The sequence below is a fragment of the Oncorhynchus mykiss genome, chromosome 7 (genome assembly GCF_013265735.2).
Source record: "Oncorhynchus mykiss isolate Arlee chromosome 7, USDA_OmykA_1.1, whole genome shotgun sequence".
Taxonomy (NCBI): Eukaryota; Metazoa; Chordata; class Actinopteri; order Salmoniformes; family Salmonidae; genus Oncorhynchus; species Oncorhynchus mykiss.
Genome location: NC_048571.1, coordinates 50,076,804 through 50,365,161, shown reverse-complemented (window position 1 = coordinate 50,365,161; position 288,358 = coordinate 50,076,804). Strand labels below are relative to the sequence as shown.

The following is a 288,358-nucleotide window of genomic DNA, read 5'->3' as shown; positions in this document are numbered from 1 at the left end:
CCCCATGCTTCACAGTTGGGATGATGTTCTTTGGCTTGCAAGCCTCCCCCTTTTCCTCCAAACATAACGATGGTCATAGGGCCAAACAGTTCTATTTTTGTTTCATCAGACCAGAGGACATTTCTCCAAAAAGTACGATCTTTGTCCCCATGTGCAGTTACACACCGGAGTCTGGCTTTTTAATGGCGGTTTTGGAGCAGTGGCTTCTTCCTTGCTGAGCAGCCTTTCAGGTTAGTTGATATAGGACTCGTTTTACTGTGGATTTAGATATCTTTGTACCTGTTTCCTCCAGCATCTTCACAAGGACCTTTGCTGTTGTTCTTGGATTGATCTGCACTTTTCGCACCAAATTATGTTCATCTCTAGGAGACAAAAGTCTCCTTCCTGAGCGGTATGATGGCTGCGTGGTCCCATGGTGTTTATACTTGTGTACTATTGTTTGTACAGATGAACGTGGTACTTTCAGGTTTTTGGAAATTGCTCCCAAGGATGAACCAGACTTGTGGAGGTCTACAATTTTTTTCCTGAGGTCTTGGCTGATTTCTTTTGATTTTCCCATGATGTCAAGTAAAGAGGCACTGAGTTTGAAGGTAAGCCTTCTAAAGCCATAACATCATTTTCTAGCATTTTCCAAGCTGTTTAAAGGCACAGTCAACTTAGTGTATTTAAACTTCTGACCCACTGGAATTGTGATACAGCGAATTATAAGTGAAATAATCTCTGTTAACCATTGTTGGAAAAATGACTTGTGTCATGCACAAAGTAGATGTCCTAACCGACTTGCCAAAACTATAGTTTGTTAACAAGATATCTGTGGAGTGGTTGAAAAAGAGTTTTAATGACTCCAACCTAAGTGTATGTAAACTTCCCACTTCAACTGTACATATCACAGTCATGATAAGTACATGTTTCCTCAATAAAGTAGCTATCAGCAAAGTCAGAGCTAGCCAGAGAGGTGGGGGAAAAAATCAAGTGCAAGTATTTTGGGGTGGGGAGGGGGGGTGCAAGGGATGCTGTGGGATTATTTAAGATACTCCAAGCTCTGATGCTACTGATGGTCATTAGTAGCCTACCAAACTTGCTAACTGCCTGGTACTCAGAACACTATTGACCCTCTAATCACTCTGACATCAATGCAAATGTAAACGGAAATCTGAACAAACACTTCTGTTGTGCAACATTTCTATAGGCTATGCAATTGCGTAAGAAAACAGAGTGATGGCCTCTATTAAAAAGAAAAGGATCCCATCAACTTTCTATAGTCAAGGCCTGCTAAATTAATCACATTGCTTCTCTTTATAACAGGACTATAGCCTACGTGGCTGGCATGAAAAATTAACCATGGGAAAAGCATCATCCATTCATTATTTAAGTGCACAGATTACATGTATTTTTGCCCCTGCTTCAAGACAGGCGCATGAAAATGGTCCATTCTAAATCAAATAAATGTCACACATATATTATTTAGTATATGTAAAGATTAAATCAAGAATAGTCTGATGGGTGACAATATTAACCTGTCACTTGTGAATTATATATTATCACTTGTGAATGATGCCCCTCGTGTGCAGTAAGGCAAGAAACAGCGCATGCCTTTTTTTGCGACTTTTTCAAATCATAGTCGCACACCTCATGTAGCCGAGCCCATAGCTTAAAATTGCTTATTACTTAAAAATGCTTAAAAACATATATTTTTTAATGCTAATGGTCTCAGACTATGTTTGGAATATTTTTTTCCCAAACAGAATAGAAATGGTCAACTTTTATACTATGGGGGATAGTAGATTATTTTTTCCATTTTTTAAATTGTATTTTTATTATTATAAATTTTCTCACCAGTTGAAGTTGATGGGATCCTTTTTCACGTCCTCCGAAACATGACCCTGCCAAGCCGCACTGCTTCTTGGCACACTGCTCACTTAATCCGGAAGCCAGAAGCACCAATGTGTCGGAGGAAACGTTGTATAACTGGCATCGATGTCAGTGTGCATGCGCCCGGCCCGCCACACGGAGTTGCTCGAGCGCGATGGGACAAGGACATCCCGGCCGGCCAAACCCTCCCCTAACCAGGACGACGATGAGCCAATAGTGCGTCGCCTCATGGGGCTCCCGGTCACTGCTGGCTGCAATACAACCTGGGACTGAACCCGGGTCTGTAGTGACGGCTCTAACGCTGAGATGCAGTGCCTTAGACCGCTGCGCCACTCGGGAGAACCAGGCCTATATGTTTTAATAAGGTTTGTATCACAACTAAAGTGGCCAAATAACTTCTTAAAATGAAGCACATTAATCCACTTTACAAGGGGTGTAGAGTGTAATTGACATACATAAGCAGCACGTGAGTTTCAAGTTTGGGGAAGATCATTTTCACCATAAAAATGCACCTTCGTAATAAAAGCATTACATGCATAATCACATTTGTGGTCACTTTTGAGAATGGTGTTTTCCCACTAATTGATTGTATTTGGAAACATTTGCACTTATTGCCATGTGCGCATTGCTGCGCTTATAATGTGAAGAAGTAGCCTAGTAGTTTATCAACATTTTAAACTTAACATTCTGATCTGTCGCGTCAGCCTCATTGCTTAAAAATGTTTTTTTAATGCTAATGGTCCCAGACTATGTTTGGAATATTTATTTCCCGCACAAAATAGAATAGGTCAACTTTAATACTATGGGGGATAGTACAGTAGATTGACATAGGCTGGTGCTTTTGCTGTTCGTTAGGCCTATTCATCTTCATCTGCAGTAGTTTATGTGTCGGGGGGCTAGGGTCAGTCTGTTATATCTCAAGTATTTCTCCAATCTAATCCGGTGTCCTGTGTGAGTTTAAGTATGTTCTTTTTCTTTCTTTCTTTTCTTTCTTTCTTTCTTTCTTTCTTTCTTTCTTTCTTTCTTTCTTTCTTTCTTTCTTTCTTTCTTTCTTTCTTTCTTTCTTTCTTTCTTTCTTTCTTTTTCTTTTCTTTTCTTTTCTTTTCTTTTCTTTTCTTTTCTTTTCTTTTCTTTTCTTTTCTTTTCTTTTCTTTTCTTTTCTTTTCTTTTCTTTTCTTTTTCTTTTTCTTTTTCTTTTTCTTTTTCTTTTTCTTTTTCTTTTTCTTTTTCTCTTTCTCTTTCTCTTTCTCTTTCTCTTTCTCTTTCTCTTTCTCTTTCTCTTTCTCTTTTCTCTTTTCCTTTTCCTTTTCTCTTTTCTTTGAGGACCTGAGCCCTAGGACCATGCCTCAGGACTACCTGGCCTGATGACTCCTTGCTGTCCCCAGTCCCCCTGGCCTTGCTGCTTCTCCAGTTTCAACTGTTCTGCCTGCGGCTATGGAACCCTAACCTGTTCACCGGACATGCTACCTGTCCCAGACCTGCTGTTTTCAACTCTCTAGAGACAGCAGGAGCAGTAGAGGTACTCTGAATGATCGGCTATGAAAAGCCAACTGACATTTACTCCTGCTGGTCATCTATGAACATTTGAACATCTTGGCTATGTTCTGTTATAATCTCCACCTGGCACAGCCAGAAGAGGACTGGCCACCCCTCATAGCCTGGTTCCGCTCTAGTTTTTTTCCTAGGTTCTGGCCTTTCTATTGAGTTTTTCCTAGCCACCGTGCTTCTACACCTGCATTGCTTGCTGTTTGGGGGTTTAGGCTGGGTTTCTGTACAGCATTTTGTGACATCAGCTGATGTAAGAAGGGCTTTATAAATACATTTGATTGATTGTTTGTTGGCTGACGAAAAGAAAATGTGTTCTAAGCAAATCTTGTCTGCTAGTTGAACTAGTGTAGCCCATAGCCAGATCAGACTAACGCAGGTCCAGGGTCTGGCCTTGTTTGGTCCAGAACATGGCCTTGGTTGGTCCAGGACCTGGCCTTGTTTGGTCCAGGGCCTGGCCTTGTTTGGTCCAGGGCCTGGCCTTGTTTGGTCCAGGGCCTGGCCTTGTTTGGTCCAGGGCCTGGCCTTGTTTGGTCCAGGGCCTGGCCTTGGTTGGTCCAGGACCTGGCCTTGGTTGGTCCAAGCCCTGGCCTTGGTTGGTCCAGGACCTGGCCTTGGTTGGTCCAGGACATGGCCTTGGTTGGTCCAGGACCTTCTCTCCTATCAGGTTGGCATTTCAATCACTGAACAGCAGTTCTACTGCATGTTTTAGCATGGTTTCGACCTGCAAAGCATTAACTCCTCATTGGGACTTGACCACGTACAGTTGGTCTTGTTTACAGACTTCTGAAAATACTACAAAGAGTCTTGTAGTGCAGAAGTTTCTATGTTATGTTTCTATGTTTTCTTGAGTAGACTTTACAAGATAAAGTAAATGTTCCAATAAAAAAGAAACACCTAATGTTCACTACTACCAAATGAATAATGACCATGAAACAGTTGGATAATCCCTTAATTCTTGATATTACATTATGTTTAAATAAAACTGCCTCTGAACCATTGGTGAGTGGTTAGAACACCGTGGCCCATTCACTAGCTGCAGCGCGCTATGCAGACAGATGGAAAATAAGCCATCATTACTTACTATTGCTAATTTATCGTTAAACTGCTGCATTTAAACATAATTATCTCTCTTTCCGAGCAAATCGAAACAATGCTGCAGGACATCTGCGTGGACCATGGAGTGTGGGGGAGGGGACGAACAGAGATCGGCCTCTTCATCTAAAACCACAGCATTTCACACACCACACACGCTCATACATAGACAAATGCTATTCTACTTCCCAACTTTGATTTAGTCACAGAGCTGTGTGTTGTGGTGTTTGGTTTAGACCACAATCTCATGTTGACTAGATTAACTGGTTATCTAAAACATTTGAACCATCACTGATGGTTGGAATGGGGTTACTGTAGAGAAGACTTTATGTTTCCAATTAGCAGAATAGCATGAATACAAAAACGTATCTGACAAAATACATTTCCCACCTGTTCTACACTCTGCGCCTACTGACTGTGTAACACTAATGAACCATAGCTGCCTTGCATAATATCTAATTAACCACAAAGGAGATGGATGTTTTAAGCAATCAATATTGATTGTCAAGGGAAGGTGTGCATAAAAATCCCACACAAATGAGCTGTGTGTTCTATATTAAAGGGCTGCATTGACCTAAACGTCCACACAGTGGACGCACAGAGGAAGGAATGTGTGCAGGAGAATGCTCTTTCTACTGACAACTGACTATAGCCCTGCCCAGAGGGTTATTCCTACAGACAGAAGCTCAGCTCAGCTCAGCTAGCCCCAGGCTCCCACAGCACAGGTGCAGGTCTGACATCTCCTCCCCCCACAGCAACCCCATGACACTCAAACAAAAACAAACACTGGCCCATATATTGGTGGCCAACGTTGTTCTTTAGTTGTTGTTTTTTGACCGGTTTCAGTTTTTGGGGTAGTTTCCCCACACAAAGCAACAAAGAAAATAGGATTCCATGTATGTTGAGGTAAAAGGTAAATATGGGTTGTTGTGACATGTGTGGTGAGTGAGTGCTGGTGTGTGGCAGAAATTCCTGACATTGAGCCCTGCTCTTCTTTTGGGTGATATGTTTTGAGAAGTCTCTCCCCACCTCGGGCTCACCTGTTGAGCTCTGACAACAACGAAAAACTTCTTCCATCGTGGCTGTGGGAGACCTCTGACCCTGTCTTTAGTTGCCATGCGGAGCCAGGGTGTTTGTCAAGTCTCTCTGGTTCAATAACATATTTTCCCAAGCAGCCAAAGCGCTTATCTGTTTAACACCTGTGAGGCCATCTCTGCAACTAATATTTAACTGGAAATTGTCTCCTTGCGTACAGCTGATACAAAGCACTGACTGATAGTTTTTATGACATGCGAAGATGTCTTTCATAGCAACTTTAGCAACTATGTTAGTAAAAACACATTTGTTTGTCAAATATTTTATGATTTATAGCTCTTTCTTGGTTCCCTTTCTTAAATGTTAAGCATGCACATCCGTACACGTGTGTGGACACTAACTGTAGCCTATAGTCAGCCAATGTCATGCGGTGGGTGTAGCTGGTGCATGGAAGTCAGGCGCAGGAGAGCAGAGATGAGTGAACAAAGAAGCACTTTACTGAGGCAAATAGTAAGAACAGAACGCAACCGCATCACAAAAATAAATGCCCAAAGAACAAGTGAGACAGCACAAAGTACAACAAACAAGTACAAAGTACCGGCTGCCACAAATCACGGGTACAAATCAAACCCGGCACAACCCAGACGAAAGCGTGCCAACCTAGACAATAAACAATACCCCACACAGACATGGAGGGAACAGAGGTCTAAATACACATAGTAATCATGAGGAGATGTAATCAAGGTGTGTTGAAAACAAGTCAAAACAAATGGAAAAATGAAAGGTGGAGCGGCGATGGCTAGAAGACCGGTGACGTCGACCGCCGAACGCTGCCCGAACAAGGAGAGGGACCAACTTCGGCGGAAGTCGTGACAGCCAAAGTAAATGGAACCACAAGCCAAGTTCATTTCCAACTGATTAGCCTGAAAAAAATGTATCAAAGGGGAACTAAATGCAAATAACTGACATAACATGAGATTGTGGTTTAATGAATGAATTGAAAGAACATTATTGAAGCCAATTTTACTAAAGGGAGTTAACTATTGGCTATTTACTGTATATTTACTGTATTATCGATATGATATTCTAAACTATGCCTTACCTTTAACTAACTGAACCACAGTTTGGTGCAAGATAGTGCCAATGCTCAATCTGCAAATATTGTGATGGGGAAAAAAGAAGATGAAAGAAAAAATATATACAAAAGAGACATAAAGGGAAGCCATCTGAGGTGCAGCACGGCCAGTGTTGGGGAATGGGAGCCATCTGGAGAAAGCCTGACTCTCCTTTGCGACCCACAGCCCACTTCCGTGCCCTGGCTCCCAACTAACTATGTAATTATAAACACATCCGCCGTCAAGGTGCATGGTACAATCTAAACATGTGCTGCTCATCAGTCCTCCAGCTCAGAAAGGAAGGGGGGAAACAACCTCTGACACACAAGCGTGCACAAGCACACATACTAATGCAGGTATCCACATGCATGCACTATACACATAAACACGAACACATTGACACAAACTGAATTCAAGTTCAGGCACTGAAAAATGTGCATATAAGATGCCACATGCTCTCTGATTCAACATTCTCCCCACTCTTAGCTCAAACATGGTTGTTAAAATGCAATATGCAGAGTTATAAGCTCCCAGATCCCGGTGCTAAGTAAATATACACGAGACACATCAAACCGGCCTGTGTTTTATTCATTCTCTGGATAAGTGCAGGAGCACACACACTCACACACGCACACATGCACGCACACACGTGCACTGTAAACATATCCCCAAATCAAAACCTGGCTATTTTCCCTTCCACTGTAAAATGACCCCAGCTAGACCCCCAAACAGTACGGTAAGCAGTTTCCTATGACAGACCGCTTCATTGGATAATAACTATGTCATTGTTACACAATGTGACAGTGAAATTATACAGACCACAGTCACTAAATGCTAAAACTGATGCAGTAGGTAGGCCTTTGAAGGTTGATCTGTAGCATAGCTCTACGAGGACATAACATAATCTCATCGAGCAGATACAAACACACATACACAACCAGGCAAGCAGCCTCGTACAGAGCCAGACCCGTTGATCAGTCTTCTGCCAAACACCAAAACAAACAACAACAACACCTGGAACTGTGTGTGTGTGTGTGTGTGTGTGTGTGTGTGTGTGTGTGTGTGTGTGTGTGTACACCACCACTACAGGAGCCAGGAGGAACATGATGAAGCAGGATGGGATTAGGTCATGAGGGTGGATGCATCTTCAGCTGTTCTCTGCTGTGTATACATGCTAACAGGGAGTTTGGATATCCCTGGCCAACACAACAGCACATTGTCTCATAGCACTACAGTGATGGACGTGGTGTACTCTTTGTTCGTGTCTTTGTCTCACACTATTAACTGATAACAGAGGATGATATAGGTTTTGGCTCACACCCTCTGCAGGCGTGTTTTATGTGGTATATCACACTATGACAGGTCTCAGTCATGGATGGCATCCAGCGCTGTGGTTTACCATCTGGTAATACCGTTGTGAGTAGTTTATAGCACCTTTGACAATCATGAAAAACATCTGAACTTGAAAACAGAGACGACCACACAAACAAACATACTGACACGCACGCGTTTAAGCACGCACGCACACACACACAAACACACACACACACACACACATACACACAGCAACATAAATCAGCCCCAAGCCAAACTCTTGGCCTTTTCTACTCCATTGAGTGGTTGAGTGAGGAGCTGTGTGATGTATAGCGGGGGTATTTTGAGAGTGTTTTTCGGAATACAGAGAGTAAATTAATATTTGATGACAGTGCCACCTCTCCTGCAACGTGGGCGGCCCAAGCAGATCATCTTGTGACCTTCAGACACCCAGGAACAGATTAATAATTCAACACAGTGTTGTCAATCATCCTGTTGGTCCATGCGGAATAGAGATGAGATGCACCACGGTGCCAGGGAGGGATATCTGTGATCGCATCTCACCCAGGCGTCAATCAACAACACACGTGCTGATTTGACACTCCTACTGGAAGATTTTTGCAAGCACTGCAAACGTAATATTTTCAATGATTTTAACTGCTGCCATACATGCATATAGTATGTCAGTGGGATATGCACTCAATTGACAGTTTATTAGGTACACCCAGCTAGTACTGGGTCAGACCGCCCCTTTGCCTCCAGAACAGCCTGAATTATTTGGGGCAAGGATCCTACAAGGTGTAGCGTTAAAGCGTTACTCAATTGGTATCAAGGGATCTAACATGTGCCAGGAAAACATTCCCTATACCATTACACCACCGCAACCAGCCTGTACTGTTGACACCAGGCAGGATGGGGCCATGGACTCATGCTGCTTACGCCAAATCCTGACTCTGCCATCAGCATGACGCAACAGGAACCGGGTTAGTCAGGCCAGGCAATGTTTTTCCACACCTCAATTGTCCAGTGATGGTAATCGCGTGCCTACTAGAGCCTCTTCTTCTTGTTTTTAGCCGATAGGAGTGCTGCAATAGCCCATCCATGAGAAGGAACAATGAGTTGTGCGTTCTGAGATGCCATTCTGCACACCACTTTGTACTGCGCCATTATTTGCCTGTTTGTGGCCTGCCTGTTAACTTGCACGATTCTTGTCATTCTCCTTCTACCTGGGGCGGCAGGGTAGCCTAGTGGTTAGAGCGTTGGACTAGTAACCGGAAGGTTGCAAGTTCAAATCCCTGAGCTGACAAGGTACAAATCTGTCGTTCTGCCCCTGAACAGGCAGTTAACCCACTGTTCCTAGGCCGTCATTGTAAATAAGAATTTGTTCTTAACTGACTTGCCTAGTTAAATAAAGGTAAAATAAAAATCAACAAGCTGTTTTCGCCCACAGGACTGCCGCTGACTGGATGTTTTCTGTTTGTCGGACCATTCTCGGTAAACCCTAGACACTGAAAAGCCAGGGAAAAAGCCAGCCAGCCAGCCATTTCTGAGAGGCTTAGGTCACTCGTTTTGCCCATTTTAACAATCAATTGAACAGTAACTGAATGGTTCGATGCCTGTCTGCCTGCTTCATATTGCAAGCCACGGCCACATGACTCACTGTCTGTAGGAGAAAACTGTGAATGGGTTGGTGTATCTAATAAACTGGCAACTGAGTCTATAAAACAAGAAGATGAGATGTCTCAGGGTTTGTGTGGAAAGTCTGAATTTAGTTGTTGCTCTGATTTTAGTTGCATTGTAAATTAATGTGGGATGGAATGGAAAGTACATTGCATCTGTTGGTTTTCCTTTCAATGTCACAAGGTTGGGTAGGTTACTTTCTAAATGTAATCCATTACAGTTGATCTGTTGATGACAATTCTGAGTACCTTTTGAGAACGTTGTGTGTGTGTGTTCTATTTCATTTGCACGTTGCATACGCCTGCCTATAACTTGCAAAAAATATAGTGGTGAAATAAGTATTTTGGGATTTAAGTTGTTTTGGGGTATTTGTGGGTTGTATTGATTTAATTACCATGATGGCTGCATTTACTACAACACATTTACTGTGTTGAAACCTGTCTAAAATTCTAATCTGTAAATTAACTTTTGGATTACTCAAACTCAGTAACGTAATCTGACTACTTTCTGTTTTAGAAGAAGACAAAAAATGTATATTACTTACAGGATAAATCAATGTTAGAGTTTACATAACTGGCCATAAATGGATGTTACATTTTGTCTTATGCAGGTAGGCTTCTTCAAACACATTGCTTTCTAATTCAATACAGATGATAATACAATTAGGCTACATGTTTACATTAAAAAGTCAGAAGTCTAGTCATTCCAATTATTACAATACCCCTTGATCTTCAAGAATATAACTCAGAAATATGGAAATGTAGTTTTACCTGAGCATTTCCCAAAAACAAGGATTTATTCGCCTACTCTGCTGTTTATGATTTTGTTGTCATGGAGGAAGGACTATTTGAGCTCATTGCTTAGAGTTGATAAATAAATGCTGCTCTCATGGAATGGCATGCTGTGAGTGCTACCAAAAAGTGCTATTTTAATTTTTTTTAAAGAATGGCATGTGCTGCATTTGCAAATCAAATCAAATGTATTTATATAGCCCTTCGTACATCAGCTGATATCTCAAAGTGCTGTACAGAAACCCAGCCTACAACCCCAAACAGCAAGCAATGCAGGTGTAGAAGCACGGTGGCTAGGAAAAACTCCCTAGAAAGGCCAAAAACCTAGGAAGAAACCTAGAGAGGAACCAGGCTATGTGGGGTGGCCAGTCCTCTTCTGGCTGGAGATTATAACAGAACATGGCCAAGATGTTCAAATGTTCATAAATAATGTTAATACATTTAAAATAGGTCTATTGTTTACGGGTTTTTTTATGACACTTTAATATGTCAATAATTTGCAGATGTTTAAGTCTATCAAAAGTGAGCAGTTGTCCATTAGGCTATTGACATTTCATTTTATCATCAAGAATTCAATTGAGCAATAAAAGCACCACTTGTGGTATTCTTAAATTTAACTCGTTTTTGACAGTACGCGGAGCACAGGGCCAGGCCAGCTATAGCCTTTTGGAGGCCCCAAACTAGATCTGGTTGGTTCCCCCTCTTGACGACAGAGAACGAATAACCTTTTAAAGTGAATTCCCTGCAATTCTACACATTTTTCCGTGGGGTGGAGAAACATTTTTGAAATGTTAAAGCTAATTACCTGCAATCCTACACATTTTGCCATGACTACTGTGTACCATGATATCTGAGTGAGAGTGACTAACAAAATCAATGGGGGCCCCCTGGAGGTCAGGGCTCCTGGGCATGTGCCCTGTGTGCCTGGTTGGCCATGATTACTGACTAGGAGGGAGTCCCTCAAATTTTTATTCCAAAGGCTGGGATCCGCACCATGCAGCTGTTGCAAGACCACATTTTTCACTGGCTGTCCGCTGGTCACAAAAACAATGATTGATAGGCAGCTTAAACTTCCTCAATTCAACCATTATTGGGTTAAAATACAAATATACTGTACCGTTCAAAGGTTTGGGATCACTTAAAAATGTCCTTGTTTTTGAAAGAAAAGCTATTTTTTTTGTCCATTAAAATAACATCAAATTGATCAGAAATACAGTGTTGACATTGTTAATGTTGTAAATGACTATTGCAGCTGGAAACATCAGATTCTTTATGGAATATCTACATAGGCGTACAGAGGCCCATTATCAGCAACCATCACACCTGTGTTCCAATGGCACGTTGTGTTAGCTAATCCAAGTTTATCATTTTAAAAGGCTAATTGATCATTAGAAAACCTGTTTGCAATTATGATAGCACAGCTGAAAACTGTTGTTCTGATTAAAGAAGCAATAAAACTATCTTTCTTTAGACTAGTTGAGTATCTGGAGCATCAGCATTTGTGGGTTCGATTACAGGCTCAAAATTGTCAGAAACTTTCTTCTGAAACTCGTCAGTCTATTCTTGTTTTAAGAAATGAATGCTATTCCATGTGAGAAATTACCAAGAAAATGAAGATCTCGTACAACGCTGTGTACTACTCCCTTCACAGAACAGCGCAAACTGGCCCTAACCAGAATAGAAAGAGGAGTGGGAGGCCCCGGTGCACAACTGAGCAAGAGGACAAGTACATTGGAGTGTCTAGTTTGAGAAACTTGCAGCTTCATTAAATAGTACCCGCAAAACACCAGTCTCAACATCAACAATTAAAAGGCGACTCCGGTATGCTGGCCTTCTAGGCAGAGTTCCTCTGCCCAGTGTCTGTGTTAGCTTTTTCTTTGCAACCCGGAGTCACTTTTTCTTTCAAAAACAAAGACATTTCTAAGTGAACCCAAACTTTTGAGTGGTAGTGTACATTTGTGAACAGTCATCCACAAAACCCACAATCCGTAAGGCGCAAATAGCTAAATAAGGGAGAAGTAGTGTGATTCACATCATTGCGTTATGTAGATATCAATAATAAGTGAAATCCATATTGCCAGTAGGCTACAACACTGCTGTCATCCTTACTGTACTTCCAAGCGTTTATTCAAGTTGGATGTATAATCTTTGCTGACAGCAGTCACACCATTGGAAGAGATAGCTTGGACTGTGGCCTACAAAAGTCTTCTCCTGCTCTTTTCCCGGAATCCATCAAAACGCATATGGTGTGTCATCATAGTGTTCTCTGACTTTTAGTCAGACTTGCTCAGGCGGAACAAATTTAAACTTGTGCCTTTTTTCAATGCTGATTTGATTGTCATTGCGAAAACAATTGAAAACAACTGTTTCGCAAGAATCCTTTCTGAATTTAGAAGTAATCCTAGAGGTAATCAACTTTATATTTTAATTTGATCTGTGATCTGATTCTTTTTTTTGCTTGTAGCGTAACGGATTACAGTTACAGTTTTGTTGTAACCAATTGCATGGAACGGATTACAGTTACAGTTTTGTTGTAACCAATTGCATGGAACGGATTACAGTTACAGTTTTGTTGTAACCAATTGCATGGAACGGATTACAGTTACAGTTTTGTTGTAACCAATTGCATGGAACGGATTACATATAACCCATTACTCACCAACCCTGAATGTCAATGTATCCATCCCCCCATATTAATAAACCATTACAGTAAATGTAATTGCCGTTGTGAATGAATGCAGGTCTGGGACTTGGGCATGAGGTTTGAGTGGTACAGAGTTACTTTATTCTCATGCTTCTGAGAGATTAACTGATGGTGGACTGCTGAGCTTTGTTTTGGTGGACCCCTCCAATTTAGCACTCAGCTGTTCAAATATGCTGTTTATATTAGCCTATAAGGATTAATACATCTGTGTGTGTGTGTGTGCTTACGTACGTGCGCGTGTGTGTGCCCATCAGCGTTTCCAGGAACCTGGATCCAGTGACTGATGCAGGAGTAACCTTCTCGTATGAAGGTGTCGCATACAATACTTCCTCAAGCCAAACGCCGTTCAATCCCTGATATAACTTCACACCTAATCCATCCGTCCTCCTCTTCCTGCTCTGGACGTTTGACCCCGATCTCTCTCCATCCCTCCGAGCAAAGACTCATTCAACTTCCAGCTGATGAGAACTTTTGTTTAGTTTGGCTTTGGGTGAAAGTTGAATTAAGGTCCCACAGAGGTCAATGGCTCAATGCAAGTCCTCGCTACTTATCATTTTACAGTGTTTTTAACCAGGTTATAAACAGCTAAATACCACATCATTGTCTGCACTTACAATAAGTACATGTAAATGCTTCTACGTTATAGTTTGGTACAAGATTAAAACAAATATTAATATTTAATTATTTATTGTTTTTGCAATGTGGAGAAAAGTTACTCTATTTGTAGCAATATTTGAGAGTGCATTGGTGAATTGGGGCAGTGAATGCTATATATTTTTTCTGGGTCTGGCCAAATTCAGAGGGCTGTTGACAGGATTTAACAAACAGAGGGCATGAGCAACAACAGGACATTTCATTTAGTGATTTAGCTAAATGCTCTCAGACTGACCTAATCAGATTTCCCAGAGGGCAGCTTTGGTTAAGGCTCTTTTTGAGTGACAGGTGACATTGCTGTTTGTCAAAGTCAAAAGTGAGAAGAGAGATGTCAGTGTTGTTGACACACACCAGATTGCTCTTTCACTGAGTGGTTCAGGTCTTAAAGATATGGATGTCAGTATTTCCTTAATACTCCTGATAAACTGAATTAGAATGAAGTGTACTAATCTCGGTAGATTGAACCTAAAATCAAGCAAATACTGACAGAGTTGTACTGTGTTAAGAGTCCAATCAAATCAAATACTGACAGAGTTGTACTGTGTTAAGAGTCCAATCAAATCAAATACTGACAGAGTTGTACTGTGTTAAGAGTCCAATCAAATCAAATACTGACAGAGTTGTACTGTGTTAAGAGTCCAATCAAATCAAATACTGACAGAGTTGTACTGTGTTAAGAGTCCAATCAAATCAAATACTGACAGAGTTGTACTGTGTTAAGAGTCCAATCAAAGCAAATACTGACAGAGTTGTACTGTGTTAAGAGTCCAATCAAATCAAATACTGACAGAGTTGTACTGTGTTAAGAGTCCAATCAAATCAAATACTGACAGAGTTGTACTGTGTTAAGAGTCCAATCAAATCAAATACTGACAGAGTTGTACTGTGTTAAGAGTCCAATCAAATCAAATACTGACAGAGTTGTACTGTGTTAAGAGTCCAATCAAATCAAATACTGACAGAGTTGTACTGTGTTAAGAGTCCAATCAAATCAAATACTGACAGAGTTGTACTGTGTTAAGAGTCCAATCAAATCAAATACTGACAGAGTTGTACTGTGTTAAGAGTCCAATCAAATCAAATACTGACAGAGTTGTACTGTGTTAAGAGTCCAATCAAATCAAATACTGACAGAGTTGTACTGTGTTAAGAGTCCAATCAAATCAAATACTGACAGAGTTGTACTGTGTTAAGAGTCCAATCAAATCAAATACTGACAGAGTTGTACTGTGTTAAGAGTCCAATCAAATCAAATACTGACAGAGTTGTACTGTGTTAAGAGTCCAATCAAATCAAATACTGACAGAGTTGTACTGTGTTAAGAGTCCAATCAAATCAAATACTGACAGAGTTGTACTGTGTTAAGAGTCCAATCAAATCAAATACTGACAGAGTTGTACTGTGTTAAGAGTCCAATCAAATCAAATTGTATATGTCACATGGGCTGAATACAACCTTACCGTGAATTACTTACTTACAAGCCTTAACCAACAATGCATAATCATTTTTAAAAATAAGTAAGAAAATATATATTTTTAAAGAAAATAATAAATAAATTAAGTAAGAAAAAAAGTGACACAATAAAATAACAATAATGAGGCTGTATACAGGGGGTACTAGTACTGAGTCAATGTATGTGTGTGTGTGTGTGTGGGGGGGGGGGGGGGGGGGGGGTACAGGTTAGTTTAGGTAATTGAAGTAATATGTACATGTAGGTAGTGGTAAAGTGCATAGATAATAAACAGAGTAGCAGTAGCAGATAAAAGGCGATCAATGCCTTTTTAGGAACTGTTCCGCAGTCTAATGGGGGAAAAAGCTGTTAAGGAGCCTTTTTAGGAACTGTTCAGCAGTCTTGGGTTCAGAAGCAGAGCCTTTAAAAAAAAATATATATATTATTTTTACCCCTTTTTTTCCCCAATTTCGTGGTATCCAATTGTTGTAGTAGCTACTATCTTGTCTCATCACTGCAACTCCCGTACGGGCTCGGGAGAGACGAAGGTTGAAAGTCCTCCGATACACAACCCAACCAGCCGCACTGCTTCTTAACACAGCACCAATGTGTCGGAGGCTACACCGTGCACCTGGCAACCTTGGTTAGCGCGCACTGCGCCCGGCCCGCCACAGGAGTCGCTGGTGCGTGATGAGACAAGGACATCCCTACCGACCAAGCCCTCCCTAACCCGGACGACGCTAGGCCAATTGTGCGTCGCCCCATGACCTCCCGGTCACGGCCGGTTACGACAGAGCCTGGGCGCGAACCCAGGGACTCTGTTGGCACAGCTGGCGCTGCAGTAACCACTGCGCCACCCGGGAGGCCTCCGTTAAGGAGTCTTTTTAGGAACTGTTCAGCAGTCTAATGTCTTGGGGAAAGAAGCTGTTAAGGAGCCTTTTTAGGAACTGTTCAGCAGTCTAATGTCTTGGGTTCAGAAGCTGTTAAGGAGCCTTTTTAGGAACTGTTCAGCAGTCTAATGACTTGGGGGTAGAAGCTGTTAAGGAGCCTTTTTAGGAACTGTTCAGCAGTCTAATGACTTGGGGGTAGAAGCTGTTAAGAAGCCTTTTGGACCTAGACTTGACTCTCCGGTACCACTTGCCGTGTGGTAGCAAAGAGAACAGCATTTGACTTGGGTGGCTGCAGTAACCGCCTGGTATAGAGGTCCTGGATTGGAAGAAGCTTGGCCCCAGCTATGTACTTGGACGTACACACTACTCTTTGTAGTGCATTGCGGTTGGATGCCAAGCAGTTGTCATATCAAGCAGTGATGCAACCAGTAAGGATACTCTCAATGGTGCAGCTTTAGAACTTTTTGATGATCTGAGGACCCATGCCAAATCTTTTCAGTCTCCTGAGGGGTAATAGGAGATGTTGTGCCCTCTTCACGACTGTCTTGGTGTGCTTGAACCATGATAGTTTGTTAGTTATGTGGACGCCAAGGCACTTGAAGCTCTCGACCCGCTCCACTACAGCTCTGTCTATTTGAATGGGGGTGTGCCTGGCACCCCTTTTTATGTAGTCCACAATCAGCTCTTTTGTCTTGCTCACGTTGAGGGAGAGGTTGTTGTCCTGGCACCACACTGCCAGATCTCTGACCTCCTCCCTGTAGGCCGTCTCATCATTGTCGGTGATCAGGCCTACCACTGTTGTGTCATTGGCAAGCTTAATGATGGTGTTGGAGTTGTGCGTGGCCATGCAGTCGTGGGTGAACAGGGAGTACAGGAGGGGACTGAGTATGTACACCTGAGGGGCCCCCGTGTTGACGATCAGCCCGCGCTGATGTGTTGTTGACTACCCTTACCACCTGGTAATCGAATAAGACAAGGTGTGATCTAGTCACTATGTAATGAAAATATTGACTTTACATGGAATGGACTAAAACAAGCATGCCTTAGCCCTTTAACAAGACTCTCCCCTTTCTCTTAAATGCACGACTGACACACACACACGCACGCACGCACGCACACACACACACACAAACACACACACACACACACACACACACACACACACACACACACACACACACACACACACACACACACACACACACACTTTCATGATGCTTGGAGAGTGATTGGCTTGAGATCAATGTCACTGTCAAACATGGCTCTTCTGCTGTCTCTGCTATCTCATCTATGGGTGCCAAGGGACACATTCTGTTTGGGCCTTCGGTTCTTATGTGTTTCCTAAGTGAAAAGACAGCCTCATCCTCTGCTTGGGATACTCCCCCAGTTAGAAGAGAGAGCTTTTCTTGGACACCCCACTCATATACAGTCCATTCATTTCATACTGTGCTGTTCCTCTACTGTCAGCAAAGAAATGGACAGTACCTGAGAACAGGCCAAACTCTGAAGGTTTCTCTCTACTTTAGCCTTTACATTTGCCAGAAAAGAGGGACATTGTTTTGTCTCGAACCAGGTTCGATTCAGCTTCCCAAGAACCATTTTCAGATTCAAGAGCTCATAGGTAATTTCATTTGACCATGACCATAAAAAAGCTATGTGTACGTGCTAAGAAATGCAAAACAATGTGTCAGCTCCCCTCGTAAATATAAGCTGAAAATATATGTGTGAAGTAAACTACAGCAGATGATACATGAATAATTCTGTGTCATTTCTGCTTCCCTGCGAGAATCCCATCCTGGTGAATGTATGGCCTGTATGAACGGGTCAACTTCCATTCCTACCTGTCACTTTGCTCTCTCTGCGTTTTGCTGATGTTTCTGTCTGAGTGCCTGGAGAGATGAGCTGTCTACATTTGTATCTCCCTCTTGCTGCCAGGATCCACCTCTGAGAGCTGCTCATCAGCCTGTCTGCCTGCCGGCTGCCCCACCGATGGGGTTTCAGATTCCTGTGAGCTCCGAGAGAAGCACTTATTTCACAATTAAACTGAGCGACTCTTATTAGCTTAGGGCCCCTTGGGGACAGCTCAAGGGAGGTGGTGACAAATTGCCATTTGTATGGAAGGCTAGCCTTGTTATGAACACCTTGAAGGGATTGTTTACCAATCACTATATTCTAGCACTGAAATATACAGCCGTCTTCTCATTGGCTATTCAATCTCGTTTTACAGAAAGTAAGTGGTGGTGGCACACATTTCTCCCTTTTGATTGAGTTTTATCTCAAGTGTGTTGCTTGCCATATCCATTTAATCACACATTGAACATCTTTCTGAGTACTGATGAGTCATTGTGTTCCTGTGACTTCTGCAATCTTGAAGCACTTTCCATTTCCTGTTAGAATTATGAAGAGAACGCCAGAACATGACAGGAATCCAAGGAACATGTTCAATCATTTATTTTAGTGGGACGCTTTGTGAGTGAGGGAGAGTGAGTTTGGCTGCGGTACCTAGTGAACTTTTCCCCAGTTTCACCTGGCTGCATCTGAGGGCTTTTTAGCCATGACGGGTCCATGGGATCTGGCGGTCAGCAGAGCCACCGGTGCTTATGAGCTCTGATGGGGACGGGGATGGTGGTGGAGTGGCGGGGGTCTGGAGACAGCTGTCCAGCTCATCCTCCCCTCACAGCCATTTATAATTAACACAGATGACCAGGTGGCTATGTCCCTCTGTCCCTGCCAAGGCATACTTCCGACGACCTCCGACCTATCAGATATTCAGAAGCAGAGAATCAGTGAAGGAGCAATGGATCATGTTTACTGTTATAGTACTGCTGCCTCACTCACTGGGCTAACTTAGAAACAGTACTGTTTAGATTAATACAGGACAGAGGGAGGGACAGACAGAAAAATAGAATGTAAAGAAAAGAGAGGAGCACGGGGAGATGAAAAGAGACAAAGTAAAGAGTGAGGGGTGTAGGCAAAGAGAGAAAAATAAAAGCAAGGAGAAAGATAAAGCAAGGGAGAGATAGAGCCAGACACAGACAGAACGAGAAAAATATAGCTTTGTAGCTTTGGCTGGGCTGAAGGCTGAGGGCTGCAGGGAGCTCCCAGGAGGCCAGGTCTAGGGAACAGGAAGTTATGAAGGCACCTGCGATTCTCATTCCTACAGACGACAACAGCCCTGCAGCAATGCTAGAGCAGCAGTACAGCAGTGCTAGCTACAGTACAACGTTCCCCCATGGAGCTCATGTTAAAGCTCTCATATGATTCATTTCTGACCCTGGTCACTGACTGAGCCCAGCTGAATAACAGCCAGCCAGCCAGCCAACCAACCAACCAACCAACCAACCGACCAACCAACCACTAGCAGTTTGGGCACCAGGACCTGTTTAATCAAAACCACAGACTAACAACTGACCTTTAACCCCAATCCCTCCCTGCCAATCGTTCCCCCCCAGCCACCCCTAACCCCACTCCCATTCCCCCTACGTGCTGTTGCTAGGACAGCCTTAAAGGTTTTTCCAGATGTGTCTGGGACTTGTGACTATAGTTCTGCACTCTCCCTGCTACCCTGCCTGCATCCACAAACAATGTTTGGGTTATTATCGCCTGTGGACCCATCCACCAACAGACTGAGCTCTAGAATAGGTTGAGGCTCACACATTGTATGTGATCTTCTATCGCCATCAAAATGGTCCGGGGCTGAGGTCCTGACTGGGACCCAAGGTTAGCGAACAAGCCATATCCAGTTTCTGTGTGTAACCAGAATACCTCAGACTTCCTGTGCACATGTTCTGGGTAGTGTTCATGTCTGACTCGGCTTGGCCATTAGAGGACCTGTTAGATCGCGATTCCATTTTTCATCTATTTGTTTCTATACTTTTAGGAATCTTTTTGTGATTAATAACGGAAACAAATTATAGCTACTGTTTGGCACAGTTTCCTGCATGATCACTATTTTCTGCAAATCAAGTTTATTCTGCTGCAGATTTCATTCAGTAATTCACCTTGTCCACAGAAAAAGGCATGATTCAGTAGCCAGTGAAGTGACCCTGTGCTGTAAAGTGCAGGGATGTGGCCCACTAATATCCCAGTGCCCGCTCTACCCTTCTCTGGCCGCCCCACCCAGCCCCACCTCACCTCTCTTTGTTTGCTTTGGCAGTGGGGAGCACATCCGTCATGCCACCTGCCACAGCTGCCAGCACCCCGTGCCTCCCTCCTGGTCCATGCCTCTGCCAGTGTGCTAAAGGGCGAGCCACGTGTCCCCACCACCCCCTAAATGGGTGACAATATTGCTGTCCTTGCCCATCAGGGGAGAAACAGGTGTGTGATTTTTTTTAAATACATGGCCCCCACAAGTGGGGAGCACATTTTGCTCTGTCCACAGAACCAGGGGGAGGTTTGGTGTTAAGAGTCAGTGTGAGGGCGGTGAGGGGGAAGAAGGGTGAACAGGGGATAGGGGGTCTTCAGACAGTTAGAAATGTTCCACTGTATTCTGGTCCAGTTAAAGTCCCTGGTGAAGACTAGAGGGCCTTCAACACATTACATCCAAACTAAGATTTTGGACCTTCGATTCAGTAGCTGCAATAAACACATTAATACACTATTTATTGAGGGTTTACTATCCATAATGACACATTATCACTGCAGAATATTACCAAATGAATGAACAATTGTTTAAAAACAAATCATAATCTGGTGAACGCACAAAGCAGTGTGATAAAGTCAGGTTGTCACACCATGGCCATAGAGAGGTTTTTATTCTCTATTTTGGTTAGGCCAGGGTGTGACTGGGGTGGGCATTCTATGTTCATTTTCTATGTTTTGGTTTTTCTTTGTTGTTTGGCCGGGTGTGGTTCTCAATCGTTGTCTCTGATTGAGAACCATACTTAGGGAGCCTGTTTTCCCACTGTTAGTTGTGGGTGGTTATTTTCTGTTTAGTGTTGGTTGCACCTTGCAGAACTGTTTCGGCTATTGTTTTTGTTATTTTGTATTCAGTGTTTAGTCAGTTACGCTAATAAAGATGAACACGTACCCCGCTGCATTTTGGTCCAATGACTCCTCTACTTCTTCCGACGAAAGCCGTGACGCAGGTGGTCTGTTGAAGAGGCTCCTTCATTTGACCAGAGGAGGTAAAGACGTTTTATGCGGGGCCTCCAGTGTAAAGACGTTTTATGCGGGGCCTCCAGTGTATTGTTGGTGGCCTGAATGGGATGCTGTGGCCTGGTCGCCGAGGTGAATTTAGCTCTGAGGCCTCTGAGTGTGAGTGGCATCTCCACACACCTGCATCAAGGCCTCTTTGTCCAAGTGACCATATGTGCAGCGTAGAGAACCAGCACTGTATAGTGCCTGTGAGCACGCTAGCCGTGGCCACAACTAGGCCACAGTGAAAGAGAGAGCACCTGCTTTTGTCCACACGAGTCTGATGGACTGATAGGATCACTCTGACTTCCTCCTCTTCTTCCTCTTATTGGTAGTCTATCGTGGCTGTTAACGGACCCGTTTTGTGTGTGCGATAATCTCAACCAATGGCTCAGACAGGCAGAGCCAGCTGAGAGAAGTGCTTTGGGAAAGTATTCAGACCCCTTGACTTTTTCCACATTTTGTTACGTTACAGCCCTATTGTAACAATGACGACGTGAGTCGAGAAGCAGGTGCAGTTAAAACGTTTCATGAAAACAACAAACATGAAACAAGACAGTGTAACAGACGCGAGGTAACAGGAACACAGGTGCAATACCAACTGAGGAGTGAACAAAAGGAAGGGACCTATAAAGGGGAGGTAATGAGGTGGTTCGTATTCCGGAGGGGTGGAGCAGGAGACATGACACTTATTCTAAACTGTATTAAATCTTTTTTTTTTCTTATCAATCTACACACAATACCCCATAATGACAAAGCAACAAAAAAAATGTAAATGTTACCTAAGGTATTCAAATAAAATACGGAAATATCACATTTACATAAGTATTCAGACCCTTTACTCAGTACTTTGTTAAAGCGCCTTTGGCAGAGATTACAGCCTCGAGTCTGGTATGACGCTACAAGCTTGGCCACTCCTGCATGGTCTTGGCTGTGTGCTTAGGGACATTGTCCTGTTGGAAGGTAAATCTTCGCCCCAGTCTGAGGTCCTGAGCGCTCTGGAGAAGGTTTTCATCAACTAGTTTCCCAGTCCGTGCCGCTGAAAAACATCCCCATAGCATGATGCTGCCACCACCATGCTTCACCTTGGTCGCCTCCCTGACCCTTCTCCCCCGATTGCTGAAATTTGGTGTGGCTGCCAGCTCTAGGAAGAGCCTCGGTGGTTCTAAACTTCTTCCATTTTAAGAATGAAGGAGGCCATTATGTTCTTGGTGACCTTCAACGCTGCAGACATTTTTTTGGTACCCTTCCCCAGATCTGTGCCTCGACACAATCCTATCTCGGAGCTCTACGGACAATTCCTTCGACCGCATTGGTTGGGTTTTGCTCTGACATGCACTGTGAACTATGTGACCTTATATAGACAGATGTGAGCCTTTCCAAATCCAATCAATTGAATTTACCATAGCTAGAAAACATCTCAAGAATGATCAATGTAAACAAGTTGAACCTGAGCTCAATTTTGAGTGTCATAGCAAAGGGTCTGAATACTTATGTAAATAAAGTATTTTTTTTATTATTTTTTTATACATTTGCAAACATTTCTAAAAACCTGTTTTTGCTTTGTCATTATGGGGTATTGTGTGTAGATTGATGAGGGGGAAAAACAATTTAATAAATTTTAGAATAAGGCTGTAATGTAACTGTAACGCTTGCCGTCTGGGGAAGGAGAGGAGGACCAAGGTGCAGCGTGGTAAGTGTTCATATTTTAAATATTTGAATGAACACTGAAAACAAAACAATAAACAACCAACGAACAGTCCTGTAAGGTGCAACACAACACTAAACAGAAAATAACCACCCACAAAACACAATGGAAAACAGGCTACCTAAATATGGTTCTCAATCAGGTACAACGATTGACAGCTGCCTCTGATTGAAAACCATACCAGGCCAAACACAGGAATAGAAAATCATAGACAAACTAACATAGACAACCCACCCAACTCACGCCCTGACCATACTAAAACAAAAGACAAAACAAAGGAACTAAGGTCAGAACGTGACAGTAGCAAAATGTGTAAAAAGTCATGGGGTCTGAATACTTTCCGAAGGCACTGTATTGGTAGGTATGTAAACGGTATATCAATTCTAAAACTAACCATTGGGATTCACATCAGTGAGGATGAGTTAGTGTAGTTCAACAAGCCCATAGTCTAGCCCAGGGGTACTCAACTCTGACCCTACGAGGTCCGGAGCCTCCTGGTTTTCTGTTCGTCCTGATAATTCATTGCACCCACCTAAATCAGTCCTTAATTAGAGGAGAACAATGAAAAAATGCAGTGGAACTGGCTTGAAGGTCCAGAGCTGAATTTTAGGGGTCTAGTCCATGCAGCCATCAGACAGAGCAGAGCTGAAAGCTGACTCCCATAGCTCCCATGCAGGTGAAGGGGTAGGAGAGGTAGGATAACCCCGGTGTCATACCTCCCAGGGGGTACATCAGGTCCCCTCGCCGCCCTCCCTCACAGCCAACACCATCTACTGATTCTTTCACCATGTGACAAGACCTCTGTCACAGCACCCCGAATGAAAGCGAGCCTTTCTTCTCCTCCCCGTCTGGGCCATCTGACAATCCAATATGCTGGGCCAACGGTAACCATACACTACTCCTCCTCCTTATCCTCCTTATCCTGCCCCTAACTATTCCTCAGCCATGGCTCTCTGCTTCTCTCCTCAATCACTCCCTTCCTCTCTCTCTATCCCCCTCTCGTTCGTCCTATACTCCTCTCTTACTGTTGTTGTGGCAGAGATCCACAGAGAGGTGATCGTTGGAAGTGCAGGTGTCTGATTTTCATTAGAATTGCAAATTGAAGCGGATGCCTGATCTGATAAGGAGACGCGTCTGGGACTCACTGTGCTCTCTTTCAGCTCAGGGAGGACGAGCAGGGATCATTAAACCATACACCACACCCCAGGGGACAGGACGATCCCCCTTACCTTGACCCCTCTCTCACCAGCCTCCCACCGTGTCACAATGGACAATGCCATGGGAGCCAAAGACCTCCAAAGGAGTCTGGGATGAGACAAGACTAAGTCAATTGTGTGCTATATTTTCAAACAATGTAAACCCATTTCAATAAAACAATGTGTTATCACAATATTGTAACTACAGTAATTACTGTTTAGTTACACAGGTACAAGAGAAACGTAATGTAACGTGTTACCATCATGTCCTGAACGTGTATTCATGTCATCTACACTGTTAGATCCTGCATGTCATTACAAATACACTGTAAATAGTGAACATGATAATAGTAAATGGATCTAAAGTGGTACAACTCTGTGGATAAAAAGCACAGAGCAACACCAGCTGGACCTTTAAAGAAGAGAGCAACAGCTTTACACCTCTCCCCTCTCAGTGAAATTTCACATCAGATTTCTGGCACCAAAAATCACAATTAACAAAGAGGATTTGTCAACCTTCCAAGTTTAGGGAAACAACCGATTTGCAGTGTACTGTGAAAAGCACTGCAGCTCGGCCACATCATGCTTGCTTGTTAAATCACATTGACAAGTCCAGTTTGTAAAAGGATAACCTTTCCTTTGTAAATGTCTTTGTAAATGTCTTTGTAAATGTCCTCCTTCTTGTCTATGTGAGAAACGTTTCCCCCCTAAAGAGACACACCTTCCTCCCCATAGTCATTGCTCCCTCCACACTCCCCCAGGGTGAAGTGTTGAAAATCATAATTTCCCGTGGGCATGTTGCCGTGGTGAAGGCTTGCAGAAACACAGTCGGTCGGCTTTTGTGCTCCCAACATGCACCTGAATGTGTTTGTGAAAGGACATGACAGGCTGGAACGAAGGAACAGCTATGTCAATACAGCCAAAATGGGAAAAACAAACATTTTTGAGTCAAGTGTCACTTCAGTTATTTTCACCTCTACTGGAGCTCACCCCCGTACAAAAACACACACACAGACCCCACCCTCACACTCACAGACCCCACCCTCACACACCCCACCCACCCACCCTCACACACACACACACACAGACCCCACCCTCACACACACAGACCCCACCCTCACACACCCCACCCACCCACCCTCACACACACACACAGACCCCACCCTCACACACACAGACCCCACCCTCACACACCCCACCCACCCACCCTCACACACACACACAGACCCCACCCTCACACACACAGACCCCACCCTCACACACACAGACCCCACCCTCACACAAATCAAATCAATTCACATTTTATTTGTCACATGCGCCGAATACCTTACCGTGAAATGCTTACTTACAAGCCCTTAACTAACAAGGCAGTTTATAGAAAAATAAGAGTAAAAACAAAAGTACTAAATAAACTAAAGTAAAAAATAAAAGAGCAACAATAAGATAACAATAACGAGGCTATATACAAGGAGTACCGGTGGGGGTACAGGTTAGTCGAGGTAATTGAGGTAATATATAGGTAGAGGTAAAGTGCATAGATAATCAACAGAGAGTAGAAGCAGAGTAAAAATGCTCCGGTAATGCATGTCGTGCGGTAGCAGAGAGAACAGTCTATGACTAGGGTGGCTGGAGTCTTTGGCAATTTTTAGGGCCTTCCTCTGACATCGCCTGGTATAAAGGTTCTGGTTGGCAGGAAGCTTGGCACCAGTGATGTACAAGGCTGTACGCACTACCCTCTGTAGCGCGTTGCGGTCAGAGGACGAGCAGTTGCCATACCAGGCGGTGATGCAACCGGTCAGGATTCTCTCGATGGTGCAGCTGTAGAACTTTTTGAGGATCTGAGGACCCATGCCAAATCTTCTGTGTACAGGAGCGGACTAAGCACGCACCCCTGAGGGGTCCCTGTGTTGAGGATCAGCGTGGCAGATGCGTTACCTACCCTTTACCACCTGGGGGCGGCCAGTCAGGAAGTCCAGGATCCAGTTGCAGAGGAAAGTGTTTAGTCCCAGGGTCCTTAGCTTAGTGATGAGCTTCGAGGGAACTTTGGTGTTGAACGCTGAGCTGTAGTTTGTGAACAGAATTCCCAGGTAGGTGTTCCTTTTGTCCAAGTTGGAAAGGACAGTGTTGAGTGCAATAGAGATTGCATTATCTGTGGATCTGTTTGGGTGGTATGCAAATTGGACTGGGTCTTGGATTTCTGGGATGATGGTGTTGATCTGAACCATGACCAGCCTTTCAAAGCACTTCATAGCTATAGATGTGAGTGCTACATGTCGGTAGTTATTTAGACAGGTTACCTTGGTGTTCTTTGGCACAGGGACTATGATGGTCTGCTTGAATCATGTAGTTATTACAGCCTCAGCCAGGAACAGGTTGAAAATATCAGTGAAGACGCTTGACAGCTGTTCAGCTCATGCACGTCCGTCTGGCCCTGCGGCCTTGTGAATATTGACCTGTTTAAAGGTCTTACTCAGTCGTCCGGAACAGCTGGTGCAATCATGCATGCTTCAGTGTTGCTTGCCCCGAAATGCATATATAAGTAATTTAGCATATCTGGTAGGCTTGTGTCACTGGGCAGCTCGCGGCTGGGCTTACCTTTGTAGTCCGTAATAGTTTGCAAGCCCTGCCACATCCGATGAGAGTCGGAGCCGGTGTTTAATGGTTCGTCTGATGGCGTAGTGGGATTTCTTAGAAGCATCCGGGTTAGAGTTCCGCTCCTTGAAAGAGGTATCTCTACCCTTTAGCTTAGTGCGGACATTGCCTGTAATCCATGGCTTCTGATTGGTGTATGTACAACGTCATGTATGTACATTGCTATAGGGACAACGTCATCGATGCACTGATTGATGAAGCCGGTGACTCCTCAATGCCGTCGAATGAGTCCCGGGAATATTTTCCAGTCTGTGCTAGCAAAACAGTCCTGCAGCTTAGCATCTGCGTATTTGACTACCGTATTGAGCGAGTCACTGGTACTTCCTGCATAAGTTTTGGCTTTTAAGCAGGAATCAGGAGGTTAGAATTATGGTCAGATTTGCCAAAGGGAGGGCGAGGGAGAGCTTTGTACGCATCTCTGTGTGTGGAGTAAAGGTGGTCTAGAGTTTCCTCTGGTTGCACATGTGGCATGCTGGTAGAAATGAGGTAAAACGGTTTTAAGTTTCCCTGCATTAAGGTCCCCGGCCACTAGGAGTGCCGCCTCTGGATGAGCATTTTCTTGTTTGATTATGGCTTTATATAGCTCGTTGAGTGCGGTCTTAGTGCCAGCATCGGTTTGTGGTGGTAAATAGACAGCTACGTAAAATATAGATGAAAACTGTCTTGGTAAATAATGTGGTCTACAGCTTATCATGAGATACTCTACCTCAGGTGAGCAAAACTAATATTAAGACTTCCTTAATATTAGATTTTGCACACCAGCTGTTATTAACAAATAGACATAGACCGCCACCCGTTTTCTTAACAGAGGCAGATGTTCTGTCCTGCCAATGCACGGAAAAACAGCCAACTGTATATTATCCATGTCGTCGTTCAGCCACGACTCGTTTAACATAAGATATTATAGTTTTTAATGTTCAGTTGGTAGGATAGTCTTGAAAGGAGCTCATCTAGTTTATTCTCCAATGATTGCACGTTGGCCAGAGGACGGATGGTAGAGGCAGGTTACCACTCACCGACGAATTTACACAAGGCACCCGGGCCTACGTCCCCTGTATCGACATCTTCTCTTCATGCAAATGACAGGGATTTGGGCCTGGTCGGGTATCTGGAGTAAATCCTTTGCCTTCGATTCGTTAAAGAAAAACTCTTTATCCAGTTCAAGGTGAGTAATCACTGTTCTGATATCCAGAAGCTCTTTTCTGTCATAAGAAACGGTGGCAGAGACATTATATACAAAATAAGTTACAAACAGCGAAAAAAATACTCAAAATATGTAAGGGTTTTCCTGTGGAGAAGGAGAGGCGGACCAAAATGCAGCGTGGTGGTTATTCATGTTCTTTAATAAAGGAACTATACATGAAATAACTAACAAAACAATAAATGTGCGAAAACCTAAACAGTCCTATCTGGTGCAAACACAGAGACAGGAACAATCACCCACAAAACCCAACACAAAACAGGCTACCTAAATATGGTTCCCAATCAGAGACAATGACTAACACCTGCCTCTGATTGAGAACCATATCAGGCCAAACATAGAAATAGACAAACCAGACACACAACATAGAATGCCCACCCAGCTCACGTCCTGACCAACACTAAAACAAGGAAAACACATACGAACGATGGTCAGAACGTGACAGTACCCCCCCCCCCCCCCCCCCCCCCCCCCCCCCCAAGGTGCGGACTCTGAACGCACAACCTAAACCTACAGGGGAGGGTCTGGGTCGGCATCTGTCCGCGGTGGCGGCTCTGGCGCTGGACGTGGACCCCACTCCATAATTGTCTTAGTCCACCTCCTTAGCGTCCCTTGAGTGGCAACCCTCGTCGCTAACCTTGGCCTAGGAAACCTAACAACGGGCCCCACTGGACTGAGGGGCAGCTCCGGACTGAGGTAGCTTGGGACTGAGGGGAAGCTCGGGACTGAGGGGAAGCTCGGGACTGAGGGGAAGCTCGGGATTGAGGGGAAGCTCGGGACTGAGGGGAAGCTCGGGACTGAGGGGAAGCTCAGGCAGGTTGATGGATCTAGCAGATCCTGGCTGGCTGGTGGTTCCGGCAGATCCTGGCTGACTGGCAGATCCTGTCTGAATGGCGGATCCTGGCAGACTGGCGGATCCTGGCAGACTGGCGGATCCTGGCAGACTGGCGAATCCTAGCTGACTGACGGATCCTAGCTGACTGACGGATCCTAGCTGACTGACAGTTCTGGCGGATCCTGGCTAACTGGCGGATCCTGGCTGACTGGTGGATCCTGGCAGGCTGGCGAATCCTGGCTGACTGGCGGATCTAACTGATCCTGGCAGACTGGCGGCTCTGGCGGATCCTGGCTGACTGGCGGCTCTGGCGGATCCTGGCTGACTGGCGGCACTGGCTGCTGTTTGCAGACTGGCGGCACTGGCGGCTCCTGGCCGACTGGCGGCTCCTGGCTGACTGGCGGCACTGGCGGCTCCTGGCTGACTGGCGGCACTGGCGGCTCCTGGCAGACTGGCGGCACTGGCGGCTCCTGGCTGACTGGCGGATCTAACTGATCCTGGCAGATCTAACTGATCCTGGCAGACTGGTGGCTCTGGCAGATCCTGGCTGACTGGCGGCACTGGCGGCTCCTTGCAGACTGGCGGCACTGGCGGCTGACTGGCGGAACTGGCGGCTCCTGGCTGACTGGCGGCACTGGCGGCTCCTGGCTGACTGGCGGCACTGGCGGCTCCTGGCTGACTGGCGGCACTGGCGGCTCCTGGCAGACTGGCGGCACTGGCGGCTCCTGGCAGACTGGCAGCACTGGCGGCTCCTGGCAGACTGGCAGCACTGGCGGCTCCTGGCAGACTGCAGGCACTGGCGGCTCCTGGCAGACTGGCGGCTCCGGGCAGACTGGCGGCACTGGCGGCGCTTGGCGGCACTGGCGGCGCTGGGCAGACTGGCGGCACTGGCGGCGCTGGGCAGAATGGCGGCACTGGCGGCGCTGGGCAGAATGGCGGCACTGGCGGCGCTGGGCAGAATGGCGGCACTGGCGGCGCTGGGCAGAATGGCGGCACTGGCGGCGCTGGGCAGAATGGCGGCACTGGCGGCGCTGGGCAGACTGGCGGCGCTGGGCAGACTGGCGGCGCTGGCGGCGCTGGGCAGACTGGTGGCACTGGCGGCGCTGGGCAGACTGGCGACTCTGATGGCGCTGGGCAGACGGGTAGCTCAGGCGGCGCTGGGCAGACGGGTAGCTCAGGCGGCGCTGGGCAGACGGATAGCTCAGGCGGCGCTGGGCAGACGGATAGCTCAGGCGGCGCTGGGCAGACGGATAGCTCAGGCGGCGCTGGGCAGACGGATAGCTCAGGCGGCGCTGGGCAGACTGGCGACTCTGATGGCGCTGGGCAGACGGGAAGCTCCGGCAACGCTGGAGAGGAAGGCTCTGGCAGCGCTGGACTGAGGAGCTCTGGCGCCTCTGGAATGAGGGGCTCTGGCGCCTCTGGCATGAGGGGCGGGAGCTCGGACAGCGCCGGACAGGCGGGAGACTCCGGCAGCGCTGGAGAGGAGGAAAGCTCCGGCAGCGCTGGATAGGCGGGAGACTCCGGCAGCGCTGGAGAGGAGAAAGGCTCTGACAGCGCTAGAGAGGCGAGGCGCACTGAAGGCCTGGTGCGTGGTGCTGGCACTGGTGGTACTGGGCCGAGAACACGCACAGGAAACCTGGTGCGGGGAGCTGCCACCGGAGGACTGGTGTGTGGAGGTGGCACAGGATGGACCGGACCGTGAAGGCGTACTGGAGAGCTTGAGAGCAGGGCTGGCACAGGACGTGCAAGGCTAGGGAGATGCGCAGGAGGTCTGGTGCGTGAGGCTGGCACAATCTTCACCAGCCAACTAACACGCACCTCAGGACGAGTATGGAGCGCTGACCCAGGTGCCATCAAATCCCTGACACGCTCCGTCGGGCAAACTCCATGCCTAAAGCACCAACACAGCAACTCCCTCATAATTCTCTCCTCCAATTTCCCCATTAACTCCTTCACAGTCTCTGCTTCGCTTACCTCCAACACCGGCTCTGGTTCTGGTCTCCTCCTTGGCTCCTCACGATAAACAGGGGGAGTTGGCTCAGGTCTGACTCCTGACTCTGCAACACTCTCCCTGAGTCCCCCCCCCAATAAATTTTTGGGGCTGACTCTTGGGCTTCCGTCCGCGCCGCCGTGCTTGCTTCGCCAACCTCATTCTCCTGTAACCTTCCGCGCACTGCTCCATCGAATCCCAGGCGGGCTCCGGCACTCTCCCTGGGTCGACCGCCCACCTGTCTATTTCCTCCCAAGTAGTATAGTCCAGATTCTGCTCCCCTGTCCCGAAATACTGACATCGCTGTTGCTGTTCCTGCTGCTGTTGCCTCTGTTCCTTCTCCTGCTGCTGCTTTTGCTGCAGCTGCTGTTTACCACGCCGCTTGGTCCTGTTGTGGTGGGTGATTCTGTAAGGGTTTTCCTGTGGTGAAGGAGAGCCGGACCAAAATGCAGCGTGGTGGTTATTCATGTTCTTTAATAAAGGAACTATACATGAAATAACTAACAAAACAATAAATGTGCGAAAACCTAAACAGTCCTATCTGGTGCAAACACAGAGACAGGAACAATCACCCACAAAACCCAACACAAAACAGGCTACCTAAATATGGTTCCCAATCAGAGACAATGACTAACACCTGCCTCTGATTGAGAACCATATCAGGCCAAACATAGAAATAGACAAACCAGACACACAACATAGAATGCCCACCCAGCTCACGTCCTGACCAACACTATAACAAGGAAAACACATACGAACGATGGTCAGAACGTGACAAAATAGCACAATTGGTTAGGAGCCCGTAAAACGACAGCCATTTCCTCCGGCGCCACACACTGCTGACATCAGTGTAATCTAAAAAGAGACAATTACATTTTTCTCCTATACTACTGTTTAAGAGTCCTATACTCTTCAGCTTCGTGGGTGAGAAGAAAACAAAAAACAGATTTTATATATTTTCCCTTTGTCACACCCTGACCATAGTTTGCTTTGTATGTTCTATGCTTTGTTTGGTCAGGGTGTGATCTGAGTGGGCATTCTATGTTGGATGTCTTGTTTGTCTGTTTCTGTGTTTGGGCCTGATATGGTTCTCAATCAGAGGCAGGTGTTAGTCATTGTCTCTGATTGGGAGCCATATTTAGGTAGCCTGTTTGGTGTTGGGTTTTGTGGGTGATTGTTCCTGTCTTTGTGTTTGTTACACCAGATACGGCTGTTTTTGGTTTTTCACGGTTCTTGTTTTTGTATATTGTTCTATTTCCATCTTTATTAAAGATGTATCAAAATAACCACGCTGCGTTTTGGTCCGCTTCTCTTTCAACAGAAGAAAGCCGTGACACTCTTTCTGTCGTATACTGAAATTAAACTTATTTTCAATTGATATTTTGCAATAAATACTGTACGATATCATTCATACGTCAGTGGTATATTTTGCATCTCAAACTCTCTCTCAAAAGGGTTTAAAATCCAATGGTTACATCTAACTCTATCTCTCTGCTCATGAAGAGCCCTCTGAGGCAGATCCACTCTAGCCCGTGCCCCTGTCTGTGCACTCATTGCCCTGGGTCGGGTTTACAGTTCAGACCGGTTTAACACACATATTCTCTATTCAGCTGGACACGGCTGTAGAGTGCACCTGGTTGTGTCCATGTTCCCACGACATTGTGTCATTCCACAGCACCTGTTGGTAGAACCGTCAGAAACAGATGTTCCAGCCACATACCAGCAGTAAGGCATGACTATTGATTTGAAGGAAATCCCTGTCAGGATCCATCATAGAGTTTGCTTTGAGCTGTGGTGTGGGAGCATTGCAGTGCCATACTGTGCTGCTCAGAAATTAACTCGGGGAAAACACTCTCACCCAAAGCCAGGAAAGCTGTTTCCTGTCATGTTATGACACATGTACACACACAAACACACTCTTGTAATTCAATGTGTCAATTTGTATTTATTTACAGTAAGTCCAGTGAAAGGATATAAACATGTTCATACAAAGAAAGGAATTCATGACATTTCTTTTCCTCTGTGACTTGATACAAATGTACAGTATTACATCTGAACAGTGTGCTTTCTCTGTTTCGTTGATGGTGTAGCGTGATATGCAGCAGTCTGAAGATATAGATCACAGGGCATATTTGCTGACGAACGTGATTGTTAAGAAGAAGTACGGTTTGACAGCGTAACAATGACAGCCGTCCTTGTAAATAAGAATTTGTTCTTAACTGACTTGCCTAGTTAAATAAAAATAAAAAGCAAGTGGATGACTTATGGAGCAAATCTGCCTTACAGCGCTCTGTTATCTCCTCACACTGAGATACCTGAAAAAGATTGAGAGTGACTACGAACAATTAAACCAGTTTGGGTGAGTGAGTGAGCGAGTGAGAGAGTGGGGAGTGACCCTCTAGGAGGCTGGTGGGAGGAGCTATGGGAGGACGGGCTCATTGTAACGGCTGGAATGGAATCATGGGAATGGTACCAAACACATGGAAATTGTTTGACTTCATTCCTTTGATTCCAATCCTTCCATTACAATGAACTTGTCCTCCCATAGCTCCTCCCACCAGCCTCCTCTGGGAGTGACTTACTGAAATAATGAATTAGTGAATAAGGGATGAGTGAATGAATAAGTGAGTGACAGTGAATGAGAGACAGGAATGGAGGAGGGAGGGAGTGGGCTTGAGGATTGCAGAGAGTGGGAGAGCTTTCACCTCTTTCGCCATTAAAATCCAACGGCCACAAGAAAGCTCTCTAAGAGAACAGTCTGTACAGCTGTAACTCCCAACTATAGAAAAGGCTCTCATCTTTATTACTACTTTTTAGTTAACTGTCCCTTTTATTGCACTTTTTGGTTAACTGTACCTTTTAACTGCAGTCCTCAATGGCGCTGCCCATGTGAACATAGGCTTTATGGCACTAGAGACGTCTATACAGCTCTATGCTCTGAGCATTTCCCTTATTAAATACCTGAGTTCCCTGTGTCTTTCAGTTCAGTGCCAAACAATCAATGCCTCTTGAAAATACTCTCCAGCATGTATCCCTTTTATTTATGTTATCTGTGCCTCCAATACCCAACCACACACAAGTCAATAACGGAAATGAAACTGGATTATGATTGAGTGGAGAAATTAAACCGGAGCTGCAACTCTAAACCGAAAGTCTCTCTGCTCCTATCCTTGTCCTCTATTTGGGACTCCCATACCTGTATCAGCTCCTACCGCACCCAGTGCATTCAGAATAGGCAACCAGCCTTAACACCCACAAACTTACGGACAATTACTGATTTTGGTTGCTGTGGCAATGTCATTTCTGACAGAGCAATGTAATTTACAAAATAGCTTAAACAAAGCAAACTGCAGCCTGACAATGGGCCATTGGGCATGACTTTTTCTCCCTCTTGTCCCAAAAAATGATGCATTCTTCCTCAGTGACTTCAAACGGCCCAGCTACAAAAACATTATTGTATGTTCCCTGCATTACAGGCATCCCAATACAGAGACAGGCCCTCCTCTCAGAGGCTGAGGGGTCCTCAAACCCTGGCACTTTTCTTGTCATTGTGCAGTTTTTGTGAATGGGGCCGCAAGTGGGGTTTGGTGTGGGTGTGTGTGACATGTGTGTCCCTCACACACAGACCCCATCTGTTGATGGCTGGACACAGTCTGGGAACGTGTGTGCAGGCAAAGAATTCACACACAGCACAAAGGTCCAATTATGAGCCCAAACTCTGAGGAGGGAGGAGGGCTGCTTTGGAGAAGGATAATAGAGGCTTGTCCATCTCAGACGGGGGGGGGTATGATGGTTTCCTTGCCTCTCCCCTTCCCCCTCTCCTACCAACTCGGATGAAGTTGTAGGGTAACTTTACTTTGAAGAGAAATATATAACAATCTAACAACAAAATGACACAACATTTTCAAATGACATAACTTGACACCTAGTATAGTAAATAAGTATTTATTTGTATTTTTTATTTCACCTTTATTTAACCAGGTAGGCTAGTTGAGAACATTTGAGATACTACTTTAGGTTTAAGAAAAAAACCTGGACAGAGCAATCTCCTGTGTCGAAATCCCCCTTGAAAACTTCACCTTCAGTCTGTGTGAACTCTGTGAAAGCTGATTAGATAGCCTCTATTGGGAGGTGGCGATAATGCCCTGTAAGCGTCACCTTTCATCCGGCGCAGTCACAGCATTGACAGAAGTTGTGCCAGCTCACAACTTTGATTCCTTATCTCACATTTCAACAATCTACTTTTGCAAAAAATGTTCTCTCCTTCATTACACATCTATTTTATCTTGACAAAATGTCAAGCTACTCTACTTTTATTTCACACTATGTAGTTTGCGAGACGTTGTGACTGCTTTCATCTCTCCCGTCTTGTTTAAACTGGACAAAGTGTTACTTCCCTTGTTGTGATACCAGAGGCTGGGAGTGTGTACTGGTCCAAACTTTGACACTTCTGGCCTGAGTCAAAATAAACAACCGCAGTAACATGACCGAGTTAGGCAGCACAAAAGCAATGTGGATAATTCACTTTGAAAGGCATGATAAAAGTTTGCCTATCTGCTCCTGCAGGGCTGTTCTCCACGTACTCATCGTTTGCCAAAGCAACTCAATATGTTTTTGTAATCTGCAGGTTATATGCACTCCCGTATGGTATACTAAACACATTTCACATTTGCAGCATTTCAAATGCATAGACATTCAGTTGCAGACCAGTCCAGGGACTCAGCATTGCATCTCGTACTTTGTTGCAGTTGTGCGTACAGGATTGTGTCTTTGTGCATACCATTAGGGATATACAGTAGGCTCTGGAGAGCACCTGTGAGCATGAGTGCAAATATGTAGGTGTAAGATGTATGTATGAACAAACATGCAGGCGTGTGTGTGTGTGTGTGTGTGTGTGTGTGTGTGTGTGTGTGTGTGTGTGTGTGTGTGTGTGTGTGTGTGTGTGTGTGTGTGTGTGTGTGTGTGTGTGTGCGTGCGTGCGTGCGTGCGTGCGTGCGTGCGTGCGTGCGTGCGTGCGTGCGTGCGCGCGTGTGTTTGTGTTCTGTTACTGACATCAGAGTGTCAGCAGCTGGTCAACTCTTCTCACACACCAGGTGTGACCTGTAGCTTTCAGCGCTGTGTCAGCACATAGCCTAGCAACATGACACTGTTTAACACAACGGACACACACACACACATACACACACACACACACAAACACACGTGAGTACGCAAGCACACACATCTGTGTAGTGCATCCGTATAGTATAAGTACCAATATAATGTTTTCCTTTTAGAACTTTACATCTCACATGGAAGCGACTTCACCATCATTGGCAATTTCACCACAGCATGATCATTGACTTATGTATGAATATTTTTGTAGGGCAGGATATAGTTGTAAACTAATTGTGGTCATCTTATGGTTGTGTGGCTGTGGTGTGATCATGACTATTCAAACTGAGGCCACAGAGACAGATGGGCTTGTATTGCCTCTGTCACTTGTGTGTCCCTATCACTTCAATTATGGCTCATATCAGCACTGGGAATATGACAAGCCAGCATGCCTCTCTCTCTCACACACGGACGCATCAACTGACCTAACACACTCTTACAACTTTGGTAAGGATCAAGCCATGTCTATGTTCAGATAGTGAGTCGTGCCCTCTATCTCTGTTTGACCCATGTCAGGACAAGACACTGCATCAACTTTTACTAATTACTGGTTAACAGTAAATACTTTATTCTACCACGATAATCTGTAGAATTCTTATTTTTCTTATGAGGAAAACAATGGCGGACAAGAGCAACTGATACGAGCAGGCGCTGACAGACACAGTAAGACACAGACACCAGTCCGGGTCACAACATTAGACCGCACTGCAGACTTCCCAATCATCTCCAAATTCACATAATCCCACCGTCCGGATTTAAAGGTTACTGCCTGTGTTCTATTCTTTGTCTCAGGGGTCACTTTTGAGGCTGAGGTGACTCTGAGGTGAACACTGAAGGATTGTAGCACAACGGGATAATGTAGCGTTGATGTAAAATATAGCATCCCAACCCGTGCGTAACGCTCATTCATTTTGATGGAAATAATCTGCGATGACAAACCTTTGAGGGCGGTTACCTGTTGAATAATATTATTCAAGGCCGTTGCAGTAGTGAAGGGTGCATGGGGAGGTACAGGCAGGGCAGGCCAATCTATTGTGAGGCCAGTTGAATGTTTGAACAGAACACCGAAGGTCATGGGTGACACCTGTTTTCTGTCTCATCTCCAACGTCAAGTTGAGTCTCTGCAGGGATTCTAACCCCCACCCACTCAGGCTCAAATACCCCAGTCTTCCTTTCCTAAATAGCCTACAATAAAAGGAAGGGACAAAATGTCAACGGTTGTAATTTAGAATGATAAATTAATTCCCAAGTTGAAATGAAAGGAAGGCATATCTCTATTGGAAATGTACTCTTTGGGATTTATGCATGAAAACTTATTCTGGTTTGAGCGCCATATACAATTGGATAAACGTATGTGTGAGCATCTGTTAGGGCCTAAAGAAACACTATAGCCCAATTACTAGAAATGTGAATGGAGACAGATTGCCCCCTTGTGGGAGCTGTGAACAATGTTGAGTTGCCCTTGTGCCGAGACTAAGTAGTAGGCCGCTAAGCAAATCCACACAGCTTGCCTCACATTAGACAGGATCATGGTCTGTTAGGCAGGCCATAAATCATGATCCCTTATTGATGTCACTTATTAAATCCACTTCAATCAGTGTAGATGAAGGGGAGGAAGGAGACAGGTTAAAAATATGTATTTTTAAGCCTTGAGACAATTGAGACATGGACTGTGTATGCATGCCATTCAAAGGGTGAATGGGCAAAACAACAGATTTAACCCTTGTGTTGTGTTAAGGGTCAAAAATGACCTGCCACAATGTTTAACAGCAGAGAAAACCCACTAAGTTATCTTTTTTCAACTTGAAATTTCATTACTTTTCCTCGAGTGACCCCAACATTAGAAAAAGTGAAACATCGCCTTTGTTCATATTTCCATGAAAGCAGTACACCACCAGGGTACAAAGATTGTCTAAGGGTAATTTTTGACAAGGAAGTTATAAAATCATTTACACACCACAAAAAAAACACAAAGACACACACACACACAATGAGAAATTGAGATTAGGTGTGCTACTGATTGAACTCAGACAAAACTCTAATTTTCTTGTGCATGTGCAGCATCTCCCCTCCACGACCCCACACATGACTCAAGTTCACAGACAAAATAAAAACAATTTCAGACAAAATAAACAGCATTTCAGACAAAATAAACATTTCTTGAAAGCATTGTTTAGTAATGGGGAATGCAGTCAGAAGCTATAAAAATGCTGCAGATGACAGTCCCCCTAGTTCTCTCTTTGCTGAACCATGAGTGCACGTTTCAGTGCCCAACAGGTCGTAGATCTGATTTTTTTCGATGTTCAGGAGGAACAGCAGTCTCTGCAGCGCTTATGAAAGCTGTTCAGGAGGCTGAATCTTGTCCTGATCCACCTGAGGCTACAGCTGGGGCAGGCAAGAGGAGGAGATGCCATTTCTGCCTCCAAAGAAGGACTGTAAAACAAATGCCATGTGCTACACATGTGAAAAATACATCTGCAAAGTCCATGCACACACACTTACATACTGTCCTGCATGTGCTAATTAGAGTTGATTGATTAATGTTCTTCACATTTTTGCTATTATCTTATTTTATTCCGATTTATTGTTGATGTTTATACACCTTGTGGGTTCAACAAATAGGAATAGACTAGTATTTTGTAGTTGAATTCCTCATTGTACAGTAAATAATAACATATCACTATGTTGCCAAAAAGGTTCATGACTTTTATTGTTTCCCTTCAATAAAATGCATTCAATACTACTTTCTGCACATTTCTGCTACTTTTAGGCTATGCAAGTGCCATCTCTTGCACCGATACACCTATGCAGTACCTTCAGCAATAATAATAATAATAAACCTCTACTTTAGTAAAGAAAACAATTATGACAGGTGTATTGTAACAGAAATGAGTGGTGTCAACTGAATGCTGTCTTTCTGCATTGTGAAGAGGGAAAACCAAGATATTCACAAAGTTTGTGATGAATCACAGGTTGTTTCTTCATGCAAAATAGATTTGGGGTTTAAAATTCAATCAAGCTGCTTTATTTTAAGGTTTAATGAAGGCGGGTCATTTTTTTATCCTTAGGGCAAGGGGAGTATACTGAATGATAAGACTACATAAGGGTTAAGTACCTTTGAACAGGGTATGGTAGTAGGTGCCAGGCGCAATGGTTTGTGTCAAGAACTACAGAGCTGCTGGGTTTTTTCAAGCTCATCAGTTTCCTGTGTGTTTCAAGAATGGTCCACCACCCAAAGGACATCCAGCCAACTTGACAAAACTGTTGAAAACATTGGAGTCAACATGGGCCAGCATCCCTGTGGAATGCTTTCGACACCTTGTAGAGTCCATGCCCCGACGAATTGAGGCTTTTTCTGAACTCAATATTAGGAAGGTGTTCTTAAAGTTTTGTACACTCAGTGTATATAAGCACCCACCTTATTATTATAAAAAACATGTTTTCAGCTTTGCACGGCGTTAGGCCCCCCAATAAATGTCTAGTGGATTTTTATACCTTCATTATGCTTACTACTGGTAGGCTCATTGAGATAGACTATGTAATTGACATTTGGGGCTATATGTACAACGGACAAGTAATACATTATAGGCTATAGGTTCCTTTTGTGAGGGTCTTGTTTTGAGTTATTCTACCTGTTTGCCTGTGCAAACTAGTATAAACCCATGTGTTTTGTGTTGTCATGGTCAGGCTGTTTGGCTCTTACCTTTACCATATGGTCTTGTATAATGCTGTGTGCACACCCTTAAGGCCGGTTTGTATTGGGAAGGGTCTCAGTAAAAGAGGAGAAAAGCGTTTTCTCCCAGCCTCTTTATTAGCCCCCTGTTTCCCAGTTGAGTTCTCTGCAGCTGAGGCGTGAAACTGCTCTGTGTTTAAGGCCATGACGCAGCTGCACACTGACTCAAGGTGCAACTCTTACTCCTTATCCCTCCTCCCCTTCTCCTGGCTGTCCCTTCTTTTCCCCCTCCTTGGTTTGGAACATGCTAAAGCACTTACCCCTTCTCGTTCTCTCTCTCTCTCTCTCTCTCTCTCTCTCTCTCTCTCTCTCTCTCTTTCTCTCTCTCTCTCTCTCTCTCTTTCTCTCTCTCTCGCTCTCTCTCTCTCTCTCTCTCTCAACCCCTCTGTAAAACCATTACACAGACAAGAGTGCATCCATATGTATTCCTATGCTAAGGAATTTAAGGTAGCCTAGCGGTTAAGAGTGTTGTGCCAGTAACCGAAAGCTTGCTGAATTGAATCCCTGAGCCGACTAGGTTGAAAATCGGTCGATGTGCCCTTGAGCAAGGCACTTAACCCTAATTGCTCCTGTAAGTATCTCTGAATTAGAGTGTCTGCTAAATGATTAAAATGTAAATGAATTGTCTTCCATTTCATATGTTAGACATGACTTGCACAGAGTTAGTTATTGTTGAGAAGATACTATAATAGCAACTTGGGTAGTTATGGTTTACAATATTGGTAAAACCACACAAATCACACAACCCCATTCAAACCATACAAGACCATACAAAACCATACAAAACAATAAAAATCATACAAAACCAAAACCAGTAGATGGCATCAGTGTGCCGTAACTTGCTTGTAATGTATTTTTCTTTAAAGCATTGTACCAGTCAATGTGTGGTTGGTGTGGTATTGTGAAGACGACAATAAAAGTGTTGGGTGTTGAGAAGATACTAGAATCTGACAAATGAGCCAGCCATCCCTGTAAAATATGTTTCAGACAACTGTCATATTTCTATTCATTGGACACTGTAATTCATTATACAAGGCTCTTCATCCAAAACCAAATCTACTAATTACACGTTTCTTCCCCTAGTGGATTTACCTCAAAACCTTCTGCATCTAACTCGATGACAGACAGTTGCATTGTACATTGTGGTGAGGTTACTCTTGTGCCCCGGCCAGGTGTTGTCGCCGTGGGAAGGGGATGCTGTGAGCTGTGAGGGCAGGAACGGAGACAGCTGTTTGAGCAGATCATTGAACAGTTTAACATCAGAACATCTAGAGTGTGCTGGACTGGGCACGCTTTGTGCATCAGCTCTGTATATTTCCAAGCGACTGAACCTCATAGCCTGCCGTAGGTATGGCATATACTACGTGTGTATTTTTCAACCCCCTCACTGTTTTTTATGTCACTATCACTATGTTTAATTATTGGCTCTCCATATTTGGGCGTTCATCCAAGTGAGCTTCTCACTCAATTTCCCAAATCCATATATTATTCCTGTAGACTACACAACACTATTTAGTGTTACATTCTGACTTCCCACGGCCATGCCCGTGCATGGAAGAACCCTGCAACATGCGAACCTCAGCGGCCACCTTGAGTGCACAACCATTAATCATTTCACCCACACCGTTTGCGCACGTGAACGAGCGTCTGAGTTGCCAAGCGCTAAAAAAATACTTAAGTTCTATTTTAATTGAGGACGCTTCACACACTGCACGTCCCCTCCTTATTAGCTCTCAGGAAGATACAAACCCAAGCGGATGCTTGAAAGACAAACTAGGAGAGATTCATTGAAGATAACTAACTAAAATATTACTGTGTTTCCCTTTTTATCTGTGGATTAATCTTCAGAGTAGAGAAACACATGATTTACACACGATTTTGAATGACTCCTTGTATAAAAAAAAAGTTCATCTGCATGTCATGATTGCATCTGGTGCGGGAGACAAAATCAACATGAGCTCATACCATATTTCCTGAAACGAGGTAACTGCAGAGTGCGTCGCTCGTGCGCATGCGCCATCGCTTGTCTGGTGTCTATCCCCACCAGACGTGATCATGACACACAGGTTCAAATACCAAAATCAACTGTGAATCATTTATATTCATTTCTGGCAGGTTGAAGCGCACATGAAACATTCATGGACATTTAGCTAGCAGTTTGTCCTGGGAGATGAACACCTGGGTTGTTATTTGACCTGACATACACATAGTCCTCTTTTTAGCTGGTTCTTCCTAGAATTTTGACGAGGAGTCATACAGAATCGTGTGTTTCTGTACTCTGACGATTAATCCACAGTTAAAAAGGGAAACCTAGTTCGTTTTTTGTTATCTTTAATGAATATCTCCTAGTTTGTCTTTCAAACATCCACATGGGTTTGTATCTTCCTGATATCCAATAAGGAGGGGACTTGCAGTGTGTGGAGCATCTCAATTAAAGTGGAACCAAGTTCTTTTTTTGCACTTGGCTAAGCAGACGCTCGTTCGCGCGCACAAGTGGTGGGGGTGAAATGATTGAATAATATGTATGTGTACATTTATTTTGCAACTCTCGCACACACAATGTGGCTGGTGAGGTTGGCATGTTAGAAGCGAATGGCACTCTCTACATTTGGATAGTCAGAGGAACTTATCAATCCAGCCAGAGCTGAGGCCTAATTTGTCTCCCTCTCACATGCCTCTTAGATGACTGGACGCTGCCTTTCCCCCCAGCTAGTGGCAGCCTTCCTCAGACAGACAGACAGACAACTTATTAATCAGGCTTTCCTCCTCCTCCTCCATCCCTCCTCAGCAGCCCCCCAGAGTCCCTCTCAGATTGGACAGCTGCAAACAATACTGGAAAAATCCTTCAAAGTGTAATTAATGAGTGTAATGGTGAGATAATTCTGGCGAACAAAAATATTGATCAGGGCCAAGAACTCCCGAGTCTTACAAAAAGGAGTGCGCGCTCAGCAGTTACCTCATCCATGTTTCAGGAAATATGGCATGAGGTCGTGCTATACCTCTGACTATTTTATTGCAGTAAAGCATTATTCAGATGGATAAAGAACACTCAATCAGAGAAGAGACAGGTTCTTAGTTGAACTCTCACTTCTTTCCATTTAGGAGAAAGTATCTGAACTGGGGAGAATGATTACTGTATTGCTGTGCTGAGAAAGTGACTTTATTATACTGTTAAACTGCCATAAGCCACCCGGCAATCATAGTAGATGTCATTCTTGTTCAAAAATGGCTGAGTCATTATTAAAAGAGCATTGAAGTTTACAGTAAAGCCGTTGGTAAAGTTTCATGTGTGAGGTGACTGTGAACTTGTGAAGGACTCCTTGGTGACCTCTATTGGTTCTGCATAACAAATGGCCAGTGTTTCCTATTTGACTGATGAAATGGAGTCACACACTGGACACGATCAATGATCCAAAATGGGCTAGCAGAATAGAATAAACAGTAGTCCAACGTACTCACTGAGACCTTAAAATGACCTCAAGGAGTAACTTCTCAACACTTCTACCCTGTACATACTCTTAACATATCACACTCAACATAAGTAAGCATTTCACTGTAAGGTCTACTACACCTGTTGTATTCGGCGCATGTGGCTAATACAATTTTATTTGATTTGATATCAATTCAAAATGATGAAATAAGGACATCAATACAACAGCTTGTTTCAAATGATTGGCTGACACCCAACATGCTCTCCTCTCCTCACATGGTTGGGGTTAATGAATGAGGCTGTGTGCTGATGGCGAGATGAAGGATAGTCAGTGAGAGTGACAGGTTTATTTTGGGGCTCATACAGGAGCAGGCTTGAAAAATGACGTGCCAAGCTGAATAATTCAGCAGCTCTCAGTTCTACTGATCCGTCCACAGATCAATAGACACCATTCAGATGGATCGTGCCATATGTCCTCTAAAACTCGACATCACAACCACACGGATTCGATTTATCTTAGTTAACCTTTCTAATATCCAAACAACCAATAACTGAAAGGTACAGTACCCAGACTGGGCATCATACACTACCCTTCAATTTAATGACTTGTAGCTCTTTACATCAGCCAGGGCTTGTAATGGTATGTCTCTTATAGCCAATAAATTCCATTACTGCAATTTCCCTCTTGTAAACATTAGTCAGTTGTGTACATGAATCCACATGATCATTATTGCAGCAAGTGGCTTAATACTTTTTTTATTATCTCGTAACCCATGTTTGATTGAATGCAGCCTAATGTGTTTTTCTCTGTCTGTTTAACACCAGTAGCGGCAGTGCTGCACCCTGTTCTGGGTTTAGAGTGCTTGTTATTTCCTAAAAGGCCCCTGACCTCTGCGGCTCCCTGACAGGGTGAAGCATTAGCCACTCGCAGTGGCGTCCGCACACCAGCTACTCTGATGCAAATTTCATGTCACAACCTCAAACGCTCATCTGATCAAAGGTCAGCTCTCCTTTGTGTAGGTGTTTGATATAGAAATTTCTATTTCATCTCCAGCTGTCAGGGTATGTTAGGAGGGAGAGAGGGAGGGGAGAAAGATAGAGGGAAAGAGAACGAGTGAGAGAGGAGAGCTCTGTGTATTCAGTTTATTCGGTGAATAGAAGCTAAAAAGCTTGTCACTTGCTGAGTGTTTCTTTTTGTTATCGGAATGTGTTTGCATTTTGCAAATGGTTAGTTTGAGGAAGACAGTTTGGTACTGTGAATGTGAATGCAGACTACCTGATTATTCCTGTAATGGTAAACCAATTGGATTTTGAGAATATCTACTTGCTCCTGAAAATCCTAACCCAGCTCAATTAGATTGTTAGATTGTTCTTTGGACATGCACCTACACTCACAGGCACACACAAACTGATACACATACACTCAAACATGACCCTACACACCTCACACAGTAAAACATTGAAAGCAAAAAGGATGCTCAACAGCAATTTTATGTGTAATAAAATGCCTCATCTGGGTTTACTGGCCCCTCACCTCAAATGGCATTGTTGTTATTTCCCCATGTAATCCTCGTGAGCCACAGCAGATTGGAGAGGAAGGGAGGAAGGTAGTTTGAATCGATGCACCATTCCGATTAATTAGGGGCATGATTTGCTGCTGCGCCTCTGAAATAAACCAATCTGAATGTGAAATTAGGATTCATCAGAGAACAGCGAGGCCAGGAAACATCCAGATATGTGACATTATGCATTAAATTATGTTTAAAATAAAAACCTCCCTCCCTCCTGTGTGTGTGTGTGTGTGTGTGTGTGTGTGTGTGTGTGTGTGTGTGTGTGTGTGTGTGTGTGTGTGTGTGTGTGTGTGTGTGTGTGTGTGTGTGTGTGTGTTTTAGAGAGAGAATATGCCAGCTTTGAGTCAGGTGGGCTATGGAGGCATGCGGTAGCTGAACTAACACACAGCCATGTCAGACACATGTGCAATTACTTGCACCACAAGGGGTGTTTTACATTATGGCCGTAATATATTACTGAGTCTGGCCCCTCTGTCTTTGTGATGCACTGCCACCATATTAGCCTGCAGAATGTAAATACGATTCATGGCAGGCACCAGTGGGACACATAGCAAAGGATTATTATTCCACTTCATGGAAGCGCCACCGCATCCCATGTAAATTTACCACCTCAGATATGTCTGCTCAATGCAGCCCATAAGAATAGATCTCAGCACTGCTACACATAGCCAAGGCCATGGCTGTATTATTATGTGCATGGTAAGTGTCACAGTATGACAGTCAGAGCAAAACGGCAGTCACGGAGAGACAACTAGGGAGCATTCTAGATGAGCTATCTCCTGTTTAGGGTCCTAATATTTAGTCCCCTGTCTGTCTGATTAGCCCTGATGTGTTTTGATTGACTGTCTAAACTCTGACATGAGATAGAGCAGTGAGACTAAGGTGTCAGAACCTGCATAGTTCTCCTTATGCCCATTGTTGCCTGATTATTGGAGTAATACAGCCTATCAGTGATTATGCCTGCTGTTTTTCCTCCCATTAACCCTGTGTAGCCCAGGGGTAGGCAACCCTGTTCCTGGAGTGCTGCAAGGTACTGCAGGATTTTGTTCCAACTAGGCACCACACCTGACCAACTGAACTAATTGATCAGTTCAGCCTAAATTCAACACACCTGGTCTTCCAGGTCGGTTAAATCCAAAACAAGTGGCTGCGGCATTCCAGGACCAGGGTTAAATACCCCGGGTGTAGCCTATCCTCAAATACTATCCTGTTGATAAAGCATGTTATTCCCTTTCTAGATGATAGATGGCAATGTTGTTCTTCCTAAGAATCTCATCCAGTCAAGTTTGGTGCCAATAATGTGACTAGGTGTTCCCTCTCTGTCCCTTTGCTAATGTAAATGACTGCTCTTGTGAGAGAACATTTAGTTTAGGTACAATACAACACCATAATGCAACACATCTGACTTTACGACACTCAATGTTACAACTAAATCAACAGGTAACTTTTTTCAACTATGTGTTTATAGAAAGCATACAAATAAATGCATACATTTTGTGAGCGGCGTTGAGTTTGATGGCTCAACAGTAGGCATACATAATCATAAAAGTTGAAAACATATTTTCTTTCACCATAGCTGTCATCATGGACAACATCATTTGAATCCCTGCCCAGACATTTCCTTCCATCCTAACCATGAAATTCTTCTCTTTGACAAGTTCAATGCGAATTTTTGCACATGATAAAAAAGACGGACTACTGCTGATTTTGGGGAAGGGGGAGAATTTGATGTATTTGGACTATAATCCATGAAGAAACATCTGTATGTGAAAAGAAAAGAAAAGAGAATGGGCGTCTCTTAACAGATTGCCTTATCATCTCAAATATAAAATGAATCAATGGGGAAGAGAGTTTCATTCCACTGGGTAATTTATTCTCTCCCTGCTGCAAATGAATGTCTGGCCTCATATCTGTGGCAGTGAATAGGCTTTGTTTTACTAAGCCGTGGAGTCCATAGACTGCTACATTAATCGGCTGACAGCCCAACGCTGATCAGGCCCATAGAGAGGGAAGAGAGAGGGAAGAGAGAGACCAGAGAGAGAGAGGAGAGGAGCCAATAGTTCACAGTCCTTTATTTATTGGCACCCCACCTTACCCATTGTGAGAATGGAAGAGAAGAGAGTGCAAGAGAGACAAATGAAGAGAAGGAGAAAGAAAAAAGTGAGAGAAAGAAAATGAGAGGGAAAGAGTTAAATAAAATGAGAAAAGTTGGAGCGAGGGCAAGAGGGGATGAAGAAAGAGCTAAGAGAGAGGAGGGGCGATGGAGGGAGTAAGGGAGGGAGAAACACAGTCTGACAGAGAGAAAATATGATCTCAGTACAGAGCTCCAGATGCTGTTCAAATCTCCTCTTTCCACTGAGTGCCACTGAGGAGGCTCCAGCACTGCTCCCCTGTGTGGTGGCTGCTTCTGAGACTGAACACTTAATTACCACACACACACACACACACACACACACACCAACCAACAGTGTGGCTAGGATATGTCAAGCAGACAGGTGTTCCGTCTCAATTCTGATGTAAAGATTTATTCAAGATGTATCAAAGTGTGTTTTCATATTGATTTTGTAAGTGTCACTTCACGTGTACTATATCAGAGTGTGTATTGGAGAGCATTGGAGTGTATATTTCACCATCATGTCTGCCTCCACACACTCCCACTCAGTGTTGGGATGTGATGTGGGTGTGCATTGTGATTAGGCTGAGTTGATGAGGGAGAGGAGTGAGGGAGGAGATACTGCGTGACATTTCCTCTGTCTACAATGCAGGCAGGCAGGCAGGCAGGCAGACGATGGTCCCGTCCCCAGCCCCTGCTGCTCCTGTGTCTCGCCACCTCAGGTCAGTGACTTTGACTCACTACGCACCTTCATTAGTATTCCAAGAAGCTCCACAGCAGACACCCTGTTTCTGGGTAAAAAAAACAAAGGCTTGTGTCATTGTAGGATTCACTTCCCATGTGCCATAATATTCCAGAGATCAACACTAAGGGTTGAGGAGAAAGTGAGATACTCTCAGACATCTTAGTGAAAAAAAACGAGTAAAACTACCAGAAACAGGTGTTTTAGCCACTTTTATGTTGTTCAGAGGCACTGATGACACATGTACACACACACACACACACTGAGCTGTCATGATGTCAACGGAATGACATTTAGCTAAATTAACGTTACTAGTCTGCATGAAAGAAAATCTCCATATTGAAGGATTAATGTTTGCAGGAACACTAAGTAATGACTGTACGTTATGCTTCTGAAAATTCTCATAAACCCCGTTTTTAGGTATGCAAATATCTCAGTGGGGTTTGGCTTTTTAGATAAATATTTTGCTGAAATGGAACAGTGACAGGGAACGTGTATACAGTGAATAGATGCTAAATGAAAACAAATTACTGCTCAATAGCATGAGCTACATACATTTAGGCACTTTAGGGCGTTATTGAGATGTATTTTCAGGAACATTTTGTGGATTAGCCATTAGACACACTCACCATGAGAAATTATTTAAATGTTCCAACATTTAATTCAGAGACAATAAGAGAAAAAAAACCATGTACACATCCATGTCCTTTAGTACTTTTTCCTCTCACATCTCAAATTATATGTGCACACTTTACTTATCTTGTTAAAGAAAGAAGCCAAATATGTATATGTTTGTATTGGTTGGGGTTATGCACAAGCAAATGTACAAGAAGCCACATGGGTCCAATCCCCAAAACACCTAATGTTGTTTTCATATGCATAATAGGATGGACTTTCAGCAGAATTGTAAGTTCACTAGGTTGTCTGCTTATACTGCCTATATTAAGTCAAATTGGATATTAACTTAACATGTGTAAATATTTGTATGAACATAACAAGATTCAACAGCTGAGACATAAACTGAACAAGTTCCACAGACATGTGACTAGCAGAAATTGAATAATGTGTCACTGAACAAAGGGTGGTCAAAATCAAAAGTAACAATCAGTATCTGGTGTGGCCACCAGCTGCATTAGGTACTGCAGTGCATCTCCTCCTCATGGACTCCACCAGGTTTTCCAGTTCTTGCCGTGAGATGTTACCCCACTCTTCCACCAAGGCACCTGCAAGTTCCTGGAGATTTCTGGGGGAATGGCCCTAGCCCTCACCCTCCGATCCAACAGGTCCCAGACGTGCTCAATGGGATTGAGATCCGGGCTCTTCGCTGGCCATGGCAGAACACTGACATTCCTGTCTTGCAGGAAATCACACACAGAACGAGCAGTATGGCTGGTGGCATTGTCATGCTGGAGGGTCATGTCAGGATGAGCCTGCAGGAAGGGTACTACATGAGGGAGGAGGATGTCTTCCCTGTAACACACAGCATTGAGATTGCCTGCAATGACAACAAGCTCAGTCCGATGATGCTGTGACACACCTCCCCAGACCATGATGGATCCTCCACCTCCAAATCGATCCCGCTCCAGAGTACAGGCCTCAGTGTAACGCTCATTCCTTCGACGATAAACGCGAATACAACCATCACTCCTCGTGAGACAAAACTGCGACTTGTCAGTGAAGAGCACTTTTTTGCCAGTCCTGTCTGGTCCAGCGATGGTGGGTTATGCCCATAGGCAACGTTGTTGCCAGTGATGTCTGGTGAGGACCTGCCTTACAATAGGCCTACAAGCCCTCAGTCCAGCCATTCTCAGTCTATTGCAGACAGTCTTACACGTGGTCTGCCACTGCAAGGACGATCAGCTGTCTGTACTGTCTCCCTGTAGCGCTGTCTTAGGCGTCTCACAGTACGGTATTGCAATTTATTGCCCTGGCCACATCTGCAGTCCTCATGCCTTCTTGCAACATGCGTAAGGCACGATTAGGCAGATGAGCAGTGACCCTGGGCATCTTTCTTTTGGTGTCAGTAGAAAGGCCTCTTTAGTGTCCTAAGTTTTCATAACTGTGACCTTAATTGCCTACCGTCTGTAAGCTGTTAGTGTCTTAATGACCTTTCCACAGGTGCATGTTCATTAATTGTTATTTGTTCATTGAACAAGCATGGGAAACAGTGTTTCAACCCTTTACAATGAAGATTTGTGAAGTTATTTGGATTTTTACGAATTATCTTTGAAAGACAGGGTCCTGAAAAAGGGCTGTTTCTTTTTTTGCTGAGTTTATTGATTTATAAGAACTAGTTTGACAATAATTGCCTTGCAACATATAGAAGTACCTTAGTGTGAATGCCTTGTTAACTAATTAATGTTACTGACTTGTCCTTAGACTCTGGTCATGAGATTAGAAAGACTAAGAAAGTGGGCACGCATACTGGTAGTCTTGAATATTAGGGTCCAGCATTTGTCACCTTCTAAGGCAAGTGAATAAAACATGCGGTTGTCCAGCCCAACCACAGTAAACCCAAGCCACTCTCAGTAAAAGGTATTGCCCTTGTCTAACCGGTTAGGCCCCCTAAGGCTGATTCAGACAGGTCTATTTGGAACAGTCTTGTTTGACCTCTCACTGCGTCTTCCCCTGGAGCCATGCATGCAGTGAATCAATCACATGATAATACACACCTCACTATTCATGACCTCACCAGGCACACAACACTGCCCCTAGGACTTGTCTGGTCCCTCTCCTTGCTATCATAATGTAGCAGGCTGGAGGGCGTGGTACACTTAGTTGGGAACAGGGCCACTCTCAGACCACACCACATGGGGATGCAACAATACAGTATATCCATCTTCCTATCTTTTCAGACCAGCAGGTCATTGTCATTAACTGTTCCTCTAGGGATTACCATAGCCAAAGGTTTTTGGCAAACATATGGGATTTTGTACACTGCTAGGTGTTTCATTTTCTTTGGTATCCATAATGCAATGGTTTTCGACTGAAAACGCTCAGCACTCAATTAGATTTGTGTGTGTAAATGTAAATTTTGCAGAAGGTACTGTATAACATCACACCCTACTGAGCTATTTTCTTAATGGCATAACTTAATTTACAGTATATGGCAAGGTTTCATCTGGTGCATAATTTGTTTGAAATCAGCCGGTGCATTGGTTGCTGGTACTTTAAATAAGAGAGGGCAAATGGAGGGTCAGAAGCCCTAAGATGAGCTGGAGATTACAACAGTGCACCCGATGGGGAATGTGGTAACATATTGTTGGGAGAACGATCATATAGACTGGCATGGTCTGTATGGGTGAGATGATTAAGTGCTAAAGTTGCACTTTCTCCTCAGAGTAACCTGCCTGGGGCTGGAAGGCTGCATGATTGCCTCTGCGTGCTAGATTACATTAATGGATACTCTCCCGGAATAATGTCAAAGGGGAAGAAAAGCCCATCCCAGCTTTCTGCCAGTACCTCAGAATTCTGGGTGTGCAATCGGATTTGCTGATGGATCACCCCCGCGCAAGCACCTCAATATTGATGATGGTCAGAGCCTTCACACACGAGTGAGCCGGACACGCCGGGGGAGTCCTCTAATCCGATTCTGCTATTAGAGCTTCAGACTTCCCAGCTGGGTGTCTCCCGGCCCGCTTCCACTCACACTGAGAGACCTCAATAGTGCCTCAGTGCGGACGCACCGCCTGTGAAGACCAAAAAAATTGCTGAAATATGTTTTTTTTTTTTTTCAGTAATTAGAGAGCGGCTAAAAAAAAAAAAAGATTTTATCAAACAGAATCCATCAGCCGGACAAGTGGAACAAATGACTCGAGCTCACAGTGGGGAGCTGCAGCCTTATTTGTTTTCTTTTGAAGGGCAGACAATGCACGGTCACCCAGCCCAATGAACTGTCCCCAAAGTTAGAAAGGAAAACTGTACTCCTGCTTACTCCAATTCAGTCACTTTGGGATACTTCCCAGAAAATATGTATTCATAGACCTACAGTACAGAAGTGCTTTCATCCATTGTTCTATAATCTCAAATTCTGAGAAAGAGAGAAAAAGAGAAATAGACAGATCTATGTACAGTGTGTGCAAATGTAGAAGAGTAGGGAGGTACAGTGCCTTGCGAAAGTATTCGGCCCCCTTGAACTTTGCGACCTTTTGCCACATTTCAGGCTTCAAACATAAAGATATAAAACTGTATTTTTTTGTGAAGAATCAACAACAAGTGGGACACAATCATGAAGTGGAACGACATTTATTGGATATTTCAAACTTTTTTAACAAATCAAAAACTGAAAAATTGGGCGTGCAAAATTATTCAACCCCTTTACTTTCAGTGCAGCAAACTCTCTCCAGAAGTTCAATGAGGATCTCTGAATGATCCAATGTTGACCTAAATGACTAATGATGATAAATACAATCCACCTGTGTGTAATCAAGTCTCCGTATAAATGCACCTGCACTGTGATGGTCTCAGAGGTCCGTTAAAAGTGCAGAGCGCATCATGAAGAACAAGGAACACACCAGATACTGTTGTGAAGAAGTTTAAAGCCGGATTTGGATACAAAAAGATTTCCCAAGCTTTAAACATCCCAAGGAGCACTGTGCAAGTGATAATATTGAAATGGAAGGAGTATCAGACCACTGCAAATCTACCAAGACCTGGCCGTCCCTATAAACTTTCAGCTCATACAAGGAGAAGACTGATCAGAGATGCAGCCAAGAGGCCCATGATCACTCTGGATGAACTGCAGAGATCTACAGCTGAGGTGGGAGACTCTGTCCATAGGAAAACAATCAGTCGTATATTGCACAAATCTGGCCTTTATGGAAGAGTGGTAAGAAGAAAGCCACTTCTTAAAGATATCTATAAAAAGTGTTGTTTAAAGTTTGCCACAAGCCACCTGGGAGACACACCAAACATGTGGAAGAAGGTGCTCTGGTCAGAGGAAACCAAAAATTGACCTTTTTGGCAACAATGCAAAATGTTATGTTTGGTGTAAAAGCAACACAGCTCATCACCCTGAACACACCATCCCCACTGTCAAATATGGTGGTGGCAGCATCATGGTTTGGGCCTGCTTTTCTTCAGCAGGGACAGGGAAGATGGTTAAAATTGATGGGAAGATGGATGCAGCCAAATACAGGACCAAACCTGATGGAGTCTGCAAAAGACCTGAGACTGGGACGGAGATTTGTCTTCCAACAAGACAATGATCCAAAACATAAAGCAAAATCTACAATGGAATGGTTCAAAAATAAACATATCCAGGTGTTAGAATGGCCAAGTCAAAGTCCAGACCTGAATCCAATCGAGAATCTGTGGAAAGAACTGAAAACTGCTATTCACAAATGCTCTCCATCCAACCTCACTGAGCTCGAGCTGTTTTGCAAAGAGGAATGGGAAAAAATGTCAGTCTCTCGATGTGCAAAACTGATAGAGACATACCCCAAGCGACTTACAGCTGTAATCGCAGCAAAAGGTGGCGCTACAAAGTATTAACTTAAGGGGGCTGAATAATTTTGCACGCCCAATTTTTAGTTTTTGATTTGTTAAAAAAGTTTGAAATATCCAATAAATGTCGTTCCACTTCATGATTGTGTCCCACTTGTTGTTGATTCTTCACAAAAAAATACAGTTTTATATCTTTATGTTTGAAGCCTGAAATGTGGCAAAAGGTTGCAAAGTTCAAGGGGGCCGAATACTTTCGCAAGGCACTGTAAGGCAATAAGTAGGCCATAGAGGCAAAAATAATTACAATTTAGCATTAGTACTGGAGTGATATGTGCAGATGATGAATGTGCAAGTAGAGATACTGGGGCGAAAAAGAGCAAGAGGGTAATTAATAATATGGGGATGAGGAAGTCAGGTGTGCTATTTACAGATTGGCTGTGTACAGGTACAGTGATCGGCAAGCTGCTCTGACAGCTGATGCTTAAAGTTAGAGAGGGAGATATAAGACTCCAGCTTCAAAGATTTTTGCAATTCGTTCCAGTCATTGGCAGCAGAGAACTGGAAGGAAAGGTGGCCAAAGGAACATGACCCACCAAATTGTGCTTCTTAACACCTGCCCGCTTAACCCGAAAGCCAGCCACACCAATGTGTCAGAGGAAACATCGTTCAACAGACGTTCAGCCTGCAGGCGCCCGGCCCACCACAAGGAGTCAATAGATCGCGATGAGCCAAGTAAAGCCCACCTGGCCAAACCCTCCCTAACCCAGATCGATGTTGGGCCAATTGTGCGCCGCCTTATGGGACTACCGATCACGGCCGGTTGTGATACAACCTGGGATTGAACCTGGGTCTGTAGTACTCGTAGACCGATGCACCACTCAGGAGGCCCAAGAGGATTGTTTTTGACTCATTGACCAAAGAGGCGATCAATGAACTAAAGTGTTTTCCAGTGCTGTAAAGTACTTAAAATACATTAAAGTTCTACTTAAGTCGTTTATTGGGGTATCTATACTTTACGATTGATATTTTTGACAACTTTTACTTTTACTTCACTACATTCCTAAAGAAAATAATGTACTTTTCCCTCCATACATTTTCCTTGACACCCAAAAGCAGGACAGGAAAATGGGCCAATTCACTCACTTATCAAGATAACATCCCTGGTCATCTCTACTGCCTCTGATCTGGCTGACTCACTAAAGACACATGCTTTGTTTGTAAATTATGTTTGACTGTTGGAGTGTGCCCCAGGCTATCTCTAAATTAAAAATAATATATATATTTTTAAACGGTGCTGTCTGTTTGATACTTAAGTATATTTTAGCAATTACATATACTTTTGATACTTAAGTATATTTAAAACCAAATACTTGTAGACTTTTACTCAAGTTGTATTTTACTGGGTGACTTTTACTTGAGTCATTTTCTGTTAAGATATCTTAACTTTTACTCAATTATGGCAATTAGTTACTTTTTCCACCACTGGTGTTTTCCAATTCTGCTGTAATTCTACTCATAAACATTAGCCATTGTAGTCATTAAGAAACATCATCAGCAGTTTTCCAAGTGGCATCATGGGGTTGTGCTGAGACTAGCTAGGTAGGCTCAGAGCATATGATGGGGTATTCACCCAGCCCCACAGATGGGGTTAGAAAGGCACTTTTTAAACATGAAGCGGGGACTCCAGGTCTGTATTTACAGCAGCCTCCCATCGTGCTCCTATTTGTCTCCTCCTGGGTGGCAGAGGAGACACAGACAGACCGAGAGGCTCTTCACAACATCTGCAGGCGTTCTCCCACAGGTCCCTAGAGGCATTTTATAACCCATTACCTCCATCTCTGACAAAAACACACATTTAAACTACAATTACACCCCCTGCCTCCTCTCCCTCATGCATTCCATCTCATCCTCTCTTCTGTTCTGCAATTCAATCGCTCCCGACCCAAGGCTCCTCCGCTTATCCCTCTCTCTCCGATGCCCGGCAGACGGTGTAAAATTGTCTTACAACTGAAGAGGGGCCTTTTAGGCAGGATGGGGAAATTCATCATAAAGTGCAATCCCTCTATGGCACGCGCACACACCTACACACATTACAACACATTGAATATGAATTCTCACATTCGTGTACACCTTGGTCATTTTTTGGAATTGAACATCTGGTGTGTAATTCAATCAACATACAGTACGTACCAAATATTACATTTGCATTCCACAGGATAATAGTGCTCATTTACTCAGCAGGTTTCTGGTGCTAAGGGTTAAAGAATCTGAGAAACAGGCTGGGCTAAATGATGACATTGCAATTTCTTCCAGATAAATATTTTATAGCATTTCTGTTGCTCCCCACTCAAAAGAAGCTCTGGGACACTTTTATTCGTAAAATAATTGTAGCTTAACAATGTGTATCCAAGGACTGCAGTCTTTCAACCATATAGTATCATTCTGTAAGACTATAACTACATGATATAGTTCATCCAAGCATTTTCCCTTAGGAGAAAAACACAGGCCTACAATTTTAGACTGCAATCTGAGGATAAACCACAAAAGATGACCCCATCTATTCCCATTTTCTCTCAGTCAACATTTCCCCACATGTCATGGATTGTAGCAAATCACACTGTTTTTAAAGTTGAGACAGAGTAGCCTATACATTTTGAAAGTGCACCAAAAATAAGGAATCCTTTTTTCATTGTTACTGTGACCTGAAAATGCAGTTCTACGTGCAAAAAGTAAAAAAGTATTAGGCTATAAAGAGCCAATATATCAGGAGATGGTTTCAATGTATCAAAAAGGGGGCATTCTGCAGAGGGGTAAACATAAGCTAAAGGTATCATTAAATAACAGAAACCCCAGGAAGCCTCTTTCCTTCATTCCAGAGCAGCTAGGCCCAATTTAACAGCCTGCACTGTAGCTGAATGGGAACAAATTGGAGAGAAAAAAATCGATTGTGCGGATTGCAGTTATTTTATTTGACTCTCCTCCTATCATTTTACAATGTTATGCAGTGTTAGAGTCATTTTCCAGGCTGCACTATGCTGATAATGGCAAAAAGAATGATCAGACTGTTGCCTCTACTGTAGTATTGCAAGACACAAACATTCTGACCAGAAAATATACAGTTACTAGTGAAAGTCCACAAACCTTTTGCACAGACTTCACATTTCGCAGCCTTAAAATTAAATCTAAAAAGTGATTATATTAGATTTTGCCCCCTACAGATATACACAACCTACTCCATATTTCCAAAGTGAAAGAAAAATGATAGAAAATGTATGAAAATGTATTGATTGCGTATGTCTTCACACCCCAGAGTTAATAGTTTGGCAGCCATTACAGCTGGTCATATTTTGTTGTAGGATTCTACCAACCTTGCACAACTCTTAGGGCAACATGTATACAATTTTTTTTGTAAAAATTACTCAAACCAAGTAAATTTGGTTGGAAATTATTAATAGACATCTGTATTCAAACCTTGTCACTGATTTTCAAGCAGATTTAAGTCAGGACTGAGACTAGACCACTCAGGAACACTCAACACCTATTGGAAAACCATTCTGCTGTGTCTTTGGCATTACAATTTGAGTAATTGTCCCGCTGAAAAATAAAACTATAGCAGGGTTAGGTTTTAAGAAGACTACCCATAACATGATGCTCTCACCACAATAATTGACAATACAGAGGATCAACAATATTGCATTCACTCAACATTACTTGTCTGCGTGACAAAGTTAACAGAAGGAAGCTTGTGTTTTAAAAATAGACACTGAATCATCCTCTCTGTTTGCAACAAGGTCGTCAAGTAATACTGTGAGACAACACGGCAAGACATTTTCTTTTTGGCCTGAGTTAAAAACTACATATTTGGACTTACAGCTGTAGTTTTTAACTCAGGCCAAAAAGTTAATGTCTTTGCCGTATTGTCTTGCAGTATTCCTTCTGTCAAATCTAATCCAACAAAACACAGTGTGAAACCCTCTGTATTTTTAAGTATTGTGGTGGCAGCATCATGTTATGAGTATGCTTGTTACCAGCAGGGACTGGTGAGTTTGTCAGGATCAAAATAAATATGAAAGAAGCAAAGCCCAGGTAAAAAGTTATAGGAAAATCCACCTCAAACTTCTGAGTACCTTACCCAGTGATTGAGTCTTAATTTTCAGCGGGACAAATTCACAAAATGTTATGCCAAAGACACACCAGAATGGCTTTTCAGGTATTGCGTGTTCCTGAATGGTCTAGTCTTAGTTCTGACTTAAATATTCTTGAAAATCAGAGACATGGTTTGAAAATTGCTGTACATCAATGATTCACAACCAAATTTACCGAGCTTGAGAATTTTGACAAAAACAATGGATATATGTTGCCCTAAGAGTTGGTAGAATCTTATTAAAAATTATTCACAGCTGTAATGGTTGCCAAAGGTGCTTCCACCAAATATTAACTCTGGGGTGTGAAGACACGCATTCAAGACATTTTCAGTTTTGTAGATCTGTGGGGGGGAATCCAGTTTAATTCATTTTTAGATGTACATTGAGCCTACACAAATGAATACAAATGTCTAACCATAGAATAGAACAACAAAATATGCCAGCGTCAATTAATCTAATAATGCTGCCAGTATATACATTCTAATTAAGAGCAATACAGATTAAATGACACACTGCATTAATATATGGAAATTACAAGCCGATTGCATGGCTTGTTACAGAAAATACCCTGTTTATCTTGACACAATTAGATTGCAAGTGGCACCCCATGTGCCAACCTGGACTCAGGGTTAGAAGTAACATAGTATATTTAAATCTGGAAAATGTAAATTGGTATCATATGTTGTGTTTCGTATGGTATGTATACATTTGTGGATGTCCATCATCCATTTCGTATGATGTTACGAATTACAATTTGAATGATATGTTATGAATTGCAATTCATACAATGTGTAACAAATCTGAATTTGGTAACAATATGTTACCGATTTGCTAAATGTATGCTATGTTACGAATTCCAATTTGTTGTGGCTAACATTAGCTAGGTGGCTAATGTTAGCTAGACTAGGGGTTAAGGTTAGGGTTAAGGTTAGGAGTTAAGTTAGAGGTTAGAACTCAGGTTTAAGGGTTATGGTTAGGCTTAGGGGAAGGGTTAGATAACATACTAAGTATTTTCAAAGTAGATACAAAGTTGTAAGTAGTTGCAAAGTTGCTAATTAGCTCAAATGATGTGATGAGATTCAAACACACAACCTATGGGTTGCTAGACATTTGCGTTATACACTTACCCATCCACCCCGACCAACCACGCTACTAGCTTTTGCCTTAAGCAACCTTCTGTCTTATGTAGCCATACTAAACATAACATATTATTCTACAGTAATTTGAGTGGCCCGGATTTACATTTACTATATTATGCCTAGTTTATGAGACCAGACTGTATGTGCTGAACTTCAAGAGGCCCACATCAAAATGCTGACCACTCTCTTGTGATTGAGAGCTCAAATTGAAATGAATTGCATTTCATACATTCTTCTTAATTACTGAAAGGCCATTCACCAATTGTAATGTTGATAACAAGCTTGGTATGGGCCTTTAGCAGCATAGAGACAATCAAAGTAGTGTAGTTTCATAGATGCAAGGTAATGGCTAGACAGACCTTGGAGTTACTTGGATGCTAAGAATTTGTGTTTTTGTAAGGGTTGTCCTACATTAAACTTCGGATGCATGACAAGATAGTGTGTAAATCATATCATTAAATAGAACACAGTGTTGGCCTATACAGAGCCCTTGTTCTAAATTAAATGCTCTGGGCCTTTAAATCTATATTCAATTTATTCCTGATTAAAAGAGAACGTATAAATTGTTGCCTAGATGTTCCTTTAGTGATTAATTTGATCATCAATTCCATTGGCTCTACGTTGATTGGGTGTCATTGTCGGCTGTTTCCGTTTCATCGTGTGCTCTGAGAACAGACTGAGGAGAATGGCTGCCAGTGGAGGTTAGCGTTTCTTGATTGTTTGTGTTAACGAGGCAGACTTTTAAAACCAATTTTAAAGTTCCCTAATTCATATTGAATGGTAATATAACCACCAAGATTACACCCTGACAAAAGTATTAGACACTTAAGATTGTCTCTCTTCGTTTTACAAGTGAAGCTGTAAGCGAATGGCTTCCAAAGTGTATGCTGGTTAGCTAGCATTACTATCTATAACGTTATCAGATGGCTAGTTTTAACCACATGTTGTCTGTTAGTAGACCTAAGTCTAAACAATTGCCTATATTTGTATGCCAATGATACTGTTAGACCTTTCATGTGTACTATCTGAGCTTTTATTAATAGCTGTCAATAAGGTATGTAACAAGCTAACTAACGTATGTCCGGCTAGCTAACGTAACGTGCCCACGTCTCGTCCTGATGAAACATAGCTAGCTGTTGGCCAGTTTGACGTTACTTGTGTAACGTTAGCTAGTAATGAACTAACCGACTAGCTCCATGTCAACATGAGTGAGCTAGCTAGCTAATTACGATAGCTAACTAGTTAAGAAAAGTATCGTTGTTTCGGAACGGGTCTTTGTTCTGTCAATAAATCGTGCACAGTGCGATTGGGTGTGCTGAGTGGGTGATATCCATGGCACACTGATTGCATGCTAGTTAACGTTACTATACAACACTATCTAGTGTCGAATAGTAATTTAGTATAGCCATAGCTAGTCAGTTTACTAATCTCCACATGTTTTAGAATATGTTTCTCTACCCATTGTAGCCAGTACGCTTGACTCAATTGTTGTGCTGCATGTGCTACTAAATAATATTATTAATATTATATTATTTCCCACATAATTTCATAATAGTGTCTGTTTAATGTCCATGGAAAAAAGGGTATGTTTATCTCCTGTTTCTTCCATAGGCAAGCTGTTACAAGTACAGAATGGGAGTCCGTCAAGCACAACCTACAGTGGGGTAGATGCTGTTCATGCCTGTAACATCCTCCAGCAGCTCAAAGTCTTGTATGATGAAGCACAGCTCACAGATATTGTTGTTGAAGTGGACCATGGCAAGACATTTTCGTGTCACCGAAATGTCCTTGCAGCAATCAGCCCTTACTTTAGGTAGGTCTGATGTGAGCAGCTTGTTTGTAGTCTACATTTTTAGATAACAACCAATGCTTCAACTAGCCTGAGTGCCAGTCATTTTGTGCCATCATACCAGCTTCCTGTCACTCATTGTCATGTCAATGATGGCAATGGAGTAGTATCTGGGACCAGGCAATGCTGCAACAAGCTTTCTTAAAAAATGTTTATATTTCCTCTTCCCTCCAGGTCCATGTTCACCAGTGGCCTTACAGAAAGCAGCCAGAGTGAGGTGCGGCTCGTCGGGGTGGAGTCTGAGTCCATGCACCTTGTCCTGGACTATGCCTATACGTCCAGAGTCACGCTGTCAGAGTCCAACATCCAGGCCCTGTTCACGGCAGCCAGCATCTTCCAGATCCCAGCCCTGCAGGACCAGTGTGCCCTGTTCATGATCAGTCGTCTGGATCCCCAGAACTGCACCGGAGTCTACATGTTCGCCGACGCCTACGGCCACCAGTTGCTGAGGGAGCGCTCCCAGGACTACATACGCAAGAAGGTGGGTTTTATTCTAAGAACAAGCTGTTCTATTACACTATTGTGCTTCACTTGGCTCGCCATTTGGGAAGGATTCATGTATCAATATGTCATTAAAATGGCCTTATAATTACAATAATGTCAACACAAGTACCATAAATAAAGTAGTTGACACACTAATATTTTAGGATAGCATTCCAGGTCTTTATCTGTTAGTTGAGCATTCTGCAACAAATGACTGAGGTCTAGGTGAAATGTGACATGTGGTGTTGTGCTGTTGTAGTTCCTGTGTGTGGCGCGGGAGCAGGAGTTCCTCCAGCTCACCAAAGAGCAGCTGGTGAGCATCCTGAACAACGATGACCTGAACGTGGAGAAGGAGGAGCACGTGTATGAGAGCATTGTGCGCTGGCTGGAGCACGACCGCTCCCGCAGGGAGGCCCACCTGGCTGAAGTGTTCTCTCAATGCATCCGCCTGCCACTCCTGGACGACTCCTTCCTTAGCCGCATCCCACCCCCCTTTGCCTGTGCCCTCTCCAGAGACTCTGCCATGGCCCGTCTCAACGGCACCAACGGCTGCCCCCAGCGCTTGGGCATGACCGCCTCTGAGATGGTCATCTGTTTTGACGCGGAACACAAACACTCAGGGAAGAAGCAGACTGTGCCTTGCCTGGATACCACTGCTGGGAAGGTGTTCAAGCTCTGCAAGCCCCCCAATGACCTGCGGGAGGTGGGCATCCTGGTGTCATCGGAGAACGACATCTTCATCGCCGGGGGCTACCGCCCTAGCAACAGTGAGGTGTGCATCGACCACCGGGCGGAGAGTGACTTCTGGCAGTACGAGCACGCAGGGAACCGTTGGCTGGGGCGTTCGCCCATGCTGCGGGCCCGGATCGGCTGCAGGCTGGTCCACTGCTGCGGGAAGCTGTACGCCCTGGGGGGCCGTGTGTACGAGGGGGATGGGAGGAACGCACTGAAGTCAGTGGAGTGCTACGATGCCAGAGACAACTACTGGACCGCCGTCAGCCCCATGCCTGTAGCCATGGAGTTCCACAGTGCTGTGGAGTACAGAGACCGCATCTACATCCTCCAAGGTGAGGCGGAATAGTGGAGACACTATGTTTATGTTTATCTTAACACTCAGTGGTGCTGCTTTTCTGTTTCTCAGGTGAATACTTCTTCTGTTTCGACCCTCGCAAGGACTACTGGGGCCACCTGGCCCCCATGAGAGTCCCCCGGAGCCAGGGCCTGGCTGCCTTACACAATAACTGCATCTACTACATCGCTGGCATCTGCAGGAACCACCAGCGCACCTTCACCATGGAGGTCTATGACATCGAGCAGAACACCTGGGCCCGCAAGAGAGACCTTCCGTTCGACCAGGCCACCAGCCCCTACATCAAGTCCCTGCTCCTCCAGGGCAAGCTGCAGCTGTTTGTCCGCGCCACACAGGTCATGGTGGAGGAACACGTGTTCCGTACCAGCAGGAAGAACTCCCTCTACCAGTACGACGATGAGGCGGACACATGGACCAAAGTCTACGAGACGCCCGACCGCCTCTGGGACCTTGGTCGCCATTTTGAGTGTGTGGTGGCCAAACTGTACCCACAGTGTCTTCAGAAAGTGCTCTGAGAGGGCTGTAGGTGACAGGTTCCCTCCACAAAGAGGGAGTGTGCGTGGTCCTGCATGCCTTGTGCCTGGTACTGTCCTGTGTTTGCACCACAAGGACTGTTGAATTTAGTCTTAAAGCGCTAATGGTTCAACACCATCAAATTGGGGTGGTTTTAAAAGATTGCAGATTTTTTTTTTCTCCAGTCGGAACCAAATACCCATACTGATACTTGTTTTACAGTTTAGTACAATGAATCATAAGTGCAATTATCTTGTTTTTTTGAGCCATTTTGTTCCATTTTATTGTGTGGACCCCTGGAGGAGTAGCTGCGGCTTTCGCAAAACAACTAATTGGGATCCTAATAAAATACCATTCTTAAAAGGATATATAGGATATATTTTTACAATTGTTATGCATGCAGTTGAGGGATCAATATGAAGTGCCCTCTAATTGTCATGTCAGCATAAAGTGAGAATTATTAATAATTTTAGTCTTTATTCATACGGGTAAGATGGGCGGTGATGCTCAGATTGATGGGGTTTTGTCTTTGACTGCTCATTGCGCCCTACAGCAAGCTCGTCTTTGGAAGTGTTTATTAGTTGTGTGTGTGCTAGTGATTTAGGTTTATTTCAATGTGTAGTAGGAGGCAGGTATGTTATTTTGTGAAATGCATACTTTGCTTTTAAGAGAAGGCCTTAGCTGTGTCAACCAATGTGCTGTTTGGCTTTGTTGCAGTTGGATTCATAATTTTGCATTTGTAGATTAGCTTCACACTCGCAGCTGACATCCATATTGTTGTAACAAGTGTCACATGCCAAGACCACTTGAGAAGTTAGACTATTCACTCTCCACATTGGAGAAACAAGCATGGCGTCAGATGTGTGTGTGTGTGTGGCTGGCATAAGTGAGACATTTTGAACCATGCAACCGTTTGCTTTGATAGCAACTCAGCAGTCAGGTAAAGAGCAAAGGGATGTGGTTCAGGCAGATGCATTGGTTTGTGTGTGGGCAGCTTGCTGCAGCAGTGTTTTCTGTGGATATAAATTTTTTTTCAGCATGTTTGATATTGATTAGAAGTGTTTGGAGTTAACCTACCTCTTAAATGCCAAAATGCATTTCAGAACTTGGTTCATCTGAAAAGTGGATAAAGTTTCTAGTAGCAATAACTAAGGAAACGTTGATACAATTAGGTTTACCCTTGTGGAAGTGCATTAGCTGTTCAAGCTTAATTTGTGTACTTTAGGGGAAACAGCTCAATATTGGCTGTGTGGCTGGCTGATGTACAGTAGTAGTTTGAGGAGTATAATGGAGATTGTTGGTGTGTAACTTAGCGCAGATCCCAATGGCTGTCATTGTGCCTGTGGGTGGGTGCATCGGATAGTAGTCCTGTGTGTTTAGCCTGGCGACGCAGTGTCTCAAGTCTTACTCATCATTGCACTGAATCACTCCAATAGTTAGTCACTGCAAACTTTACCAAGCACCCTCCTGGACAGAACTACCAGTGTTGGGGCACAACTTTACATCTTTTACACATGAATCCATCTGTACATGCTATCACATGGAGGAAAAACAGAACTTGGTCCTGCTTTTTTGACAGTCTTGTATGTAATAATTGGGCTAACACAGCCATTGAGTGACGGCTCCCTATGGAACTGCAATATTTTCAATGTCAATAATTTCCTCATGCAGGTTGCTATGTCATCTTTGCACTACATATGATTTTCTCGTTTTAAAGCTTTCCCTAAAATCAATCAACAACAAAGCAATCTTGGGATATACAGTTCTGCCTGCAAAGAATTTGAAATGGGGAATAATATGAGAACCCACATTCTAGGTGTGGAGGTGACATGATAAGCTTTTGTAAAGAAAAGGACTGCAGATCATTTGGTGCTTGTTTGATCTGGTCAGAGCAATGCCCTCCTGAAGCCCTCACAGGTGAAAGGGGGTTTGCCCGAATGCCTAAACTCAGTCACTTGGGAACCAGGAATAGACGATTCTCAGGATTTCTATTGATACAGAGTACTGTATTTAAATGTCTTGTGTAATATACTGAACTATACGTTTGCTGTACTTGCACAGTTTTTACAAACTTTTTTTTTTTCCTTTTGTAACTTAAAATAGATGTGATTTAATTTCAATGGCTGTATTTCTATTTTCTATATTTAGTTATGGTGGTATTATGTTCTGTATCCTACACATGGATATCGGCACATTATTTGATTTTCTTTCTTTAACAACTTCTCAGTAAGCATTACAGATATGTAACTTCAATGTTGAGTTAATCTCCAACACGATGCAAAGCTTACAATGAATCAGCCAATCGATGTGCTTTCTGTGCAACAGCCGTAGTTGGCCTTGTGCAGCCATATCGAAGCTCATTGAAGACCTGTATGTAAGCATTGTCCAGATGGCAACTAGCAGTGGACTCTTCCTGTATTTATTTTTGTTTGATGGTTTGTCTATGTAGGGTTTGGGGGATAGTGCTTGTTGAGCTCAACTGTGAAATTCACATTGCACATATTTTGAGAATAAAATTTGATAACCTATTGGTGACTTATTGCCATATGATTATTTGGTGCTGAATTATTATTATTATTAGCAAACCTTGTACTCTTGTCTAGCTTTTTTAAAATTATTTTTAAAGTAACCTATCACATTGTACAATGTCAGTTTAAAAAAAAAAAAACTATGCATCGTTGGGAATGTTTCATAAGCAAGCAATTCACTGAGGTCTACACCAGTTGAATTCGGAGCATGTGATGAATACAAAACAATTTGGTACCTTTTCAATAGATAAAGTTGCAACATTTAACAAATGTAGCTAGCAAGTTGACATGACGTCACTGAGTAAGGACATTCTAGTGACCTGGGTATTGAAAGATGGGACCATCAATGTCGGTCTGCATAAAATATAAACGACCAGAATCGATTGCCTAGTAAATCAAATTCATAGCCTTTTGGGAGTAGACTGTTCGAATTCATTCAATGAACCACCAGGGGGAAATGAGATGACACGTGTCTAAAAGCTTCTGAAAAGTACTATCAATTTGTTTCAGAAACTTTCAGGGTTGTCCTCGGAGTTCAAGTGCTGGGCTTTGTATTTTCGTGGTCAAGGTAAGATTGTTTTTATGTCTCGCACCCAATATGTTCAACGCTTCAACTTGTATGTGTGCACTCCGAGTCGGATATCCACGTGTACCAACCAAATTCGAGGCTTCCTGAATTTGTTGGGTGTATCGCAAATGGTCATTATGCTAGCTCCTTAAAATGAACACCTTCTTTGGATGTTTAAATTGACTCCATATGTAGGATCTGGAGAGATGATGCACCTTCACAAGAAAACCGCTAAAACGTATTCTTTACGTTCTTCTGTGCGTCTCATCAGGTAGTCTTGATGCAACTATCGTACAACGGCTAGTTTTTGAATTAAACTAAATTTAGCAATGATCAGCCTGGTCTCATACTAGACATAACATAGTACACGTAAATCTCGTGCACTCAAATTAGTGCGCTTGGTATGGTTACTTAAGGCAAAAACAAACGTAGGATGGTTGGTTGGTTGATTGGTGTGGGTGTATAGGGCAAACGTCTAGCAACCTAAAGGTTGTGACTTCGATTCTCATCCCGGACAATTTTAGCTAATTAGCAAATGTTCAACTACTTACTATGTTAGCTAATCCTTATCCCTAAACTTCACCCTTGAACTCAACTCCAAAATCTAACCCTAAACCCTATATTAGCTAACGTTAGCAAACTAGCTAAAGTTCACATAGTTAGAATTTGTAACATACTTTTTTTTGCTAATTTGTGACATATTGTACCAGTTGTAATTCGTAACATATATGAAATGACTAATGGACATCTACAAACATGTACATGCCTTACGAAACATATCATACTAAATGGAGAGTCACTGATGTACGTACAGAATAATACATGCTTTGAGACCAGGTTGAAATGATTGACAAAAAAAAAAGCAGAGTAAATAAACAAATCAATTGGAATTACACCATCTACAACAATAGCATATATTGAAAGTCTATTTACTAATGGACATTTCCATGTATAAGGACCCATGAGCACCAACGTGAAGTTCATAGAGCATGTTAAATGTGGTTTCAAATGAAAGCTAAGAGTCTATATTTTTGAAAATTTAAGGCATATATACATTTTTCAACTATTTTCTATCCTAAATGTTAGGAATAAGTAAAAGGGATCTCACATGCTGACTGTGTGCGCAAGCGTTGCAAAATAAATGTACACATACATGTTACTCTGATTCCAAGACGGCGTAGCAGTCAAACGTCTGTTTGTCTTGTCCTGTCCCATGTATATATTTTTCTTCGTACATATTTTTCTTCGCACATATTTTTTTCATCTCAAATTCCATCTACGGACTGAACATACTCTCCCGCCTCACCCAATGTGGCATGGATATGCAATTTTTTACACTTTAGCACTAGAACCCCAATAAGCAGCTAGCCAGCTAACTAGCTAGTAGTCAGCCACTGTTAGCGGTCATCACCGTTAACTCGGACATCAGCCAGCCTCAGCCTGGTCAATTCCTGCCAGTGTGCACAGTGTGGTATCAACCCAGAGTATATTGGACTGCTTTTTCTCTACCACATCATCAGATTCTTACTGCAAGCTCTGAAACTTTACAACAGAACATTGCAGCTAGCTAGCTGCTATCCAAGTGGCTACTCCTGGCTAACGTCTCTGTCCCTAAGCAAGCACCAGTTAGTTAGCCTGGAGCTAGACTCGTCTCCCGGCTAGCAGAAGAGGTCCATCATCCAATTCTTGGGCTACAGTACCTATTTTGCCAATACCTGGACCGTTTTACTGCCGACAAGGAGCCCCGCCGATCCATCACGACTGGTCTGCCGACGTAACCATCCGAGGGGGTTTCAATAGGCTCTTCCATTGAAGGCCCACTTCCATCGAAGGCCCATTTGCTTGCCACGGCCCGCTAGCTGTCTAAATCGCCGTACCTCAAGCTCGCCTAGCTACTCACTGGACCCTATGATCAATCGGCTACACATGCCTCTCCTTAATGTCAATCTTTCTTATCTATTGCTATTTTGGTTAGTGATTATTGTCTTATTTCACTGTAGAGCCTCCAGCACTGCCTTAGCTAGCCCTATTGTTCCACCCCCCACACATGCGGTGACCTCACCTGGCTTAAATGGTTCCTCTAGAGACAACCTCTCTCATCGTCACTCAATGCCTAGGTTTACCTCCACTGTATTCACATCCTACCATACCCTTGTCTGTACATTATGCCTTGAATCTATTCTTCCGCGCCCAGAAATCTGCTCCTTTTACTCTCTGTCCTGAACGCACTAGACAATCAGTTCTTATAGCCTTTAGCCGTACCCTTATTCTACTCCTTCTCTGTTCCTCTGGTGAGGTAGAGGTTAACCTAGGCCCTGCAGCCTCTAGCTCCATTCCCATTCTCCAGGCCCTCTCATTTGTTGACTTCTGTAACCGTAAAAGCCTTGGTTTCATGCATTTTAACATTAGAAGCCTCCTCCCTAAGTTTGTTTTGTTCACTGCTTTAGCACACTCCGCCAACCTGAATGGCCTAGCCGTGTCTGAATCCTGGCTTAGGAAGGCCACCAAAAATCCTGAAATTTCCATCCCTAACTACAACATTTTCTGACAAGATAGAACTGCCAAAGGGGACGGAGTTGCAATCTACTACAGAGAGAGCCTGCAGAGTTCTGTCATACTATCCAGGTCTGTGCCCCCAAAAATTGAGTTTCTACTTTTAAAAATCCACCTTTCCAGAAGCAAGTCTTTCACCTTTCCGCTTGTTATAGACCCCCTTCAGCCCCCGCTGTGCCCTGGATCCCATATGTGAATTGATTGCCCCCCATTTATGTTCAGATTTCATAATATTAGGTGACCTAAACTGACTGGGACATGCTAAACTTCTTTGGGGTAGAGGGCAGTATTGGGAATTTTGGATGAAAAGCGTGCCCAAATTAAGCTGCCTGCTACTCAGCCATAAAAGCTAGAATATGCATATTATTAGTAGATTTGGATAGAAAACACTAAAGTTTCTAACAAATTCAAACGAATGGTGTCTGTGAGTATAACAGAACTCATATGGCAGGCACAAACCTGAGAAAAAATCCAACCAGGAAGTGGGACATCTGAGGTTTGTAGTTTTTGAACTCAGCCCCTACCGAATACACAGTGGGATATTGGTTATTTTGCACTTCCTACGGTTTCCACTAGATGTCAACAGTCTTTAGAAATGAGTTTGATGCTTCTACTCTAAAGGAGGGGCTCATAAGAGCTCTTTCAGTGAGTGGTCTGGCAGAGTGCCACAGTCTCAGTCTCACGCGCTCGCGTGAAAGGTAGCTACTTCATTTCTGCAGACAAAGGAATTGTCCGGTTGGAACATTATTGAAGATTTATGTTAAAAACATCCTAAAGATTGATTCTATACATCGTTTGACGTGTTTCTACTAACTGTAACAGAGCTTTTTTGACTTTTCGTCTGAAACTAGTGAACACACTTTATGAATGTGGATTACTGGACTGAACTCGCTAACAAAATGAGCTATTTTGACATAAATGATGGAGATTATCGAACAAAACAAAAATGTTTGTGCAACTGGGATTCCTGGGAGTGCATTCTGATGAAGATCATCAAAGGTAAGTGAATATTTATAATGCTATTCTGACTAATGTTGACTCCACAACATGGCTGATATATGAATGGGCTCTGAGCGCTCTACTCAGATTATAGCATGGTGTGCTTTTTCTGTAAAGTTTTTTTGAAATCTGACACAGCGGTTGCATTAAGGAGAAGTTCTTACGAAGCCACTCCTTTGTTGCCCGGGCAGTGTGTTTGGGATCATTGTCATGCTGAAAGACTTGTGGTGGTCGTGTGGTGGTTTGTTTGCATCATCACGGAGGAAGTAATCCTTAACTTTTGATTTCTGTTTCTGTTCTGCTTCCTTTTCTTCCTCGTCAAAAAAGAGCAAAGGTCCCCTTCCAACTTCGCGCTCCTATTTGAAAAGCACAACACCGTCTGGGCATACTTCTGAAGTTAATACTTCTTCAGTATATTCACAGAGGTCACATTTGTAATGTTTTGCTTGTTCTTGTTTCCTTACATTTCTGTATTTTGTTTTGACATCTTTAATGAGAGATGTGTGAAAGAGAAGAGCCCTCTTGATACTTTATGTCACATTTTGATGTCTCAACAATGCTTTGACTGTTGAACGAGGCGATACAGATGCCTGTTCTCCCCTAGTCCTTGCATACCTCTTCTTGTATTTTTCCTTTTTTACCTCTCCTTTGCCACTTCTGATTGTAAAATCTCTTTTTGGAGTCTACTGTGTGCTTTTTATTTTCTTCTAATGCGTTCCACTTGCTGGAGTTGCCTAAAACACATTAAATGAATGGTTAGGATTATAGAGGTAGAGTCAGAGATAAAGTTAAGGATTTCTTAGTAGATCGGGATTAGGGTTATGGGTTGTGGTTAGGGATTATGGTTAGAGTTAGTAGAAAGTTTAGCAACTAATAATCTTAAATGCCTTATTTTAAACATATTCTAACCTTGAAGGCCCAGGCTGATTTTCAGGAGTTGAGGGGGGTGTTTGGGACTGCAGTATCGCACTAGCCTTGGCCATGGCTCTGAGTATCCTTTTGGAATCTCTCCATTCCTTCCTTTCTGCACTCTGTCACTGAGTTTAGCTATTGTCTTCTTCTTCCCTGTCTCCTCCATTTCTCTAAATACTCTCTCCTTCTTTCTGGGTCAGCATTACATCATTCTCTGTATTGCCGCTGTCTTTCAGCTGCACTAGGAGGAGGTGCCATTCCTTCAGAAAGACCTGACTCAATTGATATTTACTTATTCTTAAAATACTATACATGCTAAATATACTGTAATTATGTAATACAATTTATGAACAAAAACACATATTTTGCAACACACTACTGCAAGATATCCATTTATCCACCCTAATTGAGTGTATGTCCACCCTGTTACGTGTACATGGATAACAGGGTTTACGATAAGTAGGGTGGACAAGTGATCGTGATGAAGCTAGGATAATGGCTGCCACTTGAAAAGGAATTTGCATTGTTTGACAAATATATTTTGAAATTATGGAATTCAATGAACGCCTTTTTGTGTTTTTGCTTAACAGGGTGGACATGTTATGCTTTCCCACATCACCGACATATAATGATGAAAATGTAATACTCACCAGGTTCACCACAGTTGTTTTCCCGCCAAGGAAGTGAACCCTTCCGGGTTTGAACCCTCCGTATAAAGCCTAACACTAGGCAGCAAGATGCAGTCACTGGTCAACGAGTACTTCCACGCTGAGACACTCAAATTGCAGAAGCATCTAAAATGTTTTTATCTCCCTAACTAAAGCAGTTTATAGTGTGTGTGTGTGTGTGTGTGTGTGTGTGTGTGTGTGTGTAAACAAAAACCTTGTGATAGGACAAAAACAATTAGGGTGGAGGATTTTTAAATATTTTGCCAACAGGGAATAATAATCCCCAATATTTGTTTGAATCATTAACTGTAATTGGAAGGGAATGATGACAAAAGTATCAGCATATTTCTTTGATCAGTAGCTGTAATATTATTACTCAAAATAGCAGTAACTCCGTTATATTACTCGTCACCGCAAAAAGTAATATTATTACTGTAACGCATTACCCCTAACACTGGTCTCACAAACCACCATTGAGTCACCTGCTACAGTCTACCCTGGCATACTGGCATACTGTTTTGTTCAGCTCATAACTGTTTTCTTTCTCTTTCAGTCATCTGGTGGTCAACACAAGTGTGAAAACAGTCTGGAGAACATTCTCTCTGTCTCTTGCTGTCTCTACCCTCACCCCCGACCAAATCTGAACCAATCATAGACGCTATGTTTCACAAATTGGGAGAGTACAGTAAAGTTAAAAGATTTTGAGTACAGTTCAGCACAGTACTTTATATATTCAGTAGCGCTATACAAATTAAATGTATTATTTTTTTATAACCATCATTATGCATTTCTGTGTAGCACAGATCAGGGACTAATGATGACATGCCATTATTGCAGTTCTGTTCCTGGGTATAAATCTACTTCACTTACTGTAGTTCATAACCAAAATAGATTTTTTTTAAACCCAAGGTGTCATTATAATAGCTGACATCCCATTCTTTCTGCAGACATATTTGAATCTTAATTCTGAGCAGATTTTCAATTGTTTTTTTGAAACCATGGTCACGTAAAAAACGGAGGGAGATTTGACAGAAATTCAGTTACTAAACGTTGCATCTGTTCTTCGCGTAAATGTGTTTTTGTAAAATGGTCAGTCTAAATTGTGAAAAGTGTTCATTTAGCATAGAGTTGTATGGTTTGTTAAACTTTTGAAATAAATCGTTTTCGTATGGCATATATTTTAATGTGAAAAATCTGAAAAAATGTACAGTTCCTATACAACATTTTCATTTGGAACCAGGAGTAAAAATATGTGTAGCATGAGCCTATGCATCAAAGGTTTTATTGTATAGCCCATGGCTTCTCAAATACTATTTGGGAAGGTCCGGTCACACTAATGCCCTAGGTTGCAAAAGTCCAGATGGATTTGCCATTTAATGTCGTAGGAACAAACCCCACCTCACAACCCATGAAACCCCAAACTGTTCACACCCCTCTTGGCAGATACATTTTTTAAAAGCTAATTTCTTGCAATTCTACACATTTTGCCATGGGGCATAGAGAACCTTTTGACTTTTTAAAATGAATTTTCTGCAGTTCATGACCTGTCTTATGTGTTTATATGATCTCAAAAAAATCATTTGGTGCTCCCTGGGGGTTGAGGCCTCAAGGCACGTAATCAGGCCATGATAACTAGTCTACAAGAGTTCAATATGTTAGCCTAACTTACCTACCTAGCTTATATGTTGATCAACTGGACATTTCTGACAGATTATAAATAGCTCTTGGAGGTCTCAGTTAATGACATAACAGGAAAACTGCCCATACACTCAACAGCATGACTTGAAACTAATCAAATCACAAACGAGGTTAGGCCTGTATGCTCCTCTCTGTGACAGTAGTAACTTGTCACTTTAAATGTGTGTAAATACCAAACAGAGACAATACCTGGGCCAAACAATTATGGTTTGGGGAAATAAAGTGATGATTTGACTGTTTTTCTCTGTAGTGATTCGTGTGTGTACCTAAAAAAAGGTATATTCAAGATCATGTTTTTGCTGTCATGAAACACTTTGATCCGGATTGTGAACTTCATCATCATCCTCTTTTCTATCGACAGAAACATGTCCCCTGCACCAGAATCTCCTCTGGGGTACATCCCCCCAGACGGGGGCTGGGGCTGGGTCGTGGTGTTTGGGGCCTTCATCTCCATTGGCTTCTCATATGCCTTCCCCAAAGCCCTCACAGTCTTCTTCAAAGACATCCAGCTGATCTTCGGTGCCTCCTACAGCCAGATAGCATGGATCTCCTCCATTATGCTGGCAGCCATGTATGCCGGTGGTGAGTAGGCATTCATGAAATCAAGCAGCTCTGAGCCAGCATCAAGTCACATGAGGACCACAATGCACAGATTGTATTAACGGATGCATGTCTTGTATGGAGCTTTGCAGATGCTTGTTTTTTTCATCCCCAAATTGTAGGCCTGTATCTTGCATGTGAGGACTGAGTGTAACAGCTGGAACTAATCAAGAAGAATGAGTACTACTGTGTTCAAATGACTATGACAGCCTAAGAAGTGAAGTCTTTGTGCAGTCATCAGACTCTTCTCTAAAGTTAGATGTTATTATCCCTGAATAATACATAGATGTTTGTAGTTTATTTAGTAAGTCTACTAGTTGAAGAAAATACAGTAGTAGGCTATTTGAGATGAAAGCCAAGCAATTGCAACCGACTTTATCATGCTGATAGAGTAAGCATAGAATAAGAAGCTTGCTGTCTTACTTTACTCTAATGAGCTTTCACAAAGCAACCTCTCATTTTGGAGACCCGTAAATATATTGAATTAAAGAAACTCGTTGACCAGTGGCTGCATCTTGCTGCCTAGTGTTAGGCTTTATATGGAAGGGCTTGGCATAGGTTAGTCATGTGATTTTTACACCTGACACAAATTTGTGTATTTAAACAAAGCCACTCTTTCACTTATGAATGGGGACGTGAGGCGGCAGGGGATTCACCCTGGGGCATGTTCAGTTGGCCAACATGAGTGTTGATCCAGGGCACAAATATATAGACTGTCTGTCAGTTGAAAATGCTGTTTTTTGTTTTGTTTACCCTTGCTCTGTTTGCATGAGCATTTATATTCACAATTGTCAGTCTGTGCCGCAAGCCTTGATGGGACCTGGTGTGATGAATGACCAACATGAGTGTTCCATGTCACAATAAGAAAAAACTACCGTCTTAGAAATCACTGTTGTTACTCAACGCCTGGGCCTGAATTTATTAACGATTAGGCACCTTACATGACTCATTAGATGACACTGAGATATTATAATAGAATGATCCAATTGAAGTTTGAGATAAATCAATCAGTGGCTGCAAGGTTAAAAGATGACAGGGAGCCTGACTCACCTGCAGTCACCAGCACAGAGAATCCTGTGAAATATTCCTGTTCTCGGTGGCAGAGGCACATGGCTTTATCATATTGTCCTTGGCTCAGCTTTCGCAATGTCACCCAGTTGAAAAAAGACAGGGAAAATATATCAGTCATGGGTTCAGCCCATTTGGGCCTCGCACCAAGTCCCTATGGGACAAACGTGACAGCATTTCAGGGGACCTATGACTTAGGGAACCAGAGTGATAAAGTTATAATGGGAGAGAAAATTGTGATGTCTGGGATGCAACCCCAAAGTAACACAGGAACTGGGAGGATGTGATCTATGCAATACATACCACTAGTCCCTATCCTCACTGGGGTTTGCTAGGCTGGATGAATCTGTTCTAGCTAGGGCACTGCTCAGATTACATGTCTTTTTTTTTATCATCCAGAAATTATTGCGGTATGTTGTAGATTTGTACATGCACAAGTGTATTTTTTTAAATATCTATGCTGCCACTACTAAACATAGCATTTTTCATCAATGAAAAGAGGGAAATAAGACCTGATATGGTGTACTTCTGCTGGACCTGTGGGACGGGATGAGAAGCAGGGTTTGATTAAAAAAACAAAGGGAAATAAAATGAGAATTTGATTTATTCTTTGAACCTGTACAGCTGCTTTTACAGGACGTATTACGTCAAGGTCATTGTCAGAATATACAGTGAATTCGGAAAGTATTCAGTCCCCTTGTCCTTTCCCACATTTTGTTACGTTACAGCCTTATTCTAAAATGGATTTAAAACTAAATGTCCCTCATCAATCTCCACACAATACCCTATAATGACAAAGCTAAAATAGGTTTTTAGAATTTTTTGCAAATTTATTAAAAATAAAAAATATACCTTATTTACAGAAGTATTCAGACCATTTGCTATGGCACTCAAAATTGAGCTCAGGTGCATCCTGTTTCCATTGATCATCCTTGAGATGTTTCTACAACTGTGGTAAATTCAATTGATTGGTCATGATATGAAAAGGCACACACCTGTTTTATATAAGTGCCCACCATTGACAGTACATGTCAGAGCAAAAACCAAGCCATGAGGTCGAAGGAATTGTCTGTAGAGCTCTGAGATAGGATTGTGTAGAGGCACAGATCTGGGGAAGGGTACCAAAACATTTCTGCAGCATATGAGGTCCCCAAGAACAGTGGCCTCCATCATTCTTAAATGAAAGAAGTTTTGAACCACCAAGACTTCCTAGAGCTGTCCGCCCGGCCAAATTGAGCAATTAGGGGAGAAGGGCCTTGGTCAGAGAACTGACCAAGAACCCAATGGTCACTCTCCAGAGTTATTTTAGAGAACCTCTGTGGAGATGGGAGAACCTTCCAGAAGGACAACCATCTCTGCAACACACAACCAATCCGGCCTTTATTGTAGAGTGGCCAGACTGAAGCCCCTCCTCAATAAAAGGCACATGACAGCCCGCTTGGAGTTTACCAAAATGCACCTAAAGGACTCTCACCATGAGAAACAAGATTATCTGGTCTGAATTTGGCTTGAATGCCAAGCGTCACGTCTGGAGGAAACCTGGCACCATCCCTACAGTGAAGCATGGTGGTGGCAGCATCAGGCTGTGGGGATGTTTTTTCTGCGGCTGGGACTGGGAGACTAGTCAGGATCGAGGGAAAGATGAACGGAGCAAGAGAGATCCTTGATGAATACCTGCTCCAGAGCGCTCAGGACCTTAGACTGGGGTGAAGGTTCACCTTCCAAAAGGACAATGACCATAGGCTGACAGCCAAGACAATGCAGGAGTGGCTTCGGGACAAGTCTCTGAATGTCCTTGAGTGGCCCAGCCAGAGCCCGAACTTAACATCTATGGAGAGACCTGAAAATAGCCGTGCAGCGACACTCCCAATCCAACCTGCCAGAGCTTGAGAAGATCTGCAGAGAAGAATGGGAGAAACTCCCCAAATACAGGTGTGCCAAGCTTGTAGCGTCATACACAAGAAGACTCGATGCTGTAATCGCTGCCAAAGGTGCTTCAACAAAATACTGAATAAGGGACTAAATACTTATGTAAAAGTGATGTTTAAGTTTTTTTTATTCGTAATGAATTAAAAAATTGTCTTACTGTTTTGCTTTGTCATTATTGGGTATTGTTTGTAGATTGATGAGGGGGAAAACGATTTAATACAAAATGTGGAAAAAGTCAATGGTTCTCAATACTTTCCGTATACTAGAGATCTGATTTTTTTTAAATTACATTTTAGTTTTTTTAAATTTTATAAATCACGAGCTATGTAAGTAAACAACAATTATTTAAAATTAGTTTTTTAACACATGTAATCAATTTTGGAGAATGGATTCAGAGTAGTAAAAATAACACCATTATTTTATTCAGATTAATCATCAGTCGTAAACTTGCGATTGAAATAGCCGCTGTCTGCCAAACTAATCCGCTTATTTTTTTACTAGGAATTTTCAATTATCACCCACCCTCCTTGCAGATTGTCATTCTAGCACTGACTAGAAAGGCAGCATGTTGAGATTTCAATAATCGTGGCAGCCTACATATTTTCTTGATTGATGCTCCCTCTTTTTTATTTTATTTAATGAATTGCGGGGAATGATTTAGCGTTGATGCTAAAGGACTGTTCTACGTGTTCTCTGTGGCAGGGTTATGAATGAAGGATAAAGAGAGACCGAATATAGAAGGCTCTTTAATTACTGATTGATCACTCACACTAGCTGTTTTTGCGGGAACATTGTCAGGAGAAATGCTCATGAGTCACTGGCTTGCTTTGCTTATGTAGATAAGATAACTATTTAGAACATCAGTTACCCCTTCAAGCCCTTTTAAACATGAGTTCCTATGTATGGATATTTGACCGGCAGTGCGTTATGGGTAATGAATAGGGATGAAGGGTTAGGTTTTGGTAGAGATCTACCGGTCGGGTGTCAACTGCCTATCCATGAACCTAAGACTGACACTTTCTCTCCCCTTCTCCTCTCTACTCTCTCACTCTTTTCCTTTGCAGGACCTATCAGCAGTATTCTGGTGAATCGCTATGGAAGCCGGCCTGTGGTCATAGCTGGTGGAGTGATGTGTGGCGTTGCTATGGTAACTGCTTCTTTCGGCAATACCATTACGCATTTGTACATATGCGTAGGAATCATTGGAGGTACCCACTTATTTCATACATTTGATTGACGTGTCTTGTTTTGTGATTTTATGTTTATGTGTGCGCCAAATCATACTCAACAGTAACAAAAATCTATTGTTTTTAACTGAAGGAAAGTTGACAACTAAGACAACTTTGATAATTATTTCTGTAGGCCTAATCCAAAAGTTTACTGTATGTTCTAAATGTGTGAACCTAAATAATTCTAATTGTGGTCCTATTGAAGATAATGTAGTTGATTAATTATACCTAAAACACAACGTTAGATATAAGGGTTCAGGAAAGACATCTGGGACGATGTGTTGTGTAAATGAACCAGTCTCGACACGGGCTTAGATTTGTTTACCCTGCCGATAGACCAGCCCTCCCCCAGCCCTCAACCAGCTCTCCCCCAGCCCTCAACTAGCCCTGGCGGTGCTCCTATGGGGCTACACATCCTCTCTGGGTGGCCCTGGTCTCCCTGGCTGGGCTGGCGTGCTGTCTGTCTGGGCTCAGGCCAGGGAGTCTCAGCCTCTGGGTTGTGTCCGGTGCACTGGAGGGGGGAAGGGGGGGGGGGGGGCAGCGCAGGTGTAATTAGAATGGTGCCATTCTGGTTCCAGGAGAGCACTGTTTACCAGGGCTCCCTGTTCTCTCCCACAGGCTACCGTCCTGGCCCCCACATGGCAGTGGCTGCCAAACGCCACCCAGCGAGACTCATTAACCAGCCACTGAGCTGCAGGCCTGGAGGATTAATAGAGGGAGGAGGGATTTGTGTTGTGTTCTATCCTCTCCTCTTTGCCCTGGCCCACTGAGACACACTAAGACACACATCCCTCTCTCACATACACGTACAGTGCCTTCAGAAAGTATTTACACCCCATTGACTTTTTCAAAATGTTGTTGTGTTGCAGCCTGAATTTTAATTATTATAAATTGAGATTTTGTGTCACTGGCGTACACACAATACCCCATAATGTTAAAGTGGAATTATGTTTTTATAAATGTTTACAAATGACAAAAATTCAAAGCTGAAATGTCTTGAGTCAATAAGTATTCAACCCCTTTGTTATGGCAAGCCTAAATAAGTTCAGGAGTAAACATTTGCTGAACAAGTCACAAAATAAGTTGCATTGACTAATTCTGTGTGCAATAATAGTGTTTAACATGATTTTTGAATGACTACCTCATCTCTGTACCCCACACATACAAAGTGAAGTTATTCATTACACTTTGGATGGTAAATCAATACACCCAGTCACTACAAAGATACAGGCGTCCTTCCTAAATCAGTTGCCGGAGAGGAACGAAACCTCTCAGGGATTTCACCATGAGGCCAATGATGACTTTTAAACAGTTACAGAGTTTAATGGCTGTGATAGGAGAAAACTGAGGAAGGGTCAACAACACTGTAGTTACTCAAGAATACTAAACTAAATGACAGTGAACAGAAGGAAGCCTGTACAGAATACAAATATTCCAAAACATCCTTCCTATTTGCAATAACGCTCTAAAGTAAAACTGCAAAAAATGTGGCAAAGAAATTAACTTTTTGTCCAGAATACAAAGTGTTGTGTTTGGGGCAAATCCAACACTTCACTGAGTACCACTCTTCATATTTTCAAGCATTGTGGTGGCTACATCATGTTATGGGTATGCTTGTCATCAGCAAGGACTAGGGAGTTTTTTTAGGATACAAAAAAAAAGGAAATAGAGCTTAACACTGGCAAGAGGAAATCCTGGTTCAGTCTGCTTTCCAACAGACACTGGGAGACACTCACCTTTCAGCAGGACAATAACCTAAAACACAAGATCAAATATACACTGGAGTTGCTTACCAAGATTATTATTATTATATATTGTTTTACCTAAATTTAACCAGGAAGGGCTCATTGAGATTTGAAATATTATTTTCAAGAGCGTCCTGGCCAAGATAGGCAGCACCAAGTCATTACCCCATTACAGACTGACAACGTGAAAAACTACATGTAATTTAGTAAAAACCATAGAAATCACAGAAGTGTAACGAAATCATAAAACAGCAAATTAAAAACATTGACAGGTCAAGTTTAAAAGTATTTTGTAAGGAGTTCCAAGCCGATGGTGCAGAGTACATAAAAGCCCTTTTACCAAATTCAGTTCGGACATTTGGAACAGTTAGCAGGATAAAGTCTTGCGAACGAAGAGAGTACCCACCACATTTCTGAAGAATAAAAATGCCCAAAGAAAATGGTAATAAACCCAAAATGGCTTTGTAAATACAAGTATACCAGTGACTGAGCATACGAGTGACTAAAGATGCCAGCCAACCCTGGTATATAAGGTGCAGTGGTGTATAAGGGGTTTTGCAGTTTTAAAATACATCTCAATGCTCCATCATAAAGGGTGTCAATTGATCTCAAACACTGAGCGGAAGCATTCATTAATAACATATTGAATGTTCCTGAATGGCCTAGTTACAGTTTTGACTTAAATCTGCTTAAAAATCTATGACAAGACTGGAAAATGTCTGTCTAGCAATGGTCAGCAACCAACTTGACAGAACTTAAAGATTAAAAACAATAATAATGTGCAAATATTGTTCAATCCAGGTGTGCAAAGCTCTTACACAGAGGTACTCACAGCTGTAATTGCTGTCAATGGTGATTCTAACATGTTTTGACTCAGGGGTGTGAATACCTATGTCAATGATATATTATTTCTGTATGCAACAACCAGTTAAGTTGAAGAGATGTCCTCCCTCTGTACCACCTCAGAGACAAATAACACATACAAGGAGTATTTATTTCTAATCATTGTGCTTTAAAGAGCATCCCAGTTCAATCAAGTTGAGACAGAGATAATTGTTGACCAAAACTCTTAAAACAATGAAGATGAAAACGAATCAAAATCCCCTGTGGAGCTGGGATATCTACCTTGCATTAAGCCTTGTGTTAGCATGTACTTTTCAATCAAGGAAGAATGCATACTGAGAACTATTTATATCTGTGAACTAAAACAAGGCTTTGGAATTTGTGTAGCTCAGTGGGCATTGTTCAGTGGGGGATTGTGAGCAGCAGACATTTAGCAGTCGTTAGAATGATGGAATGGTTCAGTCGAGGTTGCTACCTGGAGCTCTTCATCTTAAAGTGGAGACTCATTTAGAGAATAAGATGCTCATTTACAGGCTGAAATGTTACTAAATTGGATTTTGGGGAAAGGAGGTGGTAGTGAATGAATTACCTGGAGTCTCTAATTTGCCATTAAAATGTAGAAAAAAATTCTGAAAATGTTCCAGCTTCCTCAAATTAGATTTTAGTTGGCAATGTGAAATGAGATTGAACCTTAATGTGCACAAAGTAGAATGGTCTTCATTTAATCCTGTAGTACCAGTCGTTTTAAATTGTATCCTCTGAAAATGTGACATGTGAACGTAACTACTCTCCTCTCTTGTATTTCCTGCAGGGTTTGGACTCTCCTTTAACCTCCAGCCGTCCCTCACAATCATTGGGAAGTACTTCCAGGTCAAGAGGCCATTAGCCAATGGGCTGGCCATGGCAGGAAGTCCAGTCTTCCTCTGTACATTAGCACCTATCAACCAGTTCCTGTTTAACCACTTTGGCTGGAGGGGCAGTTTCTTCATCCTGGGAGCTCTGCTGCTCAACTGCTGTGTTGCCGGCTCTCTCATGAGGCCCATTTGTCCAAAGCCAACTGGAGGCCAACTCACGCAGACAAACGGATTCCCCAAGAAACCTCCCACGGACCAGTCTGAGGCCCAGGTGAATGGACACAACACACAGCGTGAGAAAGGCTGTATGGAAAACTTCAACAAGTTTCTGGACCTCTCACTCTTCAAGCACAGGGGCTTTCTGATCTACATCGTAGGGAACACAATGATGTTCTTTGGTTTCTTCGCCCCTGTAGTGTTCCTGGCCCCGTACGCCCGGAGCCATGGCTTTGATGAGTACTCCTCCGCCTTCCTCCTCTCCATCATGGGCTTCGTGGACATGTTTGCCAGGCCGGGGACTGGGCTGATAGCTAACACTAAGTGGATCAGGCCCAGGATCCAGTACTTCTTCAGCTTTGCCATAATTTATAATGGTATGTGCCACCTGTTGTGCCCCTTGGCCAGTGGGTACTGGGGGCTGGCGGCCTACTCAGTGTTCTTTGGTATAGCGTTTGGCATGGTGTGTGCCCTGCTGTTTGAGACACTCATGGACCTGGTGGGGCCTCAGCGGTTCTCCAGTGCAGTGGGACTGGCCACCATCATAGAGTGCGGCCCCGTGCTCCTGGGACCACCTATAGGAGGTAAGCCTACACACTGAACACAGCCCACAGTCCCCCTCCTTCTCCAGAGTCAATACACATACAGCTCATAGACAGCTAACGGCTTTAGCCAACAGAACCTGTTGACAAAAGGACAAGCACTATTTTACTCGAGTCACCACTCTCACTCCAGTTCTTCTAAGATCACCTCTCCATCGTCGTTCAGTACATGGCATTCAGTACTATCCCAGTATTACATATGCACTTGAGAGAAGGAGGAGTCCTACTTTAGAAAACGTAGAATTTTTTTTACATTTATTTATTTGAAGCAGAAAAAGCAGCTAGTCGGTTGTTGCTCTCTTTCTCACTCTGCTCCTCTGTCACGGCCTGTATGGTGGTGGAGTGGAGCCCAACTTCTTTCCAGGGTGTCATTATTGTAAGACATTCCAGTAGAATTGGATTATCATCGGTGAGCAGGGCGGCCTGGAGCGCACGGCCCTCCTAGAGAAAAGCAGTAATTGGTCACGGTTATTTACTGCTGTAAATAAGCCGGGCCTCTCCGGCTTTCAGGGCACGCCCGCTAGAGGATTCATCCTCCACGCAAATTATGGAACATTTTTCGGAGCTAAGAAGCCGTAAGGGTAATGACGGTCTCTCTGCGACTCTTTCGCTGTCTATTTTCCCTTCTCTCTTTCCCAGGTCCCCTCGGCCTAGAGTATAAGGCCATTAGACCTCTACTATCATTGGCTGCAAACAAAAGCTTGGAGAGTTAGTTATTGGCGTTACAGAAACATTTGACCATTGCAGTGTTCCCAACTTAATTTGATTAGCTGACGATACGTTCATGGAAGATTAAAGATACACTGTAAGTGATTGACTCTAACCCCAAATCCTAATTAGCAAGCACAATCTAGTAGACTTTACTATGAAAACAATGTCATAGATCTCTCTCTGGTTCTAAGGTTTCAGATGAGGCATTTCCACATAATAGCTTACTACTGATTAGGAATCATTGTGTAAGATTATTCTGACAGGACCATTTGCTTTCATGCTTTTTTTGTGTGTTATCAAAAAGGGTTAGTTCTCCCCCCATATTTCCCTGAAATAGCACAACTTTTCAAAACGTAATCTTCTACAGTCAACTTTGATGTTATTTAGCACAGAGGAGAACTAATAATGTTACCATTCTCTGCTCAGCCCAAACTGTTAAATAACACATTTTCATGGAAGTGAACTTGCTTATGGTCTTTGAACAACCTGTGGGCTTCATAATAATACATAATACAAATTCTCCTGGAGATAATCTCAATTTCAGTCTCTGAAATGGTAGAACACACTTCTCTTCCCCAGACAAACTGGTGTTCTGCCTAGTCCATAGAGATCCTATGGTATTGTCTGTCAGGTGGGTAGGATCCTTTTGTAGTCATTCCTATGCTTCTCTCTCATCTGCAGAGTTTTAAGGAGGTGTAAATGTATAGCCCTCCTGGTTGTATTGAGCGACCCCGTTCTGAGGTGCTCATTTAATGGAGGCAAATGCATCTCTCTGCACGTTGAGCATTCTTCTCCAGAGAGCCTTTACGTTTCCCATTACAAGTCTCCTCGTTACGGCCAGCCTCGTTGTGCTGCGCCGTGCCTCTGCCCTAACCCGGGGGTCAGCCTAATTAGGAGGAAGTGATGTAATTGGTGTAATTATCCTTTTGCTTTCGTGTTTAATGGAATCTCAGTTCAGACCTCACTTCACTCATCAGACTCCCCCGTAACTTGGAAGCCATGAATATGCATTTAGAAAAGAGGTGACTACGCCAGATGGACTTAATTACCGTTCAGCCAATCAAGGGCTGCCTTAATTAGGGTGACGGTTATCTGCATATGCCCACAGGACAGAACACCCTCAATCAGACCATGGCCCTGATGCTGATTTATACTGGACCATGGGCAAAGTGACCCCCCCCCCCCCCCCATCCCCTCCCTTTATACTGAACCATGGGAAAAGTGACCCCCCCCCCCCCCCACACACACACACACACATGAAAGAGAGAGATAAATGAATGGCCCCGTCCATATCAGCTTCATTGAAAATTGACTCATTAAGAACAGTCTTTTAATTGGTTTACCTAACCTGAAAACTGCCCCTCCATTTAACAACCTAACTTTGTGTTTATGTATAGTGGGTGTTTAGTGTTGTTGATTGTTGATTATGTCAGACTCAGTAATTGACCATTAGTAACTGAGTTTGCCAGACATTAGTCCATTGCAGATAAATACTCTTATAAAAGTTTTAAATGCAGAGGGCAATCAAAGGCAATGTCTCCTTGTACAACACATGGAAGTTAGATTAGATGCATAGAAAGTTTATGGGTGTAAATCATGTTGTGGTGCTCAGCTGTAAAAAACTTTCTAAATGTATTCACTAGTCAATGACCATAAACTCCCCATAGTACAGCTTGGGATAGTACAGCTTGGGATAGTACACTGTTGTCACAGATGATCTTCACCTTCGTTAATCAATTTAGCAGATCCGACAAACATCTGACATTCATAACCCTGCAGAGTGTTATACAGTATACACAGGCGGAGGGGTGGACTGACAGATAATTAGATACACACCGTGGAGGCTGAGTGAGATGGGGAGGACTGCAGAACGATCCAGGGGAGGATGGAGGCTCAAAAAGCTTATGGTTCCAATCTGATATAAACTACATTTGTCACTTTTTTTCCTCTGAAGCGGGTTAGGTTTTGATCGTTTTCAGAATGGGCATGGCCACACTCCTGATTCGTTCTTGTGCAGCAGACAAAATTGCCTTCCCAGAGAGCAGTGTGGAGCGTGGCCAGGTGTAATGGCTCCATGTTATTTCCTGCATGTCTCCAGTAGGATCGTCCTATCTTCTTCTCTACAGAACAGAGTTTGAAAAGCACATTAAACCATACCCATGTTACACCTCCTGATTCACCTCGTGGAGCGAGATGGGGAAAGGCTTCCCTAAACCCATAACAACCTGTTGATGGAAAGATACTATAAGCAGGGGGGATTTTTGTGGCGATCTTGTCTAACTATACTTTCTATAACTGAACTTTTGATCGGAAAAAGGGAACAGAGACTTTGTTTAACCTTCCGTATCATTTCTGCTTCCCTGCAGGAGCCTTGGTGGACACCTTTGGTGACTACAAGTACCTGTACCTCATGTGTGGAGCGGTGATGGTGTTCGCAGGACTCTTCCTCTTTGTTATGAACGTCTACAACTACAGGATGCTGGAGCGGGAGAGGAGGCAGGAGGAGGGAGAGGTGAAGGAGGGCTGTGAGAACCAGGAGCAGGGTATGTGGCTGTGTGAGAGGGGAGAGGCTTCCTCAGAGGAAAGAGCAGAAGAGCCTGAGTGTACGAAGGAACAAGACACCCAGGGAGACTGAAACATGCTATCCATCACAACAGTGTATACAAGCACACAATATTGATTTCAGTACATCAATGTATAGGCCTATCTCATATCCCCTCCACCCACACACACACATCCTATTTGATTCTGTTTATGTTGGTTCCTGTTAATGTGTTAACTCTACTACTAACCTTGGTGGAGTACACTCCTGTAGCTGTTTCCCCATGCTGACAAAGGCTGTTTGGAGAGAACTACTTCTGGCTGTATGAGATCAAATAGCAGTGTAATCCTTTCCGGAACGTTATTTATTTGAGCAGCCAGGTGTGCCACCCCCCCTGAGCAGTCCCAGCTAGTATCCAGTTTCTCGTGGTCAGGGACAACTCCAGGCTCTAATAATTCATTAGAAACAAAAAACACCTAATAAATCAATGTAAAGTTACATCGAGTGTTACTCTGTGAATTATGACCATTAAATACATACTTGATATCAATGATGAAACTGTGAACAAACATTTGCAGTTGAGAGGTTTGTCACATCTATGACGAGGATGTAATATTTCAGCCTTGTGGTAGTCATGAACATTTCACTCTTCTGCCTGTATTGATGTTACAATGGGTGGATGAGGAATGCACTGTTACTGACATTATGATGTCATGTTATGCATCTTGTTCAGGATCCATTTTTCACTTATATGACCAAAAGAAGTGTCTGCTTTAAAATGTTCCCAAACAGATCATAGAATGAATGTAATGAACACGGATTCAGCTGTAATGAAGTTTACGATGACAATGTAATTCATGTCTAGGCTGTAGATTTGCATAAACTGTTTTGTTTTCTTTTAAAGATGCATTTATTGTTTTAAGATGCTAACTGGAAGGACTGTATTTGAAGGACTGTATCCAAAGGTAATATGATTGGGTAGAATACTCAGCAATAAATGCCACCATTCTTATTCAGTATTTGATTAGAATTATTTCAATAACAAAACAGCATGAATTACAGTTCATCAGATGTAAAGTATACAACTCTGAATACTTTCATTCGTAACTCTTGACATTTAGCTTAAAGAAATATTGTAATGGATAATATTGTTTCTTGTAGTTTTACCACTACGATTCAGCTAAGACAAAACCATGTCTGTAAAAATTTTTTGCTGCATATTAACAGCAGGCGAGAAAAATGACAGTCCAAGTGGCACAGAACTTGGTGTCAAAGCCAGATTTACCATGCAGCCATTAATGTTTGTAGCTGTGGCCAATTTTTCACACCAATTAGAAATATGTGTAACAAGTTTGAAAATGTCAGCGCTAAGGGCATGACTAGCTAATGAAGCAAGGCCCGGATGTTCCACACTAGCGCACTGAGCCGCATGAAGTCTCTGACACGCTCAGCAAATCACTAAGCCAATAAATTAGAACCCGCACACTCACCAGCCCACAGCCCAGCCCAAGGTCCTGGGACATGGCAAGGTGGGGGATGCCCCAGAGACAAGGGGATAGTCGCTGAGTCTGACATTCTTTTTCTTATTATAATATATTTCACCCCTCCACGCTGTTGACCCCCTACCCCAACCCTCATCTACCCCCTGTGTGTTCCCATAATGCCCCATGGTCATTGTCCTTCATGCTGTCTCTCAGAACAACTCTCTAGTCTCTGGTGGATCCACAGGGGTGGTTCAGTGACCAACGTTTCCATACAGGGTTGGTGGAAGACTTTTAGGGCATGCTAACATGTTTGTTGTCCCCTTTATTAGGTTTTATCTTCGCGGTGAAGGTATGAATGCATGATAATCGTGTTGTGAACTTGTGGTCCTTGAGAGGGAGCAATGTAGTGTACAAAACATTAGGAACACCTTCCTAATATTGAGTTGCACCCCCTTTTGTACTCAGAACAGCCTCAATTCGTTGGGCATGGACTGCAAGGTGTCAAAAGTGTTCCACAGGGATGCTGGCCCATGTTGACTCCAATGCTTCCCACAGTTGTGTCAAGTTGGCTGGATGTCCTTTGGCTGGTGGACCATTGTTGATACAGACAGGAAACTGTTGAGTGTGAAAGACCCAGCAGCGTTGCAGTTCATCACGCACTCAAACCAGTGCGCCTGGCACCTTCTACCATACCATGTTCAAAAGCATTTACAGTGCATTTGGAAAGTATTCAGACCCGTTGACTTTTGCTACATTCTGTTACGTTACAGCCTTATTCTAAAATGGATTAAATAGTGTGTGTCCCCCCCCCCCCCCCACCGATCTACACACAATACCCCATAATGACAAAGGAAAAACAATTAGCAAAAAACAATATCACATTTACATAAGCATTCAGACCCTTTTCTTAGTACTTTATTGAAGCACCTTTGGCAGCGATTACAGCCCCGAATCTTCTTGGGTATGACACTACAAGCTTGGCACACATGTATTTGGGGACTTTCTCCCATTCTTCTCTGCAGATCCTCTCAAGCTCCGGCAGGTTGGATGTGGAGCGTCATGGCACAGCTATTTTCAGGTCTCTTCAGAGATGTTCGATCGGGTTCAAGTCCGGGCTCTGGCTGGGCCACTCAAGGACATTCAGAGACTTGTCCCGAAGCCACTCCTGCTTTGTCTTTTCTGTGTGCTTAGGGTCTTTGTTCTGTTAGAAGGTGAACCTTCGCCCCAGTCTCAGGTCTTGAGCGCTATGGAGCAGGTTTTCATCAGAGATCTCTCTGTAATTTGCTCCGTTCATATTTCCCTTGATCCTGACTAGTCTCGCAGTAACTCCCGCAAAAGAAAAACCCCACAGCATGATGCTGCCACCACCATGCTTCACAGTAGAGATGGTACCCTTCCCCAGATCTGTGCCTCGACACAATCCTGTCTCGGAGCTCTACGGACAATTCCTTCAATGCACTGTGGGACCTTTATATAGACAGGTGTGTGCCTTTCCAAATCATGTCCAATTAATTGAATTTACCAGGTGGATTCCAATCAAGTTGTAGAAACATCTCAAGGATGATCAATGGAAACAGGATGCACCTGACCTCAATAAATAAGGTATTTCAGTTTTTTATTTTTAATAAACCTGTTTTTGCTTTGTCATTATGGGGTATTTTGTGGAGATTTATATATTTAATGTATTTAATCAATTTTAGAATAAGGCTGTAGCGCATCAAATTTTTTGAAAAGGTCAATGGGTCTGAATAATTTCCGAGTGCACTGTAAATCTTTTGTGTTGCCCTTTTACCCTCTGAATGGCACATAATCCATGTCTCAATTGTCTCTTTTTAACCTGTCCCCTCCCCTTCATCTACACTGATTGAAGTGGATTTAACAAGTGACATCAATAAGGGATCATAGCTTTCACCTGGATTCACCTGGTCAGTCTATGTCATGGAAAGAGCAGGTGTTCCTAATGTTTTGTACACTCAGTACCATATTTTAGAGGTACTTGACAAGACATGAGCAAGTTAATTCCTGAGCAGAAATGTACATGCTTGTCTTACATGATGAACTGAGGCTAATATAAGACACACTTAAAACTGATTGACATTTCACATTGATGTGTCGAATCTAGTTAAGAACTAAGATTACAACAGGAAAATGTAAGTCTCTGTCTTTGTTGAGATGGTGTCAACTAGACTTAAGAATTTTTTAAAACTAGAATTAGATGGAAATTAGTTTAATAGGCTTTTTTCTTGACTTTTGAGAACTGGTGATGCTGGTCTATGCTTTGTACAAAAGAATGCCCTTCTGATGTGTTTAGAATTGGCTTGTACAAGAAACACAGTCAGGACCGTGGTGAAATGGAGGGATTTAATATTCTCTCAGGGCTCAAAGAGCACCGCCATCTATCAGCAGTAGAAATGGAATGGGTTGTGTTTCTCTGAGCTTCACAGATTAGATAGGCATAGATGGTTTGCAAGCAGAGCAGAGGCCTACAAGTATGCTTACCTTGCTACTGCTTTGGGATCAAGCATAGCACACTGACACAACTCTGGGAAAAACTGTCTCTTTCTGTCAAATCAACATTTGATTTGTCACATGCGCCGAATACAACACCTTACAGTGAAATGCTTACTTACAAGCCCTTAACCAGTGATGCAGTTTTAAGAAAATACCAACAAAAAATAATAATTTAAAGTACAAGAAAAAGTAAGAGATAAGAAAAACAAATAAATATAGGGCAGCAGTAAATAACAATAGCGGGGCTATTATGTACATGGGGTACCGGTACAGAGTCAATGTGTCAAGGTATTGGGGGCACCGGTGTCGAGGTATTTGAGATATTTATGCACATGCAGGTAGGGTTGTCAAAGTGGCTAGGCATAGATAATAACAGAGAGTAGCAGCAGCGTGCGTGCAATGGGTAACCATTTGATTAGCTGTTCAGGAGTCTTATGGCTTGGGGTAGAAGCTGTTTAGAAGCCTCTTGGATCTAGACCTGGCGCTCCGATACCGCTTACGGTATCAGCTAGGGTGGCTGGAGTCTTTGGCGATTTTTAGGGCCTTCCTCTGAAGCCGCCTGGTATAGAGGTCCTGGATGGCAGGAAACTTGGCACCGGTGATGTACTGGGCCGTACGCACTACCCTTTGTAGTGTCTTGTGGTCGGAGGCTGAGCAGGTGCCATACCAGGCAGTAATGCAACCCATCAGGATGCTCTCAATGGTGCAGCTGTACAATCCTTTGAGGATCTGAGGACCCATGCCAAATCTTTTCTGTCTCCTGAGGGGGAATAGGTTTTGTTGTGCGCTCTTCGCGACTGTTTTGGTGTGCTTGGACCATATTAGTTTGTTGTTGATGTGAACGCCAAGGAACTTGAAGCTCTCACCCTGCTCCACTACAGCCCCGTTGATGAGAATGGGGGCATGCTCGGTTCTCTTTTTCCTGTCGTCCACAATCATCTCCTTTGTCTTGATCAAGTTGAATGAGGGGTTGTTGTCCTTGCACTACATGGTCGGGTCTCTGACCTCCTCCCTATAGGCTGTCTCATCGTTGTTGGTGATCAGGCCTACCACTGTTGTGTCATCAGAAAATGTGATGATGGTGTTGGAGTTGTGCCTAGCCGTGCAGTCATTAGTGAACAGGGAGTACAGGAGGGGACTAAGCACGCACCCTGAGGAGCCCCCGTGTTGAGGATCAGCATGGCGGATGTGTTGTTACTTACCCTTACCACCTCAGGGCGGCCCGTCAGGAAGTCTAGGATCCAGTTGCAGAGGGAGCTGTTTAGTCCCAGGGTCATTAGCTTAGTGATGAGCTTTGAGGGCACTATGGTGTTGAACGCTGAGCTGTAGTCAATGAATAGCATTCTCACATAGGTGTTCCTTTTGTCCAGGTTGGAAAGGGCAGTGTGGAGTGCAATAGAAATGACATCATCTGTGGATCTGTTGGTGCGGTATGCAAATTGGAGTGGGTCTAGGGTTTCTGGGATAATGGTGTTGATGTGAGCCATGACCAGCCTTTCAAAGCATTTCATGTCTGTCTGTGGTGGCGATGACATGTTATTTTAATTGGTTTAGAGAGTATCCCTTTGCCCTGGAGTTTAATGCCAGACCTGTGCTATTTCCACACTAGGCAGCCCAGGGATTCTTCATTATGTGTTGTAGTTGGGATGTTTGGTAATGTGTGATTCCCCTTGGAGTGTACCCTGCGTGCTGGCATTATTAACCATATGAAAGCAAGTTTCATCAAAGACTGCTTAAATTTGATGAACTGCTTTCTTAAATGTCAGTATATGTCCCCATGTGTACGGTTTGACATTTTTACCTTGCAAGAAATGCCAGTTGAGATTGCTTTACAATACAGAGTGCAGAAACTTCTTTGTGACACCCGAACTAGCTACTGTAGTCAGAATAAATAGTGCTAGTCCTTTTTGGAGGCTGCTTTGAATGTAGGAAGGCACAATCTCCTTTGATTGTAGATGGTGGCCATTATCAACTGAGCCAGGTGAAACAGGAAATCAATATCACCTGTTGACAAACATTGACCAGCTTAAACATTATAGCAAGGGTATTTCTTCTGGCCTGACTCCAGTTGGTTAACTGTTTGGTCTACTGTTTTAATTACACACTGTATGTGTGAGTTTTGTATTATTTGTAAGAGAGATGGTATACTGCAGGGATGACTTTTTCCTTTATTGTGAACTGTGGTAATAATCTACTTCTCCCCTCCTCTGTCCCCCCAGTACCTACATGGGACAGAACCTATTTCACGGCCCTGTTAGGGTTCCTACAGTGATGGATCCTGGGTCATGTTGGTCTTCTTTGCACAATCCACCCCTCTCTCCATGTTATCTATCTCCCCCCTGCAGACCTTCTTTAATGCATTATCTATTCACACCAACATTTGACATTGACTTTTCTTCACAGCCCTCCATGGAATAAAAAGAACTACCAGTTTCCCACTGTTCAGCAGTCAGCCATGTTGAGATATTCAGAGGGAGGAAATGAGTGAGAGAGAGGGGGAGTAAAGGAGGGGAGGTACCGAGCAGAGAGGAAAGAGAGAGGAGGAGCAATAGAGAGGAAGAGAGAGGAGGAGCAATAGAGAGAAATAGAGAGAAAGAGAGAGGCGGAGTAATAGAGAGAGGAGGAGCAATAGAGAGAAAGAGAGAGAAAGAGAGAGGCGGAGTAATAGAGAGAGGAGGAGCAATAGAGAGAAAGAGAGAGGGGGAGCAATAGAGATAAAGAGAGAGGAGGAGCAATAGAGAGAAAGAGAGAGGAGGAGCAATAGAGAGAAAGAGAGAGGGGGAGCAATAGAGAGAAAGAGAGAGGGGGAACAATAGAGAGAAAGAGCGAGGGGGAGCAATAGAGAGAAAGAGAGAGGGGGAGCAATAGAGAGAAAGAGAGAGGATGAGCAATAGAGAGAAAGAGAGAGGGGGAGTAATGGAGAGAAAGAGAGAGGGGGAGCAATAGAGTGAAAGAGAGAGGAGGAGCAACAGAGAGAAAGAGAGGGAGCAATAGAGAGAAAGAGAGAGGGGGAGCAATAGAGAGAAAGAGAGAGGGGGAGCAATAGAGAGAAAGAGAGAGGGGGAGCAATAGAGAGAAAGAGAGAGGGGGAGCAATAGAGAGAAAGAGAGAGGGGGAGCAATAGAGAGAAAGAGAGAGGGGGAGCAATAGAGAGAAAGAGAGAGGGGGAGCAATAAAGAGAGAGGGGGAGCAATAGAGAGAAAGATAGAGGGGGAGCAAAAGAGCGAAAGAGAGGAGGAGCAATAGAGAGAAAGAGAGAGGGGGAGCAATAGAGAGAAAGAGAGAGGGGGAGCAATAGAGAGAAAGAGAGAGGGGGAGCAATAGAGAGAAAGAGAGAGGGGGAGCAATAGAGAGAAAGAGAGAGGGGGAGCAATAGAGAGAAAGAGAGAGGATGAGCAATAGAGAGAATGAGAGAGGGGGAGCAATAGAGAGAAAGAGAGAGGGGGAGCGAGAAAGAGAGAGGGGAGTAATGGAGAGAAAGAGAGTGGGAGCAATAGAGAGAAAGAGAGAGGGGGAGCAATAGAGAGAAAGAGAGAGGGGGAGCAATAGAGAGAAAGAGAGAGGAGGAGCAATAGAGAGAGGGAGAGCGTTCACGGCTAGAGGAGGTATTGAAACACTATTTCATTAGTCACTCTCTCTGTCCCATCCATGGACCAGGGGAGGTACTGAAAGTAATTTAACGTACATCTATAATTAATTTGCTCTCTTTGGGAGGCTGCTGGCGATTGGTCTGTGCAGCTGAGCTTGAACAGGTGATGGAGTGTGTTTATTACGTGTGTGTGAAGGAGCTGGTATGGCGGGGCACAGGGCCACTGACACGGTTATTCTGTAGCCATCACTCCAGCAGCAGGGCGAGCAGGGTATGTAGGCCACTGCAGGCCCCTGCCGTACACACGCACACACACTCAGCTTCCTAAACAGAGGAGATGGGAGTCATAGCACGTAGCACAGCCTGGGGCCAATGTTCTACCACTACGTGTCCCAATATCTCCTTGCCTTTCTGTCTTCTCTCTCTTTCTTACACTCTCTTCCTCGCTCAATGTTAGCACACACTGTTGCTCCTTCTGCACCTCCCCTGTCCTATCCCTCCATAGCCCTTCTGCAGAGTTCTCTATGCAGCCAATGCCTTCCTCCTCTCTTTATTTCTCATCCTACTTTCCTCTCCTCTCTCTCACAGAGACTCACTTAATGGTCTTCAGGAATGCCTTTCTTACCCAGAGTCCTTTTCCCAAACACAGTTTGAACCAAACTGCCCTCAGTGCTGTTTCCTTTTGAAACTCCCTGCTCTTTGAATCCTGGCTTTTTGAAGAGAATCCCCTCTGCATCTCTTTCTCAGAAACCCAGACTCACGTATGCACACTCACAAGCACTCACACACTCTAACGCTATTTCCCTCTCTCTTTTCCCCCTTTCTTTCTCTCTCTCTCTCTCCTCTCTCTGTCTTTCTCTTTTCTTTCTCTCCATCTCTCTGCCAATTCCGACCCGAGTTAAGCGCTCATAAATGGAATGTGATTCCCTTATTTAGGAACTCTCTGTGTTCTTTGCCCTTGAAGAGATCTAAGAAATGAAGCTGTGATGGAAGTGTGTCTACAGATACATCGTATTCTGACCTTCACTTAATTCCCTAATAATTCCACTACCTGTATGCATGGAGAAATAATGAAAAGGGTAGAGTGGAAAAAGCATCTACTTTTTGATCTAAATAACAACTGTTTTTATATTTAGAAAGTGTTTGAAAACATACATAGCAATTGTTTTAGATTATTTTTCCTTGTCATCCATGGAGACAAATGTGAGACCAGTCATATGGAAGCAAACTGAAAATCATAACATGAATTGTGCCCTTTTTCAACAGTGAAGTAGGTTATAAATAGCTGTGCCATTATTCAGAAAATGTTGTGCCCTGCTAATTTGCATGGATAAAATTTGGAGACCCGAGTTATAGGCTTCGGTAGAGTTGAACCCGCCGAGTTGATGTATGTGCTTTAGATTGTTTTAATTATATATGTACCTGGGCATTTCTCAGTTTTATTTTACAATTTGTATCATGTTAAATATTAGCCGCTATCGGGAGCCACGGTCAGTAATACCCACATACATTTATGACTGTAACTTTAGTTTTAGTTGTCTTTCATTTGTAGCTTACATTTTGCATCATACCATTCCGTTGACCTTTCTTTCCTCTGTCACGTCCGTGTAGTTGCTGCAGAGCATATTTGGCTAACGTTGTGCATTCATTTGGGAAATGTACCCTATTTGAATCATTATGGGACTCAGACCACATGTAGCAGGTTAAACCTGGAGCCTGGTGCACGGTTCACGACGACTGGACCGTTGTCATACAGGTCCTTGATTAGTGAGGATCAGGGTGGATTTATAGGACTATTGTTCAACCCCTGTTGTATACGTTTCTTCCACCTTCCAATGTTTCATGGATTGAACTTGAGTAATGACAACTTTCAGGATCAAACACTGGGCTTTTGATTAATCAATATATTTAGTGCATAAAGGCTCTCCAAACCTGATTTTTATGATTCATGCATACTTTCCTAACCCGAACTATTGCCTAAATAATCTACAAAATCAGAGTATTTTTTTAAACTACCAGTTGGTGCTGAATCAGGGATGAAAATGCATATATTTAGATGGCCTTCTTTCATTGATCCCTGTATTCTAATTAAAGGTACACTGTATTTAAGAGGATGGCTTAAGATAAACGTACTGAAAACCTTACTGAATGAAAACTCCACGATAAAATCTGTTCGCCAGCAAGTGGGAGGGTTTTCAGCGGTTGAATTAAATGTATTCAGCGCGTGCAAAAGGGAACCACACCTGCAAAACCTGTTACACACCTGCATAAGGTAGGTCTGAGTACCAACTACTGAGAAGGCGTGCATAGGAAAGGCGTACATTCGGAATATGACCCAATGTGATTAAGGCTTTGTAAACAGATGTGGAGTGGGTCAGTAGGTGTTTTGTCGGGAAGGTTCCCCTCATGTCTGGCTTTAATGGGCAGCATATGAAGTGGATGACTGATGAGTGTGGGTCCCGTGATGACAGGTGTTGAGTTGTCTGTCGCATTGACCCCCAGTGCATGACAGTCCAAATCAAAGGACACCTTTAATCCACACACAGTGCACACACACGCTGAAGTCTCACAGGCTGACCACACATGGCACGGCACCTGTTGCCTCAGTTTCACACTCTTTCCTCTAGTTGATTCGCTAACCTCCCAGCTTGCCTTGTGTTAGGCTACACCCACCCACTCATTCACACACTCTTATAGAAAATAAGTAATTACGCTATTGAGCAAAGTGAGATGTATGGCTCGGGATATGTATTGTGTTATTTATGTTATCTCTGGTAACTAATCAGAAGGTGAATAACTATAGACCGGCCCCCGGATTGCTTATTCAAGAACGGTCTGTACGTTTACTTCTCTTGCCTGAGGCTGGAAAAATCTCTTTGCTTATGCAGGAAAATGTCTCAAAGGGAAAATAGTGTTATTCGGTAATAAAGGGTTCAGTCAACCATGTTTATTCATTCTATTGTTTGGGGAACTATCCTCCTGAGACCAGCAATTCATTTTTGTCCACTCTAATGGACATTATGCCCCCCCCCCCCCCCCCCCTTATCTCTGAGGCTATACATCCCACTATATTAAGTCTTGTTGTACCTTTCGAGAGGACATTCTTGGCTTTTCAATTATATTGCATGTGTGGGGGCGTGACCAGGATAACCTTCTGTCCCTGCCAACACAATCAGCACAGTTGATGGTGTTGTTACACAAGTGTGTGCACTTCTGTAATTAACATTTTTGTGAGTTTGATATTCAAATTGCTTCTAGTAAGTAAATATCTCAGGAATAGTTTGGTAAGTTTTCAGAGCACATACAGTGATTTTATTTGTACAAGCTTTTCCTCATCACAAACAAGTATGAAATAGCCTAATCCACGTAAAACAAATATCTCCGGAGGCTGTAGCCCACTTCACATAGGGATAAGACAACCTTTCTCCATTCATCTCACGTCCTCGACAAACACAAACAGTGTACCCGTACCCCTCCTATCAAACCAGTATCTCTGTGCTGGCGGTCAATCCAGTTCATTTATACTGAGGAGATTATTTTGTGTAATTGGGCCTTCTGAGGTAATGACCTTGCAACTTTTCTCCCCCTATAAATTGGAGATGGGAGATTTAGTTTGACACAGGGCCCATAAGATGTATTACGATTCCATGGCAACAGCCTCCCGCAATAAGGTCGCAGAGGAGGTGTTTAATTAGTCCAGTAGGGCCGTCCCCGAGGAGGGCTTTTTATTACCTCAATATGTCATAGGAATGCATCAGCAACCAACATGCCCGCTGCTGGAGAGAGAGAAGAAAGAGCGAGAGAGTGAGTGGGGTGGGGTGGGGTGGGGTGGGCGGTTGAGAGAACGAGAGAGAGGAACAGAGAAAGGGAGTTGGAGAGAACTACGCTATATATACAAAAGTATGGGGACACCCCTTCAAATTAGTAGGTTAGGCTATTTCAGCCACACTCGTTGCTGACAGGTGTACAAAATCGAGCACACAGCCATGCGATCTCCATAGACAAACATTGGCAGTAGAATGGCCTTACTGAAGAGCTCAGTGACTTTCAACGTAGCGCCGTCATAGGATGCCCCCTTTCCAACAAGTCAGTTTGTAAAATTTGTGAAGTGGAAATTTCTAGGAGCAACAACGGCTCAGGTAGCGAAGTGGTAGACCACACAAGCTCACAGAACGATACCGTCGTGTGCTGAAGCGTGTAACCCGTAAAAATAGTTTTTCCTCAGTTGCGACACTCAATATCAAATTCCAAACAGCCTCTGGAAGCAATGTCAGCACAATAACTGTCCGTCAGGAGCTTCATGCAATGGGTTCCCATGGCCGAGCAGCCGCACACAAGAGTAAGATCATCATGTGAATGTGAAGTGTCAACTGTAGTGGTGTAAAGCTTGCCACCATTGGACTCTGGAGCAGTGGAAATGTGTTCTCTGGAGTAATGATTCACGCTTCACCATCTGGCAGTCTGACAAACGAATCTGGGTTTGGTGGTTGCCAAGCGAACACTACCTGCCCCAATGTATATATAGTGCCACCTGTAAAGTTTGGTGATGGAGGAATATTGGGTTTGGGGCTGTTTTTCATGGTTCGGGCTAGGCCCCTTAGATCCATTGAAGGGAAATCTTAACTCTACAGCATATGACGACATTCTAGACGAGTCTGTGCTTTCAACTTTGTGGCAACAGTTTGGGGAAGGCCCTTTCCTGTTTCAGCATGACGAGGCCCAGTGCACAAAGCGAGGTTCATAAAGAAATGGTTTGTTGAGATCGGTGTGGAAGAACTTGACTGGCCTGCGCAGAGCCCTGACCTCAACCCCATCAAAAACCTTAGGGATGAATTGGAACACCTACTGCGAGCCAGGCCTAATTGCCCAACATCAGTGCCCAACCTCACTAATGCTCTTGTGGCTGAATGGAAGCAAGTCCCTGAAGCAATTGTCCAACATCTAGTGGAAAACCTTCCCAGAAGAGTGGAGGCTGTTATAGAAGAAAAGGGAGGACCAACTCCATATTAAGGCCCATGATTTTGGAATGAGAGGTTTGACAAGCAGGTGTCCACATATTTTTGGTAATGTATTGTATGTCATGTGACTTCTTGCTTTGTCATCACTGAGTTGTACATTAGTTTCACTTAATACTGGCTGCTGTTTTTTTAGAATGGTGGCCAGCTGATCTTTGGGCCACTTTGGCTAGCAGAAATGAATGGCATCTGTTCAGTCCTGCCCATGCGATCATGGTGCCAGTTGGACATGTCACTTCATCACAGGCTTAGGGTGCCAGCGCCATTAACACATGCCAGCCCTGTGGATGGATAGGGAGTTTGAACATGGGCAAGAGGTCACCTGTGCTGAGTGTCATTAACAAAAATTGTGTGTGTGTGTGTGTGCGTGCGTGTGTGCGTGCGTGCGTGCGTGCGTGCGTGTGTGTGTGTGTGGGGTGTATTGTTCTTCTATCCTTGTGGGGAATTGAAATCCCCGAATGTCCGGCTCTGGAATGGTTCAGTTCAGTTTTGTTTTAGACAGGCAGTGAGGAGGCCACCTCCAGTTGTGCTCCTAGACCTGGATAGGCTCAATAAGGTATGGTTCTGAACAGAGAGAGCCACTGGGAATAAACAGGCAGAGCAATGGATGCCTAAAAAATGACCCCAAACACAAACTACACATGGCTGACTTATTCTGTACTCATCAACAAAGCTCATAGACCAGCAGGGTGTATATTCCAAACAATCTGATCTGCTCACACTCACACACAGACACAGAAACACACACACATATCAGTGGTGGCCGGTGGCACTTTAAATGGGGACGATGAGATCATGATAATGGCTGGAATGTTTGATACCATTCCATTCACTCCAGTCAATCCATTATTATGAACCATTATGCCCTCACCAGACTCCTTTGACACGAACACACACACACACACACACACACACACACACACACACACACACACACACACACACACCATGTAGGGAGAAAGTGATTGATTTGTTTTTTTAAAGTCTGATGTGGAACCACATCTAGTAATTGGCACAGTGCTTTGTTTTTGTTTTTTGGTATTCCTCTATGTCCCCTCTCACATTCTGAATGATTTAAGAAAGCAATTTGAGAGCTCAAGTAGCTGCGGGGTGGGAGATTAACAGGCTGAGTTTTATGTGATTTTCTGAGACACTAGAGGTCAGTGTTGCTCCACTGTTGAAATATCAGGGCAGCGTTATCTGAGCTGTTTCGATACTCCTCTGACTGTTGCCCAGTAACTGAACACTGTCGTTGAGGCTGATTGAGCCAGAGTTGGTTGCATTCTGACAGACCCTGGTCACTCCCTGGTCAAATCTGAGGTTAAACCAGAAGGAGTGCTTGATGGGTAAACTGGGACACTTGAGCATTTACTTCCGATACATTGTGATGCATAAATCTGATTTATCAACCAAATGTTTTTCAGTGATAATTTGAGTGAATGTAAAAAATGTTTTATTATATCATGAAATTGATTAGATAAATGATCTGAATGGAGCGGTATACATGCAGAGTTCTCTTTTGATTATACCTTTATTTAACCAGGAGCCCAAGTTCACAGAAGAAACTATGTCAGATTTATATGTAGAAATAATCTGTTATATACCAGCACTAGGGTTGCAAAATTCCAGTAACTTTACCAAATCTACCAGAAATCCCGTTGGAAGATTCAGGCGGGAATAAACAGGAAATCCAGAATCCTCCAACCAGGATTTCTGGAAAACCAGAAAGTTACCAGAATGTTGCAACCATAACCAGCAGTGATGTTTGATAAAGGATGAATTAAAAATATTGAATGTGTGTGGACTGAATAATATTTAAAACGGCTAAGTAGGCTTATGTTAAACGTGATGCAAAAGAGAAACACAGTCATTTTGGGGGAATAAGAACAGGGTTGTGAGATGTGTTAACAGGATTTTCGACATGGTGTAGAGAGACAAACACACATGAAAGAATAATACCACCCCCCCCCCCCCTATTGATTGGTGAACGTGCTGTTGTTAACGTTTAGATTTGATTACTGCTGACATGCAGACCAGGCTGAAACACAGGCTGGTAATGACTGGCATGCACCCTGCATATTAAATATAGAATGGATCCTGCAGGAGTAATTAATATCGCACTATGAATTTCCTGTCAGGAACGGCCAATCAGATTTGCTTGGCTAGCAGTGAGGTAATTAAGATGAAACATTCCTGACACGGTTAAATGAATCCTTCCTTCCTGCTTTCATTCTCGGATGGCTTTCTGACTCGGTAACAGTTGTCTTTGGGGTCTCGAGCTAAAACTAGGTGTTGACAATTTTGCTTTTTCACCTTTTCACAGTTATGTGGAAAGGCATTCTGGTAATTTCACAGTTGTGGTTGGTGACAGTGGAGGCATGCATGGGGCACATGGGGTCTGTGGTGTTGTTGATACCCTTGGCACTTTTCTTTCTCTTTGTGGCATGTTGCATGTGCCTGATTGTTAAGCTCATGCTTTTTACAGGTCCAAATGTGGCTTGTTGCGTGCCATGGCCCTGTTAAAATGTTCCAGGGAATTCTGTGTGGCTCCGGAGGGAAAAATTCTTCTTCACCTCATGTTCCATTTGACACTGGATTGTGTTCCTCCTTTTCTATCACTTCAGCTCTCCAGAGATTCCATCATAGTTTCTCAAAATAGATTCTATCAAAAGGTGTCAGTTTAGTTTCAGATCACGATTCTGTCTTGATGTTGGAGAAAATATTGAACTTGCGGTATACATGGCTATTTTCAGCCAACTATAACATGACAGCTCTATGGACGATTATTTCATCATAATATATCACTATATATAAGTAATTTTAGTTTCATTGCTGTCTTTGGCCCCTTGTTGTTATATTTGACATGTTATTACCTAGTTATACATAAAACATCTTGGAAAGACAATTTGTTTGTAAGAAATCCTCAATATAGCAGATGGAAAATGGTCATAGATAATGCTCCTTTCTGTAAATAAGTGCTGTGGAAAATATAGCTACCACAGTGCCTCTGAAAATATGAAGTGTTCATGGTACTGAAAGCATACTGTAAGTGCCCTTGCATCATCTCTTCTCCCTAATCCCTCTCTAAAATCACCTTTACACCTATATGTCTGAAATATCATGTGTTTGTGTCCGTAGCTCCGGTAATGCATCTTTGTCCTTTTGGCGCCCCAGCAGATGAGATGACTGATTCCCCTGCATCTGGGCTCTTCCCTCACTCTGTGTCATTTCCAGGCCAGCGCTCCCCTGGGAGACCCCCCTGCCCCGGGCCTGACACACATAACACATTGGCTCTGTCACCACAGCTTATTTTAGAATGCCCTCCTTGGCTGCATGTGGGAAGTTTAACTTTATGTAAATCACATTAATAAATTTGCTCCAAAGTTGCTCTAAGGATTTGGGCATGCTATGCCTTAGAGGTGAGACACTGACAGTAATCCTTCTGTTCTGCAGGGGCTCCATCCACAGTCTGCTGGCTCTGCTGTTTGTGTTGGAGAGAAATTGATATAAAAGGGGTCACTATCAATTCTGAAAGATGACAGAGAATATTCGCTGCAGGACATTGGAACAAAGCTATAGTATAGTTACAAGGTTGTTATCAGTGTTGGTGTGTCTGCGCATGCACATGCAAGAACATATTTGGATTGGTAATGTTCAGTTACCCACAAGAAACAAAAATAGGGATTGTATTTGTTCCACTTAACTCCTGCTGCTTGCTTTCAATAGCTCTGTCCACTGTCTTCATCTCCTCCATTTCCACCAACACCTGGGTCCCCATCAGAGGAAGCGAAAGGAGAGAGAATTGGAGAGAAGAAAGAGAGGGATAAAGCGAGAGATAATGAGATGTGTTTGTGTGCATGGGCATTGTGTGTGAGATGGAGGGAGGGAGAGAGAGCGCAAAAGGAGGAGTTAGGGATGATAGACGACATAAGATGATGAGAAATTAATTTCCTTTGTCTTCGCGTTAAGCACAGCTCAGTAGCTGGGCCAGCCATTGATTGGAGTGTGAGGTAATGTTAATGTGATCGATCCGCAGCGCTGATGAGGATGTTCACAGGAAGTAAGGCTGTCATCTTCCTCCCTCACTTCGTCTGGCCTCGCCACGGGAGGGGGAATTGGAGGAAGAAAATAAGAGGTGGATAAAGGGAAGAGGAGGAGACTGGCATATCTTTATCTCCACCATTAGCTAACTGCTCCCAGAGATCAAAGAGCCTCATCGTTAGGAAGGTAAGAAGATAGAGAGACGAATTATGATGTCACTTGCTTACATCATGTTTCAAAGACGATAATTCCCATCAGTTTCCCCAGGCAACATTAACACCACTCTGCTCTATCCATACAGCCTATTATTTTATAGTCAAACCTCTCTAAGAAACAGTCACCTGACTTATAACTCAGGCTATAATGGGTATTACCTTCTACCACTGGCTTTCCCTCTGCACTGCTGTCCACCTCTCAGTGTCGCAGTCAGTCTCCACAGGAGCCCGAGAGAGGAGGGACCCAGAGCACTGAGCCCTGCCTGGTCTGTGGATTGATGAGCAGACTCATCACATGCTCTGTCTCACTCCCAGCTCTCCTCGGGTCTTAATTACAAGACAGTCTGTGACCTGCTGCTGGAGAGTAGACAGGAGAGGAGAGGAAAGGAGAGGGGCTGATGGCTCTGAAGAAAACCTGAACCCTACATTGCACTTACAGCTAAAACCCTAACCCTTCTCCCATTATGAACAACAGTCACCTTTTCAAGATGATGTCTTGTGTAGTCCTTTACGTTCTGAGGTTTGAGTTGGTTGAAGCTTGTGCGTAGCTCTCTCTTCATGAGTAGTGATTCAGGCAAAGCCTTGGTGGTTTCGTGAGGTGTGTTCCGGTAGGATAGCAGGATGCTGTTGAAGCGTTGGTGCAGTGTTCCTTGACCCTGATAGGCTTTTAGGCATATTTCACAGTCTGTACGAATCTCTCCCCCAGCCCGTTGGTTGATGGGTGATACAAGGCGGACCTGATGTGCTGTACACCATTCACCTGTGGGAACCGTGGCCATTTCTTGGGACACTACCTGCGGTCCGTTGTCGCTAACTAGTTAGAGTGGCGTGCCAAGTCGACTAAACAGTTCTCCAAGCTTCTCGATGGTCTTCTCTTCAGTAGTAGATCTTATGAGGTCAACATCTGGCCACTTGCTATGAGCATTCACGAACACAAGAAACATTCTGTCTTCGAATGGACCTGCGAAGTTGATGTATATGCATTGCCACGCGTCCTCCGGCCAATTCCATGGATGAAGAGGTGCAAGTTGAAGTACGTTGCTTACATTCTGACATGGGGAACACATTTTCACCTTCTGCTCAATGCTTCCTACCATTCCAGGCCACCAGAAGTAGCTTTGTGTGATTTGTGTGATTTCCTTAATGCAAACCATTCCACAATGACTTGAGTGTAGCTGTTGCAACACTGGTTTCCTCAGCGAAGGCGGAAATGATTACTCTCCTCCCCCACAGCAAACAAGCAGACTGTACTGATAGGTCCGTTCTTCTAAGGTAAGGTTCAGTTCTGGAGCATCCCCTGCAGCTGTACTTTTGATGATGATGTCCATCACTTCAGATAACACTGGGTCATTTCTGGTGTTTCTCCACACTTAGGTCGAAGTGAATGGTGCCTTTTCCACTTGGCTGAAGTAGATGCCCACCTGGCGTGACCACAGGTAGTGGTAACCTGGAAAGTCTATCTGCATTCCAGTGCAGTTCTAACTTGCGTTACTTGATGTTGTAGGTGTGTGCTGACAACAACAAAGCCCACCTTTGCATTCTGCTTGCAGTAGGTGACGGAATCTCTGTATGCGGTTCAAAGGTGCTCATCAGCGGACGTTGATCCGTAAGAAGGGTGAACTTCCTTCCATAAAGATACTGCTGAAACTTACGCAGTCCAAAGACAATGCCTATGGCTTCTCGTTCCATCTGTGTGTAGTTACTTTCTGCTCAATGTCCTTGATGCGAAAGCAATCGGCATCTCTTCACCGGAAGTCATGATATGGGATACGACTGCTTCTACACCACAGGGACCAGCATTACAAGCTACTCTATTTGGATGGACAATGATGGGTCAAAGTGTGTCAATGCCTCAGATTTCAGGAGTGTTTTCTTGGTTTTCAAGAATGCTTTGTCGCATTGTTCAGTACATTTCCCTGCTTTGTGCAGACAAAGCAACTGATGCAGCGACATCAACTTTGTTGCTAACCTCGGGATAAAACGTCCATAGTAATTCCGTAACCCCAGGAAAGTACCTAGTTGGTTGAGCTGAGGAGCAGGGGCGTCCAAGATAGCCTTGATCATAGACAGCGTCTTCTTAAGGCCCGTAGCGTCGATGACGCGTCTGAAGTATTCAACCGGTGATTGGAAGAATGCACATTTGACTCCATATGGATGCATCTAAGTTCTGGATATGGTCTTCTTTGTCCTTTTCAGTAACAAAGATGTCATCTAGGTAGCTTTGTACTCTTGATAATCCACTCAATATCTGGTCCATCGCACACTGGAACAGCACTGTGCACTTGTGATTCCAAATGGTAGACAACAGTACCTGAAAAGCCCCTTGTGTGTCACGATGGTCAGCAACTCCTTTGACTTTTCATCCATGTGCATCTGCAAGTAGGCTTAGCAGAAGTAGATTTAGCTGAACTTTTGATCCCCAGCTAAGCCTGCGAAAAGCTTGTCTATGTGTGGTAATGGATACTGCTCAGCAGACAACACAGGGTTAACTGTGACTTTAAAGTCTCCACATATCCTGATTCCATCTTTCTTAAGGACTAGTACGATGAGTGTTGCCCATTCACTCACGTTGACCGGCTCCAGTACTTTGTTCTTAACTAGAGCGTCCAAGTCAGCCTCGACTTTTGGTCGGATAGCATAAAGTATGGGTTGTGCTTTCAGAAACTTTGGTTTGTTGTCTGGCTTAATGCTAAGTTTTAATGTTTCATGTTTTTCATACTACCCAGCTCTCCATGTGTTATTGTACTCACTGATGGCCAGTCCAGTGTGATTTTCTCCAACCACAAACGTCCAAGTAGTGATGGATAGTCTCCCTTAACGACATGGAGTGGCAGATTTTCAGTTTATCCGTTTAACTGTACTGACATATCAGTGATGCTTCAAAGCAAAGATGTATGTTGGTTCAAGTGAAAGGGATTTCAGTGTCTTTTTGTGGACTGTCTGAAACAAGAAATACATCTGCCCCTCTGTCGATCTCCATGTGCACTGACTGGCCCTCTAGTAAGGGAGAGACATAGTAGCCATGCGGCCCCCCAGTAACAGTCAGTATATTCAGTGTGACTTCCTTATCTAGTCACTAATCAGGAAGACATTTAGGACAAATTGGGAATGTATTGGGTAGGATTACTAGGTTTTATTATTGGTGTAAATATGTTTACCTGTGTTCTCTTGCTCAACAGTGTGAACGTGTCTCTTTTTCTTTCAGTGGAATGTCTTTCTTGTTTTCAGTGATGTTTTCTCTGAGCTCTTTTTGTTTCTCCAGGCTCGCTCGATGTGGCCCTTTTCAAGTTTTATTAGTCGCGTGTACAGGATACGCATGGTATACATACTGTCCGACGTAATGCTTTTTGGAGTGCTTTTACCACAGGCCAGGCAATCCATGTCCTTACACCAGCAGGGGCCTGATGTCCTGCCTTGCCACAGCGGAAGCAAATTCCTTGATTTCCCTGTCTCTGATTTTCAGTTGCAAATCTGTGCGCCCGTCCTGATGAACTCAACTGCGGAGCTAGTTCCATGGACACAATTACATCAATGGTCTTTTATAGTCTCTTTTGTGTAGCTTCACTCCATAGCCCACATACTAGTCTGTCTGTAATGGTGTCATTTCGAACATCATTAATCTCACAGTGCTCTGAAAGTCTATTTAATGCAGCAGCAAACATTGTACACGGATTCTCCCGCTTACTGATTTCTTCTGTGGAACCTAAACCTTTCAGTAAAAACTAATGGTTCTGGTGAAAAGTGTCCTTCAGTATTTCCACAATATCCCCATACATCTTATTACCTGGCCTGTCTGGCTGTTGCAGTTTGCGTAGTAAATTAAATGTTTTTGGCCCCATTACACAAAAAATGTATGCACAATTTTGTCCAAATCAATGCAATTTTCAAGAACAAAATATTCAAGCCGTTCTGTATATGAGGTTCACTGCTCAATACTTTTATCGAACTTTCCAATGTTTTCAACAATGCCAGACATTTTTCATATCTCAATAGGCTCCTGAATGTCACACACTTCAATATTGTCCTCAGCCACAATAAAATGTTCCTCAGTCATGTGATCTTCATTCACTTCACTCACTGATGTTTCATCCTCAAGTTCGGTCCTTAAGCAGCTTTTAATTCCAGTTCCTCTTCACAGTTGAATAGATGTCCTTTCCTTTCCTCTAGTCACTTTATATCACGTTGTTTTCCTGCTACAACGCTAGCCACTAATCCTTTACTTGCATCCATGATGACGCTAACTTAGCATCTCGGTGACCGCATCTCTCAAGCCATGCATGTTTGGATAACGGGCGAGTGCAATCTCCATACAGGTCAGACTTGGAAACAGGCACAACCAACGGGGACAGGGTGGGAGGTGGAGGACATGATGACATCATGACGACTTGCAGGAAGCGGTGGGTTCCGAACAAAAATATTTTTGCACGTAATTATACCACCACCCAAAAGGGTACTTTGGAGACTGGAAGGGCAAAGTGGAAGGTACTCTGCACTGTCTGGCACGTGCCTACTAACCCTGATCCTAACCCTAGATTGTTAATACATTGTAGTGTTAGGGTCAGCTGTAGGTACAATGTCTTACCAATCTAGAGTTAGGGTTTTTAAAAGGGGTCAAAGAAAGACACAATGGGTGCTTAAATAATGCCCTCTGTTCACGTAGTGATGTGGTCATTGGTTGTGTGTGTGTCTGATATACTGAATCTTGTATGGAATCCAGAGTGAGAGCAAATGCAACTGCTTTAATGACCACGTAGCAAGCAGATCAAACCATGTCTTGATTACATGCCCCATGTAATCAACACATTGCATCACTGGCCTACACACAATACCTAATAATGAATTTTTTACAAATTAATTAAAAATGAAAAGCTGAAATGTCTTGAGTCAATAAGTATTCAACCCTTTTGTTATGGCAAGCCTAAATATGTTCAGGAATACAAATGTGTTTAACAAGTCACATGATACGTGGCATGGACTCACTCCGTGTGCAATAATCATGTTTAACATGTTTTTTGAATGACTACCTCATCTCTGAACTCCACACATACAAATATTTATAAGGTCCCTCAGTCGAGCAGTGAATTTCAAACACAGATTCAACCAGAAAGACCAGGAATGCTTCACAAAGAAGAGCACCTATTGGTAGATGGGTAAAATAAAATATAAAGCAGACATTGAATAACCATTTGAGCACAGTGAAGTTATGAATTACTCTTTGGAAGGTGTATCAATACACCCAGTCACTACAAAGATACAGGCGTCCTTCCTAACTCTTGTTTCCAGACAGGAAGGAAACCGATCTTGCTAAATCAGGGTCATACAGAGTGATTCTTAGTTGTATTAATTAACACATGTACATTGAAACTAAAGGAGACAAAAAAAAAAAAGAAGACACCTGTAGCATGTCAGATATAGAGTTGAAATATATTCCATTTTGAGTTTGCATCCCAACATTACACTTTATATAGAAGACTGAAATATATGTATAACAAAACTGTTTGACATTGAAACATTAAAACCCCCTAGAGTCGATGTCCTCGCCCCCGCAGAAATGTAATTAGCATCATTTAAAACATCCCCATATAAATCTGTCCGCTTAAGCTGGAGATATCCACCGCATCCGCCAATGTCGCACTTCGGAGGTGAAAGGTGACAGAGCTAGAGCAGTGTTTGTCAGACCATGAGACATCTGAGGTGAAAGGTGACAGAACTAGAGCAGTGTTTGTCAGACCATGAGACATATGAGGTGAAAGGTGACAGAGCTAGAGCAGTGTTTGTCAGACCAGGAGACATCTGAGGTGAAAGGTGGCAGAGCTAGAGCAGTGTTTGTCAGACCATGAGACATCTCAAAAATTGCTCTTCTCACAAAATCATCTGTAGCATCCGAACGGTTTGGCCTACAAACTATTGAAAAGATGAGACTCTCACAAACACGATGGTGTTCTCCGTTTTGCTCTACGGCCCCCACAAGCATCTTGGGACTCGTCTGAAGTCGGTACAGCCAACTTTTTTCTGTGGCGTCCGAACAGAACACACTAATATGGAAAGGTGAGACTCATGAACACGTACATGTCGGTTGTTTTGCTTCAGGACGCCCACAGGCCTCACAAGGTCCCCCGATACCAGTTGATAAAAGTTAGTGGAAGTTATGGAGGCTGTTATGGAGGCTGTTTGGTGACAAAAATAAGGGGTTAAATACATGTAAAAAAATCTCTTATATCTCTCAGATATAGGACAGACATCCAGAACAAATGTCCTTTTCGTTGTTTTGGGGGACTGTCTGTTGCTCCATGTAGTGAAAATGTTATTCAATGTGTTTATAAAAAAAAATTACATCCTTTTTTGATACTTTAAGGGGTGTTAAAATTCATAATTAAATAGGTAAATGATCCTTGGTATGAAACAATTCTATATAGCTTAGTAACCCTTACCCTAGCTCCTAATCCTAACCCTAGCTCCTAAACCTAATTCTAACCCTAAACCCCCTAGAAATAGCATTTGTCCCCAGTTGGTCAAATGTTTGTTTAGTATTGTGGGGATTACTGGCACTCGCACTCACTCACTCACTCACTCACTCACTCACTCACTCACTCACTCACTCACTCACACATTGTCACTGGGGATAGGCCTACTAGAGAGCCCAGAGCATGTGCCCTTGGTTTGATCTTCACGCCGGCCACTTAATGGGCATGGTGGCTGAATTCCCTGCCTCCTTCACCCCCATGCCCACTCGGCTGTGGCCTCAGGCCCTCCACCTTTGGGCCCCCTGTTGTTCTGTCAGAGTGCACTGAAATGCCCCCTATTCTCTTGCTGGGAGCTGGGGGGTGTTGGCGGCTCATGTAGGGAGCAAATGGAGCGATGTAAGGGGCAGAGAGGCAGGGAGAGGGTATTTGCGGATGTCCCTCTCTCAGAGATGAGTTGATGAGCTGCCCTCTATTTCTCTCTCTCTCCCTGCCCGCAGGGTAAAGAGGCTTCCACTCGGGTCACCCGGGGGCTTGTAAATTTGTTTAAGATACATAATTCATGAAGGGCGACACAGTAGCCCTGCTCGCGTGACTGCCTCCGTATGCTGGGCCTGACGAGAGCAGCCCGGACAGCTGAGGGTGTCCTCTGAGGTCTGACATCACCTCAGCAAAAACGTGTGGAGGGATTAGAGATGCTACCACGACACGACACCCGGTCCCTGACTTCCACCTCTCTCTATACTGACATCACCTCAGTAAAAACGTGTGGAGGGATTAGAGACACTACCACGACACCCGGTCCCTGACTTCCACCTCTCTCTATACTGACATTGTCCTCTCTCTCACTTCCAGTCTTTCCATCTCTCTCTCTTTTCTGTCTCATGGCTGTGTATAGAGTGACAAGGGCCGCAACAACATTGTCTCTATACCAGCCGTCACTGACCAACACCTCCCTCAATGAAATGACCTCGCGCTGTAATGACACATTCCGTTCGATTTCCCTCTCGCGTGTGTGTGTGTGTGTGTGTGTGTGTGTGTGTGTGTGTGTGTGTGTGTGTGTGTGTGTGTGTGTGTGTGTGTGTGTGTGTGTGTGTGTGTGTGTGTGTGTGTGTGTGTGTGTGTGTGTGTGTGTGTGTGAAAGAGAAAGGAATTGTCATTACAGCAAGAGATTCTTTGAAGTGTTTAAACTTGTTTTAATTGTGAAACTATTATTCAAAACTAGTGTCAATGTTGGATAATCACATATCACAATCTTGCAATTAAAAGGGGAAGGGATTCTGTCTCTGTGTTATCCATTTTCCATCTAGCAGTTTACGACATGCATCTCCAATGCCATAGGGCTACAGTATGATGGCATTACTGGCCTTATGGTAATATGTCATCTGAAGCAGAGGGTAGCTAAACTCCCCCATTCTTTAGCTATATACTGAGTATACAAAACATGAAGATATGATAGGGACCAGGATGGTAGGTCTCCAGGAACAGGGTTGGAGAGCCCTGACAGACTGACCAGGTGAATCAAGGTGAAAGCTATGATTCCTTATTGATGTCACTTGTTAAATCCACGCAGTGTAGATGAAGGGGAGGAGACAGGTTAAAGAAGGATGTTTGAGACAATTGAGACATGGATTGTGTATGTGTGCCATTCCAAGTGTAAATGGGCAAGACAAAATATGTAAGTAACTTTGAACGGGGTATGGTAGTAGGTACCAGGCGCACCGGTTTGTGTCAAGAACTACAACGCTGCTTGGCTTTTCATGCTCAACAGTTTCCCATGTGTATCAAGAATGGTCAACCAGGCAAAGGACATCCAGCCAACTTGACACAACTGTGGGAAGCATTGGAGTCAACATGGGCCAGCATCCATGTGGAACACTTTCAACAATTTGTAGAGTCCATGCCCTGATGAATTGAGGCTGATCTGATGGCAAAAGGGGGGAGGGGGGTGCAACTCAATATTAGGAAGATGTTCCTAATGTTTGGTATAGTCCGTGTATGTTCTCAATTTAAAATGATACTAACCATATAGGCAAACCATATACCAGATTTTGTACATGCCCTTTAAGTGCTGACATAACTGTTTATTGCAAATCCAACCTTTGTAATTTAGGTACAGTATGAAATTAAGGAGACCATTAGGCTACAGGGGATGTGCATTACAGGTAACATTTAATGAGGTTCATTATTATTATGATTATTTTTTAAATAAATTTGTCCTCACACACCGCACTAATCTGGTGAACACATTTGGAGCTCTGCCCAAGCAAGGCATTTGATTGGTTTGACAAGTTGCGAGGCGCCACTGATTTACACCGGGTTCCGAACCCTCTTTAGCGTATTTCTGCATGGGACTTCCCCAGGCTATCCGTTTTAGGGACGAGGCTAGGCCCCCATGAATAGACCAACAGGTGTGATTGAAGAATGACGAAGGTGTTAAACATGGGCTTTGCTACACAGAAAGCAACAGATGTTCAATCCATTGTCGACACTTGAATCAAATCAGTAGGCCTACATCAATATCTTTAAAAATACCACATAAGTATCATGACATTAGCTTTTATAACCTTCATTCTGTTTTTGATTATCAGATTTTGGAACAGAATGAGGCTCTCTCCACTCCCTATAGTAGCCTACAGTATGTAAATTCTGGAGCCAAATGAACCGCTCTCTCAACAATACGATTCATTCCGTTCACCTAACAGATCCCTTCTAAAAGAGCTGTTAGTTTGGGAACAACCAATCACTAGGCTACAGTGACAAGTAAATTAATGTGCCGCAAAACAACAATTAAGGGGATTTCAACTCATCAGACATTACATAGGATGTGTAAATTCACTCACAGGAGACGATGAAGAAGCATCATGCTCTCCCTCCTCCGTGAAAAGAAATTCAACTGCAACCAACCACAGCATACAAAAATAACACAGGTACCGAGAGGCAAGACAGACTGCACACTGCAAAACCAGCAGTTTCCCTGTCATCTCTCACTTTGTGACTGAAAGGCGCCTGTCCTATCAATAGATCACTAGAAGACGCATATCATTCATTCGAGCTGGATAAGGCAATACAGACTTTTCTGACTAGCGAATTGAAACTTTTAAATGAAAAGAAGCCCAGTTATTTATGAAGAGCAAAAAGTAGCCGGCTTAAAATGAGTCTGTTATCGGCTATTTAGCTGATGGCTGGCGATTATGTAAAACACTGCCAGGTCATATTTTCCCTCTCCTCACAACCCTCTGACCCTTATCTCCTGTGTGACATGTCCCACCAATCAACACCTGACCCCCACCCCCTCTATCCAATCAAATGCTGTCTGCCCATCTAGATCCCCTCTGTCTTCAGTGACAATTCTATCCTCCTCTACTACACAACATGCCTATCACTCTCTGACACATTCCCTAGCTCCTTACACCCCACCCCCACTACCTGACCTCACCACTATGCCCCCTAAAGTAGTAGGGCAACCCCTCCCTCCAGAGACCCCACTGTATTCCTGCACTCCACTGCCAGAGACTGCAATATCTGCATTGGAGGAAGTGGACATACTGATCATATAGTGAAAGGAAGGAGAAATCTTGAGTTTTCAATAAATTATTACATTTGTCCTCCCATGGAAAAAAGCTGCCGTTGCAGTATTTAGAGACTAAGCCCAGTTCATCTGTAGTGAGGGATGACACGAGGGAAGCCTAAAGATGTGCCTCTGGTATGAGGATAGAGGGAAGATTAGAGTGTTCAGTCAGCCACCCTCAGAGTGCAACAGTATGAGGCTGCAACAGAACAGCAGATGCCGGTATAATTGAGGAGGAGCGAGGGAGGGGGTCTTCACTTTTTATTACATATCTTAAGTGAATATCTGTCACTATGTCTTCTTTCATACACTACTTTCTTCCATTTTATGGCAGTTCACTCCCTCTTTCTTGTTTTCTCTCTCTCTTCCCGTCTCCCCGTGTATCTGTCTCTCCCACCATGTGTACTTCCTGAAAGTTTTACGGGTTGATCTCCTGTGTTCCAGTGGGAATCTGCTGACTCATACAATCTGCCTCATACAAAACTCATTATGCAGAGAAATACTCCAAAAACTCACTGGAGTTGGTCTCATTAATTCATTATTTTCACATTAAACACACATGCACATGATTTACATTTATTTGGCACCTTGTTACAGTCCCTGTTTATCTATAACATCTCTATGTGGATGAGATTGTATCTATGTGTTTTTTCATCCAGTCAGTCAGTCAGTCTGTGTGTGTGTTTGTGTAGGTCTATAGCTTCCCCTCTCTCTCTGTGTATAGCTGGAATGCTGCTGGCCAGAGAGGAGCCCCTACAGTGCCCTGGGACTTGCCTCTCTGCCCCCCTCCTGTTCCTGCTTTGATTTCCAATATGTCCGCCCATCAAGACAGATGGCTGTAGAGGAAACATTCCCTCCACCGTCGGTACACAGACAGCCCCAGGGCCCTGAGCCAGACAGGGGCAGAAATTGGAGAATAATGTAATAGAATATTTGATTGGGCTCTGATGGGCAGGATGCTGGGAATGTTGCCACGGTAATGTGTCTGTGGCTTGGCTGCTATCCCTCGTCCAGCTCCAGGTTGGTGATTTAATAAGGTGCTGTATGCTGCTCGTTGGGCCCTGGGTCTGGGGCCCAGGAAACAGGACCTGCTGCTTCCTGTGCTTGTCAAAAGATGCTAACTATGTGACAAATGTTTGGCTTGGCTGCTCCGGAATTTGGAGATGAATAAATTGATGTGTCAGCGACTGAATTAATGAATTCACCCTGACTGGGTCTGGGGGACCTGCTGGAACAACTCCAGTGGTAGAGTGGAAGAGCCATACTGCTACACACACTGTTCAGTTTGGACTGTGGGTCAATCTGGCAGGGTATGTTTTGAGTGTGATTGTGTGTTTGCAGAATACAGAAGATTTGGTCAACAACCTGCCATGTGTGCCAGTATGTATGTATGCACATACAAATAGACCTACCACTGTTTGTATGGTCTCTATGCTGGTGTTTCTGTATCTTCCAGAGCTGACAGAGAAAAATCGTTTAGGAATTGCAGCTGCAGTTTAGAAAAAGTAAATGACTGCCAGAAAAAAAAGGCTAAAATCCCAAAGAAATCCATTTAGTTTCTGCGTGGCCCTCACCTGCTCCCCTCTTAGCTGAGACAGGTGTCCAAGAAGTAATCTATCAGCACGACAGCCTGAGCCAATCACACCCCTTCAATCCACCCAGGAACTCGCCGGAATTTACCCACGCTTCCCTGTGGGTGGGTGGTAATTATCGGGCACCACTGAGTCCGCTAGGCAGGCTGGGAAGGGGAGGGCCGTCTGAACAGACGGGTAGGACTGCCATAGCCAGCATGGCGCAGAAAATCTGATGACTCCTCAAAAAGTGAGGGCTGTAATTTAGTCATTAAGGCCTCATCTGGTCTCCTCCTCCCAGGGTTTGGCTGGTGATTCCCCCATAACCCCCTACGTGGTGTGCTGCCTCTGGCTACTGGACTGACAGGCGTGTTCTGTCTCAGCAGCTTGATGCGCCCTGTGAGAGGAGAGTGAGGAGCTACCACAGGCCTACCAGGCAGGGGTTTTGGATAGAGTAGATGAGCTGCTAATTGAAGAGGGAATGCACCAAACCTGCATGGCTTCTCAGTGTAGCACTCAACCAAACGGCTGATGCAGTGCCATCAAGCTAAGTCTGAGAACTTAAGCTAATGGCTCTTTTCTCATAAAGCAGCTGAGAAGTCGTTCTGAGAAGTGATTTAGAATTGAGTCTAAAAGCAGTGTACTAATGATAACAAAAGTCTAATTAGGTTACATCTCTATGAGGCAATAGATGAACTGTGGTTTTGTGATATTTCATTGAAATTGCCCAACCTTTCACTATATCACAGAGACTTTAAAGTAATGATGCATTATGGGTCACAATCCACCGCTGTTATTTCTATTATATGTCTGTAACAGTGCTGTAAGTCTGAGATGGCATGGCCGTTGGGCGGAGGCCTGATGCCTGCCTGGCGATTGGGGCTGACAGAATGTCAGGTCTGGGGAAATCAGAGCAAGGCTGAGGACTTTTCTCCCCGTCATCAATCACTTGCCTGTAGCCACACTGCAAGCCAATCCGCTCTGTTGAGGCCTGTGAATTCATCAGGAAGGACACAGTCTGACACAGAGAAAAATGAGCCCACTCTTCCATACGTCAGGACAGATTGTATACCAATGTCACTAAGTCACTCAACACAAAAGCCCTCACAAAGAATATGAGAGAGGGCAAGATTGAAACATGATTTGATTGGAATGTATCCAGATTTCAATGTGATGTATCTGTGACGATTGATCCCCTAGTGTGACTGCTGGTGGTGGCACTAAAGGATCTTACAGTACATAGCTAGTGTGGTATCTTAGGTAAGTTGACAGGCTGGTACACTATGTGTGTATAGTCAGCAGCATACCACCCTGCATACCACTGTTGGCTTGCTTCTGAAGCTAAGCAGGGTTGGTCCTGGTCAATTCCTGGATGGGAGACCAGATGCTACTGGAAGTGGTGTTGGAGGGCCAGTAGGAGGCACTCTTTCCTCTGGTCTAAAAACATATCCCAATGCCCCAGGGCAGTGATTGTGGACACTGCCCTGTGTAGGGTGCTGTCTTTCGGATGGGACGTTAAACAGGTGTCTTGACTCTCTGAGGTCATTAAAGATCCCATGGCACTTATCGTAAGAGTAGGGGTGTTAACCCCGGTGTCCTGGCTAAATTTCCAATCTGGCCCTCACCTAATAATCCCCAGTTTACAATTGGCTCATTCATCCCTCTCTTCTCCCCTGTAACTATTCCCCAGGTTGTTGCTGCAAATGAGAATGTGTTCTCAGTCAACTTATCTGGTAAAATAAAGGATAAACAATAGCTTGGCATGACATTGAATGTGTGTATAGCTTGGAATGGACATTGAATGTGTGTATAGCTTGGCATGCCATGGACATTGAATTCCTGAATATGGAATGCCAACTGGCATTGAATCCTGAAGTGGTTGTTATTTGACCCTGCTGGTCATCTAGGTTTCCTACCCTCTTGTGGCTTTGGGTCTCAGGTGACTTGTGAAACGTTTGGACATCTTGAAAACAATCTGGCCTTAATGGCCACGTGTACTCTTACCAAGTATATTCAGACGAGGACTGGACACACCTCGGAGCCTGGTTCCTCTACAAGGGAGTTTTTCCAAGCAACTATGCATCTGCATTGCTCTTTGGAGTTTTAGGCTGGGTAACTGTATAGGACAACTGCTGATGTTAAAAAGGGCTTTCTAAAAATACATTTTTATTGATCGATTGACAAAATAGTATGGTGTGTGTGTCTGCACATGTTTAAACAGTAGAGGCAGACTGGGCCTACCCACTACCATTCAGGCAGGTAGGAAGGTAGAAAAGGGAGAGGAGAACCACCAGGCAGGCAATGATTAATGCCTCTGATGTCCAGTTTGGCATCTGTAGCACATCTACCTGTGGGAAACAGGACAGATCTACTCACCGCTTCAGGGATTAAGCTCCTATTGGCCCTCTCCTGGGTAAACCCTCCTCCTCCTCCCCAGGGCCACTAAAATCTGGGCCCACATTGAAGATATCAGATTAAGTCTGGGTAAAATGTATGATGTGAAAATGGCCTGCAATTTATTCACAGCATATAGGACTGGTAATGATTTGCCATGACCCCCTCTCTTCTGTTTTTTCAAAGGGTATAGGGAGACTAGTGTGTATGTAAGCTCTCTCTCCCCGTGTGCATAAATGACAGGTGATATAATGTGGCAAGAGCACGGCCCCAAAGCCACTTAGTAACAGCAGTCCACAGACAACTCACACTACCATGCCTACATATCAGAGACCCCAATGCATTCACTAAGATACTGTACATACAAAATGCCATAATTCAAATATTGAATTATTAATCAAACAGAAAGTGACATCAATGTGATATTAATGCATACCATATGTAGTAGAGAAGACCACCATATTGGCCTTCAGGAAAGCCTATAGCGCTAAAAATGCACAAAGCACAAAACCTCAAGCCCACATGAAACCTACATTCCATTAACACCCCAATATGACAACAAGGGGTCCATGACCACATGGTAACGTATTATTAGCACACACACACAGACCACCTCCAGCCCTCTCCCCCAGGACCATGCTTTAAGAGAGAAAGAGAGTCTGAGAGTATGACAGCGGATCAATAGTTGTGTTGGTGGTGATTCCCAGAGGGACAGAGCACTGCATGAAAACCACAGCTGATGGGTTGAGGTCCTCTCAGAACATTCCCCATATGTTTACCCCAGAGCCAAGGTTAAATCCATCACAAAGAGTTCACCCCATATGTGTGTGTGTGTGTGTGTGTGTGTGTGTGTGTGTGTGTGTGTGTGTGCGTGTGTATATCTTTCCTATATGATAACTTGAGATAATCCTGCAACAGCGCAGCACTAGGACTGAGTAAGGAAAAACAACAGAAAATGAAATGTCTAAATTGATTCATCCAGAGTCCACCGTTTCTAGAATGCTGCTTATTGTCCCCAGCAATGTGCAGACATCATAATGATCATTAAAGCCATTCCACCAGGAATAATGTTACGGGAGTAAATAAAGACAACCAGTTATTTGGCCCAACAGTAATTACAAGTCAAAGCCTGGTTAACCTCGGTGATTTACAGACATTTAAATCCACTTCTTAAGACTTTGTTTTTGCATTTATTAACATGTCATATCTCCATGGAGGAATCTCTTTGCCGGGCCACAGCGGTGGCAAATGAAGCATGTATAGCATGTTTGTACTTTATTATGAGACGTTTGGCTCTTTAAGGAAATACAAATAAACAGCCCAGTTAAGCTGAAAAAAAGCCCAGAGTATTTCATATTTGGACACATCTCATTCTGCTACTCTCTAATCAACATACAGTAATAGATGACAGTTTTTTCTCCATCGCGTACAAGCAATTTTTGGATCGGTGTTGAAATATGTCTATAGCAGAAGAGCAATGATCAAATGCTCAAATATATAGCACACCATTATTTCACTGCACCTTCTATACCTGCTGTAAACCTGATGCATTTTACCCATCATTTTCTTGCCTTAGTACCTGCCTTGCATATATTAGACCACCTTTTGCAGAACATTAAATACAATTGTCTTTAGCGAATACAAAACTCACTGTTGTGCTTTGTTCACAGAATATTAATTACATTTATTTTCGTCAATTGTGTTCACTGTTTCTGACAATCAGTAAATACTACTACACAAAATTCTAAATCACCCCATCAGGGTCATACCATGTACAATATGGAAAGATCTAGGCTATGGGGACTGTCTATTTGTCATGATGTTTTACAATATTGCGGACATGCAGAGATGCAGAGAAGAAAGTTAGGTTACTTCTTCATAACGTCAAGTCATCTCCACCATTGTGACCTTCGACTATAGAGCTTGTTTATTTGTGTGGATTTAGGCCTATACATTCATGTCAGTTGTGTTCCGCCATTATAGTCATCTTTTACTGTGGATTATTTTTCTGTGCCCAGAGAATTTGAGGAAAATTATGAAACAAAGAGAAAAAAAATGTTGTGGAAGCCTCTATGAATATACATCAGTGATTTTTAAAAGACAGACTAACTTTGTTTTATATTTAATTTATTTATATAACCTTTATTTAACTGGGCAAGTCAGGCAATAACAAATTCTAATTTACAATGACGGCCTACCGCGGCCAAACTCTAACCCGGACGACGCTGGGCCAATTGTGCGCCGCCTTACGGACTCCCAATCACGGCTGGTTGTGATACAGCCTGGAATCAAACCAGGGTCTGTAGTGATGCCTCTAGCACTGAGATGCAGTGCCTTAGACCGCTGCGCCACTCGGGAGCCCAAGTGGCATTAACCCAAGAGTGGCATTAACCCGTTAATCTTTTTGCAGGCAGTCATGTTCTTTTGGTGAATATATTTGGAATTTTGACAGTATGTATTTCTTTTTTTAAGAAGACAACTACATTTAAAACGAATTTAGGGGGACATCCCGACCCGAGTTAAGCGTGTGTAAATGGAACTAAGTTAAATTTTTATGCACTTTTCTCTCTATGTGTATTCTGACCTGGAACTTAAACATGAGAATAGCATGCTATTCACCCACTATTTGGTTGGGGTGGAGATTTTTTTTAATTAAGTTGTGGCGGAGTTGTGTCTACAGATATGCCTTATTCTGATCTTGACTTAATTCCCTAATAATTCCACCACCTTCACTCGACATGAATAAGGTGAACCTGCTGCTTTCAAGTGGAATAAGTATCTACTTTATTTTTTAGGATAGAATCTCCATGCACTGTAATGTATAAATTGATGAGAGGTAGGTAAATGAGCAATCCGTTTGGACAAGGGAATTGTAAATACATAAAGCAATTGTTTTAGATGATTTTTCATTATGATCACTGGAGACGAATGTGAAACCAGTCATATGGAAGCCAACTGAAAATCATATCAACATGACATGCATTGCGACGCCTTTTCTACGGTGAAGTAGGCTATAAATAGCTGTGCCGTTATTCAGAATTATAATTCTATGCCCTCATAAATTGCAAGGATGAATTTGGAGACCCAGGCTTTTCTCAGTTAAATTTTACAATTTGTATTATGTTAAATATTAGCCACCGTCAGTACTACCCACATACATTTATAATTGTCATTTTAGTGTTCGTTTTAATTCCATTTGTAGCTTACATTTTACATCATTCCATTCCATTCCATGTTCCTGAGGGTTGCTAACAATAGAGGATCATATTAGGCTGTTCATTTGGGATATGTAGCCTATTGGAACTCAGACCACATGCAGCAGTTTAAACCTGGAGCTTGCAGCATGGTTAATGAAGACGGGACCGTTGTCATGATTAGTGACTGTTGTTGAACCCCTATTGTACACTTTTTCCACCTTCCAATATATAATTCAGTGAATCTGAATATGGCAACTTTCAGGATGAATCAAACAACTATTTTTGATTCATCACTATATTCAGTGCGTAAAGACTTTCAAATAATTCATATTTTTCTAACCCTAAACTTTGACTAAGCAATCTATAAAATAAAGAGATTGTTTGTATCTACCAGTTGATGCTGAAACGGCGAGGAATATGCATATACAGTGCATTCCGAAAATATTCAGACCCCTTGACATTTTCCACATTTTGTTTCGTTACAGCCTTATTCTAAAATTGAATAAAGTTTTTTGCCTCATCAATCTAGACACAATAACGCACAATACCCTACACATTTTTGCAAAGTTATTAAAAATAAAAAGCTGAAATATCATCTTTACATAAGTATTCAGACCCTTTACTCAGTACTTTGTTGAAGCACCTTTGGCAAGGATTACAGCCTCGAGCCTTCTTGGGTATGATACTACAAGCTTGGCACACCTGTGTTCGGAGAGTCTCTCATATTATTTTCTGCAGATCCTCTCAAGCTCTGTCAGGTTGATGGGGAACGATGCAGCACAGCTATTTTCAGGTCTCTCCAGAGAAGGCTGTCATGTGCCTTTTACTGAGTGCATGGCTTCCGTCTGGCCATTGTAACATAATGGCCTGATTTGTGGAGTGCTGCAGAGATGGTTGTCCTTCTGGAATATTCTCTCCACAGAGGAACTCTGTAGCTCCTTCAGAGTGACCATCGGGTTCTTAGTCACCTTAGTTTGGCCAGGCGGACAGCTTTAGGAAGAGTTTTGGTGGTACAAACTTCTTCCATTTAAGACTGATGGAGGCCATTGTGTTATTGGGGACCTTCAATGCTGCAGAATTTTTTTGGTACCCTTCCCCAGATCTGTACCTCGATACAATCCTGTCTCGGAGCTCAACGGACAATTCCTTTGACCTCATTGGTTTGTTTTTGCTCCGACATGCACTGTCAACTGTGGGACCTTATATAGACAGGTGTGTGCCTTTCCAAATCATGTCCAATCAACTGAGTTTACCACAGGTGGACTCCAATCAAGTTGTAGAAACATCTCAAGGATGATCAATGGAAACAGGATGCACCTGAGCTCAATTTCGAGTCTTATAGCAAAGCACCTGTACACGTAATACATTTGCAAAGAAAAACCTGTTTTTACTTGTCATTATGGGGTATTGTGTGTAGATTGAGGAAAAATATGTATTCGATACATTTTAGAATAAGGCTAATGTAACAAAATGTGGAAAAAGTAAATGGGTCTGAATACTTCCGAATGTCCTGTATTTAGATAGCTTTCTTTCATTGATCCCTATATTTTGAATCTGTTCTCTCAATATCTGTAGACAAATTAAATGTACACCATATTTAAAGGGATGGCTTAATATAAATGTACTAAAAACCCTATTGAATGAACACTCCCAGGAGAAAATATTTTGGCCAGCAAGTGGGAGGGTTTTCAGTGGTTGATTTCAATTTATTCAGCGAGCAAGGGACCCACGCCTGCAAAGCCTGTTACGCACCTGCATAAGGTAAGTCTGAATAACAACTACTGAGAAGTGTGGAGGAAAAGCGAGAATTTCCTAAGTCTGAATCGGGGTCTTGCTGTTTTGCAATAGGCTTCAAAGTTCTGTGTCTTGTGGACTCTGTTTTGAAAAATCAACAACATTGTTCCAAAAAAATGCTTCTACACGATTGAGAAACTGTAAAGCCAATAACACTTTTACTCATCTAATCTGGAAAGTTAACTTGCTATAGGAAAACATACTGCCTATATGACACTCCTGATCTAAATTGTATACATCTGTCTAGCTTGAGAACATAGTCCTTCAACCAAGCCTCAAAGTGTATGCATTCCTTCACTTGTGGCCCCAGCCGGCACCAAACAGAGTGGAGCTCTGACAGGTCGTCATCTCCACACTGGCTGATGGAATACTAATTAGCATGGGATGGATTTAATTATTCATGCATCTTAATTAGGGAGATTTTCCCATTAGGGTTCTCATGGTGACAGAGGAGTTTGAAAGGGGTAGAGGGGAACCAAACACACACGTGTGCACACACACATGGACACACACAGACACACACCTCCCATCTTGACTCTAGAGAGGGAGATTAATTAACAGAGCATGTCACCCCCAAATTTGAACCATGTTGCAATATTAGGAGAGCTATGTGACTTGCATGTAGGTGTGACAGATGATTATGAGATAAGTTAACTGGTTAACAAGTTAGATGAATTTCAATCAATCCTGCTAACAGAGAGGGCTGAAATTGCTGCTCTGTCAGAGATGTACCACCTGAACTCTGGGAAATAAATTGGTTTCAACACCTACTCCAAACCAAGACAAGGTCAAAGGGGAGGGGGTGTGGGACATTATATAAGAGAGGACATTTCTGCACACAAGCTCCCATTCATAGAGGTACCACCTGAATTGGAGTGTTTGTGGCTAAGGCTTTGACCTAAACGATTACCAAGGCAAGTTGGATCATTTATTACCTTTGGTATATTCCCCCCCTCAATCCAATTTAGAAGATCAACTCATTCAACATCTAATGGACAGCCTTGATACTATCCGAACAAAGCATGTTGATGCTGGGATCTTTATCTTGGGTGCTTTCAACCATGTTGATGTGTCTGGATTATGCTAGACAGAATGCCATCCTTGACTTCGTCATTACCAACTTAGAGGACTTTTTTTTTACAACAATGTCACATTTGGGTTTCAGTGATCATAATATTGTAGTTATCACAAATGAGTCTCATTCGGTCACTAACACAACCAGGAAAAAAGTAATTCAAGCAATGAAAGAGTCAATGATCAGAGCATGTGGTCAGTGGCTTTCCCTCCATAAAATGTCCAGGACTAACAAATGTGAAGAGGACACAGGAGAAAACAGACAGCTTCTATAACACCCTGTCTCAGGCCATTGCAGCTTACTTCCCAACACAGGTGGTTAAGATGCATACACGGGATAAGGAGTTGATTTCACCTACTGTAGAATCAAAGAGATGATAAAAAGCAGACAGAAAACCTTCAGAGAAAAAAAACTGGCCATCATGGCGCAATCTGAGGAAAAAAACTCAGAGAGCGATCCAGGTAGCAAGATAAACATTCTACCACACCAAAATCCAGAAAAACAAGAGGGTGAACACAGCCACATGGTACTATCATATTACATTTCTGAGCAGCAGTCAAAATCATTTTGATCAATGTTGATGGGCTTGACCCAGACAACCATTGCCAGTGCTATAAATGACAAGTTTTTATCTGTCATCACATCATTATCACAACGAAGCCTGTGTGAAGGAGTGGTTCCACATCAATGGGAGGCTGCAAGAGTGGTCCTCCAGCTGTAGAGTATTCCACCAAGCGTTGACCAGCTACAGTGCGTCTCGCTCATGCTCCTTCTAGCAAAGGTGTATGAAGGTTTTGTTGCTGAATGGGTAACACAGGATATCCAAAAGAACATCTCCAACCAACAGTTTGGCTGCCTCAAGGGACGCTCAACCAGCTAACCAGCTGTACAGAACAGAAGACACCAGAGGCACCTCCAGCACATGGGTCCTGACAGACTACAACAAGGCCTTTGACCTTGTGGACCACACCATTGCAATGAAACACCTTTTGCAATTATCTGTCCGACCAGAGATCATGCCATGCATTTGTAACTTATGCTTCCGTCCGTAGCCAGGTGCCAAGATACCATGAGACTCCATCCCAGGCCCAATAACTCTCCTGTCGCCTCCCCCAGGGCACACAGCTCGGTCCAATTGTGTTTGTGGCTCATGTCGACGATGCATTAGAGGGTACCCTATCTAACTTTGTGGATGACCTGAACCTCATTGAATCAAGACCCATTTGTGACACTTCCACCATACAACAGGACCTCAACCAACTAGCCGATTGGACAGAACAAAAAAAGATGACATTCAAGCCAACAAAGTGTAAAGTCATGTACAACTGTTTCAGCCACATTCCCGATTCCTTACCCACCTCCTCCACTATTAATCTCCTGTCATACACTTGAAGTGGTGTCCAGCGCCATAACGCTCCAAGACAAACTAAAATGGGACACACACTTCTGACATCACCACCAAAGAACCGAAAGCTCTTCATGAACTGTCTTCGCCATTTCAACCTCCAACCAAAAGACCTGACAGTCTACACTTGCTTTGTCTGTCCAGTACTTGAGTACGCCGCTCCAGTATGGCACCCAGGTCTCACAGCCCACCGACACAACCAACTTGAGAAGATCCAATGATCTGCAACCAAAAATCATCTGCATGCAATGACCTGGACTTGGAAACCTTGGAGTCCCGCTGCACCCACCTCGGCAGATCCTTTGCCCAGAAGCAAAATCACAGGATGACAACAAATGGCTGCTTCAGATTAGAGGCCATGTCAGCGGCAGATCTACCTGATCCAGTCACAAACTGAACCTTCCCCCTACTCAGACTGACAGATACTACAACAGCCCTACGCCTTACTTTGTGAGATTGCTTAATGCTGCTTAACTCTAATATTGTATAGTACATCTCTTTTTTTTATGTGCTTACTCATATAGGCCTATGTACTCAGCCTTTAGCTGCACATGTGTACAATTCAAAATAATCCTTAAATATAAACCTTATTCCAAGTCCACCTCGATATCACTCTGAACATACAGGAACACACTCCAACACATTACACTGCTATCCAGTGGTGTCACATAGTACATATTCACTTATTTTTGGACTTTTCCATAACTAACTATAATGAATGAATAACACATGGATAGAGGAAGCTCATCCATAGGGCCATTTGAAACATATGCAAGTCATGGTCCAGTAATATCAGGTTCAATAGCCCCCTAATATGCAGACCTATTACTACATGTCGTGGAGGAAGGCAGGGCAGCTAGTAGTGCATGACATCACTCTGCTTGGACCCAGGTAGCCTACTCATTATCCAGCACAGCAGTATCCATCTGTTCAGTTAGCTGGGAAATTAGGCACTTAATGTACCATATTTGTTTAAGTAATTGGCAAGTAATTAATAATCTGAAATGCAATAATGTGCAGACAGACCTATTCTACATCCCATTCAGCAGGAATGGGCTGGCTGTCAAGCCTTTCTCTTCAGGACGTTTCCATGCAACTGTTGGTTGCTGTTCTGTGTGTACTACAGCAGTGGTATAAATACTGATGTCAAATCAAAGGGGAGAGGTTAAGGAATCCAGCATGCGTTCAAGGATGAGGTTTGAGCAGGGCATGTGACACGACAAAACCCGGCAGAGGTTATTGGCTGAGCGTGTGGCACCCGGCGTTTGTGTGCAGCGGCACTGTAGCATGGTCTCCTGTAATGCACATGGAGGCAACTGCAAAACCGGAGCCTCGGATAAGGCCGACATTAAATCCTGCCTCTAATTACGCCGTTTAGAGATTGTTTTTTTAATGAATATTTTATGAAATGTCATCTGCAGCGCTGAGGAGCAGGGCGAGAGGAGAGGGGGGGAGGACAGGGAAGGAGTTGGAGGGGGTGTTGATGCTCTTACATACTTCACCCCCACAGGATGCGCCAGCAGCTGCAGAACGAGGCTCGTCAATGTCATTAAGTACCGAATGGAGTCTTCCATGGAGTGTGCAGCCCAGGCAGCTCTTCCCTAAAGGACGAGTCAAGGATAATGGATCCAGGTGGGGTGACAGGTGGAAGTCAAACTCACCAAACAACTTACCTGCTCTACCAAGGTGGCAAATTGACAGCTGTTTCAATGCTTGAGTATAAGGGTTTGAATTCTGTAATATAATCTTTTGATCCTCTGTTGAGCTGTTGGGAATGACTCATATAAGTATTGGAGAATGGCAACACATGTCGTTCCTTTCCAGGTTATAGGCCTAAAAGCAAATCATGGGTTCTCTTTTGTACTCTGTTGTGTGCTCTAAAAGTCTATTCACTCTGCGCGTATCATTCAAGGACAATTGGTTAGTCCCAGTAGAGGAAAACAATGATTTGGGAACACCAACTACTTTATTAAGTACCGTATCACCCATTTCCATCACATGCCCCTAAAGACCCCATTTGAACAGCAGCACAGATTGAGAATATGACACTAACTCAAAAACAACTATGGAATAACAAAACCTTAATCGCCATTCAGTTTAACATAACCAAGGTGTTTTATTGTATATGACCTTGCCTGCTATGTGCTTGTCAGTCTTCATCTATAGGATATTTGATTGGAATGGTTAGATAATGTTTCCAATACTCCATAAACACAGATCGTATTAGATGGGAATTCTATGTAATATAAACTTCCTTAAAATGTCCGCTGGTTCAGGTTGTATCCTCATCAACCCCCTGAGGGTGAATTTTGATTTGGTGTGAAATACTAATCCGTATTGATCTAGATAGAGACATGGACAGGGGGTATGAGATAAATATACATACTTATTAAAAGACATAGCCCTGCAGGCCAGGAGGATGACATGTCCTAATCACAGTCAGGCAACTTTAGTCCACAGTGGGGTGGAAGGGAAACAGGGGGAAAGAGGAAGTGTGTGTCCGTGCGTGTGTTGATGGGAGATGGGGAGTTAGGTACGAGCTTGTTTTCTCTGACCTTGTATCAGTGCTGTGACTCAATAACATGGTGAGGAAGGATATACACTGAGTACATGTCAGCTGCTGTGGCACACGGCCCTGACCTTGCCAGAGAAACCAGGCTCATTAAAGAGAAAACTCACACTGAATTCAGTCCACACCAAAAGCAGACATGACCCTCAGACATCGATGGTCAACTTGAAAGGATCGCAGAGAGAAAAAAATGAAGATGGTGTCTTTCATAAACTTCAGATCGAACTGCATTAGCTTGCATAAAATAAGGTTAATGAGGAAACAAACCTGTATGAACATCACATCTCATCTTACCCAGACCTTTTTTGCTGGGGCCCCCTTCATAAAAAAGGCATCAGGCGCTGCTTTTTAATGATTGGTGAAATCAAAAAAAATTCAGCTCATTATTGCATCACATCTCAGAGCCATTATGCAGGAACACATTTCCTATTGAAAGAAAAGCTCAGGCTCATCTACAGGCAGTCAAACAGCATGGAACGGATCACCCACAACTATTACACCCACTCAAACCAGTTAGTTAACATTCATGACCTACCACAGTAGCGTCAGAGAGATGAACTTGATAATATTAGGGTTATAACTTATTGATTTCATTGTGCAGTGGAAGAACCCTCTAATCCATTCAGGAACTACGATAGAGAATGGCCCAATGTGAAGCTTACATCAGGGTACAAACTTCACTGGTGTAGAATCCCACTGAGATCACATTTTCTCCCATAGAGAAGAAACATTTCCATATCCTCTATTCCTCCATTTTATAATCAAGCAATACGGTCCGAGGATGTGTGGTATATGGCCAATATACCACGGCTAAGTGCTGTTCTTAACCACGACGCAACGCGGAGTGCCTGAATACAGGCCTTAGCATTGGTACTGTATATAGGTCACATATCACAAACCCCCGAGGTGCCTTATTGCTACCTTAAACTGGTTACCAATGTAATTAGAGCATTAAAACTAAATATTTTCTCAAATCTGTGGTATACGGTCTGATATACCAAAGCTGTCAGCCAGTCAGCAGTCAGGGCTCGAACCACTCAGTTTATTTATTTTATACCATGGCATTGTTGAATACTCGTTTCTGATTGGCATTCTAGAGCATGCATTACTTCCCTATAACACACGGTATATCAGCATGGTAGAATTAAATAGCCATAACTCATTCTTACATGTTTCAGCTGCTCTTTAATGCAAAAGTTAAATTATCCACAAAGTTCATTATTTTCCATAGAACGCATAGCCCATGGTTGATGATGCCTTACGTGATCCACCAGATTAGAACAATGTTCTGAAGATTCTTGGAATGGTCATTCTTTAGTGTTTAAACACTGTAACCCTCTTTGTTTGAACACTACTCCAATAGCTGTATCTAAGTTAATATGTTAAAGGGGATCTGTGGCATTTGCCACTGCACTTCACGTCCAAAGGCTGTTCCAGTTCGTGTGTGTGTGTTAGTATGCGTTTGTATTAGTGTGTGTGTTTGTGTGTGTGTTTGTATTAGTGTGTGTGTGTGTGTGTGCTAGTATGTGTTTGTATTAGTATGTGTTTGTATTAGTGTGTGTGTGTGTGTGTGTGTGTGTTAGTATGTGTTTGTATTAGTGTGTGTGTGTGTGTTAGTATGTGTTTGTATTAGTGTGTGTGTGTGCTAGTATGTGTTTGTATTAGTGTGTGTGTGTGTTAGTATGTTTGTATTAGTGTGTGTGTGTTAGTATGTGTTTGTATTAGTGTGTGTGTGTCAGAGAGAGCTCTGTCCCCTAATGATGCGTGTGGACATGGGTCCCTGCAGTAATACAGACAGACAGTGGTAATTGGACAGAGGGACACGGTGTCCTCACCCCACTGCGGCTCTGCCAAGCTAACACCCAGACTAATCACACCTCCATTTGCATGAAGGGCCCCAAGAATCAGCCTCAATAAAGCAGCAGTGCTTTGAGAGATGAGTTTTTAATCTCTGGGAGGAGATGAGATTCTGACCTCCGCCTATTTGTTTTTACAGTCTCATACTTCTTTCTCTGGCCAAGGAACTGCGGGTAAATTCCCGGCGGCAGGATGGCCGTCTCACTCTCTAAGAACTGTCATCGTGCATTCATTAATATCAGAGTATCTGACATGCTGGGGAAAATGGCTCATTGAGAAAAAAAGCTACTTGTCTGTGTGAATGAGGCTTTATAAAAGGCAATCAGAGCACTGACAGAGATCTCAGCAGGAGGGAGTTATTGGTGGGGCCGAGCCTTTGGAAAAGGATAGGTACTTATTCGTCTCCCATTGCCCTTGGCTGACCCATGTAATGGAGAATTTTACAACTGGAAGTGTTTGAAATATCCAGTGGATGTAAGTAATGTGCTCATTTAGGAGAGGGTGCCACACTGATCTCACAGAGCGCTAGCGACACACACACACACACACACACACACACACACACACACACACACACACACACACACACACACAGATATTGACAATGACGTTACAATATTACTCAGTGCAGTCCCCATCTCTGTATACAGACTCTCTGTACACAATTTTGAATGGGAAGATACTTTTGGGGATTTTACGGGAAACCTGTGTATAGCATGTACAACATTTACAGACTTCCTTTAGTACAGCAAAGGAAAATGATGTCCTTAGATCATACACGGGTTACATCTATAACTACTGTAGTGGTAGATCAGTTGAATGTAAACATACCCCGGGCATCGTCATCTCCAGCCTTGCCAGGCATTGGAGGCACATTAGGGCTAATGAAGCTGTGTAGTAGGCTACTGTTAGACACCCAATCAAGAATTTCTCCAGATAACTTTGCACTTTTTCAACAAATCAGCAGACCAAGCTCTACACATACAAACAAGCATATTTCCATACTCAAACATCCTCCCCGCCCGCCAACCAGAAACACATTCACGTGAACAAATACACTAATACTATCACACGCACACATACAACCCCACACCCTCCCACACACCTTGTTATCACATTAACTCGGGTACACACAGGAAAACAAGTAAACCCACATGCACACTGATTACCATGCCTGCTTGCATCAAAAAGTGTTAAGTAGAAGGGGAGATCTCCACACAAGCCAGGATGCCAAACTTCATCACCTTGTTGTGTGAGTGTGTGTGCTTCATCGCTTCAGTATCGCTTCTGCAGCCTTCATCTCCTCATTACCGCCATGCTTTAGCACATCGACAAAATCACAGGTGACAGGCCACTTTTCCTTGGCGCTCCGCACACACTCTCCTCAGATCGCACGCTGCAGTCAAGCACGTTTGACGGCAATAGCACTTGACATGCACAGGCTTCATATATTCACCCCGAGTTTGAGGAAGGAGACGGAAAAAGAGACCGCACAACCCTCTGGTTAAAGCTATTAACTCCCAAAGTCACCTTCAACCTCGCCACATGCACGCACACGTGCACGCTTGCACACAAAATTGAGACACGTAGACACAATGTTCTTTTGTGTTTCTTTCTCACTTTCTAAATCGTAGTGTGCGAACTGGTTAGAGTGGTCTTCTACCTGTGTGCATTAATGTAAAACAATTATAATCTAGGTCTATAAAGCCTCTATAACAAACCAGTTTAAAGAAAATGAATGCAGCACATTTCTGAAATATCTGCATTAATAACCTATTGTTTTAACCTCTCAGGATTTAATGTCCCCTTTCTTCTTTATGGGCGTAAACTCAGAGGAGTGCATTGTGGGACTTTGGAATGTGTGAGCATGTCACAAGCACACCTGCTGAGAACTCCACCAGGAAGCTCCAGAGCCTAATTATCAGGCAATTTGAAACAGCATTATGTTGCTTGTGCTTCTGTTATAATTAAAGAGGCGTTCAGAGGTCACACCAAATGAGCTTTTAATTAGTGTCAGTGTATCAGTAGATTCCTTCGTTATTGAAGCCTTCTCTCCTGACACAACTTTGTAGATAATTGGATCAGAGACAGCTCACAAACACATACAAATCACTGTCAAAAGTTTGCTCAGGCGAAAGTTTATGAAACAATGGAGAACTAACAAATATTTGAAAAGACGACACGGCTGAATGGCGGGGTGTATTCAGTTCATGCACCTTTCGCTCACTCTTTTAATTAATAAAGGGCGATTAACTGCTCACTGACGAGAGAGGGAGAGAGGGAATGAAAAGCTCTCTGTGAAGAGGTACAGTAGCCTGGGAGAGAGAGAGAGCGCGAGGGATAAAGAGAGAACGAGAGCGGGAGGGATAGGGTGATAAAGGCAAAGAGGTCATTGTTGAGTTTCAAATACTGTATGGCAGTTGGTCCAATATAGGAGTTCATTTCCCATAAGCAATTGCAGACTCAATTCCTTTTTTAAAATGTATATCCATGGTAGAAAAGAGTGCAAGAACTCCAAATCTGTTGCCCTTGCAAAAAAACAAAGTTCAAAATAGTGAAGCCAAAAAACATTACATTATTTAGCTGAGGTCAAGACGGATTCGGTGTTCATGAATCCATCAAATCCTTGACCAACAGAAAATGTCTGTCACTAAAAACAATGAATGAGGTTAGATTGGAACAGCATAGCAAAAGAAAAGGTGTCTCCTACCAAAACTACATTTCTTGAAGATCATTTTAATCAATTTTAAAGTCCTTCAATTACAGACAGACACACTGGCAACAAATACATTTTTCTGCCGGCCAAATGTTAAGACTTGAACAACAACCATGGACAAGCAGAATATAAACGGTCTGAGACTTTCTCACCCAGACATTTTAATTCAGACTCTTAGTTGCTTTTTGCCATAAAACCTGTCAGAGTATATTTTTATGCTTTGATTTAGAAGTTGTAAAAATAGAGAGTTGCACACTCTCTCTAGATATATATATATATATATATATAAACTCCCAGTAATTAATTGGATAAAACAGCAATGTTTCGTCATCACTGTGCCTTCTTCAGGGTAATGTCATGAATGCTAGAACCAGGTTATGTAGACAAACAGTGCAATTAGTGCAACCAGTGACAATAGTGAGGGATGTGTCATAACTGATTTAGAAGTTGAACAATTAAAAGGTGCAGGTGAGAGAAAGAGGACATTTTCAGTGTGCTTGTAAGTTGTAATGAGAAAATAGCCATAGAAATTCAAGGACACTGTCCTGCTTTGAGGGCCTCGTGGATAGTAAGGTAGAGCTTTGATGTGGAAAATGCTCAATAACACACACAGTCCTTCTAGCCTCATATGTCCAAACAAGCCATCTGAAACGCTTACATATTGGACTACCAATGTCCCCCAAAAAGGCAAAAGTACAATAGCTGTATGCAATTTACAATGCCATTTGTTTTTTAAGAACTAATATATTAGTGGTTCTTGCCAACAAATGATAAATAACCAATACTTACCGCAAGGCCGACTTGACCTTATGGGGTAAAGCCGAAGAGACAAAATAATGTTTTTTCAAGAGAGCTAGTTCTCAGTTTAGAGTTAAACACAAAAGGCAGCTTCATAAAGTGGCAATTACTGTTTTGACATCAATTCTGAGAGATAATTTAAAAAATCATGCAGCTTTCAGAAATCAAAATGGACAATTACAGGGATAAATAAAGGGAGTCAAAAAGTGAGGAATGTACTCCTGGTATAATAATTCAGTTTAATTAAAGAATAAGCAAGTGTGTGTATGTCTGTGCTGTTAGCCTGTGCTCTGTCTCAGAAGGTATTAGCCAAGTTAAGAGCTGGAGGTAAATGATCTAATCCACTGGGTGACCTCCAATAGTTCTCCCCTCATCTATATTTATATGACAGTGCTGCACTAATTTTGGAGAGTAAATCAGCGTACACATTTTCTTCTGACCTCTGCCTCTCTTCTGAATTAAACAATGTCAACGTCAAAGCCCACTTTAACAAGCTTTAAATTCCACAGTCCAATCCATCAGCCGGGTTATTTCTGACATACCGTAGGAAGAGCATGAAATAAGGCAATTATTGAACCATCCAGCCCATTTACAAGGCTACCGTAGGCCGCCACCATCAAGATGTGGGGAAGAAGCTGGACTTGTTCAGAAGATGACACTGCAATGGGAAAGACAAACAAGGTGATACCTAACCACATATGACTTGTAGCAACTTGTGGTATGTTAGCTGTAAAAAACACAAGAAAATGTTTATATGACCCTCGTTCAAACAGCCCCTTAATTTCCAATTATTTGCCTTGTAAATGGGCTGGATAAACCTTGTAGAACTCAGACACACCAATAGTGTTTGCTGGCCAATTAATCAATCAAATGTATTTTATAAAGCCCTTTTTACATCAGCCGATGTCACAAAGTGCTGTACAGAAACCCAGCCTAAAACCCCAAACAGAAAGCAATACAGATGTAGAAGCACGGTGGCTAGGACAAACTCCCGAGAAAGGCAGGAACCTAGGAAGAAACCTAGAGAGGAACCAGGCTCTGAGGGGTGGCCAGTCCTATTCTGGCTGTGCCAGGTTGAGATTATAACAGAGCATGGCCAAGATGTTCAAACATTTATAGATGACCAGCAGGGTCAAATAAAAATAATCACAGTGGTTGTAGAGGGTGCAACAGGTCACAGTGGTTGTAGAGGGTGCAACAGGTCACAGTGGTTGTAGAGGGTGCAACAGGTCACAGTAGTTGTAGAGGGTGCAACAGATCACAGTAGTTGTAGAGGGTGCAACAGGTCACAGTAGTTGTAGAGGGTGCAACAGGTCACAGTGGTTGTAGAGGGTGCAACAGGTCACAGTGGTTGTAGAGGGTGCAACAGGTCACAGTGGTTGTAGAGGGTGCAACAGGTCACAGTAGTTGTAGAGGGTGCAACAGGTCACAGTAGTTGTAGAGGGTGCAACAGGTCACAGTAGTTGTAGAGGGTGCAACAGGTCACAGTGGTTGTAGAGGGTGCAACAGGTCACAGTGGTTGTAGAGGGTGCAACAGGTCACAGTGGTTGTAGAGGGTGCAACAGGTCACAGTGGTTGTAGAGGGTGCAACAGGTCACAGTGGTTGTAGAGGGTGCAACAGGTCACAGTGGTTGTAGAGGGTGCAACAGGTCAGCACCTCAGGAGTAAATGTCATTTGGCTTTTCATAGCCCATCATTCAGAGTTAGAGACAGCTGGTGCGGTAGAGAGAGAGAGGGTCGAAAACAGCAGGTCCGGGACAAGGTAGCACATCCGGTGAACAGGTCAGGGTTCAGGCAGAACAGTTGAAACTGGAGCAGCACCAAGACCAGGTGGACTGGGGACAGCCAGGAGTCATCAGGCCAGGTAGTCCTGAGGCATGGTCCTAGGTCTTCCGAGAGAAGAGAAAGAGAGAGAGAGAATTAGAGAGAGCATACTTAAATTCACACAGGTCACCAGATAAGACAGGAGAAATACTCCAGATATAACAGACTGACCCTAGCTCCCGACACATAAATTATTGCAGCATAATTACTGGATGCTGAGACAGGAGGGCTCGGGAGACACTGTGGCCCTGTCCGACTATACTCCCGGACAGGGCCAACCAGGCAGGATATAAGGTTGATTTTATTTTTCCATGCCCCCTCCCACCACTTTCATATATACGAAAAAGCTCTTGTAAAAATGCAGACATGGTGCCCACCGTAGGTCTCTCTACTGCAGGTTTAAGGCCTCTAGTTAGGAATCTTTTTCACTATCTAATTAACCCAGATATGTCGGTGATCTTTCAAAAGTAGCCCAGTCTGACCCCCAGTGCTCATGAATTCATTATGGCAATTGTCAGTGAGTCTTTTCAGATCAATCATCTGATTTTCTCACACACACACACGGCTGGAACTTGTGGTCTTGTAAAATGTGTGTATGTATGTGTGCAGGCCTGGTCATTCTGTTGCAATAGGTCCCCTCCTATCCCCGGTTCGGCAATAGGTTTGGCCTGAACATAATTAGCATAATAGCAGCCAAATTCATAGCCCTATGCTACAAATTAAACACAATTTTTAACACATCTGGTTAGTAAGTTATATCAGTTCAATGTCAATAACAGCCTTTTATTTTCAATCTGATTACACTGATAACATCACCAATGTTTCTATTAAATTAGATATTTTTATATTTCTTTGTATGTTGATTGGGGAAAAGCAGAAAGAGGCAGAGAACAGAGAAAGAGGCATTCTTACCATATTTCTCCAATGTCAAACCAGAGTGTCTGGTTTGCAATGAAACGGTTGCTGTGTGCAAATAATTCAATTTTAGACGTCCTCATGAATCTAAGCATGGCACTTTCAATACTTACCTTTCCACCCAGACAGAGGCTTGACCGACGCAGAACAATGTCAACTTCAACTGCTGGCTACTCGTCCGTTGCTTAACCCAATAACAGAAGTGCTTCCCTAGTGGTTAGAACGTTGGGCCAGTAACCGAAAGGTTGCTGGATCGAATCCCTGAGCTGACAAGGTAAAAATCTGTCGTTAACTCACTGTTCCCCGAAGACGTGGATGTCGATTATGGCAACCCCCCGCACCTCCCCGATTCAGAGGGGTTGGGTTAAATGTCGAAGACACATATCAGTTGAATGCATTCAGTTGTACAACTGACTAGGTATCCCCCTTTCCTTTCCAAAAGCTGCCTGGGTTTAAACATTTAACTTTTCGGAAAGTGAAAAGCTCAATTAATAGCAAGTCCATTTTTTATCTCCTCGAATACTGAAGGCCGCAGCTCAGCTTCAGAATGTCAGAGACTAACCAATTTATCCCCATAGGCCTATGCAGCGCAGGCACGTATTTCACGGCCATTTTAAAGCTTGTTTCTAGCATAAGGCATCACAGAGTTAAGCATTGTTATAGAAGCTTTATATAATCTGGAGATATTATTTATTTATTTTAAAAGCTAACAATCGGTATCCTTTTTGTACTTTTCTTTAACCGAGGGTATGGCATACCCTCACTCAATTCGAGGCATGGTTTTAACCAAACACACCAAGCCCTTCACCGACACGGAGGTAAATAAGGAATGCATGGTGACGGTATTAGAGGATGTGACTAAGCAGACAAATCTATGGATATTATAATTGCATCTGTCAAACAGGTATGCCTACGTCTTCTTTTTTTATAGGAAGAAATTGGCTCCGACAAAGCCTTGTTGTTGTTTGTGAAGTCTGTTTGATAATGCCGAGGCCACGCCAAAGCTGTCTGCCCCCTTGCCTTTTTAGTAGACTTTCTCCTGCAATCTCGCTCTTCATGAACTGACGTGATTGAAAAAGTGTCTGTCTCATGACATTGTAATACATCTGGTCTCCAGTCTATGGGCTACAGAAAAGCCACAGAGGCTACTGTTCTTTCTATTGTAGGCTACATGATTTATGTTGGATTAAGTTGGTGGAGCACCGCAGCGTCTCTCCAACAGCACCCTGATGAGGCGTGCTGGGTGTGGACAAGCTACATATTTTGCGCCCCTGCCTTTGTTAAAGTGGGCACTGTTTATCATGGGCGGCGTTAGCGCTCACCGAAAATAGCCCTTATGCCACTGGGCGAGAGAAATTATCATTGTTTTTGGGCAGAATAATGGTGAGGTGTTATGTGTTGGAGGTGTGTCTTGGTCAGTTCAGCTCGGGAAATGCTGCCCTCGTTAATCTGCCGCTGTAGGCCGCTGCCTAACGGGCGTGTGAGAAAAAGTGAGCGAGAGTGTGAGAATATGTATAAAGCTTGTGGGAGGGGCATTTTATTCAATTCTTCTCTGTGTATGAGAAAAACTGTATTCCGGGTCTACAGTACTTGTCTTGGTGTGACTCACATGGAGGTGGCAATTGATCTGGTGGGTGTGGTTGTCCTCTTTGATATTGTGACAGATGATCCATCAATCTATCTGACAGGGATAGCATTAATCTCTCCCTCACTTTCTTTACAGCTCACTCAACTCCGGCCCATGAAGGACAGTCCTCTCCTCCGAGGACACATTGAGATTTATTAGAAAAGCTTTAGACTGAATATATGTACTCACAGCTTTAATAAAAGCTTTGGATTTGAAATGTATCCAGTCGTCAGGTTCAGTCTCCACCAAGGCGGTAAGACACACAAATAGGTGTACATGACAACTATGTAGAAAACTGAAACCAGATTAACAACACACAGCACATAATAAATCCACACAGACACAATTTATGAAATAGTCACCTTCATTAAGCTCTCAAATGATTCATACTGTGCAGTTGACCTAATCTCAATGGGTCGACAAACATTCATGGTTATAAAAAGGAAATTAGAATGGTGTTTTGTTTAAACAATATCTCTAACACATTGGCCATGTGACAGTGTTGGCTGGTTGGCCTCGTGAAGTTGGCACAGATGAATGATCAAAAGGTAGAGTACCAGTCAAAAGTTTGGACACACCTACTCATTCAAGGTTCTTTATTTTGACTATTTTCTACATTGTAGAATAACATCAAAACTATGAAATAACACATATGGAATCATGTAAACAAAAACACAGTGTTTCCCATGTGTATCAAGAATGGTTCACCAGCGAAAAGACATCCAGCCAACTTGGCACAACTGTGGGAAGCATTGGAGTCAACATCCATGTGGAATGCCTTCAACGTTGTGTTTGAAGTTGTTTCAAACATAACACTCATCATGAAGTCTGAGATTTAGAGTCACCCATGTGTTGCGATTTCACATACCAAGGAGCTCTGATTAAGGCATCAATAAACTGGACTTCAACCAAGGCAAACCCGTGAGGTCACCTACTACAACTCAAAGATAACACAAACAAAACATCAAATGCTGATTTCTAATACTCCATGTGTACCACATTAGCTACACACCACAGAGCATTTCCTGAATAAAGTTATAGTTTTCTAATGATTTCACAGTTTCTCAGCCTATCAAAATGGAATGCACAATTAAAGAGTCAGGATGCCAAGTCATTTCCTAATGGAGCACCAACATAAATATTGCAGTTAATCATGATAAGACAGGAAGGTGAAAGGTTCGATTAAGGGTTGGTGTACCTGCCCTGTGGTTTTGGGTGGACTGAGGAGGGGGAACAGGGTGCTCAGAACGAAAGGGCTGGTCAGGATTATGGAAGGCTTGAGGGCCACTACTTCTTGGCAATGGCAGCCACAGCTTTCTTGGCAGCGTCTTCCAGGTCGTTGGCGGCTACAATGGGCAGTCCACTCTCTGACAGGATCCTCTTGGCCTCCTGCACATTGGTCCCTAGAACAACACACACACACAGTGAATAGCCTATGACGTAGAAAGATGCATCTCACCAAACTGACTAACAAGACACAGAACACAGGATAAATTAACTGAACCCAATGACGGATGCACCAAAGAAGGATGCAGGGCATAATTTATTGGTAAAATACAACACTGTTTGTGAAAGAGTGTGAAAGCCACTGGTCTTGAAAAGGGCAGAGGACGTGTACTGTCTTCCATTGGCTGCAGTGTGTGTGTGTGTGGGGGGGGGGTAGTGGAGGAGACAGGCAGCTGGTGGGGTCTCTGCTGATCTGATCATATCCCAGTGAAGCTCTAACCATGCAGACACACCCTGAGTCACTATAACCTTGGGGCCTACACTGGTTAACCAACAAAGCAATGATAGAGAAAAGAGAAGGGAAAGAGAGAGCTTACCCTTTGAAAAAAACAGAAGAGAAAAAAAAAGCCTAGAAAAAGCCAAATAATAGAAAGAGGCCAGCTGTTTATGTGGTGTTCACTGATTTCACAGGTGAGAACGGTACAGCAGGGAGGAGGGAATTTACATAACACAGGTGTTCCACATTACTACAATGTGCGTGTGTGTGTGTGTGTGTCCACGCGTCGGCTCGGCTCTCCTGGCTGGTGTGTAATTAAGATTGCATGATGTGTGCAATCTCAGGAGCTTGGCTGTCTAATCAATAGAAGCGGGAATTATATTACCGCCGCCACTTAACTCCTAATATTTCAGCACTTTTGTCCAGTGAGATAACACGTCATTCTAAACATATTTCTTGACTTCTGCACAAAACAATCAATTGTGTGATCTAAGTAGAGGAGGGGAGGGCCATGGGCAGACACACAGCAAATAGGGTATCTAAAGTCCTTTTCGAACCAAGAATCGTAGCATATTATCCTCTGTCCTCTGTGAGATCTTCATCTCAAAGGGCACTGCTTTCACTCAGAGGCTCAATGCACTGTCCTATCAACTTCATTTAGATTGACCAATCACAGGGATCATATTTCTCTGGAGGCCATGAATGGGGCAGGTAGCCTAGCCGTTAAGAGAGTTGGACCAGTAATGAAAGGTTGCTGGGTTGAATCCCTGAGCCGACTAGGTGACACATCTGTCAATGTGCCTTTTGAGCAAGACACTTAACCCTAATTGCTCCTGTAAGTCGCTCTGGATAAGAGCGTCTGCTAAATTACTAAAATGTCAAATTTAATGTTATCAGCTGGTTAACAAATACAATCGGAGACAACAAACATTCCTTTGAATCTTTATATAGGTCTTCACACTGTGCTGCTATACAATTGGTTTCTATACGGAAGAAATAGACATAGATACGGTATAAGGTAATATACTTGCTGGCTCTGTCTGGATTCCTAGAACTAATTCCTAGATCTAACACCAACAGACACTTTCTAAGAATCTCACCATACATAGGGTTCAACAAACACACAGCTGGTCAAAAAACAAACAGTGAGGGTTTGTGTGTTTCAGTGCCACTGTGTGACTGCAGAGGGGTGTGGAAAGAGTGCAGTTCCGGAATGAGCAGCAGGGAGCAGTGTCTGTCTGTCTACAGCAGCAGCCCAGGCTACTGATACTGTACAGGTAGTGTGGTTTCACCTACAGCCAGTAGGTGCTGCCGAAGACCTACTCACAGCCTGGCCTAGAGGAAACACCAGGAGAGACCTGTTCCTTTAAGAAGAGACAAACTATATACAATTTCAGTAATCTTTCAGCAGGAAGGAACATTCACAATGTTACAGATAGAAATAGCCTACAGAATGGAATGAGTTCTACTGTGTGGAATAAATAACTGTTCGCTCTATGCAACAGTGTACTGAAAGAACATACATGGTCAATGCATCCTCCCATACAGAGTACAAATAGTGTGTCAATGCAGTTTGTGCGATGAGGACTGGCCCTGTCCAGGACCTTCAGCTGGGATGTCTGGGCTGTCAGCCTCCCTCCTGTGGCTGTAGAATGGGGCTCTAAAAATGGCACTGGGACAGAGCAGGAGCTACACTGGCACCAGGAGCACCATGAGACCCAACCCCAGCCAGCCCTGCATGAGATTTCATCTGATTATGATAATTCTCCTAAATCAGGCTGTAGCAGGAGCCTATTGTACCCTGGAGGACTGTCCGGCTGAGGGGACTACACTGCCACAGTCTGGGAACTGGAGGAGGAGGGAGGGCCCCCTGCTCTCTTTCTGTCACACTCCAATTCTAGTTACTCAGAGGCTATAGTTCTTTCCCTAAGTGTGCATGTTTGAGTATCTGAGAGAGTGTGTGCTAGAGCGATAAAGGGAGAAGCGAGTGAGAGTTTATATTTGTAGTAATGAGCATGTGACAGGCATGCTGGTGTGTCTGTGAGTGTGTGTGTGTGTGTGTGTGTGTGTGTTGGTCTGTAGCTAGATGGCAGTAGATGGTTCTATTTAAGCTATAATGACATTGTCAGGACTGACGGAGCCATTTCGACCTCAGCAGGACCACTAGTCCTTTTTTAATTACATTGGAAAACGGCTATATCCCCCCAGTATCCATTTAAGGAGAGACTGGCCTCCATGCCCAGACAGACAGATAGACAGGCAGGCAGCAACATAATGGCTGTGTAAATCAATAGCAATGGTAATGGCTTGAAGGGAATAATCACTTTTTCACTAGACCCTGTGGTGAGTATAAGGGGAATTGTATTCACACACACACAGACTCATGTATACACACAGACACATAACACAAACACTGAGGTCAGAGTCTCAAGGAGTACGCAGTAGTTCCTCATCGAGTACCTTAAATTTAGTGTGTGTGTTTGTGCGTATATTCGTTACAGCTTTATTCTAAAATGGATGAAATGTTTTTTTCCCCCTCACCATATACACAAAATGGCCCATATTGACAAAGCAACAACAAGTTATACATTTTAGCAAACAATTCAAACTGAAATATCACAATTACAGACCCTTTACTTAGTACTTTATTGAAGCACCTTTGGCAGCGATTACAGCCTCGAGTCTTCTTGGCTATGACGCTACAAGCTTGGCACACCTGTATTTGTGGAGTTTCTCCCATCCTTCTCTGCAGATACTCTCAAGCTCTGTCAGGTTGGATGGGGAGCGTCGCTGCACAGCTATTGTCAGGTCTCTCCAGAGATGTTTGATCGGGTTCAAGTCCTCACTCAAGGACATTCACAGACTCAACCCAACGTCACTCCTGTGTGGTCTTGGCTGTGTGCTTAGGGTCGTTGTCGGGGCTCCAGAGTGGCGCAGCAGTCTAAGGCACTGCATCTCAATGCTAGAGGCATCACTACAGACCCTCGTTCGATTCCAGGCTGTATCACAACCGGCCGTGATTGGGAGTCCCATAAGGCAGTGCACAATTGGCCCAGCGTCGTCCGGGTTAGAGTTTGTCCGGGCAGGCCGAATTTGTTCTTAACTGACTTGCCTAGCGGGCTGTCATGTGCCTTTTACTGAGGAGTGGCTTCCATCTGGCCACTCGACTATAAAGGCCTGATTGATGTTCTGTAGAGATGGTTGTCCTTCTGGAAGGTTCTCCAATCTCCACAGAGGAACTCTGGAGCTCTGTCAGAGTGACCATCGGGTTCTTGGTCACCTCCTTGAACCAAGGCTCTTCTCCCCCAATTGCGACAGATTTTTACCTTGTCAGCTCGGGAATTCGAGCTTGCCTTTCGGTTACTAGTCCAACGCTCTAACCACTAGGCTACCTGGGGACCTTCAATGCTGCAGAAATGTTTTGGTACCCTTACCCAGATCTGTGCCTCGACACAAAGCTCTACGGACAATTCCTTCGACCTCATGGCTTGGTTTTTGCTCTGACATGCGCTGTCAACTGTGGGACCTTATATAGACAGGTGGTTGCCTTTTCAAATCATGTTTAATCAATTGAATTTACCACATGTGGACTCCAATCAAGTTGTAGAAACATCTCAAGGATGATCAATGGAACAGGATGCACCTGAACTCAATTTCGAGTCTCATAGCAACGGGTCTGAATACTTATGTAAATTAGGTATTTCTGTTTTGTATTTTTAACCAAATGTTTTGTATTTTTTAACCAAAAAAATGAAAAAAAAAAAAAAAAAAAAAAAACTTTTCTCTGTCATTATGGGGTATTGTGTGTGGATTGATCAGGGAATACTTTCAGAATGCACTGTACATCAGGTATGGCTACCGGAATTGGTGAGCCAGACAACCAGGTAAATCGGCAGTGTCCATCAATAAACTAAATTACCAATTAATGAAAGCCTGTCTATTCATACAACAACCACTGGCATCAACCTAACTCCACACCTTGTGGCACTCAGCCCTCAATAGAGAATTCAGAAAACAGCCAACCCCCACCTGTGCCAAAAGGAGGAAGGCAGAGAAAAGGCTTGCCAATTAAAAGTGGTGGAGTTAATCCTGCCTGATCCTGTTGAAGAGCTGCCTGCCATTATGGGGTCTGTGGTCAGCGCAGCTAGCACAGCCGATTGACTCTAACCAATCCCTCTCTTTGATGCCCCAGCTGTAATGACCACAGCTAAACCAAGGATTAAAACCCATCAGGGCTCTGTTTCTACCCAATGGTCATCATGACCTTCTGAGCCAGTCCCCAATTTGAGAGCCAGGGGCCGTTTGTTGCACGTTTGTGAAAAGTGAAACCGGCAATGAAATGTTCTATTCTTGTGTCTTCCAGGAAAACATATTGGCAGAGTGAACACAAAAACACATGTATGTGTGTGGTCAAACAGAATGTTGCTTCCTCCATTCAGGAAATTCAACCCCATCTATTGATTTAAAAGGGGAACTGCCCCCTAGAACCAACGTCTCTGGTTATAACAGCCTGTGTCTCATTGATGAGCCAGAAATATAGTTGCAGTATCAGAATTGACTACATAGTCTAGGATAATTTTGGTCATAAAGTCAGTCTCGTCCAAAATGAGATCTGGAAGTGAGTGCGTCATGACGGGTATTGATGGGTTGGGTATAAATTACATACATGCCCACTTGTGCCAATGATGTCCAACTGCCCAGAGACAACAAGGTGTTGTCCGTCCCTACTGTCATGTGTTGTGGACATGTTGTCAAGGCTGCAATGCATGCACACTTGCTCGGCATAGGAGTGAAAATGGGCTTCCATAAAGTTGGTGCAAACTTCTAAAACATTCAACAATATTGTACAAGATGGCAAGGAATGGATTACATACAACAAATGTACAACATGATAGCTGTGACTGGTGTGTGGTGATTAACTAGCTAGCTATGATACTGTAATGTACATAGCCTCTCCCTAATGTGTAATGTCATAGAAAGGAAGATTTGCCTAGCTAACATTGCACCTGACGATAAGGTTTGATAGGATGTAACGTTAGACAGCTTGCTATCAATAATGTTTCAACTCAAACTTGCTAGCTAAGAAGATCCCTGCTAACTAACGTTAGTTATGCAAGTTAGATAGCTAGCCTATTTTATGAGAACAGGCATGTTGTTAGGGTTAGCACATGCTCTCGATAACTCAGGCCCTGGTGGTATTCTGCCTTTACTGTGATTGAACTTGGAGTCATGATCAAAGGCTAGGTTAGAAATAGCTAGCTAGCATTCGGGGGCTTCGTCTGCTACTAGTGAAACATGCCTGTTCTCATTAAAGTCTATTGTGTATATTGTTGGGCAAAATAAATAAATGAAGGGTGGTACTTGTCTAGTCTGAGCGTCTGCAAGCATTCAGCAACGTCATGTTACACAGCTGGTTGCATAGTAACGGCGTCAGCATCACGGCCTGAATCTAGTCTGTCCTTAGTTTATTAGTATAATTACTTCCAAACTAGAGATATACGTTTATGGAGTGATGATACTTAATTTAATTCACAGGCTACTTCCAAATCCTGGTGAATTTGTTGTTCAGCAGTGTTGTGGAACCCCCCCCCCCCACCATATCAGGCAGTACGTGACCAGGCACCAGTCACACGTCAGGTCGTTGCATTTGATCTGGTCCTAGGTCAGAATACTATGACGGGTCTGTCCTGGAATTCACCTTATAATCATTGACAATGTAATCAGTGCTGTATCAACTCTACCTTGTTTTTCTACAGATGGGGGACAGGAGAGATTGTCATGGAGTCCCCTGACTAAAAAACAGGTTGATGTAGATGGGGGGGGGGGGGGGGGGGGGGGGGGCTGTGTATTCTTCAAACATGTCAGGGAACTGTCTTATATGGGACACCATACGAAGGGATGACGACTAACATGTACCAACAGACAACATGCTAATTGGTACAGATTCTGAAATCGGCTGTGAATGACAATAGAAAGGGAAAGGAGGATACTTAATCAATTGTACAACTGAAGGCATTCAACTGAAATGTGTCTTCCTCATTTAACCCAACCCATCTAAATCAGAGAGGTGCGTGGGGCTGCCTTAATCGACATCCACGTCATTGGAGATGAGACAAGTGTAATATTTGCACATTGTTATATCAGCAGAACACTGCTTCTATAGTATTATGTGAAGGATGGTTTAATCTACATGGAACTGTTACACTTGAAATGTATCAAAACACTTTGTTTAGAATATCTACATATACTGAGTTCACAAAACATTAAGGACACCTACTCTTTCCATGACAAACACTTACCAGGTGAATCCAGGTGAAAGCTATGATCCCTTATTGATGTCACTTGTTAAATCCACTTCAAATCAGTGTAGACAAAGGGGAGGAAACCGGTTAAAGAAGGATTTTTAAGCTTTGAGACAATTGAGACATGGATTGTGTATGTGTACCACTCAGAGTGATAGAAAAGTTGAAGTGCCTTTGAAAGGGGTATGGTAGGTGCCCAGCCACCGGTTTGTGTCAAAAACGGCAATGCTGCTGGGGTTTTCATACTCAACAGTTTCCCGTGTGTACCAAGAATGGTCCACCACGCAAAGAACATCCAGCCAACTTGACACAACTGTGGGAAGCTTTGAAGTCAACACGGGCCAGCATCCCTGCAAAATGCTTTCGACACCTTGCGTCCATGCCTTGACGAATTGAGGCTGTTTCAGGGCAAAAGTGGGGGTGCAACTCAATATTAGGAAGGTGTCCTTAATGTTTTGTACATTGTGTAAGTTCAGAAATGGCACTCATCTCATATTACTCCTGAAGGAAACTTGGTCGGTAGCTACAGAGTGGTATGAGAAGAGTGCCATCTTCCTGCATCTCACATAGCTGTATTTATTTAACTCTGCCTGCTGGACCCATGGATTGAGGCAAACTCTGTCATATCCAGGATGAAGTGTGATACACTCCACCCCTCCTTCCACCTGACTGCACCTGTCCATAACCTGTAATACATTACATAGATAGAAGTGACTTCATCACCCCACTGACTTGAAGACAGAACCTCACCCAGAGATCTGTACATGTCAGTGTGTGTTAGACAGCCAAATATTTAACATAGACCATAGAAATAGAATGGAATGTCATGCTAATTATTGGACAGCTGAAGTTCTACCAAAGGTGTATATGTGCCTTGTTCTATCTGTGGTTGTACTCTACACAATGTATTTTCATTTGCTAGGTAAAGTGTAGGCATACAGTCTATAAGCAAATCAATATGATAGCCTATTTACAGCCTATTTACAGCAAACACACCCACTGATTTTTTGTTGATAAATGTATCTACACTCAAGCTGGGTGATAACATTTGTACAATGTTCACATGTAACCTACACCTGTAGGGATATTCATTCTGGCATTTGTCCCCCAGGAAAGATCTAACAGAGAACAAAGAGATGAGATCAAACTAGCCAGTTATAGAATATTTTGTTGTTGGACAGCTGAGCTGACTGAAGACAGTCCATGCTAAATATCAGCTAGCTAGATATACTAGCCAGCTGTAGCTATCCCCAAGCTATGCTCACTAGTTGCTGTCGGGTTGGCTAAACAAGGTCAGCGCAGGCTTTAGACGACACATAGAGCAGAACTGAATTAGCAGATCACCTTGAGATGGAGAGTCAGTCAGGAGGGGAGAAGTTCTCAACTTCAAAACCTCTCTCCTTAGCAGAGCTAGCTTAGCTTACCTCATTGTTACTAAGTTACTCACTAACGTAAACTCGTACATCGCCTTGGTCCGTACAATTGCCCTTATTTTAGCGCCCCAAAAACACAATAACTTCCAGATCAACTGTAATGTCAATACCATTGTAAAGCACAATTTCTCCCCTTTCCAACAGAATCAATTACATGACCCGACGCTGCCCGTTTCTGCATGATTCAACAAGAATATGAGCCCTGTCGGGTCTTTTTAAAAATGGCGGGTGGGGAAGCGAAACTAATGCGTGATAGTGAGAAGGAGAGATGTTGTGTGGGAAAATTGCTTTTTTCCCCACTCGATCTGTCCAACTTATCACCTTATCGCCTCTAAAATGTAAATAAAACACTATAAAGAGTTTATAAAATGTGTCATTACATACCTATTTGAAGGTTTGTGTCGAATTTGAATCGGGTTTTTAGGGCGGTGCAAAGTGATCTTAGAAGTAAACAGCGGCTTTGAGAATGATGATCGCATGCAATGATGACGCAAAAAATGTACCCCCCCCACTGTCCATTTCTTGTTTTTAAACGATGAGAGAAGTCTACACCTGGTGGAGAGAGATTGTAAGACAGAAATAGTTGCTTTATGCGTGCTGTACGTTACGGCATGACACGTCAAGATGTAACGGAGTGTCAGTTTTTTTCAACTTTTCTCCAATACTATAGAGCCATTACCATGTCGATCAACGCTTGAATAGAAACCTAGTTCACACCCCTGATTTTGAAGTCAACACAGTCGCTACAGTCCCTTTAGTTTTCTTTGTAGCCACGTATGAATGTTGCGGTTGCGCACATTTGTACAGAATGGGGTGAGATTATGTTACTGCCGTTGTTTGCTTGTTGTAATTGAATGGTAAAGACACACCCAAGAAACACCCACATTAAACCACACTCAAAAGACAACTTTCGTTTGAGCTTCAGTAATGGCTGCTGCACTTCTTACTTAGCACTGGAAGAAACACACGCGGTTTAGGAGAGTGCAGTTTACCTTTAACCCAATAACCTGCCTCTTAGCACTGTGTCCAAACAAAAGGAAGCCGGGTTTGTATAGTAACTGCCACTAGTTCCTAGACTTTCCAACAAAACAAAAGGTAACCTGTATTTGTCTACATTTTAGCATGGCCAATACGTACACAGTTGGTCCTTTCCTCATTTTCAAAGAATGCTAAACTGCCCATACAGTATTTGTAGACCTACCTTATTGTAACTGGCCTGGTTGTGTCCCAGAAACAGTAGTGCTGACCTAAAAAGCATGGGGATGTGAGAGACAAATGGAGTGCTGTGAGCTAATGGAGTCCCCTGCTCTTTCTCTGGACAAGGCCAGTCAGCTGTTTCCTGCCAATTATCCTAATGACCAGCTGGGTCCCTCTGCAACGCCCAGGTGTCATAGCGACACACGGCAATACTGCCTTATTAGCATACGCAGGTGAGAGGCGACCCAATCAACGCCGTCTCCATTGTTATTTTGGTCGTCGTCGCTAACAAGCTCTGCTGAACGTGACACACGTGATAAATGGATCGTCTTCTTCACCAGTAAGAGGACCACACTGGACTGTCATATGAGAAAGAGGCCGTTCTAAAATAACTTACTTAAAACGGGAGTAGCTTACTGCACCGAATTCAAAAATAAGATAGAATGAGACCCGTGTGAAATAACACACAGTTCATAGAAAGTACTAAGGTGCAAGAAATGCAGGAAGTGATGCATGTGACACAAGAGTGGAGGAGAGGTAAAGAGTAGTGAAAGAAATATGGAGTCGAGTACAGATAGAGCACGTGGGTGGTAGTGTGTAGAACAGTCAAACAGTGTGTAGGTAGGGTGTAGAGTTGTGGTTGTAGCACCACCTGTACTGTACCCACCTTCCAGCCTGACAACCAGGGGAACTTTGAGCTCCAGCTCACGGCAAGCCTTGGTGATCCCGTTGGCAATGATGGCACAGTTGACGATGCCCCCGAAGATGTTCACCAGGATGGCTTCCACCTGTGGCACAGACAACAGGAAATGGTTTTAATATAGTTCTAAAGGAGAAAACATTCAGATTTATACAGTACTATACTGTTATTCTAAGCTGTACAGACCCCAATAATCCGTATTGCACATATTGATGTACCAAAAATGTATACAGTACTGTGAAAGGGCGCGCAAAGAATAAAACAGTCAAACTCAGGACAGACTGCGTGATGTCTGGCGAGGCAGGGTGATTACACTTACACATAACACAGTAATTACCCAGGGCAGTTGTGTAGAAAGTTGAGTGTGAGAAGACAAGATTAATCCTGCATGTTTGTTTATAATCTCTGCTCATCTGTAAACGCTGCCGTGTGTGAACGTGTGTGTCTGTGTGTGTGTGAGAGAGATCGAGAAAGAGAGAAAGAACGAGAGGGGTGTGTGTGAGAACCGTGTGTGTGTGGTAATGATGTTTACACACAGAGAAACAGGATCAGGGGCGTGTAGAGAGATATTAGGGATGCCCATGATACTTCATACAATAGACTGCACTAAGGGCAACAGGCTGTTCAATCTCTTAGAGCCACATCGCTGAAATCTAGAGATCTGCGTGTGCATCAAACAAATGCAAGACTGTTTGCCATAGTGACCCCTGTTATGAATGTAATGTGAACAGACTGACGAAGAATTCCATTGTCGTTTGTTGTCTGTTATTCGTGCATTAAGGCAGTGAACATTGCATCTTCGCCATTGTATATGTCCTCTTTGAGGACACACTACAACACTGTACGTGTGTGCGTGTCAGACAGCCATATTAATGTGGAGCAGCTGTCATTCTCCAAGGAGAAGCAGTCCTCAGGTGGCTGTGTTGTTCATTACTGTCATCTGTGACTGATACCACACTATTAGAGACACAGCGCCATCACCAATAACACAGGGACAGCCCTGTCACAAAGACGTGCGCGCACACACACACACACACAACATATTGGTTCTCCACAGAACATTCAGTCTACAGTGAGTGAGAGGCAGAGTGAGTGAGAGAGCTGGTGTGAGAAAGACAGCTTCATTGGTTATATAAAACAGTTCCACTGTCTGCCTTATATCCTGCTAGGTTACATCTGAAGCAGGGCCTGAGTGTTCCTTTCGAAAGGTCCATGTTACCTCCACAGCCTGGGGGTGTGAGTGTGTGTTCCCCTTGGCCCTGGGTAGCTCTCGCCCCAGGCACAGACTAGTTTAATCCCGGCACTGCGTCTGCCCAGTCACAGCATTACATTCAGACAAAAATCACAGAGAAGGAGGGAGAGAGTGACAGAGGAGATAGCACTAGAAAGGAAGAGATACAGCGAGCTAGGGAGAGAAAGAGTGTGAGAGAGAGACGGACAGAGTGGGGACACTGGCTTCTGGTGGGTGAGATGTGTCAATACTCCAGGCTCTGCTGAACCTTAGCCCTGCCATTGATCTCTCCCTGTAGATCATTAGATGATCTAGCTATACTCTGAGGACACCACATTGGGAAGGGTATATCTATGCATCAACATACATATCCCACTCGTATAACCTTATAAAATGCCACTCAAGCAAACCTAATCAATGCCCATGATCTGACTTGTGAACCACTTTGGTGGCTCCCCAGTGTGGTTTATAGTGACAACACTTGTGGACAATACAACAATAGAAATCTTGTTCAGTAAGACAAGCACATCTCACAATCTTACCTTCACCCTGTGGTTTTGTCTGTTTCTGGCAACATACAGAGCGATTGAAGTTTCCCATGAACGCTAGGGGCTGATTGACAGGTCACAACTCAGGGTTGCTTGGGTAACGATCCAGCGACAAAGTGGTGAATGTCCTGCTATTCAGTCTCCTCACCACTGGGGGGCAATAGAGACGCTGGTTCTGGAGCCCAGTACAACAAGCCCTATTCTGTTGCTATCAGCAGTACATTTTTCAATCCCGGCTCTATTGAGTAGCACCACATTTTTACCATTCATGCGTCTCTTTATGACATCTACGTATAGTAAATGATACATCAGACATGATTTATGTATGCTAGCATGCAAGTAAAAACATTTTATGTCATTATTTTATGGCTTTACCTCAGTGGAGTTTCGTAATTCAAAAATACGTGAAAAAGACTCTCAGCCCCCCAACCCATGTAAAAGGGATACATTTTTGCCACACTGTCTTTTTTATGGTTGCAACAGAAAGATTTGAGACGTTAGGCTAAGTGGCTACTTTGCATGATGTATTGCTGTCTCTACCTTCTTGCCGTTGTCTGTGTCCAATAACGTTTGTACCCTGTTTTGTGTTGCTGCCATGCTGTGTGTTGTGTTGCTGCCATGCTGTGTGTTGTGTTGCTGCCATGCTGTGTGTTGTGTCGCTGCCATGCTGTGTGTTGTGTCGCTGCCATGCTGTGTGTTGTGTTGCTGCCATGCTGTGTGTTGTGTTGCTGCCATGCTGTGTGTTGTGACGCTGCCATGCTGTGTGTTGTGACGCTGCCATGCTGTGTGTTGTGTTGCTGCCATGCTGTGTGTTGTGTTGCTGCCATGCTGTTGTTGTTGTCTTAGGACTCTCTTTATGTAATATTGTGTTGTCTCTCTTGTTGTGATGTGTGTTTAATCCTAGATTGTTATTACATTTATTTGTATTTGTATTCCCAGCCCCCGTCCCCTCAGGAGGCATTTTGCCTTTTGTTAGACAGTCATTGTAAATCAGAATTTGTTCATAACTGACTTGCCTAGTTAAATAAAGGTTAAATAAAAAATAAAGTGTTATCACAGCTTGATTCTAATATTGAGATTGCAAACCAAATATCTATTGTTCAGCTACACACAGAACATCTCAGGACCCCGAGCGTGGGCGAAAGAAACTGTAAAACCACTGTCGTACTGAGTGAAGTAACAATGAAACACAAATCCAGAACACTGTGACTCCATCAGTTTCTAACCACAGAGGTAGAATAGAAAGCTGAAAAGCAATGCTGTGGGTTACAGAGGCGATACACTAGGTAGGCGATACACTAGGTAAGCACACATGACCACCTGCAGTCACACGACACCACCATGAGCACTTAAAAGTCTAAAACACACAGCGAAGCTCCTGGTATCCTCTGTGTTCATGAACTGGATGAAGATAATACAATACCACATTCAGAAAGCTATTTTGCCAACATGTTAATTCACATCAAGCTTCAATGAGCTTTATACTGCGAGGGGGTAACGTGACATATCCACCACCAATGTGTTGCACCTGGGTGATGCACAACAGCCATTTTGCACCTGAATGTGTACTACATATTTGCCAGGCCTACAGTTGTGGCCAAACATTTTGAGAATGACACAAATATTAATTTTCAAGTCTGCTGCCTCAGTTTGTATGATGGCAATTAGCATATACTCCAGAATGTTATGATGAGTGATCAGATGAATTGCAATTAATTCCAAAGTCCCTCTTTTCCATGCAAATGAACTGAATCCCCAAAAAACATTTCCACTGCATTTCAGTCCTGCCACAAAAGGACCAGCTGACGTCATGTCAGTGATTCTCTCGTTAACACAGGTGTGAGTGTTGACGAGGACAAGGCTGGAGATCACTCTGTCATGCTGATTGAGATCGAATAACAGACTGGAAGCTTCAAAAGGAGGGTGGTGCTTGGAATTATTGTTCTTCCTCTGTCAAATAAGGTTACCTGCAAGGAAACGCGTGCCGTCATCATTGCTTTGCACAAAAAGGGCTTCACAGACAAGGATATTGCTGCCAGTAGGATTGCACCTAAATCAACCATTTATCAGATCATCAAGAACTTCAAGGAGAGGGGTTCAATTGCTGTGAAGAGTTTCAGGGCGCCCAAGAAAGTCCAGTAAGCGCCAGGACCGTCTCCTAAAGTTGATTCAGCTGCGGGATCTGGGCACCACCAGTAGAGCTTGCTCAGGAGTGGCAGCAGGCAGGTATGAGTGCATCTGCACGCACAGTGAGGCGAATACTTTTGGAGGCCTGGTGTCAAGAAAGGCAGCAAAGAAGCCACTTCTCTCCAGGAAAAACATCAGGGACAGACTGATATTCTGCAAAAGGTACAGGGATTGAACTGCTGAGGACTGGGGTAAAGTCATTTTCTCTGATGAATCCAATTTCCGATTGTTTGGGCATCCGGAAAAAAACTTGTCGTCAGGAAAAGACGGGGTGAGCGCTACCATCAGTCCTGTGTCATGCCAACAGTAAAGCATCCGGAGACCATTCATGTGTGGGTTGCTTCTCAGCCAAGGGAGTGGGCTCACTCACAATTTTGCCTAAGAACACAGCCATGAATAAAGAATGGTACCAACACATCCTCCGAGAGCAACTTCTCCCAACCATCCAGGAACAGTTTGGTGACGAACAATGCCTTTTCCAGCATGATGGAGCACCTTGCCATAAGGCAAAAGTGATAACTAAGTGGCTCGAGGAACAAAACATCGATATTTTGTTGTCCATGGCCAGGAAACTCCCCAGACCTTAATCCCATTGAGAACTTGTGGTCAATCCTCAAGAGGCGGGTGGACAAACAAAAACCCATAACTTCAGACAAACTCCAAGCATTGATTATGCAAGAATAGGCTGCCATCAGTCAGGATGTGGCCCAGAATTAATTGACAGCATGCCAGGGCGGATTGCAGAGGTCTTGAAAAAGAAGGGTTAACACCGCAAATATTGACTGTTTGTATCAACTTCATGTAATTGTCAATGAAAGCCTTTGACACTTCTGAAATGCTTGTAATTAACTTCAGTATTCCATAGTAACATCTGACAAAATATCTAAAGACACTGAAGCAGCAAACTTTGTGGAAATTAATATTTGTGTCATTCTCAAAACTTTTGGCCACGACTTTATATACTGTACTGATGACTTAAGAGACTAGGCGCTGCAGTAGAACCACAGAGCATCGCCACCGTAGTAGACCTGAGCCTTTAAATGTCACACTGATTAATGGCAGAAGTGAATTGGAGTAAAGTTCGGGTTAATCCCTTTAGTTCAATTGCTTTCAATCAAAAGTCCATTTTAAATGTGATCCACCCGATACCAGCGCAGACTCAAACTCTAACCATCACACTAAAGATCAATTCAAATCCACTCTGACGCAATTCAAAACCTCCCAGACCTCTAAGATCAGAGTACATTGTACTATTCTCTGATTACCCCTGTGATACAGGAGCCGCTTTGGAAACATTACCATTTGAGTTAGGGTAAACATACGCTATTTCTTGATTCGGTGCAGAGCAGAAAGGAATAAAGCATATTGTACCAGGATCCTTTGAGAACCTTGGTGCCTTTACCGTATGAGGAGTACTTTCTGGTCCAGTGAATGATTAAACATAACAGGATCATAACAGCCACCGCTCCAATACCCTGTCAAGGCTCTCTCACAACTGGGAAAGACTTCACTGGAGAAACAGTCTTTTCAGACTCTATTATCCAGCCTGCTAACTGCATTTAAGACGTGAAAAGTAGCCTGGAAGATTTTACACTGACAGAGGAACTGGCATTTCCCCAGAGTGTCAATGCATTTTCTAAAACACATTTATATTTTATGTTCAACACACAGAGGATGAATGTCATGATTACCATCACTGACAGGTGATACTAGTAAACACACAACATTATAACCCCACAAGTCAAAATTCTACCCGTTTGATACCTACAAAATGGACATAAGAAACCATACTATTCTCCCCTATAGACTTGTCAACACCTAAAAACGTATTTCCAACCGTTCATTTTAACTAACCAGCATTGTATTTGGTCTGGCTGCTGCAGTGATCCCTGTGGTGAGTGTGTACTGCTGAATTATCACTCCGACACACATTTAGCATTGTGCTTTACACTAACAGCAGTCTACCACTGTTGACCACTGCTAATCTGTCAGAAGAAACACATCTCTCCCTTTGTTACAACCTAGCAAATTGTGCAGACATTTTTGGAACTCCTTAGTCTCTCTGTGGCCTATTAAGGGCATTGTTCTGCTTTATCTGGTGACAGCAGCCTCCTCTGACAGGCCTGCTGGTCCTGGCCTGTTTATTCCTGCTCCTCCACAGGGCTGCAGTGCCCAGCCTAGGGGTTAAAGGTTAATATGCAGCCTTTCCAAATGAAGACGGGGCCTATAGGCACTAATCCTCCATCTTCAAATGAGCAGTTTTCTGTTGTGGGATGGGGCCCAATTCTATTTAGGTCCCCACGTCCTCCCACAGGACACACCCCTTTAGTGTTAACAGAGCCAATTCGGATAGGTTCTGATAGGTGAGCACAACAGTTTGGAAGCGCCACTTCCCCTATTCCTCCAATAGGCTAAGACATCACCATTTAAAGCAGAAATGGGGCTCCCAGTTCTACCCAAAAACACAGATTGAACTCACTTCCCAAAATTACTGTTACTTCTGAGGTCACAACACATACATGGTCAGGCATACAACACGCATACACAGCCTGCATATTAAATGGCATATGTACGTGTGTGTTTAGTTCAACAAACTGCAATTTGGCCTGGACAATAAGACAGTTCATTTGATGTAGTTCTTCATTGTATCCTTCTGGCTTTCTATTTTGGCACCATCTTGTCAAATCTAAGGGCTATTTTTTCTCCCTGCAAATGCATTCCCTGTGGTGTGCTACTCCTCTGGCGCTGGGCCAGGGGAGATGGAGAGAGAGAGAAGGAGAAAGGGAGAGATAGAGAGAGGGAGAAGGGCGGCGAGGTGCAGTGCGGGTCGTGGCTCCTATTGAATGCTGGGATTGAGCCTGGCGAAGCAGGATAAGAGGGAAATAATTATCTAGCCTGTTGAAGCATGACAGCTCCTCCTCGCCCAAAGTGAAAGAGATGGAGCATTATGTCAAAGAAGCCTGCTCACAAACAGACATCTTGACACCACCATCTGAATTTTCACTTCATGTTAAGGAACCCTCTGCAACTGACAACTGCCAGAGACTTTCAAGTTCCTTGATGTCCACACGGTCCAAACACACCAAGACAGTCGTGAAGAGGGCACGACAACACCTTTCCCCTCTCAGAAGACTGAAAATATTTGGCATGGGTCCCCAGATCCTCAAAAAGTCCTACAGCTGCAACATCGAGTGCATCCTGACCAGTTGCATCACCACCTGGTATGGCAACTGCTCGGCATCTGACCGTAAGGCGCTACAGAGGGTAGTGCGTACGGCCCAGTACGTCACTGGGGCCAAGCTTCCTGCCATCCAGGACCTATATACTAGGCGGTGTCAGAGGAAGGCCCAAACAATTGACAGACTCCAGTCACCCAGGTCACACAAGGTTTTCTCTGCTAACGCACGGCAAGCAGTACGGAGCGCCAAGTCTAGGACCAAAAGGTTCCTTAACAGCTTCTACCCCCCAAGCCATAAGACTGCTGAACAATTAATCAAAATGGCCACCAGACTATTTACATTGACCCCCCCACTCCTCCATTTGTTATGTACACTGCTGCTTCTCACAGTTTATTGTCTATGCATAGTCACTTCACCCCTACCTACATGTACAAATTACCTTGACTAACCTGTACCCCCACACACACTGACTGTACCGGTACCCCCTGGGAAGCCTCATTGTTATTTTATAATGTGTTACTTTCCTCAACTCTTTCTTGAACTGCACTGTTGGTTAAGGGCTTATCAGTGAGCCTTTCACTGTAAGGTCTACACTTGTTGTATTCGGTACATGTGACAAATAGTTTGATTTGATCTCTACCGACACAGGGAAAGATAGCTTTACTGCATCTTTTACAGGGTTAACTGCATATATACTGCAAACACTGTCCCTCTCAGTAATACTTTAGATAAACAAATGTGTGCAAATGCCATTTGGAAGGTATTTGCATATATGAAAGTATGGAAACTGTAGTTAGAGAACTGGTTGTAGAAGAAGTTATATGATTCTGTACAGCACCACTCTCTAATTTCTTCCAAATCCATTTCCTTTTCCTGGAAAAACCAAGCACTTTCCAGGGAAGGTGACAATCAATGTCATGACATACACTGGAAACCATTCATTGCATTTGTCTTCACTAGATACCAAGAAGCATGAACGTCAACACGTTTGTTGAGCCCTGACATGGCCTAACACTGACATAATACAAACAACATGTCTTATCCTATACAATATGTCCACTCTCTCTCTCTCCTGTGACATCCAGCTGTCCCTGTGCTGTGAAATCTGAAGATGTCCTTCTGTTCCTCAGGCCCCCCTGCCACGTGAACTTGCCTAGGCACAGCCAGCACGCTTCTCCTCTCTCCGCTGAAGAAAAGAAACCAATCAAGGCAGAAATGAGTTTGCGGCGAGCCAGGAGAGGCGACGGTGGAGAATGGAAGTGAAAGTAAGGAGGGTGGATGGGGGGACATTCCCTGTGAATTGATACCAGAGCCGGTCATTTCCGGCTCAAGGTCTCGCTCGTGATAGAGCGCGGGGGGGGGGACCCATCCCATCCCCCAATGAGTAAGGCCTTCCTTTCACTCAGACACTCATTCTGTTTTCAACACGCTCGTCAATATGGCCAACACAAAGTAGCTAAAAAGATTGTGCTTCTTTTTTTTAATGCAGGAAATGTTTTTTTTTTATTTATTGTCTAAGCATTGTATTGTACATTGTGGCTATATCTATCAGGTCTATTGAGCATTTATTTATTAGGCTGAGTTATATCAGCAATTTCATTATTTTGTATGTTTCAGTTTCCCTCCGTTTCATCAAACAGTGGAGGTTTTACTGAAGACTCTCTCTGACGCTTACAGTTACATACACCTTAAGGAGGACAATACAGTAAGAAAACTCAGACTTTAACCACAGGTTTAAACACGCACCAATACACTCAAGCATACAGACACACACACACTCAAAATGGGTTGTATGTTATGAAACCTTACATTCATATTTGTCTTTACTTATCGAATGCTGAATCCTTCAGAATCAATGAGTAATAATAAGTGCTCTATCAGTATACAGACAAGACAGATTTCTGAAGGTTGTGGTAGGGGATAGACATAACGGTGGAGGTAAATGCAAAGCATGGCATTTAATCTGTTGACACAATAGGGCCGTTTATGGTAGACAGTCACCCGTTATGCATGACTGACATACAGGGAAGAGACCAGGGATAAAGTGGAGTAAATACTCCCCATGACATTGGAGTGTCTCATTATGATATTCAAGCAGCGTTAGACCAACCCAATAAACCAATTCGTACTTCTGCACCCCCATCTATCCCATCCTGACTGCACCCCCATCTATCCCATCCTGACTGCACCCCCATCTATCCCATCCTGACTGCACCCCCATCTATCCCATCCTGACTGCACCCCCATCTATCCCATCCTGACTGCATCCCCATCTATCCCATCCTGACTGCACCCCCATCTATCCCATCCTGACTGCACCCCCATCTATCCCATCCTGACTGCACCATCACAGCCCCAGCCTCTGATCTTTCTCCCATTACACTGCCCTTCCCCAGGCCACATCATTCATATTCTCCCTACGCTACCAGGCCCATCAGCAGCCAAAAGCATGCACTGGATGCTCAGAGGCCATGCACAAGGGCCCCTGGGGGCCTCATCAAGTCTGGAACCTGACTTTGTAGCAGACGGTGAAGTGCACTTCACCTATGCCTTTGTCATGGAGATGGCACTGCGTTGGATAGTGTCTTTGTTGTAGGGATTGAAGTGCCGATTATAACACAGAGGCAGTGGGCATATCTCATGGTGCCGTCTGTCGAACGGCCCTGCACTCTTTCAAGTACTTCAGCGTTTTGCCATCCAGTGTTTTTTTTATCAGATGGGAGGACAGAAATAGGTGAACACCAAATGGCTCTAGACCCAAAGCCCAAATTAGCATCAGTTATCCAGGCTGGAGGGTTAGACATTTGACACTAGAATAGTTTCATGGGAAATATATCTACAGTCAATATGGCCTGAAGAAGAACGCAAGCACTCTAAAGTGAGAGTGCAGAAGGGCTAATATTAGCCAAATATGAGAAGAGTAGTGAGAGAGATTAAGTGGGACAACACTGAAGGTCAAATGTTCACAGAAATAGGGGCAGACAGGAGGACAAGAGTGGGCAACAGGGGGGTGACATAAAAGACAAGACAATGAGAGAGGGAGACTGGCAGCAGGCAGACGGCACAGGAGCGAGAGAAGGAAGCACAGAGACCAGTACTGGCAGGGGACGTTGTCAGCCAGGGATGTAGAACTCATTTCCTGCTGCTCACCTCGGGATCTTGTGCATGTTTTCTCTCTCACACAGACACACACACAGAGCTGCCATGACGCTATGCATTAGATTTGAGAAATGCGGACACTGTAAAACAGGCCTATTATTCATCCCGAGAGGGCGGCATCTCATCGCTGACAGGCAGACATAAACATTTCTCAACCCCTTCACCAAGGGTTAATGGCTGTCGATCATTGAGGGATGACAAGGGAACAACAGAGATATGCAGGGCCACGTGTGCAGACATACACACAGTATTACTCCATTCAAAGCACTACTGTATGATGGAAGTCAGCAATTTCTAGATTAGACTGGAAAGGGAAAAAACAGACAGCCACACAAACACAGCCCTTCAGTGTTCCCCTGTATACATTTAGCAGTGACGGTGTTACATCCGGTCACATCCTGTCACTGGCCTACACACAATAACCCATTAACGTCAAAGTGGAATGATGTTTTCCAACATTTTTACAAATTAATTAAAAAAATGAAAAGCTGAAATGTCTTTAGTCAATAAGTAATCAACCCCTTTGTTATGGCCAGCCTAAATGAGTTCAGGAGTAAATACTTGATGAACAAGTCACGTCATAAGTTGCATGGACTCACTCAGTCTGCAATAACAGTGTTTAACATGATTTTTGAATGACTACTTCATCACTGTACCCCACACATACAATTATCTGTAAGGTCCCTCAGTCGAGCAGTGAATTTCAAACACAGATTCAACCACAAAGACCAGGGAGGCTTTCCAATTCCTCACAAACAAGAAAAACCTATTGGTAGATGGGTTAAAAAAAAGCAGACAATGAATAGCAGACAATGAATAGCAGACAATAAGAGATTAATTCCTTTCAACATTTCAACAGGGCAATAACCTAACACACAAGGACAAATCTACAATGGAGTTGCTTACCAAGAAGACAGTGAATATTCCTCAGTGGTCACGTTACAGTTTTGAATGAAATCTATTTGAAAATCTATGTTAAGACCTGAAAATGGTCTAGCAATGATCAACAACCAATGTCACAGAGCTTGAAGAATGTTGAAAAGAATAATGGGAAAATGTTGCGCAATCCAGGTGTGGAAAGATCGGAGACTTATCCAGAAAGACTCACAGCTGTAAAACGCTGACAAAGATGCTTTTAAAAGCAATGAGTCATGGGTGTGAATACTTATGTGAATTAGATATTTCTGTATTTCCTTTCCTAGAAATTTGCCAAAATGCACACATAGCTCCAGAAGTATTGGGACAGTGAAAATTGTTGTTTTGGATTTGAAATGATACAATGACAACGAGGTTAAAGTTTTCATCCATATCGGGTGAAACGTTTAGAAATTACAGCACTTTTTGTACATAGTCCACCCATTTTAGGGGACCAAAAGTATTGGGACAAATTCACTTACATGTGTATTAAAGTAGTCAAACGTGAAGTATTTGGTCCCATATTCTTAGCAGGCAATGACTACATCAAGCTCGTGACTCTACAAATGTGTTTGATACATTTGCTGTTCGTTTTGGTTGTGTTTCAGATTATTACGTGCTCAAAAGAAATTCATGCTAAATATGTTTGCTACCATGATGATTATGGATAGTCCTGAATGAATTGTGAATAATGATGTAAGAAAAGTTAGACGCACCAATACTATACCCGCAAGACATGCCAACCTCTCACCATTACAATAAGAGGGGAGGTCAGCATGATTTTTATGCCTCCAACTTTCCCACTCATTATTATTCATGATTCAGTCAGGATTATCCGTAATCATGGTAGCATCCGAAATGACACTACATTAACCGTAGATTTTTGGGGGGCACAAAATAAAATTGGAAACACAACCAAAACAAACAAATGCATCCTATAAGTGTGTACAGTCACAAGCATGATGTAGTCATTGTGTGCTAGGAATATGGGACCAAATACTTCCCTTTTGACCTATTTAATACATACACGACGTGTACAAAACCTTAGGAACACCTTCCTAATATTGAGTTGAGCCCCCTTTTTCCTTCAGAACAGCCTCAATTTGTTGGGTCACGGACTCTTCAAAGTGTCAAAAGTGTTCCACAGGGATGCTGGCCCATGTTGACTCCAATGCTTCCCACAGTTGTTTGAAGTTGGCTGGATGTTCTTTGGATGGTGGACGCTTCTTGATACACATTTTAAATTGTTGAGCGTGAAAAAACGTAGAAGCGTTGCAATTCTTGACAAACTCAAGCCGGTGCGCCACGAAACTACTACCATACCCTGTTCAAAGGCACTTAAATATTTTGCCTTGACCGTTCACCCTCTGAATGGCACACATACACAATCCATGTCTCAAGGCTTAAAAATCCTTCTTTCACCAGTCTTCTCCCCTTCATCTACACTGATTGTAGTGTATTTAACAGGTGACATCAATAAGGAATCATAGCTTTCACCTGGTGTCACGGAAAGAGCAGGTGTTCCTAATGTTTTGTACACTAAGCGTATAAGAAGGGGGCAACTATGTATTACAAAATATCTCTAATTTATTAACAGTTCACCCAATATGGATGACAATACCCTCTAATTAAAGCTGACAGTGTGCACTTTGTATAATTTCATTGCTGGAGCAAAGAACAACAAAAAATGCATCAATGTCTCAATACTTTTGGAGCTCACTCTATATACTTTTTGGGATGATAAACGTTTTCAGTGTAAACTTAAATAACAGATATATTCAACAACAGAAATAAAAGTATCTGGTAAAGATAATGGAGTACATTTTATGTCAGCTCCATGGCAAAATGTGTACAATTGGAAATAGGAAATGGCTTAAAAACAGCAACATAAAACCACACCATTGGCCACCTACTACCACAGCAACCTAACTTGGCCACCGCTGCGTCTCTCTCTCAGACACAGGGACTGACATTCTAAAACACGAGCAGTGATTACTATACACCATCCTTAGATATTTCGCCTTTCAATCATTGCAGAGTTTAGCCAGCACAGCGGTGCCCTGCTCTACTCTGAGCGAGAATTACTTTTTTTTAAATTGAAGGAATGCATAATAGCAGGGAATTGCATACATAATCACCTCCGAGACCTAGCACAACAAACCAGCGCTGAATATAAAAGCCTAACATTCCTACTTTCTTCATAATGCTACATGGCCAATCAAAATTAATTTATTCTAATGTATTCACACAGAAGGTCAATTATCCAAATGATTCCAGTTCAGATTGCACCTGATCATGGGAGCCAATGAGCCATCTAAAGGGCAGCTGGGTGGTTTTGCAAGGCAAATCATCTCCAACTTCTTTTTGTCACCCTGTTTGCATAGACACACCGCTCTTCTTCAGTGAAGTGCATTTGCTAATGGGTAAACAACTGGGCTTTTTGACGCACAGCACTGAAGCAGACAGCCAGGCGGGCACGCCTAGGAGCCAGAGACAGTCAAATCAGTGAGTGGACAAACAAGTCTGGATAAATTACCAACATAACCAACAGACTATTCATATTCAGCCTTGCACCCACACAGATGAATCCCATCATTTACACCTGACAGTAACACGTATTTCAGGAGTTAACGACTGGATTAGCTACATTATTTAGATTTTGCGTAAACATAGCCACGGGCTCATGTCTTTGAAAGAATGCAACCACCAAATAAGCACACACACTCATTAACAATACCACACACACTCGTTGACAATACCACATACACTCGTTGACAATACCACACACACACTCATTAACAATACCACACATACTCGTTGACAATGCCCGAATCCTGGTATTGTGAGATTGTCTGTAGGAGTGTAAAACTGGCAAACACAACAGTGCAATTTCCTCACAATGCAATGTGATCCTGAAATACCTTAACAGCACTAAAAGGGCAGAAGTGACCCATAAGCACCCTAGGGAAGGCATTTGTACTCTTTAGAGCAACAATGAGACAGCAGAGAGAGTCCCAGGAGGAACTGAGTAATTCCCTTCTCTGATGCTGTTTAGTGAGAGAGGCAATTTAGTGGGGATGAAATAACCTGGGAGAGCGTTAATCCTGATAGATGGGGGGTTATTTTTTTATATAGTGCTTTCACCCTCCGCGATCCAAAAATAGAGACCGTTTTTAAAGACACACTAATTTGTTATTCATCTGACTGAATGGCTGCAGTTATTGAAAAGGCAATGACTACTTTTCGCTATGACTCAGCTCTGGCTAAATGAGTCATTTAGAAACTGATAGAATACACATATTGCAAAGCCTCTCCCTCCTCCACCCGCCTAGTCCTGGCGAGTCTGGGGAGCGGGACACTAAACTGACAGAAAATCAGAAACTAGGGCGAAACAGATGGATGCAATCAGGATTTAATTTCCAAAAAGCCAGACACGGATACATACACTGATTGAGGGTGTTAGTGCTTTTTTCCCCAGCCCTCTCTGTGTCAATGGGAGCCCTTGTATGATGTTTTCCATGTCTCTGCCTGCACGTGTCATCAAAACCCGAACAAATACCAGGTTGGAATTATTAAGATGAGGGGGATTGTTTCTAAGGCACCCTGCATGCAGTCTTTCAGTGAGATGACCAGTACTTCCCTGGGCTGACATTAAGACCTGCAGGCTTTGAAGCTGCTCTGTGGAACTCTGCAGCATATCAATTAGCCATTAAGGGGTTGCTTAGGTATTAGAGGGATCAGAGGAGTTGACAAAATCCCAGGGGAGGGATGGGGGCGGCCCTCAGTCAATGAGATAGAGGCTCAGCTGGAGCCTGGTTCTCTGGCAGGTAAGGGCAACAACCTTCCCCGGGTAAAGCCCAGAGGAGAGAGAGGAGGGCCTCATCTGGAGCGTGGTTCCCCGTCAGTTGGTCAGTACAGGAGCAGTCAGGGGATGTAGAGTATCAGGCAGGTGGAACAGACACTGCCTTTTGACCTAATGGGTCAGTCCATTAGGGGCCAGCCTAATGAAGAGCTCATCATCAGCCATACCAGACAAGCCAGGGGAGAATCAGGGTAGTGTAGTGGCCTCTTCTCAATTCACAACGCTCTAACAAAATCCTAAGAGTATTCTCCCACTACTGAGACCAGCCAATCACAGCTAATAGTGCTACTGGCCGTCCTTTATTTTTCTTACCTCCATTACCCCAACCTCCCTCCCCAATTGCTTCAGCTCCCTCCCATTCCTACTTGTACTGCGCTGCTTCCAGTGGCAATGACTGCTCCACTCTGACTCACTTCTCCCCCCATTCCCTTCTATTTGCCTTTCCAGTTTCACTAGCAGAAACACCAACCCACCCCACTGTACCACTCAACTTTCTCTCTCCCAGAGCACTCTGTGGATGGCTAGGACAGGGCTGGGGAACGAAGCGGGGACAAGTGGGGGGAGTTAGCAAATGGAAGTCCTTTTACCCAAAGATGAGCTCCAGTGATTTTAACCAGAGACAGTTTCCTAATTATTCTGTCAAACATCAATCCTGTGGCTGATGCAGGTCGTCCTGGCGGCTGATGGACAGTGTAATCACTGTTGGGCTTTAAATGGAGAAGCTCCCGCTCTCCCTCTCGCTTTCCCACTGTCTCGTTCCCTCATTCCTGCTGCCTGGCAGACAGGGCCACGACAGCAGGCCTGAGAAATAGGAAATGTGAAAAGGCTCTACAAACGGATACAGTCAGGGCTGGAGTGCTGGAGGGAATGTCTCTGCCTCTGAAATATGCTTCATTCACAGGGGTGGAGGGCTGGCTGTGTTGAAAAATCCCAAAAACGTGATGGAGGCACGGTAAAAAGGGGGAAACAAATACATCTTGTTAAATCAAACAAATCTCCTTAAAGCAATATTAACAAGTGAATTATACATTAGTGCTAAAAAGTATACCCTATATATTATATACTGCAGAGTGTAGGTTCAATCAAACTAGTCAAGGCCTAAATCTAGTGGTCACAACAGGACATATAGAGGGTGTATGTAGTATGACTCTTTAAATCAGTGGTTTTGTTGGCCTAGTTGAAGCTCCTGTGCTGCATATTGTTCTATATGGATAAAAGAGAGCAGCATTGTAAAGGATGGTAGAGCCCAGCCATCTGCTGTCCATCTCTACCTGCTCTGACAACGGCAGATGCTCCAGGAGATAGGAGGATATGAGTGTACATGTAGCACACCGTTTCAGCCACCTGCAGCTGGAGAGACACAGCCATGTCAGCTTGACCACAGCTGTGGGGATCAAGCTAAAGGAGACAACTGTATCAGCTAGTCTGGCAACATCAGTCAGTTTGCACCTGGGGGAGGAAATTAAAACTAGCAGTGTAAGTGTTAGGACTGGTAGCAGTGCTGTGACTGTAGGAATAGTAGCACAGTGAAACAGTTGATGCCTATGTTCCTCTCAGACACAAACCTCTACACGAATTTCAACAAGGTGACTACTGATAATGTGTGGTAATAGTCATTATTATGATAAATCTAAGGTTCATATATAATTTTCAAGTTTCACAAGCACTTTGGCTAAATTCACCCTTGTTACTTCTTTCTATATTTAATGCGATCCTCCCTCTACCACACATGCTCAGACTGCGATAAAGCAGCGCTCCTGACAAGGGTAACGTGAGATGTACGATTTCAACAGCGATCTGATGAGAGAAACATTTCACGTGGGACTCATCTTTCCATTAGCGCGGTAAAGAGGTGTACGGATCAGACAAGAGGCACATATCAAATCAAGCCTGGAACAGCCAATTACAGTGACAATAATATGTTTGAACTGCTGCAAACCATACCAGGGGAGAGGGAGGGAGGGGCTGGGATACAGGTGAAACTGATAGGGGTATATGAGTACAAGACAACCCAAATAAACAGGATATTTCTTATGACACATATCCTTTCAGTTGGTTATCAGGTCTTAATAAAGTTGATATTTATTTTAGTTTCCTGGAATTGCAGAAAGCAGATCACAAAGAGACAGACATCGCTGAGATCCAACAGTGATCCCAGATGTTGTTTTCCAGAGCAGAAAGTATTCACACCCGTCCACATTTTGTTGTGTTACAGCCAGAATTAAACATTTATTAAATTAAGATTTTTTGGGGCACTTGCCTACACACAATACACCATAACCATAATAAGTGGAATTTCCCAACAATAATAACAATAATAAATAAAATAAAAATGTATTGAATATCCCTTTGAGCATGGTGAAGTTTATAATTACACTTTGGATGGTGTATCAATACACTCAGTCACTACAAAGATACAGGTGTCCTTCCTAACTCAGTTGCCGGAGAGAAAGGAAACCACTCAGGGATTTCACCATGAGGCCAAGTTACAGAGTTGAATGGCTGCAATAGGGGAAAAGTGAGGATGTAGTTACTCCACAATACTAACATAAATGAAAGAGTGAAAATAATTAAAATATCCAAAAACATGCATCCTGTTTGCAAAAAGGCACTAAAGTAATAATGAAAACAATTTGGAAAAGCAATGCACTTTTTGTCCTGAATACAAAGTGTTATGTTTGGGGTAAATCCAATTACTGAGTGCCACTCTCCATATTTTCAATCATAGTGGTGGCTGTGCATCATGATATGGGTCTGCTTGTAATTGTTAAGGACTGGGGAGTATTTCAGGATAAAAAATAAACAGAATGGAGCTAAGCACAAGCTAAATCTGTCTCAGTCTGCTTTCCACTAGACACTGGGAGATGAACACATGGCAAAATCCCGAGTTGCTTACCAAGACAGTGAATGTTCCTTAGTGGCTGAATTGCAGTTGACTTAAATTTACTTGAAAATGTGGCAAGTATTGACTTAGGGTGTGAATAATTATGTAAATGAGATATTTCTGTATTTCATTTTCAATAAATTTGCAAAAAATTCTAAAAACATGTTTTCACTTTGCCATTATGGGGTAGTGTGTTAAGATGGTTGAAAATAAAAAAAAATTGATTTAATCTATTTTGAATTCAGGCTGTAACACAACAAAATGTGAATTAAGTCAAGGGGTATGAATACTTTCTCAAGGCACTGCAAGTGACCTTCTCTCCTCCATTCCCACAGAGTGGACAAACCTGATGTGACAGAGGAGCCAGGGATGGGCACGTCTTTCTCATTACATTGGCTACATTTCATCAAATTCATTATGGCATGGCCTTCTGCACACAGAGTGCTGCTCCTCATGCTCAAAAACAGGGGTCCATGCTGGAAGAGCTGGAGAGGCTGAGGAATCCGCCTGTCACAGATCTCAGGGTTAATGACAGAGGGGAGTCTAAATTACATCAACAAACAGCAGCAGCTTGTCAAATCAAATCATATTTTATTTGTCACATGCGCCGAATACAACAGATGTAGACCTTGCCGTGAAATGCTTACTTACAGTGAGGAGAACAAGTATTTGATACACTGCCGATTTGGCAGGTTTTCCTACTTACAAAGCATGTAGAGGTCTGTAATGTTTAATGTAATGTACACTTCAACTGTGAGAGACGAAATCTAAAACAAAAATCCAGAAAATCACATTGTATGATTTTTAAGTAATTCATTTGCATTTTATTGCATGACATAAGTATTTGATCACCTACCAACCAGTAAGAATTCCGGCTCTCACAGACCTGTTAGTTTTTCTTTAAGAAGCATTTTAACCTGTTAGAGCTCTAGGGGCGCTATTTCATTTTTGGATAAAAAACGTTCCCGTTTTAAGCGCGATATTTTGTCACGAAAAGATGCTCGACTATGCATATTCTTGACAGTTTTGGAAAGAAAACACTCTGAAGTTTCAGAATCTGCAAAGATTTTGTCTGTAAGTGCCCCAGAACTCATTCTACAGGCGAAACCAAGATGATGCATCACCCAGGAATTAGCTGAATTTCTGAAGCTCTGTTTTCCATTCTCTCCTTATATGGCTGTGATTGCGCAACGAATGAGCCTACACTTTCTGTCGTTCGCCCAAGGTCTTAGCAGCATTGTGACGTATTTGTAGGCATATCATTGGAAGATTGACCATAAGAGACTACATTTTCCAAGTGTCCGCCTGGTGTCCTGCGTCGAATTCGGTGCGCAATTGCCAGCTGCTTCTACTTTTATTTGATTCAGGGGAGAAAGCATGTGTCCAAGAGCGATGTATCAATGAAGAGATATGTGAAAAACACCTTGATGATTGATTCTAAACAACGTTTGCCATGTTTTCAGTCGATATTATGGAGTTAATTTGGAAAAAAGTTCGCGTTTTGAGGACTGAATTTTCGGATTTTTTTTGGTAGCCAAATGTGATGTATAAAACGGAGCTATTTCTAATACACAAGGAATCTTTTTGGAAAAACTGAGCATCTGCTATCTAACTGAGAGTATCCTCATTGAAAACATCAGAAGTTCTTCAAAGGTAAATGATTTTATTTGAAGGCTTTTATGTTTTTGTTAATGTTGCGTGCTGGATGCTAACGCTAATGCTAACGCTAAATGCTAACGCGAAATGCTAACGCTAGCTAGCTACTTTTACACAAATGATTGTTTTCCTATGGTTGAGAAGCATATTTTGAAAATCTGAGATGACAGTGTTGTTTACAAAAGGCTAAGCTTGAGAGATGGCATATTTATTTCATTTCATTTGCGATTTTCATAAATAGTTAACGTTGTGTTATGCTAATGAGCTTGCTGATAGATTTACACAATCCTGGATACAGGGGTTTTTTCATAGCTAAACGTGACGCAGAAAACGGAGCGATTTGTCCTAAACAAATAATCTTTCAGGAAAAACTGAACATTTGCTATCTGAGAGTCTCCTCATTGAAAACATCTGAAGTTCTTCAAAGGTAAATGATTTTATTTGAATGCTTTTCTTTTGAATGCTTGTTTTGCAATGGTTGAGAAGCATATTTTGAAAATCTGAGATGACAGTGTTGTTAACAAAAGGCTAAGCTTGAGAGCTAGCATATTTATTTCATTTCATTTGCGATTTTCATGAATAGTTAACGTTGCGTTATGGTAATGAGCTTGAGTCTGTATTCACGATCCCGGATCCGGGATGGGGAGATCAGAAAGGTTAAGAAGCCTTCCTGTTTTCCACTCATTACCTGTATTAACTGCACCTGTTTGAACTCGTTACCCGTATAAAAGACACCTGTTCACACACACAATCAAACAGACTCCAACCTTTCCACAATGGCCAAGACCAGAGAGCTGTGTAAGGACATCAGGGATAAAATTGTAGACCTGCACAAGGCTGGGATGGGCTACAGGACAATAGGCAAGCAGCTTGGTGAGAAGGCAACAACTGTTGGCGCAATTATTAGAAAATGGAAGAAGTTCAAGATGACGGTCAATCACCCTCGGTCTGGGGCTCCATGCAACATCTCACCTCGTGGGGCATCAATGATCATGAGGAAGGTGATGGAACAGCCCAGAACTACACGGCAGGACCTGGTCAATGACCTGAAGAGAGCTGGGACCACAGTCTCAAAGGAAACCATTAGTAACACACTACACTATCATGGATTAAAATCCTGCAAGGTATGCAAGGTCCCCCTGCTCAAGCCAGCGCATGTCCAGGCCCATCTGAAGTTTGCCAATGACCATCTGGATGATCCAGAGGAGGAATGGGAGAAGGTCATGTGGTCTGATGAGACAAAAATAGAGCTTTTTGGTCTAAACTCCACTCGCTGTGTTTGGAGGGAGAAGAAGGATGAGTACAACCCCAAGAACACCATTCCAACCGTGAAGCATGGAGGTGGAAACATTCTTTGGGGATGCTTTTATGCAAAGGGAACAGGACGACTGCACCGTATTGAGGGGAGGGTGGATGGGGCCAGGTATCGCAAGATCTTGGCCAACAACCTCCTTCCTTCAGTAAGAGCATTGAAGATGGGTCGTGGCTGGGTCTTCCAGCATGACAACGACCCGAAACACACAGCCAGGGCAACTAAGGAGTGGCTCCGTAAGAAGCATCTCAAGGTCCTGGAGTGGCCTAGCCAGTCTCCAGACCTGAACCCAATAGAATATCTTTGGGGGGAGCTGAAAGTCCGTATTGCCCAGCGACAGCCCCGAAACCTGTAGGATCTGGAGAAGGTCTGTATGGAGGAGTGGGCCACAATTTAATTATGGCAAGGTGAATGGAAATCTGGCTGAATACAAACAGTGTAGTTATTCCCTCCGTAAGGCAATCAAACAAGCAAAGTGTCAGTATAGAGACAAAGTAGAGTCGCAACTTAATGGCTCAAACACGAGATGTATGTGGCAGGGTCTACAGACAATCCCAGATTACAAAAAGAAAACCAGCCTCGTCACGGACACCGACGTCTTGCTCCCAGACAAATTAAACAACTTCTTTGCCCGCTTTGAGAACAATTTAGTGTGTAAGAATGCTGTAAGAATGCTGTTCATCGATTACAGCTCAGCATTTAACACCATAGTACCATCCAAACTCATTATTAAGCTTGAGACCCTGTGTCTCGACCCCCCTAGTGCAACTGGGTCCTGGACTTCCGGATGGGCCGACCCCAGGTGGTGAAGGTAGGAAACAATATCCCCACTCCACTGATCCTTAACACTGGGGCTTCACAAGGGTGCGTTCTCAGCCCACTCCTGTACTCCCTGTTCACCCACGACAGGGAGGAGGCGAGGGCCCTCGGAGTGTGGTGCAAGGAAAATAACATTTCACCCAATGTTAGCAAAAGAGATGATCGTGGACCTCAGGAAACAGCAAAGGGAGCACACCCCCATCCACATCAACAGGACAGGAGTGGAGAAGGTGGAACATTTATTTCTCCGGTGTGCACATCACCGACAAACTGAAATGGTCCACCCACACAGACAGTGTGGTGAAGCGGTCGCAACAGCGCCTCTTCAACCTCAGGAGGCTGAAAAAATGTGGCTTGTCACCGAAAACCATCACTAACTTTTACAGGTGCACAATTGAGAGCATCTTGTCAGGCTGTATCACCGCCTGGTACGGCAACTGCACCGCCCACAAGGCTCACCAGAGGGTGGTGCGGTCTGCACAACACATCACCGGGGGCAAACTACCTCCAGGACACCTACAACACCCGTTGTCACAGGAAGGCAAAAAATAATCAAGGACAATAAACACCCGAGCCACTGCCTGTTCACCCCGCTTCCATCCAGAAGGCGAGGTCAGTACAGGTGCATCAAAGCTGGGACAGAGAGATTGAAAAACAACGTCTATCTCAAGGCCATCAGACTGTTAAACAGCCACCACTAGCACAGAGAGGCGGCTGCCTACAGACTGGATATCATTGGGCATTTTAATAAGACTTGAATAAATAGAACACTAGTCACTTTAATAATGCCTCTAAGAATGTTTACATATCTCACATGACTCATCTCATCTGTATATAATGTATACTATATCCTTCAATATCTATTCTTTACTATCTATTGCATCTTAGCTGCTCTGTCACTGCTCATCCATATATTTTATACTTCTATATTCTCATGTCATTCCTTTACTAGATTGTGTGTATTAGGTTTTGTTGTGGAATTGTTAGATATTACCTGTTAGCTACTGCTGCACTGTCAGATCTAGAAGCATTTCGCTACACTCGCAATAACATCTGCTAACCATGTGTATGTGACCAATAAAATGTGATTTTTTATTTGAATACACAGGCTACTGAGAATATCAACTGCTAATAACAGAGAAACGCACAGACTTCCACACACACACAGAGGGGTGTTACCAAAGTATAGTTGAGGACTTTTTCGGGGACCAACAATTGATTCCCATTCAAAATCGTATTTTCCCTAACTCAACCCTGATTTTAGCCATTAATCTAACCCTTACACCTAAGAACAGGCTTTGTATAAGCGAGGACCAGCAAAAATGTCCCCAATTATCTGAATTGTCCTTGGTGTACTATTCTTGTGTGGACTTCTGGTCCTCACAAGTATAGCACTACACGCACACACTAAATGAATCTCCTGCTGTAGCCTTGACTGTCGGGTAAATTAGCATCCGTGTTCCCCTCCATCGCTCAAATAAAGGAAAGCCTGATCATTTAATTACTGGAGTCGACATTCGTCTCTTGTGTATTGTGTGACTTGGGATGAGTCATATCAAGGCTAATGACACACAGCATACACCAATTGCTCCTCATCGACAACCACTGTCATTTCTCTAGGCTTTAGAGCCAGAATTAAGTCTGTTATAATGATTAGTGTAACATTTAAAACTGCTTTAAATCATCTTTCCCACAGCAATTAAAAAATGACCTATCAACATGACGTTATCCCTGACCGCTTTGGCATCAGCATCTTTAGACTGCTCCATGTTTACATACAGCGTCAGCCAGTGACAGAGGACAAGAGGACGTGCTGCTGCACTGCACTGTAGAGCACGGCTCATAAAGCAGGCCTGATCCTATCATCTGTCTCAGTGTTTGGGTGGCCTGGCCTCAGATGAGCCTACAGCAGCGTGCATGTAGGCTTACATCAAAGCCAAGATGCGTGAAATGAGTGTGGCCTCAGCTACACCATCAGCTCAATTTATCGGAACACGCGGGACACCCCTGTGACGCTCGCTCACGCCTCGGACAGACAGATGGAGAGATAGACGCCTGTCCGGGATGGAGGGAAGCATCATCTGTTAAATTGAGCAGTGTAGCGAGAGGGAGGCAGCTCGTTGCTGGACACGCCACGCCAGGGTCATAATGAGGGGCGTCGCCCTGGGTTACTGTAATATGTAACCATGAGGATGTCAGGCAGAAACAGGGCCACGGTTCTCATGCCATATTAATGATCAGTGGGGGGTGGAACTGAGTTGTCAGAGTGCTCTGGGTACATTTCCCTGTGGAGTGAGACTGGGTCCTCAGGCAGTGTGCCTCATAAGTGAAAATGAACTATTGTGTTCCATTTCTCCAAACATGCGAAAGAGGGAAAAAAAATCTACCTCCTGTTGCTGACTAACAAACACAGTCAGTGACTGAGAACGGTTCTCAATCTTAAATACTATCATGTGGTAGGAGGTGCTGTAGAACATGAGAAAAATGGAGCCGTCCAGCCTTTTCCTATTAAAGGAGCACTGCTTGACTTCTAGAAGGTCACTAAATCATAGACTATGTGCCCCTATGGCATTTGAAGGCCTTTCTAACGCTACTACCTTGCACCATCTGGGGCCTACCTTTGAAATGACAAAACGCTTCCTGCAGCATTAAGAGTGAGAGAAGGGCTCAAATTAGCCCAGGTCCAATCCCAGATCACATATTGATTTATCTCAGATGAGGAATGGCAGACAGGAGACTGTTGAATCAGACAGGGCCGTGGGAGAAGGGGGAGGAATGGTCTAGTCAACATGGGGCGGAAAGGGATGGTGTTAATACATTAACAATATATACCAAGACATACATATCCATTAGACATGCTATTGACAGGTGTCTTGCATATAAAATATGTCCTACAGCGCTATGGTGGTTGCCAGACCATGGAGCTCATATCAGGCTCATCAACTGGAGATCAGATTAATCACACACATCATTTGCTCCATGGAGGATTCCTCCCCCTTCATGGAGGATTTCGTTCCGTTTGCTTCTGTTTAAGAATCGTTTTTCAACAGATTTAGCGGAATGAGTACACCCCTGATCATCTGCAAACACAGATCACTTTCATAGCAGCCACATACAAATCAACACGATCACTTTGCTCGTTGTATAATTCCTTCTGGCATCTACGCGCTCTCCTCCTCTCACCTTTTCCCTTTGCTTGTGGACTTCATTGCACAACACAACAGCTGCTCTATGATCAGGCAAAAAAAACAACGTTTTCCAAGCCAAACCTTTATATCATAAACGCTAACTGCTACACACAGCCTACATTGTTGTCACCATAATAGCTAACGCCATAGTCAACATAACTACTAGAACTAACGCGCTAGTAAACACCCTAAACTCACCCAGTAGTGTAGTCAGCAGCAAGCAGTTTAGCAGCTACAATGGCGGGCCCCGGTGGCAATCCCTTTATAAAACCAAACGCTTACTTTGACTTGGAAGAGTTCCAGTGTGTGATGGCCATACTAGCTAACATAGCATCCCTTTCTGTTTGAGACGGTTGTTTGAGTAGGCTAAGTCAGTGAAAGTGAAAAAAATGGGGAAAAAAGCAGCCACCTCTCCCTCTTGTTGCTTCTGCTTAATTTTGGAATAAATTATTTGTTAAAAACTGTTCAACTATTCTTTCTCTCTTGGAGTCAACTACTCTCCACATTTTATGCACTGCAGTGCTAGCTAGCTGTAGCTTATGCTATCAGTACTACATTCATTTTCTGACACTTTGTTGACTTACTGTGTAAGTCTGTGGAAGGGGGTGAGAACCATGATCCTTCTAGGTTTTGTATTGGAAGTCAATGTAGCCAGTGGAGGACGGAAGCTCTTCCGGCTACACCATGGTGCTATCCCAGAGAGTGCTGTTGAGACTACTGTAGATCTTCATTGCAAAACAGTGTTTAAATAAATCATTTGGTGACGTGAATATATTTAGTATAGTTTTATCTAAAAAGGATAACCTTTTTTAATGTTTAAGATGGTCCTCCCCTTCCTTCTCTGAGGAGCCTCCACTGGTGTGTATGTCTGACTAGGTGTGTGTGTGTGTGTGTGTGTGTGTGTGTAGGGGCAAGACGTGACTGAGGAGCTGGTAAACAGTAAGAGAGAACAGGAGTGTAAAGAAGCTCATTATTAAGTGAGTGAAGTTTTCCAGACATCGATAGGACCTCTTTAAAGCAGAAGTGATGAGATGGGTAAAACATGCCAGGCCAGATGAAAGGCGATCATCCCAGCTGAATGGCACTCTGAGGGAGGGAGTGCTTCTTCTCAGGGCCATTCACATATCGACCGCAGGTGCAATTTAGAGGAGATTGAGATCTTATTGCAATTTAGCCTAACTTCTTGTTTTTAACATTCATCCAAAGTACTAGGTACTGTGGGATAACAAGCAAACACGCTGTGTGTGTGTGTGTGTGTGTGTGTGTGTGTGTGTGTGTGTGTGTGTGTAAAGGACATTCCAAAGCAGTTATTTATAACTCTTGTGAAGGAAATTGTATTTTGGTTTCTTCACAATTACACCAGAGAACCGCATCAGGATACCTAGGCTAATCCATATGAAAGTGCCTAAGTGGAACATAGATCTAAGAGATAATGGTATTTAGTTTGGCAGCCAGTCTGAGTTACATTTGATTTATTTCGATAAGCAACACAATTACAGCCGGCAGCTGGAAGGTTAGAGGGCTCAAATAATGAGATCACTGACTGAGGTAAACAGAGACAATTAGGACAAACAAATGAAGGCAATACACAATTATCAGAGTGTGTCATTTCACCAGTAGCATCCCAACAACTAAAATAAGAACATTGCAATGCTACATTAACAAAAAAAAGCCAACTGTTATTCCAATCTGCAGGTTATGACACAGCAACTAATGATCCAAATAGCGACAAGCAGTACATTTGGTCCTGAAATTAGGAGGTATCATTATCATGTACTGAATGTACTACTGAGGCATTTCTCTCTAAACATCCTCAAGGATAAAAAACAATGTGGCAAGAGAAGTAATATTCACTTAGTGTTAATAAACCCGCCTGTCATTCACAGTTGGTTATTTATGCAATTCAGCTCAGTATTGCCATGGGTTCGTTCAAACAAAGAAAACAAAAAAACATTGTTCGCTAAAATGAAAATCGAAATAAAACAACTTCTTGCTTCTTGACTGGAGCTTCTTGCCTGGAGTAGGCTACAACTCATAAAAACAACGCACTCTACTCCAACCAATTAGACTAAAGTAACAAAGTGAACTGGCAAAACTGAAGTGTTCCCAATTTCCCAAAGTCCAGATATCTTCAGTGTATGGAGGATTAATATATGGTTTTCAGAGTGTGAAAAAGAGGAAAACTCCAACGTTTTGACATTGAGTTCAAACATCACACTGCACATCCAGTTCGCCTGTAGCGTCATATTGTTTCTTTGAACTGCAGCTCCGTAGCCACACATCACAACTCAGAGGCTTTAGACAAGAGCTCCAGAGCCTCGACTTCTCCTCCTACCATTTACATCCCATTCTGTACGTCAATGCCTGGCCCAGTCCCAGTACTCTGTGAGCAAAGGACCTGAAACCAAGTAGAAACAGCCTACATTCAGCTATGATCTTATAAGCAGTGAGGTGGAACAACTACAATATAGCAAATCGTCAGCTACAGTATAGTTGGTTGAGGAGGCCTTGGCATGGTGCACTGAGCAGGCAGCTGAGGTCTGACGGGGTCTGCTGCTAGTCCATGATCAGCCGTTATACTGAGGCTGTTAGCATTTCCTGAGTTTCCACTGAGATATTAGCATTTACGTTACTCTTAGAGATCTATTAATTTAAGAGACCCCGATAACTCACAGTGCTGGTTCTAATCATTTAATTGTAACCAAATCAAATCAAAGTTGGTTCTATGGTTCTAATCATTTAATTGTAACCAAATCAAATCCAAGTTTATTTGTCACGTGCCGAATACAACAGACCTTAGTGAAATGCTTACAGACAGGTTCTAACCAACAGCATATTAAAGGCATAAGGTGAACAATAGGTAAGTAAGGGAATAAAAACAGTAAAAAGAGTAGCGTAAAAGAGGGGTTGGCAGGTGGTGGGTGGCAGGACACAATGCAATGTGCGGGAGCACTGGTTGGTCGGGCCAAATGAGGTAGTATGTACATGAATGTAGAGTTAAAGTGACTATGCATATATGATAAACAGAGAGTAGCAGCAGCGTAAAAGAAGAGTTGGGAGGGGCACACAATGCAAATCGTCCCGGGAAGCTATTTGATTAGGAGTCTTATGGCTTGGGGGTAAAAACTGTTGAGAAGCCTTTTTGTCCTTGACTTGGCACTCCGGTACCGTTTGCCATGCGGTAGTAGAGAGAACAGTCTTGGACAATTTTTAGGGCCTTCCTCTGACACCGCCTGGTGTAGAGGTCCTGGATGGAAGGCGGCCTAGCCCCATTGATGTACTGGGCCGTACGCACTGCCTACTGTAGTGCCTTGCGGTCGGAGGCCGAGCAATTGCAGTACCAGGCAGTGACGCAACCAATGCTCTCGGCGGTGCAGCTGTAGAACGTTTGAGGATCTGAGGACCCATGCCAAATGTTTTTTAGTTTCCTGAGGGGGAATAGGCTTTGTCGTGCCCTCTTCACAACTGTCTTGGTGTGTTTGGACCATTCTAGTTTGCTGGTGATGTGGACACCAAGGAACTTGAAGTTCTCAACCTGCTCTACTACAGCTCCGTTGATGAGAATGGGGGAGTGCTCGGTCCTCCTTTTCCTATAGTCCACAATCATCTCCTTAGTCTTGGTTACGTTGAGGGATAGGTTGTTATTCTGGCAGCACACGGCCAGGTCTGTGACCTCCTTATAGGCTGTCTCGTCGTTGTTGGTGATCAGGTTGTATCGTCTGCAAACTTAATGATGGTGCTGGAGTCGTGTCTGGCCATGCAGTCATGGGTGAACAGGTAGTACAGGAGAGGACTGTGCACACACCCCTGAAAGGCTCCAGTGTTGAGGATCAGCGTGGCAGATGTGTTGCTACCTACCTTCATTACCTGGGGGTGGACCGTCAGGAAGTCCAGGATCCAGTTGCAGAGGGAGGTGTTTAGTCCTAGTGATGAGCTTTGAGGGTACTATGGTGTTGAACGCTGAGCTGTAGTCAATGAATAGCATTCTCACGTAGGTGTTCCTTTTGTCCAGGTGTGAAAGGGTGGTGTGGAGTGTAATAGAGATTGCATCATCTGTTGATCTGTTTGGGCGGTATGCAAATTGGACTGGGTATAGGGTTTCTGGGATAATGATGTGAGCCATTACCAGCCTTTCAAAGCACTTCATGGCTACGAACGTGAGTGCTACGGGTCTGTAGTCATTTAGGCAGGTTACCTTCGTGTTCTTAGGTACAGGGACTATAGTGGTCTGCTTGAAACATGTAGTTCAGTTCGAAGAAAGTTGCTAACTTGTGTTAGCACAATGTCTGGAAGTCTATTTCACTACTAGGACACTAGTAGATACCATAGACTTCCAGTCATTACCCGAACAATAGTTAGCAGTATCTTTCAAAATACCACTCTTTTCCTTCGTTCTGGATGCAGACTTACAAATGGTATCAACGAGTTCATCTGACTCTGGGGAAGTTGACAAAAACCCTAAGTATCCCTTCAAACCAATGGTTAGATCTAGCTATACATTACTGACATAATGCCCCCTACTCTACTCACCAGCACCACTCGATTCCAATCTCAATGTCAATATGTGCTCTGCGCCACCATAGAAAAGCAATCTCACCATTCAGATCTCACTACACATACGCAGAGAGCCATTACCACTATTAGCAAAAGGTGCTCTTGATGGCATGACCTGCTCGTCATTCCAATGTTCCCTCCTTATCGCCCCAGTCCAATGTTTACTGGTCCCACAGCACTGGTCTCAGGTGATGGCTCCCTATAGCCTGCCGTCTGTAATGCCAGGCTTAATGCTCTACGCAGAGGGAATGAACTCCATTATGGAGTGGGAGCCTGTTTCTGGGCTTTCTCTCTGGCTTATCATTGCTTGTCTTTACGACACAGGGGACTGGCTGTTCCCGGAGGCCTAGCCGGCAGGCCGACAGACCATTTTTCCACAGCAAACCTAGATCTCCGACGTCACAGCCAACTCAATGATGGCTGATTGTGCAAGTCCCTGGAGGGCTAGGCATGTGTGTGTTAGTCTGTATTTGTTTGATTTCCTTAGCCTGTCTGAGAGGTGTAGATGAAACAGATCCAAGGACATGAATAGGAGTCATTCCCTGAGCCTCTAGAACTGTGGCCTCACATTGCAGAGTGGGGCTCTTAAATAGGGCCAACAATGAGCCCCGTCTCCTAGGCTCCGAAAGCCTCACACCATGTCCAAGCAGGCGCTCTGACATTCGACGCGGGCCCAAGACATCTCCATATGCACAGAGAGGACCAGAGAGTGAGTGGCTGATCCAGAGTGGAGGGGTTGGGCCTGGTCCTCAGAGCCCCTCACAACGCTGCCTTAACAGGATTTAGCAGATCAAAGGCTGGGGGAGGAGAGAGCTGCCATACACTGGGTATATCTGCAGTAGGTGGACAACAATACCTTTCAAGAATACTCTTGATGTAATGGGGCGATTTGGAGTGGAAATGTGACGGGAAACGGGCCAGGACCTCTTCTCCATGAGGTACACCATGCCAAAGATGGCACAACTAGCCAACAAAGGAGTTAGGTGACCGTGTACAGTAGACACGCTCAGCAGGCTACAGCCGGAACGTGTATATGTTGAAGGAAAATACCTTACTGTTTAGATCAGTGGTGTCCCCCCCAAAAAATGTGGGACTAAAAATGACTAAAACCAAATTGAAACTGTAAAAATGCTAATGGCGCTATATTTATACCGTTTACTGACTGTCCAGCTCACAAATAATAACTGAAATGAAACAGGTGAAGCAGAGCAGAAACTAACACATTGAGAGAAGCACACACACACCTACCACACACTGCCGCAAGGAACACAAAGGTCTGAGTGAGTGAACACCTTCGTATACAAACACCCACGCACAAAGTGCATCACAAACACTAACAAATGCTTGGGCTGGAGGGGAGGCACAAGTGAAGCTGGATGATCTGAGTGAGTACACACCTTTAGAGCAGATACAACACACACACACACACACGTTTGTGCACACATAGAAACGCACACAACCCAGTAGAGAGGCCAAGGGTGAATATGAGCGAGTACACACCTTCAGCATGCCTAATCAACAATGTGATTAACACCCAAGGTTGGTGACCTAGTCAAATATTCTCTCTATTATTTCTCTATTTTTCTCTCTGCATGGTTGGGAAGGGCTCCTAAGTAAGCATTTCAATGTTAGCGTATACCCGTTCTTTACGAAGTATGTGAAAAATAAGATTTGACACACCATCTCTTTCCTTCCCTCTCTGCCTTGGAGCTGGTCAACTGAATGGGCTAAATGCTAACGTACCAATACATTCAAGGTGGATCAGAGAACCTAGCTGTGTCCGTTCCCTTTACATCTTGTAACTGGCACACACACACACACAAAGCTGTGAAAACACCCACAGGTGACAATTACCCAGTCACTCCCTGCCGTCACACACAGCCTAGGAGCACAGCACCGTCTTATCGGGGACATAATTCACCACCACCTAGGAAATACAGTGCGCAGGACAAAACATGCATCTGCTATTTCCTATCAGGACTGAGCAGGAGGGAGTGTAATAAAGAGGACATTTGGTCACTGCCTACAGGTAATGTGTGGGGGGGGGGACTCAATACTACAACTATTATGTCAAAGTAAGCAGTTCTTTATATGCCTGTGAAAGAGTGGTGCTAGTTATTCTAGCAGGGACGTAAGGCGCCAGAGGACAGAATTGAAACACCATTGAACAGAAGAGACTGCATGTCCAATGAAATTAATAGGCTTTGCCCACATACTATACACACCAACACTTACTTTGGATATTACGTTCAATGTCTTCATTTTTCTTTTCATTCTCTTCATCCTTCTTTTTCTCTAACCTCTTCCCTCATCCTGTACATTTGTCATATTCCCTATTCTATATGGTCCCTCTTTCTAATTGACCTAATCAATGCTATACTCCAACTGAGAAAAAAACATGAAAAAAAACAAACAAGATTTAAATCATATCCAATCCCAGGACCTGTCCGTTCTAGCTGAAGCTGTGCACTCCCAACCGAATCTTCGAGTTGGAATAGAACGAGCTGAAGAGATCAAAGCGGAAAGAGAGCTGACAGAGAGAGAAAAGAGAGAGCAGAGAGTGGGGGAGCGAGAGAGCAGTGGACGGACACGCTATCCAGTGTTTGCCATCTCCCAGATAAGAGAACGAGCCAGGTTATGCTTCATTTTACCTGGTATTTATTTCTAAATGATCCTCCTTGCTAATGGTGTTCAAATGTTACTTTTTTGATAGTCATTGATAGCCACAACGTATCAATTGACACCAGCTATACTATACATAGCCACTAGCAATTAATATGGTTATGAAGAACCTAGCAGCTAAAATAAGGCTGTGCTAACGAGGGTAGAATATACTAACTTATGCAGAATATCAGCTTCCCTGGATACAAACTGTAGTTGGCTGCAGTAAATGTATAATACTGCTGCACTAGTGAAAATGAGTATACAGCTAGAGTTTTATGTCACTGTTAGGCATCTCACATTACACCAAACCTCAAGGTCAAGGCTTTTGAGTATTGAATATGGCAAAATAAACATTCCACTGCTGACTCGTCTTCAAACACGGATTAGGTTGAAACAAGTCAACATGTTTCATGCCAAAGCAAATAAAACATAAGAAATTCAATTGTAAGCATGAATATTAAGTATTTGTCATGACAAACGCTTGAAATGCTTTCAAGTACCTTATTCAGTTGGACACATTTCAACATTTAACAAGTGTGTATCTTTGGCATTTCCAGCTATTGATTCTTACTCTGGCTCAAGTTGTTCACAGCCTAGGCCTAAATGGAACTGAGACACAGAACATCTTTAGTGTAAGGAATATATTAAAAGAAAAATGTAAATGAGGATTTTCATCATGCCAAGAATCTAATAATTAACATTCCCTCCACAGATCTGATGAGTCTCCAAATCCCTGTATGAAATGCAAATGGCGGTACACGGAGGTTTAATGTCAATCCGCTCTCATCTCTCCCCCATAAGGGAGGGCCTGTGTCTGTCTCGCCTCTACACTGCTGGAGGAGGAACCGTTAGCTACTGCCTTTACTCTAGGGTTTGGGCTTCGAATTGAAGCCAGGATAAAGAGAAGACTACTTCCTATGCAGGAATAACTGAAGTCTAATGCTGTCTTTAAAAGCTGGCTCGGTTTCCCCCACAAATTCATCTCTATTATGACCTCGTTTGACATCATAATGTATGAATTTGATCACACTGCCTCAGAGGACTGAGAAACACTTAAACCTCTACTTTCTCTCTTATTTTATTCTGTTTTCAGGACACCTTGATGATTTCATGCAGGGCAAAAAATAATATATACACTGTGGACATTTGACTGGGACAATACATCGTCAGTGGCAGAGTTTCACTAGCACCTTGTTAAAATTCATCTCTGGTACGTGTGTGTGTGTGTGTGTGTGTGTGTGTGTGTGTGTGTGTGTGTGTGTGTGTGTGTGTGTGTGTGTGTGTGTGTGTGTGTGTGTGATTCGTGCCCTCAGTCTCCGACTAAAAAATAAGAAACTGATATAGGCTTATCTCTGATATAGCGTATGACATGGCTCACAACCACTCCAATTCGCATACCGCCCCAACAGATCCACAGATGACACAATCTCTATTCCACTCCACACTGCCCTCTCCCACCTGAACAAGAGGGGACTACAGCTCAGCGTTCAACACCATAGTCCCCTCCACACTCATCACCAAACTGGGGACCCTGGGACTGAACACCTCCCTCTGTAACTGGATCCTGGACTTCCTGACGGGGCGGCCCTATGTGGCAAGGGTAGGCAACAACACGGGGGCCCCTCAGGGTTGGGTGCTTAGTCCCCTCCTGTACTCCCTGTTCACCCATGACTGCATCGCCACGCATGACTCCAAGACCATCATCAAGTTGGCAGATGACACGACAGTGGTGAACCTGATCACCGACAGCGATTATACAGCCTACAGGTAGGTCAGAGACTTGGCAGTGTGGTGCCAGGACAACAGCTTCTCCCTCAACCTCAGTAAGACCAAGGAGATGATCGTGGACTACAGGAGAAAGAGGGGAGAGCAAAGTCCCTCTTTGCCATGCAAATGAACTGAATCGCCAAAAAACATTTCCACTGCATTTCAGCCCTGCCACAATAGGACCAGCTGACATGTCAGTGATTCTCTCGTTAACCTGTTAGAGCTCTAGGGGCGCTATTTCATTTTTGGATAAAAAACGTTCCCGTTTTAAGCGCGATATTTTGTCACGAAAAGATGCTCGACTATGCATATTCTTGACAGTTTTGGAAAGAAAACACTCTGAAGTTTCAGAATCTGCAAAGATTTTGTCTGTAAGTGCCCCAGAACTCATTCTACAGGCGAAACCAAGATGATGCATCACCCAGGAATTAGCAGAATTTCTGAAGCTCTGTTTTCCATTCTCTCCTTATATGGCTGTGATTGCGCAACGAATGAGCCTACACTTTCTGTCGTTCGCCCAAGGTCTTAGCAGCATTGTGACGTATTTGTAGGCATATCATTGGAAGATTGACCATAAGAGACTACATTTTCCAAGTGTCCGCCTGGTGTCCTGCGTCGAATTCGGTGCGCAATTGCCAGCTGCTTCTACTTTTATTTGATTCAGGGGAGAAAGCATGTGTCCAAGAGCGATGTATCAATGAAGAGATATGTGAAAAACACCTTGATGATTGATTCTAAACAACGTTTGCCATGTTTTCAGTCGATATTATGGAGTTAATTTGGAAAAAAGTTCGCGTTTTGAGGACTGAATTTTCGGATTTTTTTTGGTAGCCAAATGTGATGTATAAAACGGAGCTATTTCTAATACACAAGGAATCTTTTTGGAAAAACTGAGCATCTGCTATCTAACTGAGAGTATCCTCATTGAAAACATCAGAAGTTCTTCAAAGGTAAATGATTTTATTTGAAGGCTTTTATGTTTTTGTTAATGTTGCGTGCTGGATGCTAACGCTAATGCTAACGCTAAATGCTAACGCGAAATGCTAACGCTAGCTAGCTACTTTTACACAAATGATTGTTTTCCTATGGTTGAGAAGCATATTTTGAAAATCTGAGATGACAGTGTTGTTTACAAAAGGCTAAGCTTGAGAGATGGCATATTTATTTCATTTCATTTGCGATTTTCATAAATAGTTAACGTTGTGTTATGCTAATGAGCTTGCTGATAGATTTACACAATCCTGGATACAGGGGTTTTTTCATAGCTAAACGTGACGCAGAAAACGGAGCGATTTGTCCTAAACAAATAATCTTTCAGGAAAAACTGAACATTTGCTATCTGAGAGTCTCCTCATTGAAAACATCTGAAGTTCTTCAAAGGTAAATGATTTTTTTGAATGCTTTTCTGTTTTTTTGTGTAAATGTTGCCAGCTGAATGCTAATGCTACGTTAGCCATCAATACTGTTACACAAATGCTTGTTTTGCAATGGTTGAGAAGCATATTTTGAAAATCTGAGATGACAGTGTTGTTAACAAAAGGCTAAGCTTGAGAGCTAGCATATTTATTTCATTTCATTTGCGATTTTCATGAATAGTTAACGTTGCGTTATGGTAATGAGCTTGAGTCTGTATTCACGAACCCGGATCCGGGATGGGGAGATCAGAAAGGTTAACGCAGGCGTGAGTGTTGACGAGGACAAGGCTGGAGATCACTCTGTCATGCTGATTGAGTTCGAATAACAGACTGAAAGCTTCAAAAGGAGGGTGGTGCTTGGAATCATTGTTCTTCCTCTGCCAACTATGGTTACCTGCAAGGAAACACGTGCCGTCATCATTGCTTTGCACAAAAAGGGCTTCACAGGCAAGGATATTGCTGCCAGTAAGATTGCACCTAAATCAACCTTTTATCGGATCATCAAGAACTTCAAGGAGAGCGGTTCAATTGTTGTGAAGAAGGCTTCAGGGTGCCCAAGAAAGTCCAGCAAGCGCCAGGACCGTCTCCTAAAGTGGATTCAGCTGCGGGATCGGGGAACCACCAGTACAGAGCTATCTCAGGAATGGCAGCAGGCAGGTGTGAGTGCATCTGCACGCACAGTGAGGGAAAGATATTTGGAGAATGGCCTGATGTCAAGAAGGGCAACAAAGAAGCCTCTTCTCTCCAGGAAAAACATCAGGGACAGACTGATATTCTGAAAAAGGTCCAGGGATTGGACTGCTGAGGACTGGGGTAAAGTCATTTTCTCTGATGAATCCCTTTCCGATTGTTTGGGCATCGGGGAAAAAAAGCTTGTCCGGAGAAGACAAGGAGAGCATACCATCAGTCCTGTGTCATGCCAACAGTAAAGCATCCTGAGACCATTCATGTGTGGGGTTGCTTCTCAGACAAGGGAGTGGGCTCACTCACAATGTTGCCTAAGAACATAGCAATAAATAAAAAAAATGGTATCAACACATCCTCCGAGAGCAACTTCTCCCAACCATCCAGGAACAGTTTGGTGACGAACAATGCATTTTCCAGCATGATGGAGCACCTTGCCATAAGGCAAAAGTGACAACTAAGTGGCTCAGGGAACAAAACATAGATATTTTGGGTCCATGGCCAGGAATCTCCCCAGACCTCATTTCCATTGAGAACTTGTGGTCAATCCTCAAGATGCGGGTGGACAAACAAAACCCCACAAAACTCCAAGCATTGATTATGCAAGAATGGGCTGCCATCAGCCAGGATGTGGCCCAGAAGTTAATTGACAGCATGCCAGGGCGGATTGCAGAGGTCTTGAAAAAGAAGGGTCAACACCGCAAATATTGACTCTTTGCATCAACTTAATAAAAGCCTTTGACACTTACGAAATGCTTGTAATTATACTTCAGTATTCCATAGTAACATCTGACAAATATCTAGACACTGAAGCAGCAACCTTTGTGGAAATGTATATTTGTGTCATTCTCAAAACGTTTGTCCACGACTGTACACACACACTACACTGACACTCACATATTCACGTACACTACATATGCACACACGCGACATGCACATGCATATGAACACAACACGCATACATAAACACACTCATCATATGCTGCTGCTATGGTGTTCTTTACTCTTTATTATAATATATCCTGATGCCGAGTCACTTAGCCCTGCCTTTATATACATATCTACCTCAAATACCTTGCACATTGATCTGGTACTAGAATAACAGCTTATTCTTGCATATTTTATTCCTGTTGTGTTACTGTTTCCTTTTTCTCTCTTTTCTTTACAAAATTCGATTATGACTCTGGTCAACTATTAAAGCGACTACATGAAACTGAAGTGAAGCAAAGTAATGGCATTCGAGTGACTTGTGTATTGCAATGAGTATCATGCAATATTTGTGCATAGAACATCCCACATCATGCCTCTATGTCCTTTGTTCTCAATGTCCTTCGTTCTCAATGTCCTTCATCTTTAAAGTATCAGAAATGTGTGGTAAACTGGCCTGTTCAACAGTGGATAGAAGGAAGCAGTATTCAACACTGTTCTATGACACATACGAAGACACAACCATTGTCAAATAGACATAATTTGAAGTGAAAGCAAACAGGGAATTAGTGCTCTGATGAGTGTCAACAAACTAGCACTGCGGCATTGTTACCAGCCTCCAACTGTTCGCTGCTGAGTTATTGGCAATCTGAACATTTAGTATTCAACTGTCGTAAAGAGAGCCAAGCTGCCACATCCTCTCCTCTGAGGTTCTGGACCTTTAATTGCACCAGGAAAGTACAGTAACGAGTTTGCGTTGTGCATTGGGAGAAGACTGTGACGGCAGGGACAAGCCCATTAAAAGGCTGGCTTTATTGTGGCTGCGGGGCTGTAATTCATTACAAAACTGTCAATAAAACCATGGCATTATAATTAGGAGATCTCTAATACCCCATCTCTGGGAGAAACATAGCTGTCAGTGCCAAACCCACTAAACTGTTGTGTCTTTGTTAGGAGGTGGACTGGTGCCTAACCGACCAGACAAGGCCTTAAAGAGAAGCTTTAACATGACTCCTGGTTAAACAGTCACACAAAGTAGCAGCAACAAATATTTACAGAATCGCTAGGATAAAGTGTTGAGCAGCTGGGTTGGTTAAATAGGGAATTCAACAGGTGGTTGGAACAGTGTGTTGGCTCTTTGAGACCAACTGATAGTTTGACATGGAACTAGCTACTGTAGCATAATGAATCAGATTTGATCTCTATCTTTAAGTGGTACAACTCCTCTCCACAGCACACACACACACACACACACACACCCTGTGGTGTTGGATAAAGTGGGCTCTTACCTTCGGGTCAGCAGTGAGCAGTTTGAATGCCTCGTACACCTGCTTCTCCTTCACCCCGCCTCCTAGGTCCAGGAAGTTGGCCGGCTTCCCTCCATGGAGGTCGATGATATCACACGTGGCCATAGCCAGACCAGCGCCATTCACTGTAATGACAGATCAAAGGTGAAACTAAACCACAGAGAGTTGAGAACTGTTACTGGTCTCAGAAAACAGAGAAGGGCCTCTAAAAAAATAGTTACTGTGCTCATCACAATTTTGATGACAAATTATGATTCTGGAATGCTGATAATGGTTTCGTGCCGATTCTCTGAAGTTAGATTTCCCCCCCATTAGAGTCCAAATGAAGATGAGAACTGAAACGAAAACCCTTGAGAGAAAACAGTGACAAGTAGTTGGGATTTAATTCAATTAAACATGACCTAACACCAGCATTAAAACAACACAAACATGAAAGGGCTCACTGTGAAATCAATGAATAAATTATCTAATGAAGAGGGAATAACAACATTCTTTGAGGATTTAAATCTTTAAGAGGTACTGTTAAAACTTATAATTGGGATATTTAACATTTGAAGAAGTTGAAAAGTGGAGGGAAATGTGATTACGGCAATGCTCTTGACTTCAGAAAGCGAGCATTGATTAAACAAATTTCTGTGGCACTAGTGTTGTGCCGTATTATCAGGCAGCCTAGTGAGCGCATCCCTATCCTCTGGGCTTCTTGGTGCTTTGCTGCAAGGGAGCCAAGCGATTCAGTCACTTCCTGCCAAAGCCAACACGCTTCTCTACAAACGTCTTACCTCATTTGGTTTAGCGGCACTGAGCCTACGTCCTGGCAAGTGCCCTGACAGAAGTCTCAATAAAAGGAAACTGGCTTTAACAGCTGTCACTTTGGTGGGTTACAAAGCTTTTAAAGGAGCCCATCAGCTCCGAGCTTTTGTTCTGCAGGAGAGGCTGCGCAGGGGAAAGAGCCACTAACCTGTGCTCTTACTGCCACAATGTTTATGAGGCTTCAGGGCAGCCAGAAGAGACTCCCCCAGCAGCCCAGAATTACACTGTAAAGCTTTGATTTATGACAGGGGAGGACCATAATGAGAAGACTAACAATCCAGCTCACTGGAGACTTTTTGGGCGGATTATGGCTAATTAGAAAGCATTGGTTATGGCAGCCTCCTTCTGGAGTCGTTAGAAAGCTGGTTGTCAATTTGGACTGGAGAGGAGCCCAGTCGTCTTTACTGTAGTTTGACAAAGTTTGAACGTCGTCTCCCAGCCTTCAATTATCTGATAAGGAAAATAACAACTCTATTCCAGTTGGGGTGGGTTACCCATGGCTCAATTAATAGAACATGCATGTGCGTGGACAGCCATAATCAGAACTCACCAAAGCAGGCGATGTTTCCATCCAAGCCGATGTACTTGAGGTCCCATTTGGCTGCCTCCGTCTCGGTGGGATCGCTCTCTGACATGTCGTCCAGGGCAAAGACGGCTTTCTGACGGAACTCTGCGTTATCGTCAAAATTGATCTTGGCATCAAAGCACACCACTGAAAGAAGAGAGAGAGAGAGAGAGATATGAAGAGAAGAGGGACAGAATAATAAAGAGAGGAAGAAGGAAATAGACAAAGTAGAAAAGGAAAGAGGAAGAGATGTAGAGAAAAAAAAGGAGGAAGTGAAATGGAAATGTAATAATTCATAAGCTCAATGAAATATGTTAAATAAAATGTGGCAAGTGATCTCACCCTATTAGACTTAATTAATTCAGTATTTGTAATGGTGCAGCTCATGTTTATGCATCGACAGTGCCTCAAAGGGGGAATATATTATGCATAATGGACAATACTTTTACACTTCACAAGGTGCAGTTCAAAGAAACTGCGAGTTGAATGTTACCTGCAGGCAAAGTATTTACTGCAGGGCTGAAATGCTGAGGTCTGCTCCTTATGGATTTGTACTTTGTAAGGCCCACTACATACCACAACCATTTACACAGGGGTGATTGGAGCCTTCATCTATCAATACTCTATAACAGCCTGGAGGACAAATGACAAGTGGTACACGGGATCCCCATGGAACCAACTGTAAATTCACTATGTAATGGCTCGTCTCTGTGACATACTACCTGGGCTGAAGCTCCCAAGCGTAATAAAGGTAACATGACACACACACACACACAAACTAGGCAGAACAAAAATGTATGGGAAGTCACTTCTATTGCAGCTAAGTGGAGTGTTGGCTGTCTCCTGGAGCTGCTGTATGTGACCAACTGTAGTACAATTACATTCATTTTCAGAGTTTAACAGTCATTTAGTCTTACCGTCCCTTTGGTGATGAGGGTTCAGTTACGCTGAAATGCAAGTCAAAGTAAGAGACTAAAGTGGGGGAAAAAACATGCCGTAACTATTCTGCCTGCAGTGATGTTCTTCAGTACCATGTGGCGTGCTGTCTAAACTCTACTGAAAAGACAAGCTCGGTAATTCATCATCTTCCCTTGTCGTATATGTACAAATTAAATAACAAGTTGATCTACTTTCAATGGGAGTCTACAGAAACACAAGTTTCTACCTTGCTTGTTGGATGGCAGAGTTGCACCTCTCAGTACAGCTTGGTTGTACACAACAAAATAACAGACCTCTCATCAATATTCATAAGCAGTGATTAGACTAGGCTACAAAACTCTATTTTCTTTGATGAACCAGACTTATAACAAGATCTTGTTTCATAACAATGAGTTTATCTGTATGATTGTTCCTCAAGAGGCAATTAGTGATGGATATACTCAAATATATACCTAAAATCCCACCAAGGAGACTCCCATGATGTACGAGAGAGAGAGCGAGGACAAGAGACAGATAAAGAACCAGATAAACAGACCTTCTAACATGTAGACACCAAAAAGAGAATGAGAAAAAGAGTCGTACCTTGTCCTTCGGGAGTCTCTCCGAGAGGATTGACCTCAACTTGAGTGGCGTCGACTTTCAGGAACAGATCATAGAGCCTCTTAATCTGATCTGCAGCCTGTGAGTTCCACAGAGGACAGTTATTACCCAACAAGATGCCTCTGAGCAGCAGGCCAGCCAGGGCCACTCAGCACCACGCACACATTAAATAAAACATGGCAAATCCACTCATACACACAGAGCATGTGTGTGCGTGTGTTTTTGTGCGTGTGCGCACATGTATGTGTGCAGGTGTTGAAAAATAAAATAACAAAATACCACCTTTCTGATGAGTTTCTGACAACCTACTATTTTCTAACTAACATGACTCAGTAAGCCTTTAGCTCATACTGTACAAAATATAGGCTACACAGCGTACAAAACATTAGGAACACCACCCTGATATGAAGTTGGGCCCCCTTTTGCCCTCAGAATAGCCTCCATTTGTCAGGGCATGGACTCTACAAGTTGTCAAAAGCATTCCACAGGGATGCTGGCCCATGTTACAATGTTTCCCACAGCTGTGCAAGTTGACTGGATGTCCTTTGGGTGGTGGACTATTCATTATATACACAGGAAACTGGTGGGCGTGAAAAACCCAGCAGCTCTGCAGTTCTTGACACACTCAAACTGTTGCGCCTGGCACCTACTACCATACCCCGCTCAAAGGCATTTCAATCTTTTGTCTTTCCCATTCACCATCTGAATGGCACACATACACAATCCATTTCTCATTGGTCTCAAGGCTTAAAAATCCTTCTTTAACCCGTCTCCTCACCTTCATTTACACTGAGTGACATCAATAAGGGATCATAGCTTTCACCTATATACCCTAATAAAACAGTAATTAAACCACTATAATACAGCCATTGTGTGGCATATTAATGTATTAGCTATGAGTGAGATTACAATGCGTCTTTTGTGCCACATTATCCTAACAGGCGCAGCATTGCTATTGGAGTGACTGTCATTGTAATAAATCCTCTTTTAAAGAATACAGCGTTCAGCGGATGTCTATGTCTGTCCCTGGCACCGAGCTGCTCTTTTGATTAGGAAAAAAAGCCTGACAGAAAATGATGTAAGCACTACTCTCTGCCACACACTCACAGACACACATCTGCAAACACACACAGACACACACTTTTTGTAATCTCAAAGTTTTCAAAGAAGCAAAGTTACTTCAAAGAAGGTTCCATTCCACACCTGCGTTTTAGAAGACAGAGTTTCAGAACTAAACTGACAAGCCAGACACTTAGCGAATCATTTTCCTGTTAAAATCAATGGCCATTCAATACCAAAACAGGCTGGTATTACACAGGGTGTACCTCTCAGACAACTGTGTATGTTCAGTTCATTTGAAATAAAACATTCATTAAGTTGATTTATACGTTTTCCCCATTGTAACATTGAACTAATCCAATCCTTTATGCTGCTCTGCTCACGGACAGGGATACAAATTAGCAATATAATGCTACAAGACAATTGGCTCTAAAATGAACCAGATAATAACTTTTAATATCAAATGTGAATTGTGGAGTTTATACTGGCCAGGACTGGCTACAGCAGCAATGTCTGTTCATGATTTTGAGAGGACTCCAAAAAATGTAATGTACTTCAGTGACTTCATTTTTGTTATGCGCTATAATGGTGAACCTATAAAGCTTTGTCTGTTGTATAAGGACGTATGGACTTCTATAAACCAGCATAGAGAGCCTAGTAGACTGGAAGTGTCCTATCCAGTTTCAACAGCTCTTGAGTTGTGTACTGTGGGTCTTCAGTGTGTGTACACTATTCTGCTTCTCTGCACTGCGGCTCAGAGAGCTTCGCCGGGCCCAGAGAGCTTCGCCGGGCCCATCACCTGTCTCTCCAGAGGTCCTTTGAAACCCAAATTAGCTGCCATGCGGAGCGCCTGGTCGTCTCGCACCCCCTCGAATATATCTATGACTTCCTGTGGTAGCAGAGAGAGGAAGAGAATGAGAAAGAGAGGGGGACAGAGCGGGTCAGAGACCGAGAGAGAGAGAAAAAGCAAGTGAGAGACCGAGAGAGCAAGAGGAAGAGCAAGAGACAAACAGAGAGAGAATGGAGACTCAAAAACACTGCATGGTAATATGACAAAAAGTGGATATTCATATTAAATTACGGAAGCTGCAATTAAGTGGTGGCAACCTGCCAGATGTGAGGAAAGGAAACCTGATACTGTAACGATGGCATTATAATTATCAGGCACTTGTAGAGATGAGATTCTCACATGGAGAAGGGATCAAGGGATTTATTGTACCAATCAGGGGAGGGAGAGAGGCGAGATAACACCGCCAGTGAAAGGTTCCATGTTCACATCTGTAGTCATTTGTAACATTTGCTCTTCAGAGCTCACAGAACTCTACCTTAAATATGAGCTCTGGGGTTTTGTCCGCCACCTCCTCTATGTCCATCCCACCCTGAGGACTGCCCACCATGACAGGCCCGTTGCAGGCCCGGTCCATCAGGATGGCAAAGTAGGTTTCCCTGGTGATGTCCAGGGCTTCAGCCACCATCACCTGGTCAGTAGGGAGAGAGTCGGTCTACAGAGTCAGGCTACTACCTTCCCATCACAGACTGTCCTCAGACACAGACAGACAGGCAGGGATGGAGAGACACTGAACCATTACAACTCAGAGAAACTGGGGGTTCTACTTCTACGCTCTAGTGAAAATGAAGCAACGCGCTGGGAGATGGCAAAAGAAGAGAAAATAGAGAGAGATTCATGGAAAGACAGAGGGATACAGATAAGTTGGTTATCAGTTTCCTGCAGTCTAACTGGACCGTGTTAATTTGGACTTATTGACGACGCTCGTTCTCCATGTCCCATGCAAACAGGGGCAGTGCAGACCTCTTTCTCTCCCACTCCCAGATTAACATCTTGATCTACCTTTTCCACACCACTACCACCCTCTCCCGGTCTTTCTCTCAATCTCACTGCCTTTCTGTGCCCCTCTCTCCCACTGCTACTCTCTCCTTCTGTCTTTTAGGACTTTCTCCCCCTCTCCCCAGCCCTGGTCCGTACTGGCAGTAGAACCATGCTCTGTGTCATGTCTGGAGAGGCTGGCTGCAGTACGGTGAAGTGAAGAGACGTGTTACAAGGGCAAGCTGACAGCCGCCCCTGGTTCTCATTCAGGGAAACAGCCCGACAACAGAATTGCAGCCTGTTAAGAGGGCGTATACTAAGGCCTGGATCCTGTTCAATCACTGCAGCTATCTCGGGCTACTTTATTACTTTGATCCCATGCCTAATCTAATCCGAAACAGGCTTTGAGGGAGGCCTGTGACTACAGCCAGATAGCATCATATCTCCCATGTTTGTGAATGTCTTCATTTTTCTGAAATTAATCTTGTGTGTACCTGTTTTAATGTGTAACACATGACACATGCCTGCGTATCATACCATAGGTCCCTCTGGGAGGATTTATCATGATACACTTTTGCAAGAAATCCATTTTCTGTGCTTAGTTTATAAAATAAAACACTATCAGGTATTGTGTTATGTCAGGCAACTGACGTGCCATGGATAGATAATGCAGCACATTTTTCAATATGAAATTACATCTCACAACAATGCTTCTGCAGTTAGGATTTCTGTGTTGACATTTTTCTATTTCCCTACTTTCCCCTCAGCCCGGGTGTTGTTGTAGTGAACTTCCACCCCCGCCAGCACTTTCTACAAAAAAATGGCATGATCTGTCACTCATTTGATACTTCTCCTAAACTTTGCAGCAGGGGCAGGAGCAGAGCGAGGTGCGTTCCTGGCTGGCAGGAATGAAAGCAAGCGTTAATGGGGAGCTCTAGGCCATATTTCACTAGAAGGGGAAAGAGAAAGAAAGAGTGAGGAGAAACACAAGCTGCAAGACAGGAAGGCTTCATTACCTGCAAATGTGTGTTTTTGGAGTGGCTGCAGAGTGTGAGTGAGGAAAATTATATTCCTGCTTGTTAGTGACACTTGGAAATGGTTGTTTACGTGACTAACACTTTGGTCTCAGAGAGGCCCTGACTTGCATGCATTATTTGTTGCAATGAACCATGACAGCAAATAGCACAAAAACACAACAAATGACATCGGCTTCAAATGGCATGTCTCCACTAGAGACCTATCCCCAGAACTAGGGGAACAACAGAATATATAGACTAATGTGTTATTTCCCCGATGCTTTGTGCAGTCATTTATTTCATGGAACTGTATTACTGAATTGAAATAAACCGGAAATGAGAAAAAAACAGAATGACCTTTTACATCCAGCTGTGACTCACCGTTTTTACTTTCACTCCCTCCTTTGGAGTCTGCTTGGTGGTCAGGCTATAACCTAGCATCCTATTGGCCAGCTCACCCACCGCCGAGGGGCTAAAGTCAAAGAAGAGACAGGATTGGCCCAATTACAACCACTCCATTAATAGATATTTGAATCCAGACTAAACAAGGACAAACATCTTTCAAAAATAGAGGACTATCACCGTGGCAGAGAATAGACAGAGTAATTATTTGCAGCTCCTGCGAGCCGTTTTCATTTCAACAAAGACATGGTTCAGCACATTTGTAACATGACTGTAACATGTTCTGACAAAGCACTGTTTTAGGAGAATCTTCAATATGTCTACACATCTCTTTGAATACGGCTCTCCTGATTTCAGCTCCTCTTTAAAGGCAGTGTGCGCGTCTCATTCCAGCTCTCGCTTTGCTCTCTGGTTATAGAATACAAATGAAGCCTGAGGTTGTGCTCTGCTTTGATAGATGGTAGTCGAGCGGGTGCGCTCACATCACTGTCTGGGGAGGCTCAACTTCAGATGGCTCACGTAGAAAAGTTTCCGGCTATCCCAAATACCGAAATAGGGTGACAATGACACACTTGGTAGCCATTTGTCGTAATTCACAGTTCAGTCCTTAACATGGCTGCTACCTTTGTTACATTTGTCATTTTAGCATCAAGCACATCTTTTGCAACAATGTGCGAGCCAGGAGAACAATATGTTTGTATTCCAACAGAAGAGCACAATTCCAGTAACCTACCACAGTAGAGTTCAGTGATGCGTGCACAGTACAATTTCCCAATGATACATTTACTACTTCAAAGTTTAAAATGGGGGCCGTTGTCCCTAAACCAGTGTTTCCAAAACTCGGTGCTGGGGACCGCAAGGGTCCCCATTTAGATTTTTGCCCTAATACTAGACAGCTGATTATTTTTTTTAAATCGAAGCTTGATGATGATTTGATTATTTGAGTCAGCAGTGCAGTGCTAGGGCAAAAAACTGGGACATTTGGGAAACCCTGCCCTACACTATCAAACTTGGCGTATTAGGTAACTGAAGCACAGGGAAAGCAACATTGCATCTAGGAGGGATCTTGTAAAAACTATGACTACATCTCTCTGAAGCAGTAGATACCGAGAAAACAAAACAGAAACACTCTGAATTGTCCACACACCCAAGTGAGTGTAGGCGGAAGTTGTTGGGGGTACTCCAGTGGAGGCTGCTGAGGGAGACCATGTGTTTGATGTATTTGATACAATTCCACTTATTCCGCTCCAGCCATTACCACGAGCCTGTCCTCCCCAATTAATGTGCCACCAACCTCCTGTGGGGTACTCACTCTTTAGTTAAGTGCACTCCACCTTTAAGGCCACTGTCGAACACGCCCTTCCCTCGTCCCCCAGCCAGAATCTGGGCCTTCAGGACTATCTCCTTGGCACCTGAAAAAAGGAGAGAAGGGCACCGTCAGCAGGATAGAGATAGCAGGATAGAGAACCAGGAGCGTTAGACCTCTCCAATCAGTACATCACCACAGATGCCCAGTACACATCCCCCCGTCTCTGAGTCAGATGTCATCTCACCCATCGCCCTGTTCTCTATTAGATCCTGTGCCCCTCCAGAGGAGAGGAGGGGGAGGAGGAGGGGACAAAGGGAGAGATAGGGCTAGCAGGGGAGGTACATGAAGAAGGGTACTCCAGCTCAAGTACGACATTCCCCTCCAGCCCTGCTAATTACAGAGTAAGAAGACAGGATAGAGGGTACCCAGGAGAGGACAGTCGAAAGAACAGGCCCATTATAGACAGCAGGTGAACACACCCATACCAGGCTCTCGCGCACCCATCAACAGACATGATTCCAAAGACATAGGCCCACACACAAACATTAATCTAAACATGTAATGCAACTGTGATTATTGTTTTTTTGACCGATGTCTTAATTTGCACTATAATTTGTGCCATGTCGCAATTTCATGCCATTTTAAAGATGCGAACGACACCATATGCCTTACTTGCCCTCCAAGTCCTCTTTCCACACCAGGAGAGAGCACTTCAGGTAGAGCGTTCAGCTGTCTATCCAGCTGCCCCCTGAACACCCTCCCTCTCTACTCAAATGGTGCAACAAGGGCACTTGATGGGATACATATGGTTTTGAGCTATCATTATCCTGGCAGGGAGTTCCGCCATGGGCCAACCAGAACATGCCTAGAAAGGCACGTTGACCTTGGGCCAGGAACATGGCTCCCTCACTAGCGAGGCTCCTCAAGCAGAGTGGAGTGTCTCCAGACGTGCTCTACAGACGAGGCTAAAAGCTCAGGCTGCTACAGTAGGAACAAAACCCAGACAAAGTAGCCTCTGACAAGGTGGCAGGGATTAAACCAATATTGCATTATTGAGCGCTCTCTCCCCTGGGAAGAGGAGGAAGAGAGAATAAAAGGTGAACACATGCAGGGACTGTAAGGCATCATCATTGAATAAATATGTTAATTTACATTTAAAAAACCACTACCTCGCAAAATTTGACATTTGTTCAAAGCAACATGAAATGGAGTGTCCTGTGTGTGCAGCAGAGAGGGACTGAACAGAGGAAATTACTTTTGTAAAAAAAAAATAAGGACGCCAATGAGGAAGGAAGGTGTTCTTTCTTAGCACTGACAAGAGGCCTGGTGCAATGTGAGAACAGGAGCACGACAGGGTCCTCTCTGAAAGGAGAAGAGGAGTAAGGGATGAGGAGGATTAAGGCGCAACATGGATAGAAAATGGACAGAAAGTACTACAAAAAATAATGAGGGAAAATAGAGTGGAGGGAAATGTGTAGACTATATAGCCAGACAGATGATTGGTTATTGAGAGACGGTGCTCCAGAGCATGGTTCTGGACAGTAGTCGATCTCACACTAGGATCACATCAAGGAGCCCTGATAACACACCAAAGCCCAAATAATGACTTATGATTTATCACACAGGAAAGAGAGTAGCTAGATAGACTTAACGGACACCATTGGAGCATATGAAGCTTACTTATCGGAAGAAGAAGAGATAAACCCTTTAATGAATGGACCGTTATCTCATCAAATCAATCGCTTGGAAAATTGGCCTCGAATACACATACAAAAAAAAACACACCTAACCTTAACAGTGGCATCTAAAGAACGCCAAACACTTCACTCAGCCTGTTCATGCGTTTCCACTTTTCTCCAACACTGTCATCATTGTAGGTTCCACTGTCATCATTGTTGCCACCACCAAGGCAAAAAAAACTCTGTCCTTTAAAATGCATGGTGAAGTAATGACGCCCTCGAAATATCCCAGTGAAAATGGCACTTGGAGAGAGCAGAGGAGACATTACCCATTAATGCTCCAGACATGAAACATCACCTAACACAGGCAGGACTGTAGACTAATGACTGAAGAACAGTGAGTGGATGAGAGTATTGACATAGGCATGCAGTACCAGAGGAGCAGTATTCCTGCGTTAAACACACACACTCTGTCCCTAGACAAGGGGAAACAAGGTCACACGTCTACAACACCTTGTGTGAAGATGTCACACTGAATAGCATTTATGGATCGGTGCGAGTCTTACGGATTCACACACATAGACTACATTGGATTCAATGTGTCTGGTATTTGCTCATCATAAAGTAGGCCTACATCTTGAGGGATATTTATGGTTTTTCTTTATCAATGGCAGCCATTGAAGGCAACAGATTTGTAGAGAAAAATGTGTTCTCTGTTACAGTCAAATACAAAACAAAGACATGGTGTGCTGCCACCATGAGCAATTGCTGATAGTATTGATGTGGGGGTTAAGAGGTACGGTCGTTACATTTTGGGAGATGAGAGATATCTTTCTAACAGCAGGTAGCACAAGAACAACAAAAGAACTCAAGGAGCCAAACAGAGCCAGCACTTTGTTTATTGCATGTAGAGTGATGAAATCAGACACACTATGTGCGGTTTGGCCATGACACAGCACTAACATTTAATATGCAAAAACATGCACAACCAGGACATGATTACAACAGTTATTTATTTTACCTGTGACACTAATATTAATACAATAATACATTCTCAGAAGTTGTGCATATAAGCAGTAAAAGTTGAGGAGAATAGGGAATCCCTACTTTAAAAGTGAAGGAAGGGACAAGCCGGCAGTATTGGATAACCAGCTATCTATTTCATTGGCACCATTTAAGGGCATGACGGATCTGAAAAGGGATATTTTCTCCTCCATTTCGTTTTTCTTTGGGACAGACAGAGAAGTACATCTCCAATCGCATCAGCTGTAATCTGAGTTATACAGCCGTTCCCGGGCTAACTCATTTCCCAGTAATGAACGCAAATGAACTCCCAGCTTATTTACTGATGACAGCAGTCGGCATCGAGGCTGTTACTTCTGCCTCGACAACGTTATCCCTATCTTTTTGTATTCCAAACGTTCTGCCCTGCTCATCTCTCTCTCTGGAAGGATGTAGCCCAGGGGTTAGGGGACAGCAGAGTCTGATATTTCATTAAGCTGTAAAAGCCTGTGCACTGGGGGACTGTATAAAGGGACAGACACAGACTACAAACCAATCTGGAGAGAATTCAAGTTTTATTAGTTGTCGTACTCATGGTATCCCGTCCCATGCTTATTTTCAGGTTCCTTCTCGACAATGCAACAATAAAAAAAATATATAAACAAAGTAAATATCTCAGTAGAATAGAATAAACATTTTAGCATACAGTTCGTCATTCAGGTTAGTGTTGTGGAGTAACTACATTGTTGTTGCTCACAGCCATTAAACTAACTGTTTAAATGTCTCCATTGGCCTCATCGTGAAATCCCTGAGCGGTTTCCTCCCTCTCCCGCCACGGAGTTAGGAAGGACGCATGCATCTTTGTAGTGACTGGGTATATTGATAAACCATCCAAAGTGTAAATAATAACTTCACCATGCTCAAAGGGATGTTCACAGTCTGCTTTTTTTTTTACCCATCTACCAATAGGTGTCCTTTGCAAGGCAATGGAAAAGCTCTCTGGTCTTTGTGGTTGAATCTGTTTTCGAAATCAAATGCTCGACTGAGGGATCTTGCAGATAATTGTATGGGTGTGGTGCAGAGATAGTAGTCTATAGTCTATGGGGGTGCCTCAGGGTTCAATTCTTGGAGTGACTCTTCTCTGTATACATCAATGATGTCACTCTTGCTGTTGGTGAGTCTCTGATCCACCTCTACACAGAAAACACCATTCTGCATACTTCTGGCCCCTCTTTGGACACGGTGTTAACAACCCTCCAGACAAGCTTCAATGCTATACAACTCTCCTTCCGCGGTCTCCAATTGCTCTTAAATACAAGTAAAACTAAATGCATGCTCTTCAAACGATCGCTGCCTGCACCTGTCCGCCTGTCCAACATCGCTACTCTGGACGGTTCTGACTTATATGTGGACTATGTGGACAACTACAAATACGTAGGTGTCTGGTTAGACTGGAAACTCTCCTTCCAGACTCACATCAAACATCTCCAATCCAAAGTTAAATCTAGAATTGGCTTCCTATTTCGCAACAAAGCATCCTTCACTCATGCTGCCAAACATACCCTTGTAAAACTGACCATCCTACCGATCCTCAACTTCGGCGATGTCATTTACAAAATAGCCTCCAATACCCTACTCAATAAATTGGATGCAGTCTATCACAGTGCCATCCGTTTTGTCACCAAAGCCCATATACTACCCACCACTGCGACATGTACGCTCTGCTTGGCTGGCCCTCACTTCATACTCGTCGCCAAACCCACCATCTCACGGTCATCTACAAGACCCTGCTAGGTAAAGTCCCCCCTTATCTCAGCTCGCTGGTCACCATAGCATCTCCCACCTGTAGCACGCGCTCCAGCAGGAATATCTCTCTGGTCACCCCCAAAACCAATTCTTCATTTGGCCGCCTCTCCTTCCAGTTCTCTGCTGCCAATAACTGGAACAAACTACAAAAATCTCTGAAACTGGAAACGCTTAGCTCCCTCACTAGCTTTAAGCACCAGCTGTCAGAGCAGCTCACAGATTACTGCACCTGTACATAGCCCACCTATAATTTAGCCCAAACAACTACCTCTCCCCCTACTGTATTTATTTATTTTGCTCATTTGCACCCCATTATTTCTCTCTACTTTGCACATTCTTCCACCGCTAATCATCCATTCCAGTGTTTTACTTGCTATATTGTGTTTACTTTTTTTTTATTTTTATTTTTTTATTTCACCTTTATTTAACCAGGTAGGCTAGTTGAGAACAAGTTCTCATTTGCAACTGCGACCTGGCCAAGATAAAGCATAGCAGTGTGAACAGACAACACAAAGTTACACATGGAGTAAGTAAACAATTAACAACTCAATAACACAGTAGAAAAGAAAAAAAGGGGGGGGAGTCTATATACATTGTGTGCAAAAAGGCATGAGGAGGTAGGCGAATAATTACAATTTTGCAGATTAATAACACTGGAGTGATAAATCAGATGGTCATGTACAGGTAGAGATATTGGTGTGCAAAAGAGCAGAAAGGTAAATAAATAAAAACAGTATGGGGATGAGGTAGGTAAAAATGGGTGGGCTATTTACCGATAGACTATGTACAGCTGCAGCGATCGGTTAACTGCTCAGAAAGCAGATGTTTGAAGTTGGTGAGGGAGATAAAAGTCTCCAACTTCAGCGATTTTTGCAATTCGTTCCAGTCACAGGCAGCAGAGAACTGGAACGAAAGGCGGCCAAATGAGGTGTTGGCTTTAGGGATGATCAGTGAGATACACCTGCTGGAGCGCGTGCTACGGATGGGTGTTGCCATCGTGACCAGTGAATTGAGATAAGGCGGAGCTTTACCTAGCATGAACTTGGCATCATGGCCTTTTTTCGTTGCCTTTACCTCCCTTATCTCATCTCATTTGCTCACATCGTATATAGACTTGTTTATACTGTATTATCGACTGTGTTTGTTTTACTCCATGTGTAACTCTGTGTTGTTGTATGTGGCGAACTGCTTTGCTTTATCTTGGCCAGGTCGCAATTGTAAATGAGAACTTGTTTTCAACTTGCCTACCTGGTTAAATAAAGGTGAAATAAAATGTAAAAAATAAATACATGAGATGAAGTCATTAAAAATCATGTTAAACACTTATTGCTTAGTTACTCACTTAGTGAGTCCATTAAACTTATTTGTTAAGCACATTTTTACTCCTGAATTTATTTAGGCTTGTCATAACAAAGGGGTTGAATACTTACTGATCAAGACATTTCAGATTTGTATTTTGAATACATTTCTAAACATTTCTAAAAACATAATTCCACTTTGACATTATGGGGTATTGAGTTTATGCCAGTGACACAAAAGTGACGCAAGTGTTTAAATTGTGCAGTATTTAGCAATCCTAATAAGTGTCTGGTAGCAGCAGTTGTGTAGCGTACGTGAGTGCATGTGCTAAAGTGCAGAGAATTAGAGCAGGTGGTCAGTCCAGTTCAAGTGTTCAGCATTCTGATGGCTTGTACATACCAACAGGCTCAGAGAACAGTTCATGGCTGGGGTCCTTGATGATGCTGCGGGCCTTCCTCAGGGTCCGTTTCGAGTAGATGTCCTGGATGGGTGGGAGCACAGTCCCAGTGATGTATTGGGCCATCTTCACCACATGCTGGAGGGCCTTGCGTTTGTGGACGTAGAAATTCCCGTACCAGGCCGCGATACAACCGGTCAGGATGCTATCGATGGGGCAGCAATAGTATTTGGAAAGGACCCGGGGTGGCATGCTGAATTTCTTCAGCCGCCTAGATATGCTGTTGCTCCCTCTTTGACAAGAGTGGTGGTCGTGTTGGTCCATGTCAAGTCCTCGGTAATGTGAAGGCAGAGGAACTTAAAACTGCTGACTCTCTCTACTGCAGTCCCATTGATGTGGATCAGGACATGTTCCCACCTCTACTTCCTGACGTCAACAATCAAATCTTTTGTTTTGCTGACATTGATGGAGAGGTTGTTGTCCAGGCACCACAATGCCACTTCACTTGCCTCCTCCCTATAGGCCGACTCATCTTTCTTGGTTATCAGGCCTACAACCGTGGTGTTGTCCGAAAACGTGATGGAGATGGTGTCGTGCAAAGCCACAGTCCCGGGTGAACAGCAGAGGGCTGAGGATACACCCCTGGGGGGCCCCTGTGTTATGTGTCAGTACAAAGGAGGCGTTTCTGCCAATCCTCACAGCCTGTTGTCTGCTCGACTGGAAGTCCAGGATCCAGTTGCAGAGAGCAGCGTCCAGACTCAGGGCTCTGAGCTTGGTGTCGAGCTTAGAGGGAACAATAGTGTTTTATGCTGAACTGTCAATGAATAGCATTCTCACATAGGTCTTGTCCAGATGCGTTATGGCCGTGTGAATTCCGATGGATCTGTTAAAGCGGTAGGTAAACTGCAGCGGGTCCAGTATTTGCCCTCAAAATGAGATGCACTCGGTAACAGTCTGTCTGCATGCCACACCATGGAGAGGATAGGGGAAGTCAGACTGAGCAGGCCCAATTCCCAGCTTCCAAGTGTGTGTTTCGGTCTATTGCAAGTAATGTGGCAGCTACACGTAGAAGACTAATCAAAACTCTGGGGAGACAGAAAACACACAGGGACAATCAAAGATTCAGTGTCTCCTATGGGATTCAAACACTATTAGTAGAAAGTAAAAAGGACATTTGCAACATTGTCTATTAGGGGTCTGAAAGTTTAAACATTAAATTAAATTGGGAACCTTAACGTTAATAAAACATTTTTTGCCCCCCCCCCCCCCCCCCCAAATTGTAATCACCTTGCTTCTGTGATCTTTCTCTTTGCTAATGACGCAAGAGTGTGTGTTCAGTCTTTGATCTGTTGCGTGCAGAATATCCTAGCCTATTCAATGATGATAGGCCCTGCTTTACTGAAGTTGCGAGATATTGCAAGCCAGGAAATTGGAAAGTACGGCATTCCATTGCGACACAGCTTTTGATTGGTGATAGATAGGCCTAGTGCACAATTCTGACTCTGTCTGCCTAGTGGCAGACCTGCCTATACTGTGCCCATCCCCTCTCTCTCTCTCCGTCCCTCGCTAACCCCCTATGAAAGACGCCTTGCGTTTGTGTTCTCAGAAGTACGGCAACTAACAAGACTCCTCCGTTGCAAAAATACTGAATCTTAATGAATAGAATCTGCTTTGAGCGGGTATCATATTTTCTGTGATACAACCTTAATCAAACTCTCAATTCAAGAAATAACGGAATTTAATAACATTCTGGGATAATTTGAAAAGCTACTTCTCCAAGTCACTTTCAACCATTTAGAATCTACATAATGACTTGAATCGAGAATACATCACTCTGCTCTGCAATGAAGACGAGGGTTTCATGCGGCATACAAACTTGTAAGCCTTCATTTCTTTATGACTACTACAAGGCTAATGATAAGCCACCCGAAAAGAGAGTATATGACCTCTTTGAGCTGTGCAATGCTGCTGCACCCTCCATCCTGCTGCGTCTCTGCTCTCCAAGCCAGGTAAAGCCCACTCTAAGGCTGAATCTAATGATGCCGTCTCTGTGGAGCTCTACAGGGGTTCATCCTCAGCCTAGACCTCTGCTGACTGCTACAGTATCACATCCTCCTGTCACTGCCCTCATGACAGCTGACTCCTCGTTAGCCTCGTCCACCTGGGTCCACACAGTGCCAGAACTAACGAGTCCAGAGCTGGACTTCGTGCCACACTACGATAGAGAGGCAGAGTTCAAATCCTTAGACCAGTGTGGAGAATGTTAGTCACTCTGGAGGGAGACAATACCCAGATGTATGGTCATACGTCAAGACCAATGTCTCGATAAAGGCTAGCATACTGTCATCCAAACCAATAGTGGCATTCTATAGGAATAGCAATGGGGGAAAGAGCCGAGGTCATTATGATGAGCATATTGGAGATGAACGCGGCATGTACGCAGCCGCCTTCTGGGTTTCGCGGTGACTTGGTGAGAAGAGTTCCTGCAGGGAACGGTGTGACTTACACTGCTCTGGAGTGATTCATATCACTTTAACCCTGCAACTCTAGGACCACAGTGATGTGTCATAAGCTTCAAGCATTAAATCAAATTGTATTTGTCACATGCGTCACAACAGGTATAGACTAACAGTGAAATGCTTACTTAGATGTCCTTCACATCAATGCAGAGAGAAAGAAAATAGGGAAATAATAAGTAATAACACTAATAAATAACAATAACTTGGCTATATACACTGTACATGGGGTAACAGTACTGAGTCGATCGGCAGGGGTACGAGATAGCTGAGGTAGATATGTACATATAACTAGGAATAAAGTGACTAGGAAACAGGATAGATAATAAACAGTTAACAGGTTGTACAGGAGGGGACTACGAGGCGATAGTCATTTAGACAGGTTACCTTGGCGTTCTTGGGCACAGGGACTATGGTGGTCCGCTTGAAACATGCAGGTATTACAGACAGGGAGAGGTTGAAAATGTCAGCGAAGACACTTGCCAGCTCTTGGTAATCATAATACCACATTATTAGCGCCATCCATACACCATACGGAATATGTCTGAAATAATTCCACAGTATCTCCACATACAATGAGCAGGTTAAGCAACATAATGAGGAGGAAATACCATAAGCTGCTTATAGAAATCTGCTCTTTCAAGACAGCCTTACTTTCCAAAGCCTATTTACAGCTATTAAGGGAATTTCAGTGAGCATTTATTTTTCTCCCGTTTCAAGACTTCTGCCAGCTATGATGCTATGAACAGACTAAGCCTATACAGGGAAAGCAGAGGTCTACAACATGGCTTTTTAGATACTACAAGCATCACATACATTGCTCTGCCTACTGCAGAGCAATGTACACATACATTGCTCTCACCATACTGCAATAAACTTTGCATATGGGCATACAGTAGGCCGTGCATGTGTAGGCCGTCAGCGCCGGTCCGGTCTTGTCCAGTCTGCGTTAAAAAACTTGTGCTGAAACCAGCTCCTCCTCGTCCTCTCCCGTGTCACCTCTCCCCAGGAACATGTCCTCTTGGCAGGGAATGACACACAAAACTCTTCACACCATCCGTCTTCCTGTTCTAGGGGGCCTAAGCCATTCTGTCTGTCACCAAGAGGCATGCTGGGAAAAGGGCAGTGTTGCGGAGATAGGCCTACCTGCAGCTCCACAGACTAACTTGCTGCACACTCATTCTGCCCTCCGTCTGATCCTCTAGTAAAACGAGAACGCTGATGTTTTCCTGGCTGTGGCACTTCAGTTCGTACTTGGTAGTTGGAATCAGGAGAGCAGCAGCAGAGAGCATGGCTGTTTTGATTTGACATTAACAGTTACACTAATAGCTATGGAAATGCACTTGGCTACCTGATAAACATTTGCATAATACTCCATTCAAACACCATGGTGCTCAGGGAGGGAATCCACACACTTGTTTAGAGAGAATAAATATTTTCTCTGCAAAAACATCATTGAAAAAAATAAGATGTTCTTCATGCAGAATAATTCCTCAGTTCTCTCTAAGAGTGTAAAGATAATGTTGTATAAGGAAAACTCCTTATTTCACATAATAGCAGGTCCCAGACCATTCCAGGATCACCATATTTTTTTGTGTTTTGTTTCCTTTCCATGATACTAACATCGGCCCAGCCCTAATAGCATTACAAATCCTCATGCAATCCACTTGCTGACTCCATTTTGTCATATACACACACACACACACACACGTCTTAGGGTAGGGAAGCCCTGATTGAGTCTATGCCAGCCAGAGGATTGGGTGCTTGCTGTTTGTGACCCAAAACTATTGCTGCTATCTCCATCTGCCCTCTAGAGAGTACTCTGCTAGCTGACAACATTCATGACTAAAGTGTATGTCAATCAAAATCCTATTCTTACTTCCCAATGCTGTTTGCCTGTTTCTCCACATCTTCCTCTCCCCAAGCCTCTCAGAACCAGCACAACATATCTGAAGTTTTGGACCAACCCAGTGATTACATTATGCAACTCCCCAATCTGACACTGCACACATTCCATTAAGAGAGACTCATGTCTAGCATCATCGAGCATGCCTGTGATTCCATTTCCATTTAGAGAAGATGCACCTTGATCAAACCATTCCCATCATACACACAGGGGCATTTCCCCCTGAGACACCAGTGTCATCAATGTTTATGGTAATGTTAGCTCTAGTGTTAGTGTTTCCATCAGGAGTGTGACACTAAAGACTTGTGAAGAGCAGAATCAACAACTTCTGCATTAAAACATTTGCTTTGTGATAAGGTGTTAAACATGCAGGGTGTCAGCCCACGTTTACTGTAGGGCTGCATGATATGAGAGAAAAAAAATTGTAATTGCGATTTCTTTTAGCATGTATTGTGATTGCGATTTGACTTGCGATATAGATCAAAACCATAGGGTGAACTGTTGCAAAGTGGAAAGCAGCATCATTATTGTTTGTAACAATCTGTTGACTGCATTTGACAGTTTGACTGCAACAGAACAGCATGCCATCTTAGGGGGTTCACACACTTGATCCCTTTCAGACATTTTTTTTACTCAATGCGGTTCGTTTAATTGTTTTGTGCAGTGTGAACACTCCAAAAGAACTCTGACCCCTCAAAAGAGCCTCCGAAGTGAACAGACCATCTCGAGAGGTGGTCTAAGTTCTGTTCACTTGAATTCCACGGTCCGGTTACCTTTTTATAGGGCAATGTGAACACAATGCTCCCCAGGTTCACTTACTCCCACACCAAACACCAGACTCCTGCAACATTTCCCGTCATAACCCCTCATACCAGACTACTGCAACAACATTTCCCGTCCTAACCCCTCACACCAGACTACTGCAACAACATTTCCCCTGTCATAACCCCTCACATTAGACTACTGCAACATTTAAACTGTCATAACCCCTCATACCAGACTACTGCAACAACATTTCCACTGTCATAACCCCTCACACCAGACTACTGCAACAACATTTCCACTGTCATAACCCCTCACACTAGACTACTGCAACAACATTTCCCCGTCATAACCCCTCACATCAGACTACTGCAGCAACATTTCCCCATCATAACCCCTCATACCAGACTACTGCAACAACATTTCCACTGTCATAACCCCTCACACTAGACTAATGCAACAACATTTCCCCGTCATAACCCCTCATACCAGACTACTACAACAACATTTCCCATCCTAACCCCTCACACAAGACTACTGCAACAACATCTCCCGTCATAACCCCTCACACCAGACTACTACAACAACATTTCCCGTCCTAACCCCTCACACAAGACTACTGCAACTACATCTCCCCTGTCATAACCCCTCACACAAGACTACTGCAACTACATCTCCCCTGTCAAAACCCCTCACACCAGACTACTGCAACAACATTTCCCCGTCATAACCCCTCACACCAGACTACTGCAACAACATTTCCACTGTCATAACCCCTCATACCAGACTACTGCAACAACATTTCCCATCATAACCCCTCACACCAGACTACTGCAACAACATTTCCCCTGTCATAACCCCTCACACCAGACTACTGCAACAACATTTCCCCGTCATAACCCCTCACATCAGACTACTGCAGCAACATTTCCCCATCATAACCCCTCACACCAGACTACTGTAACAATATTTCCCCATCATAACCCCTCACACTAGACTACTGCAACATTTCCACTGTCATAACCCCTCACACCAGACTACTGAAACAACATTTCCCCTGTCATAACCCCTCACACCAGACTACTGCAACAACATTTCCCGTCATAACCCCTCACACCAGACTACTGCAACAACATTTCCCGTCATAACCCCTCACACCAGACTACTGCAACAACATTTCCCGTCATAACCACTCACACCAGACTACTGCAGCAACATTTCCCGTCATTACCCCTCACACCAAACTACTGCAGCAACATTTCCCATCATAACCACTCACACCAGTCTACTGCAACAACATTTACCCTGTCATAACCCCTCACACCAGACTACTGCAATATTTCCCCTGTCATAATCCCTCACACTAGACTACTGCAACAACATTTCCCATCATAACCACTCACACCAGTCTACTGCAACAACATTTCCCTTGTCATAACCCCTCACACCAGACTACTGCAATATTTCCCTTGCCATAACCCCTCACACTAGACTACTGCAACAACATTTCCCATCATAACCACTCACACCAGTCTACTGCAACAACATTTACCCTGTCATAACCCCTCACACCAGACTACTGCAATATTTCCCCTGTCATAACCCCTCACACTAGACTACTGCAACAACATTTCCCATCATAACCACTCACACCAGTCTACTGCAACAACATTTCCCTTGTCATAACCCCTCACACCAGACTACTGCAATATTTCCCTTGCCATAACCCCTCACACTAGACTACTGCAACAACATTTCCCATCATAACCACTCACACCAGTCTACTGCAACAACATTTACCCTGTCATAACCCCTCACACCAGACTACTGCAATATTTCCCCTGTCATAACCCCTCACACTAGACTACTGCAACAACATTTCCCATCATAACCACTCACACCAGACTACTGCAGCAACATTTCCCGTCATTACCCCTCACACCAAACTACTGCAGCAACATTTCCCATCATAACCACTCACACCAGTCTACTGCAACAACATTTCCCCTGTCATAATCCCTCACACTAGACTACTGCAACAACATCTCCCCTGTCATAACCCCTCACACCAGTCTACTGCAACAACATTTCCCCTGTCATAACCCCTCACACCAGACTACTGCAACAACATTTCCCCTGTCATAACCCCTCACACTAGACTACTGCAACAACATTTCCCCTGTCATAACCCCTCACACCAGACTACTGCAACAACATTTCCCCTGTCATAACCCCTCACACTACACAACCGCAACAGTGTTTTCCCTGCCATAACACCACACATTGGTGCCACAAAAGAGAGAAGATGATGCGCAGGGGCATATTCTTTATGCCGATTCTGTTGCAAAACGTTTCTTTAACGGAAGCAGACGGAACGAAACGGGGAGGAACCTACCTGAATTTGTCCAACAAACTCATTTTAGTTGAATGTTTGGATAATGATCACACCCCAGGTTTGTGAAAAAAAAACTGTTTTTGGGATAGTGATAAGCGATTGTCAAGGATGAACAGAAATTCCAAAATGTGTGTGGAGTTTTTAGTTCAGCTAAGAGAGCTTTATAAGCGGTTTATTCGATTGTGCGATTTGAATAGTGTAAAAACGTACATCATCTATTCTAGCTCTTAAAGGGGCAGTAGTGTACATTGGGTGTACAATTTTCAATTACAGCATTATTTAATCTGCAGTTATTCTTCTGCTGTTTATTATGTTACCAATAATATTTACATTAACATTCACATATATTTACATGCAGTATCTTCTGATTACAATTATATCTCATCTTTTAACTAAATTGCAATCCATTAGCTATCATCTCCAGAGTGCACCCCGAGTGCGTCGAGTGAATGTTGGAAAAAGATATATATATTTTTTCTAAACATGGAATGTGAATGCAAAGAGGACTCGAACCCCAAAATAGGTGAAGTGAACTGGCAAAAAAAGTTTCTTCCTCATTCAAAAGGCAAGAGCAGTGTGAATACAAAGAGAACTATGTTCACTTTAAAGACGACTACTACTCTCTGTTTATCATATATGCATAGTCATGTTAACTTCTCTAGGGTAGGGGGAATTGGGCTTGGGAATTTTGGATGAAAAGTTTCTAAAACTATTTGAATGATGTCTGAGTATAATAGAACTAATATGTCAAGCAAAATCCAACCAATAAGTGGGAAATCTGAGGTTTGTAGTTTTCAACTCTTGGCCTCTCGAATACAGTGTCTATGGGGTCATATTGCACTTCCTAATGGTTCCACTAGATGTCAACTGTCTTTAGAACCTTGTTTGATTACTGTGAAGTGGGGGCGAATGAGAGGGGAATGAGTCAGAGGTCTGCCAGAGAGGCAGCTCTGCTCGTTCACGTGAGAGTTAGCTTGCATTCCATTGCAATTCTGAAGACAAAGGAATTCTCTGGTAGGAACATTATTGAAGATTTATGTTAAAAACATCCTAAAGATAGATTCTATACATCGTTTGACATGTTTCTACGGACTGTAACGGAACTTTTTGACTTTTCGTCTGCTCCTAGTGATCGCGGGTCATGAATTTGGAATACTGGGCTAAACGCGCAAACAAAAATTTGGTATTTGGACATAAATGATGGACATTATCGAACAAAACAAACATTTATTGTGGAACTGGGATTCCTGGGAGTGCATTCTGATGAAGATCAAAGGTAAGTGAATATTTATAATACTATTTCTGACTTCTGTTGACTCCAACATGGCGGAGTCTGTTTGGCTTGATTTGTTGTCTGAGCGCTGTACTCAGATTATAGCATGGTGTGCTTTTTCCGTAAAGTGTTTTTGAAATCTTACACAGCGGTTGCATTAAGGAGAAGTCTATCTATAATTCCGTGCATAATAGTTGCGGCTCTCTGCAAAATCACCGGATGTTTTGGAACTACTGAACATAACGTGCCAATGTAAACTCAGATTTCTGGATATAAATATGAACTTTACTGAACAAAACATACATGTATTGTGTAACATGAAGTCCTATGAGTGTCATCTGATGAAGATCAAAGGTTAGGGATTCATTTTCTCTATTTCTGCTTTTTGTGACTCCTCTCTTTGGCTGGAAAAATGGCTGTGTTTTTCTGTGACTTGGCTCTGACCTAACATAATCGTTTGGTTTGGTTTCGTCGTAAAGCCTTTTTGAAATCAGACACTGTGGCTGGATTTACAACAAGTGTATCTTTAAAATGGTGTAAAATACATGTATGTTTGAGGAATTTTAATTATGGGATTTCTGTTGTTTTGAATTTGGCGCCCTGCATTTTCACTGGCTGTTGACAAGGTGGGACACTAGCGTACCATACCTACATGTACATACTACCTCAATCAGCCTGACTAACCGGTGTCTGTATATAGCCTTTGCTACTGTTATTTTCAAATGTCTTTTAACAGTTGTTTTATTTCTTTACCTACCTACACACACACCTTTTTTTCCCGCACTATTGGTTAGGGCCTGTACGTAAGCGCTTCACTGTAAGGTCTACCTACACCTGTTGTATTCGGCACACGTCACAAATAAACTGATAAAACAAATAAAACTGAGTTTTTGAGATTGGTTATTTTAAAGAGATTTTGGTTATTTTAAAGAGGACTATTGCAATATAGATACTGCACATGTCAATATTGCGATTTCAATGCGCAATCGATTAATTGTGCAGCCCTAGCTCAGTTCGCCGTTGTTAAGTCAATGCAGGCTGAACAGTACCAGTGGACTGGCCTTTTCCCCAAGTCAGAGCAGGTCCACCGAAGCCATGGCACGGTGAGACACGGAGCCATTCCGAGGAGGCTGGAAACACAAAAGTCTGATCCTTTTTGGTAAAACAATGGGGTCTCAAGTGGAAATGCCCCATAGGTGAAAGCATCAGGTATCAGACAGTACAATAGTGCTGTCCTGTCCACTTGGCTAGTATAAAAGGATGTATTAGGTCCAGCTGTGCCGGAACCTGATCCCAACACTTCTGATAAACACAAGACAGGAGTGATCTTGCTGGAGACAACACTCATACAGCTCTCGTTGTATTTGCGAGTGCTTGCACTCCTCAAACGACAGGCTTGTTTTCTAGAGGGGAAGATAACAGTGGGCTTAACAGTGCTTGAAGTGTGTGTGAGGCAGTGTTGGCTGGCTAAGGAGGGAGGTGTGGACAGAGACTAGGAGAGTCCATCCATGTTGGCCAGCTTTACAATGCTCAGACTCCAGTCTTCTCCAAATCCCTCACTCAGCAGAGACAGGGGTTGCACGGAATCTGACGGCTCATTGGATACTCAAGACAATATCATACTGTTTGATGTTAATCAATTAACAAGGCTACTTCTAAAGTTGATGGAGAACGCAATTTATTTAACTATGGTTAGGTCTAGGGCTGTGGCGGTTAGAACATTTTGTCAGCATATTGTCATGCAAAAGTCTGCCGGTCTACTGGTAATTGACCGTTAATGAACAAACACATTCAGCATCTCCAGACCTCCACACATACAAGCCGCTGATGTACGCCGTTGGAACATCTACATTTTAAAATGTAGAATAAATAAATAAATAAAGAATAAATCAATTAGACACCATCACAATAAATCCTTTATTTATTTATTTTAGGCAGGTCTACAGAAACATTATGTGAAGAAAATGTATTTCAGAAAAACAGAATAGGAGTTGGCTTACTGTATGTTATCTGGCTATGTGGCATGCCATAAACTGTAGGCTAGTTCATTTAGCAGAGAAGATAGGCTATTTTATATGATATGATAGTAAGAATAATATAATTTAATAAATAAAGGATCTTTCCCATTCCGCATATGAAGTGGCTATGTTGAGAGTAAAGTGATCATTTGAAACAAGTCCGACACACTAGATTTAGAGTTTTGGCAACTTTAGTTGTGAATGACACAAACCTTAGAATGTCTTAAAAATCTGAACATATGGGCTGCATGATGCAACTATAGGCTAATGGTGACGTAAGAAGTCTGTACAGCTGTCCTCCTCATCAAGTGATCATATTTTCACCCATCAGACTATTCTCAATTTAATCTTATCTTTACTAATATGTAAAATGAGTTTAGATTAGAATAGCCCATTATCCAATGGGCAGGAACGGGGGCAGGGCAAAGTAGCCGACCTGTCATCTAGATGCACTCGAATAGTGAATGGATGCCATGCGCTTTCCTGCCGGTCCGTTTTTCAATGATGCCAGGTAGGCTACTTCAGTTTTTTAGATGAGCATATGAGCAGCTGAGAAATAAATAGAAGAACCCTTATTTCACTCCAAGCATCAACTACTGTTTAAGGAGCATGCTTTCACTGTGCGACAGGTGATATTCCGCCCAAACTTTGAATACCATGGGCTCTCGAACCTGGTTCCTGCAGCTACCAAGTGCTTAATTTGGGAAATCGAGTGAAATCTGTTCGGGAACATCGATAATAACATGTTTTCACAACTAAACATATTTCACTAATCTGTTGACAGCCCCTCTATCTGGGCACTCGAGAAAGGAATAAAGAAGCGAGGGGAGAAGACGGAAATGCATCGTGGTGAGATCCTGTATAGCTAAAGGTAATATCATCCAAAGAATGATGAAAAAAAAAAATCCCATTTACTAGGCTATTACAAATACAAATTCACTACAACTCTAGGCTAACTGTAATCCACCCTGCACAATCGATGAACAAACAGAATCACCTAGGGCAGGGCTGCTCAACCCTCTTCCTGGAGATCTACCGTCCTGTGGGTTTTCAGTCCAACCCTAATTTAACACACCTGATTCTACTAATTAGCTGCTCAACAAGACCTTAACTAGCTGAATCAGATACGCTAAATTAGGGTTGGACCGAAAACCTACAGGACAGTAGATCTCCAGGAAGAGGGTTGGGCAGCCCTGGCCTAGGGCTATGGGTTCTCTCCCAGACATTTTGGAGGTAGCATAAGGTAACCAGTCCATCCAGTATGCATAATAATATGGTCCACACTCAAAGGAGATTACTCAAATGTGTTTAATTTTAGAATATAGGCTAGACCAATTATGTGATGTTTTATTTTTTTATATTTTGTTATGTTTTTCTGCCATGCATAATATGCGGTAGGCTATGTATTACATAACGGCACAATCAATTTTCATTCAGGTTTATTTTCGGACTTGGGCTCATAAGCCAATGTATAAGCTCTAATATGCATTTTGGTGTTTTTAATTCATCATCACCTTAGAAAGCACTATACATTTTATGTCAAGCTTTTAAACTACATCCACAACGACCATGTTTTACAATTTCAACCTGCTACTGAACCTCTTTCTTTAAATTGCATTTATGTCAGTGGTTGGAGGAACAATAGAGCCCTGAGTACCAGGCCATTAGGACCACATGGCCGCTAGAAAGTTGGGTACTACCAAAGCATGTCCAGAGTGCATAAAAGCAGATTACCGTGACTGAACGGTCAAGTGGAATTTTACTGCAGTCACGACTTATGAGTGCCGGTAATACGGTCACTGCAACAGCCCTAGGTAGGACTACATCTAGTCCTACTCCTGTGTGTTTTAGCATGGCTAGAATGCAGGCCTCATCCCAAGTAATTTCCAGTCATTGGTGGGAAAAGCATCATTATCAAACAGCGTGCAGCGTAATAGAATGGAATGAGAATGGGTCCCAATGTATGCCGCAGTCCAGACAAAGGAATTTAAAAAACTGGAACGAATGCACAGCCTAGACCGAGAAGAAGAAAAAGTCATTGTATTTCTTATTACAAATTTACTGCTCAATGGAGCACGGAATAGCCCTAATAAAACAAGCAATTTAGAGGCAACATTACCAAAATAATGGCGCCATACCTCCTGCCTGAACAAGTGTTGGAAGCGTTGGCGAGGCGACGCATCAGGGCCTAAAGTGTGAGCAACGGTAATGTTCCTCCCGCAATATCAGCCGTCATGAGTCCAAAATTACATTTTGATTTGTGAGGTCCCTGAAACGCAGCTCAAATTCCTCATAATGTATTTACAAAATAATTTGAGAGGGATTCCAATTGTTTTACCACAGACACACAAATCAGATATGTAATTATGTCTATTTATGATCCAAACTCAAAGATTTCCGTAACAGCAGCGGTGGCTTTTTGTTTAGCTTTCCTTCACAGCGCACACTCACACATTCTATTAGTGATTGGGGCCTGAGCAGGTTATTGTAGCTGGCTGCAGCTGCACCTTTATGAAAGAAAGTGGGTGTTATACAAACACAGGAACATTGCACACACTGGGCATAAACATACTCATATAATCTCACACAACGGGGTCTTCCTGGGGCATACATCTACATTAGCACTCACTTCAGTCATCACAAAGTGGTTAGAGAGGCAAGTCAAAGACCACGTCACCTCCTTTCCCGACACACTCAACCCTCTCCAATTCACCTACCACCCTGACAGGTCCATCATGGGTGACGCAATTGCCAATGCCCTTACCCACATGGACAAAAGGAATGCATATATGTGAGGATGCTGTTCATCGACTACAGCTCGGCCTTCAATACCATAGTGCCCTGTAAATTCATCACAAAGCTCACAACCCTGGGACTGAACTCCTCCCTATGCAACTGGGTCCTGGACTTCCTGGCGGGGGCCCCACAAGGGTGCCCTCAGTCCCCTCCTGTACTCCCTTTATAACCATGACTGCGTGGCCTCACACAGTTCCAACTCCCTCATCAAGTTCGCTGACGACACAACATTAGTAGGCCGGATTACCAACAACGATGAAACTGCCTACACAGTTTCATAGGACCCTGATGGCACAGGACATAGGACCCTGATGGCATGGTGCCAGGTAAAAACTCTACCCCAACATCAGAAAAACAAAGGAGCTGATCGTGGACTTCAGGAGGAACTAGGTTGGGAGCACCCCCATCCTCAACTGGGCCGTCGTGAAGACAGTCAAAATCTTCAAGTTCCTCGACATACACATCTACGGTGAGCTGAAATAGTCAAACCACACAAACCTCAGCAGGCTGAAGACATTTGGCCTCTCCCTGAAGGCCCTCATAGTATTCTACAGAAGCACCATTGAGATAATAGTCAGGCTGCAACACAGCCTGGTATAGTAACTCCTCCGCAGCTGACTGCAAAGCTCTACAGAGCGTGGTACACTCAGCCGAACACGCCATTGGATGCACACTGCCTGCCCTCCAAAAGATCTACAACGACAGCTGCTGCAGGAAGACCATCAAGGACCTCAGCCACCCGAGCCACGGCTGTTCCACGGCCATCATTCAGACAAGGGCAGTATAGGAGTATCATAGGAGTATTAAAAACAGTCAGACTGGCCAATAGCTTCTACCCCCAGACCATCAGGAGTCTGAATAGCCAAAAGGCAGTAACCTCCTCCCTCTCTCCCCCTCCTGCCTCCCGGACTTCCTACCACTGCCCCATCCTTGAGGATCCCCTTAAGGATGTTCTACCCCCCAACAAACATTACCCTGCCAACACCTCCCAATGGACATTTATCACCATTACACAGCGGTAAATGTAAAAAAATATATATTTATTTGGGAAGTGTCGGTTCAGACAGACAGACAGACGTCAGAGGTTTACCTACACTTAGGTTGGAGTCATTAAAACTTGTTTTTCAACCACTCCACAAATTTCTTGTTAACAAACTAGTTTTGGCAAGTTAGTAAGGACATCTACTTTGTGTATGATAAGTACTTTCAAACCATTTTTGCAGACAGATAATTTAACTTATAATTGACTGTATCACAATTCCAGTGGGTCAGAAGTTTACATACACTAAATTCACTGTGACGTTAAACAGCTTGGAAAATTCCAGAAAATGATGTCATGGCTTTAGAAGCTTCTGATACCACTCAGGAAGCCGTCAAACCACTCAGGAAGGAGACGCGTTCGGTCTCCTAGAGATGAACGTACTTTGGTGTGAAAAGTGCAAATCAATCCCAGAACAACAGCAAATGACCTTGTGAAGATGCTGGAGGAAGCAGGTACAAATGTATCAACATCCACAGTAAAATGAGCCCTATATCGACATAACCTGAAAGGCCGCTCAACAAGGAAGAAGGCACTGCTCCAAAACCGCCATAAAAAAGCCAGACTATGGTTTGCAACTGCACATGGGGACAAAGATCGTACTTTTTGAAGAAATGTCCTCTGGTCTGATGAAACAAATATAGAACTGTTAGACCATAATGACCATCGTTATGTTTGGAGGAAAGGGGGAGGCTTGCAAGTCAAAGAACACCATCCCAACCGTGAAGCATGGGGGTGGCAGCATCATGTTGCGGGGGTGCTTTGCTGCAGGAGGGACTGGTGCACTTCACAAAATAGATTGTATCATGAGAAGGGAAAATGATGTAGATATATTGAAGCAACATCTCACGACATCAGTCAGGAAGTTAAAGTGTGTGCGAGCAAGGAGGCCTAAAAACCGGACTCCGTTACACCACTTATTGTGGGAAGCTTGTGGAAGGCTACCCGAAATGTTTGACCCAAGTTAAACAATTTAAAGGCAATCCTATCAAAAACTAATTGAGTGCATGTAAACTTCTGACCCACCTCAGTCACTGGCTTTATCAATAAGTGCATTGAGGACGTCGTCCCCACAGTGACTGTACGTACATACTAGAGGTCGACCGATTATGATTTTTCAACGGCGATACCGATAATTGGAGGACCAAAAAAGCAGATTACGATTAATCGTCCGATTTTTTAAATTGTATTTGTAATAATAATGACAATTACAACAATACTGAATGAACACTTATTTTAACTTAATATAATACATCAATGAAATCAATTTAGCCTCAAGTAAATAATGAAACATGTTCAATTTGGTTTAAATAATGCAAAAACAAAGTGTTGGAGAAAAAAGTAAAAGTGAAATATGTGCTATGTAAGAAAGCTAACGTTTCAGTTCCTTGCTCAGAACATGAGAACATATGAAAGCTGGTGGTTCCTTTTAACATGAGTCTTCAATAATCCCAGGTAAGAAGTTTAAGGTTGTAGTTATTATAGGAATTATAGGACTATTTCCCTCTATACCATTTGTATTTCATTAACCTTTGACTATTGGATGTTCTTGTAGGCACTTTAGTATTGCCAGCGTAACAGTATAGCTTCCGTCCCTCTCCTCGCTCCTCCCTGGGCTCGAACCAGCAACACAACGACAACAGCCACCATCGAAGCAGCGTTACCCATGCAGAGCAAGGGGAACAACTACTAGAAGGCTCAGAGCAAGTGACTTTTGAAATGCTATTAGCGCGCGCTAACTAGCTAGCCATTTCACTTCGGTTACACCAGCCTCATCTCGGGAGTTGATAGGCTTGAAGTCATAAACAGCGCAATGCTTGACGCACGGCGAAGAGCTGCTGGCAAAACGCACGAAAGTGCTGTTGAATGAATGTTTACGCGCCTGCTTCTGCCTACCACCGCTCAGTAAGATACTTAGATACTTGTATGCTTAGTCAGATTATATACAACGCAGGACACGCGTATAGATAATATCTAGTAATATCATCAACCATGTGTAGTTAACTAGTGATTATGATTGATTGATTGTTTTTTTATAAGATAAGTTTAATGCTAGCTAGCAACTTACCTTGGCTTACTGTATTCGCGTAACAGGCAGTCTCCTTGTGGAGTGCAACGAGAGAGAGGCAGGATGTGTTCTTAACTGACTTGCCTAGTTAAATAAAAGGTATAATTTTTTTAAATGTCATTTATATTTAAAAAATAAAATAAATAAAATCGGCGCCTAAAAATACCGATTTCCGTTTGTTATGAAAACTTGAAATTGGCCATTCCGATTAATCGGTCGACCTCTAGTACATACCCCAACCAGAAGCCATGATTACTGGCAACATTTGCACTGAGCTAAAGGGTGGATCTGCCGCTTTCAAGGAGTGGGACTCTGACCCGGGAGCTTATAAGAAATCTCTCCATGCCCTCTGATGAACCATCAACAGGGAAAGCTCCAATACAGGACTAAGATCGAATCGTACTACACCGACTCCAACGCTTGTCGGATGTGGCAGGACTTGCAAACTATTACAGACTACAAAGGGAAGCACAACCGAGAGCTGCCTAGTGACACAAGCTTACCAGATTGACTAAATAACTTTATGCTCACGCCGAGGAAAGTAAAACTGAAACAAACATGAGAGCATCAGCTGTTCTGGACAGCTGGGCCAGACAGATTACCAGGATGTGTACTGTCTTTACTGACATTTTAAACCTCTCCCTGTCTGAGTCTGTAATACCAACATGTTTCAAGCAGACCACCATAGTCTTTGTGCCCTAGAACATTAAGGTAACCTGCCTAAATGACTATCAACCCGTAGCACTCACGTCTGTAGCCATGAAATGCTTTGAAAGGCTGGTCATGGCTCACATCAAAACCATTATCCCAGAATCCCTAGACCCACTCCAATTTGCATAACGCACCAACACATCCACAGATGATGCAGTCTCTATTGCACTCCACACTGCCCTTTCCCACCTATGTAAGGAACACCTATGTAAGAATGCTATTCATGTACTACAGCTCAGCGTTCAACACCCTAGTGCCCTCAAATCTCCCTCTGCAACTGGATCCTGGACTTCCTGACAGGCCACCCCCAGGTGGAAAGGCTAGGTAACAACACATCTACCATGCTGATCCTCAACACGGGGGCCCCTCAGGGGTGCATGCTCAGTCCCCTCTGGTACTCCATGTTCACTCATGACTGAAAAGCCAGGCACGACCCCAACGCCATCATTAAGTTTGCTGATGACACAACGAAAACGATGAGACAGCCTATAGGGAGGAGGTCAGAGACCTGACCGTGTGGTGCAAGGACAACAACCTCTCCCTCAACATGATCAAGACAAAGGAGATGATTGTGGACTACAGGTTAAAGGAGGACCGAGCACGCCCCCATTATCATCGACGGGGCTGTAGCGGAGCAGGTTGAGAGCGTCAAGTTTCTTGGCGTCCACATCAACAACAAACTAACACACCAAGACAATAATGATGAGGGCATGAAAAAACCTATTCCCCCTCAGGAGAAAATATTTAGGATGGTTCCTCAGATCCTCAAAAGGTTTTACAGCTGCACCATCGAGAGCTTCCTGACGGGTTGCATCACTGCCTGGTATAAAAACCGCTCAGCCTCCGACCGCAACACACTACAGAGGGTAGCGCGTACGGCCCAGTACATCGCCGGGGCCAAGCTTCCTGCCATCCAGGACCTCTATACCTGATGGTGTCAGAGGAAGGCCATAAAAAGTATCAAAGACTCCAGCCACCCTAGTCATAAACTGTTCTCGAACGGCAAGCAGTACCGGAGCGCCAAGTCTAGATCCAACATGCTTCTAAACAGTTCCTACCCCCAAGCCATAAGACTCCTGAAAAGCTAATCAAATGGCTACCCAGACTATTTGAATAGCCCCCCTCTTCTATGCTGCTGCTACTCTCTTTTCATCTATGCAGTCACTTCAATAACTCTACCTACATGTACATATTACCTCGACACCGGTGCTCCCGCACATTGACTTACTTTTTTCTCTCTTAAAACTACATTGTTGGTTAAGTAAGCATTTCACTGTAAGGTCTACACCGCTGTATTCAGTGCATGTGACAAATACAATTTGATTGTGAAACCCTGGTCGTAGAGAGCATGGCTGTCGTTTGGTACAGTAGTCATGAAGCACTTCAAATCGTGGAATGCATTAGTTACAGAAAAAACATTCACTCAGAGAGAGGGCATTGTTTCTCATACCTCTATCACACCACACAGACTGCTGTACTAGTAAGTTGTCATATAAAGTATCAAGGATTGCATTATTGTCCCCTTCCACTCCTCTAAATAGCGTTACCTCAGAACACTGAAAGCGATACAGTAAGCAGCTATTTTTCTGGGAAGATCATGGGTCATGGTATAAAATTAGTCTTCACTCAATTTACAGGTTGTAGGCCCAAGGCATGTGTGATGTGAGCCATAACGGATTCTACAGCAGACACAATATCATGGCCACACTTTCCCCCTGATTGAAAACAAAGGCTTAAGGGGACACTACACTCTTTCTATATAATTTCAGACATTTCAGTCTTTCACACTGCCTGGGACCAAATCAAGTGCCTGTCTGAGTCAAGTTTGAAGAGCAGAAGAATTAGGCCTATCAGGGATGGATCACTGTACAATGAATGGTTGATGCATGTGCTGTTCTTCACCACAGCTTTCTGAAAGCTTTTACACAGGTGAGGTATAAATAAAAACATGTTTCATGGAATCTATTAAGCAAACAGTAGAAGAGTTTCTTGTTAGATCATTGGAGGAGTGTTGACATACCTGCCTCAAAGGGTGAGCCTAATGTCAGGCCATCTCAATATTATGCTGTGCACTGACATATCAAAACTATCTCTCTAACAAGAGATGACTGCTGTGCATAAAGCTGCACTGTTTACACTGAATATTCATATCTGTGAGAAATTAATTAATACATCCCTGCCTCTTCTAATTGAGATTCTACCGGGTTCGTCTATTCTGAATAAGTTCAACATGACCCAAGAAGCAGGGGAGGGAGAAAAGGGTCAAATTGGAGAAAAAGAATGAGAGAAGCTGAAACCAGTGAGGAAAAAGAGACAAAGGGAGAGAAAGAGAAGAGATGGGGAGAAGAAGGAACAGGAGGAGAGCGAGAGAAAGAGCAAACACCTGGGGGCTAGACTTCAGGTGGCAGGATGAAGAAAATATGACAGTAGTGCTGATATGACAGACGGCTGGCTGTATGCTGAGCTAATTTGAGCTAATAAGGAAAACAAAGCCTATAGGATCGCACAAGCCAACTCAACCTGGGCCAATTGAGACAGCATGATAAAGACTGTAGGATAACAGACAGACAGTATGCCACATTCATGTATGCCTTCTAAGAAATTGGGTCCCAATCATTTTGGATTCATAATACAGTATGCTGTGTGGGACAATATATGCAGGAAGGCACCCTTCATGAATGTGAAAACAAATCCTTAAACTGCACATTGAATGGAATGGAAACTGGAGCAAAACGTGATTTGCGGTGAGAAAAAGAATGTGGCCATCTGTGTGTGCATGTGTGTAAAAAATACATTGCTCTCATTCATCAAACAAGCTCAACATGTGGAAAAGACAAAAATCAGAGCAAAAGTTTTTTAATCTCTGGTTCATTGATCACTGCTCAGAGGACAGAAAGCTTGGCAGGCATTAAGGCTCCCGGACACGCAGGGCAAGACAAATACAGTACTATAGTGAATTTAGAGTGAAAATACATCAAGATTTACACAGCAGATGAATCTGTCAACAGGGTTGTGATATCCAAAGTAGCTCAAATAATCATGCGCTCATTGGCTGCTGGGGACGTGTGTGTGTGTGTGTGTGTGTGTGTGTGTGTGTGTGTTTGAGAAATGTCCAAAAATAGGCAGCCCCTTCTCAAATTCACAAAAATCTTATAGGTTTTCAAAAGAGGGATATTTCGACAGCACATTGTGAGGCACTGCATTGCTAGATGAAGTGTCAAAAACTCCTCTGGGGTTGATTTATCGAGACTCCATTTCCTAATCAGCGCACGACTGCTGCATACTCTAATGCCACCATCTTATTGTTGATGTGGTTGAGAGGCATGGTGTGTGTGTGTGCGTGTGTGTGTGAGACTGTAAACACACATTGAGTGAAAGATTACTGAACGGTGCAGGGGGATTGTGTTTGGGACAGGTACTGCTGGGTCATTAGCTCTGAGCAGGCAGGCAGGAGTCAGTGTCAGTCAGTCACACAGAGTGGCCCACAGAGTGGCCCTCTGGAAAACGAGAGAGAGGTGCTATAGTCACCCAGTACTCAGCAGTCCCAGTGAGGTGCCCAATAAATGTGTCTACTTTGCGTGACCGATTGGCTAGTTATGGTTGGCCCATCTGTGTTTGTGTTACTAAATGTCCGGCCACCTCGCTCAAAAACATGGATGTGGCAATCGTTATGACACAACGTCAGAAAGCCATAACCGCTGCTTGAATCTTTTAAAAGCAGTTGCTGCTGGAGATCTAAGCGGAAAAGCCCCTACGTTATTTCTCCTAAGTGGTAATGGCTAAATCCATCACCATCCACCTCCGAGAGCACAGCTCTACTGTACAGGAGTGGACCTCCAGATACCACAGCTCCAATTGAGCTGTCAGGTCCACTGCTTTATGGGTAAGTGAGCCCGACAGAGGGGAGTATATTGGGGAGTGAGAAAGAGTGTGAGAGTGTGTGTGTGTGTGTGTGTGTGTGTGCGCACGAGAGAAAAATGAATTTGAGTTTCGCATGGTCACGTCCACTCCCAGTGATGCTGCTGTACCCCCCCCCCCCCCCCCCCTCCCCTCCCCCTCTCCAGAGGGACCCTGATACTGGGCTCAGAGTCTGGAGACGGACTGGCTCTCTGTCTACCGGGAGCACAGCAGCTCAGTACATATTCCAACTAAAATAAGCAAATTAAAGAGAAAGCTTCTCTCACACATATCCACTCATATGACCTTTCACCAGGGATTGGTCTTTGTTGTCATTCAATGAGAGACGACTCATTTGCACATTTTTTCATTGAATAATACTGCACCAATAATTGCGTGACTAAGATCTCTTCAGCAAAAAATAGTACTAAACAGTACTATTGCCGCTTTTTTCTTGTTTTTCAATTGAAGGTCTTTTAAAGGGAGTATGTGATCTAAAGCATGCTGACGCCTTAACCTGTTGAGTGTAGGGGGCAGTATTTTGATGAAAAACGTACCCAAATAAAACAGCCTTTTTCTCAGGCCCAGAAGCTAGAATATGCATATAATTGTCAGGTTAGGATAGAAAACACTCCAAAGTTTCCAAAACTGTCAAAATATTGTCTGTGAGTTTAACAGAACTGATATTGCAGGTGAAAACCTGAGGAAAATCGAACTCTTATTTTGTAAGCTCCCTGTTCCATTGCATGCCTTCCCTCCATTTAAAGGGGTATCAACCAGATTCATTTCCTTATGGCTTCCACATGGTGTGAACAGTCTTTAGACATAGTTTCAGCCTTTTATTCTGAAAAATGAGCGAGAACGATCACATCGCGTCAGTGGATGGCTGTGTGTGCCCAGAGTTTTGCATGGGCAACAGCTTGGAGCAGATATTTTCTCTCGCTCTCCTATTGAAAAAGCTACGGTCCGGTTGAAATATTATCGATTATTTATTGTAAAAACAACCTGAGTATTGATTATTTAAAAAAAATTGACATGTTTCTACGAACTTTACGGATACTATTTGGAATTTTCATCTGCCCGTCATGACCTGCACGAGCCTGTGGATTTCTGAACAAAACACACCAACCAAATGGAGGTTTTTGGATATAAAAAGGAATCTTTATCGAACAAAAAGGAACATTTATTGTGTAACTGGGAGTCTTGAGTGCAAATGATCCAAAGATCATCAAAGGTAAGTGATTCATTTTGTTGCTTTTCTGACTTTCGTGACCAATCTACTTTGCTGCTAGCTGTTTATAATGTTGTCTGCTGAGACAGATGTCCTCACATAAACACTTGGTTTGCTTTCGCTGTAAAGCTTTTTTGAAATCTGACGCGCCAGGTAGATTAACAAGCTACGCTGTGTTTTGCTATATTGCACTTGTGATTTCATAAAAATGAAATATTTTTAGTAATTTAATTTAAATTTTGCGCTCTGTAATTCAGCAGATGTTGACGAAAATGATCCCGCTAACGGGATGGGTGCCCCAAGAAGGTAACTTCTCTGGGATATGTGGGACGGCGTCCCACCTGGCCAAAAGCCAGGGAAAATGCAGAGCGCCAAATTCAAATAAATTACTATAAAAATCTAACTTTCATTAAATCACACATGCAAATTAAAGCTACACTTGTTGTGAATCCAGCCAACATGTCAGATTTCAAAAAGGCTTTTCGGCGAAAGCAAACGATGCTATTATCTGAGGATAGCACCATAGTAAACAAAGACGCAGAAATAAAAAATAAAATTCATGCCTTACCTTTGATGAGCTTCTTTTGTTGGCACTCCAATATGTCCCATCAACATCACAAATGGTCCTTTTGTTCGATTAATTCCGTCGATATATATCCAAAATGTCCATTTATGTGGCGCGTTTGATCCAGAAAAACACTGGTGACAACTTGCGCAACGTGACTACAAAATATCTCAAAAGTTACCTGTAAACTTTGAAATGTTTTGACAAACTACTTCTGTAATACAACTTTAGGTATTTTTTAACGTAAATAATCGATAACATTGAAGACGGGGTGTTCAATACAGGAGGAATACAAACTGTAGCATGCTTTCTGGTCAAGCGCCTCTATCTAACAGTACACTTCAAGTGACCCTCGTTCAAGATGGCCGTACTTCTTCATTACACAAAGGAAAAACCTCAACCAATTTTTAAAGACTGGTGACATCCAGTGGAAGCGATAGGAACTGCAAGAAGGTCCCTTAGAAATCTGGATTCCCAATGAAACCCATTGAAAAAAGAGTGACCTCAAAAAAAAAAATCTGAATGGTTTGTCCTCTGGGTTTCACCTGCTAAATAAGATATGTTATACTCACAGACATGATTCAAACAGTTTTAGAAACTTCAGAGTGTTTACTATCCAAATCTACTAATAATATGCATATCTTATCTTCTGGGGATGAGTAGCAAGCAGTTGAATTTGGGCATGCATTTCATCCGAACGTGAAATCACTGCCCCCTGTCACCAAGAAGTTAAGGACAGACAGACGAGAGACAGAGACAGAGACGACAGAGAGAGAGAGAGAGAGAGAGCTACAGTATAGAGCAGTGAACATGGACACTACAGGACAGCAGCAAAGCCCATTGTGTTGGTTGAGATAAGCAGAGATTACAGCAGCCAAAGGGTCTGGGCAGAGTAGAGGTCTGCTGAGGGCTCAATATCTGGGCCCCGTCCAACTGCATGTCCCCTTCTCTCAACGCTGAGTGAAAGAGAGCACAACTGGGACTGTCACAGAGATATTACACCACCTCCTCCTACGTTTATCTTGGCTCGCATCACCGCCAAGACACTGAGAACTCCCCAGGCAGGCCCTTAGTGCCCAACATCTCACTGGCCAACAACAATGTGCTAGAGATGGCTGTCCACAGCAAGGACACTGAATTAAAAATATGAGTGTGTGTGTGTGTGTGTGTGTGTGTGTGGGTTGGTTCTTCTAGGCATTTAGGAGTAAGGTTTAGGGTTTCAGATAAGATTAGGGCTATGGTAAGGGTTAGGGAAAATAGGATTTTGAATGGAAATTAATTTGAGGTCCCCACGAGGATAGAATAACGTGTGTGTGTGTGTGTGTGTGTGTGTAATAAAATCTTATTAATACAGAAAGGCAGACAGAGAGAGAGAGCGAGAAGAAGTGAAAGTGAATCTGAAGAGAGAGTGCGTGCGTGAAAATAATTAGTATGGTTGAGTGGGGTGACGAGAATTGAGCCTGTATGATCACTGAGCGCAAGGAACATGGGCCCTGCTCCCAAACAAACCTCACACACACAATTAAACTTGATAACACTTCAGCCAAGATTAACCACAGCAGTTTGCACGTCTGGCTGTCTGGGGATTGCTACGTAAACAGAGCTGTAATAGAGCGACGACAGTGTCAGGATGCTCCTCAAACAAACCGCAGTATAGAGACACCGGAATCTACAAAGATTTTGTTTGCTTTACACAATATACCATGTTTGATTAATGCCACTCCTGCAACCTTGGCCCTGTGTAGCCCTAGAGCATAATGTCATGGTTTAAGTCTGAATGACACCCAGTGTTGCAGTAGACTGCAGTTTTAGTGTAGGCTAGGCCTAAGTGTGTGATGTCCACTCACCGAGTCTCTTGGCAGCCTGCAGGGCGTCGGGGGCATTGTCAGCCACGTAGAAGCGCTGGACTGTAACCCCACTCTCCTGCATCAGCTTCTTGCTCTGATACTCCTGCAGGTTCAGCCATCGCCTGGAACTCACCCGTGCACACTGCAGAGAGGGAGAGAGAGACAGAGAGAGAATTGCTGAAATGTTTTGTTAAAAGTAACCAAATATTTAACGGAAGACATAATTAGCTAAACACTAGGAAGCTAGAAGGAATCCAACATCAGGGAGCAGTTGAGGCCATGAGAGATTAACCTTGGTTTTCTATTCCCCTGAAAGTACTACTACTACTACTACTACTAAGAATATGGCTAAACAGGCACAGGTTTTCTGTGAGGAGTATCCTTAGTGACAGATTAAGATTTCTGTTTCAAATTAGCCCTACATGCATAAATTACTTTGCACTGCACAAGCCGCCGTTTCAACATCTGGTGATGTTCAGGAATTATAAATATGCCCAAACGTTGATCAAGGTTTGACTGACTCTCGGTTAGAGAAATAACCATACCGGAAGTGCAGGTGTGTCTGATTAAGCCTTACTTATGTTCAGTTCTCCAGAGTGCATTCATTCCCATCTCTCCACCCTTTCTGCCTCCCCTTTCCCTGGCTCTCCATCCCCCATAATGAGACCGGTAGACAGGCCTAGGATGTGTTCAAACTGTTTTCTCAGTCAGCAGATGCAGCTAGGCTGTCAGCTCCAGCTGTTGGCACTATTAAACAGACAGGTTTTACTGTGAGACACCTGTGTTAAGGTTAAACGCCCTCAGTGTTGTCAGATGGGCACATTACCCTGACTGCAGTCAGTCTAACATTGTTAAGGAAAACAAAGCCATTGCCGTAATGGAAATTCAAAATGCCACAAAAATTATATATATTAAACTGTGCCGAATTTCCAAAAATTAAAAGTAAAATCTACTTCAAAACTATATTTTGCACAACAAAACATTTCCATTAGTCCACTGGTGATAGTCCCAAAATGTTTTGCTTGTCAGCAGTCAAGTTTAAGATATTGTACTTTCAAGAAACAAAAAGTGTCACTTGCCACATGATAATGCATTTTGCAAATGATAATTAATTTCTCTTTTCTTATTCCATCCCTGCTTAAGAACGTGTGTGTGACTCCAGCAGGCGTAATCCCGTCGTGATCCACTACCAGCCCCGCTGATGAATAATGAAGGCCTCCTCAAGTGTAACAAAATCTGAGGGGCTGATCAAACAAGCCATATTTCAGACATCCTTTAAAAAATGAATCCTGACAAGGAAGGGTTGCCTGAAGGCTGATGCAGATGAGGAGTGGAAGGGGAGGGGCTGCTGCCATCTGACTTAGTGGTGCGAGGGGTCTGACAAGGCCAAGCCGAAGCACTAACTCTCAAACAGAGCTTCCTGGGAGCCTCTCCATCATTCATGAGAAGAGAGGAGACGGGCTGAGAGCACTAGGCCATCTCGACGGCATCCACAACCAACTGAAGGGAGGAACTCTGACCCTGCTTAACCTCACAGGGGAAGCAAGGCAACAAGGTCAAACGCACACTTCCTATAACACATATCTACAGTAAGCTGCATGACAGTGTGAACATCAATAACTTAGCCCACAGTAGGGTTGCAAAGGGTCGTAAACTTTCCAGGAAATTCACAGAAATTTACCAAGGGAAATTAAGCCCGGGAATTTTGCTTAAATTCTTCAAAGTTAGTTAGTTTATAACGGTGAACCTTTTTGTGGGATAAACATAAGGCAATTCTAGGTCTTGTGGGACATTTTGGTTAAACTATCCCCAATTCAATGGAATTGCAACCCTCTGCATACACAGTGCACTCTTCCATCACATGTACAGCTGATTCTCAAGCTCTTGCACAGTAATGATATGGTATTGAGCCCACCCAACTACACTGTCTGAGCCAAGGACTACATGCTTTCTGGTAAGTTTGAACTTACAATACTGGGTGGGGTTAACTAGTAAATAGTAGCCTACAGCAAAATCTGTTTAAATCATTTCTAACTTGTTAACAATTTCTGCTAGTTCGTTTTTGCTACCATGTGGGTTTTAGCTTGTTTGAGCCTGCTAACTGAGGAATGTTAATTCACCTGTTTCCATACACGCTTCATTTAGCTGCTTAACTATTTATCTGTACATGGAATTTTATTTGTTGTTTCTTTACTCATTTTTCTCTAATCTTTACAGGAAAATGTCAAGGGCACTATCTGATGTGTGGAGACATTTCACTGCAGCTAATGTAGAAGGAAAAGCTGTGTACATTTGCAAATACTATGCCAAAACATATGAGAAGAATGTAACAAAGATACAGAATCTGACCAAGTGCATAAAGTTCCCTCACAACAAGCAACCTCCGACAAAAGTACCTCTACTTCTATTCGAGGTGAAAATTATGAATCGGACACCTTATCGATAGCAACAACTCATGGTCCTTCTGGAATCAGAAGGTTTTTTTTTTACTCAATGGAGGAACGTAGTCAGAGAAATGCTGATGAATGTCTTGCTCGAGCTGTTTATGCAACTGGTTCACCTCTTATGCTCACAGGCAATGTGTATTGGAAGAGATTTCTGAATGTTCTTCGCCCAGCATACACCCCTCCAACCAGACATGCTTTATCTACTCATTTGATGGATGCAGAGTTCAACAGAGTTCAAGTGAAGGTCAAGCAAAGCATAGAGAAAGCAGACTGTATTGCAATCATCTCTGATGGGTGGTCGATTGTTTGTGTACAAGGAATAATTAACTACATCATCTCCACCCCTCAACCAGTATTCTACAAGAGCACAGACACAAGGGACAACAGACACACCAGTCTCTACATTGCAGATGAGCTGAAGGCAGTCATTAATGACATTGGACCACAGAAGGTATTTGCACTAGTGACAGACAATTCTGCGACCATGAAGGCTGCTTGGTCTAAAGTGGAGGAGTCTTACCCTCACATCACACCCATTGGCTGTGCTGCTCATACATTGAATCTGCTTCAAGGACATCATGGCACTGAAAACATTGGATACACTCTACAAGAGAGCCAAGGAAATGGTTAGGCATGTGAAGAGTCATCAAGTTACAGCCGCAATCTACCTCACCAAGCAAAGTGAGAAGAATAAGAGCACCACATTGAAGCTGCCCAGCAACACCCATTGGGGTGGTATTGTCATCATGTTGTCATCTGCTGGGGGGGGAAGGAATCTCTCCAAGAATTGGCCATATCACAGTCTGCCGATATGTACATCCCCATCAAGAGGATCCCTCCTGGATGATTTATTTTGGGAGAGACTGGTAAGCAGCCTGAAACCTACAGCAACAGCCATTGCACGGAATGAGGGAGACAATGCCATCCTGTCTGATGACCAGACTCTGCTTGCAGATGTAAGAAATCCGTACTGCCCTTGTTTTTCAATGTTGCTTCAAGCAGAGGAAACTGCAGTTCTGAAAAACATCAAAATGTGTGAAGACTTCTTCCTGAAGCACATACACGCTGCAGCGTACATGTTGGACCCCAAGTATGCTGGCAAGAGCATCCTGTCTGGTGCAGAGATCAACAAGGCCTACGGTGTCATCTCTACCGTGTCTTGCCACCTTGGTCTGGATGAGGGCAAGGTTCTTTGCAGTCAGGCGAAGTACACTTCCAAGCAAGGGCTTTGGGATGGATATCCAATATGGCAGTCGTGCCAACATCTCATCAGCCACCTGGTGGAAGGGACTTGGTGGATCTGAGGCTCTTTCCCCTTTAGTTTCTAGACTATCTTTTTTGGGAGATGCGATGGATCATTGGGGGATCATTCAATATTCCCTTTTTTTGTTCAGTGAAATCATACCATTTGAAGAGTCAACTTATTTAATTAAACTAAAGTTGTTGTTTTTTCTATTGGAAGGATTTAATAATTAGCAATTATGTCTACTACTGTCTCCATATGATATGGTAAATATATCCAATGCAAAAAAACATCAAATTTAAATGGTATTAATATTAATTTGCATATATTCTCGTTAATTCCCATATATTCCCGTTAATTCCCATGGAAAGTTTCCACCTCTGAATATTCTCCAAAATGTGCAACAATAGCACACAGTAAGACTTATTTAAATCAATGTGTTCAAATCTACCTTTCTAGTCATCCATTCAATTAGTTTGAAGTAGTTTATGATGAAAATAGAATGTGCATTCATAAGTACATTGTGCATAGACCAAACGACTTTCTAAAGAATTTAAAAAAAAGGTGCAATGCATCCATTTTTAACTCTTTATCAAATCATTTCTGTGTAACAATTAAGTACCTTACTCAATAAAAAAATGGTCAGAAATAAACAAAAATATCTTCTTAGCAAAAGGGCAATTTCTAAAGCAAGAATTTTGCTAGGACTGTCTGGGTGGGAGTGGTCAGGGGGGAAACTGAAAATGTGCTGTTATTGGCAGAAAGGTTTGAAACTCTTTGTTATTGGTCTATTAACTCATTTACCACATGGTGATGTTACCATGGAAGGCCAAAACTTCATCCCACCAGGGCTGATATGTCAGGCCGTCTTTTCAAACAGCTCATAAACTAAAATAGCATTATTATCATATTCAGAATTTCACAGTATTATTCCAACTTTTTAGTGTGGAAAGATATATAAACCACAGGGGGGGGGGGGGGGGGGGGGGGGGGTGGGGTATTGTATTGCATGCATTGTTCACTGCTACCCCCTTCCAGGTAAGGCGCAGTGGAGACTTCATTAGAGCAGAAACACCCAGCGTCAATAGGAAACGGTCTAGGCCTACTACAGTATGCTGATTAGTCTCCCTTACATCACTGAATAATGAGGGGCATATGCGGGTCGTGTGGCTCTGCCTGGAAGGAATCGTCTTCCACAAGTAGGCCTGTTTTCTTTCTTTGAAGGGGGTGTCTGAGAAGTTCTAGGGGGAAACAAAATTACATCAGTCCCCATGGCAGTGGCACACTGGCTCCATCATACAGTCATAATGGCCAGACAGTCTGTCTCACTGGAGTAGAACAGTTCAATGGCAGGGCACCAGATATAATATGAATTGCTTTTCGCGTCCACTGCTTCCATTCAAAACCCTTCTGTTGTCCTACCACGCTTAAGTTATTCAAAGCCACAGACTGAGCTCAGAGCTGACCCTCTCGTGAAACTTCTCTGGGGTCTTTTTTAGAAACACAGTAACAACCAGTATTCAGTCTGATGGTTTGTTCCTCATCTAGTAGTGTTAGGTGTTGCATGTTATAAGTGAGTGGAGGCAGTGTTGCGTGTTAGTGGGTGAGTTGTGTGTTGTGACTGTCTGGCCTATGTCCTTGTTTAAAAAGCTAAACACACTGCATTCTCGCTCTCATGTCGACTTCACTTTAGAGGAACATGTTCCAAAGCTCCATGAGGCAAACAGAAACAAGTTCCCTGTCCTTTACTTATTGGCACAAAGTGTGAGTTTCTCTCTGGGACTCCATGGACTTCCCTCCTCTTAGTCACCATGTAGTCTAAACTCTGAACACTGGCTGTGTGTGTGTGGTAGGTGCGTGTGTTGAAGTTCAGATGTGAGAGTGGCATTCTAAATAATATCTCACCTGAACTTCAATACATACACATATTTTATAACAAGTGCACACTCGTGTTGGAGAAAAATAATGTATACAGTTAGGCAACATATTCAGGATCATTTTTTTTTTACACGATATCGCAATATTATTTTTGACAATACCACAATATATTTTGGAGGTAGTCGGCTGTGCCTGCACCAAAACTTTTTTTTATAGCTTGTCCTCCATCTTAATTTTAAGTAAGGAGAACTTTTATTTTCCAGCACTTTAATTTCCATGACCGATCAAAACTAATTTTCTCATTCCCTCTCATCTCTCTGCAGCAGACATGTCGTGAGCAATATGTTTGGAACATCGACTCGTAATAAATACAAATATACATTTTTTTTAAATCACAGTATCAAATTGCAATACATACAGTATGGAATCGTGAGAATCCCAATACATATTGTATCAGCACCTTCCCTAGTAATTCACAGCCCACGCTGAGTGTTATGAAGTCCGCAGAAAGAACTAGCCTACAGTGTTTCAGCAGAATAACACCTGCCTCTTAAAATAATAACATTGTAAAAGGAGAAGTGGTGTTGGGTCTCTGAGGACTCAACAAAAAGGAGACATCTTTAGGATGGAATGGGTTACATTTCAGATCCAACTTCGCCTTGAGAACTCTCACATCTGTGAGTAGATCATTAACAGGCTAGCATGAGTTTGGGGTAATAAAACCAGCGGAGCTCAATAATAAATCTAACCTGACAAGCTCTGACAAAGTCTGCCGAGGAGAAAAAAAGTGACTTTGTTACTCCTTTTAATTCCAGGCAACCTGAAAAACACCAGCATAAATAAAGCAGCTGTCGTGTACCTGGCGAACAGTTGGAGAGGGGGAGCAGAAAACACACTTCAGAGCGATTAGGGATGGCTAGTCTCTCCCACCAAAGAGGGAGAAAAAGATCCCAAAATAACAGCTGCTGAATAGGAAGTGAGGCTGGCGAAGTCCCTCCAGGCGCTGACAGTTAGCTTGCACCAAACAATAGAGGAGTGAGACACCCCCACAGCACTTTATTCCCCAGTACACTAACATCCACATACCGGTCTGTATAACCACGGTTATACCAAGGAAAGTCTAAAGCCACGCTTTACCCTGGCACTCTCACAAATAGCCCTTTTATCCCATTGCCTCTTCTCTGCCTAAATGCAGTTATTTCTGTGTGTTTCTTTCACCACAAAAGGGACAACATGCAGGGACACATGATTAGCTTGTGATTTGTCATAGGAAGTACTACAGTGCCAACATTTGAACTCTTGAAGCCCCAGCGAGAGAGAAAACATAGTGATTGTCGTTTAAATTGCATTTCCATAGTTTGCTTGCCATTCCCATTCTCTTTTGAAAGTATTTTCAGGCACATACAGTATGTACTTTCACAGGATTCTCTTTCATTTTATTTAATTTCCTGCTCGACTCTTTTTGCAGTAAAGTGCTATAAGTCATGGAAAAGTCACAGCGAAGTCAAGGTTAAGTCATTACTAACTCAAGATTAAAGGCCAAGCCCCACAGAGCACATTGGAGCGTGCGGGAGGACCATTGGCCGATGCAAGCAGCGGCGAGGGACCGGGGACAGTGTGGGACCTACTTTGGGAAAAGCTTAACTTTATACATACTCTGCGATATCGCTGTGCACTAATCAAAGCTCACAGACCGTACAGGATTGGCTGTTGATAGCAAGCGATCTAGCACGCTAGGTAAGTACACACATGACGGAGAAGCTAGCATGGGGAGTCGTGCATGCGCTGCAGGCCGGCACCAGGAGAGAGATAGCAGTAAGGAGTGGCTGGCAGGAGGCTGCCCTCCCCAGAGACACTCGTTCTACAGTAATTATCTTCATTAGCGCTCTGGAGACTACCTACCCAGTGCTATTAACCCTACACTCATGGGAATTGGCCTATATGGAAAGGGCTAAATTGAAATGCATTTTACAGAAGAAATATGAAATACATAAGCATGGTAGCAATTGAAAAGGGAACAGTTTGGAGATAATGGGAACATTTTTGACTAAAGTTGAAGACAACCTGAGAAGACTGAATCCAAACATTACACGGTTGATTTCATGTGCTTTACATTTACTGTACTTTGTTGATAATGACATCTGAAAATACTCAGGATATATTTAGTAACATGTTAAGAATATTCCTGGAAAATATGGGGTAGGTGCAACATAAGACAAAAATGACACGGGTTTGAGTGAGAGGCAAAAGAAAAATCACACTTAGGGCACAAACACATCACATGCATACACTACTCCCCTCACATAGATCAAATGCACACACACACACACACAATATCTATCCACTGAGGTAGAAAAAGAGAAAGTAGGCCTACACAGACAATTTTTTATGAATAGGCCTTAGAAACAGAAGAAAAGGAGAAAAAAAATGCACTACGGGAGCCAGGTCTCATTCATTGTCATTGTGAAAATGAAAAAAAGCCGATGTTACTGAGTAAAGTCATAAAACATGAAAGGCCATAACTCTATTACTGGAAATTAGAGCTGGAGAGACTTAACCTGAACGGGTATGCATCAGTGAGCACATGTAGCGCTCTTGCCTCTGTTTTTACTCAATCTGATATACCCAGGCAGTGATGAGGAACTTCACATGTATAAACATTGACACAAAACCATATAGCGGTGACTAGGGCTTCTTATATGTTTTTTATACTGGAAGACAGTATTGGATCATTTAAGTTCTGGATAATCAGAATTGAGAAACTTGAATTGGGAAATGTAGGGTTTTGTTTCAAAGAAAACAATTCTACATTGCTGGCATCTTATTCCCTGTCTGACCATCAACATTGGTCTTCGTCACATCAAAGTATGAGCAAAAATTGTACTGCAATTTTATTGGTCGAGGGGAATTGACCACGCCCACAAATTGGGGAAAACAAACATTCTTCCCCACTGATGCCCATTGTAAAAGAGCCAACTTCATTGTCAATTATTTGTTATACAGAAATAATAAAATGTGACGAAAAGCTGCTTTGTTGTTCAATGTACATGTAACCAAAAATCCTGACATGCGGTTCACAATAATCCCAAATAGGAAATAGAGCATGCGAGAAGAGCGCTATAGCTTCAGGCTATTCAGTGTGGAAGAGAGGGAAATGTGGGGGCTTGGTGTCCAAGTAGGCTACATATAGCTGTGTGTGTGTAGAAAACATTTCACCACAGGGAAGACATTTGACTTGTTTAGTATAGTCTGTTTGTAACTCCACTCACTATATGTAGTGGTATGGTCTGTTTGCGTTGTTGGTCTTGGCTAGCTAAATGTTCCAGTTGGTAACGTTAGCTAGCTATCACTAACTCACGTGGCTGCTAGCACAGTCATGAAAAGGGGCATGAGGGAAGACCTATAATATTACGTTTTTCCATGTAGTGAGAACGCTCAGTACCAGGCAATGTTGAAAAGTGATCTTTAGACATGTTATACTTTTCTTAAAATACAGAATGGAACAAAAATATCAATAAAAAACGTAAAGCACTGGTCCCATGTTTCATGAGCTGAAAGAACATATTCCAGAAATGTTCCATACTCACAAAAAGCTTATTTTTTTTCAAATGTTGTGAACAAATTTGTTCACATCCCTGTTAGTGAGCATTTCTCCTTTGACAGGTGTGGAATATCAAGAAGCTGATTAAAAACAGCACGAACATTACACAGGTGCACCTTGTGTTGGGGACAATAAAGGTTCTCTCTAAAATGTGCAGTTTTGTAACACAACACCACAGATTTCCCATGTTTTGAGGGGTCATGCAATTGGAATGCTGACTGCAGGAATGTCCACCAGTGCGGTTGCCATTTTTAAATGTTAATTTCTACACCTAGGGCAGCTTCCAAAGTTGTTTTAGAGAATTTGGCAGTACGTCCAACCAAGCCTCACAACAGCAGACCACGTGTATGGTGTCGTGTGGGTGAGCGGTTTGCTGACGTCAACGTTGTGAATAGAGTGCCCAGCGGTGGAGGTGGGGTTGGGCAGGCATAAGCTACGGACAACGAACACAACTGCATGTTATCAATGGCAATTTGAATGCAAAGAGATACAGTGATGAGATCCTGAGCCCCATTATCGCGGCATTCATCCCCCTCCATCACCTCATGTTTCAGCATGATAATACTTGGTCCCATGTTGCAATGATCTGTGAGCAATTTCTGGAAGCTGAAAATGTTCCTGTTCTTCCATGGCCTGCATTCTCACCAGACATGTCACCCATTGAGCATGTTCGGGATGCTCTGAATAGACGTGCACAAAATTGTGTTCCAGTTCCAATATCAAGCAACTTCAGAGAAGTGGGATAACATTCCACAGGCTACAATCAACAGCTTGATCAACTTTACGTGAAGCCAATGTGTCGCGCTGCATGGAGGCACATGCTGGTCACACCAGATACTGACTTATTTTCTGATTCAGGCCCCTACTTGTTTGTTTTTTTTATTTTAAAAAGGTACCCGTTACCAACAGATAGATATCTGTATTCCCAGTAATGTGAAATCCATAGACTAGGGCCTAATACATTTATTTCAATTGACTGATTTCCATAAAATACTTTAAATTGTTGCATGTTGCGTTTATGTTTTTGTTCAGTATCGTTTTGTAATTGACTATAGCAAGCAAACCAACATTTTTTGTTGTTGCTGTGAGCCAATGAAGTAACATAGGTAAGCACAAGTTGTTTTCCCCGCGGTTGGGCGGGGCCGCGATGTTCTAATGCCACCAAGTTCAAGCGAGAGAAAAAAGTGCCAATGAGAGTAGAGTAGCACCACAACATTTTGTGAGTGTTTTGTTTCCAGCTACGATCTTGACATGTATTATTAAAAATAAGCCTTTTTACTTTAAGAGGTGCACTATGCAGAAATTGCTCCACCATTTCCTTGTTGCTAAAATTCTAATGGTTCACCTAATTTCAGTTTGTGACAAAACCATTAGTGTAGAATTATAATTTTTTTTCAGCTGTTTGAAGCTGGTGTACAAAACCAAAAGGAAAAAGATGCAAAAACAAAACGCATAGAAATAGCACACATTAGAACAGATATACTGCTTCTTAGATTCGCTTTCAATGCGAATGACAGATCAATAACTCCCATTTCGACGTGAATTTAGTCAGGTTGTTACAGCTTTAAAAGGGAAGATTTCAGAATTAGGTTGCTGTTAAACATTCTGATCTTTATTATCATTCCAAGTAAAAGTCTCGATACGACAAATCACTTTACATAGTAGAAATGTATATTTGACCGAAGTCATTTCGGAAAAAGAGTTCGGAAAAGTGATGTAGAGAGAGCACTAAACGAGCAAGAGTGAAGCCACTGTCCACATAAGAACGGTAAAGACCCACATCATACCAAGTCCAATTGCTTTTGGAAAAATATTTGGCACTCTGAATAAAGCTAACTAATCATCTGACCATATCCTGTGATTTCCTTATTCTGTATCAGCAAAAAAAAAGTATGTCGCAAGTCACAACTTCACAGGAGAGCCATTTGAACGTTTTTTTTTTTTTTTTTTTGGAAGAAACACCTTCTGGAACATGTGAACTTTCATGTGCCTTGATAACAAACTGGTATGCCACCTGTAAATACGAATACAATTGTTAACTTCTTGGATATAGGGGCGCTCTTTAAATTTTTGGATGAAAAACGTTCCAGTTTTAAACAAGATATTTTGTCACGAAAAGATGCTCGACTATGCATATAATTGACAGCTTTGGAAAGAAAAGACTGATGTTTCCAAAACTGCAAAGATATTGTCTGTGAGTGCCACAGAACTGATGTTACAGGCGAAACCCAGATAAAAATCCAATCAGGAAGTGCCGCATTTTTTGAAACCGCCTCATGCCAATGACTGCTTATATGGCTGTGAATGAGCTACGAATGAGCTTACGTTTTCCACGCATTCCCCAAGCTGTCTACAACATTGTGACGTCTTTTTAGGCATTTCCATTGGAGAATGGCTCTAAGAGACCATATAGGGCGAGTGGACACATGGTGTCTCCCGGAGAAAACTTTGCGTAAAATACTGAGGTAGCCATTTTTCCAATCGTTTCTTATGAGAAACCATCTGCCTCGACAGATATATTATCGAATACATATGTTAAAAACACCTTGAGGATGGATCCTAAACAACGTTTGCCGTGTTTGTCGATATTATGGAGTTAATTTTGAAAAAAGTTTGGCGTTGTAATGGTAGCATTTGTCGATTTCTCAGCCAAGCAGGATGAACAAACACTACGTTTTTCTCCTACAAAAATATTATTTTTGGAAAAAAGGAACATTTGGTATCTAACTGGGAGTCTCCTGAGTGAAAGCATCTGAAGTTCTTCAAAAGGTAAATGATTTAATTTGGTTGCTTTTCTTATTTTTGTGAAAATGTTGCCTGCTGCCAGCACAGCCTAGCATAGCATTATGCCATGCTAAACTTACAAATGCTTGTCTAGCGTTGGCTGTAACGCATATTTTGAAAATCTGAGATGACAGTGTTGTTAACAAAAGGCTAAGCTTGTGTTTGAATTTATATATTTCATTTGCGATTTTCATGAATAGGAAACGTTGCGTTATGGTAATGCGCTTGAGGCTATGATTACGCTCCCGGATACAGGTTTGGTAGTCGCTAGAGGTTAAATTACGAGCCTTGTTGGTTAAGCCACAGAAAAAGTAAGCAACCTTTCCACTAGCCATGATTGGCTGAGATAATGAGTGGGCTGGACATGCCGAGAAAGGAGTTCGGATTGGTCTGCCAAGAGCTTCTGTCTATTTGAGCTGGTCAGTCTGTGTTGGTAATCCTGTCGAACGCAGCTTTTTTTTATGTATCGTGTAGTGGAGCTGCATAAGTGTTGTTCTCTACTTTCTGGAGGATAGAGGTTTGAAATCAGTGGAATTAGAGTATGATAGCTAAATAGATGGAGAAAAAACCTGTCTCCGGATTACATCTTCAAACTAAGGGCAACCATGGCATGCCATCCGTGACAGGGAGACAAGTTCATGATGCATGATGATGGTCTAGATAGCTAGCTAACGTGTATGACATTCGTATCCCAGAACCATTTGCTTTGCTAGTTAGAGCCTAATGTTAACTAGCTAACATTGAACCTGGTCGCTTAGCTCCCCGCAGATTCATGCAGGGTAGTAACGACATGATTTGGCACTATGTTCATTGTTTAACAAGCTAACGTTAGCTGGCTGGCTCGTTAGCTAACATTACTTGACGTGTGATCTTAAAAACGTTGTTTATGTAGCTAGGTTCAATGTTTACCTAGCTAGCTAGCTACATGTCTTAAGCTAAAGTTTACTGTTAGCTAGCTAACTAACATTAGCTGGCTGGCTCCCTAGCTAACGTTACGTGTATGACATTATTATTCGTATCTCAGAGCCGTTTGCTAATTAAAGTCTAATGTTAGCTAGCTAACATTGAACCTGGTTGGTTAGCTCCCAGCATATTTATGGAGGGTAGTAACAAGATGATTTGGCACCATGTTCATTGTAGTTTAACTAGCTAACGTTAGCTGGCTGGCTTGTTAGCTAACGTTATGTGACATGTGTTATCTTACACGTTGTTTACCTAGCTAGGTTCATTGTTTATCTAGCTACATGTCTTAAGCTAAAATGTACAACACGTGTTGAATATGACCAGTGTCAGAAAACAAATAATCGGCCAGAGCAAGTGGGGCTAAAGCTTAAGAGGGTGTGAACGATGCTGAATGGGTGTAGACAAAGAAGAGCTCTACACAAGATACCAAAACATTCAAAGGCCATTTCCTCAAAAGTAATTTCCTCAAAAGTCAGTTTACAAGGTTAAATCAACTGTCAAAGCAGAATTACTTTCCCATTGTTCCTCAAATGCAGTGTATGATATACCATTTTGTAGCTCTGAGTCTCTACACAATTTCAAATGTTGATACATAAGACCAAATCCAGGTGGTGAGTCACAAATAAGTATCACATTCAGAGTGCAGAACTTTAGCATAGACCCCTTTACACCCCTGCTGGCTTACACCTACTAGCAGCCTTGAAACACATAACTTATTAGCAGTTCAGAACATAATTATTGATCATACTGTTATACATGAAGATAAACATTTACCATCATGAACTCAAAAAAGAAACGTCCTCTCACTGTCAACTGCGTTGATTTTCAGCAAACTTAACATGTGTAAATATTTGTATGAACATAAGATTCAACAACTGAAACAAACTGAACAAGTTCTACAGACATGTGACTAACAGAAATGGAATAATGTGTCCCTGAACAACAGTGGGGGTCAAAAGTAAGTCCGTATCTGGTGTGGCCACCAGCTGCATTAACCTTTTATAACTAGGGGGCGCTATTTTAATTTTTGGATGAAAAACGTTCCCGTTTTAAACAAGATATTTTGTCACGAAAAGATGCTCGACTATGCATATAATTGACAGCTTTGGAAAGAAAACTCTGACGTTTCCAAAACTGCAAAGATATTGTCTGCGAGTGCCACAGAACTGATGATACAGAAAAAAAACAGATAAAAATCCAATCAGGAAGTGCCTCATTTTTTTTAACCGCCTCATGGCAATGACTCCTTATATGGTTGTGGAGGAGCTAGGAGTCAGCTTACGTTTTCCACGTTTTCCCCAAGGGGTCTGCAGCATTGTGACGTATTTGTAGGCATGTCATTGGAAGATTGACCATAAGAGACTAAATCTACCAGGTGGTCGCTTGGTGTCCTCCGTCGCAATTATTGCGTAATCTCCAGCTGCAGTATTTTTCCGTTTGCCTCTGATGTGAAACCAACTGCCACGAATGATTTTTAATCGAATAAAATTGTGAAAAACACCTTGAGGATTGATTCTAAACATCGTTTGCCATGTTTCTGTCGATATTATGGAGCTAATTTGGAAAAAAGTTCGGCGTTTGTAGTGACTGCATTTTTTTAAAAATTCTTAGCAACATTTTCACAAAAACAAGAAAAGCATTCAAATTCAAATCATTTACCTTTGAAGAACTTCGGATGTTTTCAATGACGAGACTCTCAGTTAGATAGCAAATGTTCATTTTTTCAAAAAATATTATTTGTGTACGAGAAATTGCTCCGTTTTGTTCGTGATGCTTACTAAGAGTCTCGTCATTGAAAACATCCAAAGTTCTTCAAAGGTAAATTATTTTATTTGAATGCTTTTCCTGTTTTTGTGAAAATGTTGCCTGCTGAATGCTAGGCTTAATGCTATGCTAGGCTATCAATACTCTTACACAAATGCTTGTGTAGCTTTGGTTGAAAAGCATATTTTGGAAATCTGAGATGACAGTGTTGTTAACAAAAGGCTAAGCTTGTGTTTCAATATATTTATTTCATTTGCGATTTTCATGAATAGGAAACGTTGCGTTATGGTAATGAGCTTGAAGCTATGATTACGCTCCCGGATACGGGTTTGGAGTCGCAAGAAGTTAGGTACTGCAGTGCATCTTCTCCTCATGGACTCCTCATGGACTCCTCATGGACTCCTCATGGACTCCTCATGGACTCCTCATGGACTCCTCATGGACTCCAACCCAACAGGTCCCAGACGTGCTCAATGGGATTGAGATCTGGGCTTTTCGCTGGCCATTGCAAAACACTGACATTCCTGTCTTGCAGGAAATCAGCCATAACTGCTCGTTCTGTGGTGGCATTGTCATGCTGGAGGGTTATGTCAGGATGAGCCTGCCGGAAGGGTACCACGTGAGGGAGGAGGATGTCTTCCCTGTGATGCACAGCGTTGAGATACAGTGCCTTGCGAAACTATTCGGCCCCCTTGAACTTTGCGACCTTTTGCCACATTTCAGGCTTCAAACATAAAGATATAAAACTGTATTTTTTTGTGAAGAATCAACAACAAGTGGGACACAATCATGAAGTGGAACGACATTTATTGGATATTTCAAACTTTTTTAACAATTTAAAACTGAAAAATTGGGCGTGCAAAATTATTCAGCCCCTTTAATTTCAGTGCAGCAAACTCTCTCCAGAAGTTCAGTGAGGATCTCTGAATGATCCAATGTTGACCTAAATTACTAATGATGATAAATACAATCCACCTGTGTGTAATCTAGTCTCCGTATAAATGCACCTGCACTGTGATAGTCTCAGAGGTCCGTCAAAAGCGCAGAGAGCATCATGAAGAACAAGGAACACACCAGGCAGGTCCGAGATACTGTTGTGAAGAAGTTTAAAGCCGGATTTGGATACAAAAATATTTCCCAAGCTTTAAACATCCCAAGGAGCACTGTGCAAGCGATAATATTGAAATGGAAGGAGTATCAGACCACTGCAAATGTACCAAGACCTGGCCGTCCCTCTAAACTTTCAGCTCATACAAGGAGAAGACTGATCAGACATGCAGCCAAGAGGCCCATGATCACTCTGGATGAACTGCAGAGATCTACAGCTGAGGTGGGAGACTCTGTCCATAGGACAACAATCAGTCGTATATTGCACAAATCTGGCCTTTATGGAAGAGTGGCAAGAAGAAAGCCATTTCTTAAAGATATCCATAAAAAGTGTCGTTTAAAGTTTGCCACAAGCCACCTGGGAGACACACCAAACATGTGGAAGAAGGTGCTCTGGTCAGATGAAACCAAAATTTAACTTTTTGGTAACAATGCAGAACGTTATGTTTGGCGTAAAAGCAACACAGCTCATCACCCTGAACACACCATCTCCACTGTCAAACATGGTGGTGGCAGCATCATGGTTTGGGCCTGCTTTTCTTCAGCAGGGACAGGGAAGATGGTTAAAATTGTTGGGAAGATGGATGCAGCCAAATACAGGACCAAACCTGATGGAGTCTGCAAAAGACCTGAGACTGGGACGGAGATTTGTCTTCCAACAAGACAATGATCCAAAACATAAAGCAAAATCTACAATGGAATGGTTCAAAAATAAACATATCCAGGTGTTAGAATGGCCAAGTCAAAGTCCAGACCTGAATCCAATCGAGAATCTGTGGAAAGAACTGAAAACTGCTGTTCACAAATGCTCTCCATCCAACCTCACTGAGCTTGAGCTGTTTTGCAAGGAGGAATGGGAAAAAATGTCAGTCTCTCGATGTGCAAAACTGATAGAGACATACCCCAAGCGACTTACAGCTGTAATCGCAGCAAAAGGTGGCGCTACAAAGTATTAACTTAAGGGGGCTGAATCATTTTGCACGCCCAATTTTTCAGTTTTTGATTTGTTAAAAAAGTTTGAAATATCCAATAAATGTCGTTCCACTTCATGATTGTGTCCCACTTGTTGTTGATTCTTCACAAAAAAATACAGTTTTATATCTATGTTTGAAGCCTGAAATGTGGCAAAAGGTCGCAAAGTTCAAGGGGGCCGAATACTTTCGCAAGGCACTGTAGCTTGTTGTCATTGCAGACACAGTGCAATGATGCTGTGACACACCGCCCCAGATCGAAAACTTCAACAAGCATTTCTCAACGGCTGGCCATGCCTTCCGCCTGGCTACTCCAACCTCGGCCAACAGCCCCCCCCCCCCCCCCCCCCCCCGCAGCTACTCGCCCAAGCCTCTCCAGGTTCTCCTTTACCCAAATCCAGATAGCAGATGTTCTGAAAGAGCTGCAAAACCTGTACCCGTACAAATCAGCTGGGCTTGACAATCTGGACCCTCTATTCCTGAAACTATCCGCCGCCATTGTCGCAACCCCTATTACCAGCCTGTTCAACCTCTTTCATATCGTCTGAGATCCCCAAGGATTGGAAAGCTGTCATCCCCCTCTTCAAAGGGGGCGACACCCTGGACCCAAACTGTTACAGACCTATATCCATCCTGCCCTGCCTATCTAAGGTCTTCGAAAGCCAAGTCAACAAACAGGTCACTGACCATCTTGAATCCCACCGTACCTTCTCCGCTGTGCAATCTGGTTTCCGAGCCGGTCACGGGTGTACCTCAGCCACGCTCAAGGTACTAAACGATATCATAACCGCCATCGATAAAAGACAGTACTGTGCAGCCGTCTTCATAGACCTTGCCAAGGCTTTCGACTCTGTCAATCACCGTATTCTTATCGGCAGACTCAGTAGCCTCGGTTTTTCGGATGACTGCCTTGCCTGGTTCACCAATTACTTTGCAGACAGAGTTCAGTGTGTCAAATCGGAGGGCATGCTGTCCGGTCCTCTGGCAGTCTCTATGGGGGTGCCACAGGGTTCAATTCTCGGGCCGACTCTTTTCTCTGTATATATCAATGATGTTTCTCATGCTGCGGGCGATTCCCTGATCCACCTCTACGCAGACGACACCATTCTATATACTTCCGGCCCGTCCTTGGACACTGTGCTATCTAACTTCCAAACGAGCTTCAATGCCATACAGCACTCCTTCCGTGGCCTCCAACTGCTCTTAAACGCTAGTAAAACCAAATGCATGCTTTTCAACCAGTCGCTGCCTGCACCCGCACGCCTGACCAGCATCACCACCCTGGATGGTTCCGACCTTGAATATGTGGACATCTATAAGTACCTAGGTGTCTGGCTAGACTCTAAACTCTCCTTCCAGACCCATATCAAACATCTCCAATCGAAAATCAAATCAAGAGTCGGCTTTCTATTCCGCACGCCGCCAAACTTACCCTAGTAAAACTGACTATCCTACCGATCCTCGACTTCGGCGATGTCATCTACAAAATTGCTTCCAACACTCTACTCAGCAAACTGGATGCAGTTTATCACAGTGCCATCCGTTTTGTCACTAAAGCACCTTATACCACCCACCACTGCGACTTGTATGCTCTAGTCGGCTGGCCCTCGCTACATATTCGTCGCCAGACCCACTGGCTCCAGGTCATCTACAAGTCCATGCTAGGTAAAGCTCCGCCTTATCTCAGTTCACTGGTTACGATGGCAACACCCATCCGTAGCACGCGCTCCAGCAGGTGTATCTCACTGATCATCCCTAAAGCCAACACCTCATTTGGCCGCCTTTCGTTCCAGTTCTCTGCTGCCTGTGACTGGAACGAATTGCAAAAATCGCTGAAGTTGGAGACTTTTATCTCCCTCACCAACTTCAAACATCTGCTATCTGGGCAGCTAACCGATCGCTGCAGCTGTACTTAGTCTATTGGTAAATAGCCCACCCATTTTCACCTACCTCATCCCCATACTGTTTTTATTTATTTATTTTTCTGCTCTTTTGCACACCAATATCTCTACCTGTACATTACCATCTGATCATTTATCACTCCAGTGTTAATCTGCATAATTGTAATTATTTGCCTACCTTCTCATGCCTTTTGCACACAATGTATATATAGACTCCCCTTTTTTCTACTGTGTTATTGACTTGTTAATTGTTTACTCCATGTGTAACTCTGTGTTGTCTGTTCACACTGCTATGCCTTATCTTGGCCAGGTCGCAGTTGCAAATGAGAACTTGTTCTCAACTAGCCTACCTGGTTAAATAAAGGTGAAAAAAAAAAAAAAAAAAAAAAAAAAAAACCATGACGGACCCTCCACCTCAACTTTCCCGAAGAAGATCCACTGTTCGGACCACCACCCAGGACAATGGATCTGATCCCAGTAGGCGACACAAAACAACAATGCCAAAGAAGGGGCAGACGGAGCAGTCTTCTGGTCAGAGTATACTACTCGCCAATGTCCAGTCTCTTGACAACAAGGTAGACGAAATCTGAGCAAGGGTAGCATTCCAGAGAGACATCCGAGACTGTAACGTTCTTTGTTTCACGGAAACATGGCTCACTCGAGACACGCTATCTGAGTCGGTACAGCCACCTGGTTTCTTCACGCATCTCGCCGACAGAAACAAGCATCACTCTGGTAAGAAGAAGGGCGGGGGTGTATGCCTTATGATTAATGAGACGTGGTGTGATCATAACAACATACAGGAACTCAAGTCATTTTGTTCACCTGACTTAGAATTACTCAATCAAATGCCGACCGCATTATCTACCAAGAGAATTCTCTTCGATCATAATCACAGTCGTGTATATTCCCTCCAAGCAGACACATCGACGGCCCTGAAAGTACTTCATTGGACTCTACGTAAACTGGAAACCTCATATCTTGAGGCTGCATTTACTGTAGCCGGGGATTTTAACAAGGCTAATCTGAAAACAAGGCTCCCCAAATTCTATCAGCATATCGATTGTGCTACCAGGGCTGGCAAAACCCTAGACAACTGTTATTCTAACTTCCGCAACGCATATAAGGCCCTCCCCCACCCTCCCTTCGGAAAAGCTGACCACGACTCCATATTGTTGCTCCCAGCCTATAGAAAGAAACTAAAACAGGAAGCTCCCGCGCTCAGGTCTGTTCAACGCTAGTCCAACCAATCGGATTCCACGCTTCAAGATTGCTTCGATCACGTGGACTGGGATATGTTCCAAATATACATCAATGTTGTTGTCTGAGGCTACGCTGACTCGGTGAGCAAGTTTATTAACAAGTGCATCGGTGATGTTGTATCCACGGTGACTATAAAAAACCTTTCCTAACCAGAAACCGCAGATTGATAGCAGCATTTGCACAAAACGTGCAAACCACTGCTTTTAAATCCTGGCAAGGCGACTGGAAACATGACGAATAAAAACAGTGTAGCTACTCCCTCCACAAGGCAATCAAACAAGCTAAGCATCGGTAGAGAGACAAAGTAGAGTCGCAATTCAACGGCTCAAACACGAGACGTATGGCAGGATCAACAGTCAATCACGGATTACAAAAAGAAAACCAGCCCCGTCGCAGACACTGACGTCTTGCTCCCAGACAAATTAAACAACTTCTTTGCTTGCTTTGAGGACAATACAGTCCAAAACCTGTGGGCTCTCCTTCACCGTGGCCAACGTGTAAACCCTCACAAGGCTGCTGGTCCAGGCGGCATTCCTAGCCGCGTCCTCAGAGCATATGAAGACCAGCTGGCTGGTGTTTATGGACATAATCTATCCCAGTCTGCTGTGCCCACATGCTTCAAGAGGGCCACCATTGTTCCTGTCCCCAAGAAAGCTACGGTAACTGAGCTAAACGACTATCGCCCCGCAGCACTCACTTCTGTCATCATGAAGTGCTTTGAGAGACTAGTCAAGGATCATATCATATCACTGATACCCTAGACCCACTCCAATTTGCCTACCACCCCAATAGGTCCACTGACGACGCAATCACAATGCACACTGCCCTAACCCACCTGGACAAGAGGAATACCTATTTAAGAATGAAGTTAATTTACTACAGCACAGCATTTAACACCATAGTACCCTTCAAACTCGGGATTGAGCTCGAGACCCTGGGTCTCGACACCGCCATCTGCAACTGGGTCCTGGACTTTAACGGGCCGCCCCCAGGAGTTGAGGGTAGGAAACATCTCCACCCCGCTAATCCTCAAGGGTGCATTCTCAGCCCTCTCCTGTACTCCCTCTTAACCCATGACTGCGTGGCCATGCACGCCTCCAACTCAATCATCATTTTTGCAGACGACACAACAGTGGTAGGCTTGATTACCAACAACGACAAGACGGTGGTGAGGGAGGTGGTGAGGGCCCTCGGAGTGTGGTGTCAGGAAAATAACCTCACTCAATGTCAACAAAACAAAGGAGATGTTCGTGGACATCAGGAAACAGCAGAGGGAGCACCCCCCTATCCACATCAACGGGACAGTAGTGGAGAAGGTGGAACGTTAAGTTCTTCAGCATACACATCAAGGACAAACTGAAATGTGTGGTGAAGAAGGCACAATAGCGCCTCTTCAACCTCCGGAGGCTGAAGAAATTTGCCTCGCCACCGAAAACACTTAAACTTCTACATATGCACAATCGAGAGCATCCTGTCGGGCTGTATGGCAACTGTCGGCCTGGTATGGCAACTGCTCCGCCCACAACCATAAGGTCTGCAAAACGCATCACCGGGGGCAAACTACCTGCCCTCCAGGACATCTCCATCACCCAATGTCACATGAAGGCCAAAAAGATCATCAAGGAACACAACCACCCAAGCCACTGCCTGTTCACCCCGCTATCATCCAGAAGGCGAGGTCAGTACAGGTGCATCAAAGCTGGGAAAGAGAGACTGAAAAACAGGTACTATTAAATCTCTAGCCACTTTAATAATTGGATGTAATAAATGTACCACTAGTCACTTTATATAATGATTGCATACCCTACATTACTCATCTCATATGTACAGTGCCTTGCGAAAGCATTCGGCCCCCTTGAACTTTGCGACCTTTTGCCACATTTCAGGCTTCAAACATAAAGATATAAAATTGTATTTTTTTGTGAAGAATCAACAACAAGTGGGACACAATCATGAAGTGGAACGACATTTATTGGATATTTCAAACTTTTTTAACAAATCAAAAACTGAAAAATTGGGCGTGCAAAATTATTCAGCCCCCTTAAGTTAATACTTTGTAGCGCCACCTTTTGCTGCGATTACAGCTATAAGTCGCTTGGGGTATGTCTCTATCAGTTTTGCACATCGAGAGACTGACATTTTTTCCCATTCCTCCTTGCAAAACAGCTCGAGCTCAGTGAGGTTGGATGGAGAGCATTTGTGAACAGCAGTTTTCAGTTCTTTCCACAGATTCTCGATTGGATTCAGGTCTGGACTTTGACTTGGCCATTCTAACACCTGGATATGTTTATTTTTGAACCATTCCATTGTAGATTTTGCTTTATGTTTTGGATCATTGTCTTGTTGGAAGACAAATCTCCGTCCCAGTCTCAGGTCTTTTGCAGACTCCATCAGGTTTTCTTCCAGAATGGTCCTGTATTTGGCTCCATCCATCTTCCCATCAATTTTAACCATCTTCCCTGTCCCTGCTGAAGAAAAGCAGGCCCAAACCATGATGCTGCCACCACCATGTTTGACAGTGGGGATGGTGTGTTCAAGGTGATGAGCTGTGTTGCTTTTACGCCAAACATAACGTTTTGCATTGTTGCCAAAAAGTTCAATTTTGGTTTCATCTGACCAGAGCACCTTCTTCCACATGTTTGGTGTGTCTCCCAGGTGGCTTGTGGCAAACTTTAAACAACACTTTTTATGGATATCTTTAAGAAATGGCTTTCTTCTTGCCACTCTTCCATAAAGGCCAGATGTGCAATATACGACTGATTGTTGTCCTATGGACAGAGTCTCCCACCTCAGCTGTAGATCTCTGCAGTTCATCCAGAGTGATCACGGGCCTCTTGGCTGCATCTCTGATCAGTCTTCTCCTTGTATGAGCTGAAAGTTTAGAGGGACGGCCAGGTCTTGGTAGATTTGCAGTGGTCCGATACTCCTTCCATTTCAATATTATCGCTTGCACAGTGCTCCTTGGGATGTTTAACGCTTGGGAAATCTTTCTGTATCCAAATCCGGCTTTAAACTTCTTCACAACAGTATCTCGGACCTGCCTGGTGTGTTCCTTGTTCTTCATGATGCTCTCTGCGCTTTTAACGGACCTCTGAGACCATCACAGTGCAGGTGCATTTATACGGAGACTTGATTACACACAGGTGGATTGTATTTATCATCATTAGTCATTTAGGTCAACATTGGATCATTCAGAGATCCTCATTGAACTTCTGGAGAGAGTTTGCTGCACTGAAAGTAAAGGGGCTGAATAATTTTGCACGCCCAATTTTTCAGTTTTTGATTTGTTAAAAAAGTTTGAAATATCCAATAAATGTCGTTCCACTTCATGATTGTGTCCCACTTGTTGTTGATTCTTCACAAAAAATAGTTTTATATCTTTATGTTTGAAGCCTGAAATGTGGCAAAAGGTCGCAAAGTTCAAGGGGGCCGAATACTTTCGCAAGGCACTGTATATACTGTACTCTATATCATCTACCAAATCTTGCCTATGCAGCATGGCCATCGCTCATCCATATATTTATAAGTACATATTCTTATTTATCCCTTTACACTTGTTGTAGTTGTGAATTTGTTAGATATTACTGCACTGTCGGAACTAGAAGCACAAGCATTTCGCTACACTCGCATTAACATCTGCTAACCATGTGTATGTGACCAATAGAATTTGATTTGGATAGGCCAAGTACCCCTGGTTGAGAACCACTGCTGTGGAGCACTCAAGGTGACTGTCTGTACTCATACAAAAAGGCAGACAGAGGACAGTGCTGTGGCAGAAGCTGCATCAAATTTTGCAGCTGCACCGCCAAAGACTGAGTGGCGTGGAAGGACAATGCCAGGGTATCAAGGGTGGTAGCAAATTGCTCATACATCAGAATTCCTTTCTCTATATGGCATTCAGCAGACCCTGAAGCACACTCAGCTCTTACTTTCAAAAGAAACAAATTGGCAGTAGTGCAGCAAACAGGTTTTTGTGAGAGTGCTACAGAGATGGTTGTTCTTCTGGAAGGTTCTCCCATCTCCAGAGGAACTCTGGAGCTCTGTCAGAGTGCCCATTGGGTTCTTGGTCACCTCCCTGACCTTGGCCCTTCTCCACTGATTGTTCAGTTTGGCCAGGTGGACAGCTCTAGGAATAGTCTGTGGTTCCAAACTTGTACCATGTAAGAATGATGGAGGCCACCGTGACATTTTTTGGTAGCTTTCCCCCAGATCTGTGCCTCGACACAATCCTGTCTTGGGCCTCTCTGGACAAATCTCTGCTATTCCACAAAATGGCCTTAACGCCTTGTCAAGATGGGCTGGTACATCTCGTGAAGTAGGCTAGGCCTTAACCATTTCCCTATTTTAGGCCATGCATTAAGGGGAGGGAAATCCTATATGAACCAATAGAACACAGAACCGAAGGAACGCTCCCACACAATAACATAGCAGGACATTTCTAGAACAGAACTCTGGTGATGGATGGGATGAAGAGCCCATACAAAACGGCAGAGAGCGAAATCACTACATTGTAGGACACCTGGACAGAGGCCAACATCACTCATTCACTCTTCAAATTCAAAATCTGGAGTGCTTAGTTTAACTTTTTTTTTGATGTATGAATAAAAGAGCCTCTGGCCGGCTCCATAAAGGGCCAGCGGTTGCATTAAAGAAGAATGGATATGGCCCTTCAATGGCCCAGTGATCTACCCCTCTCGGGGATGGCCATCATCATTAACATGTCTCAGAGGCTGGACATAGTGCTCCCTCCATTAGAAGCACAGAGACAGTATAACTCAATACATCGATACGGGATTGATTCCTAAAAGAGTCCTTGCAGAAAACAAAAAAATGCAGCTGCTTTCCACCACAAGGGAATACGTGTATTTTTTTAACAAGCTTATTCATGAGCAAGTCTATTGACCCGGCCTAGCTTTGGGAATAGGAAGAGGAGCTTATGGGAGTCCAGTAAAGTTGTTTATTTTCTGCAGAAGACGCTTTGAAATTTCAAGGTCTCCTAAATGACAAGATGGCCTAGTTGTACAGTAGACTAACAATAACACCTAATGAGAGGAATGAGTAGAACATATTGCAACTACTAGATTATCTTTAGGCAACAGAATTTAGATTTTGTGGGCGTCAGGGAAAATGTATGGAGTAAAAAGTACATTATTTTATTTCAGAATGTAGTGAAGTAGAAGTAGCCAAAAATATAAATAGTAAAGTAATGTACAGACACCCCCCAAAAATACTTAGTACATTAGTATATTAAAGTATTTTTACACCACTGCCCAAATGCCTTCACACTAGTACATTAGCATACTTTATATACACTTACACATGCATGTATCACATATGTATGGAATACTAAGGTAAGGCCATGCAACCTGAGTTGAAACCAGAGTGAGGTGCACATGTACAGTACACAAACAGATGCATGCGCCATATATTTGTGTGGTGGACACTTGATATGGTCACATGATATTGTTGTGATACGTCACAAAATCATGTTACAACGACATATCAATACTTTGCTAAGTCTTGCTATGTGGATGGGTCTCTACAGAAGGTGTAAACGGTACAGCCAAATGGTTACCTGCATAGTACCAATATCAGAAATATTGTCAATATAAATAAAATAATATACAGTATGTACAAGAACAAATATCAATATTCATTTTATATATCACTATTTTGCTAAGTAGAAGGTCTCTACAGAAGGTGTAAACAGCACAGTCAAATAGTTACTGCATAGTAGCAATATCAGAAAGTGTCAATATAAATAAAAGAATACACAGTATAGTCGTGGCCAAAGGTTTGCTGCCTCGGTGTCTTTAGATATTTTTGTCAGATGTTACTATGGAATACTGAAGTATAATTACAAGCATTTCATAAGTGTCAAAGGCTTTTATTGACAATTACATGAAGTTGATGCAAAGAGTCAATATTTGCAGTGTTGACCCTTCTTTTTCAAGACCTCTGCAATCTGCCCTGGCATGCTGTCAATTAACTTCTGGGCCACATCCTGGCTGACGGCAGCCCATTCTCGCATAATCAAGTGGAGTTTGTCAGAATTTGTGGGTTTTTGTTTGTGGGTTGACCACAAGTTCTCAATGGGATAAAGGTCCGGGGAGTTTCCTGGTCATGGACCTAAAATATTGATGTTTTGTCCACGAACCACTTAGTTATCACTTTTGCCTTATGGTAAGGTACTCCATCATGCTGGAAAATGCATTGTTCTTCACCAAACTGTTCCTGGATGGTTGGGAGAAGTTGCTCTCGGAGGGTGTGTTGATACCATTTTTTATTGATTGCTATATTCTTAGGCAAAATTGTGAGTGAGCCCACTCCCTTAGCTGAGTAGTAACCCCAAACATGAATGGTCTCAGGATGCTTTACTGTTGGCATGACACAAGACTGATGGTAGCGCTCACCTCGTCTTCTCTGGACAAGCTTTTTTCCGGAAAGGGGATTCAGAGAAAATGACTTTACCCCAGCCCTCAGCAGTCCAATCCCTGTACCTTTTGCAGAATATCAGTCTGTCCCTGATGTTTTTCCTGGAGAGAAGTGGCTTCTTTGTTGCCCTTCTTGACATCAGGCCATCCTCCAAAAGTCTTCGCCTCACTGTGCGTGCAGATGCACTCACACCTGCCTGCTGCCATTCCTGAGCAAGCTCTGTACTGGTGGTGCCCCGATCCCGCTGCTGAATCAACTTTAGGAGACGTCCGGGCTCTTGCTGGACTTTCTTGGGCACCCTGAAGCCTTCTTCACAACAATTGAACCGCTCTCCTTGAAGTTCTTGATGATCCAATAAATGGTTGATTTAGGTGCAATCTTTCTGGCAGCAATATCGTTGCCTGTGAAGCCCTTTTTGTGCAAAGCAATGATGACAGCACATGTTTCCTTGCATGGTTGACAGAGGAAGAACAATGATTCCAAGCACCACCCTCCTTTTGAAGCTTCCAGTCTGTTATTCGAACTCAATCAGCATGACAGAGTGACCTCCAGCCTTGTCCTCGTCAACACTCACACCTGTGTTAACAAGAGAATCACTGACATGTCAGCTGGTCCTTTTGTGGCAGGGCTGAAATGAAGAATGGAGATTCAGTTCATTTGCATGGCAAAGAGGGACTTAGCAATTAATTGCAATTCATCTGATCACTCTTCATAACATTCTGGTATATATGCAAATTGCCATCATACAAACTAACGCAGCAGACTTTGTGAAAATGAATGTGTCATTCTCAACTTTTGGCCACAACTGTATGTACAAGAACAATATCAATAATGATATCATTGATAGACGAGGTAGTTATATGCATACAAACATTGGGGCAAAGTGGCTAAGTAGCAGGATTAAAAAAATAATAATTGTAGCAGCAATGTATGGTGTGTTTTAAGAGTGAGCCTGTTTCTGTCCTGCTCTTGACTTCGGTGCAGGGCATGTGATGTCCGTAGCCTCTTTGTTGCAAAACTCCCTGATCTTCTCAAAAAAGACAAGTTTGTCTTGCTGTGTCTTGTCCAGGTGGTGCTTGTAGAGGCAGACCATCTATGGGAGGAAGGTTTTGGCCATTGCAATTATCACAATTCAGGTCCACACGTGTTTCCCCAACTCTGTAGTTGGTGAAGAAATAGTGCATGTAGTTGATGACTGCACTGCTGCCTTTGCTTGCTTGGGCCAGCTCTCTTTCTGATGGGAGTTATTAGGCCATTCTCCTTGTATGACTGGTGGAGAGTCAGGCGTGTTCTACTGATGCTGAAAGAAACTCCAGACAAATATTTTAGCATTATTATACAATAGATGTGAAATGGCATTCTGAGAGAAATTCAGACACGTAATGTTAGCCTGCTAGCCAGCCATCTAACGTCAGCTGGCTAGCTAACAGCAAGCATTAACTAGCAATACAAACCGGTTGTCATAGCTAGCTAAAGTTAAGTTAACCAAATCGGTTCAATGTTAGCTAGCTAACTAACTAACATTAGGCTATAACTAGCCATGCAAAATGGCATTCTGACAAAACATCACTAACATTACACACTTCATACATGTAAGTTAATGTTAGACAGCAAGCTTTAACTTGGAGTCTTTGGTTTAGACATGTCACGTTAATGTTAGTTAGCTAAAAAAAATATATATAATCCCAATCCAGAGGAGTAACATTACTAGCAATACAAACCAAATGTCATAGCTAGCTAAAGTTAACCAAATAGGTTCAATGTTAGCTAGCAAGCCAGCCATCAAACTCCAGCTGGCTAGCTAACAGCAAGCTTTAACTTGTAATGAAAACAACTTTGACTAAATTAGAAAAGTATAATATCTGAAACTGTAGCTAGATTCTTACCCGTATACATGGATGAAAGCGTCACGGCAGACTGCAACCCCTTTTATTAAATAAGATGTCATGTGTCATTTCTGTTTAGTTTGCACAACTCGTTTGGCCAGTTGTGTTCCACTGATTTCAAAACTCGTTCAACTTCTTCCGTGACAACATCACTGTTAATTGACGTTTCTTCCCCATCACTGTCATCAGATGACTCTACAATGTCTTCTTCAATGAAAATGTTTTTTACCTAAATCAGGGATTTCCTCATCGTCTGATTCATTTTCAGAGTCAGAGAGTCAGCATGGAATGATCATCCTCCAGAATGAAGTCCATCACAACTTTTCCCCCACTGACCTTAGTCGATAGCGGCTGATAAATTCAGGGCAGCAACGTTGAGAACAGCAACAACATATTTGCAGTTCTCCATGGCTAATGTAATATCTTTCGAAAAAACTGCAGTAGAAAGGATTATCTACACATAACGAGCAGCTCATTTTATAGACACAAGATGCTACACCGCAGACCAATCTGAAACTCATCTCTCAGCATGTCCAGCCCACTCATTATCTCAGCCAATCATGGCTAGCTGTAAGGTTACCATCTTTTTCTTTGGCTAAACCAACTAGGCTCGTCATTTAACAACTTTATTCATATTTACAGATGGCATAAAAGTTTCTTATTAAGGCACATGAAAGCTCACATATTCGAGAAGGGATTTCTGCCAAAAAAACTAACATTTTGATAAAAATATTTATTACGTTCGAACGGCTCTCCTTTGAAGTCGTGACTTGAGACATACGCCTAGTTTCCTGAATCGAGTCACATTTTGTTATAGCCTTATTCTAAAATTGATTAAATATTTTTTTCCAGAAATCTACACACAATACTCCATAATGACAAAGCAAAAAGTTTTGCAAATGTATTAAAAATAAAATATCACATTTACATAAGTATTCAGACCCATTACTCAGTACTTTGTTTTAGCACCTTTCAGCCTCGAGTGTTCCTGGGTATGATGCTATGAGCTTTGCACACCTGTATTTGGGGAGTTTCTCCCCTTCTTTGCATATCCTCAAGCTCTGCTGTCCTGTTGAAAGGTGAACCTTCGCCCAGTCTGAGGTCCTGAGCGCTCTGGAGCAGGCTTTCAGAAAGGATCTCTCTGTACTTTGCTCCGTTCATCTTTCCCTCGACCCGGACTAGACCTCCCAGTCCCTGCCACTGGAAAACTACAAGCAGACTGTCATTTGCCTTTTACTGAGGAGTGGCTTCCGTCTAGCCACTGTACCATAAAGGCCTGATTGGTGGAATGCTGCAGAGATGGTTGTCCTTCTGGAAGGTTCTACCATCTCCACAGAGCAACTCTGGAGCTCTGTCAGAGTGGCCATTGGGTTCTTGGAAACCTCCCTGTCCAAGGCCCTTCTCCGATGGCTCGGTTTGACCAGGTGGCCAGCTCTATGAAGAGTCTTTCTGGTACCAAACTTCTTCCATTTAAGAATGATGGAGGCCACTGTATTCTTGGGGACCTTCAATGCTGCAGAAATGTTTTGGTACCCTTCCCCAGATCTGTGCCTCGACAAATCAATCATGTCTCGGAGAGCTACGGACAATTCCTTCGATCTCATGGCTTGGTTTTTGCTCTGACATGCGCTATCAAGTGTAGGACCTTACATAGACGTCGCCTTTCCAAATCACGTCCAATCAATTGAATTTACCACAGGTGGACTCCAATCAAGTTGTAGAACATCAAGGATGATCAATGGAAACAGGATGCACCTGAGCTCAATTTCAAGTCTCATAGCAAAGGGTCTGAATACTCAAATAAAACAGATCCCTTATTACCTATTTTTTTAGATATAAATTTGCAAAAATCAGTTTTTACTTTGTCATTATTGGGTATTGTGTGTAGATTGATGAATATATATATGTTATAATCCATTTTAGAATAAGGCTGCAACGTAACAAAATGTGGAAAAAGTCAAGGGGTTTGAATACTTTCCGAATGCATGTAGGCCTACAAGCTTCACAAGAAAAGTGCATACTCTTGTTGTTTTTATGTCTTTGTTAAACACCACAAAAGTGATCCTATATATGCATGTGTTTAGTCTCTCCCTCTGTGCTCTGAATCTGATAGAGCCAGCCAGACAGCTTCTAGAGGATGTGTCGACAGTTCTGAATCTTTTCTAATACAGTGGCGTCCCTAGATGTCTCCTGGGGTTAAAATTCTCATTAGTAGTCATGGCCAGGCCCTAACCCTTTGAAAAGACTCTGGCTAATTAGCACCAATGGATGGCCTCCCAGTTAATTAACCAGAATGCTCCTTAAGGGGCTTTATCAAATGTTTAAGAAATTAACAAATTGCCAGTTTGCCAATTGTACCGAATTGATTTGTTCCTATTCAGGTTTTGAACTCATGCCCTTTGCCTCTGTTTAGCGAACCATCCGGTTGAGTTTAAAGGGATTTGGAATCCTGATTCACTTACCAAGACCAGAACCCGGAATATGGATAGACACTGCACTTAGATTTGTTATAAAAATCATTGCTTGTCCTGATTGTAGTTAAATGTTTTCCAGCTAATGAGGGGGTAGTTTGCTATTAGTTCTGACTCATAAAGATGGGCTGTATTGTAATTAGACAGCCACTGCATACTAGTTAGCAGTGATGGAGGCGACCCTGAAAAAAGGGGCAGAAAGGCAGCGTAAACAGGCCAATGTGAATCATCTGTAAATCCTCACATATAAACCAACCATGTAGTGATATCACGCACGATGAAGCATTAGGCCTAGTAGCTTAATTCAGATCAGCATTTATTCGGAAAAAACAGACAGTATAGTCCCTTCAAACGAATGGACTAATTAAATGTTGATGACAGAACACCCACAGTTTTCCTGTCATTGCACATTGTACCAAATGGTAGGTTGGACCTCACTTTGTGAGCAGAAAGATACAAACGTATGCGTTCATCTACAAGGCCATTTTGGGTATCCTCCCTATTTACCTCTGTAGTCTGGTCTCTTTCACCACCAGCAGTTACCATACCCGGTCTGCTAGGTGGTTGCTACTAAGTCCCCAGGACATTTACAGTATTAGGCAAGACTGCCTTCTCTTCTTGTGCACCAGAAGCATGGAATAGTCTACAATCCATGCTTCATCTAGATATGTTAGTGCCAGTGAATGAATTTAAAATATTTATGGGAGACTGTTCAGAGTAAATGCTTTTTTTTTAGGCTGGATCATGTTGTATGTTTTAACTATGTAATGCACTAATTGTTGCTGCTTTCTTGGCCAGGTCTCCCTTGAGAGACTCTGGGTCTCGGCTTTCCCTTGTTAAATAAAATAAGAGTCAAACGCTGTTTGAACGGAATGGACCCAACAGAACCTCTTACTCCCTCTCTGTACTGTAGTTACTTCCTTGTTTCATCTACAACATCCTCAATAGGGCTGGGAATTTCCAGGGAGCTCACAATACAATTTATCACGATACTTACGTGCTGATACAATATATATTGCGATTCTCACGATTCTATAAGTATTGCGATACAATACTGTGATTTTATTGAGATTCGATGTTCCAAACACATTGCTCACGATATGTCTGCAGCAGATGGACACGAAAAAGCAATGAGAAAACATGTTGTTTTGATCAGTCATTGAAATAAGTGCTGAAACTAATTGGCTCCCTATTTAAAAAAAGACGGAGAACAAGCTATGAAGGAAAAATACTGGGGTTTTGGTGCAGGTGCCGCCAACTACAAAAAAATATTACAATATTGCCAAAACTATACGATATGTCAAAAAAAATATCCCGATATGCAACTACTTTTCCCCCCTGTCACTAATCACCACTGTCCTTTCTCAGTTGATCTCGTCCTTGCCATTCTAAAGACATGTAGTTTAAGTCCTTGGCCTGTGTAAGCCAAGGTCATGCCCCGGCCATCACAGAAATTAGAGGAGATCTGGAGGAGGCTCCATTAGGCCATGGTGGAAGGCGTGAACCATGACGTCTGCCTGTTTGGGATGGGAGCAGTGTTGTGGTAGAGAGGGGGAACAAAGGTGAGGCAGGAGTAGTGGAGCATGGCTACAGGATTTAGATCACGGAGATTTGCATCAATCGGCAATGTGAGGAACAGGAGGGCCTAATCTGCTGCAGACAGGCTTAGCGGGAGAACAAACTCAAGACTCTGGGTGTCCAGATAGGACGTTTAGCAATTAGCAATTAGCATAGTTATTAAGAGACGTCATAGGGAGACGTAATTGCAGGTGTCAGGTCATGAGGGAAGATAAGACTGAGGAAAGATGTTTGGATGCTCAGTCTGTCAAACTGCACTCCTCTCATACTGGGATGACTTGTGCAGGACGTGGGAGCTACGGAAGTGTGAACATTTGACCATTGTTGCAAGAGGAATAGATATAGGCCTAGTGAAGGTCAATGCCCTACAGTAGCCTATATCCTGATTTTATTTTTTACAATATTGCTCTTTATTCTTCCATTTCAACTGCTGCCGTTTCCTAATTATCATCAGTAAAGAAGAACTGAATTGACTGGATTGGTATGAGTGCATTCATTCATTACGTTCTTGCTTTGGAGGCAGCCAAATTCAGAATGATCGCAGCCCTTCTAAATTATTGAAAAGGCCTAAACACCTCTTATGAGCTACAGAAATGGCTATTAACCTTGGCGAAATTATATTCAAATCCAGTTATAGCTAACTTGGTCTACTGTATCCCCCACGGGAAGGAAATGTAAATGTGCTCTTGCTGTAGACAGATGGGAAAACCGCCTGACTTTTGAAGTTCCAGCAACCAGAGTCGTCGCAGCCCCCACCCCCTCGCTAAAATATTCAGGGCAGAGTCTCATTGAGCGCCTCTTTCGCTCCAGAATCCCACTCACAACGCTGACGTTGGGCTGAGGTTGGTTAGTACTACGGGGCAAGAGCTGTGACACCTTATTTTTTTTTGCAAATGTTCAAATTCAGCACAGTGTGGCAACAGTCAAAAATTGTAATTTAAAAGCCAGAGGATTATCTCGCTGTGCAGACAAGAATTTAGGAGATTGATTTATGAGGAGAAAAAAAAACACCCATAACTTTCTCTCCCCCACATTCCCCATCTGAAATATTGTGATCTCCTGCGCATTGTTATTGACAAATCATTGGAAATTGAATTCCCTGTGGAGCAGATGACTGTCATAGCCGATGAGACTCCATTGTGACTCTACCTGCCAGTCAGTCAGTCATCTTGAACGGGCTCTGATACTGTGCCACAGACAACAGCCTCCTGGATCGTTACTCTTATCACGTCGGCAGCGGGCCCATAAGAGAGAGAGGGTATCAAAACCAGGTGCCACAGCCAGGAAACTTAGATTAGAAGTTCAGCATAAATTTACCACTGGGGTAGAATAGCGGTGCTGAAGTTAGTGCGCGTGTGCCGTCACTGAGTAAAAATATTAATTGTTTGGAGTTGTTTGGATTGCTGGCAGACATCCAGGGCCCTGCAGATTGCGCTGAGGCCCGCATGTAGATGAAGTGTGAACACAAGGAGAGGCTGAAAGGAAGGTGGGGGTGCTTTAACCCCTGAAGCTGAGGGAAATTAACACACCCATCTAGGCTAGAATCTGGAGGCAAAATTGCTGAGCTCAACAACACAGCCTGTCTTGATATCTCAATAACACCAGGGTAAGAGAAAATACTACAATATATCATCTATCTAATGCTATCCAATTGAATCTAGTTACTTCCTTTATCACATGCACACTGGAAACTCTGGTTACTAGCATCATCTTCAAAATTGAAAGTTTTTTTCAATATAAAGATGTGCAATGTAATACAACTTGGCAGTGTGTGCTTTTTCATTATCCGAAGCCTTCTTCCAGATAGCTGTAGTAGCTAGGGACTGTCTCATTATACCAACGAGATGAAAATATATGCTTACTTAGCACCATACACAGAATACCAAACTAGATTTTCAAGCAGCAAGTACCCATGTGTGTGTAGGGGGATGGTCTTCTGCGCTTGCTAAGAGTGTTGTTCGAGTTAGCCTAGTCGTGGGAGGGAGAGTTATACAGTAACTGTGTCCAGGGCTTCAGGCAGATAATATGTGGGTAGAAGTAGGTACCAGGGAAACTGTGCACTCCGTGCATATCACCTCTGAATAAAGGGAAATAATGCTGATTACATTGATCATAATAGCAATGATGCCCGCAGACATGAAATGCTTTGAAAGGCTGGTCATGGCTCACATCATCCCAGACACCCTGTGGGCACAATATAATCTGAAATACAAACAAAAAACAATGCATCCAACAAGTTTGTAGAGTCACAAGGTTGATGTAATCATTGTGTGCTAAGAATATGGGACCAAAGTGCTGGAGTACAGATCCAAAACACCAATTTTCACTGCCCCAATATTTGTGAAGCTCACTATATATTTAGTCTACTTTAGCAACAGCAATATAACTTTCAGTATAGACATTGTGGCCAATACGAATAGTCCAATAAAGCACTCAGCGACCTTCAAACTGTGACCCCAAATAGCCCATACAAGTAATTTCTCATAAAACCCAGACAAAACAAATGTATCCATAGAATAGTCCTTTGGAGGAAGTGTTGACACATCTGTCAACATTTGTATCCAAAAGCATAATTGAGAAATAATTCATAAAAGTTGGCATATTTATGACATTTTGGCTTTACCCAGGCCTCCTTTAAGACTCCAATATGTTTCATCGGTTTCACATGAAGCTTTACTGCTCTGTAATATGAGTAGTATTTGATTTCTATAAGATTTTGTACAATAATTTATGAATATTGAAAACAATTTAGATGTTTCAATATATTGTTGAACATAAACTCAGCAAAAAAAGAAACGTCCTCACTGTCAACTTAACAACAACTGAGACATAAACTGAACAAGTTCCACAGACATGTGACTAACAGAAATTGAATAATGTGTCCCTGAACAAAGGGGGGGGTCAAAATCAAAAGTAACAGTCAGTATCTGGTGTGGCCACCAGCTGCATTAAGTACTGCAGTGCATCTCCTCCTCATGGACTGCAACAGATTTGCCCATTCTTGCTGTGAGATGTCCCCCCACTCTTCCACCAAGGCACCTGCAAGTTTACTGACATTTCTGGGGTGAATGGCTCTAGCCCTCACCCTCCGATCCAACAGGTCCCAGACATGTTCAATGTGATTGAGATCCGGGCTCTTCACTGGCCATGGCAGAAGACCATTCCGGTCTTGCAGGAAATCACGCACAAAACGAGCAGTATGGCTGGTGGCATTGTCATGCTGGAATGTCATTTCAGGATGAGCCTGCAGGAAGTGTACCACATGAGGGAGGAGGATGTCTTCCATGTAACGCAAAGCGTTGAGATTGCTTGTTGTCATTGCAGGCACAGTCTGATGATGCTGTGACCCTCCACCTCCAAATCGATCCCGCTCCAGAGTACAGGCCTTGGTGTAACGCTCATTGCTTCGACGATAAAATCACCCCTGGTGAGACAAAACCGCGACTCGTCAGTGAAGAGCACTTTTTGCCAGTCCTGTCTGGTCCAGCGACGGTGGGTTTGTGCCCATAGGCTACGTTGTTGCCGGTGATGTCTGGTGAGGACCTGCCTTACAACAGCCCTACAAGCCCTCAGTCCAGCCTCTCTCAGCCTATTGCATACAGTCTGAGCACTGACGGAGGGATTGTGCCTTCCTGGTGTAACTCGAGCAGTTGTTGTTGCCATCCTGTACCTGTCCCGCAGGTGTGATGTTCGGATGTACCAATCCTGTGCAGGTGTTGTTACACATGGTCTGTCACTGCGAGGAGACGATCAGCTGCCCGTCCTGTCCCCTGTAGGGCTGTCTTAGGCGTCTCACAGTACGGACATTGCAATTTATTGCCCTGGCCACATCTGCAGTCCTCATGCCTCTCTGCAGCATGCCTAAGGCACGTTCACACAGATGAGCAGGGACCCAGGGCATCTTTCTTTTGGTGTTTTTCAGAGTCAGTAGAAAGGCCTCTTTAGTGTCATAAATCTTCAGAACTGTGACCTTAATTGCCTACCATCTGTAAGCTGTTAGTGTCTTAACGACCGTTCCACAGATGCATGTTCATCAATTGTTTATGGTTCATTGAACAAGCATGTGAAACAGTGTTTAAAACTCTTTACAATGAAGATCTGTGAAGTTATTTGGATTTTTACGAATTATCTTTGAAAAGACAGGGTTTCTTTTCTTGCTGAGTTTAATATACTCTACGGGCATATCAAAGTTCCAGAATGGTATCTCTGCTCATTTTAAAAAGGTATGGCCCATTTTATACAGAGAAAATGACATATTAATATTATTATTTTTGTTTTTAAATCACAATGTAAGAAAATCTTAGCCCTTCATTTACTTGTATCATTGCACATCCTGCAAACCACCAGCAGAGGGCAACCATTTTGAATCCATTTCACTGCTACTTTGATATGCCCGTAGAGTGTATAATCCCTTCAACAGGCAGCTCAACCGGGCAGTTGAGCTAATTTTGACCACTGATTCTAAAAATTAAAACACATTAATTTTATTAGGCATATTTAGTCATCTCAACCGATGTAATTTAGTAAAATGATCAGGTGGTTTTCATTATCGGAATCCAGTATTTTTTTAAACAAACATTCAAAAATGGTTGAAAACCAGGACGTGAACGTTAGAAAAACCAAACATCACATTTCAGGACTATTTGTGTATAAAATGGAAATTACAGGCCTATAAAAAAAACTCAAACATAATTTTGGAATTAAATTAAAATTTAAAATGTTAGGAACTCTTGGGGAAATAATGCTCTACAAGGTGGTTGAGTTGCCCATTAAGGGAAAGCAATTTAGTCAAAGCTAGCAACTATGGACAAATATTGTTATAGGATTTTTTGATCTGTGCAAATGGTAAATATGAATATTATTATTTTTTTAATTCCATCTGCCTGTTATCTTCAATATGTTTCACAATATTATTCAGTCGTAATTTTACAGATATAAGTTCCCGACAAAAAAGATATTGGTCGACTAAAATCAGTCTGTTCTTTCGAGCAATCGATTGGTTTACATTTTTAAAAGTATTTTTACATATACAGCGCATTTTCCTCAATCTACTCACAATACCCCTGTTAGGACACTAGAGAAGCTTTAACCAAGTTGAATTATTCCCAAACGTTCTCTACAGCTGTAATTCAGACAGCAAAACATTTCTTACCACCACAGTTATATAGATCCCACTTAAGACAATCCTTCTCTCCCATCCTTACAACCCTTATTACTCCCTTAAGGGAATCTGTCCTCAACCACTCCTTCCCCTAATCCACAGATGTCCATCCGTCTCAACACGTTGCTCTCCTCTCGTCCACCCAACACATTCCAAAGCCTTCGGTCTTTCTTCAGTGAACCATTAACTTCTGACATGAAACCCAGTCTCTTTCACTCAATGTTTCTTTCCAATGATTTATTTAACATCGCAATGTTCAAAGTTTAGCCGATTCCAACACCCCATAAAGACAAAGAAAAAGCAAGTATTAGGAAATGTTTGCCTTTATTTACATAAGTATTCCGGCCCTTTGCTATGAGACTTGAAATTGAGCTCATGTGTATCCTGTTTCCAATGATCATCCTTGAGATGTTTCTACAACTTGATTGGATTCCACCTGTGGTAAATTCAATTGATTAGGCAAGATTTGGCACTTGTCGATATAAGGTCTCAGTTGATATGGCTTGGTTTTCGCTCTGACATGCACTGAGGTCAAAGGAATTGTCCATACAGCTCCAAGACAGGATTGTGTCGAGGCAAAGATCTGGGGAAGGATACCAAAAACTGCCTGCAGCATTGAAGGTCCCCAAGAACACAGTGGCCTCCATCATTCTTAAATGAAAGAAGTTTGGAACCACCAAGACTCTTCCTAGAGCTGGCCGCCCGGCCAAACTGAGCAATCGGGTTTGAAGGGCCTTGGTCAGGGAGGAGACCAAGAACCCAATGGTCACTCTGACAGAGTTCCAGAGTTCCTCTGTGGAGATGGGAGAACCTTCCAGAAGGACAACCATCTCTGCAGCACTCCACCAATCAGGTTTTTGTGGTAGATGGCCAGGTGGAAGCCACTCCTCAGTAAAAGGCACATGACAGCCCGCTTGAAGTTTGCCAAATGGAACCTAAAGGACTCTCAGAAACAAGATTGAACGCTTTGGCCTGAATGCCAAGCGTCACGTCAGGAGGAAACCTGGCACCATTCCTACGGTGAAGCATGGCGGTGGCAGCATCATGCTGTGTTGATGTTTTTCAGCAGCAGGGACTGGGAGACTAGTCAGGATTGACGCAAAGAGGAACAGAGCAAAGAACATTGAGATCATTGATGAAAATCGGTGTTCAGGACATCAGACTGGGGAGAAGGTTCACCTTCCATCAGGACAACGACCCAAAGCACACAGCCAAGACAACGCAGGAATGGCTTCAGGACAAGTCTCCGAATGTCCTTGAGTGGACCAGCCAGAGCCCGGACTTGAACCCTATCGAACAACTCTGGAGAGACCTGAAAAGAACTGTGCAGCGACGCTGCCCATCCAACCAAACAGAGCTTGAGAGAATCTGCAGAGATTGGGAGAAACTCCCCAAATACAGGTGTGCCAAGTTTGTAGTGTCACAGCCAAGAAGACTCGAGGCTGTAATCGCTTCCAAAATGTGTTCCAACAAAGTACTGAGTAAAGAGTCTGAATACTTATGTAAATGTGATATTTTTTAAAAAAATAAATAAATGTAATTATACATTTGCAAAAAAATCTAAACTGTTTTTGTTTTGTCATTATGGGGCCATAATTATAAACAGTAAACACGTTAATTTACATATTCATATTTTGACACACAACTATCATTTTATTCATATTTGATATCAGTCATCATTTACCTATGCCGGTCTTCAATTATAAAGGAAGCAGACAATGTTAATTAAAATGCATACTTTTTTATTATTATTTAAAAAGTCTTTGCAAATTTCAATACAAAATTAGTTTACCCTAACTGGGCAACTCAACCGGCTGTTTGAGATGTTTTATCCAATTTTAAGTCATGCAAATGTATGTATTAATTTATTTTTGGCCTATATTAGGGCTAAATACAAACGTTTTAGCCCAAACAAAATGTCTATGTACTTCTGTGTGCCAGTTAAAGGGTTTTTAATTAGACAAATTGTTTTTTTATGTTTTTAATAATCATGTTTCTATTTTTCAATATTCATGAATTAAAAGGTTTACTTAGCGATATGAAGTAGACTGCATAGTGGGTCAATTTCCGCAAAACAACTTAGAGCGTTGAAGCACGAGGCTCAACATCTCCGCTGTTTTGATACCCTGGCTACCACGCTGTGAACAGTTAAACGCCCGTGCACATGTGCAGATACTGTGTGTGTGACTTGTGTGAGAGTGAAGTGTTGCATCTCACTCATCATAATATCTCCGGTGTTGCTTGTGGCCACGTCTAGCTTTAATGTAAAAAAAATAAATAAAAAGTTATTCAAATCGAAATATGACTTATATTAGAGCAAGCGGTAAAGCTTCATATGACACCAATGTTTTCTTTGTAGCACCTACATATTAAACACTGGAGTTAATGGAGTCCTGTGTAAGACCAAAAATGTAATAAATATGCCAACTTTTATTAATTATTTCTCAATTATGCTTTTAGATACAAATGTCAACCATCCAGCGTGAAAACCTCTTTTTGTCTGGGTTTCGTGAGGAATCACTCATACTTCTTTCAAAAACATGTTCTTCACAACTACATAACACTGCTGTAGTACAGAGGACATTAGCTACTCTAATTGTGTCAGTATATTTCATGGAGGTTTGGAAAGAGTAAACAAAGACATCCAGCCACATCCACTCCCAAGTCAATCTTTATCCCCATGTGTCACTGATAAACTGCTACAACTGTGCAAACCCCAAAACATCTGCCATGGTGCACAAAGTGCAAATAGCACTGACCTTTGAACTATTACCACATCTTGAAAGCTGACATTACTATTAAACACGTATGTCAGCATTTTAGTCAGTCAACTAGGGTCAAAGGTTGCATAGTGAATTATCACAGGAAAAACAGAGGTCAATCAATATCACATTTTGGTTTTATACTCGATGCACCTCCATGACATAGTTTTTACATGATCAGCCTTGCAAAACAACTAGCTCAAAATGTTTCCACACAAATATACTTAATTAGCAGCTATTCTGTTGTCAATGACACTTAATACTCAGTTCAGCAGTACAGTTTTACCACTGCACCAATAGCGATCCAGCACAATGACACAATATATAGTATCTATTCAAATCGGCATTTTAGAAAATTACCAAGCTGATTGGATAAAGGTACTTTATCTAGTGGCTCTAACGTTGCACTACACAAGGACAGTTAAGACAAAAACGCATGCAGATCTTGTGATGGAAATCAAATTTGACAATAATAGTCGTCTGCTTTTGAAAGTGTTTTATGAAATGTCATTACATTTATCTCGCCGTTGGTAAGATAATGAATGGACTGGACACGCTCATCAGCGAGCTGTTTCTCAACTTTGAGCTGTCCGTTTCTGGCTACAGCTGCCAGGCTGGCAAGCTCGAGACCTGTCGGTGACAATGACAGCGAATGCACTACACTGGAACCAGCCATTATAACATCAGAAGCATATTGTGAACATTTATAAATTATGTCGGTACCTTGAATTTGTCAAGAAACAAGTGCTTGGCGCTTGCTCCACGTAGTCCTCTCGCTACAGTCTGGGATACGATGGATGCCGCCATGTTGACGCGGAAAAGATCACTGTGAAGGACCATGTGCGCGCAATCTGACCAGTGATAGGGAGGCTGGCGGAAGTGGGCGTTGCAAAAATATTCAACGGAGAAGGGTCTGGGCGCATTAGAGTGGTAAGGCTAAGTTGAGGAGTTTAGTCGGGGAGGTGAAAGTGCAACATCCGAAAATCGGACACTAATGTGGTTTTCCAACAGCAAGATCAACATGACCACGGTTGCCATTGTTTATAAAAGTTTTGCTTTATAATGTTTAAATAAACATATCTCCAATCCCCATATCACACAAACTGATATCATGTGTGTACATTGTAGGCTACAATCTAGTGAGAGAGAGCCTCAAAAACATTTGTACTGTTTGAGTCATGTCTTTAGCAGGCGCCAGATCAAATCACTTGGATTGGCCTTTGATTTTCATAGGCAGCAAGTTTTTTTTCAAGGGACCTCTTATGTTTCCACACCATAGGAGGATGGTGGCTCCTTAATTGGGGAGGACGGCCTCGTGGTAATGGCTGGAGCGGAATAGCTGGAATGGTGTCAAATACATGGTTTCCATGTGTTTGATGCCATTTAATTTGCTCTATTCCATTTGCTGTCCTCCCCTCAGCAGCATCCATGAGAGCAAACACTTTTTATGGGTGTTAGTGAAGACCATAGGCAGCTCGTGAGTTTCGATTTGGGGAAGCTTACATTTTATCCTACCAAGGCACACCTGTTAATTTAAATTATTTCCAGGTGACTACGTCATAAAGCTGGTTTAGAGAATGGCAAGAATGTGCAAAGCTGTCATCAAGGCAAACGGTTACTACATGATTCCATATGTGCTATTTAATAGTTTGATGTCTTCACCATTATTCTACAATGTGGAAAATAGTAAAAAATAAAGAAAAACCTTTGAATGCGTAGGTGTGTCCAAACTTTTGACTAGTACTGTATATACAAACAAAACAACTAAAGAATAATGTGTATTTAGAGTTCTTCAAGTTTTAATGTCACATGCACAAGTACAGTGAAATGCCTTTCTTGCAAGCTGTAAACCAAACAATACAATAATTAATGTCAATGTAATACTACATACAACATAATGTAGCACAAAAACTCAAACGAGAAAAACAAGTGAAAGTAAGAAAGCATATTATAACAGTGTCAGTCAGTTCCAGTAGCATATGTACAATGTGCAGGGATACTGGAGTGATAAAGGTAGAAAATGTATGAATAAAGGTGTATGATAAACAGAGTAGCAGCAGCATATATGATGATTGTATGTGAGTGGGTGTGAATGCAAGTGCATATTATATGTGTGTGAGAAAATGATAGTGTGTTATTATGTTTGTTAGACTGTGAGTGTGTAGTGTCCTCTGTGTGTGAGAGTTTGAGAGTGTGTCTGTGTTTGTGTGTGTGGGCCTTTTTTCAGTCCCTATTTTGTCTTGACATGTTGTTTTATAAAACGTTTGAAGGTAATTTTGCTGTTTGCTTGAGTAATTGGAGATGGGAGTTCCATGCGATCATGGCCTTGTATAATACTATGCATTGGTGTAAATTCGGTTTGGACTTGGGAACTGTGAAGAGATCCATGGTAAATCAAATCAAAATCAAATCAAATTTATTTGTCACATACACATGGTTAGCAGATGTTAATGCAAGTGTAGCGAAATGCTTGTGCTTCTAGTTCCGACCATGCAGTAATATCTAACAAGTAATATAACCTAACAATTTCACAACAACTACCTTATACACACAAGTGTAAAGGAATGAATACGAATATGTACATAAAAATATATAAATGAGTGATGGCCGAACGGCATAGGCAAAATGCAGTAGATGGTACAGTATATACATATGAGATGAGTAATGTAGGGTATGAAAACATTATATGAAGTGGCATTGCTTAAAGTGGCTAGTGATACATTACATCAAGATGGGAAGATGCAGTAAATGGTATAGCGTACAGTATATACAGATGAGATGAGTAATGTAGGGTATGAGAACATTATATAAAGTGGCATTATTTAAAGTGGCTAGTGATACATTTAATTACATCAAGATGGCAAGATGCAGTAGATGGTATATCGTACAGTATATACATATGAGATGAGTAATGTAGGTTAAGTTAACATTATATAATATAAAGTGGCTAGTGATAAATTGATTACATCAATTTTTCCATTATTGAGTCAGTATGTTGGCAGCAGCCACTCAATGTTAGTGATGGCTGTTTAACAGTCTGATGGCCTTGAGATAGAAGCTGTTTTTCAGTCTCTCCGTCCCCGCTTTGATGCACCTGTACTGACCTCGCCTTCTGGATGATAGTGGGGTGAACAGGCAGTGGCTCGAGTGGTTGTTGTCCTTGATGATCTTTTTGGCCTTCATGTAATATCTGGTGGTGTAGGTGTCCTGGAGGGCAGGTAGTTTGCACCCGGTGATGCGTTGTGCAGACCTCACTACCCTCTGGTGAGTCTTCCGGTTATGGGCGGAGCAGCTGTCGTACCAGGCTGTGATACAGCCTGACAGAATGCTCTCAATTGTGCATCTGTAAAAGTTTGTGAGTGTTTTTTGGTGACAAGACAAATTTCTTCAGCCTCCTGAGGTTGAAGAGGCGCTGCTGCGCCTTCTTCACCACGCTGTCTGTGTGGCTGGACCATTTCAGTATGTCTGTGATTTGTACGCATAGGAACTTAAAACTCTCCACCCTCTCCACTACTGACCCGTCAATGTAGATAGGGGGCTGCTCCCTCTGCTGTTTCCTGAAGTCCACGATCATCTCCTTTGTTTTGTTGACATTGAGTGTGAGGTTATTTTCCTGACACCACACTCCGAGGGCCCTCACCTACTCCCTGAAGGCCGTCTCGTCATTGTTGGTATTCAAGCCCACCACTGTAGTGTCGTCTGCAAACTTGATGATTGAGTTGGAGGCGTGCATGGCCACGCAGTCGTGGGTGAACAGGGAGTACAGGAGAGGGCTGAGAACGCACCCTTGTGGGGACCCAGTGTTGAGGATCAGCAGGGTGGAGATGTTGTTACCTACCCTCACCACCTGGGGGTGGCCCGTCAGGAAGTCCAGGACCCAGTTGCACAGGGCAGGGTCGAGGGGCAGGGTCGAGACCCAGGGTCTCGAGCTTAATGACAAGTTTAGAGGGTACTATGGTGTTAAATGCTGAGCTGTAATCGATGAACAGCATTCTTACATAGGTATTCCTCGTGTCCAGATGGGATAGGGCAGTGTGCAGTGTGATGGCGATTGCGTCGTCTGTGGACCTATTGGGGCGGTAAGCAAATTGGAGTGGGTCTAGGGTGTCAGGTAGTGTGGAGGTGATATGGTCCTTGACTAGTCTTTCAAAGCACTTCATGATGACGGAAGTGAGTGCTACAGGGCAGTAGTCATTTATCTCAGTTACCTTAGCTTTCTTGGGAACAGGAACAATGGTGGCCCTCTTGAAGCATGTGGGAACAGCAGACTGGGATAAGTATGGATTGAATATGTCTGTAAACACACTAGCCAGCTGGGATGCCGTCTGGGCCTGCAGCCTTGTGAGGGTTAACACGTTTAAATCTTTTACTCACGTTGGCTACAGTGAAGGAGAGCCCGCAGGTTTTGGTAGCGGGTCATGTCAGTGGCACTTTATTGTCCTCAATGCGAGCAAAAAAGTTGTTTAGTCTGTCTGGGAGCAAGGCGTCGTGATCCGCGACGGGGCTGGTTTTTCTTTTGTAGTCCGTGATTGACTGTAGACTCTGCCACATACATCTCATGTGGGGCTGGCAAAACCCTTCCACACCTGTGTTCACACATACTCCTTTAGATGCTACAATTCTCAATTCTTTCCCATCAAGGTTGTCTATACCTGGTGGCTTATCATTTAAAAAAATGCACCTCTCCCACACTAACCTGACCAAATTCAGGTTAGTGTGGGAGGAAGCTGAAGTAATTTCACTTCCTAAAATTTCTAAAAGCCTCCCAATCAGTTTGCTGCCTGTTTTTTAGTAAACTAATGGAGAGAATTGTGTTTGACCAAAAACAATGCTATTTTTCAGAGAAAAGAGGCCCTGTCCGGGGGTATCATCGGATGGGGCCACAGTGTTTCGGGCCCCTCCTGTCTCAGCCTCCAGTATTTATGCTGCAGTAGTTTATGTGTCGGGGGGCTAGGGTCAGTTTGTTATATCTGGAGTACTTCTGCTGTCTTATCCGGTGCCCTGTGTGAATTTAAGTATGCTCTCTCTAATTCTCTCTTTCTCTCTTTCTCTCTCGGAGGACCTGAGCCCTAGGACCATGCCTCAGGACTACCTGGCATGATGACTCCTTGCTGTCAACCGGTCCACCTGGCCGTGCTGCTTCTCCAGTTTCAACTGTTCTGCCTGTGGCTATGGAACCCTGACCTGTTCACCGGACGTGCTACCTGTCCCAGACCTGCTGTTTTCAACTCTCTAGAGACAGCAGGACCGGTAGAGATACTCTTAATGATCGGCTATGAAAAGCCAACTGACATTTACTCCTGAGGTGTTGACTTGTTGCACCCTTGACAACTACTGTGATTATTATTATTTGACCATGCTAGTCATTTATGAACATTTGAACATCTTGGCCATGTTCTGTTATAATCTCCACCCGGCACAGCCAGAAGAGGACTGGCCACCCCTCATAGCCTGGTTCCTCTCTAGATTTCTTCCTAGGTTTTGGCCTTCCTAGGGAGTTTTTCCTAGCCACCGTGCTTCTACACCTGCATTGCTTGCTGTTTGGGGTTTTAGGCTGTGTTTCTGTACAGCACTTTGAGATATCAGCTGATGTAAGATAGGCTATATAAATACATTTGATTTGATTTGATTAAGGTCAACTTTACACAGAACCAGGTTATTTTTGCCAAAAGCCTGGTTGCCTCTACAAGGAGGTTGAAACATGGCTGCAAATGGCTCTTCCAGCAAGACAATAACCCAAAGCACACCTCAAAATCCACAAAGAAATTGTTAATTGGCCACAAAATCTAAATTTTGCAATGGTCATCTCAGTTTTCAGACCGGAAACCCATTGAATACCTGTGGTTTGAATTGAAGAGGGCAATCCATACGTGCAGATGAAGGATATCAAGGATCTGTAAAGATTCTGTTCGTTCTAAGATCCCTCCCAATGTGTTCTCCAATCTCATAATAAATACAATAAAAGGCTCAGTGCCGTTGTCCTTCGAACATGAGCTATTGAAAAGTATTGAAAACTGGGCACAAACTGGTTGAATTAATGTTGTTTCAGTATCATTTGTCAGCATATTGTGACACGGAATCTATGTGACATAGGATTTGAAAAAAGACATCAACTCTTATTTTGATGGTGAAAGTTCAACCACAGGACTATGTCATCATGGTAACACATTTTCAACAAAGACAAACCTTGTATAAAACATGCTGAATTTGTACCTTTGAAACAGGCTGGGGGAAAAAACTACAGGCTGGGCAACACTTCTTACTGGAGAGTTGATCCATCTACAGCTATCCTTCTCGTCTCCCATCCAGAGTCTTAACCAAATCCAGCCCTGCTTAGATATTTGTCACTGACTACTACCAATGTGCTATAATCAGAATGATTATTTAAAGATCTCCACTTAACAACTGAATATATTTACTATTGCAATCAAAGTTTAACAGAGCAAATTACACATACTTTAAGTCATACAGTATATCATCAACGATACTAGCTATGCCTATATAGCATACGCAGTCATTTGGTATTGGTATTTTGTATTTTATTAGGATCCGCATTAGCTGTTGCAAAAGCAGCAGCTATTCTTCCTGGGGTCCACACAAAACATGAAACATGACATAATAAAGAACATTGATAGACAAGAACAGCTCAAGGACAGAACTACATAAAAAAAATTTAAAGGCACACGTAGCTTACGTATCAATGCATAGACACAAACTATCTAGGTCAAATAGGGGAGAGTCGTTGTGCCATGAGGTGTTGTTTAATCTGTTTTTTGAAACCAGGTTTTCTGTTTATTTGAGCAATAAGAGATGGAAAGAAGTTCCATGCAATAAGGGATCTATATAATACTGTACACTTTCTTGAATTTGTTCTGGATTTGGGGACTGATCTGGTGGCATGTCTGGTGGTGTAAGTGTGTGTGTCAGAGCTGTGCGTAAATTGACAATGCAAACAATTTGGGATTTACAACACATTAATTATTCTTATAAAAAGAAGAAGTGATGTAGTCAGTCTCTCCTCAACTCTTAGCCAAGAGAGACTGGCATGCATAGTATATCAGCCCTCTGATTACAATGTAGATCAAAACAAGCCGTCTGATCTGGGCCAGCGACAACTTAACTAGGTCTTTCCTTGCAGCACTGGACCACACAACTGGACAATAATCAAGATTAGACAAAACTAGAGCCTGCAGAACTTGCTTTTTGGAGTGTGGCATCAAAAAAGTGGATGTAAAGATGGACAGACCTCTCCCCATCTTTACAACCATTGAATCTACAGTGGGGCAAAAAAGTATTTTGTCAGCCACCAATTGTGCAAGTTCTCCCACTTAAAAAGATGAGAGAGGCCTGTGATTTTCATCATAGGTACACTTCAACTATGACAGACAAAATGAGAAGAAAAAAAATCCAGAAAATCACAATGTAGGATTTTTAATGAATTTATTTGCAAATTATGGTGGAAAATAAGTATTTGGTTGATAACAAAAGTTTATCTCAATACTTTCTTATATACCCTTTGTTGGCAATGACAGAGGTCAAACATTTTCTGTAAGTCTTCACAAGGTTAATATAAACAGCATATTCAGCTGTTTATATGTCAATCAGTATGGCGACTAAGTCAGGAAAAGCTAAATCTAAGTCTAGATATACAGATGTACACGCAATTTTAGAAGAAATTGATCGAGGACGATTCATTTAGCGATTTCCAAATGGAGGAATATTTTTTGAACGGAGTGGACATCGTTTTGGACAGGTAAGATCTTCTCATGCTAATGCCGTTGTTTGAAATTAATAATTTAAAATATAATTTGTGAAATGAAATAGCCTATTTGAGGCTGTTGAGGGGAGGGCAGGCCCACAACAATGGCCAAAGTGAAATGGAGACAGTAGATCTAGCAGGTCTATAATAATATATTCAACCTTATGTTCCCTGTACTCTATATATATCTGTTTATTATACCTGTTGATACAGGGCTCATATGTGAAACTATTCTAACTGAACATTTTCTTTCACAGTGACACTGACTCCGAATATGAGCCCCCAGTGCCAAGGTGTCCATCCCCCACAAGTGGTGTTCATCTGCCCAAATGTATTTCTGCAGGCATGGATGTGCTATGGCACCTGGCATCAGCAGGAGGACTTCATGATAAATGTCATGTAGCATGCTCATTTTGGAAGTTATCATCTGAAACTGTGCACAAGTACTGTTGCCCTCTTATGTTTTTCATTGAAATTGTCCCCATCTTCCGATCTGAATGTTTGTTTTATCTTGTTCATTTTAAAGATAATGATACAACAACAAAAATAAAAAACATATGTTTTTTTTCATTGTATTATCTAAACCAGATCTATTGTGTTATATTCTCCTACATTCAATTCACATTTACACAAACTTCAGAGTGTTTTCTTTCAAATGGTACCAATATTCATATCCTTGGTTCTGTGCCTGAGCTACAGGCAGTTAGATTTGGGTATGTCTTCAGGCGGAAATTGAAAAAAGTAGGAGGGTAGCTCTAAGAGGATTTATTAATAATATCAAAGGCTACACTGAAATCTTACAGTACTGCTCCCGCAATCTTCTTATTATCAATTTCTTTCAACCAATCATCAGTCATTTGTGTCAGTGCAGTACATGTTGAGTGCCGTTCACTATAAGCATGCTGAAAGTCTGTTGTTAATTTGTTTACAGAGAAATAGCATTGTATTTAGTCAAACACAAAAAAGTTTGCTACGAGCTGGCAGCAAGCTTATAAGTCTGCTGTTAGAACCAGTAAAGGCCACTTGATCAAATCAAATCAAATTAGAGTAAAAGTTTGTGAGGGTTTTAGCTGACAAGCCACATTTCTTCAGCCTCCTGAGGTTGAAGCCAAATCATCTGTGTGGGTGGGCCATTTCAATTTGTCTGTGATGTGTACACCGAGGAACTGTCTCGTCTTTGATGGTAATCAAGCCCACTACTGTTGTGTCGTCTGCAAACAGTTGGAGGTGTGCATATAGCCACACAGTCATGGGTGAACAGGGTGTACAGGAGGGGGCTGAGCATACACCCTTGTGGGGCCCCAGTGTTGAGGATCAGCGAAGTGGAGATGTTGTTTCCTACCTTCCCCACCTGGGGGCGGCTAGTCAGAAACTCCAGGACCCAACTGCACAGGGAGGGGTTGAGACCCAGGGCCTCAAGCTTAATGATGAGCTTGGAGGGTTCCATGGTGTTGAATGCTGAGCTGTATTCAATTCCTCTGTATTCCTCTTGTTTAGATGGGATAGGCCAGTGTGCGATTGCATCGTCTGTGGACCTGTTGGGGCGGTATGCAAACTGAAATTGGTCCAGGAGTGCAGGTAAGGTGGAGGTGATATGATCCTTGACTAGTCTCTCAATGAACTTCATGATGACAGAAGTGAGTCATTTAGTTCAGTTATCTTTGCCTTCTTGGGTACAGGAACAATGGTGGCAATCTTGATGCATGTTGGGACAACAGACTGGGATAGGGAGCGATTGAATATGTCCATAAACACACCACCCAGCTAGTCTGCGCATGCTCCGAGGACACAGCTAGGGATGTCATCTGGGAAAGCAGCCTTGCTAGGGATAACACATTTAAATGTCTTAATTACAATAAGCCACGGGGAAGGAGTGTCACACCCTGATCTGTTTCACCTGTCCTTGTGATTGTCTCCACCCCCTCCAGGTGTCGCTTATTTTCCAAAGTGTATTTATCCCTGTGTTTCCTGTCTCTCTGTGCAAGTTCGTCTTGTATGTTTTCAAATCAAGCAGCATTTTCCTGTTCTCCTGCCTTTTGCATTCTCTTTTTTCTAGTCCTCCCGGTTTTGACCCTTGCCTGTTTCTGGACTTTGTACCTGCCTGCCTGACTATTCTGCCTGCCTTGACCATGAGCCTGCCTGCCACACTGGACCTCCTGGACTCTGATTTGGTTTTGACCTTTTACCTGTCCATGACCATTCTCTTGCCTACCCCTTTGGATTAATAAACATTGTAAGACTCCAACCATCTGCCTCCTGTGTCTGCATTTGGGGCTCACCTTGTGCCTTGACAGTACAAACTGGCCATGACAGACCCAGCAGACTTGGACTTGGACTTGGACTTGTCTCCCTGCAGGGAGCCACCATTGGGAGACCTCAGGAGTTGCTACAGGGCCTTTTGGAAGGGCACAGTTCCTTGACGAATCAACATGAACATGGGTTAAAGGTTATTATGGAGCAAATCAGGGAGTTACTCAGAGACTGTCTGCCACCTCTGAAAAACCCCAATCACCCTGTAATTGTTCCCCTATCTGTGGAGAGTTTGTACACCCTATCTCGACTCCCCATGAACCCCGCTTACCTCCTCCAGAGCAATATTCGGGGAATCCTGGTACCTGCCGAGGTTTTCTGTCACGGCTTCTAGGAGTAGTGGGTGGAGGAGTCAGGCGCAGAGAGCAGAGGTAGTTCAATCGTGGTCGTTTATTCCAGGACAACAAGTAATGGTGACGCCAAACACTAAGGCACATCACTTAACTAGCCCAAAAGCAGGACCAAACAGTCCGGAGGAAAGAGTCCATGAGAATCCACACAAACTGAAACAGAAAAGGGGATCGGTGGCAGCTAGTAGGCCGGCGACGACGACGACGACCGCAGAGCGCCGCCCAAACAGCAAGAGGAACCACCTTCGGCGGGATTCGTGACATTTTCTTTCACAGTGCTTGCTTATTTTTGAGCTACAGCCATCTTCGTTTTCTTCAAACCGATCGAAGATAGCATATATAATTACGCTAATGTTGGGAAGGGCGCTCTCCTGGGCTATGGCAGTTTGGGAACAACAATCTGCAAATTGCTGCTTGGGGAGTCCAATCTGTCTCTCCGAGTGCTCATTGACTCTGGGGCTGATGAATGTCTTATGGATGGCACGATGGCTTCGGAGCTTGGTATTCCCACTCAGCCTCTCTCTGTGCCCATGGATGCTAGGGCACTGGACGGCCGCTCTGTATTGGAAGTCACCCATAGTACTGTGCCCGTTCAATTATGGGTTTCTGGTAACCACAGTGAGACCATACACTTCCTCCTCATTGCATCTCCCCATGTTCCGGTTGTGTTGGGAATTTCCTGGCTACAAAAACAAAATCATGTGATTGACTGGACCCAAGCTCCATCCTGGATTGGAGTCCTTTTTGCCATTCCCACTGCCTTCAAGCAGCACAGCCTTCCCCAAGTCATCCTACTCAGGATGTTAGCAAGACTGTGGATGTCTCTGCTATTCCTACTGATTACCATGACCTCCTGGAAGTGTTCAGTAAGGCACGTGCTACTTCCCTTCCCTTCCCCTGCACCGTCCTTATAATTGTGCCATTGACCCTCTTCCAGGCACCACACCACATTGGGGTCGGTTGTATTCTCTGTCTGGACCAGAGACCAAAGCTATGGAGGAGTACATAGAGGACTGGGCCGTTCGTCCTTCTGCCGGCGCAGGGTTTTTCTTTGTGGAGAAGAAGGACAAGATGCTGCGCCCGTGCATTGACTACCGGGGACTTAACGATATCACTGTCAAAAGTCATTACCCCCTACCTCTCCTCTCCTCGGTGTTTCAACCTCTCCAGGGGGCTACCTTGTTTTCCAAGTTGGTCCTTTTGAATGCCTACCACCTGGTTCGGATGCGCAAGGGGGATGAGTGGAAGACAGCCTTCCACACAGCCAGTGGACATTATGAGTACCAGGTCATGCCATTTGGACTCACTGTCTTCCAGGCTTTGGTCAATGAAATGTTTGGGGACATGCTAAACCTGATTGTGTTCTTCTACCTGGACGACATCCTGTTTGTTCCAGATCTGCCCAAGAAAATGTTTTCCATGTCAGACAGCTCCTTCAGGGCCTCCTGGAGAACCAATTGTTCATGAAAGCCGAGAAGTGAGTTCCACCGCTCTTCTATCACCTTTCTGGGATATGTCATTGCTGAGGGCAATGTTCAGACGGATCCTGGAAAGGTGAAAGCAGTGGTGGATTGGCTCCATCCAACGTCCAGGGTGCAGTTGCAACAGTTTCTTGGTTTTGCAAATTTCTACCGCCGTTTCATTCGGAATTACAGCACTCACCTCCCTCAAGGCTCCGTTCAAATGATCTCCAGCTGTCAACAAAGCCTTTGTGGACCTGAAGCATCGGTTCACAACAGCACCCATTCTCATCCATCCGGACCCCTCGCGTCAATTTGTGGTGGAAGTCGATGCTTTGGATGTTGGAGTGGGGGCCATCCTGTCCCAGTGATCTGCCCAGGACCAAAAGCTTCATCCCTATGTCTTCCTGTCCCATCGTCTCAATCCTGCTGAGAGGAACTACGATGTTAGCAACCGAGAACTCCTCGTGGTGAAGATGGCATTGGAGGAGTGGAGGCACTGGCTGGAAGGAGCAGAAGAGCCATTCCTGGTCTGGACCGACCATAAAAACTTGGAATATCTCCGTTCAGCCAAGCGTCTCAACTCAAGGCAGGTCCGGTGGGCCCTTCTGTTTACCAGATTCAACTTTACCATTTCCTACCATCCTGGGTCTAAAGATGTGAAGCCTGATGCTCTCACCAGCCTATAAAGTTTGTCTGCCACACCCTCGACTTCTGAAACCATTCTCGCTACCTCATGCCTTGTTGTCACTGTGGATTGGGGTATTGAGAACCTGGTTCGCGAGGTGCAACGCTCCCAAACTGGACCTGAAGGGGCCCGGCTAACCGGCCGTTTGTCCCTAACCCAGTCCGGTCCCGGGTCCTGAAATGGGCTCATTCCTCCAGGCTGACCTGTCATCAAGGTTCCCGTCGTACACTAGCCTTCCTCCGACAACATTTCTGGTGGCACACAATGGTCCCTGATGTCTCTGCCTTCGTCACCGCACGTACTGTGTGTTCTCAGAACAAGACTCCATGGCAAGCTCCTTCTGGCCTCCTTCAGCCACCACCGGTCCCTCATCGTCCCTGGTCTCTTATATCTCTGAACTTGTTATTCTATTGTCTGATTACTTCCAAGAGGTATATTCTGAAGGTGTCTTAATTGAATGGTCATGTCTCAATGTGGATCTTGGCATCGCTGACTTGTCAGAATTATGTCACAGTTGGCAAGAGAAGATGTGAAAAGATGTATGCCTGCAAAGGTGGCACTGTATTATCCTCAAAGCGGGCAAAGAATGGGTTTAGTTTGTCTGGAAGCAAGACGTCGTTGTCCGTGATGTGGCTGGTTTTCTTTTTGTAGTCGTAATTGCCTGTAGACCCTGCCACATGCGTCTCATGTGTATCCCATTGAATTGCGACCCCACTTTGTCCCTATACCGACATTTCGCTTGTTTGATTGCCTTGCGTGGGAATAACTATACTGATATTCCCAGTCATCTTTCAATGGTTAAATGCAGTGGTTTGCTCTTTCAGTTTTGTGCAAATACTGCCATCTATCCACAGTTTCTTGTTAGGGTCGGTTTTAATAGTCACAGTGGGTACAACATCTCCAATGCACTTCATGATAAACTCACTCAACCGAATCAGCGTATAACTCGATGTTATTCTCTGAGGCTGCCCGGAATATTTCCCAGTCCATGTGATGAAAACAATCTTGAAGCTTGGATTCCGATTGGTCAGACCAGCATTGAATGGTTCTTGTCACAGGTACATCATATAGGAGCAAAATGGAGTTGTGGTTGGATAATTTATTTTATAATTGGCAACATCAAATGGTTTTGTAATGAAAAAGCCATCTGATTCGATGAAAGATGGAGTTGAATTTGTCTTTCTGACCCTAATTTCATTTACAGTTATCAAGTTTGTTTCAATCATTCTTTGTATCTTTGATCTTGGCTTCATAACACATTTTCATATTTTTGTTGAATTAATCAATTTGCAGTAATTCTGTCAGTCAGATGTGCAGCCAGACTTATTAGCCACTCTCTTTCAACCATATAGTTTTTCAATTCCTCCTTAACAGTTCTAACAGTCAGTTTCTTAACGGGTTCATGTTAATAAATAATTGGAAGAGGCAATGTCATAAATTCATCAAGTGCAGCATCTGGATGCTCCTCATTAATCACATCAGACCAACAAACATTTTTAACATCATCCAAGATCATCCACACGCAAAATCTTTTGTATGATCTATTGTACACTATTTTAGGCCCAGCTGTTGGAACTTTGGCTTTCCTGGATATAGCCATTATACTGTGATCACTGCATCCAATGGGTACGGATACAGCTTCAGAACAAAGTTCTACAGTATTAGTACAAATTTGATCGATACATGTTCCTGTAGTGTTTGTAAACATCCTGGTAGGTTGATTAAAAACCTGAACCAGATTACAGGCACTGTTTACAGTAAGAAGCTTCCTCTTAAACGGACAGCTTGATAAAAAACAGTCAATATTCAGGTCCCCAAGAAAGAAGACATCTGTTTACATCACATACACTATCAAACATTTCACACATATTATTTAGATACTGACTGTTAGCACTTAGTGGTCTATAGCAAAACCCAAAAGAAAAGGCTTAAGATGTGCCAAGTGAACCACCAGTCCTGTGGGCACGCACCACCTCAATATTCCTGTGGGTCCATTTTTCATTTCTCAGAGATCATTTACCTCACTTTGTCCTCAGACTCCATCCAGGTCTCATGTGGAGATTCTGCAATTCCGTCCACAACCATGTTGTTCTGCCTTGATTGTCCCTCGAGTCTGATTTATCCATCATTGTTATCATGGATTCACACACAGAACTGATGTCCTCTCTCAATGTCTTACAGATTGCTGTCATCTTTGTCGTTCTCCTTTTTCAACTCATCAAGCTGACCCTGGGAGAACTGCAAACTGTTCTTCAGGTCCTGGACCTCTGGTCAAGTCGTCCATTCTTTTATTATCTATTGTTTCAATTTAACCCAGGGATCAACTAAAAATAAACAATACATACATACATACAGGCCTAAGGTTTCAAGATTTGCTTGATTTCAAATGTAATCTACAACTTAATAATTACAATTTTGGATTCACATCTCCATCTCAACCAAAAATGTAATTTAAAGAATAGGACTAAATCAAATCAAACTAACTTTAAGTGCATTTAAAGTTTGATTTGATTTAGTCCTAATCTTTAAATAACATTTTTGGTTGAGATGGAGACGTGAATCCAACATATCAATTATACATTTGTAGACAAATTGGATATTGAATTGTTTGGTTGTCAACGCAACCAATGTAGTGGGTTAGAAATAGTCTGACAACATTTTCACATTTAACTGAATTCAAACATACTTGCTAGTTTGCTTAAATGTAAGGAAATGGGAAATTGTAAGGAAATTATTCATAGAGGGCCTCCCGAGTCATTTGATTGCCAGCCGCGATGGAAGACCCATGAGGCAGGGCAAAATTGGCCCAGCATCGTCCGGGTTTGGGGAGGGTTTGGCCAGCTGGGATGTCCTTGTCCCATCACGTTCTAGCGACTCCTTGTGGCGGTCTGACACATGCATGTTGACTTCAGGTCCAAAGCTGTGCATTGTTTCCTCCGACATATTGGTGCGGCTGGCTTCTGGGTTAAGCGAGCAGTGTGTCAAGAAGCAGTGAGGCTTGGAGGACGTTTCGGAGGACGCATGGCTCTCGACCTTCGCCTCACCCGAGTCCGTATGGGAGTTGCAGCGATGGGACGAAACTGTAACTACCAATTGGATATGATGAAATTGGGGAGAAAAAAGGGGTAAAAAGTACAAAAAAATGTAATACAAAAAAAATAACATTCTTCATAGATTGGAGAGATACCTCTGTGTCATAGATCAAGTTGTGCCTACTCTGGTTCCCTAATATTAAATATTTTCTTATTGAACATTGGTTTTATTTTATTTTTTCTAAAAAGACAACCCTGATTCATTTAACCATTATTCCTGATTCAGTCCATAGGTTACAATGACATCAAGTTGCTGAAAGGAAGCTATAATAGCCTACTGTTCAAATATTCTCTACCTTCAGAGTACAATCGAGGTAGAACTTTTAATTTGTTCAAAGAGAGTGGGATTAAGAGAATGATCTATCATCTACAGGTTATATGCCATGCCCTATCAGTCAAATACTGTAAGTGCTAGTCCGCCCTCGCTGAAGTTATTCATTTTAAATCTGCATTTAGACATATTTCTGTACAGTAAATTGCAGGGGCAGAAAGACGACTGAAGCTAAAAGAGAACATGCACATTATCAAAGGCGTATCTCTTCTGCTCTGAACCTCTCCAGCTCAATTCACTTTTGTGACGTTGTGTTTTTAGTCCTGTACTAGCCTGCCACTCTCCTCAGTAGACAGGGTTTGGGAGGTAGGAGCAGAGGAGAGCAGGCGTGTGCTGTGGGAGCCCGACTGAATAGCTAAATAACCCACTCACCCAGTCCTCCAGAACACTCATTACCCTGACATCTTTAAAGGGCAAAAGAGGGCAAAGGGACCATAAAGTGCAGTGATTATGACAGAGAGTGAGAGAGACACTCACTTAGAAATGATCAGTGTCAGCAGATGAGGGAGAGTGCAGGCAGAGGGGAGGAGGTGATGAAGCACTTCTCGAAAAAAAAAAGATGGGTGTGTTTTCTTCAGCCCCGTTTCAGTCAAATAAACAAATCTGTTCGGCGGTGAAAATGAATTTCTCTTTTGACATGTGCAAATGTGGGATATTTTATAATGGCAAATGAGGTGAATTTGCTTCATGTTTATTCTATTCTTTGCACTGTCAACCTCTCTCCTTTTGAGGGGAGCTTTTGATAGTCAGTGATCCATATTCCATGAAGTAAAATATTCTCTGTGTTCTGTCCTTTCTCTACTTTATAACAAGGGCAAGAGCAAAAATGAAGTAAAGATGCTGGCTCTGGACAATATTTGATTCTGTCAACAAAACGTACCTGATGTATGAAAATGCATTGTTGTCATACAATTGTTGTCATCAACTTGGTAGACTATAAAATGTAATGGTAGCTAAAATTAACCAGAGTGATTGACAGGTGATTCACTTACACATTTTCACCCGGTTGGCCATGCCTTTCAGAATATGAATGTGTCTGATTCATGCAATTCAACTTTCTAATTTCTCTCTCACAGAGCTGTCAAAGGTGTTTTTTGTCCCTAGGAAAAAAACATGGCTTGCTGTATTCCTGATTTACAATCCGTTAATACTTTAGCAGTTACTTTGGAATTAGTATGGGTGCCAAATCTGTTACCATTATTCGTAGCAGAGTGTAACTCTTTCCGTAACACAGGCTTTCTGCCCTCATCATAGCATGGTTCCTGGGGTGTAAAAAGAGACCATGCAAATATGGACAATGCAACATGTCAGTGTGATGCCTTCCTCAATATCATCCCATTGTGCTTTTATTCCAACATAAATTAGATTATTCTTTGTTGGATGGTAATGACGTGTATACTTCCCCTTGAGAGATGAGATGGTACAGGTACGATATTGCCATTGAGATCAACTACAGAACATTTTACTTAGCATCAAATGAAGAATGGAGGAAGGGAGGAGGAAAGGAAAGGAAAGAAGGATGGGCGGAAAGGGGAAGTGAGGGAATGTGTGGGCTTAGAACAATAGGACTGAATCGCTCAAATTAAAAGCAGCGATTCCATCCAGTAGCCTTTGAATGTACACTCTTAGTGGAAAAGCTCATTTTATGTGTTTTGAGCAGTGAATTGGCATTTTTGACTTAGGCTCCAAAACATGTGAATTCCAACAATGTAGATAATGATGAGAGGTGCGGACAGCTTAAATTTGTTTGCTAAGTATAATGTTCCTCCAGGGTTATTGTCATTAGAAACTGCACTAAAACGTCTATGTAGCTCCTGTTTATGTCCTTTATGTACAGCTCGGGTCTCTTCTACAATGTTCAGCACTACTCGAAGAGGGAAATAATGATGTCACACATCTGATCTCCCTTGCTCCCCACCTCCATTCGCATAGAGGGTAGAGGGAGGCAGTCAAGTGTTTTGTGGTTTCCCTCCATAATCCATTGTCAATTTCCACTCAGCAGGCTGTAGGCATGGAGATCGCTGGAGAGGAGAGCCACAGATCCCAGAAGGTTGTCTGCTCTACCTTCCCTTAAACTTATGTAACAGCAGGGGGCTTCACTAACAACCCACAGGACTCACCGCATGTGGCTGAGACCTCAGGCCCTGCCTAGTGGAGTCTGGACTCCATTGCCTTTTTTTGTCTTGATGTTTTTGTCTTTGTTTCTGCCTCTGTCTCTGTCTTTCTCTCAATCTCTTACACACGTTCTCTTGCTCTCTCTGATCAGTATGTTAACCCCATTTTCCGTCAGTGAGTTTGAACCCAGTTCGGTGTGGTGCTAATGATGCCCTCTTAAGAAGTCAATGAGACATTGACAGCAAGGCGGTGCCCGTCTCATTAACTGGTCTGGTCGGCGTTGCGTTGCATCGAGTAGAAAAGCTACTGAATAATCCTCCATCCATCCCTCTCCTCGCAGGCTAAGTATCAGCCTGAACAGCCATGGGCCCTCTGGGTATCCCTGACAAAGCTCCTCCATTCTGAGAGAGTCTCTTCTCCTTCTCTTTAGATTCACCTTGCCCACATTAAAGGCCCCAGCCACTCTCCTCTGGCTCAATGCAAATAGGCCCATTTCATTTGATTCACTCCCCACTTCTATGCCTGCTCTCATTCTCCGTCTGAAAAAGAGAGACACTCTCAGTGATTTGGATGTGCAACGGTGCCTCTTTGAATGCATTATATATGATACACTCAGGCACCACATACACTCTAAAAAGAAAAGGTTCCTGGAGAATCCTTTAGGGGTTCTTCAAATTTAAACTGTGGGGGAACCCCTATAAGTTCTTCAAGGAACCCCTTTTAATGGACAATCGAAGAACCTTTCGGGGTAGATTTTTTAACAACCCTCCCACTCCCCCGTTGTTATAATTAATCTAATAATAATACATATCACAAAAACAACAATAACACAATATTTTAGTTCTCTGTGTTTTTAAAATGATTTTAGTGGCAAAGCTGTAATGCACTCTTCATCAGATGAGCATTACAGCTTTGGAGTGGAGTTAGGAGTGGACCAAAGCGAAGCGTCATACATGTTCATGATATTTATTAAAACTGACCACTGAAATAAAATAACAACGTGGCACAAAACGAAACAGTTCTGCCTGGTCAAAACACAAAACAGAAAACAACTACCCACAAAACACAGATGGGAAAAGCTGCCTAAGTATGATTCTCAATCAGAGACAACGATAGACAGCTGCCTCTGATTGAGAACCACACCCGGCCAAACACAAAGAAATAGAAAACATAGAAATAAAGAAACTAGATGCCCACCCTAGTCACACCCTGGCCTAACCAAAATAGACAATAAAAGCCTCTCTATGGCAGAATAAAACAAATCTAAATACGAGGTAAACTCCTAGCAGAGCCCCAAGTCCAATGGGTATATCCTCTGGCGGGTTGATGTTAATGTGTTCATGTTCTCCGTATCCATACCCAGAATGATTTGCTGTTCATGGTGATCAAACAGGTTTCCTTTAATATTCATCAGAGGTTTAGGGAGGGTGAATAAAAAAATAGTAATTATACAGATGATTAACAAAATATGCAGACAACAGTATTCATACCTTGGTTTTTGTGGTAAATGTGAATGAAAAAAGCTGTTTTGATAATGGTTTTCATACACATACCTTGTCCATAATGTAGAGGCCTATGGGATATTCATTGAAGCGGTAAGAGAGGAGGATGGTAAATGTGATCTGCATAACATACCAATACCAATTTACATACCTTTGCATGCCTCCTTGTCTGTATTCCTGCAGACACAGACACAAAAGTGAGCAGTTAAATTATCTGCACCCAATACAGCTAGACTTCAACATATTCTCATATCCTACATAAGAGAGGAGGATGGTAAATGTGATCTGCATAACATACCAATACCAATTTACATACCTTTGCATGCCTCCTTGTCTGTATTCCTGCAGACACAGACACAAAAGTGAGCAGTTCAATTATCTGCACCCAATACAGCTAGACATCAACATATTTTCATATCCTACATATTCTTACCTTTTGTTGATTGATTTCCATTGAATTGTGTCCCTTTTCTGTTTTAGAAAGATTTGCACAAATATGAAAAGAGATGGTATCATCATAAAACAATATCAATTTAGAGGAGGTTTTTACATTTTTCAGTTGAGTGCCTACACCTGCTGTCCTTCCAAATTTAAATTCAAGTGTTTGAGTTGGGTAGTTAGGTTCCTGCAAGAACCCTCACCAACTAAGGAGGTTCCTCGATGAACCCCACATCCTATGGGGTTCTTGGAAGAACCTTTTGGGGGGCTTTTACAGTGCCAAGGACACTAAACTTCTTCAAAGAACTTTGAGGATATTAGAAGAACTCTTGTTAAATCCCTACTTTTTAGAGTGTACTGCATACGAGTTTCAAAATGGCTGCCAGTCTTGTTATTGTGCTGTTATCCCCGTCAAAGCCCAGCATTCACACTTTATTGTATGTTTTCATACAGCTTTATGAGGCATTAGGCAGCCACAGGAAGGCCTTGTTTTCTATCCGCCCGAAAACAAAATGAGTCAGAGAGATGGGAATGAATGCACTTAACTGCTGAGTCAACAGGCAGGGAATCTAGAAGCTTAGTCACAGAGAAAGTAAACCTGCTGCCTAAAGGGGAAATGAAATGAGAGAGAGACACCATTAAGACTCTTGATAGAGATCAGAGTGCATGGTCTTCTGTGCTCAGCACATCTTTTCATATGACAGAATGCAAACATAATTTAGTCACCTGTTTTGTCCCGCTGTCGTGCTCCCAGTATCACATATGTATGTTTGAGTTCTCCTCCCCAGATGTGTAGATAATTCTCGAAGAAAATAAATGGTCCAAAACTCATTGAGGCTATTACGAATCCACAGGACATAAAACAATATAGAGGCAAGATGGATATCGATTTTGAGACTTGGCATGTAATGTTTTCATATTTTAGTATACACTTTTCATATTATTTCGGAATTCCTGTGATTTCTCAAAAAACAAGCGTATCTCTGTGAAATGTCAACAGAGCACGGAGCATATCCCAAGATTTTTATTTTCAAAGTCTTGTACATTTAATTCAGCTCGTGTCATGCTAATTTAGCTTTTTGAGACCTGCGGAAACTTCGAAGATGACAAAAAAAGAATGTAAAATTCTTAAAAGTTATTACGAGAAACTGACAGAGCTCGGTGCTTATTATCGGATGTATTAGGTTACGAAATACAACTTTTTGTATATTATGTTAATGATATGTTAGAGAAAGAGCCCACTGAGATCATGAATAATCATATTTGTCTTGGTAAAATGTATTTTATAACATAAGGAAGTGAAATTTCATTGCCAAAGTACTTTTTCACCCACTCTGGGCAGTTGGCAGAGTGGGTGGACACCCTAAATAGTATCTCGGTAACACCAACAGTATCTCGGTAACACCGATATTATGGCTGCAGTCATAAATACAGGCATGTTCAAGCAGTCAAGCTTTTTCCCATTTTCTTTCCTGAGTGTAGAAATTGCCTGCAAGTACTTTCCGTTTGCTTGTTTTGGACATATACAGTGGGGCAAAAAAGTGTTTAGTCAGCCACCAATTGTGCAAGTTCTCCCACTTAAAAATATGAGAGAGGCCTGTAATTTTCATCATAGGTACACTTCATCTATGACAGACAAAATGAGAAAAAAAAGAGAAAAAATAATATCCAGAAAATCACATTGTAGAATTTTTAATGAATTTATTTGCAAACTATGGTGGAAAATTAAGTATTTGGTCACCTACAAACAAGCAAGATTTCTGTCTCTCACAGACCTGTAACTTCTTCTTTAAGAGGCTCCTCTGTCCTCCACTCATTACCTTTATTAATGGCACCTGTTTGAACTTGTTATCAGTATAAAAGACACCTGTCCACAACCTCAAACAGTCACACTCCAAACTCCACTATTGCCAAGACCAAAGAGCTGTCAAATGACACAAGAAACAAAATTGTAGACCTGCACCAGGCTGGGAAGACTGAATCTGCAATAGGTAAGCAGCTTGGTTTGAAGAAATCAACTGTGGGAGCAATTATTAGGAAATGGAAGACATACAAGACCACTGATAATCTCCCTCGATCTGGGGCTCCACGCAAGATCTCAACCCGTGGGGTCAAAATGATCACAAGCAAAAATCCCAGAACCACACGGGGGGACCTAGTGAATGACCTGCAGAGAGCTGGGACCAAAGTAACAAAGCCTACCATCAGTAACACACTACGCCGCCAGGGACTCAAATCCTGCAGTGCCAGACGTGTCCCCCTGCTTAAGCCAGTACATGTCCAGGCCCGTCTGAAGTTTGCTAGAGAGCATTTGGAGGATCCAGAAGAAGATTTGGAGAATGTCATATGGTCAGATGAAACCAAAATATAACTTTTTGGTAAAAACTCAACATGTCGTGTTTGGAGGACAAAGAATGCTGAGTTGCATCCAAAGAACACCATACCTACTGTGAAGCATGGGGGTGGAAACATCATGCTTTGGGGCTGTTTTTCTGCAAAGGGACCAGGACGACTGATCCGTGTAAAGGAAAGAATGAATGGGGCCATGTATCGTGAGATTTTGAGTGAAAACCTCCTTCCATCAGCAAGGGCATTGAAGATGAAACGTGGCTGGGTCTTTCAGCATGACAATGATCCCAAACACACCGCCCGGGCAACGAAGGAGTGGCTTTGTAAGAAGCATTTCAAGGTCCTGGAGTGGCCTAGCCAGTCTCCAGATCTCAACCCCATAGAAAATCTTTGGAGGGAGTTGAAAGTCCGTGTTGCCCAGCAACAGCCCCAAAACATCACTGCTCTAGAGGAGATCTGCATGGAGGAATGGGCCAAAATATCAGAAACAGTGTGTGATAACCTTGTGAAGACTTACAGAAAACGTTTGACCTCTGTCATTGCCAATAAAGGGTATATAACAAAGTATTGAGTTAAACTTTTGTTATTGACCAAATACTTATTTTCCACCATAATTTGCAAATAAATTCATTAAAAATCCTACAATGTGATTTTCTGGATTTTTTTTCTCATTTTGTCTGTCATAGTTGAAGTGTACCTATGATGAAAATTACAGGCCTCTCTCATCTTTTTAAGTGGGAGAACTTGCACAATTGGTGGCTGACTAAATACTTTGTTGCCCCACTGTAGGCCTACCTACAGTATAATTACTATGCGATGTAAATAGCAAGTACATGTATGTACCTACATGTATGTGCCTACATGTTGTATTTGGAGTGAATTTAAGAGTGAGGATTGAGTCCATACGAATAGCCTACAGAACCTGCACATCCTTCCCAGAGCCGCAAAGTCCAAATAACTATCAGGTTCACTCAGCTGGAGGAGTTCCTTTTACGAGACGAATAATATGTGCTGTAGGCTATGGTTGGAAATGGAACGGAGGCATCAGACAGATGCTTGATTTTCATGTGTGTTGTAACTGTAGGGATCCTCAGACAATCCTTATGTGAACAAAGATGGTGAGACATGGTTGAAATGGAATAGTTGATATCACCAGAAGAGTCTGTATTTAGGTGATCTGTCTAGTAGATGAAGTTTGCCGGTGAGAGGATGTGCTTGAAAACGTTCACAGCTGTAGGTA

At 43.1% G+C, this 288,358-nt stretch overlaps 3 protein-coding genes across 3 annotated transcripts; 2 read left to right on the top strand and 1 right to left on the bottom strand.

Annotated features, from left to right (window-relative positions):
- Positions 1–58,883: 58,883 nt before the first annotated feature.
- On the top strand, positions 58,884–64,798 carry LOC110527964 (kelch repeat and BTB domain-containing protein 8). Its single transcript, XM_021609616.2, has 5 exons — positions 58,884–59,036; positions 59,947–60,148; positions 60,359–60,665; positions 60,927–61,734; positions 61,809–64,798. The coding sequence occupies exons 1-5, from the start codon at positions 59,021–59,023 to the stop codon at positions 62,270–62,272; spliced, it is 1,797 nt and encodes a 598-aa protein (XP_021465291.1). The 5' UTR covers positions 58,884–59,020; the 3' UTR covers positions 62,273–64,798.
- A 226-nt stretch (positions 64,799–65,024) lies between these two features.
- LOC110527963 (monocarboxylate transporter 2) lies at positions 65,025–85,551 on the top strand. The gene is made up of 5 exons (XM_021609615.2): positions 65,025–65,366; positions 72,558–72,778; positions 76,858–77,001; positions 80,422–81,264; positions 84,360–85,551. Exons 2-5 carry the CDS (start codon positions 72,562–72,564, stop codon positions 84,626–84,628), a joined length of 1,473 nt encoding a protein of 490 aa, XP_021465290.1. The 5' UTR covers positions 65,025–65,366; positions 72,558–72,561; the 3' UTR covers positions 84,629–85,551.
- A 49,959-nt stretch (positions 85,552–135,510) lies between these two features.
- Positions 135,511–265,598, bottom strand: LOC110527962 (succinate-CoA ligase GDP-forming subunit beta). The gene is made up of 11 exons (XM_021609613.2): positions 265,448–265,598; positions 224,510–224,651; positions 193,306–193,405; positions 191,973–192,063; positions 190,076–190,228; positions 189,550–189,639; positions 187,674–187,770; positions 186,138–186,299; positions 184,760–184,902; positions 146,487–146,607; positions 135,511–136,567 (listed from the first exon to the last, which is right to left on the bottom strand). Exons 1-11 carry the CDS (start codon positions 265,562–265,564, stop codon positions 136,452–136,454), a joined length of 1,332 nt encoding a protein of 443 aa, XP_021465288.1. The 5' UTR covers positions 265,565–265,598; the 3' UTR covers positions 135,511–136,451.
- Between the last annotated feature and the right edge of the window lie 22,760 nt (positions 265,599–288,358).

Excerpts from the sequence above, each read along its gene's own strand:
- LOC110527964 (XM_021609616.2), top strand. Across the intron at positions 60,149-60,358 it reads GCAATCAGCCCTTACTTTAG|GTCCATGTTCACCAGTGGCC; the intron begins GTAGGTCTGATG and ends TCTTCCCTCCAG. Across the intron at positions 61,735-61,808 it reads CCGCATCTACATCCTCCAAG|GTGAATACTTCTTCTGTTTC; the intron begins GTGAGGCGGAAT and ends TCTGTTTCTCAG.
- LOC110527963 (XM_021609615.2), top strand. The coding sequence starts at position 72,562 with ATGTCCCCTGCACCAGAATCTCCTCTGGGGTACATCCCCCCAGACGGG. Across the intron at positions 77,002-80,421 it reads ATGCGTAGGAATCATTGGAG|GGTTTGGACTCTCCTTTAAC; the intron begins GTACCCACTTAT and ends TATTTCCTGCAG. Across the intron at positions 81,265-84,359 it reads CCTGGGACCACCTATAGGAG|GAGCCTTGGTGGACACCTTT; the intron begins GTAAGCCTACAC and ends GCTTCCCTGCAG.
- LOC110527962 (XM_021609613.2), bottom strand. The coding sequence starts at position 265,564 with ATGGTCCTTCACAGTGATCTTTTCCGCGTCAACATGGCGGCATCCATC. Across the intron at positions 190,229-191,972 it reads AGGGAGTGAAAGTAAAAACG|GTGATGGTGGCTGAAGCCCT; the intron begins GTGAGTCACAGC and ends CCTACTGACCAG. Across the intron at positions 146,608-184,759 it reads TGCTCACTGCTGACCCGAAG|GTGGAAGCCATCCTGGTGAA; the intron begins GTAAGAGCCCAC and ends TCTGTGCCACAG.